Source organism: Polypterus senegalus, chromosome 13 (assembly GCF_016835505.1).
Source record: "Polypterus senegalus isolate Bchr_013 chromosome 13, ASM1683550v1, whole genome shotgun sequence".
Taxonomy (NCBI): Eukaryota; Metazoa; Chordata; class Cladistia; order Polypteriformes; family Polypteridae; genus Polypterus; species Polypterus senegalus.
Window position 1 is genome coordinate 76841876 of NC_053166.1, and position 235326 is coordinate 77077201.

The 235326-nt window shown below is 39.0% G+C and overlaps 3 protein-coding genes and 1 long non-coding RNA gene across 7 annotated transcripts in view; 2 read left to right on the forward strand and 2 right to left on the reverse strand.

Moving 5' to 3' along the window:
• The first annotated feature begins 7407 nt into the window (after window positions 1-7407).
• prickle3 (prickle homolog 3) lies at window positions 7408-71129 on the forward strand. 2 transcript variants are annotated; one of them, XM_039775382.1, is made up of 11 exons: window positions 7408-7578; window positions 21133-21215; window positions 52214-52397; window positions 62254-62367; window positions 62449-62586; window positions 62863-63066; window positions 63803-63989; window positions 67286-67609; window positions 67707-68012; window positions 68142-68546; window positions 68709-71129. In XM_039775382.1, exons 1-11 carry the CDS (start codon window positions 7537-7539, stop codon window positions 69176-69178), a joined length of 2457 nt encoding a protein of 818 aa, XP_039631316.1. In that variant the 5' UTR covers window positions 7408-7536; the 3' UTR covers window positions 69179-71129. The 2 variants fall into 2 exon arrangements, with proteins under 2 accessions (XP_039631316.1, XP_039631317.1); XM_039775383.1 differs by lacking the exons at window positions 7408-7578; window positions 21133-21215 and adding an exon at window positions 35209-35311.
• LOC120542748 lies at window positions 30595-35060 on the reverse strand. Its single transcript, XR_005636228.1, has 3 exons — window positions 34980-35060; window positions 32946-33035; window positions 30595-31154 (listed from the first exon to the last, which is right to left on the reverse strand). It is a non-coding gene; the product is annotated as an uncharacterized LOC120542748 (long non-coding RNA).
• Window positions 70484-139004, reverse strand: plp2 (proteolipid protein 2). The gene is made up of 5 exons (XM_039775384.1): window positions 138675-139004; window positions 98098-98253; window positions 79309-79404; window positions 77297-77390; window positions 70484-71260 (listed from the first exon to the last, which is right to left on the reverse strand). The coding sequence occupies exons 1-5, from the start codon at window positions 138771-138773 to the stop codon at window positions 71241-71243; spliced, it is 465 nt and encodes a 154-aa protein (XP_039631318.1). The 5' UTR covers window positions 138774-139004; the 3' UTR covers window positions 70484-71240.
• An 89750-nt stretch (window positions 139005-228754) lies between these two features.
• Window positions 228755-235326, forward strand: part of LOC120542625 (caspase-14-like) — a 21870-nt gene continuing 15298 nt past the window's right edge. For 2 of the 3 annotated variants that reach the window (XR_005636215.1, XM_039775210.1), the window contains exons 1-3: window positions 228755-229216; window positions 231458-231547; window positions 235134-235180. Coding sequence is in view for 2 of the 3 variants with exons in the window: in XM_039775210.1 (XP_039631144.1) it covers window positions 228937-229216; window positions 231458-231547; window positions 235134-235180 (417 nt within the window). In the remaining variant the exon portion in view is untranslated. The remainder of the gene's footprint in view (window positions 229217-231457; window positions 231548-235133; window positions 235181-235326) is intronic. The other variant, XM_039775211.1, reaches the window with a different exon arrangement.

Genomic DNA, 235326 nt, shown 5'->3' on the forward strand with positions numbered 1-235326 from the left:
CTGTTACACTTGTTCTTCCCACTTTAAATCTTTCTACCCATTCATAAACTTTTCATTATGTCATGTTGTTTTCACTTCCATACACAGCCAACATCCTTTTGTGAATTTCAGCAGGTTTCACGCCCTCTGCCCTCTGGAATTCTGCGGTGGAGTGTGTGTTTTCAGACTACTCATAGGTCTTTATGAACATTTTGTATTGCATCAAATTCTATCCATTGTTTTTACTGTGTATTTTTCAAATTGCCTTTACTTTTTGATTTACCCTCAATTATCCCTGGATATTTAAACTGTTCTGACACAATCAGTGAAATTAACCAGCTTAGTCTGGCAAGCAAGAGGCTTCACCGGAAAAGAAAAAAACAGTTTTATTCAAGCTTCTTTTGATTGAGATGAATAGCTAATAGTCTGATGGTAATCTCCAAAGGCATTGGTAACAGTGGGCACCCTGGTCTGGTTCCAAGTTCTAATCTGAAACAGTCCAAGTTCATATTGTTCATATTATTACTTGGGATTAATACTCCTGGAGTAGTGTCTAGAAACTAAAATTCATGCAGATATCTTCAGTTCAAACCCAAATCTGTGCAGTGTGGTAAGTATACAATTCTATCTAAGGCATTTTCTGCATTTAAGTACAGTAAGACCTTTGTAGAGGCAGATTCTGTAGGTATTCTGCCTGGAGGCTGGAAGGGGACCAGAAGATGAAATATAGTCAAAACAAGAAACAAGCTGAAAACTGAGAAGTCCAAACCTTTTGCACCAAAGCCTAATCACTAATCAGAAATTAAAATCACAGGGAAAACTGAAAGCTCCAAAAACAAACATTCAAGAAAGCAATTTGCAGTACGTTATTTTAGTTTTTTTTATCCAAATCACAGATACAACTGAATCATTGTGATGATATAAGACGAGGCTCTGTCTGAAACCACATTTCTTGGCAACATGGAAGAGTGTGCCAGTAATGGAAATCATAACATAGTTGGAGCTCATATGAAAAACAAAATTATATTGTGGCACCATGAAAAAAATAATGATTATGATCAGGAAATATTATAATGTAAAAGTAAATGCACATAAATGTTCCAGAAATAAAGAAACACATTTTTCCACTGTGGCGGATGGCCATCAGCTTTTCCTGGCCGGGACGCCCCTGAAATGGAAGGATGGGGAAGGTGGCTTTTTCAGGACACTGCCTCCTCCAAAATGCTAGATGGCAGCTCCCCTGGAGTGTAGCGGAGTGGAGAGAGCTTGCTGGGAGGAGTGGAGGAGAGATTTGTGTTAATTATTGTGTTTGTTGTTTTTTTACTTGTTTATGGTGGCAGTAGTGCTTAAAAGGCACTTTGAAGATGGAGAAACAATTAAAAGAGCTTCTTTGTGCTTTTATCCTGTGTCTGCAATGTTGTCTGTTGGGTTTAATGGGGCAACAGTGACCCCTGGTGTTCACACCACATATACCTTGTAGCAAGGCTACTTGACAGTCGGGTTGGCCTCCTGGACTGTCTGTCACTTTATTATGTTGGCTGGTAGGGCGTTTGTAAATAGCCCTTCAGGCACCTTTGGTGACGTTCCAGTCTGGGAGGACTCCGCCCGGTAAATATTCCAGCTGCCTGTTGCTGGCGTGAGGTTGCCATAACAACCAAGAGGGGCAAGGATGTTTCGGTGGGAAATTTTTTATATTTAAGGGGAATGGTTGTTTTAAGGCAGGGGGGAAGGAAAAAAGGAAGGAAAAGGCTGAAGGCAAGGAGAGACTATCCACGCTCAAAGGATCATTCAGGATCTTTCTTCACCCAGGGACGTCTGCTATTTGTGGGTGGCCACCCCGAAGAAATAATCTGGTGACAAATCCCCGAGAAGAGGCCAGGTTCTGGTGTTCTCCGGGTGCTCCAGTCTGGTGAGTCAGATTCCTGAATTTGCATTTCTTTGTGATAGTCCGCGGAGAAACCGTTCCACCAGAGGACTGTTGTGTTTTCCTCCTGCCCTACGGAAAGAACTGAACTGCAGGATTTATTTTTTTTTATAGGTGGATTAAGTAAATTTTTCTTTTTTGCCGTTTTCGGAGAACATTTTTTTTTATTATTATTTTCTTTTGTTTATTGTCTACGTCAAACCGGGGATTCGGATTTGGGCGCTGGGGAGAGCGTCTGGGAAAGGGTTTCACTAATGAGCACTCAAGCACCGGGCAAGTAAATGTAAATAGTAAATGTTAATATATTTTTCAGTCCCACTTTCCTTTGCGTGAGATTTTTTGCCAGTTATATAAGGACGTGCATAGGGGACAAGAGGGGCCGAGGACGGAATATGGAAATGCTACTTTAACCTTCTATTATCGTCCACTTCCCTTTGGGTTGTGAAGTGTAGGAATCGCCTGCCCGTTTCTTGTGGTTGCTACAGAGTACTCTTGAAAAGATGCATTTTAAAAGAAATACATTTTTAAAGTGAACATCTCATAACAGTAGGTGGGATAAATTACATAAATAGACACTAAAGGCTGGATACTAAGTGTCTGTCTTTACTAAATCCCATTTAGTCTTGTAATTTAATGTAGAAAGCACTTTTTCGATGTTATGCCTAAGATGTAAATTTGGCAAGTCCTGATCTTATATGTGTAGTGTTTTATGAGGCTGTGAATATGGCAGCATTCATAATCTTCTTTGTTCCTCAGTGGATATTTACAAAAGAGTTGTCAAAAGAATTGGCAATAGCCTTCAATTCAAAGCCCTAATGTTAGGTTTTCTGAAATCTTTGTGTTGCTTGACTTCAGTGTTTGCTTTGCCCTTTGGTTTTAGTTACTCATGCTTCTTGCTTGTATGATTTTGACCTCTGCCTGCCTTTGACCGTGATCCTGGTGTAAATTTGGCATCTCCTGGTTCATTTCCCTTCTCTGTCACATGACAATATGTTTAAAAGGACCAGAGGAAGAAACATAGTCAAAATAACAACTGCAAGTAAGAAACAACTCAATAAAATAAAACAACTAACTTGAGGTCAAGAATTGTTTGTAAAGTGTCACAATATAATTATTACACTAAAGCAGGAAGTGGTCTTTTTAAATATGTATCCACAATCTCAAGACAGCACTTGGACTGCAAAGCTAGCTTTTACAGCATAGCAGAGTGATGTTGCACAGCGTATCTTCTACAAGGCTTCTCACAGCTGACATCAATGTCATCGCAAAACATAAAACATAACGTGAACAAATATTATTCTTGTTCCAGAATAGTTAAATAAATGAAACAAGAATACATTTAGATTTTCTACACTTTAAATGTCCCAAAACACTGTCAACACTGTACTTTTCTAGCTACAATTTTTACCAGTATCTTAACATAATTTTGTAATGAAATTTACCTGTGTAATACACATTGTAGCACGTCTTTATTCTTCTTTAGAAAGACTGCAGTAGATACTTAGCATAATATGTTATGTGGCTTAAGAGTCCTAAAGCGAGTAAGTCCCAAAAAGTTCCAAAAATACCAACTGGAGTACTAGTACCACAGAGGGCCATACAAAAAAGATGGAGCACGAAGAGCAAAATGGAACTGCCTGAAAAGGCAAAGGCGATCCAATGTGAATAAAATCTCAAAACAGATATCGAAGACTTTGTCAAAAAAAACAGTGCAATGGTTCAAAAATCCAGTAATCATAAAACACAGAGAATCTCGGTTATAATAAGAACTTACCGCACCACAAGCGCAATCCAATGAATCACAGTGATGAGCAGGTGGCCCATTTGGGGGAACCACCCACAAAACTCATGAAACATAACACATTCATAAAGAACAAAGGAGATAACTTACAAAAGTAACATTAACATAAATAAATGACACAATTTGTGTCCATATGCCATAACCACATTTGGAAAATAGCCTACAAATTTCAATTAATTTATATAATATAGGCAAATGTTATCATATGTACATTCCTGGGTGGCATGGAGGCACAACTGTAAGTAAGCACTGCTGTTTGACAAGTCCAGGAGACTAGGCTCCAATCCTGGCTTGATCAGTGTCTGCATACATTTGTTTTCCTCTTACATCCTGAGGGTGGGTGAGTGACTCTAACCTGCCCATGGGAATGTGGGTGGGTGCGCACAAATGTGCCCTGAGATGGACTGGCAATTCATTTAGGCCTAATTCCTACTTTATGCCTGGTGTTTCTGAGATACTTTACAGTCCCCATAATCCTGAATATGGATTAACTCGGTTTGGATAATGGAGGGACAAATGTATTATATTTCTGACTGTATTAGTGCATTTTAAGTCTTCAGCTGAAAACGAAATTCTCTGGCATTTCTTCAAAATGACTGTAGAAGGAGGAGCCAGACATGTGTTGTGAATTGTAGATGGTTCAGCAGTATCAAGTTCTTGCTGGCCCTTTACACTGCCTTCTTGCGACACCCCTCAAAGGAACGCTGGCTGCGTGAGACCCATTTTATAGCTGGATCTAATAACACAGTCAAGGTAACAATAGAAAAAGAATTCATGACAGAAGAAGAAGTTGGCAGTAAGTGAATAAAGGGAAGTAAGCATAGGTACACTTTGTTAAACAGAAGCACTGTTAGAGAACATGTAATAGATCAGTGAGGCAAGCAAGTAAATATCCAGATACAAGACAAAAATAAAATCTAAAGTCAAAAAAAGAAAAGTCCAAAAACCATTAAACAATGTCTGACACACAATGCTAAGGCACCGAGGCCCCTGCTTATATACACACACCCCCCTTAGCACGTGACTGTCTGATAATTACAGTGCCTTGGCAACCTGGTGTGATCAAGGGCAGAAGGTACGCAAGTACGTACTTAAGATGAAGGAGATAACTTGTAAGAAAAGCCTAAGCGGCAGAGCCAAGACCAAGTCCCTGCAAATGATTAGATTAATCCTATGATAGTACTGCTGCCTCAGAGCATCAAGAACTTACGTTCAACTCCAAGTCTATTCAGGAATTTCACATTCACCTAAGGTTTGCATGTGGTTTGTCAGATTCCTGTCCATACCCCAAAGATGTCAGTCAGTCAGTCATTATCCAACCCTCTATATCCTAACACAGGGTCACGGGGGTCTGCTGGAGCCAATCCCAGCCAAAACAGGGCGCAAGGCAGAAACAAACCTCGGACAAGGCGCCAGCCCACCGCAAGGCACACACACACACCCACACACCAAGCACACACTAGGGACAATTTAAGATCGCCAATGCACCTAACCTGCACATCTTTGGACTGTGGGAGGAAACCGGAGCACCCGGAGGAAACCCACACAGACACAGGGAGAACACGCAAGCTCCATGCAGGGAGGACCAGGGAAGCGAACCCAGGTCTCCTAACTGTGAGGCAGCAGCGCTACCACTGCACCACTGTGCTGCCCCCAAAGATGTGTACAGCTACATTTATATTTTCCCGTGATGTACTTGTGTCCTCCGTAGTGTTGGTTCCTAATTTGGATCCAAAGGTTCACACCCAGATGTAATCCCAGTGATACAATAAGAAACTTAAGAAAATTGATGGAATTCTGGCTAGGCAGTGGTATTTAGCTTGATATGAAACCATGTATAATGTACCTGTTTTTTTCTTCTGTCATGCATGGGAACCTGGGAACCACCTTCTGGACTCTGCCATGACAGGGGGTGCTGACACTAACAGTAGCTTCTCTTTCCCCTGTAACATTGAAAAGCCACTGAAGGAGGATGCCTAGCCCTGTCCACATCACACAGAGAAGGCTCTGCCGCTCCTCAGACACTATAAAACATATTATAAATATACTGTTCAGCTCATCTTATTTCTATTTATACTGGACATTTAGCTTTTAAGAGTTCCCCCAGATTTTGACCCTATGAATCAGAAAAAAAAAAACAAATTTTCAGGCCCTTTTTGGACCACATTTTGTGCCTGTAATTACATCCTTATGATAAGGAGTAAACCAGTAGGTGTCTACATCAAAAACAACCAGAAGGACTTGAAGTTGTGAATACCATTTTAACCTGACCCCAGGGGTAAACAAGGGGTCAAAGTTACTTCTTTTCACAAAACTTTGAAAAAATTGGACTGTGTAATATGGGCATGTGGAGTGTCATTTTATTTTAATTCACAGTTGCTGCTCACTTAATATAATATTTTTGATATATGACTCTTTACAGGCAGCCAGGGCCATCACTATAGAACTGGATATGCATGGGGATACAGGTACTCGCAAGACACATTCATAGTTACGACCTCATTGGGCCAGTTTAGAGTAGTGTCCATTTACAAATGTAATCGAATTCTGTCATTTTTTCACCCTCTGATATGGATCTATAGAAGCGAGATCCACAGTAACAGATTAAAAATCAAAACTAACATCCTATTTGTAATCACTCACCTCAAAATAGTCTAAAATAAATCCTCACATGCTTATGTTTTAAATTTGTCATTTTTAACCTTATGGCAGTGGCTTTTAGATGGCTGTGACCACAAAACAAATTGATTAAAAATCAAAATTAAAATTGATTAAAAATCAAAACTAACATACTATTCATAATCACTCACCTCATTTGTTTTGCCGTCACAAACTCACGTGTGAGTTGCCTCTCATGCCTCCTTTCAGGTTGCTTGGCCCTTTTAAATTTGCCCTTTGTGAGTAGTGGTCATGTAGTGGACTGGCACATTGTCGAGGGTGGGTTCCAGCCTAGGACTCCTGAACCCTACATGCCTTAATTAGATTAAGTGGCCTTTACAATTATGATCTTACATTAAAAGGTTGCAAAGTGGCTCGATAGTAGCGATGATGCTTTGCAATAAAGAAACCAAGGTTCAAGTCCTTGGTTCTTACATATGGACTTTGCATGTCCTCCCCATGTTCATGTGGGTCCCCCGCATAAAGACATCTAGATTAGGTTGTTTCGCGTTTTAAATTGGCCCTTATTTGTGTGTGCACCATTTGAATTGCTGTCATGTCCATGTGTTGTTCCTGTATCGAAAAGGCTCCAGCTACCCCACAACCTGCTCTGGAATAGCGGTTTTAGAAAATAAATGCATTTTACGATAACTGGAAAATAACAAAAAAAAGCACGTCACAGTTACTTTACAAAATATGTATTTACTAATGTACCCTTATTTTCAAATCACGACACCGAAGCGCCTCGCTTGCGTCTATAAAAGAAAACTGGTGTGATTGAGCCATACTCAAAGTGAATAGGCATGAATTGTGAAAAGTTTTTCTTGAACGTCAGTTGACTTTATTCCACACTGTTGTTGGGTCCCCTCGGCTACATGTTTTCGTATGTCCTTCCCACTTTATTCCAGTCTTGTCCTTAACCATTCCTCAGGTCATTGTGTCGTCACCCGATTGCGAGTCTTTAAGCCGAAGCTCCGCCTATTGCTCACCGTCCCGTCAAAGAGAACAAAGGTGTACATTAACGTCACATGTTAGGCGGGGCTTCCATATTCTGGCGAGCCGAAACTCTGAAAGTCGTTCAGTTTCTTCATCATCTTCTTCCTCCTCTATTTCCCGGAATCCAGCGTCAGTAGTTGGTCACTTTCGGTCCGGCAGTTAGCCGGCGCCTCGAGATATGTTCACCAGGGGCTCAAAGAAGCGGCGGTCCAGGCGATCGGTAAGTACCGCGTTGCGCTCGAAGTGGATCTTGAAAGTTGTACGTCTCTCCATGACTTTCAATGGGAGTTTTGTGTTGTTCCGCTAGCACTTGTGATGGTGAGCATACACTGCCGGCTTCCTCGATTTTTCGTTTTAGTCTTTATCTGTGATCAAACTAAAACGAAGTGCTCACCCCTCTCTCTCACCGAGTCGTTACTTTTGTCGACCTCGAGGGAGTTGTGCGCTCCGTTCTCGTTTTACCTGCCGAGCTTGTCTGTGCCCTGGTGTTTTTTCCTGGGAATTTTACTAACTCGTGCGAAGTCTCACCTGACATGGCGCTGCCGTGGTGCCCGAACGAAGATCTCTATAGTAATGCAAACTGGTGCCGGCTAGTAAAGGCGCAATTTATGCTTCTCGTAGCATCGGTCACCTGTCGTGGACTCTTCAGTTTACTTTCATAGTTTGTGTAAATAGTGACCGCTTCCTTCCTGCATGTCTCTTAATGTGCTCTGGAAAAGGAACCCGTATTATGCATGAAAGAATCGGATCCTGTTGAACCTCAAGCCGGCGCCTTAATCAAAATCATACAGTAAACCTACACATTAGTTTTGTGGGTAAAATAAGAAGTACTATCCAGTGTTCAACTTTGTGGCAAGGTCACTCAGAAACGTTCTATTTATGTGTAGTTAAGAGAACCAAATCCCACGTTCTCTTCACTGGTACCTGATCTAATAAGATATTCAAATGTAGATGGCTTATTTAAACCATCTGTCAAATGTTACATTTTTATAAATCAGCCTGCTTTTAAAAGACATTGAACCTGTGTGCTAGATGTGCTCTCCATGCACTTTTGGACCAGGCCAGCTGGCACCTTGTTAAGACTACACAAAGCCAACAGGAGAGTGTGATTCTATATTTTGGAAGCAAAGGGCTCTTATTCAAATGTTTAAGCCTCAATGTCCTCTTGTTTCTTTATAAAGTGTGCCTGATGAAGGGATGGAGAAGGACTAACTAGTGAGCTTTAGGGTTGTGAGGCAACAGTGTTAACCCCTTTTCCAATACAGCTATATAATTAATAAATATGTAATGAATCAATGAAGGGACTGAATAAATATGTAAAGAATCAATGAAGGGACTGAGAAGTGATCTAGCATATTCGGAGTAATCTCCATGTCTGGTTTTGGCAAGGTATAATATGGTGTCAGGATTTTTGTTAGCTTTACATTTGACTGTTTTTCATCCCCAGTCCATGTTGTCGTTATTTCTGCTGCCTTGCCCCACACCTGCTCAGCCTTTCCCATCTAGTGTTTCTGTTTTTGCTTGTTTATTTATTTAATTTTTTTTTTGCCATTTTCACCAAATTATAGGATGGTGCAAACTTTTGCTGCTTTGGCCATGAAGGCATGCTTGGGTCTGTTGGAAGACACACAGAATTTCTGGTTAGCTTTTGAAGTACACATCATTAATGAGTTGATGAGACTGTGAATTAGTAGTGCTTCTGCTCCAATCCAATCCCACCACAACCAGTAACACCCGCCCTTCCCCGCCCATCTCCCCCCTCGCCCATCTCCCCCCTTCCCCGTCTTAAGAGGATTTCTTGAAAGACACCTGGAAACTGAATGCTTAACAAAACTATGAGAACACCACACACTAAAACTTGTGAGATTAGGTGATGTTTTCACTTCACAGACCAGCTGCCACCCTGAAGGTTGCTGGTGGACACTTGTGACCAACCGCTCTCTAAGTATTATTCTGGGGTGCTTTTTGCTATATTGGACTTGAATGGATTTTTGACCTGCTGCATATTTCATAGTGGTGCTAATTTTAGTTCCGGTGGTGTGGCAGTTATTACAACTTGAATGGTACTGCTTGGAGTTTTTTTTTCCCAGTGTGTGTCTTTTACATGGCTGTTCTAGAGGGAGGCTGATGTGTTTGATTAAGGCGTGTGTTGCACATTGTAGGCATAAACTTGGCCTCCTTACATAGCAGAAATTGACTTGAGATGAACAGAAAAAAAAAGTGGCACTCTTTTTTTTTTTTTTCTTTTTCTTTCTGAGAGAAGGCAGTCTGCCAACATTTCAATGGGTTGAGCTTCTGTGTTTTAAAAGAGGGAGGAAAACCCCCCCAGGGTTGAACAGGCCTTCACTGCTGCTCACTGACGCAGGCTTGATGTCACCGTCTGCCTGGCGCCATTCTTCTGGCTCCCTATAAACAGCTTTCGCCTCTGTTTCCTGGGGTGACCCCTTATTTTTTTAACCTGTGAATGAGGCCTCTAGGATGGCACCAAATCAGTTTTTTCCACCCTGGCTTAACGTAGGCTGAATATAATTGAGAGTAAATAGAAATGTCTTTGAAGATGGTTTTTGGTGAAATGGAATACAGCTTTTGGTGTTCTGTTACCTTGGCTCTCATGATTTGATGTTGCAAAGTTGTGCACAAGAATTGGCATCAGCACTCATGCAACAGGACATTTTAAATGAAAAATGTAAACATTTTTTATTAAAGAAGGGTAATGAATCCCTCCATCCCAAAAAAATTGCCTATTATCATGAGTAATTAATTTAGATGTGCTTTTTGTTCTTTTTTATATAAAATGTGTATAAGTAACAATCACATGTGAGATAGCATGTTAAAAAAATTTGCTCCTGGTTGTCATACAAGTATGCTAGCCCACCTACCACTGCATACATGCATCTCTCAGTCCACTAATACACGGTCTCAGCAGGCATAGGGCATGATGCCAGTCTGTTTGATGACACTCTAACACACCTCACAACATGTGTTTTTTTTGTTGTGTGAAGAAGCCTGAGCACCACGTAAACCTGGAAGGCCATGCAAAGTCCTCAGAGATGAAATGATTGGGAAATTAACTTGGGTCCAGAGGGATGTGAGGCAACAGTGTTAATCACTGTGCACCCCTTTTTCAAATACAGTTAAATAATGCAGTAATCAAGTGTGCTAGAGTGGTGAATATGGCAGCAGCATGATTCCCACAACATGGGTTCAATTCTTGGCTTGATTACTGGGCATTTACACACTTTCCTTGTGTATGCATGCACTTTTTGCATGTTTTCTCCCAAAGAAGTGCAGGTTTGGATAGCTAGATTCTCTAAACCTGGTAACAGTGTGTGAGTGGGCTCAAGCCCTCATCAAGGCTTCTATTGACCCTGTAGTGAAAAATATTTTTTTTGGTAAATAATTAGAATAATGAAACCCCAGCTCTCTGGCCATACCATCCTTTGGATGGTAACCTCTTATCCTGTTGACCTTTTAACTGTGAGTACAGCGGATTTTGGCACAAAGGGATCCCAAGGTTACACCCAATACTTGGGCTAACCTTTGGGTCACTTAGAAATAAACTTAAGCCCTCTGGTCATCTGGTAGCCCCAGTTCCCTGGTTTATATTTAAAAGGCTAGTGGCTCACATTTGCTGTCTTGCCTTAACTCTTTCAGGGCTGATGTCGATTTTTGTCAAAAGGAGGAGTTGACGACGGTAATCAACTGTTAACTGTGACAAAACCAACCGTTATGTTTTAGTTGGACTCTCATTGCTAGAAGGAAAGTTAGCTTCACTGGTTTGACCAAGCTTTCCGGTGCTCATGTGAGTAGCAAAAATAGCACTGACATAATGGTGAGAGATCACAGCGAATGGGTAAAGCAAAATACTCCATGGAAGAAGTCTTTCCTGTTATCTCTGAACTGGACTATAGTTTGTCGGACTCTGATTTTGATACGAGTGATCGAAAACAAATGTGAGGTTCCAGCTTCACTTGACCCCAGCTAATTGTGGTGCTGAACAGGTTCATGTAGCTGAAACGCCTACAACAATGTTCGCCAGGACAACTGCCACTAAACAATGATAAGAGATAGAAACCAGATTGCAATGCACTGCGACCGTGACCGCTGCTGCCACGTGAAGACAGCCTGGCAGCAAGCCTGTAGCACGTTCTTGGCAAACTGGCAGCCGCAGCATGCAGCAACAGACGTTTTACATTGATTTCTGTGTGAAACCATTGCTTTTCAGAAACTATGTTTATTGGAAAAAAATATTCAGCCCTCAAAGAGTTAATATTATCTAGTAGGACACTTTTTAGACTACATTGGGTCCTGGTTGTCCCCCAGAGTGTCTTCATATCTCACTCCTGTTACTACAGAACGACTTTCACCAACTTATTATACATGTGACCTCTTGGCATATTTTTATCCTCTTTGGCTTCTGGAATGGATCTCTTTCTCAGATCTGTGTCATTACTTCACAAGTGGCCAAGAATCTACACTACCCTAAGAGTTGTGACTCTACCTTTTCTGACACTGCACATATTTAAAGTAAGGAGCCTGCAGCCTGTAGGTTTGATACATGTGCCTTGAGCATGGGAAAGGCACTATATAAATAAAATGTATTATTATTATTACATGCAGTGCCATCAGCAGGTCAGCATTCATTACACAGATTAGAAAGCTGGTATAGAAACTTAAAGTAGTGGGTCATGGACACCACTGCAATGCCACTTTGTATAATCACCAGGGGCCTCATGTATAAACAGTGCATACACACAGAAATGTTGCGTAAGAACGTTTCAACGTTCAAATCGCGATGTATAAAACCTACACTTGGCGTAAAGCCACGCACTTTTCCACGGTACCTCATACCTTGTTGTACGCAAGTTCTCCGCTCGGTTTTGCAGACTGGCGGCACCCAGCGTCAAAGCAGTGCTACTTGTCCTGTCTGGTTACCCTTTATTTCTTACAACCACATTCCTGACGCGGCTTTATAAACATACTGAAGCTAACCACATATTGTTTATTAGTGTAATGCATCTGATTGTAATTAACTTGTAACAATATAATGGTCCAGGGAATAGCCATAGTACTCCAAATACCATAACTGCTTTAGCGTTGTTACTCTCACTGCACCTTCTTCTTCTTCTTTTTCTTCTTTAAGCTGCTCCCTTTAAGGGTTGCCACAGCACATCATCTATTTCCATATTACTCTCACTGCACCACTCTGAGTATTTATATCACTGTGTCTGAGTGTGAATCACAGCAGCAGCTGATCGGAAAGAGAATTATCGGTATACAGCATCAAGCACACACTGCCTCAGCCATGGCAAAACATTTCAAAGCCTTTCCTGTATGGACCTCGCGGTTCAGAAACAGTTTCATCTCAAGAACTATAAACACACTCAATCAATTGCTCCTTGTAGAACTGTTTGTACTTATAAGTACAATCACCCCACTGTAAACTTGCACTACAGTTATAATATTACACAACCTGTGCCACTTTATAAAGCACGTATTTACATATGATGACGATATCATTTTTAAGATGTAATGCAGCAAAATATATTGATTATATTATACAGATAAAACTTTAACTTCATTTAAATAATCTGTCTTGTTAATAATTAAACATGTAAGGACATGGTGCCGCAGCGCTAGTAAGTTCACGTATTGTCCCTGCCTTGCGTTGTATATTTACTGAGGCTGGCGCAACACTGGAAGGATATAATAATTAAACACGTACTATGAAGATATTTCAAAGTTCCTTAAAAGTTTTGAAGAATCCTCGTTGTAAGCTTACAGATGGCTTAACGTCTATTACAGAGCTGATTGTGTGGCGACAGGAACAGGAATTGGAGGTTAGTACGTTTGAAAGAGACAGTACTGTTATAATAAATTATTTCATTGAAGGTCACGCATGGCATAGCAGCATCTTGTATGAGACATGAGCAATCGCTGCACCATTGTGTTCTCATATTTAATAACATACTTTCATCATGAAAGTGATATCACGTATACATCTTAGTATTTTAATTATTCAGAGAGCTGTAATATCATGAATGTAATGGATTCTGTGTCTTTTCGGAGAAAGAGAAAGAACGGAAGCATGTAGTGATTCACACACATAGAGCACATTGAAGATCAAATACAAAACAAAGCATTTAACTTGCTACTTTAGTTATGATGGGATTTGAGAAACTAGTAAATTAAATGATTTTAAGATGAAGTTTATGATGTTGTACTTTAATGACAAAATAAACTACGTGGAAGAAAAAGTGGAAATTTTGAGATTAAAGTTGGCATTTCATGCTTTTTTCCCACTGTCTGTAGTCTTCTTTGTACAATTTCATATGAGGTGCAATGCTTATGCAGACCTATTTCTACTTTGCTTCGTCTTCATAAAATGGTGTCCCTCTGTACAATATTGGTGATGTTTGCTGAACTCTGCTGCCTCACTGAGCTACTTGAAACAGGCAGCAGATGTCACCTGGGATGGTCATAAGTACAGCTTGTTTCCTGGCATTTTTTTCTGATGAGCTTAGCTGCACCATGCTGTAACTTTACCCCGACTTCCCAGAGTACAGCATAATTCAGCTGCCAGTTTCTGCTTGCCTGTTACACATCATCCAACAAAAGAAAGTGATCACTTGGGCATGGAGACAACTAACCCAAACAAATGCCCCGTAGTCCGCTTAAAGCATTGCCAGACAAAAGGACAATCCTGATTCCCGATTGCCTGTATAGAAAGCTGTATCTATTTGTCTTGCCAGCACACTGCCAACACTGGTATTCTCTTCCATCAGGATTGCTGTTCTGCCTGTTATATGTACAATATAGCACTCATTCCTTTCAGGCCTGGAGTTCTGCCTACTAACTCTGACCAGAGTGACCACTTTCTTCAAGCCTAGTGCACACTACACCTTTTATCTGCAAGTCTGAAGTAATAGCTGTTGACAAAAACTTGACCACTACCTGCAGGTCCTGTGCTCAAGTTATTTGTTATTTCACGCCCCATGATTTGTGCCCTCTTCTTTCAGGCCCATTGCTCTGTCCAATACACCCCTCAAAATCAATTTATAGGGCCTTTGCTCTGTTCAGTATACCTTTCAAAAACAATGAGCATAGGGTCAATCAGGGTCTGGTGCACTACCCATTACATCTCTTAAAAATCAGTCTGCACCTTGAACATTTCTGAAACATGCCATTGTTTTGCTGTTTTCAAAGTGCTCTCCGATTCATGTTAAATCTGAGTTTCTGAGTGGGAAATTCCATGTAAACGCACTATGAACACAGAGCTACAAGTGGGACAATTAGTAGAAAACACTATCCATATTGTCCAAGTTCCGACATAACATTGACTTTTCAAATCTGTCAAATGTAAAAAAAATAAAACGCGATCCCATTTGGTATTCAAGGAATTGATCAAATTGCATTTGAAATGAAGTAAGACATTTAATACATTTATTTTTGCTCTTTAGTTTCCTGAAAAAATGCATTTTTTGCAGGCCAAGTAACAAATATAAAGTGACCTCTCCAAATTGTCTGACCTGAAACCCACGTGAACACACTGAGGAGGGAAGATGAAACAATCTACCGTAATTTGGAGTTACTAATACTCCAATAGCATGTGAATGCAGTATTAATTCTTCGCTCTGTTTACTTATTTACCAACCCACCTAGATTCATAGAACATATCTCCTTCATGCCTGGTGCTTTGCCTACTGCAGTCTGTAAACACTGATCACTGTTTCCATGCCCTGTGCTCTGCCTGTTATGCTCTTCTGGCTCAATGTACTCACCAAAATCCTGGGCTGGTGCTGTAGTAATTACACCTCTTAACTTTGATCCCACCAATTCTCATCGTGGTACTCTGTCCATTACATCCCTCAAATATTGTGCCCGTCCCCTTCAAGGGGTCTTCTCACTAAATCCCAAAGGAATCTGCTGTCCATAATCTGTAGGTCTGATCTGCTACTTGCTAAACCCCTTGGATACACACTACTACTACTTCCTCCAGGCTTGGTGCTCACCCCACTAAGCCCTTTGGTTGTTTGTACACTTCATGCAGTATTTTCCGCTCCTCCTGCAGTGGCCACTGAATCACAGCTTCTGTGACTAACTCATAATTAAAAGTCTCGGCATGGTGAGCAGGTGGTTTTTAGTCTTAATTCTTTGGAAAGCCCAAGCTGAGAGGATTAGTGTGCTGACGACCATCCTGACTGCAGCCTTGTTTTGGGGTTTGTTTCAATGCTCAGGGTTCTGCTAGGTTTCAGTTATTGGGAACACTACCTTTGCAATCTACCAAGGTCCTAGATGGAGGGGATGAGGAATTTGTATTTGCACTGCCCTTTTCAAAGTGGAAATTGTGTGCTCATGATAGCTTTGGGCAGAAACCTTTGCAAAAGGGTGTATACTGCTCTGGTCTTACTAGGTACTGTATGAAAAGATGCGTAGGCTGCATGTTGAATAGAAGTCTGCCAACAGTATATGCAGAGCTGCACATGCTCTTTCATGCGAGAATGGAGTTACATTACTGGTTAAACTGGTCCATTTTTGCCTCTTAGCGAGTAGCAGCCTGGCATTTAATTGCAGCCACATACCCAGGTTGTAAATTATAATGTTGGGCTGTATTTGCATATATATGAGAACCTGAAGAGCAGCCTGTGAGTCTGACCAGGACTGGGAGAAATGTGACAAAGATCGGAGAGGAAGATGGAATAGAACAGTGTTATAATGGTGACCGGCAAGTTGTTACTGGACTATCAATGCCCTTCTCATATATGAATCCTAGCTACAAATTTGAATGCTATGATTGACTTTCAGAGATTTCTGTGATTATGAAACTTGGGTGTGGAGCAGGAAAGCTTTCATCTGTCAGCTCTTTTATAAAGCCATTATACATTTTGTGCTTCAGAACCTGAACTTGCCATTTTTTGGAGACACTGGTGTGGCGTACCTGTGTTGATGCTCTGTTCTGAGCCGAGTTACTTCTGCCCTGTCTTTTCACTCTGGCATTAGCTAAAGTGCTTCATACGCAGAATGACAGACTGAGAACTAATAGAAGATGTCTAACTTTTTTGTCTTGCACATAAGCAGGACAGTTGTTGCAGGGACAGAGACTAGTGTTGATATCTGTACTGAATATACAGTAGACATCCAGCAGGAAGTTGGATTGTTGATCTTCACACAGGTTCTACACAGTACCATGTATTTCCTCCTCAGACTAGGTTCTCCACCAAAATGAACAGTAGTGCCTACATCTGTTATCCCAATTCAACATTTTCTGAGAGCAGTGGTGTGAAATGATACTGATAGGACATTGTAAGGGCATGCCTGGTCACTACCCTTGCACTCATAAATGTAGATGGGGGTTTTCGCATGAGATGAGTGATAACTGGTGTGTTTGTATGTGTAGAATGAGGTTGAGGAGGCAGGGTAAGTGGTCTCTTGGGTCAGGGCCTCCTTTTGGAAGAGGATAGAGGTCAGCTATATCTAACTGTTCATGAACAGGACTGGCCTGATTGGGAGAAACGGTAATAATTAAATCAGTTAGTTTCAGTTGAAAACATTGAGCCTCAGCAACCCAGTACCCTACCAGGACTGGAAATGCACACCCCCTGGTTAGAGAGGGAGTGCCAGTATAGAGGGAGAACAATAATTAACACAGGTGGCCAAAGTTAAATAGTTCTATTTTTTGGAAAGTGAATATAGTTTACACTTTTAGTTCTATATGCAAAATTAAAAAAATACGCTTAAAGCAATATCTTTTGGAATACATTCCCTTTTTTTTTCTAAAAGGTATGTTTTGAACTGCACTGTCTCTGTTTGGTCTATTCTTTCTGGAAAATGACCTCCAGTTCTATTTTTCTAGTGAAATGTTACCTACATTTTGGTACCTTGAAAACAGATTGCTTTTCCACTTGCCATTAGACTGCTACTGTGCTTTGAAAGACACTGCCATACTTTACAGCTCATTTTGTTTCAAGATCTTGACTGTTGATTCTGCTCTGTCCTAAGAGGCTATATGTAAATTTTACAAGAGGAGCTTGTGTTTGATTTATTGATTTACTGCCTGTGGACAGGGTTGAGATATCTCTTTCCCTATAAAAATTGTTGCACTCATCCCTATATATTAAGGTACAATTTGAATTTGGATATATTGTATACAATTGTGCTTAATTGCATCTTGTATTCTATTTTTTTGTATATTTTTTGCATAATCTTTGCCTACCTGTTTTGCATGTTTTCATATGGTTATTTTACAATATTATCCTTCTATCATACAACTTCTGTACCTGTTTATTGCAATGTGAGGCCACTTAGGTTTAGAGGCTAAAGATGCAAAGCAGGGACCAACACTTGGTATGACACTAATCCATAATAAAGCACTCTCTGGCGCACAATAGTAGGCCAGCTTACAGCTGCAAATCTTGCAACATCATTCGATCTGCCTGAGCAAGGAATCACAAGCTAACTCTTGACAGTATGCACTTCATTCAAGATATCTTGCACTGTTTCTAGCTGTGAAAGGCGTTATGAGAAACTACAGACAATGAGTTGGCTGCCTTATTCCATACAGATGTGGTAACATTGGCACACAGAAGTGTGTAGATGCAGAAGAGCCAGGAGTTGTGGAAATGTGTTGTGGCATTTCCACTGATATGTAAACCACAAAATGTAATGTAAGGAAGGAAATTGACCCAAACGTTGTCAAGGCAGCACACAGATGTTTAGTAGATAATACAGTATTAGTGTGGAACAGCATAAAAGTGATGCTTACAACTACAGCAAGCCTTTAGACCACAGGACATTTTTTTTTTAAATAAGTAAAATACTGGTTGGCTTGAGTGGAGAATCAGTTTATGAAGTTTAAAGTTCTTTTTCTAAGACACTTACATTTTCCTCCGTACCTCACAGAGTTGTGTTTTAAATCAATCCTGCCCAGGGATGATTTCTTTCTTGTGCTTTAAGCCTGGAGTTGCCAAACCTTTTTAAGCCAAGGCCCCCTACAAGGTTGTACCAACTGGTCAGATTCCCCTACTAATAAAGTATGTGAACCCTGAATGAGGCAATAGTCTTTTCCAGGGCCCACTCGGACACACATTCACACAAGGCCAATTTAGAATTGCCAATTAATCCAGCAAGCTTGTGTTTGAGAATTTAGGAAGAAAAGCAAAACAGAATATGCAAGTTCCACACAAACAAAGAACAGATGACGGATTTGAAACCAGGATGCTGAATCTGTAAGGCTGCACAACAGTGCTAACTTTAATATATGAAAATGTTGCTAACTATCTGCAGATTCCATGTATGAGCATGTGTCAGTAAGTGGGATATCTTCCACCTTCTAGCATGCCTCCACTGGCAGAATGGATATCGGCCTTGCACCATGCCAGAAGATTTTCAGAACCAAGGCTAGACATGTGACAAACTAAAATAAATGTCCAAAGTGAATGTTTGTAAGTTCTAAACAGTCTCAAATAATAACTTGGCCAAAACACAACATAATTTTATTATATAGCTGTTTGTCTCTGGTATTATACTGAAATGTTGATTTGAGGAATCCATTTAGTAACTGTAATATTATTTCATTTTTTAAATAATGAAACACTTTCTTTTATCAAGACGACATGATTAATACATGCAATTAAGAATTCCACAGTACTCCATGAAGGTGACAATCTCAAATGGTCTTTTTGTTTTGATGATTCCACAATAAACCTGAGCTCTGTGGTCTACTGTGAGTCAGCGTTTTAACTGCTGTTAGAGGAATAACAACAACACAGTAAAATTGGATTGTACCTTTTGGGGAAAAAATAATTAGTCCTCTACAGTTTTGTGACAGCAAAAATTGCTGCTTAAATATGAAATTGGAAATTTAAGTTTGAACATTAGCAGATGATCATACAGTGGTGTGAAAAACTATTTGCCCCCTTCCTGATTTCTTATTCTTTTGCATGTTTGTCACACAAAATGTTTCTGATCATCAAACACATTTAACCATTAGTCAAATATAACACAAGTAAACACAAAATGCAGTTTTTAAATGATGGTTTTTATTATTTAGGGAGAAAAAAAATCCAAACCTACATGGCCCTGTGTGAAAAAGTAATTGCCCCTTGTTAAAAATAACCTAACTGTGGTGTATCACACCTGAGTTCAATTTCGTAGCCACCCCCAGGCCTGATTACTGCCACACCTGTTTCAATCAAGAAATCACTTAAATAGGAGCTGCCTGACACAGAGAAGTAGACCAAAAGCACCTCAAAAGCTAGACATCATGCCAAGATCCAAAGAAATTCAGGAACAAATGAGAACAGAAGTAATTGAGATCTATCAGTCTGGTAAAGGTTATAAAGCCATTTCTAAAGCTTTGGGACTCCAGCGAACCACAGTGAGAGCCATTGTCCACAAATGGCAAAAACATGGAACAGTGGTGAACCTTCCCAGGAGTGGCCGGCCGACCAAAATTACCCCAAGAGCGCAGAGCGACTCATCCGAGAGGTCACAAAAGACCCCAGGACAACGTCTAAAGAACTGCAGGCCTCACTTGCCTCAATTAAGGTCAGTGTTCACGACTCCACCATAAGAAAGAGACTGGGCAAAACGGCCTGCATGGCAGATTTCCAAGACACAAACCACTGTTAAGCAAAAGAACATTAGGGCTCGTCTCAATTTTGCTAAGAAACATCTCAATGATTGCCAAGACTTTTGGGAAAATACCTTGTGGACTGATGAGACAAAAGTTGAACTTTTTGGAAGGCAAATGTCCCGTTACATCTGGCGTAAAAGGAACACAGCATTTCAGAAAAAGAACATACCAACAGTAAAATATGGTGGTGGTAGTGTGATGGTCTGGGGTTGTTTTGCTGCTTCAGGACCTGGAAGGCTTGCTGTGATAGATGGAACCATGAATTCTACTGTATACCAAAAAATCCTGAAGGAGAATGTCCGGCCATCTGTTCGTCAACTCAAGCTGAAGCGATCTTGGGTGCTGCAACAGGACAATGACCCAAAACACACCAGCAAATCCACCTCTGAATGGCTGAAGAAAAACAAAAAGAAGACTTTGGAGTGGCCTAGTCAAAGTCCTGACCTGAATCCAATTGAGATGCTATGGCATGACCTTAAAAAGGCGGTTCATGCTAGAAAACCCTCAAATAAAGCTGAATTACAACAATTCTGCAAAGATGAGTGGGCCAGAATTCCTCCAGAGCGCTGTAAAAGACTCCTTGCAAGTTATCGCAAACACTTGATTGCAGTTATTGCTGCTAAGGGTGGCCCAACCAGTTATTAGGTTCAGGGGGCAATTACCTTTTCACACAGGGCCATGTAGGTTTGGATTTTTTTTTCTCCCTAAATAATAAAAACCATCATTTAAGCATTTTGTGTTTACTTGTGTTTATATTTGACTAATGGTTAAATGTGTTTGATGATCAGAAACATTTTGTGTGACAAACATGCAAAAGAATAAGAAATCAGGAAGGGGGCAAATAGTTTTTCACACCACTGTATCTCCCAAAGCTCAATTTCAATTCTAGCATGTACTGCGATATCAATTCCATATCCTGCTTGCCACCCCATCAGTCCAAATATATTTAGCTATGACGCTGAAGTTAATATTTAGTAAGGGAAGTAAATTCCAGAACACTCTATTAATTGTGTGTACTTGTGGTGACTCCACTTTTTGTAACTGGAACGTATTCAAATTAAGATGGACTGGTTCTGTAAAATTGGCTTCTTCTTCTATGTTGGTGGCCAAACATTGATTTCTTCTTTCTCATTATTGCAGGAAGAACTTGAAGATCCAGACCGTGGGCAGCCTTGTATCCGCTGTGGGGAGCAGTGTCCTGGATTCCGAATCCATGGTTGGAGGTGAGGCAGGGAGTCAAAGTGACAGCAGCTGGGATGCATTCTTATACCAAGCCATGATGTTTAACATCTCTTTGCTGTCTTCTGCTGTCCAGTGGATTTGGCATGATTTATTTTATGTTATTGTGAACAGTGGGGTTCATGGGCACTGATTTGTTGGTTTTTTTAGACATTCTTGGATGGTTCTGCTGCATACCTTTTCTACAGCACAATGCAAAATCGTCATCTGTTATGTACTTTACTCGCAGCAGATTCCTATGCTATGGTGGTTTGTTGACACACCTCTATAGGTAGATAGCCTGGGGGTTTATGGAGAGATTGGGATGAGTCACACTTCTGTGTAGTGTGAGAATGTAGTTGTGGTGGAAGTAGGTGGGATGAGGAGAACCCTGTCTCTTTCTCTTTCACACTGATGTGTAACCTGAACTCCTGGAGGAACAAGCTCCTGTTTGCATTCTCATCCTCCTCCTTATAACCAGGGGGACGGGTCACATTTTGGGCCTTTCTTTTTTTAACATTACAGGCCTCAACTTGGGCATAGCAGACAGACCAAAAGAATGCCTAGGTGCCCTCTCAGATGTGTGTGTGTGTACACATGGGGATCAGCAGGGGAGGGGTCAGTGGGCACTGGTGGGGGTGGTGCAGCTTTGTCCTAATTGAATTATCACGCCTGGGTGATTTGTCATGTTGATCACCTCGCTTCATGTCACCTCTCCTAATGCTGTAACAAGTTGTGTCATGCTAACTGGATTACACCCCCCCCCCCTGCCGTGGAGCCTTGGCCAGCCCCTTTGCAAGAATTTCACGCACAAACTCTGGCCTCTCGAGCTCCCTCCTCCCATCTTTTTTCCTTCCCCTTCCTCTCTTTGCTAAAGCAGATGGAGCATGAATACCTTTTCTTTATTCGAACACTAACTGTCATGCCAGTCCTCAACATTCTGTCCAAGTTCTTTACTTGCTATGTGATGACATACCTCAGTCAGTCTCTTGCCGGTCTCCCTGACTGGCCCTCTGCATTGTGTGTGCAGAGGATCCTGCTACGGGCAGAATGACTCTGCCATTGACTCATGCAGTGAAGCAGAAAACCTGACATTACTCCAGTGAGTTAACTTCAAAGTGGACATTGGGGAATGTGTGAGCTGGAGGGTTCGACTCTGCTATTGATGCTGGGCAAACTCCCCTACCTTTGATAAAGCTCTAGAAAATTCTGAGATCTCATTCTTTCATTAATATTTGGTCTACCATACAAATAAAGGTGTTTGGTGTTTTGAAGACTCTCTCCTTTAGAAGTTAATGTGCTGTGCAGTCTGACCGAGTCACTGTCAGCTAACTATGAGGGTACCATCAGCACAGCAGTATTCATGGGGAGCAAAAAGTGAACTGCACATGAGGAGAGACATAGGTCACTTCATAATAATGCTGTATAGGGATCACAGAAGACGACCTGGGACTGAGCATACTTGGTTTAAGAGGCTTTGCACAACTTTTTTTTAACCTAATGTCACTTTAATCATTTGCCTGATTCTGCTTGGGTCAGAGTATGCAATATAGAAGGAAGGTCTGCAGTCTGGAAAGAATGTCAATCCTTTGCACACATGCATACCTAAAGCCAGTTTAAGAATAAAGATTTAGCCAACAATGATATGTTTACATGATAGGTGTAAATTAAAGGTGCAGTTAGAAAGTCTTGCCTTTGGACATAAACTCCTGAAATACTTTTACGTTGGAGTTCTTATGGTCAATAGCATCAATTTTTTAATGCTGAGCTCTAGAAGCTGAGGGAAGTGGGGGCTGGATGGAAATCTAGATTGAATCCATATTTATTCAGCTTTAGTGTTATGTAGAATGAGAGAGTTGTTAGTTTTTTGCGCTTGAGAGCACACATGCAGACACTCAAACTCACAAATAAGTTCACTCTCCTTGGTTTCGCAACATTCTACCCAACCCCCACCAAGTAAGCTAGCATGCACTAATTAGCCATCCTTGAACATTCCTCCAGGATGCCGGCCCCTTGGGCGTCCTGTGAGCAGCCTGTCTGCAATTAGGCGTGTTTGCTGGAATTTTTGTTTGTGTTCTCCAGGTGGTTCTTATCTAAGATACAGCACAGCTAAAGCAGATGTTTAGCAGCACAGCAGCAACAACAGCGCAATCGAGTAGTCTCTCACACCCTGTGTGACACTGCATTGATTCTGTGTGCTACTCATAGAGTACTACTGCAGCTGTGTTGGTTACCTACTTGTGTGTTAAGCCCCTTGATTGGTAAGTTAAATGAGTTATCAAGATGCAAGATGTAGAAAATGAATAAAGTATACTCACTGAGGTGACAGATTACAACCTTTACTTTATATTGCATCTTTTCTATAGTTAATATCAACAACAATGCATTTACATTTACAAATATTTGAATACATCTTATAGTGATTTCTTCAACCTCTGAATAAGCAATGAGATCTAAACCAGCAGATTTAAGGTTTAAAATCCAATGTGGTGGTCACAAAGCCACAGTTTTTCTTCAATGCCCTCCGTATTCACTTGTACATTATTTGATCACCACTCTCTCCAATTTGTTCAAACCTTGCTTGCTGCCAAAGCAGAGTTCAAAAGCACATTTGTAACCACCACTGTTCTTTTTACTGTCTTTCCTTGAATCTGAGATGGTCCTATTGTTCTCAGTAAACAATTCCCTTAGTTACTCTCCCTCACCATAAATAAGAAATACATTGCCTCTCTCCTGTTGCACTGTCTTGTTACAAATGCCAAATTCACTCATTTCTGTAACTTCCTGAGTCAGTTCACTCTCGCTTGTACCCAATGCTGACTTCCTTCATTAAATTTAATTTTACTCTCAGCAATGTTTAATTCCCTGACTCGTTATAATCTGACGTACTGTTACTAGACCCTGAATATTATTTTGTTTGCTGCATTTGATCTTTCAAAAAACTCTCTCCCTCTTTCACTAACAGTGTCTGTCTGCGTCCCTTTCCCCCTATGTTTGCACTGATGCCAGATTTCCTTCCTTTGACTCTCTCTCTCTCTCTCTCCCTCCCACCAGCACTGAATTAATTGACTGTTCCAAATGGTACATAAAGGGTGTGATGATTTTAATAAAAATTGATTCTATGTATTTGGATACTCTATTAGGTTATCTTGTGCTTCACCTTCAGTGTAGGCACTGAACCTGAAACATTGACTTTGATTATACAGCCAGACCAAAGGTAGTAGAACTCGAATTCAGTCTGTTTTTATTTTTCTCAACTGTTGAATACGTGACACAAAACTTGGAGCCAACTGGCATCAGGGAGAAAGCAATGTACTGCTTCTCAGATATAATATATACCACATTGCTCATTGTTTCACTTGAAAAGGTTAAAGAACTTTCCACTCTAATAATAATAATCTAATAATAAATACATTTTATTTATATAGCACCTTTGCCATGCTTAATGCGCTTCTCTTCTTTATTGCTGCCTTGTGCGTAATGCTGATGTCTTCCTCCGACTCTGAATAGGAGAATTTGATGATGGATGAATATATTCACAGGTAGATGTGGTTGTGTCCAGTTTCATGACTGCCAGTTGTTGTGGTGAAGTCTAGATGCTTCATGCAAATTAAGAACACATAGGTGGTTGGTGCAAGGAAATGGGATACCACTGTGAATATGAGTAACAAGATGGATGCTAAATATTATCAATTATTATGCTGCAGTAAGTGATTCTGTTGCTCATCCCATTCTGGCTGTACTGTAACGTACTTTTGTTTTTTTTTGCCTCCTCGATTTCCTAAGCATGCTTATCTGGATCATTACTAATACACAAATCCCTGATATGATCGTGAATGGAACAAATCATGGCCATACAGACTCATTGTTTTCTCACTCATCTCCCAACCTTTTCCGTCTCTTTGCCCACATTAGATGTGAAGTTCTTGAACTGTTACTTTTTGCTCAGTTCCACTGTATATCCTTTCTCTGTTTTATGAATTGCTTGCCAACAGAGCTTGTATGCCTGATTTCCTGCTATTAGACTGAACTTGATGACTCCCTGCCACTTAGTCTATTGCTGGTTTATCTTTCTAGCTCATCACCTTTGCCAAACTCCCTTTCTTGTCTATATAATACTCACTTTTGATGCTCAGCTCTGCAACTCTCTCTCTTTTTTTTTTTCCTTAAAATTTCTCCTCTTGTGGTCACACTCCAACTTGTCCCCTGACTTATGCTTTCCTGCTCATCACTGCTTTGAGGTACGATTGACTGCTATTTTCTCAGTTACCTGTATTAGTTTCATTGTATTGTCCACCTGTCCTATAGACCAATCATATGTGAAAGGATGCTTACCTCTATTTGCTCGTCTCACACACACTATCATGCACCCATGCACTTACAGTGTTAGTGCACCAGCTATATAGTAATCACACCTGTCAATCTAGTCTTATTTCATTAATTTGATTTCTTGGGGTGAGGGCAAAAAGGATGCTTTTAGTAGTTATTTTTTGTTATGTTTGGAGCTGGCATGATTCTCCAAGTTTTGCCCAAGGAGGATTTTTTTAAATAAAACCTTGTATAAAAGAGATACTTTTCACCCATTCCTTTGAATGTTCATAGCTCTTTGCTTCAGAGCAGTTATAAATATTTTTTTATGCGTCTCTCACTTAATGGAGAAGAGAATTAAAAAAATGCTTTTGCTTGGCAATGTATTTTAAGGCTGCTTTGAATCCATTTTATTCTTGTGTTCAGGTGTTTTGTTTTCTTTAATAAAATGTAACTGAAATTTAATTTACTCTGAGATATCATTCCTTTCAGAATATGAAAAATGGCCATTGTAGCCCTTTGATGGTCCCTCAGTTGGTAGTCTGTCTGCTTACTGGCCTTTATTTCATTAGCAGTGCAACACCCTGAAGATTAATATAATTAGCTTACCATTTCATTTTTTTTTTATTGTCCTCGGCACTGTATGATCTAAGGGCCCCAGGTAATGCTAGGTGTTCTACAGTGCTTTTGTGGGTTCTGGTCCTTCCTGAAAAGAACAGTGACATTTTTACTTTTGATCTGTGTTCACGGCAGGCAGTGCAGACCAGTAGCTCATGAGCTAGACCACAAATTTCCAGGTTATCGGTTACAATCATTCAGTTAGCTTGCTGAACGGCTCACAAATGGTTACAGAGAACTGGTATGTCTGAAATGAATGCTGTAACAATCATTAAAAATGTTTTCTGACAAGACAAAATAACCAAGCAGGCAATTGTACTTGGATCTCCAGAGCTATAAGGCAGCAGTACTAACCACTGTGCCACCATATCTATGAAATGTATAGATAGATGTAAATATATGTGCTATGTATATGGTGGACATCAAAAGGGTTTACAATTTAAATTTTATTTGTTCCAGATATAGGCTGAAATTGAGTCAAATCATGTTTGACCTTTCTTCACTTTTAGTAAGATCTTGTAAACAAACACTGAATCCAGTGGATTAGGAAATGTTTTTTTTTTTTTCTATCAGTATTATCACCTCATCATGTTAGATGGCAACTGGACAAACATTCAAATGTTTGTTTTTTAGACTTTTGAGTAAAATCTTTAACCATTTAAGCGGTCATTAATTTAACTGCCAGAAAGAGAGATTTTGGCATTACTATCTTGACCTCATCCACTGATTGTGCTAAATCTAGCCAAATGATCAAAAGGAACTTGTACCAGTCCTATAAGCATTAGGCAATGGATAACAAACAACTATTAATTGGGGAGTCACCAGTTAAATTATCAAAAACATGTTTGATAATGTGGAAGGAGTCGAGAATACCTGGGGATAACCTATAAACTGTACACAAAGTGACTAGGTCTGGGAGCAGTAAGGCAGAAACAGTAACTACAGTACCACCATGCTATCACATTTTCAGAAATCAGCAATGCTAAATGTTAATTAAATTCTGCTAGATCTTTCCTCTGTCTTCAACAAAGCCAAAAAGAGAGTCGGAGATCCTCCTTGCAACACTCTGACCTTGACATCAGCGGGATGGTCCTCCGGTAGTCTGAACCCTACATCTTGTGCAGATCCTACTGTGTGTTCAGGCAAGGGGAGATGTGAAGAGTATACTAAGCAAGCATGGGGTTGTCCTAAGGATCAGTGTTGGGCCCCCTCCTCTTCTCTCTTTACACCTCCTCACTAGGCCCTATTATCATATCACATGACATTTCTTATCAGTGCTATATCAATAATATGCTGTTGTACCTGACATTCCCTCCAGAGGACCATACTATATCAGCTAGAATCTCTGCATGTCTCACTAATATCATAACCTGGAAGAAGAACACCATCTCCATCTCAGCCTAGCAAAGATGCACCTTCTTGTTATCCTAGCTTGGCCATCTATTTATCACCCCACCTCAGTGCACCTTGGTCCATTATTGCTAACACCCACCAAGTCTATATGCAAAATTGGGATGATGATTGCTGGCCAGCTGTCTTTCAAGTGTCCTGTTGCTATGGTCTCTTGTTCTTGCAGATTCACACTATATAACATGTTCAAGATTAGTCCCTATCTATCAGAGTATGCAGCACAACTTCGGATCCAGGCGTTGGTCTTGTTACATCTGGAATACAGCAACTTGCCACTGTTAGGAAACCAGCATGTTTCACCAGGACACTGCAGATGATTCAAAATGCAGTTATATATCTAGTGTTCAGCAAGCCGAGGTGGGAACACTTCACTTTTCTTTTTAGATCGCTACATAAGCTCCCTGTAGTGGCAGATATTAAGTTCATATCCTTGATGCTTGCCTACAGAGTAGTCAACGGGTCAGCACCTATATATTGTTAGGTCCTATGTTCTTTCTCGACCACCCAAGTCTGCTGATGAATGGCGTCCATATACAGCTCCCAGCTGGTGGAACAAGCAACCCAATTCCATTCAAACTCCTGACTCTCTCAGTTTATTTAAAAAGTGTTTGAAGACTCTCTTTATTTGTGAATTTCTTTCTAACAGACAGCTCTTAGGTGTTTGTAACCTAGGAATTATACCTAGCTGGAATTTTGTTCTGAGTACTTCACTTGTGATGATCAATTTGTTACCTGTCTTGTAACATTTGTTTCAGAAACAGTCTCCCAGACTAATGTTTAGTTTATTATATTGACACTTTTTGTAAGTCATTTTGGGTAAAAGCATCTGCTAAGCTAGCAAATGTAAATGCCATACTTTCCTATAAAATTGTTTGATTTGAGAAGTATGCTGTGCATTTCAATTGATTGATTTCTAAACTTAAAGTTACAATTATTTGGCCTGTCTGAAATCGCTATTGCCAGTCACTATCCCTGTTTTAGATATGCACTGGTTCTCCACAGCCTTCAAACTGAACTGAACACAGTTAGCAATTGACTGTTTTGTACATCAGCTGTGAACATCAGTTCTGGTTGACTACTAGACGCTAGCTGATAACTGCAGTATGAACCTTGTTTTTTTTTTAATGTGTTGAAATTTTGGATAAATGTGGAAGCTTAAATTTTAATTTTAGATAAGATCTCTCAAAGTGTTTTAAAAGTGATGGTCATAGAATTGACAAGTGGTGAATTACAGTTTAATGTTGTGCAGTTCATGTTATACTATTACTTATATTTGTCTCACTCTACCTTCTTTTAATAATAGTGTCCTAATAGGCAGTACAGAGTTTTCTGTGTCTGCTTGCTGCTGCCTTTGCTCACATGTTTGCAATTAGAAACTTTGGAATGCTGATGAAACTGCAGTCTTCTCATGCAGGAGCTTTTGTTTTCAATGTTCATGTAATGCATGTACAGTAAAAGCTGGTGTTCTTAGTCCTAATATGATCTTCTACAGCTTTTAGGGTACTTACTAGTACAAGGCAGAATTTCCATCAGGAAACTAATAAAATCTGTTTTCCATAATTATATTAAATGAGGGTTCAGAAGTGTTAGAAGGCTGTAAAAGCAGAGAATTTTTTCAGACAGTGTGGCCCAATGCTGAATTTTAAAAAGACATTCCTGGTGCACGATCTCACCCTGAGCAAGTCCATCATGAAATTCACTACAGCATAAACAGATTGATATAGTGTCTAGTTTTCAATAACCACAAAGTTTCTGGTAAATACCTTGCTGGTTCAAGATTAGTTTTATGAGGATGCCACACAACAAAGGTGACAGTACGTTATTCTTACGCTGGCTACCAAATCTTGCATTTGCCTCAACTGACTCCATGCTTTTTTGTGTTCTCGGAGCCGCCAGGCTAAGATGTTAGAATGGCCTTGAGAAATTCAAATACTGTTTGTGCAGGAGAAAAGCTTTTATAATTTGTGTGCCTTTGAGCCACAAGCACGTGTGATACCATCTCTCCACATACCAGCACATTATGTTGAGAGATCTCATGACAACATAAGAATTTGATCATATTTCTGTCAGACTCTTGCAGTCAAGCTCATATTTTATTCATAAACAGATTCAGAAGTTGAATTTATTTATTTTTTTTTTACAAGGCAGGTTAGTGAGGGGTTGGAGTCTTTTTGCTAACATGTTGCACAATGCAGGGACCATACTTGGAGGGGGGATAAGAATCAGTCCAGCACAGGGTCTACTCACAAAAATGTTTAATTATACTGAGCAAATTTAGAATGTCTGTAAGAATACTTTCCAAGCTATGGACAAGAGCAGCCCTGGTCTCTGGCCCTTTCTTTATCCTAGGTCCATTCTGTCATAATAAGATAAACGTTTGAATTGTCGGTGATGTCAAACTTGATGAGCAGTTGCTGATCTCATCGTCTAAGTATGTCATATTACATAACTACCAGTTGCAGGGTATATCAAATTAGACAACTGCATAACTAGTTTCCAGCACAGTTTCACATTTACAAAGTATTGTAAGCTTTCCCCTTTTTCTGACAGCCAGTTACATACTGCACAATGTAAATGGTGCTAATTCGAATCCTTTGCAGGTACAGCATGTTCAGCCACAATCTCTGGCCTTTTTTGTTTTTCCATTCTGTCATGGAACATAAAATATGCAACATCAGATGTGTCTCTCTTTTATTTATTAGGTTTAAAACACTCACAGATCTTATCCATGTAGCTGCATTATAAGGATTGCACTTCCAGGTAGGCACTCATAATGAGCTTTCATACATACGACTTGAAACAAAATCAAACTTTATTTGTATGTGAACATGCCTCAACTCTCCCGGGTTGCTGCTCTGCAAAAACCATACATAGATTATGTCAATCAAGCTTATATACAGTATATGCAATCACAATAATGAAGAACTTCATTGACTGGTAGAGCAGCCTCCATTCTGATGCATCAAGACCCCACCACTTGCATTCAAAAGTACCTAGCTATGCTCTGCAACTGACAGCAAGTTTGCTCTGCACTCTGGGGGTGAAGGAATTGCTAAAGGTAACAGCATCTAAATGGGCAGCTGCTATTGCCTGGCACATGTAATGAAGCGATTGCAGTTACAATGAATAGTACAGGCTATTTGTAAAAATGGGAGGTTCAGCCAGTTAGTTACCTTGCCAAAAATCCAGCCACCAAGTAGAGTACCATCATGTCTATCACAGCTACTTTGCGTCAAAATAAATCCATCACAGGTTGACCTAGTCCGTTGAGCCATGACATTTGTTAGTCTCATCTTGGCATAACAGATGACTTGTGCATTAATGGAATGTAACTGTTTATGGTTAGAAAAAGCAGCTTCATTCTCTCCAGATGATTTTTTTTTTTTTTTTGCAATACAAGTGCAGTAAAGTGCCCTAATTACACTGGGTGAACCAGACACTGCTGCAGATTGCTTTTCTATGTTGCCAAAAACATGTTTTATGTATGTACACCCACGTCATATGAAAACTGGACATACTGCCTCACCGGTAGGTTAATGGCTTCCAGAACTGTAGGCCTGATGAAGTGAAGCTTGGCTGAGATATATTTGACCTGTCGACCCAGTTCCCTGAGAAATGAAAACAAGTAGCCAACATAAATTAATCCAAAACCAAAACTTTTCTTTGGTACAAATATTTAGCATTCCCTCTTAAAAGGGAAGTAAAATACAGTGTGTACATCATATTGATCAATTTTGAAGTGTAATATGGTTTTCACTTTAATGTACATTCTAATAACAGCTCAGTATTAAGAATTATTATATGTGTGAGTCATTATTAGGCTGGTTTGGCTACATTTTCCAGCGAGAAGTTGTGAGACAGCAGTGCTAAATATTCCACCACTGCGCTGCCCTATTTTTTAAAATCTGGCCACTAAAATTACTACATAACAAAGAATAAAAGAGAACATTTAGATTGTTTTTATATTGTTTTAAGTGCAGAATTTCTGAAAGCATGATACTCATCTTTTTTTACATTTTTATCTCAGTATTACTAACGTTTAGGTTTTTTTTTCCTTGTAAATATTTGAAACTGTGCTTACTGAATGCTCATTCCTGCACATTGGTGATTCTGAACAATTATGAATAATGCCTTGCCAGCTTCACTAGCTGGGATGTACAAAACAATACCTTGATGAGTATGCCCAGCAAAATACATTGTTGCCCAGTGTACTTATTTATTTATCTTTCCAAGGTTTTGGAACCTTGACTAAGAGAGTGCTGTAATCATACAACTAGTTTATAATGCAATAAATCACTCTTTTGAGGTAAATGAATTCAATGTTTCGAAGCATGAATACACTGAAAGTTTTCTGGTTAATGATTTATATGTTAACGTGTATTGGCTTGATTTCTGAGGTCTGCAGGCTGATCATCTTCAAAAAAAAAAAACTTAAAGTGAAAGGGAGAGTGCAAAAATAAGCTGGTTGTAGAGTAATCAGACTGGACAGATGTATATTTTAGGCATAAAAAAGCCTGGGGTTGACCAGACAAAAGGCCATTGTGACACACTGTTGACTGACAGCAGTTGGGGGGGTTGTGGTGAGCACTGGCTTTGTTTTGGAAGACTCATTGTCTCGTCTCACAAACACAAGACAATACAAGACTCCAAGATGAGTGGCTGTGCTCTATGAAAAGTACACTGTAGCCTGGTGCACTAATGTTGGCACTCTTGCTGCCAGAAGACAAACTGAATAAAGCTTAGGCTTGAATGCTGATTGGGTAGCTGTTGCCGGTTTCTGACTAGTATGACAGCTATGATAAAGAGGAAATTTGTCTCGGAGGGTCACCCAACTATTTCCTAGTACAGTTGCAAGTGCAGGGTGTAGAAATTCTCCCTGAGGGCACAAGAAGACTTCCTTACCAACAGACTCCTCTCCACAAAAACACTCTTGCACACACCCTAACTGTGTGTTTAAATATTTACCAATGTGACTAGTTTATGTGTAACTTGGAAGAGTCCTGCAGCTTACAGAGTCTCCATAACAAAGAAGCTTAAATTCTATAACACTGTTCATACTAATGTGAGTGTGGTAGCTCAAAGCATAACACTAATACCTAACTTCAGCGGGCACCTAGGTTTGAATTTTTACCAATTTGCATATTATTATCAAGTTTGGGAGAATTTTCTCTGGGTGTTCATTAAAATCTACAGTGTGCTGATCTTTCTATAAGTGGATGTTTAGTTCAGATTGTATAATAATAAGTATGAAAACATAGAAGAAACAAAGCTAATGTGTGTTTTGTACTGGAAAACCTTTATACAGAATCATGTAGGGTGTTAACTTTAATATGTCATTACTGGAATACAGAATGAGAAAAAAGAGATGAAACATGAACACTCTCCACTTTGTTGCTTACCTGCTTAAATCTATATTGCAACATGTTTTGGCTCTAATCTGACTTGACCCTCTTCCAGCCCAAGGGCATTTTCATACTTAGAGTAACATCCTAGGAAGGGAAAAAAAAAGAGTTACAATCCTTACTGGGATTCTAGTGTGAAATAGGCTTAGTCTGCCTCTTTAAAGCTACTCCTCCTAACCTTAGAAAGGTCTAAGACAAAACCATAGGCGGGAGATGAGGAGGGTATTCGTCAATAATCTGCACTATTCTACCTACAGTTTTTAGTCTTACATCCACATTATTTTACACACAACTCCATTACAATAAAACCAAGGGAATTAATAAAAAAGTTGAAGTAAAAGCACCTGGGAGGAGGAAGGCAGTGATTTATTGTCAGCTATTTATATAATTTTACCGCAAGCTTACAACACCTGGCCAGGGCTTTGGGCAATTCTGGGTATTGCACAAGTCTATCCTAGTCCAGGGCGATCAACAGACTTCACCTTGGTGCTGTTTATCATTTTAAATTTGTCAGCTAAGCTGTCATATTTTAAAAGTGGGCCATATACCAGGTGTTGGTAGCAAGGTTATGAGATCTCATATTTGCTCCTGCCTTCTCCTGTTTTTGTTTCTTTTTTTCTGAGCACAGAAATGTAATTTAGAGCTGAACTGGAGGATGTGGTGATTCATGGCTGAATAGGAATAGTGTTGTCCTTTTCTCTTTGTATTGTGTGATGCAAATTTAACATACAATTTGACAGAAAGGATTAGAGAGTAAGGCTTGGAGTATAAAAAAATACAAAAAAACAGGTTATTAGATTCTCATACTTTTTAGTGATAATTGAGTTCCAAGAATTCACCTTCGACCTATCTACCTTCTTTCATAGTAAATGATCACTTTGAGCTTCTGTTTTTTAATTGAGAAAAATCATCATTCAACTGGTGTTAGGTTCATAGACATTTGTTTCATTTTTTATGTATAATATGCACTCTGGGCTGGGCAATGTTTAAACCTAGAATATTTTACATTTGCCTACATATCCATGAATTTATTTATCTATTTTCTATACATCCTTATTCTAATTTTATTCACAAGCTGTTTATACCTGTGGCACTGTACAAAACAATTTACAAATCTTTGATGGGAGCCCTATGTGATGCATCCATTTTCAAAACTTTGTAATACATTTAAAAGTATTTTGAAATATCCATTACTCCTGGTCTTGTGGAATTAATAGCAATAATTACAATAGACCATATTGCATTTCTGTATGTCATACTAAACAGCCTACCTGCTTTAACAAAGCATGTTGCTTATTATTGCCTTTTGCCATTTCTTACAACGAGAAGGCATGTGTCTTTCTGCTCGGTTTTGGAGTACTAATACTTTTATAATGTGTTGTAAAATGGTTGGAGTCAAAAGGATAGCTCTTCAATAACATAATACTCATTCATTAGTTCACCACAGGAACAGCTTTCTTACCTGCCCCCCCACACATACGTGCACTTCTTTGTGGATATGGAATGGAAGCTTAAGTACTTTAAAGAAAACCCAAGCATACACTGAGACCACGGTTAGATTCCACACTGGCAGCACAAGGATGTGGGATGCAAACCCAGGACACATTAACTACTGTGCCACCATGCCTCCCTTAATTCTGTCCCAGTACCAGCAGACGAGGAAGTGATTTGGAAGTGCTCAGCCTCAGAAAGTTCATAACCCTGCATAATGGGATATGCACTGACAAAAGAGGGGTGTAGTTAAGGATTTTTCGCTTAATTATCATCCAAAGGTTTGCACCTCTTGCTAATATAATGGAGTTGTGTGAGCCTTGGGAAGCGCCCCCTCAGCTGTCCTTATTCTCAAGTGCACTTTGCGGGAACTGGCCCAGATTGGTCCCACTCCTTTAGAGTCTTCATGTGTGGAAGGGTTGACGGAACATCGGTTCCTAGCATAAAAATGCCAGCCAACAAATTAAAGTTTAGCAGACATGTCAGCCTTCCAGTGTTCCCTACGTGTGTTTTGTAACAAATCAAAATGTTACTTCATACCTCAATTGACGAGGCCTTCGTTAAATAAGTCTCTGACCGTTAATGGCTTCTCTCGCATCTTCAGCTCATTTTCTGGATAAGCTCGTAACTTTTCAGAACTGGCCAAGTTGCGCGGAAGCGGCCCACTGAGAGGGGGCGGAGAAGGGGCTCAGCACGTCAGGTTGAGTGCTCCAAAGGAGGGGAGGAGAAGGGGGGCCTTCACGACGACCCTATTGTCTGCTCCCTTGCGTTTTGGCTTTGGCTCCGCTCCGGAGAGGCTGACCGAGACACTGAGCCGAGGAGTGTTGGGCCGGACCGAGCCATGTACGAAAACGCCGTGGCTCAATGGAGAGGTAGGACCTGCCGTGGGGACGACATGGGCGACAGCGTTAAAGTGAACCGCAGTTCAAAAGTCACGAAGCTTTTCCTACCCGGGACGCTGCGACACCCTTGCGCTGCTGTTTTTGCTAGGCTGGCGTTCTCGAGCGCGCCTCCTGGTGACCCGTGGGGTTGAAGGCGGCGGCTCCTTAAGCGTCCGCTGCAGTGAAGATAAATCTTGCTGATAACACAAACTTTGCGTAGACAGTGTTGTACTTGTAAAGTTCGCCGCGTTCATGTGCACTTCAGTGTTCCATTTGTCACACTTACTGAATAAGCAGGCGTTTCCATCATTCCGTGGCATGCCACAAGCAGGCACCGTTGAAGGTGTACGTGCAGTTGGCACACACTTGTGTCTCATGTCTTTGGGATTCAGTCCGGGGAGTGCTTCGTGTCATTACCGCAGGCACATGCATGTTACACACGCTGGGGTGCCTGGGATTTCATGTTTGCGGTGTAGGTGAGCACGACCTTCACTCTACATGGTGCCTCATGTGCACTTGCACCTCATGTCGCCCGTGGTTTTATGTAGAATTGAATGCCATTGCTGCGGGCAAAAACGTCACGGCTGTTTAGTGTTTGGTGTCTTTACTGAATGCACACAATTAGGCCATGTGGGTAACGTGTGATGTGTTGATGTGCTGCAGGCCCACATTTTATTGCTGTTTTCCTGGCTTTTATGTGAATACCTCTTTTAGAAACGTCTTTAAATCATTTGGTGAAATAAATGAGAACAGTGCTGCTTTCAGACCTTATCTAAAGGTTTAATTTTCATTGAAGGAGTACTATTCTGGTAAATGTACTTTTTGTTTATGAAATGTGTTGTTGAGTTTATGTGTAAGTGTGCCTCAATGAACTGAAAAAAAAAAAAAAATCGAGAGAAGGCTCAGCAAGTGGACTGTTAATGTGGTTTCTGTGGTTCTTAACGTGATACCTAGACTACAGCAGTTCACGTTCATTCATTGCAACCGACGCCTTGCTGGTTTAATGAAGATGTGAGCCCCTCATCCCAGAAGAATAGCACTTCATTATTGAGATGATTATTTGTTAGCGGAAAAAGCAGCTTCAGGCTGTTCTGCAAAACTGAAATATAAATTGTCCTGTCACTTCTCTGAGCGCTACAGTAGCATGTTTGATTTTTTTCCCCCTCATTAATAATTCTGTTCAACTCTCACATCAAAGCTAAAAATCTGTATACTATATCTTCAAAATATATCCTTGCCTGCGCACTATTGCTGAGTTTGCTTCTGTATTATGTATTCAATTATGTAAAGTTAATTAAATGCAACTAAATAATAACATGAGCGAAGTTAGATTTGAAGATGTAGAGGTGCATGTGTGAAGTTGATAGTTTTTAGAGTACAGTTATTACCTTTCAGCACTTTTTAAATTTAGTTTAATTTTTTTACATTAAATATCCATATGCTATGCACACTGCTTTTTTCTATCAAACATACAGTATTTGTTAAAATGTAAGCATAGACAAGTGGTGTGGTTTTGTTAAGCTTTAAAGACTGAATAGTCAACCTTGTGGTTTTGTATAGTTTTTTTTTTAATCAACAAGGCCACTCTGATTTTATATTTAAAATGCTTTGATACTGCTGCACTGCTTACAAATGGGCTTTGAGCATGAATGAATCTGTGGTGTGGTTCAGAGTCACTGGCGGCTTTCATTGTGGCACAATTAATTAGTCTGCCTTTCTTTTGCAAAGATGCAAGGGAAGAAGTCCCCATCCATTTATTTAAATACACTTTAAAAGGAGAAGTCAAGACAAAGTAAATCTTTTGTTAAGAGTTTTCTTTCTCGTACCCAGTTGTGTTGCTCTCCTGAGACCATAGGTTTATCTCAACCAGTCTCCTAATCAGATGATATTTTTCCATTTATTTATTTATTGGTGACCTATAAATAAAATATGTGTAAGTGTAGTAAAGGTTTCTGCACTTGTTATGTCAATCAAGAATCATTAAACTCTTAGGGTTTTGAAAAGAATTCCCTAAGTGATTGCCTGTGTTTTTTACAGAAGGAATAATTATTTTGGTTATTTTTAAATATTTGTGTTTACATTAGGAAGCAAGTGCTTAAAATGCACAGGTGGGTTTGACCCTGAAATGGCTGCTTCTTGTTTAGCACTCATCACTTCTGTCGAAGCCTGCACTTATTATTATTATTTGGATACGGTTAAGGGAGGAAATGTTTTCAGAAAAAAAATTGAAAAGGAAATGAAACAAAGACACTAGTGTACAAACAGCTGCAATATAAATAAAATTCTTTCTAAACTTCAAAAAAATGACTGATTTATTAAGTTCATCAAAATAAAAATCTTACTCGTGTAACATAAGTAAATATTGTGGTGCCATTATTGTTTTCAGTGATAAAAAAAATAATATATGAATGTGACATAAAATAAACAAAATATATTAAGTATATTTAGAAGAATCTGGTGACAAAGATGAATACTCACAGATTATATTATTTTAGGGAATGGGGGCGAATGACCCTAGTAGCTTCTTTGGAGTAGATTTTAAGCGCTACATAAAAATGGTGAATTACATTTAAGAAATAAATGAAATACACTTGAATTGTTTTTGATTCTGATGTAAAATGAAATATACTGTATTGACAAATGTAAGAACCGACTTCCCTACTTTTTAGCTGTGTTGCACAAGCAGTGTAAGCAATAAAGTGCTAAAGACATGCTACTGACCTGTCTTCCATGTTGAATCTGTTATTGCTGGGAGATGGATACAGGCAATCGTTTGAGCCTTTTAATGGAAAAAGAAGGTTCAGAAAAGATTTCCTGCCTTTTATCTTTTCAAATTCCATTTTCAGTTTTATTTTTCTGGAATGCTGTGTCGTCCATTATTATACCTCCTTCATATTGGGTGTTTTACTTTTCAATGATAGACCAAAATCTCTTGATTCACCCACTCCCATTCTTCAACAAATTACTGAGAAAGTCTTTTCTGCTGCTCTTCAAAATAACCATGGAGTTCTGTCTTTTCTGTGCAGTCTGATTGTGGCTTGAAGATAATTTTATTTAAGTTTGAATGTGAATCCTCAAGTGCCTCAAATGTATTCAACTGATGATTATTGGACGTTTGTATCAAATTGTCTTGAATTTCCCAGGTCTGAGTTGAGTAGCTGAAAAGCATTGTTTGACAGTGAAATGCATAACAAAGCACCCATCTGGAACGCTTTCAGGGCTCCATGGACACTGGTGGGTTAAGCATAGCTTAGTGTGATTGATTCTTCAGTCAAAGCAAGTGTGTTTGTCTTGAATAGCTTACTAGCATACTTTTTAAGTTTGTGTGATATACAATAAAAGACCAGGCTCGGTCTTCCTGCCAGCTAAATGTTGTGGATGTTTTTTTTGGAACAATCAGAACTTCTTTTTTGTCTTTTATTGAGGACAATCGTATGATGCTTTTATTTAGTTATTTTTTTCTTTTATGATGATTATGTTGAAAAGGCAATGGTAAAGTATATAGCATTTCTTCTGTGTTCCAGAGAGAGATGGATTCATTTTCCTTGGGTTTTTCTGAGGACTCCAGTTTCTTTCCACATTCCAGTTATGTGCATGGTTTGACATTATGCTCTGGTTGCGTTATGAGGGAATAGTGTTCCTTCCAGCAGTGGTTTTTACCTGGCATTTGATATTACTGTAATAAGAACTGGGCTACCTTCACATTTATTTGAAGAAAAATGCTTGAATAAATGGTAATTTTCTGGTTTTGTCATTTTGTCTTTTGAATGTATTCTGGAATTATCTATTTTTTTACAATGTGTTGTGCTGTCTTTTTAAACCGCATATTCCAAGCCACCTGACAGGTGGTACAGTTGCTCTTTTACAGATAATCTGGACTAAAACAAAAGCTTCTAATCCTGATCATTCTGTAAGTGTAACCACTCATATAATGAATAAAAATATCATCTTCTAATCTCTACTCTCAAAGAGAATTTAACATGGGCTTCAAATCAGCCTTATTATTTCCTGTTCTTGGTTCAAAGTGTTTTTCAGTAAAATGTTGCTAAGTTCAGAAGTGGCAGATGGAGCAGGTGTGGCTGTCCAAGGCCATCTTCAAATTACAAGCCATTGTTGAAAGCCAACAATGTTTAACAAACTAAATAATGGATCTGTTAGCCATGTGGTTTTTTTTTTGTTTGTTTGTTTGTTTTTTTTTTTGTCTGTCTGCTCAACCCACTTATTCAACTGTAGATGACTCTGGGTGCAAAGCAGGAATTATCCATGAACAAGATGCCAGTACTTCACAAGACACAATCAAACACTCCTACACTCAGTTATATCAAGACTGCGTATAGTTGGAAACTAACCTATCCAGCTTACCTTTGTTTAATAATGGAAAAATTGGAATACTCGGAGAAGACGGAAACAAATTATTGGGTGTATTCTATGTAGTCCAGTAGTGTTGATTGTTTTTCAAAGTGATTATGCTTTGTTCGACTGAACATTTTCCTGGAAATTTGCCTCGGGTCAGCTTAGGTAAGCATTTTTTTTCCCAGCACCCAATGATGTTTTGTGAGGCCAGCGTGATATGGCAGAGGTGTAGCAGCTATACAAAGAATTTCCACACAAGCCTGGTTTGCTATATTTTCCAGTTTCTAAGTAAACTCGTTTCATGAAGGACCACCACTCCCACTGCTGTTCTAATCACTCTCGTTTATGCAGGTGAAACCCGCCAACTCCCCACTATACCGATCACACTCGTTTAAACAAGGCATTGATTGCCTTGGCTGTTAGTGGGTCATCAATGAATTTAAAAAAGAAAAACTGGGTTGTGGGACCATAAAGGTCGAGAAACATGACCTTAGCTGACTATAATGAGAATATTATTATACTGCCACCGTATAAATAACTCTGAGCTGCCAGTGCAGTACTGCATGACTAATTTGCATTCATAATTTCAAACCAAGCCTTAACAGATCCCACCAGTCCGTATGAAACTCCATTAAATATAAATGATAACAAAAGATTCAGTACTATTTAAAGGCATTCCTTTCTTCTTGATGGAAGGAAAAAAGTGTGAAGCATCTGCAAAGATACATGCAAGGTTGTCCACTGAGCCACTGCATCTTCAAAAAATGGAAAGAGCGAATGTCCCTATACTGCAGCTTTGTGCATTGTTTACTGTACTGTGTGCTCCAAAACTGCAACTCTGATCACCATGATCTATATTTTATTTACTTATTACTAATTTGTGCTTGTTGTCTGTGTGTCATTCATGTGTAAGTCGATGATGGCAAAGTGCCGTATGTGCTATCATATATCTGTCATCAAATAAACCTTGCACCAGAATGTGTAGGATGTTTAACATGCAGCATATAAATGCCTAATCGCACACCTTCCTCAAAATATTTAACACAGAGTTACTGGTATTGTATGCATATGTCACTCATTTCCATAGCAGATCTCCTAGGAGAATAGGCTGTGGAATGTTGGAAACAGACTTTAACACACAGTTAAGGATTTGACTTCTTAAGGTTTTCCATGACTACATTGTTTTAAGAGCTGATGTGCTGGGGTATAAGGCAAAAATGCCTCATCACCCATTCAGCTGCTGGAAGTGTGCCACAGCTTTAAACCACAGGTTACACTGGCTATGATTAAAGAGTTCAGTGTGTTTGCTGCTGGCAAATGGCATATTGCTGCTTAAAGTGGTTACAATAGTATAATAGTTAAATATGTTGTTTTGTAAAAGTGAAAAGTGTATTTCAAAGACTACTGGAATTTTTTGCACATTGTATCATATTATGATTTGAAGAAGTGTTCGAGCTTTCTGCTATAGATCAAATGCAGCAACATCAACTGACCTAGTTTTGTACTGCCTAATGAGAAAGAACTTCTGATTCATGATTCTGGCTCTTAATGTAAAAGTAAGTATTGAGAAGGAGTCGACTGTGATGAAAGGGCTTCAGTTTGAAGGGTTAACAATAAGATCACATCGACAAAGCAAAACCGTGAACTTCTTGATAAAAGAATAGGTTTGAGGAACTTGCTAAAAAGGCGAAAGAGTAGTCACGAGCTCACTGCTGGAGATTCTTGTAATTGTATTACACTGTCACCTTTAATTACAAAGTCAATGAAATTTGACAGGGTTGAGTGAACCATCAGAGACATCATTTTTCTATTATTAGTACAATTAAAAATGGTTTCCAACGTCACATTAGTATTTGGCATTAAGTTTCCATTCTTGTAAACCTGATTTAAAAAAAAAAAAATAAAGTCAAATGAAGCAACACTGAAAATGAGACCAAATGAGGCTGTAGTCTATTGAAACATCAGATGCAGCTTTTTAATTAATAATGGACTTGTCATTGTGAGTTAACACACAGAGTGGTAAAATGTAGTACAGACAGGCTTTTGCCTTTCTAATTAAGCCTAATCACCTGGTGTTAATCGCCCCAAAGTACTGTGCAGCTTCAGGGAGCCTGCCAAAAGTCAGAATGTGTGTTGGGTTGTTTTTTTTAGCAGCAGCTGACACTTTGTACTGCCACATGCCTTGTACAGCGTGTCTGCAATAGGGTGACTTCATGCTCTTGTTGTTGGTGAAGTACAGCAGGATTTGTAATATAATTGAGACTAGGTTAGAGAGAGAGAGAGATCATAGTAATATAATACAGGCAAATTAGCTTTAAAGAAGAAGAAACTGATCTTGACTAAGAAAGCAGAGGCTGTCAAATTTTCTCTCTAAATGTAGAAGCATCTCACTTCCAACAAAATACAGTTAAAAAAATTTACTACTGTTCTTTTTTTTTTTTTTTATTTTATTAAAACCACCCACCAAACTATTTGACATTTCCTACTATTTTCATTTGTAGACCTTAATTACTTTATCTTAGTGAATTGGGAGCACTTGTGGCACACTTCTGTGACTGCCATTGTGTAGCTTGACATCCTCTGTGACTCAATCAAACCAGTCTGTGACTCGCCCCAAAAAACATCAAACCTGTCTGATTATGTCTCAAGTTATGAGGTGGGCTTGTGTGTGTTTGAGAGTTGACAACCAATGGGCACTCACCCTGGAGTACAGTTCAGTCACAGAGAAAGATGGGAAAATGGATATTCTGGACCACACAAAACAAAAGAGGGGCATGTGTGTCACATGTCTTGTGTTTTACATAGCTCAATGGAATGGAAGAAAGGAGAGATTGCAGCTGAACGCGCTGTACCTATAAAGCCTTCACACAGGTGCAGAAAAAAAAGCAAGCTTGCAATACTTTGGAAGTGTGAAACTGTGCTGGAAAGTCATAGTGCATTCATCTGATTTGACATACCCATGCAATATGAGATCAGCAACTCATTATGTTTGACATGCCCTTCAACCAGAAGTTGTGTTTATTGAATGATGACAAAAAGGAGAAATAATCCGAGATTACGGCCGAACTTGCCCATACCTGGAAAGTATTGATACAGTCACTGGAAACATATCAATTGGATTTCTGAATGAGACAAGTGCCTGGCAATTCCTAGCCATGTTATCTGACATTCTCATTGCGATAAGATCCCAACAACTGCAATCATTAAGACTGATATGCTCTCCACCCAAAGGTCTTTTAGTGTGGGGCCAGCTTTACCTACAGTTCTTTAGTAGCAGAAACACTGACCATTGGTCCATATGATTCATTAGTCTGTTTGATTCATTGCGGGCTGCATTCTTAATATGTTGTGCAAAAATGTCCAAAAATTTGAGAAATTTCCCTCTGTAAATGAGGTAACTCCGTGTGGGGATCACCTCGGTCATGGCAGCAGTTAGATTACAGTTGTTGCATCTGATCTCGGACAAATAGCCATTGAGTGGCCTTCTAGATTTTGACTCTAAAACTGGTAATGAAATTCATTGTTATCCTATTCATTGTTCCTATAGTTGTAGGTAATTGTAGCAAAGAGAGAGGTTTGGAGCATGAGCTGATACAGAGCATTGCCGCACACACCACAACGAACTACCTGCATGGGATTCCAAGTGCAGCTTCTACATTTCTATTATATATTATTCCTACATATGTTTGAATAGATATGCACAAATTATGCTACTTGTTTGTGACTTTCTTATTTTTTTTTTCTGTTTATTGCTTCTTAATCTAATTCAGAATATTGACTTTCACATATTTATCTGTTATTTGGTGTTTAATGTTTGATATTATTCTTATTGCGTTCCTTTGAATATTTGTTAAGCATTTTTGAGCATGGGAAAGGTGCTATATACCTGTATATACTGTATGTGTGTGTGTGTGTGTGTGTATATGTGTGTATATATGCTCGCAAACCAAGTATAATTTGTTCCGGAAACGTGCTTGAAGTCCAAAACACTCGTATATCAAAGTGAATTTCCCCATAAGAAATAATGGAAACTCAGATGAATCGTTCCACAACCCAAAACTATTCATATGAAAATGATTAATACAAAATATAAAGTAAAAATACATAAAACAAATTAACCTGCACTTTACCTTTGAAAAGAATCATGGCTGGTGTGAGTGAGTTTCTAAACTCTTGTGGGATTCCACCCAACGGGACGACACGCGGAAGAGCGTCCCAAAGCAATTGCAGTCTCTCAGCGTTGTAGCAGTTCGCCGTAAAAGCGTATCCAAAAAAATCGCGGACATGCTATAAGCGCCTGCCGTCGATGGGTGATACAAGGAACATTATAAAGATTCCGCTACAATAAATAACCTCGCTGTTGCTGTTTCAAGCTGAATAAAGCTGGTGTTGTTAAAGTACTGAGACTCAGCTTCGTGTTTTGGGGCGCAAGAGGGGGACTCGCACTTCACAGCACACACGTGCGCGCGCACACAGAGTCACAATGCTGTAGTAAACAGTATACGCTCGTACGGATGTTGACTATATGAGTGAGGCACTCAGACGGAGAATAGGAGACGATTGCCCTCAAGAGAAGAGAGAGACGAGCGAGCGAGATGAGAGAGAGAGAGAACCATCAGTTCAGTTGTGATCACATGATGCTCGGCACACAAAGTGTATCCATACTACTCGTATTGCAAGACATCGCTCATTTATCAAGTCAAAATTTATTAAAAAATGTACCTCATCTTGCAAAACACTCGTAAACCAAGTTACTTGCAAACTGAGGTTCCACTGTATATGTGTGTGTGTGTGTATATATATATATATATATATAAATATTGTCTTATGCATACAGTTTAACTCCTGCTTCATCAAAATACTAGGTCATTGCAGCTGGAGACTATCCAAGCAGAATCTGGTGTAAGGCTGACACCAGCCCCAGGTGGAATTCAAGGATGCACTCGTCCACATACCCACACTCAGTCCTCATGCTAATTTACACTTGCCTGTTAGTATAAAAAAGGGAATGAGTAAATTGCAGGACTCAGACCTGAGGAGAACATTTGAACTTCACATTGACACTGATTGTACCTGCAATTCAAGCCTAGTTCCACCTAGAAGTCAAACCTAGTAGTTGTGAGGTAGGAGTACTAATCAACACCATGAGGTTTACTGTCCATTGTTTTTTTGCAAGACCAGATATTTTAAAATGGCAGTTGTTCAATTGATTTGTGCTTGTGTTAAGTACTTTTTTTTTTTTATTTTAATTCCTAGTTTTCCACCATAGGCCATTTTGTTTAAGTAGTAAAATAATTTTGCTTGCAAAGGAGGCAATTGTTGCTCTGTAAAGGCAAAGATATTTGAAAAAAATAGTTTTTTTTTTTCTTGCCCTGAAGTGTGCATCTCTTATTTGCCCATTCAGAAAACTGGTACTAAGTTGTTGACTTAGTCATTTGGCCGAGGTATGGCATTGATTTTGAAGAAGGCAGTAATCACTTGCAAAGTCATCTATAGGTTAGGACCAGCCTGTCAACAATTGCTACTCATTTGTGCCACTGATATATGTTTGATGGAAGACATTTACTGTTTTTTCACATTTACTTGGCAGGTCCACTGTAATGCCATATTTTTGTAAGACTGCATTTGAAACCCTCATCTTGCCCTTCAAGCTTGAGATTAATGGTAACCATGGGCAGTTGTTGTTGCTCTGTAAGAAGCTGGGACAGCTGCAGGGGTGTTTGGGATATGGAGTCTGGACGTGCAGCCCTGTCGGGGTTTCGAAGTTCCAGTAGCAGGTGTTGTCAGGAGAGGACCTCCCTACTTTCATTATGGCCCAGAAGTTTTTCCCAGAAAATAGTGGCATGACACTGGAAGCATTCCCAGGTCCAGCATTAAAGGAATTTTGACCACAAGGGGTTGCCAGAGAGCCCATATGAGGACCACTGCCACCTTGTGTATGGGGGAATGGAACCTCTCTCGAATCTCCGCTTCTGCTGGTCTGTCCGTTATCTCTTGCCAGCCATACACAGTTATTTCTCTCCTGTGCTGGCCAGTTCATCGTAGTTTTGGCCTCCTGTCTGGGTATTATATTTTTCCCCATCTCATCCGGGATGCCCATTTTCCTCCTACAACTGATACATTTATAAGCATGTCTTGATCAGGCTGCCTAATTCTTACAGGATGGGCATTTTGTTTAATTTCTGTTTTTTTTTTTGTCCTACAAAATGTATCCTTTGCTTTAACTTATCTTGGAGAAAAGAGAGGTTCTTGTAATCAATAATGCCCAAAGATAATCTTAGGTGATTAGGTAAAAACCTTGGGTTCTTAGCTGCTGTCCATTGTAGTGCATGAAGATTTGCACATACAACATTGTCCTTGTATGGTCTTAGAGCATGGCAGGGGATAACCTAATAATTCTACTTAAGCCTCTTTGTACCAGAAAAGCTAGGACACTACCACCCAGTACTGTCAAGATGCTGACAATATGCCAGCGTGGTTTGTTTAAGGCAGACCAAACACTTTTTGGGTTGTCCCATTAAGATCAGTTCATAAATGACTTTATTAATACATTTTGCTTTCTTTTATAGCAAGTAAAACTTCAACAATGTGAATAAAGTCTGTTATTCAAGTGCAGTTGTTTTTCATATAAGTGATTTAGACAAGATGAAAGTCTCCACTAGGTATTCATTTTATTAGTTCTAAATGTTAGTTGCTAATTAGAAATACATTTTTCTTCCTTTTTCCCTGTTTGGTCTCATCACTCATTTTTGGTAGTTTTTAAATTATGGATACGCTATTTCCTGATTAGGCATGGTCTAGATTTTTTTTCAAGGCTGAAGTATTGATCAGTGGTCTCACAATATATTATTGACTTGTAGAGGAATGTTGACCATTAAATTGCTATAAATTTCCACACTTTTCGAAATAACTTTCACAGTATGAAGCTATTATTAATCAGTTATGAGCTCCAAATAAACTTGCATTTGAGCTGTTCATACTGTCTATTCTAGCATATTCCTCATTGAGTATAAAATAAAAGACCTACTTGGTGTTGTAGATGGTAAGAAAGAAGTTAGTGTTAAGCTGTGTTGAATGCTTTACTTGCATCTAATTGAACAATACGCTTGTCCATAATCAGAAGTTTCCAGCATAATCATTTAGATATGTATTACGAGAATTGTGTTGACACTTTAAAGTACAAAATGTCAAGTGAAAAGTCTGACAGTCTGTTTTCTAGCTTCAGAACAGAAATAAAGAACCTTTTTAAACATAGGCTAGAGGTGAAATAAAGGTGTTTATGGAGGGAATAATGATTGCTAATATTTTTTAATAATGTGTTTAGAGTAGAATATAGTTGGCATACCAGTGTTGTACTTTTTTATTGACTTAATTTATGTATTTTAGCCTTACTGGTTAAATTAAAATGGCTAAATGAATGTTGGAGCCACATTGTGGTCTGGTAAGTGTCATTTTTTACAGCTCAGTGAATTCTGTTTCAGCCTGGCTCATAATACGATGTCTATGCTTGAATAAGCTAATTATGATATACACAGTAGGTGAGTGAATGGATATTACTTTTTTTAATATTTAAAGAATATACTGCTAGAGATTTACCAGAATGATAATTATGGGTTGATTTAAATAACGGATCTTTCTTGTCATATCTTTCAATTCTGGTGCTTTGTTTTTCCCTTTTAGTTTTTCTACATTTTCTTTATACATGAATTGCAATCTGATTTCTGGGTGCTTTGACGAGGAGTCAAGCAAAATGTCACCTCTGTGTTTTGACTGAATGTTTGATCTTTCTCAAATGACCATTCACGGAAAAAGGAACAGCTGGCCATGGTACAGACAACAGTGTTTTTCCCCGTTTAGGTTTACAATAGGTGCAGTATATGTGTTCAAGGGGTGCTCTTTCAGATTAATTCAATTTGTTGCATTATGATTTTTAATCTTATTTCTGCTACACAAAACATTTGCCGAATGAGTGTTACATAATGCTATTTTGTTTCCCTGGTGTTCACAGCGAAAAATGACTGCACAGCTGGCATTATACCAGCAAACAGCACGGTGTTTAATGAGAAGTCTTGCTTCTTTGGCTTATAATTAATGTGCCATTATATAGGTCTAGCAAATTGAAAATTTGGAGTGGATATGAATACATTTTGTTTTCATTATTGACCAAGACTGACATGATGTCCAATTTGTTATACATACTTAATTCTAGTGAGTTAACATGTTTGTGTTACTACTTTTGCTGTTGTGTTTAAGAAGAATATGCATCATTGTTGCAGATGTGATTTAAGGGTTTCAGTAAGGTGAGTATTGCTGTAAGGACAAGGATATCATTATTACAGAATCATTTTGTTCAACTTCAGTAGTCTACTGTGTGTACAGGAGATTTTCCTTGGTAATATTTAAGTATTAAATATGCTTGAAAGAGCTCAGTTGAACAATACTATATTTAGAAAACAAGAGGTGACTTTTGTATGGTAGAAGTGCAATACTTGGTGCTACACAAGAGCTTTACATTGAAGAATAGTGATGAGCGAACATTGCCACGAGTTCCCCAAAATCATAGAAATATTCGCAGTATTCACCAAAATTGGCGAACTTCATTAAAGTCAATAGGGAAGGACTAACTGAACTAGATTTGATTGTGTTGTAATGGTGCAGTCACCTTTAAAGTGTCCCTGAGGGCCAGGAAAACGTCTGCCAGCTATACTGGTCCAATTATCGTGGCCAAAAAGGTGACCTGAGTTTGCACATGCACCACCAGGCCTCCATGATATCAAAGAAGGTACGCAGGCAGCGATGCATGATCATAGATTTCATCAAAACAAAACAGAAATGTCAAAATCATAGTCAAAAATCAGAAAACATATATAGGTCTTTTAAAGGCAGAAAATTCAAAGTGTCATGTCACGATTGAAACTGCTGCCTCGTTCTGTTTTTTGAAGCCGCGTTAAAGGCTCTCTAAACTGTCTGTGCTGATGCTTTGCACTTTTTCTTCTATCAAAAAGATAGAAACATGTTGTAAATATAAATAAACCTTTCATTATTATTATTTCATAGAGTCACCTTTGTTTGGGGGGGTGTTGGGTTCCTTCAAAGTATATTTTTTTCTGCATATTTCTAGTTATTATGCATGCATAGGGCATGCACTTCCTTATACTGACGTGGCACTCAAAAATTGACTTGCATATTGGTGAATAACCTTGAACAAACTTGCTGATTAATGACTCCTAGCATTATGGTTTTAGCATCTTGGTTCTGGTACCAACATGTATTTGCTTAATGGCTTTTAACATTTCTCAGTCAGATGGTTTTACTGTCTAGTATTTGATAATGTCGGGCCCGTTTAAAACCATCTTCACAGTGGCTCACAAACCCTGTTGACGGCTGACAATTCAAAGACGTCAGCTGCAACTAAAAAAGTGGTAGTGGTCTAGCCAAGCACTTTGGACACTTGCAATTGACACAATTAGCATTTTAAAATCATAACTGTTTATTATAATACATTACAACTTCACAAGCAGAGATAACTTATTATTAATGCTGTATATGCTTTATTATTGTGCCCAAAAAGATGTCCTGAGTTGTATGGCAGCAATAGCAAAGAAGAAAGAACCAGTCAGAGACTACAATCCTATGTCATCAACACAAAGTGTAAATGCTGAAGTCGTAGAAAAAAGTGAGACAAAATATGTTGGTCTTTTAAAGGCAGAAAATCAAAGTGGCATGTCATGGTTGAAACCTCTGGCTTGTTCTAAGTCGCACTGAAGGCTCTCTACAACTGTCTATGCTGATGCTTTGCACTTTTTATCGCATCAAAAAGACAGAAACGTCTTGTAAATAGTAATAAATCTTTTGTTATTATTATTTCATAGAGTCTCCTTTGTTGGGTGGAGAAGTGTTAGGGTCCTTCATGATTTTTATTTCACTCTCGCCACACCACGTGGCTTTTATTATGCACATTTGGCTACAAGCACAGATAACTCATCCCACAGAGTATGTAATGCAAAAGATCAGCATTATATACCCAGGAGGCGTATATGTTGGCTGTTACAGCTCCGGAGGATGGCGCACTGACCTCTCAAAGCGTTATTGGGTGGTGATATTAAAAAAAATATATACTGTATATATGTGTTCTCCTGAACCAGCCAAATTATCAGTAAATACTTTGAATAACAGGGGCGAATGCAGCAAATTTGTTGTGAATAACGCTTTGGTGAAATTCATTGATCAACACTATTGGAGAAGTAATTAGTTTAAAAAAAAAAAAAAGAAACTGCCGAGCCTTCCCACCATTATCCATTTTGTTTCCAAGCTTTTTTTATGCTATTTTTAACTCTTGTTTAGTTTTTGTTACCACCTTTTACATTTCAAGATTTGTAATTTGTAACCTGGCACTGAAATGGCAACCATTTGATTTACATCCAAAACTATTCACTAGGGCAAAAAATTTGTGCCAGTTATTTTAGTTACTCTAAAGAATTCTGCAATATATTTAGCATCTCATTTAGAGTAGTTTCAAATTAAATTAAGCAAATAAGGTAAAACAATAAAGTGAAATACATGAATAAATAAACTGATGAAATGTAGGTTAGAGAATGTCATTTGGGAGGCCCACTATGAGTCCCACTGTGCTAATTGTGGCACCACTAATACAAGGAAGCAAGACACAAAGAGGGTTCTAGTGTATTCAGATATTTTGATATATGGTCATATCTCTCTCTCATTCATATATATATACAGTGTATGTGTGTATGTATATATATATATATATATATATATATATACTGTATGTGTATATGTATAATATAAAGGGGTGTACTGGGTGTCCCGAGCAGAAGTACAGCTGCTTTGTAAATCCACTGCATTGTTGCACTTGGAGAAATGGTCTGGGATTAAAACAAAGCTGCTTTTACATTAGTCATTCAGAGCTTAAACTCCTGGTGGAGATCAGGGCGATAGTAGTGGTCTGCATGCACATAGATGGCCAGATTATGCTGGTAGGACTTTAAGCTTTACATTGATGGTGGGTAAACACAGGCCACTGATCAGCGTATTACATCCTTATCCTTATCACTACCCCTTAGCTTACATAGGCTATTTTTTTATGTGTGTTTTGCACCTTTTGTTCCTCCATTTTCAGCTGCATGTTAGCTCTGCACCCTGAACATTAGTGTCCTATGTAATAATTGTCACCTTCACCTGATTCTGTCCTTCTGTTGCATATCCCACTTTGTAGATTCTGTTGTGAAATCCTCTACTCTTTGTGTGTGTGTGCGTGTGTGTGTGTGCGCGCGCGCGCATGCGTGTGTGTTTACCTTCAAGAGTCGTAGTTTGTGAGAATGGTGTCTCATTTGCTAAAGATACAGATTCCCTGAAGAGGACGAAGGGCAAAATGTCAGGGTTAAATACATACCATAGTTCTGCTTATATCATACACTGTTCTTCCTTCCTATCTGTCAACTCATTGTGGGTTTGTCTAGACTGATAGTAAATTATTTTATTTAAAAAAGTTATACAAGACTGAGGTAAATCTTCTTTTATAGTACTAAATGAAACACAGTGATTTCAGTGTTTTTTCAGTGACCCACTGCAGTATTTTGGAGCCCTTCAGCTTTGTGTATTTATAATGTCCTGCTCCGAATTCCCAGAACATCACTGATTTCTATCAGTGAGTATCAGTTGTGGCATGAGAGCAGGTGCTTTCAAATGTTTATCTCTAAACCATGTGCATTTTTAATGAAGTGTGGAACCAATTGAATGTTGTTTTCCTACCCAGAATTCATTAAGGTTACTGTAACAGAGACAGATAATAATGTCTGCTGTGCATTTTTAGATGACATATCAAATCCTAGCTGAAAACTTTCATTTTCTTGTCCTTATCCTGCCCGATTCCTGTTGATGGAATTAATAATATTCTTGAATCCAGTACTGGGTTTATAAAATGTGACCAAATTCATGTATCACCTGTAATGTCTGACTGAGCAGTCAATTGTGTTAGAAGGGTAGGTGCACCTAGTAAAGTTTGTACAGATTCTGTATCCACAGAAAAATACACCATGAAAAATGAAGCATATGTGATTTCAGAGGGAGTTGAGTACATATGTAGAAAAGAAGCTGGTAAGGGTTATTGCCACACTGAAAAATAAAAAGTACCTTTGCTACTGTATTTTGATGACCTGACATCCAATATTTCTTTTCTACTATAATGTTTAACTCTAACCTATATATATTTAATAAAATGCATTTTATACTAATAATAATTTGAGATCTTATGATGATAAAATGTGGCCAGTAGGTTGATTAATTTCTCTAAATGACATGTCCTGAAATATTCATAACAGACCTGCCTTGAACCCTTGTGCTACTAGTACAGTGTTTTGGGGCTTACGCAGTGGCATTGTCTTTATGGTTTTTGTATTACTGCGTTTAGAAGCACAATAGTATAAGAAACGAGAAAAAGAAAAAAAAATACTATCTACACAAATACAATGTTTTCTGTCCTGCATAGCAGTAAGCCAATCTCTCCTCTTTTTGTTACAGAAAAATCTGCCTGCATTGTAAATGTCCAAGGGAAGATCATGCAGTTCGGGCAATGCCTGGAGATTTGGAAAAGATGATGTACAAACTTGTTTCTGATTTCCAGAGGCATTCCATCTCTGATGATGACTCTGGCTGTGCATCTGAGGAGTACGCCTGGGTGCCCCCAGGCCTTAAACCTGAACAGGTCAGTTTTATCTGATACTTCGAGGCAGAAATATCTATACCAGTGACTGTCTTGCAACTGTGAAAGTCTTAGGCTATTCACTGAACAATTTTAATATGTTCTTAACCACAAATAATGGGTATGTTTGTTTTTACACAGTATACTACAATCACTTTTTAGCAGAGCTAGTGATGATCCACGGTGATATTTAGACTTCTAATGTTATTTAGCAGGGTTAGCGCTCCACTGTGCCTTAATTAGATAAATCTGTGGAAACCAATGTCCGTATCAAACCATAAAGTAGGAAACACAAAAAAGTAGTATATTAAACCACTAACAAGTGCGTGTACCTACATACAGTATATGTACTGTATATATTGGCTGAAAACTGAATTAGAACAGATTGATCTAAGCTGAAAGAAATGTGAAACTGAAAAGCTATCAAGATTTCTGGGGTGAAAGCTAGAGGAGTGTAGTGAGGTGTTTCTGTGTGTGGGCTTGTGGTATACAGTGAATTAGAAATGATCACTCCCTGCATGCATAAAAATGTCTAACAAAGAAATATTGGACTGGCTATTGTTGAACATAAAAGATAAATTGGAATTGCAATTGTTTAAGTAACTTTGGAACTGAATGATGTGGTGACGTCACCATTCCAAATTATTCAAACATCATCCAGTGTTTTTAAACCAATCAATTGTTGCATTTTTATGTTTCCAAAGGAATTATTTGCTTTTGACAATTGTTTTTATAGACAACATAAAGGGGTAGCTAAGAGTTGTACTTGATGTCCTAGCATTATATGTGGCGGGATTTGAAGAATCGTTTATGTTGTCTCTTTTTAAAATAAGGTAAAGTGTGATTGGCAAACGGGACGCAGTAGTAAAGTAGTTTGGAATACTGCTGACGTGCCTGTTTCTGGAATGCTAGTGTATAATGAAATGTAACTCAAAAAATAATTGTTTACAAGAAAATGGGTTTTGTATGATGTAAAATCTGATGGGTGCAAGTTTGACAAAACGTGCAGTATAAAAATCTATATACATACATATGTACTGAGTAACCGGCTTTAATAGGAAATTACCAGCAGAAGCAACAGGATGACCGGTGTGGGGCTCACTAAGATATCTACACCTATATTAACTGAACGCATATGTACTATGAGTCAAATCAAAACTATTTATGGCACCATTTCTTTTAAAAAGGTTTGGGTATTCAAGAAGTGCCAAATGTTTATATAAAACAAGATGATTAACAGACACGCGGCTTAAACTGCAACATAACATTAAATCAAATAGGACTTCCTGCTGTGTTAAGTATTTATTTCAGTCTCACATAGCAAATTGCGTACATGGCATTTAACAGCAAATGGTTTGTTTATTTATTTAAAGAAGCAGACAGTATTAAGCCTGTATGCTGCTGTTTTCAGCTGCTTTATGAAAAACCAATGACAGAAGTGTACAATGTGCTACTGTATTCTGAACTCCTTAGTGTGGTTCTGCCTTGATTACTGTAGTGTGCAGCAGAGCACATCTATGCAAGTGACATCTTGCTTTACATGTCATTACGTCCGCAGGCCTCGAATCTTGATTCTGTGTGCTGAAACATTAGGACCGGTTAGATGACAGTATAGTCTTGGCCACAGATGAAAAGTAGAAGAGAAAAATGGAGGACTGAAGACAGTATTGCTTAATAGCGATGGCAGGTGCTGCTTCTGCTAAGTTAGTCATTAATCAGTCTGCGTGCAGATCCTGCTGCTGGTGCAGTACTGAAAAGAATTCTTTCTCTCCCTGCTGTATATGTTAACATAGTTCTGTCTCCTTATAAATATGCTAGGTACACAAATATACAATTGTGTATAAGAAGTACATAAGAAGTTTGACAGTCAAGACCAGACCATTTAGTTCTTCCAGTTCATTTGGTTGGATAATAGCTAAATTGTCCCAGCATCTCATTTAGATAACTGGAATTTGTCAAGGTTTCCATTTCAACTCCCATACTTAGTAAATTGTTTCATGATTCACTGTTTAATTTGAAGAATTCCATTGGATTAATTTTTTAAATCATTTTCCAAGTTTTAAAGTTCCTGCACTGAATTCTGTAATCAAAGCTACAAATATTTAATTCTTTTAGCCTGTCAAGTAGGACATGCTCTTTAGTCCTAGGGTGTACTTGGTTGCTTTCTTCTGCACAGGTTCAAGTGCTGCTATGTCTTCTTGTAGCATGGCAGTTAGAACTGTACACAATACTACAGATATGGTCTCGTTAGCACATTGGTCTGATTATTCCTTGATTTATATTTAACTGTTTTTAGGGTATAACCTAACTTATTTGCCTTTTTTTTTATTTCTTCTGTATACTGTTTAGCCTGTAAGTAGTTGGTATCAATTTAAACTTTTAAATAATGTTTACCCATCTTGTATTTATATGTAATGTTCCTTTTGCCTTTATGTATCACTTTACACTACATTATATTACATTATACTATATTTTCCTAGTATTTGCCCAATTTTATACAATTGTTTTTGTTGGTTTTTCAGTATGTGCTATCCCTCCAGTTTTAGTGTCATAAATGATTTTACAGGATTACTAACTGCATTAAATTGCATGTAATTAGTATCAATTAAAAAAGGTAACAATCCAAACACAGATCCTTTAGGGTCTACACTGCTGACCTCCCTCTATCAGCAAGATGGTCCTCTTATTTGTACTGTTTGATTCCAGCCAGTGGGTTAGTTACAGTGCCTCTGATGCTAATGGCGTTTAGTTTCAATATTAATATTGAAAGCAGAAAAGATACTTCTACACAGTGCCTGTATTGCTCCTACTCCACTAGCATCAAGAACAATGAACAGACAGATTTTTGTCTGTTGTATTTTCCTGTATTTTGTATTTTTTTTTCTTTCAGAAAGTTCCCTCAGTCAACTATGAAATTCAGTATTTACTTGGTTTCTGCTTTGTGTGCAAAAGCCAGGCTAATCAGAGCACTGTGGCTGTGGTAACGGATAGGTTTTACCCTGTGGGACACGGGTGACTTCAAAAATGGAACCAAAAGTGCACTGAATGCCTATATTGCCACCAGCTACTGAAGTCGAGGTTGATCACAATGTGATTTGGAATCTTTGATTTTGTAATAAAGTGCAGCTTACAGAAGCTCGAAGAAATGGGTGTTATGGGAGTTAAAAAAAAAAAAAAAAACTTTTAAAGAGAGCGTAAATTCCCTTCTCTTCTTTGGAAGATCAAATATCCATTACTTTGATGTTATTCATGTTCAAGCAATACCTGCACTGATATTCATACTATAATAGGGATATCCCAGTAGACACATGTTTAGATTCAGAATAAGTACAATAAGTACTGAATGGTAGGTTATGAAACAAAAGTAAAAGTTGAGGAGGAGGTGAGTTCATAATTTTAATGCCTTAATACTGACAGAGCCTTAGGGGCAGATCTTGAAAAGAAGATGCATAGCATACACTACAGAAATAATCCAGGGATCAAAAACTGATATGATAATATCTTTCTTTTGCTTTTTCTCACAAAAGTTTTAAAATCAGTATGGACAATTGTCCCATATATTTTAAAAAATAGATTTGCTCCCCACCTCTAAAACTAGTGCTGGGTGGTATACCAGTTCATACTAAAAAACGTTTTTTATTTTTGTTATGATATGGATTTTTTTTATATCGCAACACCAGTTTAAATAGCCTGAACAACATTCGGAATGTGGCACAGCAGGAAACTGTTTAAGGGAGGACCTTTTTCACTGCTGCACCAGAGAACATGCATTAGTGGAGGTATTGAAATGGACAGAGAACATTCTGAAACTGAAGCTGTAGCAGACAATAAAGTTAAACATGATGACACAGAAGAATTTTTGCCAAAAAAAGGAGCTTTGTCTGTTGTCTGGAAATACTTTGGTTTTAAAAGGTCAGATGTGGACCATTATGTTCAAATGTGTGAATACTGTTTCTATACTACTGGATAATACTGTAAGCGAAGTTGTACTTGTTTTATTTTTTTTTTCTCAATACTGTGTAATGTACCTGGGTACTGTGTAATAGTATGACGACAAGTTGAATTTATTCTCGACATTTCCACTTTAATCTCGAGATTTATGACGAGATTACTTTATTATCGCCGTTTATGTCGAGATTAAAGTCGACATGTTAACTTTATTCTCGTAATTTGTCATTAAGTAGAACATTGTAAACTAAACTTCATCTTAAAATTAATATTTAATTTACTAGATTTTCTTAAACCCCGTCACACGTTATGTAGTACATTAAATGCTTTGTATTAAATGTTCCCGGAGCCATGTTAATCGCTACGTACTTCTTAAACTGACTTCCTCTTGCACTAAGAGGAGGCGCAGGCAGCGATCAGCACACAGAATACAATAATTTCATGACATTCCTGCTCCCTGAACATTCAGAATGCTAAGATAAATACTTGATATCATTTTAATGATGAAATGCATTAAAGCATGTATTAATCATGTGGGGGCACGGTAGCGTGGAGGCTGCACTGCTGCCTCGCAGCAAAGGGGTCCCAGGTGTTCCCTACCTTGAATTTGCATGTTTTTCTGGTGGGTTTACTCGGCGTGCTTCAGCTTTTTTCAAAGTCATGTAGGATGTGGGGTTTTGTTCAGGGCTGTGGAGTCGGAGTCGGAGACAATTTTGGGTTAACATTTTGCCGACTCCGACTCCTACTAAATTTAAATGGGAATTAAAAAAGTAAGTTGAAATGTCCCAATTCACAAACAGTCATAATGAACTACTTCTCTGCTGTAAGAATAAAGCCCAATGCATGCAGTGCATAATGTTACCACAAAACTAACATGTCAAGTAACCATGAAGCATGCTTTTCATTGACTGTATGCGTCACTATATGGGATGTAATGTACAGGTAAGGTGCGGCACCGCTTTCCATTGTGTCGTGTTCCACTGTTACAGGGAACTGTGAACCTAGCCTAAAGCCACCCCATACATTTACAGATGCACTGCCGATTTTTCAGCCGTTCAACGAGTCATCACGCGTCAAACGCCTGAAAAATCATCTGGTGTTCTCAGCTCCGTCGGCTCCCCTTCGCTGCGCTAGTGAAGGGGCGAAGGAGCCGAGAACACAGATCTCCCTACCTGTCTCCAGCAGAGGCTCGTTCTGCTGATCAGCTGGCCGGTGAGTGACACAATGCACTAAACTTCCGGCTGGCTGACAGAGGAGACAGCCACTGCAGCAGACAGAGGCATCACATTACTTTGGATGGGGGCAGTGGTCGAGATTTTCGGCAAGCTGGATCTGCCCGTCCATGTGGACACCGCAATCTGCGGCCGCCAATCAATTGTGTTTGTCTTTAATCTGGCATTATAGTAGAGTGTTGGCTTCCTAGCCAGTAGTTCTTTGGTGAAATGACATGTATGTTGCCTTCCTTTCCTTCAATGGATGTAGAAAATACATTAGCATAGTATATACATACAGAGGAGTCAGAGTCGAAGTCGGAGCATTTATCTACCGACTCCACAGCCCTGGTTTTGTTATGTCATATTGACCCTGCTAGTGTATGTATTGCTCATATTCACCCTGCGATATGCTGGCACCCTGTTCAGGATTTGCTCCTGCCTTGCACACAGTGTTTGCTGTGATGGATGCAACCCTGAATGAGTGGTATAATTAAACATGCATAACGAAGATTTTTTTTTAAGTTCTGAACACTCCGTGGTCTAAGTTTATAACTAGTTTTAATCTTACAAAGACGTTTATCGTGTGGTGATTGGTTATGTGGAGAAAGAAAAAGGAAGGATAGTTACTGGGGGTTTGGTACATCAGATAGAGACAGCACGCATGCAATAAAGAAAGCCTGCTCAGAAGAACATCCATTGAATTCTGTGTTTGTGTCTCAGACCACCAGATCACGAACACAATATTTACACAATACTTAAGTTAAACCTGTGCGATACCCATTCATACATCCAGTTTTTTGGAACCTCGTCACATCTGCCATAAAGTTCTCTACACTGAACTTACACCTGGGGACCCCTTACTGCGAAGGAGCAGCACTACCACCTCATTACCATGCATGTTTAATACCTGCTTTAATGCATTTTATCATGAAAATTTATCTTAGCATTCTACATTTTCAGAGAGCAGGAATATCATGAAGTGAATGTATTCTGTGCGGCGATCGCTGCCTCTTAGTGCAAGAGGAAGTCAGTTTTTAAGAACAGCAGAGCGATTAACAATTGGGTCGGGGAACACTTAACACAAAGCATTTAATGCGCTACATAACTTATGACGGGGTTTGAAAAAATCTAGTAAATTAAGCATTGATTTTAGGATGAAGTTTAGTTTATGACATTCTTTTTTAATGACAAAATAAACTACGAGAATAAAGTGGAAATGTTGACTTACATCTCAACATAGTTTGTTTTTTTTTTCTTCACTGTTTCCATATTTTTTTTTCTTCACCGTGGCCCTAATATGCTTCCGTAGGGCTATACCACAAATAGTATTACAAATGCAAGTTGCAGTTTTATTATTAATGTATATAGCTTAGGTTGAAACAAGGTCCATATTAATGCAGTTTGCCTTAATGATGGTTCACTTGGTAAAGATGTCATCACCAAGTTGCACTGGTTTTATTTTATTTGTATTTGGTGAATACTGTGTAATGCACCTGGGCTTGAAGTCTTGGTATTATTACTGGAAGTTGTACTATTATTTATTTTATTGTTTATTAGTTTAAGTATTATGCAGTTTAATGATGGTAAAGTTGTTTTAAAAAGTCACTTTAACATGTCAGTGGACAGAGATTGTTAACAATAACAAAGTGTAGTTGGGTTACAAAAAATATTTACTATTTATTCCTTTTCTAAGACATTTTTCGGTGCAATACAACTTTTGACAAGCACCTCTGGATATTTTCTGTCTAAATGCCTCTTAGGATGGTTGAAAATATGTTGTCAAAATTTTTGTTTAAGTTGTTTGCAAACTTTGTTCAATAAAAAGGTTCTATATTTTGACATGCAATGTGATTCCTTCTCTTCATTAGTGCCACCCCCTTGAAAACTATCACTTTACGGGGCCATGCAAACCTGTATTAATACTCATGTGCACATTAAAATGATTTTTTGTACAGTGTACAACTCTCAGGACAGTGGAATATGTTATTCTTAGCCAGTAACTGCAGTGGAAATGTGGTTAACATCCACCCATGCATGGGGAAAAAAAATACCGTCCAATACCGTGAAACCGGTATAATTTTGAAAAATACCATAATATAGTATTTTGGTCATACTGCCCAGCACTACCTAAAACCAAATAAAATAACCAAAAACTCATCATTGCCAATGACTGCACTTGGCAGTCACTCAAGTGTTCAATATAAACCACCTCAACAGACCAGACAAATAAATCCATGCATACATAAACACACACCTATTTTTACTATAGGGGGGTTTGAAATATAGCTTTTGCCATGTTTTTTTGGTAAATTTTTGCATCAATCAAAACATACTGCAGGGTGGCCAGCTAAGTGATAGGTTATATTTTATAAAATAGGAAAATATTTATTGTTCTAATTGAAAATCTTCAGGAATTCAACAATGACAACCAAATACGCCCACCTTAGAAAAAAAATAGTTTTAATAAGCAAGTTCGACACAAACAGTATATACTTAACAAAATGAATTAATATAGAGAAAGTCTGGGGTAAAGAAACAGGTTAAATCAAGGTGGGTTTATAATCCTGCAGAGTGTGACAAGGATTCTATGTGGTTAAGTAAAAGTTATTTGTCTTATTGCTACTGATGCCAAAAGTAATATTTAGCAAAGGTGTTATACTCCAGAAACTGATACAATCTGTCAAAGTTTCTCATCCACTGACAAAGCTGACCTTAACAGAAAACAAACCAACTTTATCAAGAAATGCTCCATGTATCCATTTTGTGACCCATTCATTACAATAGAGAGCCCGGGCAAGCTGGAGTAGCAATCAAAACATGGACTTCTCAATTTAAACGCAACCCTCTCCAAAAAAGAGTGTATGAAATATGCAGCCTCAAGACTCTGACTTCCTGCCAGCGAGTGGAAGTTCATAAGTTTTATAAACATTAAAATATGATCTTTTATAGTGTTTTTAGATAAAAGCCTATTCAATTGACTTGCTTTTGTTTACAAGTCAGCTGGGAATCCATTGTATATATTATTTTTATTGCATCTGCAAAGATGTGTGTAGCCATATTACAGATGAGTTTTGCAATGTTTACATTTACTGACAATTGGAATTAAACATTTCTTTTTTAGAATGTTCTAGATATAAACATTTTTATATGTTTAATAAACATACTGTATTGTTGGGTCACATGGTTTACTAGAGAAATTATAGCCCTTCCTGTGTGCATTCACAGTGCCAGGAAGCCACTTTGCTTACAGTTTTAGAGACAAAAGTGCATAGAAAACTGCACAAAATCAGTATTTCCATATTTGCCATCCATGAATTCAAAATTGTAGTTGGCTTTTTTTATTCAGTTGGTATTTCATTTTGGTAATTTAAGTTTAAACTCTTAAAATAATAGTTCACACCAATTTCAAAATATATTATTATAAGCCTGGGCTGGAAGAACCCCATAACCCCCCAACCCCCCCAAAAAAAAAACAAATACTCAAGGGACATTAGGTGAAAGACTGTGAGTGGCAATAGTTCACCAGGCATAGAATTATGTGAAAAAGTGTGGGGGTCAAGAAGTAGTTTAATGAGAGTTCCCCCATCCCAGTAGGTGTCAAAGTGGAGTGTTGGTACAGTATGCTTGGCTCCCAGCATACACACGAGGTGGGCCAGAATTTAAAAAGGTGCAGGAGTTCAGGACTGATGGAACAAATGGGGTTTAGTAATCGGAAGTCTAGGAGGAGGCCCGAGGGGATACAATTGGCATTTCTGACTCGAGAGGTAATTGCTGGGCTTTTCCTTGGCTGGGGGCTTGACAGACCAGTTTATACTAGAAGGCTTGGAGTCGGGAACTGAGGTGTGGGCAAAAGCTTTATTAGAAGGAGGAAGAAAAGCCAGAAGTTGTGGAGAAAGTGAGGTTCGGGAGGTGAGACGGGCGTGCTTAGTGCAGCACTGAGGTGGGGAGTGGATCGGCCACCCTCCTAATGGACAGTGGATTTGTGTTTAGAAATGGGATCAGTGTTTCTTTCCTTTATGTTGATATATTGTTTATGTCTTGTGTTTTATTCCTCAGTTGACTGCTTTATTGTATAATAAACAATACATTTTTCCTGTATTGTGGGCTGCCTGGCATTCATAGTGAGGGCACCAGACCCACATTGTCTGTAAAGTCAATCAATATCCTATAGTCTTTTTATAGGCATGAACATGATTCTGAAATTTTGAAAGAACTTTTCATGTTAACTTGAATAAAACAGTTGGCTCCGTTGTGAATTTCCCCATGGGGATTAATAAAGTATCTATCTATCTATGACAAGCCTTAATTTTTTTCTGTCATGTTACAAATTAGAAATGTCCCTACATCTCTCCTTTAGTTTGAATTGGCATTAAACATTTACTGTATGTATGTATGTATGTATGTATGTATGCGAATATATCTGTCCTTTTAAGTTTTTAAAAAATGAGAAACTCTGCATTTGTTACAAGATTTGATTTATTTGTTGGAAGATATGTTGTATTATACCATTATTCATTTTTTGTGCAAAACTTCTGAAGTAGCGATTTCTAAACTTACCTGATACAAACACTTGCTTATTCTTTTTTGACAAGAGAATTTGGTGTACCACGTTTGTCACATTGACTTGTGTTTGCGGCTGAATGTTGTTGATGTTTCTTTTATAATTTGGGCCATCTCTGCTGCCTCTCCTCTTCCAGGTTTACCAGTACTTCAGTTGTATTCCAGAGGACCGTGTTCCATATGTAAACAGCCCTGGCGAGCGCCACAGAATTAAACAGTTGTTGCACCAGTTACCAGCTCATGACAGTGAGGTAAACATGCAGACAAGTAATTGGCAGTTACTGCTTGAATGCCATGCACACAATGCTTATTAACTTACTGTGGTATTCTAGGCACAGTACTGCAATTCGCTCGATGAAGAAGAGAAGAAAGAGCTTCGCCTGTTCAGCCAGCAAAGAAAACGAGAAAACCTGGGTCGCGGGACTGTACGACTTTTCCCCGTAACCATGACAGGCGCCATATGCCAGCAGGTACAAATTCAATACATACATTTCACAATTTCTCCAAGATTGCCCTGAGCTGCTTTTAAAGTGGATGGTAACAATTTCCTGAATGAGCCTTTTGTATTCCAGTGTTTAGTATGAAAAGTTCTTTCATTTATATCCCACTTGTTAGAATGATTACATTTTTTCCCCCATTTACTATGTTTTACTAACAGGTTGACTTGATGTGAAGTTTAATTTGTCTGGGCAAGAATTCACTGTCAAGTGTGTAAAACAAACTCTTTGCTTGTCTGTTCTCTCAAGTGTGGAAAACAGATCAGAGGAGGTGACATTGCTGTGTTTGCTAGCCGTGCAGGCCATGGAGCTTGCTGGCATCCACAGTGCTTCCTGTGCTCCACCTGCAATGAGCTACTGGTGGATCTTATCTATTTCTATCAGGATGGAAAAATCTACTGTGGAAGGCACCATGCAGAGAGACTTAAACCCCGATGCCAGGCCTGTGATGAAGTGAGTGCATTGTGGAATTCTTTTAAATTATTACTTTCATTACTGATTTTAAATAAAATTGCCAACCTGTACCTTTACCATATATACTTGTGTATAAGTCGGATCTTGAAACCCGAAAAAATGATCATAAAATCAGACCCCGACTTATATGCCCGTTCAAAAATGTGACAATTTTTATTTTTACATCTTCTTGCCTCCTCCAATCTCACATCAGTTTCTCAGACACATCGAATTTTGTTGCAGCAGAGCAGTTACCAATTTCTTCCGCTACTTCAACAACGTTCAATTTAAAATCAGCTTCATATTTTCTTCTGATCAAACTCTCCGTCATAGATAAGGGATGCTCTTACAATAAAAGGTGTATGTTAGATACAAAAAACACAAATCAGTGCAAACGTTTCTTCAAATAGTTCGGAATAGGTATTACCGTGTGGTCACGTAGGCACAATAGAGAGAGGTTGGGAGCTCACGCTGATACAGCGCATTGCCGCACTCACATAGGGGAAAAAAAGGCAGTGCACTCCGTGGTTACTCTTTCAGGTGGGTGTTAGAATATCATAATCTCATGGACCAATAGCATGAGTATTCCACATTCAGCTTATACGACCGACATTATAAAATATCAGAAATTGTACGGTAAAATCAAGTCCCGAGTACATATGGTAATTTTCATTCCATCAGTAATAAGTAAAAATACTTGCAACCTAACTTGCACCTTGATTCTTCTTTTCGTCAGATTATCCTGGCAGATGAGTGTACAGAGGCAGAGGGGCGCCACTGGCACATGAAGCATTTCTGCTGTTTTGAGTGTGAGGCAGCATTGGGTGGACAGCGTTACATCATGAGAGAAAGTCGTCCATATTGCTGCTCTTGCTATGAGTCACTGTATGCAGAGTACTGTGATAGCTGTGGAGAGATCATTGGTAAATTTGAATTTTATTTTTTTCAAACCATACAGACCTTTAGCTGACAAGTTTGTTTGTATTCTGGAGATTGCTTTAACCTATAGGATAACTTGGAGGCTAATAATGAGATTCGCTTGCTTATTGTTCATACTTTATATGTTGTCTTGATTCTAAGTGATCACAAACTAAAAAAAAGAAATTAATATTTAGAGACACGTGTGGGAATGAACAAGGCCTAGTTCATTCCACTACTACTTCTTCTCTTCCGTACTGCTGCTTTAACCGTAGCTCAGCAGTCTTTGCTTGTTCTCTGCTCATCTCATTTCTCCTAGGATTCGGTATTCACAGTTGTTCCTATTACTTTTAAGAAATGGGGAAGGGAAATTTGTGTTTTTTCAGTCCAATTATGATGTGTTCTACTATTACACATTTTCCCTAAAGCCCTCATAATGAAATTCACTATCTAGATTTGGATGCTTTTAAAAGAAACCCTGATGAAGCTTTGCAAGTCCAGAAACACAGAAATGTATTGGCATCTTGCAAAACTGGCACAATACAATACCCAATTCAGGTTCTGGGGCAACAAGTTCCCTTGTACATTAAAACATTTTTATGCATGAAATAAACATTCAGCAGCCTACTTTATAACCTTTTTCTGTTACTGGACTGTAGCACACTTTAGTGTATCCTAGAGGCATTGGCTGTAAGGCAACACAAGACAGCATGCTAGTCTATTTGGAGTCTGCACATTCTTTACATACCTGCGTGTTTCAGATTTGTTTTTGTTTATTTTTTGACCATCTCTTTCTCAGGGTACCCCTGTTTTTTCTCTTTTACCCCAAAAACATGCATTTTTGCTTAATTGGCAGCCCTGAGCTGGCCCAGCTTGAGTGAGCTTGGGTGTGTGAGTTAGTGTACCCTGTCCAGGGCTGGTACTTTGCTTGCACCCAATGCCAAGATAGGCTTTGCCTCCTTCATGACATTTAACTTGGATTAAGCAATAAATGCAGTCATGCGTACTTGGATGTTTTTGAAGAAACTGGTGACCCTGCAAAACTGAATTGGTGTCCAGCCACAGGCTCTAAATAATGAGAAATTGCAATTCCCTTTTAGGCGCATGCATTTCATCTTTTAGGGTTTAAATTCTATATTATTATATAAGTGTGATGTAAACTTTTAAAATAACACCTATTGCTGATGTGTTTGCCATTTCAAGAGGTGACCTTACAGCTTGGTTTGTTAATCAAAACTGCTGCCAGCCCTTTCTTTCAACAGTAAGCACGCTGGCAATTGAGAGGAAGCTGAAAATCACTCGAGTGCAATTCTTTTTAATTTATAATATATTATTGGTAATTTATTAACTGCAAGGATATACTGTACATGCTAACAGATTGGCTTTGAAGGTGCTTTGTGAAGATGCTACTATTAGAGTCAGCATTCAATAGTACAGTCCCCTTACAAAGGCTTTAGGCACAATAATTAAAATTAAATAATTGACTAGAAAACACATTCATCTTATCTGAAATGACTGTGAAATATTACATTTGAGACAAACTGTTCCTGCACCACCCTATGATGGACTGACGTCGCCCTGCCTAAGGAATATCCCTGCCCACTGGAATAGGTTTCAGTTTTCCTGCTCTAGATAAATGAGTTTAAAAAGTGGATCAATGGATGGATATTCCTGCACCTTCATTTTTTCTTTTGTGTCGAAATTGTAAAATTCTGTTCCTCTTTTCCAAACAACTGAAAGGTTAAATCCATGCTGGTGAGTAAATTATGTGTTGTGTGGCTGTGTTTGCAGATGCCCTGGAGCAGGGCACTGCCCTCTTGCAGGGAATGTTTGGTTCCTGTTGACCTTGAGCAGGGTAAGCAGGTTAGAAAATTGGATACATGGGCTGATAAAAATGTCTTGATAAGTCTTTCTTGTGTTTGCCTAGCCATTTAGTGTTACATATTATCCCTGTATTTGCCTTCAGAGTTTAACTGATGCAATAAAGGTTGTTTTTTTTTTTTGGTCTTTCAAATGGTATTTAAAAGCTCCTCATATTTTCCTTTCACAAAGTAACATTTTTGTCTTTCTTCAGTTTTTGATTTATTATAGAATTCAGCAGTTGGATTTTGCTTTACCCATTTTCATATTATTTGTGTACAGTGATCCCCCGCTATATCGCAGTTCAGCTATCGCACCCCTGCTACATTGCGGATTTATTAATATTATTATTATTACTAGGTGGCTCCGCCCCCTGCTCGCTTCATTTGCCCACCCCCAGGTTTGGTTTACCGGATAAACAATTTAAAGGGATTATTTTCATGGGAATTGTTACATATGCATTATTTTCATTTTTACTTTAAAACTTTTGGAAAAACAGTATTATTTTCTGCCCCGGGTGTGGTTAAATCTTTCTCGCGGCACTTATAACACTGCTTGCGTTGTGAAGGGGGGGTCTGAACGCACGCTAAAGAGATGCGATCAGCAGGTATCTTGCTGCTGCTGCTGGCCAGCTGTGGGTTCTGCTTGTCGTTGTTTTAAGAGCTGGGAGCACCTGAAGTGTGTCTGCCAAAAGCATTCCAACGACTGCAAGGTTAGATGTCAGTGAACTTGTTTTAAATTGTTTTTAAGTGCGGCATGACGTGCAAAAGTCACCATCTCACAGGTTTTGCTTCATAAGGTTGCAATGTCTAGTCTTGCATGTCTCTCTCTGAGATGATCTGGTCTCGATCGCTTTGCTCAGCGCCCCCCGGATACGCGCTATGCTCCTGCCACTTCGCGTCTCTCCCGCTCTTGTTGTGAAGGGGGGGGACCTGAACGCACGCTAAGGCTAAGTGGACGGATCAGCTTTGTGCTGCTTCTGCCAAGGTGCTTGTTCTGCTTGTCGCTCTGCGCGTCAATCAATTAAAAGCCTGTACAGCAGCTGCCCTTTTGTCTCACTGCCTTGTCTTGTGTGACGTTAAAATGTCTCTCGTGGGACGTCAAATTGTCTTCTGAGAAGATCACACCTTGTCTCCCTGCCAAGATTTTTTTTTTAATAGAGAGTTGTTACTCATATCCTTAGCTCGACATCCACATATCATACAGTATGTGTTTACAAAGTGTGTTTTAATAACTTTACATGTGTTTAAAGCATATGGGAGGGGTATTTTAAGGCTTAAACTATAAAAAAAAAATGTTTGTTTAAATGGTCTTTCTACGTATATCGCAGATTTTCACCTATTGCTGATGGGGGGATCACTGTATTGTCCTGTTCTGAAAAATGCATCTTCTGCTTGGTTTTGGATGACTTTCTTAAAGACAATTTTTTTTCCCCTCCCAGGTATTGACCGTGGACAGATGACCTATGAAGGTCAGCACTGGCATGCCACAGAAACCTGCTTCTGTTGTGCCCATTGCCAGCAGCCCCTTTTGGGCCGTCCCTTTTTGCCCAGGCAGGGGCTGATATTCTGCTCACGTGCTTGTAGTTTGGGTGAAGACCCCAATGGCTCAGATTCTTGTGATTCAGCATTTCAGAGTGGTTATAGCAGTAGCACCCTACAGCGGCTGGGAGAGGCTCGCCGTAGTGGACGGAAAGGGAAGAGCAGTAGTGCTGGAAGCTCGACTGATGCCAGGGCTGCAGTGTCCAGTATAGAGGGAGGAAGAGGTAAGTCAAGTGAAGCACTTGGAGTTTTGTTTTTTTTTTTTCTCTGTTCCCCCATCCCACTCTCATGTCTTTCTCCACACATTTTTCTTTCATTCAGGTTGTTGTGTTGCTAATGGCCTCCCTACGGCACCCGTAGCCATGGTGGCTAAGACCAATGTCCAGTCTCCAACTAATCCTGCTGAACATTTGCATGAAGGCTTAAATGGAAAACACATGGTAGTAGCAAATGTATCAAATGGTAGTAGTGGCACAGGAAATTACTTCAGGACAAATCGGCCAGTCAGCTGTGTAGAATTTAAGGAAATCCCCAATCACCACTTTAGCCACTCACCTCCTAAATATACATCTCGTGGAACCTCCACGTCAAAGGACAGTAACGGCAAACAGGATCAAACAAGCATAGGTATGGCTGTCAGCCCAGTGTCCCACTGTAATGTGAACACGGTTTCCTTAGCTTTTTATAACTCCTTCCCCTCTCTGTTGTTCTTGCTGTATTAATTTGACTTTTTTTTTTTTTCTTTTTCTGTCGCAGATGCGGAGCATGCCGATTGTCCCAAGACAACTCATATGCAACGCTTTTCCATGCCTGACTTGGAAAACCGTGCTAAAGAAGGTGATGTTCCTCCTGCCACCTCCTCTTTAGAGAGGTCAGATTCTTTTAAATCAAAACCAAATCCAGTTCAGCCCTCCTGTAATTCATCTCAGCCATCCGGTGGAAATGTCAGCAGTGATGTCCATTTGCCACGGTCCACATCAGCACGAGTTAGCTTTAGGGACCCAATCAGCAGCAGCTTTCAGGTGGAAGATGAAGAAGAGTTGGATCAGGAAGAGGAAATTCAAAAGCAGGAGGAGACCGAGTGGGATATACCCTTTAGAAACAGAAAGGCCTCCACCCCACCACTGCCACGAGCGCACTTGGCAGAAATGGACCTCCTAGGTACTACTTATTTAATTAATCTTTCATTTGCTTAATGTTATTACCCAGGTCTTTGCAAATGAACATTTTGCTCACCTTTCTATCCTAGCTGGGGGCAAGTAAATCACCTACTGCATCTGTGGGGTTCAGCTATTTGATTTCTCTTTTTTTTGTCACACTTAGCAGATGGAATGATTCAGCATCGCAGTTTCCGGCGGCGGAGAGGCGGACGAGGCAAGGCAAGCACCGATAATGTACTGCACATGGGAACAGAACAGCGTTTTCGCAAACAGAGAACGGAAAGGCCACGTATATACACTGGTGAAGAGTTTATCTCTTCTGAACACCGTCTTAGTGGACAGACATATCCTCCTGATCTAACAATTCGGACACGTGGTGGTGACCGCAGGCGGCACACCCACAGTCAGGAGGACCGCTGTTCCACTTGCTCTTCTTCCTCTGACTCGGAGGAGGAAGGCTACTTTCTTGGGCAGCCCATTCCTTTGCCACCACAGCTGAGGACCTACAATGAATCAAACAGAGGTAGACTGGTGCAGGAGGACATGCAAGGTGGGGCCAGGGAAAAGAGAAAGGGACGTCCAAGGAGACGGGCCACCAGTAAGGACAGAGACAAGAACTGCATAGTTTCTTGATACTGCATGGGAATCACTGTAGGAGGCCTTGATATTTCAAACATGGACATTATTCTCTTGCTATTGACTCTCCTTGTTGGACAAGAAAGTCTTTGTTGGCTCTTTTTTATTTCAATTAAAAAAAAACAAAAACCTTCTGATCCAGATGATGGACTGAAAAAGACACCTAAGAGGGGGATCCTTCATCAAAGGTGTTATCAGGTAGTTCTTGCTGGCAGTTTTGACAGTTTATTAATGTTGGACTGATGTAAAATGGATTAACCTCTTAAGATGTTAGAAAGTTTTGCACACACAGATGACCTTTAAAAGGTAGTGGTTTTTTTTTATGCACCCTACCCATTAGTCTCTATTTTTTAGATGCTTTTTGTTCACTTTCTTTGTGTGAGATGCACCCTCGTTGGAATGGATGAGTATAATTCAGACCTTTAGGACTTCAGCCCTAACGCACCATTATTTGGAAATGTTTCCTGTTCTGCCCCACCCCACATGGTGAAGAACACGCCATGCTTGACTGCTTTTCATCTAACAAGAATGAACTCTTACTGCCAAAACACACATGCTGTAAATAACGTTTACTGTCCTGGACAGCAAGCACCTAAAGAGCCAAGTTTTCAGAACTGTAGTCTTCCTGTTTGAGCTTTTTAATGTGGTACTGAATTAAATGCCCAGATTTATTATATGGCATCTGCCTTTTGCCAGCACGGTCTTACATTTGCAGGCAATTAAAAACTTGTTTTTTTTTATTATTAAAGTTCTGTGATCTGGGATGGAGCTCACTAGTAATTTCAGCATTGATTGACTGATTTTGTTTTCAAGTTTTTAACCTTTTCATAATATTTAAAAATGTGGGAGTGCTTAGCCTTGCAGATAATGAAGATCTGGGATTGTGTTTCTTATATGGAAGGCAGGATTAAGGAAGCTGCACTCCTCAGTTCTTTAGAAGCATGAAGAAGTACTTGTGTCACTGTGCAATAACTACAGTTATGGAACTGGCAGCTGTCAAGCGCATTACAAATGATGATGGTCTGCTAGTCAACCCTAATGTACAGTCTGTCATACAAAGCTGGAACATGGATGAATGTGGTCTACTGGAAAAGTGGGTTCATTTCCTTTGGATATTGCATTAAATATGCACTTGAGTGTAATTCTGTTATCAATCATTATAGAAGCTGCATATTGGGATTAATCCCAATTATAGGTTACATTTCGCTATAAATAATAGAGATTACATTTTACTTAAAAGTATTTGATGAACTTATGAAAAAAAAAATCATTTTTGGTAAACTGAGAAAAGAGAGTTTCGTCTTTTTCAGAAACACCGTTTATTGGTATAAAATTGTCATTAAGAGGTCAGCAGGCAGCACCACGGGGTCTGAACGGTACAATGACAGTCCACCACAGTACAACAGCAGTGTGTAACTTGCATGGGGAGAGCATTGTGGAGTGAGGGTTTCAAGTGAGATTCTAGTGAGCAGTTTAACTTTGTTATAACTTGATAAACACTAAATGGCTTCCCTTCTGTACAGTGTATTCTTTTTCCAGCTTTCCGTTACTTTACATGGCCATTAACCCACCAGGAATGTTAAGCTGGTCCAGACAGTAAATTACATCTGTTACACTTTAAAAGCAAACTATTTCTAATTGAGAGGGAGGATTGGGGGGGATTTAGACATTAAGGGGATGAATATAAAAGCAACTCTGCACAATATAATGTTCAGAGTACCAGTTCCACATAAATTATTTTGGCAATAAAAGCTGAATATATTGGAGAGGGAACTGGAAATGTCTAGATAAGGGGTGGCTAGTGTAACTCCATTGTCAAAGTTAGTTTTTCCTAATAGCATACGCCTCAGAGGTAAAACTTGCAACGTTGTAGACAACCAGCAGGCCAAAGGTGTACAAAAGTAAACATTTTTAGTGCTAGATGGGAAAAGTGTAAAAAAAAAAAAATGGACAAGTCTGGGTCCAGTAGCAGTAGCCATTCTTGTGTTCTATCCACCTTTTTGCCACTCTTTGTCGTGATGACTTCCTTCTCCTGATGAAAGGGAGGCACGGGGTGCAGTTAAGCATCATTTGGAGGTGCTGGAACACAAACAGTTAACAAGATTATAATGAGATTTTAAAGAATGACAAACATGGCATCTTAATTTACTGGCTATTTTGTTAAACTTCAAAATGGTTAAATCCTGGCAACTAATTTTATACCATACAATTAACACATGCATGGTATAAATCACTACTGATACCCGTACAGAGTTCATAGAATAGCAAATAGTGCAGTCAAGGACACACATACATCTGAAATTTGTTTATCTACTTACTCCAAACTAAGAAAATTTGCCTTGTCAGATATTTAAAGCACAACGGTAAGTAAGCAAACAAGTTGTTTAACTTAAGCTCAAAACACTGAAATGTTCGAGTCCATTTTAGAACCGTTAAGCGTAGGCTGCTCCAAGATGTATGCATTCAGCCCGTATGTGTGTTTTGTTCTGCACTGAGCACTCTGTGAGTGTCTGCATATAATGGGAAAATACCCCACCTTCTGGCACAATGACGCACTACAATCTGAAGAGCCTGGAAATTCATGCTAACGCTACTGTGCATTCTCATAGAACATCCATCCATTATCCAACCCGCTATATCCTAACTACAGGGTCACGGGGGTCTGCTGGAGCCAATCCCAAATACACAAGTCATCACTTCCACTTGATTTTGGCTCTCACAACTGACTTTATCACATGGACACTCTCCTTGGGTGGCGGCTTATCTGGTAAGTCAGGAGTGTCAAACTCGGATCCTGGAGGGCCACAGTGGCTGCAGGTTTTCATTCCTACCAGGTAATGGAACAGATTTCTGTCTTAATTTTAACTGAGTCCCTTTTGATGATTTGCTACCCTTGGTTATTTTCCTTGACTGGCTAACCTATTTCAATAAAATATCTGAAAAGTGAACATCTGAAGAAAAAAAAAAATACTGATCTGTTCTCAACGACACACCATTTTGATGTTGACTGGGTTCCAAAGCTAAATCACAGAATTAAATGATCCGTTTCATTCACTTCTAATAAAGACATTGGCTGGACTGAAAATGGTGGCCCATCAGGAACAGATGAATTAAGAAAGTGGCTGAGACAGTAATCTACAGCCACAGGATCAGACTTTGATACCCCTGAAGTACATCAATGAATGTCTGCCACCTCCAAGTGGCTCAGTCGTGGTGATACCACCTTACAGACTCCACTGCAGCTTTGCTTGTCCAAATTCAATCCAATTTTGCCCCTATATAGGTGAATGTTCTATTTCGAAGTAAATGTTACATGGTAGACAGCCCTAGAAGTGGAAGTATTGATGCAATGCTAATATGGGAGAGCTGCAGTGGGCTGGCACCCTGCCCAGGGTTTGATTCATGCCTTGTGCCCCGTGTTGGCTGGGATTGACTCCAGCAGACCCCCCATGTCCCTGTAGTTAGGATACAGTGGGTTGGATAATGGACGGATGGATAATATGGGAGAGAGACCCTCTTTGCCCAGTGACTGTGGACACCTAAATATAGTAGGTAAAGTCAGGAGCCTAGTTCATCAGCTGCAAGGACAAAATTACCAAAAAACATCCACAAGGACAAAACTGTCATTGTTAGTACGTGGAGAATGTGTATGACCACCTTCATTCAGATGATGGTAGCAAGCATTACATTGGATAACCACATTCATCCAGCCCTAAGTCAATTTAATACACTGCATGAAGGACCATTACTAAGACTAAAAAATACAATTAAATAAAGTTCAGCGCCAATCTCAATGTCTTCCTAACACAAAAAGCTTTAAATGGCCCCTTCACCTACATTATTAGGGCATACATTGCGATCACAAGATGCAGGTCTTGTAAAAATCCAAAGTGTTAAAGAAACTATGGCAAACACAGAGCCTTGACCTACACTCTTGAAAACAATGGTTCTTAAATGGCACTTCAATGGGTTTTGTGGTTCCTTATAGAAATGCTGCTCAGTAAAGAAGCATTTCATTCTGGGAACAGTTCTTTGCATATGAAATGGTTTCTTTGGGTTTTGAAAAGGTTCTTAACAGGAGGACAAAACAGACATCTTTAATGTAATACAACACATCAACATTATCTGAAATTAGCCTGTGTTATTGGATGCAGCAACGCCTCGTTTTAATATCATGAACACCACTGGTAATTCACAAATCTGTTATCAGTTAATCATTACTTAAGAAACCATTTGCAGGTCTAAATAATTAAAGGTTCCTTCCACGCTAGAGAGAATATTGGGATGCCATTGTTTGAGAAGCCTCGTCCACAGAGAAAAAGTCGTGGCATTAGTGAGACAGCCACTTCTTACGACTTTTGTTGCCGAGAGATATGAAAAGTTGCACGTTACGCTGCTGATTCCACGACTACTGTTTGTAAGAAAGTGTGTTTTCTCTGAATCTAATCCCCCATCTAGAAAGTAAAGGAGTAGCATTTTCTGTCCCATATGTCACAATACATATAGCTAGTTAAATAAATGATACGCATGAAAAGTTTGTATAATTGTGAAACTTACTTATATTTATTAACTTGCATGATCCTGAGGTTATAATGAAAAACACCCTTATTAGATAGATGTTGAACTACAAATACGAACACACCCTGGTATTTCAGAGCAATTATAGCCCCAGTTCCAGCCCTAAAGTCCCCATGTCTACGCTCAAAGCCAGCTGGAGATTCCGTAACACACTCTGGAAACTTAGCCAAGGCTCTCAGTTTGCTGCTTGCCCCACAGAGTGACTGGGATGCTCGTTTTGTCACTCCCTTAAATATGACACATGGATTATGGCAAACCTCTCTTGTCTGATTCAGTAAATACAAACAAACCCCTTGGCACTCTCTGTGGACAATGGTAGGACCACATACCCCTCTGGGGCCCTACTGACCCCCAACAACTTCCTGATCGGGCCCATTGAGCCTTCACTATTGTATATCATCACCTCTTTGCCTACTGCAGAAGGATGCGTGTGACAGCTACAAAAAATAACTAAAAGAAGCTTGAGTGCACATCACTTTCTGATGAATGCCATGATGATTATCTGCAACTAAATATCAGAGCTGGGTACTGTTGCATGAACAGTAAAGGACACAGAAATGTGAGAAACCAAGTCATTCTTTACTGTAAGTAAAATCTGTTAAGAAAGGGGCAAGTGTTTCTGGGCTTGCTGGTTATCATTACAGGTTAGCAGCCTAACTGATAAAGAAACAATGTGGACCCTAGAGGCAGAGGCAGTTCAGATCAATAAAATAACCTTCTGCCCTGCTCTGCTCTGCCAACCTCCATCCTCCTTTTGCTCCTCCAATGATGCATCTAACACAAGAACGGGGAGCTGCACTGACGCACATCACTGGAGGAAAAATAAAATTGTAATGCAGCTTAGCTGTAAGTTACTGTCATAGGAAAATTACAATTAAATAGCAAAGTAAGAGAATACGACAACCAGGTGGGCCATAGCCAAGCTCTTTTAGTATCTGACGGAACAAGAATTAACCTTCATTAGCGACCACATCCCACTACAGTGGATGGCTTCCCACTGACAGTCCAATCCCAAAGCAACCAGCTTCCCTCTGATCAAGGTCTGTTGCGGGCTCTGGGTTTGAACTGAGTGGGGCTCATGTCAAAAATACAATCATTGGTCTACTCCTTGGGAGAAATACACAGAAGGAAATGCAAGGGTGGGGGTCTCTTGTTGAAAGTTTACCAGGTCCCTGTACTCGCTTCAAAAAGAAGAGGCCGTTAGAAGACTTGGATATCTAAACATCTACCCACCATTCTGCTAACAGATTAACTGTGTCGCTTTCTGTAGTCTAAGGAGTGAAGCTGTAGATGCGACATTTGTAGCAGTGGCCTTTCTCTGCTTGTCACTAATGTTCGCCTTCCTCGGTGGCCACTTCTATTCTGAATGGCTGCTTTTGCTTGGGTAGTCCTTCCTCTTCACTTATTCACTTGCTCCTTTCTTGTGTACTCATTTACCTCGTTCCGTCTCTCGCTTTATGCCAGCTCTCATCATCTCACTCACACTTACTTGGCCAGTCTCCCTTATGGCTCTGCAATTTATACAGTAGGTTAAATAAAAATGCCTTTTCATGTCTAAGCCATGCCTCATAATGTGGTTCCTTTTACATGCAATCTGTTGAATTTTCAACTCCAAAGCCAAGGCACTCTACCAAGTAAAAAATGTATTTTTACAAGTGGCACTATCCCTAACTGTGTCATTATTTTAAACGCTGAGTTTACTGTTTCCAATTAAATAGTTGACGTCCCAGTGCAAATCACCCACATGACACTTGCAACAAAACAATCGGGTCTGCCGTTCTAGCTGTAAAGAAACTGGCCTCCAGAATCATCCATAAAAATACAAATGAGTGCAAATCAAAAGTCACAAAAGAACAACAACAAAAAAAGGATAGGCTAACCGCCAGTTTGCAAGTATTTATGGGTTTTGCATTTGTTAGCCGTACTTTTTAAAAAAAGATTCACAAAGAAGAAAATTTACATTCACTGCTTTCATTACTTTTGTTTTGGCTCTTTTACTTTTAAGCACACCCTCTCCGTTAAAGTTCAATCCTCATGTGAATTAGATCAGAATGGATTATGTTAGATAGAACTTTATCTGTGCACAGGGGGAAATTATAAATAAATAAATACAATTATATTGCGACAAACACCACATCCCAATCAAATATACACCAGAAAGAGTTGGCAGTCCCAGTCCCAGTGAGGCACTGTACAGGAGTTCGGACACTCGTATAAAGGAACCCCAGTAGCGTTTCTTAACACACTTCTGCTGAAAAATATGTTGGCTGAAAGTCCACAGTGTTGGTGTGCCAGAGAGAGGACGTGCAGCATTGTTCATAATGGCGCTCTGGTTTGTCCTCATTCTCTCCTTTGCTACTTACCAGCAGGGGGTCTGGAATGTGTCTTACATGTGAGCCTGCCTTTTTAATTACCGTATCGGCCCAAATTTAACGCGGCCCCCAATTTTTTCATGAAGATTTTAGAAAAAAAAAATCAGAATTTAACGCGATCCATTCATTTTTCATAAAAGAATTCAAAGAATTCCGCCGTCGTAGTGATAAACCATTCCGTTTCATCATTCTTTTACACCAACCCATACTTGCTTTAAAGTCCATTTTAGGGATGTTTAAATTAGCAGCCTCTTCTAACGCTTTAAATTTTATAACTTCACGGAATATTGGGAATACTTCATTTCGCTTTTCTATTACGAATTTTACCACTCGCTGTTCAACTTCTTTAAACCTTCCTATTTTGGGTCCACTAAAAGATTTTCTTGAGGAATTTGCATTCATATATTTCTCCAGAGATGGAGGTTTACTTCTGGAACTCCGTATTTCCTTGAAGCTCTCATGTTGTTCGTTCTCTCTGCCTCGTTTGCAACCATAATCTTAAAATTCATATCGTAGGTTCTCCTGGTACCTTTATTTATTTGTCTCTTTGATGAGCGTTTTTTCTCAACACTACTATTATAACTCGCGCTCATTTTTTATGGGCAATCAAGAACCCGCCGCTAGAGCAAACATGTAAATTACTACTATAACAGTTGCGAGAGATGTGGACTACACGTACCTGTGAATCATAGACACAATAGCCACTTGCTGGCGTACGCTGGACGCGCGCCAGAATCGAAATGCTCGAAACCAGCGATTCTAGCGGAGCTAGAAACTCTCGTGCAGTCTCATGTACTCGAACTGATCCGAACTACACCGAACGCAGCACACGCGACCAACATGCAGGTCGGTCGGAGGCACAGGCGTACTAATAAGAAGAGTTGTTACACTGAATTGCCTAGTCCTCGAATTTAACGCAAGTCCACTTTTGAACAGGAAATATTTAGTCAAAAAAGGTTGCGTTGTATTCGGGCCAATACGGTAGCTTGTTGATTCGGTGGGCCTCTCTTGAAGTGATGTTTCCTATACTTACTGCTATGACAGACTATACAATTGTTAACAAATAAGAGGTTTTAATGTTACCACTACATTCACCATCTTGTTGTAACATATGTGTAAAAATAAAACCATTATCGTTTATTTTCTAAAGGTCTCTGGATCTCACCTGCGTTTGCCCTTGAGTGTCTCGATCTCTTCACAGCATCTACGCATAAGTAGGAATCATAGACATATAAGATACCAACACAGAGGCCAAACACCTGTTTAGATAGAAGGAAGGAAAAAAAATCAAAAATCCAGCATGACTCTTTAACTGCCAATCAGAGCAGCCTAGTATCTCATTGTATCCACCTAAAGAATTGGTTATTGTTAGTGAAATCTTTATGCTGCAATGACCATGTAAAAGTAGGGCAAACAGACCTCTTCAATCAGATGGACTTGAAAAGTCCTGAAGAGATTCTGTAAATGAGCAGGGACAAACGGCTGCTAATATATTAAGATGCTTTCTGGTCCACTAGAGGGCCTCACTGTGTTCCCCAATATTATTTGTGGACTCCTAGCTACCAAGGAGAACAGGCTATAAGAAGATCACGTGTCCATTTCTATAATGGGGGCACCCGTCTAGGTCGCCAAACAGCACTGAAGGAGTCTGACCATGGCGTGGTTAATATAACCCCTGGGGCTTTGGAAATAAATTTCTGGGATGGCTTCACTAAGAAGGACCTAAAAAGCTCCTTCTGACCAGTCCAGGGTAAAGCCTGAAGTTGGGACGCAGGTCAGTGACAATGTATAGACAAGTGATAGTAAGGGATGCCAGTGTGCGGAGATGAAGTTTTATACTGTATATGGTGGAAGGTTCTGTGTTCTGTTGCACATGTCCAAAGGGGAACCAGTCGACCACCCCGTGTATAGTTAGGCTTTAATGCGTCTCATTTCCTTTATACTTTAATTTTCTACCATCTAATTTAAGAATATCTACCCCCATTTAAGGGGAAATTCATTTAGGACTGAAGCCAGAAAGTAATTCTTTATGCAATATTCTGGAACAGAGTACCAAATCATGTAACTAAAGCAGAAACCTTGTCAACCTTTACAAAATATCTGGAGGAGATATTGGGACTGGTTAGCTGGATCAATGGACTGATGGTCTCCTCTTGTTTGTCAAACGTCTTATGTTCTTATTTCTAATTAAAGACCTATTTGAGTCTACCTTTGGACTCCTTGATGCTCTTCTGGGTTTAGGATTGCACAAGAGTGCCCTCTAATTCATACTCAACAACAATAGTTAAATGACTGTTCATCATAAGCCAAATCAAGAGCCATAAGATATAGCAGAGATGCCCAGCTCCGGTCTTGAAGGGCTGTTGTAGCTGCAGGTCTTCATACTAATCCTCTTCTCATTTAATGACCCTTTTTTTTTTTTTTTACTGATAATTAACATCTTTTGCCATAATTTAAATTGACTAGCTGTTTATGACTCAGACCCCTTGTTTCCTTTTTCCTTAATAAGCAACCAAACAATAATGGGATATAAAACGAGTCAACACATGACCTGCTAACCTAGGTCCATCAAACAATATCTGAAAATAAAGAAAGGTGTAGTTCTCAGTAATGTTGATCTGTTCAGGTCCATAAAACATTTTGACATTGTTCTTAAAAAAAAAAAAAAGAAAATTATCAGTTTTGGAAATGTCCACTGTGGTAGAATGGGAGTGCCAACTAACAAGCCATGGAATTGAATAACAGGATTAATTAACAACAAGAATCGATTCCTAATTAAGAAACTGGTTAGAGTGAAATTGGTTGGAGTTTGTAACTCATGTTGGCCTTTTTTGGCGACCACTGCTATTCCGAAAGGAATCTGTTGGCTCGCTACACATCTCATTTCTGATTGGGTGCCGTTAAAGGAAAAAAAACAGCAATTCAGGGAACTGGGTTTTGAAAAACAAGGTAATTAAAGTGAAAGGAAAGAAGTTAATTAGCAGCGAAAACTAGTCACTAGTTAAGGAGGAGGTCAGAGTGAAAACCTGCAGCCGCAGTAGCGCTCCAAGACCAGACTGGGACACGTCTGGGCTACAGTAAGGAAAAAAGAGAAGAAAAAGCATTGAGTTCTTCTTTCACAATCTTTACTAGATACTCAGATCACAATTCAACATGAAGACCTGGAATGCTACTCACCCCTCCTGCAATGCTGGCTCCATCTCCATGCCTGATGATTGTAATTAGTGAGGTAATGAGGAACAGAACAGCACCCAGCACAGCACGAAATAAATCCTGTAGGGAAAAACAACCCACAAGACAAGATTGGTAATGAAAGAAGGATTATAACAACACCATTTCACTGAAGAATTATCACATTCAACAAGTTGAGAGTCTCTGTGGCGATCTCCTTGTCCAACTCTGAAAAACTTACCAGATTAAGAAACCGTGAGACAACTCAAGAGTCATGTAAATTAGGTCAGAGGTCACCTTAATGAGAGTGGCAAAGGGGAATAGGCCACCTTCTCCACCCACAACCACCAAAGGAACCTCCAACTAAGGGAAGGGATTGTTTCTAGACAACAAGGAAAGTTCAATTTGCGTCATCAACCTCTTTGACCATTAGTCCAGCTTCTATGTAGATGATACTCCACTAAGGACTTGTTTTTATAAATTACAACCCAGCACAAGCAGGGCACAAATTCTAATTAGATCTTGGTAACATCAAAAGAAGATGGGATGAGAATCTTACAAATAGAAAAAATACATTCACAAATGTAAAAAGTATCTGCAGTCATTTCATGCTAACCTTGGGTTGTCACCACTTGGTGTGTGTAAAGTTTTCTATAAAATATTTGAGGAGTTGTAAGAAAATTCCTCATTTGGCACTTTATTCTTGAGCCTCGTGCAAATTTGTAATATGAAAGACTAACAAATTATAAAAATCTGAAACAGCCAAATCCATTACACCTCAAGAAACGCAAGAGACGTAGTAAATGAAATAGAGAGACAGAGAAATACGAGGGACGTTCAAAAAGTTTCTGCGCTTTCATTGGAAACAGTGAAGGCTGGAGGAGTAGTAACTGGGCATTAAAAGGTCGGTGCGACGCTGGGAAAATTGTATCGCAAACGAGGGTGACTATGTAGAAAAGTTATGTAATTTGTTTTTAAAATTCTTAATAAACAGAGTTAAAAAAAAGTGTGGAAACTTTCTGAATGTCCTTCGTATTACAACAAATAACAATGCCACCTCCAAATTCAAACAAGAATTACAAAATGAAAAAAAGCTTAATTAGACCAGAATTCAAATAAAATTTTACCTCTGACTAAGAAACTGGTTAAAAAAGAAAATACAAACACAAAAGAAAATGTATAACTGGCAGAGATGAGTCAGTGATTTCTGCAAAATTGAATTCGCCGTTTAGCTTCAGCAAAGATTTTGATAAATTATGCTGTGGAATTCGCAGGATTGATACAATAATAATTGTAATTTATTTTAAATATATTAAATTAATTTATTAGTTTTATAAATGAAAAACTTTTTACCCCTTATTTTCATTGCATCTGTCACATTTTTCTTCATGCACAAACACATGGGAAAAACTGGTCTTGTGAATAAACAATCAGCGAGGCCACACTAGCAAAAGGTCAGATTTGTCCTCCATATGTTGATCTTATCTGGAAATCAATATTTATGCAGGTGAAGGGCCACCACATGTTATTTTTCCACTCCATCTCCCCAATACATGCCTGATCCCCCTCATTAACAAGTCTTAAAACATGAAGATTTCCTTATAACAACACCAAACCTATATTTGCCATGCTGCATTTCTAAGATCTCTGGAGCCTTTTTCTGAGAAATGTACAGGTCCAAAAGGACAGCAACGTATTGTCAAAGCCATAGAGAACATCATTCCTTGCTTCCCATCCGTAAAAACATTATAAAAAAACCAAAAGAGACTTTTTTGGTAAGTTTTACATTTTGCAATTGCAACATTTGCATGCAAAACAAACGTAAATAACTGGCAAAAAACTTCCAAATACCTCCCACTGACTGTATCAGGAATGTTACGTTAATGAATTTTGAATGTATAGTGTAAAAGGGCTGTGCCCCTCCTCCCATCGATAGCACGCTTTGCTTGCTACAAGACAGCTGTGCCAACATGGCGCCACCTATGTGGCTAGTCAACTGCTAACATACAACTCAACCACTACATTCTTAGCAGAGCAGATTTATATATATATATATTTTTTTTACACATATTCAAACAAACAAATTGGTTGTTTTGACTTGAGAGTATCATTGTTGTATTGTCCTAATGAAGACAAAACAAATGATATATTGATGTATACTATATGACTGTATGATCCTGAAGAAAAATGAGCATTGCATGAAATTGTTCCAGCTAATATTTTTATTATATATATATATATATATATATATATATATATATATATATATATATATATATATATATATATATATATATATATACTGCTCAAAAGAATTAAAGGAACACTTTTTAATCAGAGTATAGCATAAAGTCAATGAAACTTATGGGATATTAATCTGGTCAGTTAAGTAGCAGAGGGGGTTGTTAATCAGTTTCAGCTGCTGTGGTGTTAATGAAATTAACAACAGATGCACTAGAGGGGCAACAATGAGATGACCCCCAAAACAGGAATGGTTTAACAGGTGGAGGCCACTGACATTTTCCCTCCTCATCTTTTCTGACTGTTTCTTCACTAGTTTTGCATTTGGCTACAGTCAGTGTCACTACTGGTAGCATGAGGCGATACCTGGACCCTACAGAGGTTGCACAGGTAGTCCAACTTCTCCAGGATGGCACATCAATACGTGTCATTGCCAGAAGGTTTGCTGTGTCTCCCTGCACAGTCTCAAGGGCATGGAGGAGATTCTAGGAGACAAGCAGTTACTCAAGGAGAGCTGGAGAGGGCCATAGAAGGTCCATAACCCATCAACAGGACCAGTATCTGCTCCTTTGGGCAAGGAGGAACAGGATGAGCACTGCCAGAGCCCTACAAAATGACCTCCAGCAGGCCACTGGTGTGAATGTCTCTGACCAAACAACCAGAAAGACTTCATGAGGGAGACCCAAGGGCCCCATGTCCTCTAATGGGCCCTGAGCTCACTGCCCAGCAGCATGCAGCTCGATTGGCATTCGCCATAGAATACCAGAATTGGCAGATGCACCACTGGTGCCCTGTGCTTTTACAGATGAGAGCAGGTTCACCCTGAGCACGTGACAGAAGTGAAAGGGTCTGGAGAAGCCATGGAGAACATTATGCTGCCTGTAACATCATTCAGCATGAGCAGTTTGGTGGTGGGTTAATGATTGTCCGGGGAGGCATATCCATGGAGGGTCACACAGACCGCTACAGGCTTGACAAAGGCACCTTGGCTGCCATTAGGTATCAGGATGAAATCCTTGGACCCATCGTCAGACCCTATGCTGGTACAGTGGCTCCTGGTACACGACAATTCCTGGCCTCATGTGGTGAGAGGATGCAGGCAGTTCCTGGAGGATGAAGGAATTGATACCATTGACTGGCCACCACACTTTCCTGACCTAAATCCAATAGAACACCTCTGGGACATTATGTTTTGGTCCATCCAATGCCACCAGGTTGCACCTCAGACTGTCTAGGAGCTCAGTGATGCCCTGGTCCAGATCTGGGAGGAGATCCCCCACAACACCATCTGTCATCTCATTAGAAGCATGCACCGATACACCGTAAATGTTACCCGGGTACAGACAGGCAGACATGTTGTAAATTCACCACCACACGTTTATTTACACTATTTACAATAAAGCTCAGTAAACACAAACTCCTTCAAGTCCCCCAAAGTCCTGGCCACACAATGCCTTCTTCTTCGGGCCGCCTCCTACTCTCTCTCATCTCTGACCATGTCCTTCTTCCACCCGACTCCAGCCTCGAATGAAGGGAGGCAGCCCCTTTTATTAGCACCCAAGTGTGCTCCAGGAGGATTACGTGGATTCCCGTGTGGCGGAAGTGCCGGCTGTACTCCCAGAAGCTCTCCGGGTGTCCCTTCTTCTCTTCCCCCCAGCACTTCCTGGTGTGGCGAAAGTGCTGAGGTCCAGGGCTTCAAAGGCATCGGGGCGCCCCCTGGCGGAGACCACGGGCCCCTACAGGGTTGGGCTTCCAAGCCCTCTACCCGTGGCCCCCAAAGCAACCAGGGAGGCGGCGTAGACCCTCTTCCGGTCCTTCAGGGCGTCCCGTCGCCCCTGGCATCCCTGACAATATACTGTATATATATATATATATATATATATATATATATATATATATACATACATATACACACACAGTATATATAAGAGCTGGGCAACGATTAAAATGAATTAAATATTAATCGCATACAATCACAACAATCACAGATTTTTTGTTTTTCCAAGCTCAACGGATTTTGCATATATTTTTTATAAATTGCATAGGGTCTTTTTATTTTTTTTCATGTATTTTCATGTTGTTCACTTCCGATTGACTGCTGGGGACCCTTATCATCCTCGTTCATATACAGATGCATGCACCCACCCTGCGTAAGTTCTCTCCTTGCACCTGATGATGCCACAATAAGCTCTGGCTTTCAGAAAACTTTGTGTTTGGTAATACAGGAAAATAGGCTCGATGATGGCTGATGGTTAATCACACTAACTATAATTATCATCAAAAGTTTAGGGGTACTGCTGTAATAAAATTAGCAGTTCAAAACCATTTTATCATGACCAAGAAGGATTTTAAGAGCATACAACTGGATTCAGCGTACCCGATCTCAATCCAATCACGTGTCTGTGGGATGTGATGGAGTGAGTAATGCAAGTACAGGTCCACTTGTAGCAGTGCTACCATTGGTTAGAACTGCATCTCCCAGCAGTCCTTGCAGGGCTGTTGAGGGCAAAGGTGGCCAGAGGGGTTCAAAAGGAGGGCAGGGGGCGAAGAGAAAGGGTTTTTTTTGTTTTTGTCGTTTGGTGCTTGTATTTATCTGTGGAACTGCCGTTTTCCTGCTTTACATCTTCGTGTCCTGGATTGTGTTGTTTGTTAGGGTTTGGAATCATTCGTCTACCTGTTTACTGTTACTGAGGACGTTGTCTGGATTCATTGGCTTTCACGGAAGAAGGAGCGCTCCTGAACCATTCATCGGTCATCATACTTCAGCAATTACCGGTAGGACTGTGTTTTTCCATTTCCCTCGCTTCATACAAATCACTGGACATAACTTCACCGCTGATCATTTCATACATGGACTTTACTGCGTGTTTGTCGTGTTTCTGTTAATTGTAATATCGCCGAAGGGATCAGGGGTGGTATTATTGTTTTCATTTAGTTAATTTAATTTCATTATACTTTTTTATCGTTTAAGTTCCCAGTGCGTTTTCTTTGTCTCTGTAGTGTGTGTGTGTGTGGGTCGTGCCAAGGCTGGGGTTGTCCCTGGTAATCCTCATATAAAATAAATAAATCACCGTCTTCCACGACGGTGTGAATCTTAGCGGCTTCTGACCGCTACACACTAACTGCCTATTCACTTAAGTATGCTACATATTGGAATCACGACGGGCCAGCACCTTTGACACAATAATAATTTTGTGGAGTAATGGGAAATCAGGTCTTAAGTATTTGTACATGCAGGGCTGTGGAGTCGGAGTCGGAGACAATTTTGGGTACCTGGAGTACTACTAAATTTAAATGGGAATTAAAAAAGTAAGTTGAAATGTCCCAATTCACAAACAGTCATAATGAACTACTTCTCTGCTGTAAGAATAAAGCCCAATGCATGCAGTGCATAATGTTACCACAAAACTAACATGTCAAGTAACCATGAAGCATGCTTTTCATTGACTGTATGCGTCACTATATGGGATGTAATGCACAGGTAAGGTGCGGCACCGCTTTCCATTGTGTTGTGTTCCACTGTTACAGGGAACTGTGAACCTAGCCTAAAGCCCCCCATACATTTACAGATGCACTGCCGATTTTTCGGCCGTTCAACGAGTCATCGTGCGTCAAACGCCTGAAAAATCATCTGGTATGTTCTCAGCTCCGTCGGCTCCCCTTCGCTATGCGCTAGTGAAGGGGGCTGAAGGAGCCGAGAACACAGATCTCCTACCTGTCTCCAGCAGAGGCTCGTTCTGCTGATCAGCTGGCCGGTGAGTGACACAATGCACTAAACTTCCGGCTGGCTGACAGAGAAGACAGCCACTGCAGCAGACCGAGGCATCACATTACTTTGGATGGGGGCGGTGGTCGAGATTTTCGGCAAGCTGAATCTGCCCATCCGGTAGGAGTTTTTTAAAGAACTAAAGGAAGTTGAAAAGTATGATCGCTCATCAAAACCTAGTGTTGAAGAAGCCATCCTTGTGTATCCAGAGATCATTGGTGATGTGGCTAGAATTGTAACGGCAATGCCATCCACCCAAGTCAGTGTTGAAAGATTATTTTCAGCTCTGAAAATAATCAAATCAGATTTAAGAGCCTCTATGAAAGAGGATCTGGCTGAAGCAATTCTGTTTCTTAGAACTCTACACTGATTTTAGATTGCATTTAAAGGGAACCCGAGGTCAGAGGAATATGGAGGCTGCCATATTTATTTCCTTTCCTTTAACTATAACTGTATTCCAAGTTTAATATAGGTTTTCCAGATATTGTTTTTAGTCCATATAGTTAAGCTTTTTTTTTTGTTTTAAAAGTTAAAACTACCAAAGAATGTGGTTTGTATTTTTGAACCAATACATTTCCTGTTCCTGATTTTTATGCCTGCTATTACTATCCAGACACTTGTTTAAAAAAAAATAAATAAACAAAACCTTGTTTTCATTGTGTTTGTCTTTAATGTGGCATTATAGTAGAGTGTTGGCTTCCTAGCCAGTAGTTCTTTGGTGAAATGACATGTATGTTGCCTTCCTTTCCTTCAATGGATGTAGAAAATACATTAGCATAGTATATACATACAGAGGAGTCGGAGTCGGAAGATTTAGAAACTGAGGAGTCGGAGCATTTATCTACCGACTCCACAGCCCTGTGTACATGTATTTTAAAACTACTTCACTGACTCATTGACATTTTTCCAAGCAAACATTTTATCATAATTGAAAATGCCTGATAAGGCTTTTTGTACAGAGACCCAAGTTTGACTGACATATGTGAACTACACTGGTGCATGTTGATCAGCACATTCAACTAAGAATTTCCCAGTACTCTGTACATATGACAATAATGACTCTATAAACCTATAAACTGTTCTGGCTGTTCATCTTGTTAATGTTACAAACTGAATGCAGTCCTCAAAGTGAATATTCGAATTGGTTACTTGCAATGATCACATTATTAAAATTACGGGTTAGCCAAAATGGTTTCCATTTAAGTGTATTTTATATAATCAGTATGTACACAATTAATAAAAGTTTAACTATACTGTGGTATACAACATTCTACTGTATGTTCCTGTTGTAAAAGTGCATGGCATAAATCAAACACATGGGGGTGCTGCAGTAAAGCTAAAAAAAAAAAAACAGCAGGAGTTTTTCTAATTTAAACTGTACTTCAAGTAACTGTGTGAACTGCACTGTAATGACAATCAATTATACACATATTACTTAACAAAGGCTTATGCCTTACTACTTTGCAAATTAGAAATTTGGAACTCAAATATGCTTTTGGTTATTTTGTAAATAGTGTATTTGTGCAGCAATAGAGATGTCCCTGACTTACATCTAAATTGATTCTTGAACAATGACACTGCAAAAGCCTTTGATTTGAACTCTAAATTTTCTACAGACCTACTTTAAGGAATATTTTACCCAAAAATTGTATTTTTGTACATGTTACTCAGTGTAGTTTGTGGTGATAGCCAAGAAAAAAAATCTTAAACTCATGTTTTCATGAAGGGAGATAAAAAGTTTTATATATATATATATACAGTGGTGTGAAAAACTATTTGCCCCCTTCCTGATTTCTTATTCTTTTGCATGTTTGTCACACAAGATGTTTCTGATCATCAAACACATTTAACCATTAGTCAAATATAACACAAGTAAACACAAAATGCAGTTTTTAAATGATGGTTTTTATTATTTAGGGAGAAAAAAAAATCCAAACCTACATGGCCCTGTGTGAAAAGTAATTGCCCCTTGTTAAAAATAACCTAACTGTGGTGTATCACACCTGAGTTTAATTTCCGTAGCCACCCCCAGGCCTGATTACTGCCACACCTGTTTCAATCAAGAAATCACTTAAATAGGAGCTGCCTGACACAGAGAAGTAGACCAAAAGCACCTCAAAAGCTAGACATCATGCCAAGATTCAAAGAAATTCAGGAACAAATGAGAACAGAAGTAATTGAGATCTATCAGTCTGGTAAAGGTTATAAAGCCATTTCTAAAGCTTTGGGACTCCAGCGAACCACAGTGAGAGCCATTATCCACAAATGGCAAAAACATGGAGCAGTGGTGAACCTTCCCAGGAGTGGCCGGCCGACCAAAATTACCCCAAGAGCGCAGAGACGACTCATCCGAGGGGTCACAAAAGACCCCAGGACAACGTCTAAAGAACTGCAGGCCTCACTTGCCTCAATTAAGGTCAGTGTTCACGACTCCACCATAAAAAGAGACTGGGCAAAAACGGCCTGCATGGCAGATTTCCAAGACGCAAACCACTGTTAAGCAAAAAGAACATTAGGGCTCGTCTCAATTATGCTAAGAAACATCTCAATGATTGCCAAGACTTTTGGGAAAATACCTTGTGGACTGATGAGACAAAAGTTGAACTTTTGGAAGGCAAATGTCCCGTTACATCTGGCATAAAAGGAACACAGCATTTCAGAAAAAGAACATCATACCAACAGTAAAATATGGTGGTGGTAGTGTGATGGTCTGGCGTTGTTTTGCTGCTTCAGGACCTAGAAGGCTTGCTGCGATAGATGGAACCATGAATTCTACTGTCTACCAAAAAATCCTGAAGGAGAATGTCCGCCATCTGTTCGGCAACTCAAGCTGAAGCGATCTTGGGTGCTGCAACAGGACAATGACCCAAAACACACCAGCAAATCCACCTCTGAATGGCTGAAGAAAAACAAAATGAAGACTTTGGAGTGGCCTAGTCAAAGTCCTGACCTGAATCCAATTGAGATGCTATGGCATGACCTTAAAAGGCGGTTCATGCTAGAAAACCCTCAAATAAAGCTGAATTACAACAATTCTGCAAAGATGAGTGGGCCAATATTCCTCCAGAGCTGTAAAAGACTCATTGCAAGTTATCGCAAACACTTGATTGCAGTTATTGCTGCTAAGGGAGGCCCAACCAGTTATTAGGTTCAGGGGGCAATTACTTTTTCACACAGGGCCATGTAGGTTTGGATTTTTTTCTCCCTAAATAATAAAACCATCATTTAAAAACTGCATTTTGTGTTTACTTGTGTTATATTTGACTAATGGTTAAATGTGTTTGATGATCAGAAACATTTTGTGTGACAAACATGCAAAAGAATAAGAAATCAGGAAGGGGGCAAATAGTTTTTCACACCACTGTATATTATATTATATATATATATATATACAGGTGTATATATATATATATATATATATATATATATATATATATATATATATATATATATATATATATATATATATACAGGTATATATCATAACTTTTTTAAGAACCCAACAGTGACCAGGGATATACAATGGCAAACAATTTGAAAAATGCTTATAAAAAAAAAACAAACTACTTCCTTGTGTCACATAATCCATATGTCAGTTATCCAGTTGTATATTCAGAATGTGCAAAAGTAGTAAATTATATATTACAAAAATATTATAAGTAGAAAATACAGTGTGCATCATAAACAGAAAAGGCGTTTCCATAATACTGTGATTTTGACTGATTTTAGGACTATTGACTAGTGAATGAGGGGATCTTCAAGCCAGAAGCACAATATTATGGGAATGCCTTTTCTGTTTATGATGCACACTAAATTTTCCAGAAATAACCACTTATTTTAGCAAAAAATGTATGCATTTTGCACCTTTGGAGCATTCAATTGGATAATTAACACGTGGGTTATGTGACTTGAGTAACACAAAAACGTTTTTCCTTTTTCCCCAAGCATTTGCTTTTGCACAGCACTGATCACTATTGGTTTCTGTTCTAATTTTTTTTTCTCTCGTTCTGTCTGAAAACATGAGATTAAAATTTTTCACTGTTTTTTTTTTTTTAAATTTTTCACTATAAACTATGTGGGGTAAGAAATATATAAAACAATTGAGTAGAGTATTCCTTTACATAAATAAATGGATGGATGGATGTTTCTGAAACACACTTCACACCATAAAAATACCAAAAACGTAATATTGATTGGGTAGTTGTCATCCTGTGTAACTAGGATGACAGGTTTCTTATGAAATGTGCATATCATCTAAACAGTGAGGCAGTAGCATTCTACTTGTGCCAGTAATACCCAACAGTCTGTTGAGGGTACAGGATGCTGGGAGGTTCTGCCAATCCCTTTGGCCTGAGAAAGGAATGCAGACTGGCTGCCAAGACATATAACTGCACACCACAGTGAATAAACAGAACCACCAATTGGTAGTAGAAAATCCAAGTGTCTTCTGTGCTCCAGAAGTTATGTTTACTGCGACACTAACGGAGTACTCAGGTCCTAGAAAACAGATCTAGTGGGGTGCAGGAATGTTAGGATTTTAAGAGAGAGTTCCATAATGTATATTTTAGTCCTGATATATTTATGGCTGAGCATAGCTCAGTGCTGCAGTGGATACAAGAGATCACTGTGACTTGGCGGTCCTAAAGACCCATCTCTGACACTGGAACTAATTTTAGGATGGAGTTTCTGTGTGAGGTTTAAAGGCTGCCCTGTAGAAACAACCCAGTGACTCTTGAGTTGGGTGGCGAGCTGGGCAAGTGCTAAAAGCAATGAGCAAAAGAGCCATAAACTAGATGACATAAAAGAGAGGGTGATTTGAGGTGAAGGCATTACAGAGGTGGCAACAAAAGGTGATTTGGTTTAAACAACTGTCAAAGAGGCAAAAGGGTTTTGTTCACGTTGTTAACTTCGACACTTTCTATTCTATCTTTATGTATGCTGAATTTGTGTGATTCTGAACAACAGACACTGTATTTCAGTATGTCTTCGTTCTCTATTGGCATTATGTTTGGAAAGAAATGCCAAATGGTGCTGTTTTTTATACTGCTGTTTAAAAAATTGTTTTTCATATCTAAATGAGAGTTAACATTCATCAAACTCGAGAAAGGGTTAATCAAGGTAACTGGATATAAACCATGATTTAATATAGCATCTTAAAGTAAAACCTTTCCAAGACTAAACCATCTTCAATTTCTGGAGTGGGTATGGCAACACTATATTTGGTGATGATTAAAATATATTTTTCTCTGCTAACATGCGACTCTTCTTAAAACAGAATCGCCACAGTTGTACTTGAGCTGAGAGAGAGCTTCTGTTGTGTTTCATGTCTTCATGTTTCCAGCTTCTCCAAAACATTGAAATTCAGCAATCCCCTTCAGCCAAAAGCCAAGTGTGGACTTACATTCATGCATGTATTTAAAAAAATATGTAAATAATTTGATTAAAAACTGTAACAGTAATTCCATGGGTCTATTTGTGTGTTACATTAGAGTATCATTTTCGTAAGAAACGAGCAACTTCTCACTGGGAAAGATGACAATTTTTTATAATATTTGTACATAATTTAATAAAAAGAATGTGTTCTCCACGCTTTGAGACTTCACTGGTTTACAGAGCACAGTATTCTAGGTCCCTTTCTTCCTCAAACTCTGTAAATATTCATTTAAAAGGCACTTCATGGACACTTTTTGAATTGGAAGAGTCTTCAGAATAACTTCTGGATTTCAGAGGGCTTTGAAAGGTAATACAGCACAAATGTCAAAAATATAAAGTAGTGGTCCTCAAAGTGTGATTCACAAGTATGAGTTAAGTGGTCCTACACTGCATCAAAGCAAAGTAACATTTAAAAATCAATGAGAACCTTCAGTCTCTCATTTACTTAAACAACTTTAACAACAACCTCCTCAAACAAAATCCTCTCTTACCAGCTTGTCAAAGCACTTATTCACATCATACCTTCAAAGGCATTTTGGTTTCTCCTTATTTTATTTTAACATGTGTCAGGTATTGATGCTGCACCCCACTTACACTGCCATTAAGTTAATTAAGTGGTTCAAATTCAATGTTTAAAACATGTTAGGTATTTTTCAAGCCAAAGATATTTCTTCACAATCATGGTATATATTAGTTTGCCATATAAAATTGTGTGAAGCATATTTTATAGATTACAAAAAAAATAACAAGCTTGCTCATGTGTTTGATAATGGAGCTGATGGATACTAGGGTCCAATTGAGAAGAAAAGCCTCAATTCTTACTGAACTAACATGTCCACTTTGAAGTAGCAAAGGTTTTGATTTAGGCCGGGGTTATACTTCACGCGACGCATGCCACACAAACGTTTTACTGTTTATACTTGCCGCGTACTTTACATAAATCCGGAGGAATCCACCAGGTGGCAGTGCGAGATATCATCATGGTGTGAACAGGTTCGGTTTCACTGTGTTGTGAATTGCCTGGCACACCCATTAAATTCCGATGACACCTTACCGCAATATCTCTGAAAAGGATGTTTAATGATTAAATCCATCAGTCCAGGGATGTGTCCATTTCAGCTAGCATTGGGCACGAGGCAGAAACAATCCCCGGACGAGGCATCAGCTCATCGCAAAGTGAATACAAGCACTCACATACACTAGCGTCATTTTAGTGTAACCAAATCTGCATATCTTTGGAAGGAAACCGGAGCACAGTGAGGTAACCCAGCAGGAAAACATGTAAACTCCAGGCAGGGAATATCAGCGATGTGACTCCCTGCAAGACAGCAGTGCTAACGCTCCGCCACCATGTCACCCCCATGTGTGTAATTATTAACAGTATTCATTATTTAAACGAAATTACCAATTTATCTGTAAAATGTAACATGCATACTTTAATGCATTTCATATCATGAAAGTGATATCAAGTATAAATCTAAGGATTCTAAATGTGCAGAGAGTTGGAATATCATACATTTAATGTGCTCAGTGTGGCGATCTATTGCTGACAATCTGCTGCTGTCAGGACGGGAGGAAGCCGTAGAAAAAAAGATGGCACAGAAGACGGTATGTGACACTTTTATAATGTATGATCGGGAATATGCAACGCTTGAATATAAAAGCACCACGAATACATCTGTATGTTAACATTTTGCTTCACCACATCGAACCATTCATCAAACATCAAAGCGTGAACACTGATCTCATAGGATCCGCAAAGCGGCCTTCTGTCACATGTAGATAGTAAACAGAGACTCTGACGTCACATTCCAACTTTTAGCATACTGCATCCCCGACTTCCCCTTAATGCTGCGTTAATTTCTGAGGACCTGCTCAGAGGACGCATCAAATGAACACTGGGAACGGCTGGCAGCCATGATGCGGGCGTACGTGTTCTGAGCGTAAAGTATAAACGAGCCCTTAGGAAAATGTGTCTTCCGCGTTTCTAAAGGATGGTTGTGACAATAAAACTAAACTGAAAATAATACATTTTATCACAGATTCTTGGTACCATGTTTCCTTTTCTGCTTACAGTAGCCATTTTGGGTAAAGGTGTGTAGGTGAGGGTGTGTGTGTTGGCGCCTTGTCCTGGGATTGTCCCTACCTTGCATCAGATGGTTACTGGGGTGGGCTACAGCTGCTCCACAATTCTTCCCTGGATAACCAGGTTAGAAAGAGGGTTTGGTGCCTGGATGGACACTTGCAACGTCTGTTCAGTTCTTGTTACTTGATTGCATGCTGCATGTGTGCCAACATTCGCTCTGATCAAAGCACACATACAGTATGCAAAATCAATACAGCAGAAGCAGGAAAGATCATAATGAAACAATATAAGCCTACAGTGAGTGTGACTTTTTTCAGTTATTACTGTCTAGATGTCTACAGAACTGAAGTTATATCCTCACTACTGTACTATGTTTTCATGTAAAAAAGCACTTTTAAATAAAAATGATCTCTGTCCACAATAGCCTACTCACATTGCTTATGAAAGTATCTTGATCCACACTAAAACAACGAAAAATATGTATGACATAGATATTCGCCTACTCTGGACATGCATGCATTGGTGGAAAAATCCTTGACGGGACCTTAAAACTGCCAGCCAGCTGGAAAGTGTAGTGATCAGGAAATTTTTTGTGTTTTGTGTGAGTATGCATCATTCAACCTGCACAATATAGGCAAGTATAACAACAAGTGCCATGAAAAGCAGCTCTATGCTTGCTATGTTGGAATATGTTTTTATTCCGCAAACATTGACCAATCAGGAAATATGACATTGTAATGAGCAGGGTTCAGTCAGGGAAGGGCTACATATTAAGCACAAACAAATCACAGTACAATTAAGAGTGTGCTTTTTCAAACTCTGCGTTTTCACCCATCCACAACGCTGAGGCTGTGTTTTCAGAAGTATACTGTTCTGGAAGGCGTTTCAAAAATCTGTTTCTGAGGGCTGAAAACACGAGGGAAGTGTGGATGAAAGGCAAAAACATAGACCAATGTCTCTGCTTAAAATGAAAATGTAGTAGTGTGGATAGGGCTCAAAACAGCAATTCACATCTGGTCTTCAGCATTCACTGTCAATACCGGCACTTGGTGATGACTTTCCTAGGTGAATCCATTCCCCTGGCCCTGAAAGATACCTCGGAGTAAGACTACCATTGAAGTGAAGTGGTCAGCCAGTCTCCTTTTAAAATAACTGAATTTCACAACAGAGGCTTGTGTTTTGCTTTTTGCAATTTGTGTGTAATATCAAAACACAAATCAATACTCAATGTTTTTGGCTTGGAAAATCCATGTATTCGGTAAGTTTTAAGACTTTTCTTCTCAATGGGACTCCAGTATCCATTTGCTTCATTATGAAACTCCAGCTGTGCAATCCTGTGCTGTAAAAAGCCAGAGGTCCAAGAAAATGTTCAAAATCATCAGAAAAAAATTGAAATGCAGAGTTGACGGTTTCGTTTTGCGGTTTCACTTTGGCAACAGAGTCGCCTTCTTTCAGCTTCATGCTGTAGCCTCATACGTCTTTCTTCTTCCCATTCGTTAACTTAGGGCTACCTTGGTGGCTCTTTCAGCTTCAAGCTGTAGCCTCGTCACACTTCCGGGCTGGACAGACAAGACGCATAGACCTATATTATATATATATATATATATATATATATATATATATATATATATATATAGATATATATATATATATATATACATTGTAACAGATTAAGATGCTTGCTCGCACCCTTGCACCCTCAGACACCACGTCAGACACTAGGTAAAAGTCCAATAATGATATTTATTATATCAATAATGTGCACAAAGCACCCTCCACTCCCAAATACTCCAATAATAATAATAACAACAACAATAATAATAATAATAATCCTCCACTCTCCCAGACGCTTAGCCACCCTGCCTCCCAACTCAGCTCATCGTCTGGGAGCTCCCATAGTCCTTTTATATTCCCTGACCCGGAGGTGTTCCTTCCCAACAGTCCACAAGTCCTTATTCCTTCCGGGTCAGGGTAAATGATGTTTTTCTCACCCGGAAGCCGTCGCTCTTCCTATGACGAACTTCCGGGTCATAGGCATGAAGAACTCTTGGTCCTCCTGCAGCTCCCTCTCGTGGCCCCATGGCATCCAGCAGGCGGTGCATAAAAACTACATGGTCCATAATGCCCTGCTGGTCTTCTGGGGACCTCCATGCTGCAAGGAGGGCTCCACCTGGCGGGGGTATTGGCGGGTACATGGCGCCATATCTTACAATATATATATATATATATATATATATATATATATATATATATATATATATATATATATATATATATATATAGTATATACACTAGCAAAATACCCGCGCTTCGCAGCGGAGTAGTGTGTTAAAGAAGTTATGAAAAAGAAAAGGAAACATTTTAAAAATAACGTAACATGATTGTCAATGTAATTGTTTTGTCACTGTTATGAGTGTTGCTGTCATCAAGAATTTGATTATCACTATTTCTTTCAATCAGGTTCGTATCTGGAGGATGTGTTGTGTTCAAGTTATATTCCGTGTTTGTCAACCGTTGTAAAGATAACAGGTTTCATTCATCGAAGTGTTCACTACCCAAATCGGCACTCGTGAATCTAAGATGTTTAACAGGCATTCTCGGTATTAAGTTGTGGATTTGCCTGCGAGTATTTAGCGGTAGCATGTCTATGAACTTAATTTAAACTTAAGCTTTACACCTTGCTTTCCTATTGATATATCTATCTACAAAGGCTTGTTCAGATTCAGAGGGTTGCTCCTTTCTTACTGCATCAATAAACAGCTCATCTTCCTCTTTATCTGAGACATCACACACTGCATGCACGGGTTTACCTTTCCCAGTCCTGCAAAGTCAGTTCACATGAGCCGATCAGAGTACAAGCATCGAAGCTTCTCAGCTGTGCTTGTGCTACCTCGGGCGATCTCGCGATGTCCACGGCTTTATTTAATGTTAGCTAAGACCCGGCACTTAAAAGTTTCTCTCGCACTTTTGCTTAGTTTGTGCCAAACACTATTCTATCCCTGACCATCTCATTTTTGTTTGCATAAGCACAGTCCTTCACCAGCAATTTTAACTCTGTTACAGCAATTTTAACTCTGTTACAAAGTAATCAAAAGTCTCGTTTATACCCTGCATCTTCTCATTAAACTTATATCTCGCGAATATCATATTCGTCGTAGGCAGGACAAACGCCAGCGGCAGCCCGTCTATGAACTTAATTTAAACTTAAGGTTTACACCGTGCTTTGTTCTGCATGCACGGGTTTACCTTTCCCAGTCCTGCAAAGTCAGTTCACGTGAGCCGCTTGGAGCACATGCATTGAAGGTTCTCAGCTGTGCTTGTGCTATGTCGTGCGATCTTGCGATGTCCACGGCTTTATTTAATGTTAGCTAAGACCTGCCACTTAAATATTTCTCTTGCACTTTCTCTGAGTTTGTGCCAAACACTAGTCTATCCCCAGGCTATGGCCGTATATATGTACGTAAGTAGGTTCCAGTTATGACCGTTACGCGTAGAATTTCAAAATTAAACCTGCCTAACTTTCAAGTAAGCTGTAAGGAATGAGCCTGCCAAATTTCAGCCTTCTACCTACACGGGAAGTTGGAGAATTAGTGATGTGTCAGTCAGTCAGTGAGTCAATCAGTCAGTCAGTCAGTGAGGGCTTTGCCTTTTATTAGTATAGATATATATACATACATACATACATACATCTCTCTATTATAAAAAAAATCTTGGGGAGGCAGACTAGGGAGACGAGACACTTGCTCCCAGCACTTAAAACAACAACAAGCGACAAGCAAAACATGCAGCTCACCAGAAGTAGAAAGCCAGCAGATGATCCGACCGTTTCTCCTTGTGCGTGTTCAGCCACTCTAACCCCCCTCTGCACAACGTGAGCCGCAGAGACACAAAGTGGCAAAAAGGACAGCGGCTGTACAGGGTTTAAAATGATTGACGGGCAGCGCAACAACAGCAGCGGCAACAGAAAGACGGCAGATGATCCGACGACATTTCCTTAGCATGCGTTCAGCCACCTCCCCCCTTCTCAATGCAAGCAGCGTTATACATCCTGCAAGAAAGACATTTAACCATGCCCGTGGCCAGAGATAAAGGACAAGTATTGTTTTTACATCACGTGAGACAAGGCAGTGAGCCATCATTTAAAACAAGTCCACAGCCATCTAACCTAGCAGTTGTTGGATTTCTTTTGGCAGACACGTATCATGTGCTCCTAGCTCTTAAAACAACGACAAGCGACAAGCAAAACACACAACTCAGCAGCAGCAGAAAGCCAGTAGATGATCCAACCGCTTCTCCTTAGCGTGCATTCAGCCACCCTAAAAACCCATACCCCTCCCTCCCCCACCATTCCTCTCTCACAAGCTCTGTCCTCTGCCACCCGACTCCGACTCCCCGAATGGTGCACCCTGATGATCTTCCTGCAGCACTTCCTGATGTGGTGGAAGTGCTGCAGTCAAAGGCTCCGGGAGCATCCAGGTGCCCACTGGTGGTAGCCACAGACCCCAACAGGGTTGAAATCTGTGGCCCCAAAACAATCCAGTGGGACTACCCTCTTGCACCCCGAGGGAGATATTGCCCCTGTCCCGGTCCTTCCCTTCTTCAGGCGTCCCACTGGGGCAAGGTCACCGGTCGTCTGCCACAATACATACATTATATACACACACACACACACACACACACACACACACACACATAGAATACGGCAATTAGCAATTGAAATGAGAGAAGAGAGCATTATTACCCTTAGAAATGTAAGCCTTTCATGTAAAGAAACTGCAGAAAAATCAAAGTGTCACTAAGTATGGTGTCCTACACAATCCAAAGGCAATTAGAAACAGGAAGAAACTCTGATAGGAAGAGATCTGGAGTCCCCAAAGTCACAACCCAATCAGAGGACAAGTTTTTGAGGGTCACCAGCTTATGTGACAGACACCTCACAGAACAACAGTTTACTGCTTTCCTGTTCACCATTTTAGGTCATTCTTTGTATTTCAACTGATTAAATTTTAAGAAAAACTGGAAAAACTGTGGTGTTGTAAAACTTTGGACAAGCAGTGTATATAATTTGCATGTTTTGTAATTTTTGTGTCTGTCTACCTGACTTTAGGCTGTGTATCCATGTAGTTAAAAATGTAGTTCATTTGTAATGCAGAATTTACACTAACAAAAGTTGACAATCCATAGTCTGTCACAACTTTAACTTTGTCAAAATGGGCCTCAGTCCAAAATACTTTGGGGAATATTGATATAAAAAAATCTTGGCACTTACACTCCAAGGCCAGTGGACAACGTTGAACTGTTTGTCAAACTCCATCATGTATACAACAAAGAAGATTGAAGTAAATGCAGCTTCACAGATGGCCACTGCTGTATACCCACCATAGGCAGAGGCAGCATAGCAAATGAAGACAATCACACAAAGTACCTGTGAAGAAGGGAAAACACAATTAGTCTTGGGAATGTTATAAAGGGCAATAACAGCATGAAGAGCAAATATATACTATCTGAAGCCTAAGTGCAGCAGGCACCTTAACTGGCATTACCACAAGTTTTCTGAACTAACAAGCTGCATGTCATAACCTGTGAGATTTTTGGCATGGTGTACAGTACTTATAGGATGTAATTCACACCAGTGAAAGGAAGCCATGTGCTGGAGCATTTCAGACCGCCCTTAACGTTTCTTAAACACTCGTTTCTTTCTCCTGTTCCATGCTGCACCTCATTAACTCTGCGGACTGTCTGGCATTTCACACCAATTTCCACCCCTACTCCAGCCCACTCCACCCAGGAAACTAAATACAGAAACAGGCCTAGTAAAACTACCATATTTCAAGGAGTAGGTCAGAGCTGACTGGAAATTTCCAAATGTATTTTTAAAAATAGCTTTTGTCAGTTTCTTCTGTCATGTATGAAAGTTGAAACCTTCCAATTATAAGTCAGACTGAGCCTACAAAAAAAATTAAAGGTTCTTGAACCATTCTGTTTTATAGCTACATTACTTTCTGTCCACAATACAGTGACAAGACAGAAACTAAAGAAGATTCACAGAAAAGAAAAATAAAGTAGAATACTAAAAATGAAAGAAAAAAAAAATAACAGAGTAAAAAGTCCAAGCTGAATGCAACATAACTAATTATAAATACATCAAATTGAAAATGAGGCTAAATGGCAGCAACAAAGGACAATATTCATTGTAATGGACTGGCACTCTGTTCAGGGTTGCCTCCTGACTTGTGCACCATGCTGCTGGTATGGGTTTTCTCCCTCCTGCAACCCTATATTTGGACTAAGTGGATTTACACAAACAATGGTTGAGTAAGAATAGACCAGAAAAAGATTACAGAGACAGACAAGAATCCTGACTGCTGGGATGTAATGAGACACAATAAGAAGAGACACGTTCATAAAAACATATTTTTCTTGTATGCGGTGCCTGTTCGTATCTTGTTAAATGTTTCAGTAGAATCTGTTACCTTTTTATTATTACACATTATCTTTATCTTGTAAACACTGGCAAGTGGCAGCACATCTCAACTAAACCTTATAGCGCTAAAATGTTGATTGGCCACTTGCTAGTTACATGCTCTTTGCATTCAGACTAATGAATATCATCCTGAACAGTTATGCAAACAAAACTGAAGGGCGGGTGGCACGGTGGCGCAGTGGTAGCGCTGCTGCCTCGCAGTTAGGAGACCCGGGTTCGCTTCCCGGGTCCTCCCTGCGTGGAGGTTGCATGTTCTCCCGTGTCTGCGTGGGTTTCCTCCGGGCACTCCGGTTTCCTCCCACAATCCAAAGACATGCAGGTTAGGTGGATTGGCGATTCTAAATTGGCCCTAGTGTGTGCTTGGTGTGTGGGTGTGTTTGTGTGTGTCCTGCGGTGGGTTGGCACCCTGCCCAGGATTGGTTCCTGCCTTGTGCCCTGTGTTGGTTTAAGGCTAAACTGACAAATGCTTCTATTGGCTGGGATTGGCTCCAGCAGACCCCCGTGACCCTGTATTCGGATTCAGCGGGTTAGAAAATGGATGGATGAAACTGAAGGGCACATTTCCTAGTTTACGCACTGGATTTACAGAAACAGCAGGACTAGTGATGCCACGCTTCTGCCTGCATTTCAGTTTTGCACTTTACAATTTTCCCTTGACTCCTTGGCCACCACATTGCAATATTCCATCACACTCATTTTGACAAATTCTCTAATCTCATTTTTTCCTCTCAGTTAGCCCCTTCAGTACAGATAATTTAGAAGGTGCAGGGTGGTATCAGGAGGCCTTGTTATTTAACTACCATACAGGCCATCTTAAGAACATGGAATCTTTGAGAGAGTAACAGTACTAGTTACTAGTTTAGATTAATTCTATTTTGAGTGTATACAGTATCTCCCTCCACGCATTGCTTTTCACTTTAAGTTTGAAGTTTATTAAGTCATATGTTCTTCTTTATATAATTGCCATAAGAACACATATTACATATTTCTGTCTTGTTCCCATTACACCTAAAACTTCCTGTGCCTCAGACCTCAGTAAACAGCAGTTACGAACACTGCAGGAATGCATACGTGGAGTAGACTCATTGGCATTTTTTTTGTAACGCTTAGCTGATGTTTAAGGATACAGAGCTGGATTTTTTTTTAATTTTTTTTATTTACACATGCTGTCATTCACATTTTAAAAAGTAAACAATAATACCATATATCGTAAGATTCTCACAAGGCGTATAGTTGATAGGCAGTTTTAACTATTTCACACCATAACTGTTCAGTTTAAAGTAGCATTACAAATGCTACCACACCATGTGAAAAAGTCCAGGGCCAATTACCTAGAAATCAATTAAACTGAGAAATGCTAAGAAGTGCCTTTACAGTACTGTTTTTATTTTAAGGAATGAAAGAATGGTACACAAAAAAGGTCAATTTCACTGTCAGGTTTGTCTGGAGAGGCTAAACAGTGCAACACATGATCTTTCCCCTGACAGTCCAGTGTAGTTTCTGTTAAAACAGCCACCAGTTCTACTAACTTACTCTGACAGTTCCCATCATCACAAAGGACAATTAGCCACTATAAAACTTTAACTTCATAAAACATTACGATTTGAAACAAAGTACAGACTGTCAAAAATTTGTGGGATTCCAACTTCTCATGAGAAATAATGCTCTATAATATTTGGATTGTGCTTGTTGCTATGCCTAACATGGAGTCACGCTACACGTCTTTGAGACGGAGAGCGCATTACACTTAAGAACTTCTTTTGCTGCATCTCTGTCTTGAGGATGCCAGATTACATAACTGGGAGTCGCAGGGGATAACACATTACACGACAACCTCGTGACATCAGAGCACAGTTTCGGTATTCAAATCTACTGAGAGTTCACCGCATTTTGACCAATTAACTCACTGCCTTATAGTACCAAGGAAAATGTTTTCCAGGTATGGAAATTTCAGCCACAGTTTTGGCCCATCTTTTTATTTATTTATTTTTTCTGTCACGGTTCAGAAACATACGATATCAGAAAAACAAGCCTCTCATCTGTCTGTGCAACCCAAAACACTCGCTTTGCTTGCAACCACATTGTATGCAATGTATTTCCAGCTCAGCGCTCAATGGTTGTCTGATCTTACACAATCCAGAGGCTACCCCCTTATGACAAAATAAAACAAGTTTTACTTTGCTGCAGCTCACTGCTGAGTGCTATGGCTGAGTCACTAGGGACACTATAGTATAATGAGTGGCGGTCAAGGGTGCATGCCGTGCCTGTCCACGGCTCTCGAAGGTTAATGTACATATAGGCTACCATTGAGACTCATTGGAAAAGGTGCGTAGTGCAACTTCAGCTTTGGTGAAAAATGCATCTGTTTTGACTTCGCTCTATAAGGTCTCAGGTGGGCCACCTGTCAGAGATTCCTCCTATGAGAGAGTGCCTTTGCTGTGAAGCACTTCTAATGAGCTCTGCTCTGTTGCTGTGTGACAAATGCTTCTAAAATTTACCTGCCTTTTATGAGGTTCTCATCAGAATGAAAGAAATTGTGAGAGTTTAAGAACTCAAAGCAGTCTATTTTAAAGCCTTTTGTGTATAACAGAGCAAAATTATAATGTCTTAAAATGTAAAAATAATTAATCAGAGAGACTCATTTCTCCCCAATGCAATACGTAGTTCAGGATGTTTACTGGAGTGGGTGACAGAACCAAAAATTGATATCACGGTATAGTTAAAAATCCTGATGTACAAATAACAAAAGTACTACTGAGTAATTATGTGCACCGACTTGCCTCTTATCCTTTAAAATACTTGCTAATACTCTTCTACTCAAACATATTTGATAGCAGGAGTTCACATCTTAATAAAAGTACAGGGTTTTTCTCATTCAGTCACTCACTAATGCTAATGTTGATGCTGCTGCTGCTTCTACAAAACAAATACAGCACAAGACTATCGTTTTGATTGGATCGATGCAACAATCTGGTTGAACTGCAAAGCACTCTGATTAGTACTCTTAAAGGGGTAGGCTCATTTACTACAATTTGTTTTTTTTTTTTTGTTCTTTATTTCGCCTTAGACAATTTCTTGTATTAGGAATTTGTTAGTTTTCGCATACCCCTTAAGGGTTAGAGCGCAGGGTCAGCCATTGTACAGCACCCATGGAGCAATTGAAGGTTAAGGGCCTTGCTCAAGGGCCCAGCAGAGTAGGATCTCTTTTGGCAGAGACAGGGATTCAAACCGGCAACCTTCGAGATACCACCGCAGATCCTTAGCCTCACAGCCACCACTCCGGCCTAGTCCATACAAAAAAATATTACAATTAAGAAACAAATACACCAACATAAGGTCACATTTTCCTTTGAAAGCACGGTTTGTACAGTATATTATGTTTAAACGTTTCTTCAAGTTTTCCACTAACTTTTAGCATGCTAGTAAAATGTTTAAGAAATCCATACCAGAAGAATTTCATCTGGCAAACTGAGAACAATTGGTATATTGCACACTCCTAGCTTATAGTATCCAGATCATTTTGGATTTAAGGCTGAACTGAATGTACATGCTGTGGGGACAAACAGGTCATGACATCTTCGTCTATTAGCAGCAATCCTAATAAAGAAATGGCAACAAAATTACGAAAACATTGTAGAACTTTGAAAGTTTTGTGCTCTTTTTCAAAATGCATGTACCCAGCAGTCGCGATTCTGATAATGAACGGGAACTTCCACATTCTTGCACCTTTTATATAGGAATGTAAGTGGAAGGGTTGGGACTCCTGGATGACTCCAAAAGTGAAGTCACTATTCCCCCAAGCAGTCTCTCCTCCATTCTTGAGTTAGAAGTGGAAGAGAAGCTAGTACATGTTATTTATAGTACAGTTTATGTTGGGATTCTAAACAGGCCCTGTGCGAGAGAGTGGGTATGTGTGTGAGTAAACCCTGCAATAAACTTGCATTCCGTCCAGGAATGGCTGCTACCTCCTTGACTCTGAACTGGATTAGCCAAGTTTAAGAATGCTAGCTTAATATTCATGTTTGTTTTGGCATATGAAAAAATAAAAAGTTAACAATATGACTGGTAAATTACATCATGTTCATTACTCAGATTCACTTATTCTAATGCAGGGTCTTGGAAGCACAGCCTAACACGGCAGAATCAGGCACAAGGCTGCAGTCAACCAATGACAAGACAAGTAAATTCTGGGTAAATTCACTTATACGACTGATTTGCCTTAACAATCAACCAGCATGGTTGAAATATGGGAGAAAACCCTTTATTTCTTTTACTAGCAAAATACCCGCGCTTCGCAGCGGAGAAGTAGTGTGTTAAAGTAATGAAAAAGAAAAGGAAATATTTTGAAAATAACGTAACATGATTGTCAATGTAATTGTTTTGTCACTGTTGTGAGTGATGAGTGTTGCTGTCATATATATATATATATATATATACAGTATACATATCCATACATATACACATATATATACACACACATATATACATACATATATATATATATATATATATATATATACACACACACATATAAACATATATACATATACATACATATCTACATATATACATATACACACACACACACACATATATATATATATATATATACTAGCAGAATACCCGCGCTTCGCAGCGGAGAAGTAGTGTGTTAAAGAAGGTCGAAAAGAAAAGGAAAAATTTGAAAAATAACGTAACTTGATTGTTAATGTAATTGTTTTGTCATTGATATGAGTGTTGTTCTCATATCTATCTATCTATATATATATATATCTCTATCTATCTATATATATATATGTTGTTCTCATATCTATCTATCTATCTATCTATAGAGATAGATAGATAGATATAGAGATAGATAGATAGATAGATCTATCTATAGATAGATCTATCTATATATAGATCTATCTATATATATATATATATATATACACATACATACCCGCACTTGGCAGCGGAGAAGTAGTATGTTAAAGAAGGAAAGAGAAAGAAAAGGAAACATTTTGAAAATAACGTAACATGATTGTCAATGTAATTGTTTTGTCACTGTTATGAGTGTCGCTGTGATATATATATATAGCAAAATACCAGCGCAGCGATGTCATGTGTTAAAGAAGTTATGAAAAGAAAAGGAAACATTTTAAAAATAATGTAACATGATTGTCAAAGTAATTGTTTTGTGTATTTGGCGGCAGCGTCACAAAGTTTTTTTCATCTACCTGCATCAGAAAATGTACCATGACGTCTGACACGCCTCCTTTTTAGTGTTTTCTCACAGCTTGGATTGCTGCTGTCATATATATACACACACACACACACACACACACACACACACACACATACATACATATATATACACATACATATCTTCATATCTACATATCTATATACATATCTACATATACACATATATATATATATACATACCCTTCTACATCATATATACACACACATACATACATGCACACGCACAAATTATATATATGTGTGTATGTATGTATGTATGTATGCATGCATGTGTGTGTGTGTGTGTGTGTGTGTGTGTGTATATATATATATATATAATGTAGATAGGGGTGTGTGTGTGTATATATATATATATATATATACACATACATACATATATATACACATACATATACTTGTGTGTATGTTTGTATGTGTCTATATGTGTGTGTATAGCTTTGGTCACTGTGTGCAAGGGAAAAATAATAAAATATAGTCTATAAGTTATTAAACAGTAAAACATTAACGTTTTAAGAAGTACAGGTACATTGAGCACTACTGGAGTGGTTTCAGGTAAACTACATTTTAAAGACTGTAACACAACAGGTAAGTAACTAACAGCAGCTAAAATGTATATGGATCATCTCTCGGTAGTAGATCCCTTTTGAAAGCGCTACACGACGGCTGTGGTATAGAAATTACATTTTCTATGTGAACGTTCAAATTTGTGCCTCTGGTAATGTGCCTTACCGGCATTTAAAGAAAATTAGTTTTGTGTCCTCTGCACTGTTAAGAGAAAGGCTTTGGTTTGGGATAAAAGGTGTAAAGAAAGGAAAGTTGCCTTTTTCTTTTATATAGTATAGAGATGTGTTCGCTGGCGTTATGATCGCCTTTTGGGGACAGTTGCGTTGGGTCTTGTGTAGACTGGTGAGGCGTCCCTGCCATTAATCAGCTGTGATGACACTGTCAGTCCTCCACTCGTGCGTGTCTTCATAATCCGAGGTGAGGATCTCATAATCGATACGTGCAAAAGAAAGTGTGAATCGCCTTAATATTATTTTTCCGTGGTGTAGAAAAGGGGTCCGTGTTTGCACTTGTCTGGGCTATAGCGCAGGGGGAGGATGAAAGAAATTAAAAGTGCTCACTTTGACTTAAGGCAGAAGCGCAGTCAGCGTCTCAAAGGCGGCACAGCTATGCGCAGCGCTGGCTGTTCGACTTTTGCTGGGCAGGAGACCACAGTTTTGCAGACACGTTCATGATATCAAAAGTCTCAGCGCTCTTTGGAGGTCATTCATATATTATATATATAGCAAAATACCCGCCACGCAGCGGAGAAGTAGTGTGTTAAAGAAGTAATGAAAAAGAAAAGGAAACATTTTAATAACAACGTAACATGATTGACATTGTCATGAGTGTTGCTGTCATATATATGCCTGCCTAAATAAGTCACCCTCGCTTTGCTCTTACTTTATTTACCGTTCATTTAATCATGGCTATTGGCGGAAAAATTATAAAATGGAAGGAGGATGGCTTTACCAAAACAATTATTGATGGCGAATCGATTATTCATAAAGCTTGAATTGGTGATGTTTTTCTGTGTTAACCTCATATTTTTCAGACTTCTTCTCAAACTAAGGTGGTGCCAGCGTATCGCAGCGGAGAAGTAGTGTGTTAAAAAAGCTAGAAAAAGAAAAGGGAACATTTTAAAAATAACATAACATGACTGTCAATATACAGTATTTGTTTTGTGAGTGTTACTGAGTGTTGCTGTCATCAAGGATTTGATTATCATTATTTCTTTCAATCAGGTTCGTATTTGTAGGATGTGTTGTGTTCAAGTTACATTCCGTGTTTGTCAATCATTGTAAAGATGACAGGTTTCATTCATCGATTCGTTTCTTACTGCATCAATAAACAGCTCGTCTTCTTCTTTATCTGAGACCTGACACACTGCATGCACGGGTTTTTACACTGTCTTCCTTTAGCGGGACATTGACTTTTCCAACGTGTGCTTTGTTTCCGCAGTAGTTGGATTTATGAATATGCTTGTATGTATGAGGCGCTTCATATTTTTGCTGCTTTTCAATTGTGTAATTCGGTTTTGTTCAGCTCTTTGGAACTGTTGCCTTTTATCTGTGCACTGCGTCAGTTCACGTGAGCCACTCGGTGTACATGCATCGAAGGTTCCCAGCTGTGCTGGTGCCATCTCCTGCTATGTCCATGGCTGTATTTAATGTTACCTTAGTCCTGGCACTTAAAACTTTCTCTCGCAGTTTCGCTGAGTTTGTGTCAAACACCACCCTGGCCATCTCATCTTCCTCTCCATAAGCACAGTCCTTCACCCGTGAATATTTACCCGTGGCAGTTTGCTATTGGATTTCCGCTGACGGACGGCCTTATATGGGCAGGCACTAAATTACAAACGCCTGCGGCAGCCTGTCTATGAACTTACTTTAAAGTGTAGGTTTACATCGTGCTTTGTTTCGAAGTAGCAGAACTCATGAATATGGTTGTATATGTCACTCGCTCGCTTCTTATTGTTTCGCTGCCTTCTCAATTATATAATGCATGTTTTCTTCAGCGCTTTTTTCAGGTCTTCCTGGTTTTCTATGTACTGCGTGATTACGTGGGAGGCGTGATGATGTCACACGAAACTCCGCCCCCACGGCGTTGAAGCTCATCTCCATTACAGTAAATGGAGAAAAACTGCTTCCAGTTATGACCATTACGTGTAGAATTTCGATATAAAACCTGCCCAACTTTTGTAAGGAAGCTGTAAGGAATGAACCTGCCAAATTTCAGCCTTCCACCCACACGGGAAGTTGGAGAATTAGTGATGAGTCAGTGAGTGAGTGAGTCAGTGAGTGAGTGAGTGAGTGAGTGAGTGAGTGAGGGCTTTGCCTTTTATTAGTATAGATTAAACTTCTTTTCTTATGCCTAATACTACAGAGATAGGCACCACCTACCCTCCCTATCATAAACTGGACAAGTGATCTAATAGATTGGACAAATGGTTTCTGCTTTTGTGCTTTACTTTACTGGCCTGACAGCATTTCCCTTCACCCTCTATATTATTTAAATAGAAGAAGAGATGGGTTTTTTCAGTTAAATTCTTAAGTTAAACAGATGCCACTTTAGGAGCCACCTGTTTGGAATGTAAATTAACCACAGTTTTGCTGTCTCGTCGGTTATCTCCAGAGTCATTCCTTTTGTTCAATTACAGTAAACTTTTGAAAATGGGGAGCAACTTGGTTGTTGTGTTGTAATGTGCACTGCTTTCTGATGTTCCTAGAAAGTATTTTCATTAAATAAAAAAAATTGGCTGCAGCAGACCCCCCGTGACGCTTTGTTAGGATATAGCGGGTTGGAGAATGACTGACTATACTTGTAAGCCCATTTAAAACTCCCTTAATGCATTTAAATTTCAATTTGGAGAAATCTAAACAGTGGATTACTGATGGTCTACTATGTCTTGCTCACACTGGAACAGAGAGGAAATCCCACCCTTATACTCTTGCTAAAGAAACACAAGCTACTTAGCCACAAGTTGTCAGATGCACAGTGAGTCAGTTCCTCCAAAACAGTTTTATGTACAGTATGAGTTCATTCTTTTTTTTTAAATTTTTTTTTAAGTAACTTTAAAAGTGCTACAGAAGTCACAGGTCAGTAATTGAGAGTACATGGAGATGGCCTGGGGCCAGTCCTGGTTTTTTCTTGCCTAGTGCCCAAAAAATGGAAGTAAAGGCCTTGAAATGAAGAAAGCAGGTTTCATTAAAGGATAGATGTATTCCTAATAGATTAAACTGGTCCAATCCTATTCTTTTTTTTGGGGCAAGGGACTGGAAAGAGACAGAAAAATAAAATAGCCAGCTGGAAGGTTTGGAAAAAATGAATATGATCACTTAATTTAAGATGTGTTGTTGCAGCAGGGCAGCACAGTGGTTCAGTGGTAGCGCTGCTGCCTCACACCGGGTCCTCCCTCCATGGAGTTTGCATGCTCTCCCCGTGGTCGACATGGGTTTCCTCCCACAGTCCAAAGACATGTAGATTAGGTGCATTGCCGATCCTAAATTGTCCCTACTGTGTGCATGTTTCCTGCGGTGGGCTGTCACCCTGCCCGGGATTTGTTCCTGCCTTGCACCCTGTGTTGGGTGGGATTGGCTCCAGCAGACCTCCTGTGACCCTGTGTTAGGATATAGCGGGTTGGAGAATGACTGACTGACTGTTTGGCAGCAGTATTAACTGTTGTGGCAGATAGCTGGGGCTCATGCCCAGTCGGGACGCCTGGAATATGGAAGGAATGGGAAAGGAGCAGTACCTCCCCTGGAACACGAGAAGACAGCCACCCTGGTGGGTGTTGGGGCCCATGGGAACACAGCTTGGAAGCTCAACCTTCTGGCCACCACCAGGGGGCGCCTGGATGGCTCAGAAGCCATAGTATGCAGCACTTCCGCCACACCAGGCCACACCCCTTATAAAAGGGGTCGCCTCACTCGATTCAGAGAGCCAGAGTCGGGAGGAGGGAGAGATGGCTTGCCCGAGAGGAGTGGTGGAGAAAGAAAGAAAAGAAGAAGAAGAAAAAGAATAATAATTGTGGTGATTGTGCTTGTAGGACTGTGTTGTGCATGTGGGAACGAGGAAGTAATCTGGATTATGGTACATTACAAAAAGTGTTTTCATTTTATTTCAGATATATGTTTAACAAGTTAATATGAGTGTAAACAAATGTAATGATGTAGGTGGAGGGGTGTGCTATGGCTTGATGTGTGTTCAGGGGTTCTTGTCCTTTGCTACAACTGGCCAATATGGTCAGCTTCTTAGCCAGTAGTTCTGTGGTTAAATGACATGTATGTTGCCTTCCTTCAATCAACATGGAAAATACATTAGCATATTAAATACAGAGGAGTCGGAGTTGGGGAGTCAGAGACAGAAGTACCGGAAACTAAGGAGTCAGAGTCTGAGTTGGAGTCGAAAGATTTATCTACCGACTCCACAGCCCTGCTTTTATGGTCAATCCAACATTATATACAGGTAAATATAGTAGTCCGGTAAAGCATGAGCCATGGACATACTTTGTAGCAAAAAATATGTATCTAAGAGATGCGGCCATTGAGGGCACTTCACACATATAGGGTGCAATCCTTCACAATTTTTACTGTCTAAGTTACGATAGATATGCACAGAAGCTAATTCCTACCACACCAAATAAAGACTGTGCCCCAGACCAACCTGTGCTTTACGAGTGACAGAGCCTTCAGCTCCACTGCACCTAGACTTTGGAATGACCTCCCTAAATTAATTAGATCAGCTGACTTAATTCATTCTTTAAAAAAAAAAAAAAACAACGTAAAGCTCATTTGTTCAGGATGGCATTTCATTTAAGCTGACATTCTGACCCTTTAAGCAGGTCATCCTCTCTGTCCAGGTGCTCAGGATGATTTGGGTTTGTATCTCAAATTGTGTTACTTGTTCAGGAATTTCATGTAGTATTTCATATGTGTGTGCTTTATTCAGGTTTATTGTCTTTTATTCCATTTTAATGCATTGTATATCATGTACTTATCTATGTTTAGTGTTTTATGTGGATGCTATTAGTTTCATGTTATATATGTCCTGTTTTTCTTTCTGAATTTCTGTGAAGCATTTTGAGATTTGGAAAAGTTGCTATATTAATAGAATGTACAATAATAATAATTATTATCATTAATTGTACACATCTTTCAGACCACACTTTGCAAAAAAATGCATTACATTTATCACAGAAATATGCTGATATCATGAGAAATGTCATGATAACCAATGAACGAACTGCTCCCTGGTGGGATTCCTGAACTATGAATGATGGGGGGCGGCATGGTGGCGCTGTGGGTACCGCTGCTGCCTCGCAGTTAGGAGACCTGGGTTTGCTTCCCGGGTCCTCCCTGCTTGAAGTTTGCATGTTCTCCCCGTGTCTGCATGGGTTTCCTCCGAGTACTCCGGTTTCCTCCCACAGTCCAAAGACATGCAGGTTAGGTGCAATGGCAATTCTAAATTGTCCCTAGTGTGTGCTTAGTGTGTGGGGGTGTGTGTGTGCACGCCCTGCGGTGGGCTGGTGCCCTGCCTGGGGTTTATTTCCTGCCTTGCACCCTGTGTTAACTGGGATTGGCTCCAGCAGACCCCCGTGACCCTGTAGTTAGGATATAGCGGGTTGGAAAATGAATGGATGAATAATGGATGGATGGATGGATGAATTATGGGAAGGTGTGTTTTTAGTTTAAATGCTTGAGGTTGTGCACAACATGATTTCCAGAAATGGTTTATTTAACAATATTTAGCCAAAACTACATACGTTTGGCAAGTTTTAAGAATATGAATGGATATCACAAATAATTTAAGATTTTTTTTCATGAATGCTTTGCCATGCTTTGCTCTTGTTCCAGCTGGGTCACATTTAAACCTACTGTATAAGGAATTCTGTTACTTCTCTTAATGAATCAAAAAAAATTCTAATCAAAATTTGTTTTGGCCATTGCTACAAACACCATGGGGTGACTAACAAATAAAAAAAATGATAATGTTTTTCGGTGAAGTGTTTCTTTAATCAAGTAGAAGCTGACATGTCTTGCAGGCATTTTAATCCCAAGCTAACTCTGATGGACGCCTACCAGAAAACACTGCATCTATAACTGGAAGGAAACGTTCCAGTTTTATTAGAGGCTACCTTCCCTTAGAGTAGGGGGTGATCCAATCACTGGTTTCATGCTATGTACTCCAACTGGCTGACTCGGATTTTTTTTTTCTTTAACCATCCATCCATCCATTGTCTAACCCGCTGAATCCGAACACAGGGTCACGGGGGTCTGCTGGAGCCAATCCCAGCCAACACAGGGCACAAGGCAGGAACCAATCCTGGGCAGGGTGCCAACCTACCGCAGGACACACACAAACACACCAAGCACACACTAGGGCCAATTTAGAATCGCCAATCCACCTAACCTGCATGTCTTTGGATTGTGGGAGGAAACCGGAGTGCCGGAGGAAACCCGCAGACACGGGGAGAACATGCAAACTCCACGCAGGGAGGACCTGGGAAGCGAACCTGTGTCTCCTAACTGCGAGGCAGCAGCGCTACCACTGCGCCACCGTGCCGCCCTTCTTTAACCATTTATTGTTTTTTTATTTTTTTCTGTAAGATCATGCATAACTAGATGTACAGAAGCCTTCTGTTCTATATTTAAGTGGTTTTTTCATAATTAATCTGCAGACTTTATGTGTTCATTTTTTATTAATAAAATGAAATTATGTGGGTTTATTTTACCACAAAAAGTAGTAAATAAAAAAATATCTTAAAATATATAGTTTGCTTTAACTAATAAAATATGTTCTCAAAATATTTTTCCACAATACACCTGGGATAAAAGAAAATAAAATGCATGTCATAGTAACAAGTCACAATTGTAATATAATTTTAGCAAGATGTATATCAAGAAGATACAAAGTTAACATGCTTAACAAATTTACCTATAAAAAGGCACATTTGGGTCTTAAGCTAATAATCATTTTGTTTACTAAGCAATAAGGGAAGATTATTTTTTGTCTATTCCTTTTCAATCTAAATAGGTGAGGTGAAGTACTTAAAGCACAAGCTTGTTCATCATCCACATTCAGACTAGAAGTGTGTGTTTTAATTAAAAGAAAAAATTACAATTTCTGAACTCAGTTTCAATTTGAATTTCTGCCAAAGAGACATCTCTCTTTTTTTCCCCAATTGAGGTTTAACTGGAAAAAACGTATGCTTGCTGTTCCTCTCAGGCAAGATGAAGAAGGGGCCCAAGTTGCCTCGAAAGCTTGCATATTGTAATCTTTTTAGTTAGCCAATAAAAGGTGTCAATTTGCTTGGCTTTTCTCTACATTCATAATGGCTAACATGGTACAACACCCTAGTACACCCACCCACACTTTCTTTAACGTAACAGTTATTATTATGGTCTTTAATCTCTTCTAAAATCTGACAGACACACTTCCTCAGCTACTGTAATACTTTGTGTAAAGGAGCACTAAAACTAAATTACCATAAAACTTAGAAAAGCAAATAGTGGGAAAAAATAGTTTCTTGGGATTAACTGAATCATTTGTAGTGAAGAATCAGCTGATTTAGATCAGTGGCCGATTGACTGGAGTATCTCTATCCCGGTGCATGTCCCTCTTCTTTCTGCTTGGAGTAGGAAGCTAACTTTTATCCAAGGCTGTGCATTAGAACAAAAGCCAGAGGACTGTAATAGCACTCTAGTATTCCATTAAATAAAACACTACTTGAAAAAGCTTGTAAAAGTCAAGAAAATTCAGAAAACCAGTAAAATGAAATAACAGCAGCCTGCTTCTTTGGTGTTATATGTAAAATATATAAGACGTTATTGTATTTATATAAATCTAGAGTATGCTTCTCTCATAATGCCCAGGAACCCCCCACCCCATGGAGGAAGGTAAAAAAGTACATTTTAAGTCATACTGAATTGTTCAATTGTTTATTGATACTGCCAAAATAAAAACTTAAAGATCATTAATTAATTGACTAACTACCATCAATCAATCCATTCTTCTTGCTACAAATTGTTCTACACCGATGCCATATAAGACACTTCTTTTTTATTTATTTTCTAAAATCCAGCTTACTCTTGTTCATAGTATGAATAACATGATCCAAGCAAAGCTTGTTCAGTATGTTTATTAACCAAGGAAGTCGAGGTCTATTTGGACATTTACCCTTTCTTATTGAGGTATGCCAAATTTAAACATGAGATCAGTCAGTTCTCCAATCTATCCAGTTTGCAATTTTCTATATATGCGAAGTTAAGAAATTATTTGAACCCTTAAAATCAGTAATTCCCAGAAGGACAATTTTGAGATCTCTGAGGCAGAGAATCCAATCTGTTAAGATATCCATTTGACAAAAACCGCCAAGTCTATAGAGTCTGCAATTGCTTCTTAAGTTAACAGTATACTGTTACGGGCTCCTAGATAGGTAGCGCATGAAATACATATTCATTTATTACCCTCCAGATTCTTTATTTTACCTGTTGCATTTATTACAAATATGAATTGAACATGGATTTGTAATTTTTTTAAGCAAGGACTATTCAAAACTGAACAGGCTGTATCTTGATGAACACCTTTCAGACACCTGAATGAAAAGCGGTGCAGCTGCAAAATTATTACTGATTACAACACATCCGTAGATATTATTTTCTTCTTTTGTGAACCTAAAGCCAAAGCGTAAGTATCTGCAAACAATAAACCAATGGAAGATTGATTATAAAAACAGTTAGAATACATATTTTACTGAACATTTTATATGTTTTCTTTCTGCTAAGTACATAGTCCTGGCAGAGCCATTCACAGCTTAATTCCTGTCATTGTGAAAGTCTTTAAAGTGAGGACTGTGCAGATAGGACTCCAACAATACATTTCTTCCTCTTAGAATAAATAAAGGTATATTCAGTAAATTGGATCGGAGCAAGAGACTACAAGTCCAGGGGGCTTTGAAGATTTGCAATGTTTGTGTTACAGAAGTCTGTTTAAGACAGCAGTCAATGTAGAATTTACAAGTGAGGGAAATTATTAAGATAAGTTTATTACAAAAAAATTACCCACCAAACTATAAAAAGACATCTACACTTGAGTAATAGATCAGAATAATAAAAGGCAGATGTATTTTACTACATTCTTTTAAGTGGTAAAATAAATTGTTTTAATTTTTTAAGTTTACCAAAGACTCAATACATCTTTGAATGATACTATTATCATGCAACATATGAAATATGTCAAGCAGGCACTTTGCGGATTATGATCTAGTCTGTTATTTATTGTGTTATATCACTTTATTGACTCTATTGCCAATGTCGGTGAATAAAACTTCAAACTATTTAAAATTCAATAATTTCTGTACATCGTGATCTTTGCATTTACAAGTAAAATCAGTCTCCTGTAATTTTTTAACACTGCATAAAATTTACATTAAGCAGGCAATAAGAATAAAGAGAATTACAACAAATTTCAGAAGAGCCCACAAAGGCAATGCAAAATTATTTGGATCTTTAAAAGTCATGCATTATTGGCATTTTAGTCCAGTCACTGTCTTACAAGAAAAGCCTGATTCATATTTCTGGTTAGACAGGATCTGTCATCATAAATGAAATGGAGAGACAAATAAACAATGAAAATGAGTGGCCTTTTCCATTTGAAATATGGGCTTCTCTGTACAGCCTGTCTTTCAATTAAAGAAGTTGGTTGATACATTAACTCTTATCCCTTCAACCCTGCCATATGCCATAGAGATTTGAGCATTTTGCACATAACATACTAGCAAATCATTTGTAGTACATCAAATTAATCTCACATTATGTCTGGGTGAATTGTAAAACTCTGAGGTCGATCAATCATCTCCTTTCACATTGCCAATTAAGAGGGTTTTTGCCAGAAGTGGAACTGTTCTGCAATTTCAATTTGTCCACAGGACGTCCTCATTGGTAATAGCCTTGCATTGCAACGTGGTATAAAAGTACTTTGTTTAATATACAAAAGCACAGATGAAGAATTGGTGGCCAAGAAGAAATCAACCTTGCGATTATTTGGCTTCAGATCCAATGACTGTGGTGAGCCAAAAGATTTATCCATCCATCCATCTTCCAACCCGCTGAATCCGAACACAGGGGTCTGCTGGAGCCAATCCCAGCCAACACATGGCACAAGGCAGGAATCAATCCCGGGCAGGGTGCCAATCCACCACAGGACACACACAAACATACCCACACACCAACCACACATTAGGGCCAATTTAGAATCACCAATCCACCTAACCTGCATGTCTTTGGACTGTGGGAGGAAACCGGAGTGCCCAGAGGAAACCCGCGCAGACACGGGGAGAACATGCAAACTCCACGCAGGGAGGACCCGGGAAGTGAACCTGTGTCTCCTAACTGCGAGGCAGCAGCGCTACCACTGCGCCACCATGCCGCCCGCCAAAAGATTTAGTTATTATTTATTTGAGGGGAAACTTGTTGCAAGAGATTCACAAACAATGACCTTGCATAGATATTTGCAAATACACAATCCACAGGACAACACGTTTAGTCAATGCAGTTAGCACAAGCTAGAAGTTGGACTACCTGTGCAACCTCTGTAAGGTCCAGGTATCGCCTCATGCTACCATTAGTGACACTGACCGAAACAGTACAATGCAGGTGTGCAGTGCAGTGCTACTCTCTCTTCTGTTGTAAGGCATCTTCAGTCTTTTTCTTTAGTTCTTTAAGGAGCTGTCTCCTAAGCTTGTAATGTAAGCTTGTGACTCTAAACAGAGGTCATGTGGTTAAAAATTTAAGTGGATATTACAGCACTACATGCACCCCAAGTAAAGTCCTGGTAGATCACACACACATATATATTACATGATGATTCTTTTTTTTTTTTTTTTTAATTGTTGGGAGTGAACGATTAGGGCACATATACTAAAATTGCAAAGAAGGCATTGATGTTTTAAAATTGTCAATACTGGAGAAAAAAAATAATCAATTTTTGGGATGATTCACTTCCATTATAAGATGGGAGGAAGCTAATGTCTTTTCCTGTAACAACCAACCTTAAAATGAACTCCAATTAATCAGTATGTACAAATTTAGAGTCTCTCATACAGAGACAATTAAAAGTTGCATATTAACATAAATCTCATATGTAGAACATGTAACCAGAGAGCCGGGCATAGGAAAAACATGCAAATTCCACACAGTGAATCACTGTCCCCAGGGCGGTTAGATAACAGAAAAGGGTGTGGATTTATTTCTGTATTTCCCTTTCTTAGCCCTGGCTATAATCCCATGTCTAGAAATTTGCCTGTTCACTTCTGTGATGAATAAATGTGGTTATGATGAGTGACCAGAAGTATGAAAAGTTGTTATGCGTGTACAATGACAAGTAGGAACTTACAAGATAATGACAATCTATCTTCTGATACCTGACAGCATATTTTAATCTACAAACAGTACAGTCTTTGCACTGTGCTGCACTCACCTTAATAAACACCTGCTTTTTTCTTCACACTGAGAATTGTTAATTCTTTTCTAGGGAGCATCATGGAGTTTATAGTGCTCTCTGGCTCATACCTCCATAGAGCTCAGTTCATATCCCTGCTCAGCCACTATTTAGGTGAGGTTTTCATATTCTCTCCGTCTGTGCATTTTTTGGTAGATACTCCAGTTTATGCATATATTACAAAGTACAAGTACCGGCAGGTTCAGATTGACTTCTCTTACCTTGCAGGAGTGATTATGAGCACATGTATTCTGACACTGGTAAATTGTCTAGAGTTGATATTTAAATATATCCTCCATGACCGGAATCGTAATAATGATTCAGATCCAGATTAATGTTTTATTTCTAACACAGAAATCCAATACATTCAAAGAAACCACACCTCACTAAATACACCTAGCAGCTGCATGACCCTCTTTAGCTTTTAGGAATATAGTTATTACACCTCGGTTGATGCAGAAAACAGAGCTGTACTTGAAATTTCCCTAGCATCAAGAACCTTAAAAGGATATTACCAATTATTTCCCTTTTTTCTAAAACAACTGCAGCCACTTATGTAAACGGTGTTCCGTCAGCAAGACACTGCAATATTTCAAAATTGTTTGTGTACATTGCAATAAAACCAGAAATCAATCAAATGCAATAATGGTATTTTTACACACCCAAGGATCTTTTCTCTTTCATTAGTAAAATATGCAATTTTCACACATATATGCAGAGTCAAGCAGCGTCTCACAGATACTGAATCTGTTTTTATCAAACAGTCTACCTATGTCAAGACACATAATAGAGTAAAAGGCTCATTACCATTGGATAGCTAAGGGTTCAGCATTCCAATAATATATGGTTATCTATGAATGGTTATTTATACTACTTGTCACAGCCATACATAAAAAGAAAGTGAAAAGAAATAAATTGTTGTGTGACTGCTCATCTTTACACACCGTTATGTACAAGCTTCTGTAAGAGTGCATGGGGATAGTTTGTTTGTTGTGCAGTAAGATTCAAAGCTTGTACTAGGGAAATGTCTTAGAAAAGTTGCAGAATGCTATAAACCTTGAGTTAAATTCTGATGACAGTTTTGACTCTAATCAGAATGACATGTCGGCTGAAGGCCTTGATGCTATGCTTTACATGCAAGTACTGCATATAGTAGAACTCTGAAGCGTCATGGCATGTAATTTTTTCAGATCAAGTGTCATGGATTCAATCATCATATCCAGATGCTGTCTGATGCAAGTTCTCCCTTTGTTACTTTTCTGAACTGTGTTTTTTCAATTTCAGCTTAGAGTACCGATAAGACTTATTATTAGCATAACGGTGAGTACTGTACTTGTGCCTCTCGAACTTTCTTGTGAGGACTCTCCCTTCGAGTGAATGTATCATGGCTCTTATATCACAAGCACGAGAAAAAACTACTGAAATGCTAAAGGGTTTGAGAGTGGCATGCAATATTTTTGTGCTGCTTCCAGTATTACCTGCTTCACCCTACCCCTAAAAATGCAGACCTGAGCATGATTGCAATAGGGAAATAGAGTGGCCTTTAGAAGTGGGCACTTGGTGAAGAAAACACAATTAGAAATGTGATAGAAAAATCTTGCAGAGCTCTGTCAATTTCTTTTGGTGGAGGGGAGGGCGAGCAAATTATACCTTGTACAAGTCTCATGTGCTCTCAACTCAGTGATGGTCACCAGTATGCATGTAGTATGTTTATTCCTGATGTGAAATGCAGATAAAAAGTAACATCAACAAAATAAATAAATACAGACACACTGAACTTCTATGGGGCAACTGGAACAGAAGGCAGGAGATGCGCAGATTGTAGCACAAAAAACTTGTGCAAAATGTAAAGTTTTTCTGTGTCTAGTGGTAAACAAAACTGTTCCAAGAACTGGCATGAAAAATAATTTTGGATGTAAAGGTTTGGATGAGTACGTAGTTTGTGTGTGTGTGTGTGTGTGTGTGTGTGTGTGTGTGTGTGTGTATACATTGTGAACACCAGAGGGCACTTTTGCTCCTCAAACCCAACAGATAGACACTGAGGACACAAGTTAAAAGCACCAAGATTTGTTTTATTCTTTCTTTAAATTCTTCACAGTGCTCTCTACCAACACAGCCACCAAAAAATTAGTAACACTGCCCACAATTATTCTCTTTTTCTCTCTTCCACACCTCCCAGCATGTTTTGGCCACCTTCCACCCGATTCTGGCTTGCTGAGTGGGTTTAAGGTGATCCTTTTTATATTGGCTCACGTGGCCTGCCAGTACTTCCAGGTTAAGGGAAAACCTTGTCTCCCATGGTACTTCCACAGCACCCCCTGGCGGCACCCACTGCACCCAACAGAGGTGAGATACAGAACTGCAAGTCCCATGGTGCCCTCTAGAAATCCGGGACACTGCCATAAACCAAGGGAGCTACCCCCCTAGTGTCTCAGGGGAGGCAGTGCCCTAAAAAAGCTACCTTCCCCCATCATTCCATATCCGCTGGCCTCTTACAATATTTTTTTTTCTGAAAAAAATATAACTGCAACTAGTGCTGTGTGATAAAAGAATTTCAATTTTTGATTGGGAAAAAAAACTATAATTATAATAAATGTAGCCTATAAAAAAAAAAAAAAGAAAAATCGCTAAAACTTTTTTTTTATTTTTCCCATAATGTATTTTTAAAATACATTGTGTTGTGATGGATAATGCCCGTGGCCTATTATGCAGCATGTAGGCTTGGAGAAATGCCAGCACAACAGCCAATCATGATACAATTTGCAAATTTGCCCATTCCCACAAAGAAGCTATGTTGTAAACATTAGTAACGTGATTGGGTGCAGCAAAGCTGAGGAGGAAAATCTGTTGACTGCTCAGAAAGAAACAAGACCAAAGAAAGTGCACATATCATCAAAAGTTTAGAAGTGGTTCGGCTACATCAAATCAGACCAAGCTCAAATAAAGCAAGTATGCAAGATATGACGCCGACAGGTCCCAACAAAGACTAATACAACAAATCTATTCCATCATTTTAAAAAAAATACCATCCAGTTGAATATGGTGAATGTCAAAAAAGAACCCTCAACTGATGCAGATAGCAAGACTGCGAGCAGCTGTGCTGTTCCTAAACTGCAATCAATTATGTCGTCATTTGCCACTATGAACCTATATATCAAAAATCACAGAGGCATCAGGACATCACAAACGTGAACATGGTGCCTCGTAGTGCTATTGAAAACAAGTCTTCAGGAAACTTTTGAAAATGATCGACTCAAGATTTAACCTTTCTAGCCAAAAACATTTTTCTCAGACGGTGCTTTGGCAGGTTTACGATGAATGTCTGGTGAAGGTAGAGACTGCATTAAAAGATGCAAGATACTTTACCACTGTGACATAGACTTGTGGCTGAGTTAGACATTGGAGCCTTAAGTAAGTCTTACTGTTCACTACATTGTCACAGAATGGAATTTACAGAGCAAATGGCTGCATATTTTACTACAGATCACATGGCAGTAACTATTGCAAGGGCACTAGAGGACACCTTGTCATCCTGTGGGCTTAGAGAGGACCACCAGGTGTGTATTGCTACAGACATCGGTGCAAACACTGTCAAGGCTGTGTTGCTGAAATATTAGACTCTTGTTCAGAGCTTCTGACATACATTGCACTAAGCAATTGGTAAGTGAACTTTATTAGCTAATTAACCGTGCTTTGTATTTTGTTGCTTAAATTTTCAATACTAGCATTACAATATATTATAAGTGAATTGCTTCTACTACTAGACTAATTGTTAATTAATAACATATGAATATAGTTTTTGGGTTTTTTTTTTTTTAATCGCTATTTAGACAGCTAGAAGAGATAGCAGAACTGAAAGAGTTATAGGAGTTTGTAAAAAAGTGGTCAGTACATTTCCTTTTCCAAAATATATTTTGCATGCTTATTAATATATTTTTTATTTTAACTTGTTTATTCAGAATATAGTAGTATACATTGATAACTCCTTAAAAAGAGATATGAAACTATACTGCGATAATTATGTAGTCATGTAATGTAAAATACAGTTTTTTTGGAGAGAAATGCCAAAATTGCCACCACTTTGTGCTTTACTTAGTTGATATAGGTGTAAGCAAAGTTTTTTGTTAACCATGTAAACACTTTCTTTTATAAACCTAGAGTGTTATATTTAGAGATGCTCCAATCAGTATTTTTGGGGCTGTTGCCGATCACCAATTTCATGTTTCTGAATTTCCTGATTACAGATTTTTTTTTAATTTTTTTTCTTTAAGCACCCACCTAATAAGACACAAGCCTTATGTTCTATAGTAAAGTGTTGGTAATGTTATAATTAAATTATAGACCACAGGTGTTCAATTTTTATTGACAAAATGAAATTCTGTAGTCTTCATTTTCATTGACCATAAAATTACCTTAAAATACAGTGGATACGGAAAGTATTCAGATCCCCTTCAATTTTTCACTCTTTGCTATATTGCAGCCATTTGCTAAAATCATTTAAATAATTTTTTTCCCTTATTATTGTACACACAGCACCCCATATTGACAGACAAAAAAATAATTTTTGAAATTGTTGCAGATTTATTAAAAAAGAAAAACTGAAATATCACATGGTCCTAAGTATTCAGACCCTTTGCTCAGTATTTAGTAGAAGCACCCTTTTGAGCTCATACAGCTATGAGTCTTCTTGGGAAAGATGCAACAAGTTTTTCACACCCGGATTTGGGGATCCTCTGCCATTCCTCCTTGCAGATCCTCTCCAGTTCTGTCAGGTTGGATGGTAAACGTTGGTGGACAGCCATTTTAGGTCTCCCCAGAGATGCTCAATTGGGTTTAAGTCAGGGCTCTGGCTGGGCATTCAAGAACAGTCACAGAGTTGTTGTGAAGCCACTCCTTCATTATTTTAGCTGTGTGCTTAGGGTCACTGTTTTGTTGGAAGGTAACCCTTCGGCCCAGTCTGCAACAACTGTATTGTTGTCGTCTATCACTTGTCCAATACAGTCACAAAATTGAAGCATGGCGGTGGCAGCATCATGCTGTGGGGGTGTTTTTCACCTGCAGGGACAGGACGACTGGTTGCAATCGAGGGAAAGATGAATGCGGCCAAGTACAGGGATATCCTGGACAAAAACCTTGTCCAGAGTGCTAAGGACCTCAGACTGGGCCGAAGGTTTACCTTCCAACAAGGCAATGACCCTAAGCATGGCAATCGCACTTCGGCGTGTCGTCCCGCTGGGGGGAAGAGGGTCCTAAAAGAGTTCAGAAACCTCACTATATCTTTATATATAATACGCTACTGTGTCTGTTTGCTTGTTTGTCCAGGATTTTAAATCACCTGTGGCTCGCAAACCGTTTGACCTATTGACCTGAAATTTGGTACAAATATACTACATGACGTCTACTATTCACTTTTTGGGTGATGATTGACCTCCAAGGTTATTCCTTTTTATTTTTATTTTGTTGTAGAATCAACCCTTGGCAACTCACCACCTTACCACCTTTGCTGTTACTGCCCCTACCTCTGCATACCTTAAATCATTCTTGAACCAGATTGAAGACTTAAGTGCCAGCTTTAGTGAAAAATGAAAGAAAAACATACTAAGTAATTGCAACACAAACACTGACTTAATCAGTTTTAACACAAAAAGATGCCAACAAAAGAAGAGAAGATGTAAATATAGTATATATAAAGTCGGCGTCAGAATATATAAAGTCATTCCTGAATATATAAAGTCAGCGTTGGAATATATAAAGTCATTCCTGAATATATAAAGTCAGCGTTGGAATATATAAAGTCATTCCCAAATATATAAAAGTCAGCGTTGGAATATATAAAGTCATTCCTGAATATATAAAGTCAGCGTTGGAATATATAAAGTCATTCCCAAATATATAAAGTCTGATTATATTGATATTGATTGAAACGACTCAGGCACATTTTTAGTAAACTGAATGAGTTCCTAATACAACGTAATGAAATAAGTTAACAAAAACTTCTTCCGAAAAATATATAAAAAAAAAAACACTGTTCAGTTAATGTATTCAAAATGTGCCTAGCATTTTGAACGCTATATTTGTTTATTTTTATATGGGCGCATTTTTGGATGAACCTCACAAGCCAGATCGACTCTGAGCGGCTTCTGTCAAAGTTTACCTTTCACTAGTATGAGTGAAATGACAAGCATGGAAATTAGAGAATATTTGATGGAACAAGACCATTTTATTTGTGAATTGTCCTAATTTTATATATTCAGGAATGATTTTATATATTCCAATGCTGACATTATATATTCAAGCTTTGACTTTATCTACTAGGGAATGATTTTATATATTCCAACGCTAACTTTGTATATTCAGGAATGATTTCATATATTCCGACGCTGACTTTATATATTCAGGAATGACTTTATATATTCTGCCACTGACTTTATATAATCATAATATATAATATATATATAGCAGAATACCCACATTTGGCAGCGGAGAAGTAAAAAGAAAAGGAAACATTTTAATAATAACGTAACATGCTTGACAATGTTATTGTTTTTTCATTGTCATGAGTGTTGCTGGCATATATATATATATATATATATATATATATATATATATATATATACACATACAGACACACACACACACACACATATATATATATATATATTGCTCACAAAAATTAAAGGAACACTTTTTTTATTGGGCCTGGCATGAAATCAATTAAACCTGTCTGATAATTTTCTGGTTGGTTAAGCAGCTGAGGTCATTGTTAATCACTTTCAGCTGTATTGGTGTTCATGGACTTAACGGCAGGTGCACTAAAGTGGCAATAATTAGAAAACCCTCAAAACAGGACTGGTTTTACATGTGGAGGTCATTTCAAGTTTCTCCCTCTTGATCTTTTTTGGCTGGTTTTCCAATCGTGCTAGTTTTGGCTTGAGTAATTATCTCTACTGGCAGTATGAGGCGATTCCTTAACCCTACAGAAGTTGCACAGGTTGTCCAACTTCTCCAGGATGGCACATCCACACGTGCTGCAGCAAGAAGGTTTAATGTGTCTCCCAGCACAATCTCCAGAACATGGAGGAGATTTCAGCTCTCCGAGAATAACAGCCAGTCTTCTGGACAGGGCCGTAGAAGGTCCTCAACCCATCAGCAGGACCGATAACTGCTCCTTTGTGCAAGGCGGAACAGGCTGAGCAGGCTCGTGCCACTGGTGTGAATGTCTCTACCCAAACAATCAGGAACAGACTTCATGAAGATGGCCTGAGGGCCCGACATCCTGTAGTGGGCCCTGTGCTCACTGCCCAGCACCGTGGAGCTCGACTGGCATTTGCTCAAGAACACCAGAATTGGCAAGTCCGCCACTGGCACCCTGTACTTTTACAGACGAGCAGGTTCACCCTGAGCAGCTGTGATAGACGTGAAAGAGTCTGGAGAAGACAAGGAGAACGATATGCTGCCTGCAACGTCGTTCAACATGACAGGTTTGGTGGTGGGTCAGTGATGGTCTGGGGAGGCATATCCATGGAGGGACGCATAGACATCTACTGCGTAGGAAATGGTGCTCTGACAGCCATAAGGTATCGAGATGAAATCCTTGAACCCACTGTCAGACCCTACGCTGGTGCAGTAGGTCCTGGTTTCCTCCTAATGCACGACAATGCCCGGCCTCATGTGGCAAGAGTATGCAGGCAGTACCTGGAGGATGAAGGAATTGAAACAATTGAATGGCCTTCACGATCCTCTGACTTAAACCCAATAGAACATCTGTGGGACATTATGTTTCGGTCCATTAGGTGCCGCCAGGTTGCTCCTCAGACTGTACAACAGCTCAGGGATGCCCTCATACAGATCTGGGAGGAAATGCCACAAGACACCATCCGTCGTCTCATTAGGAGCATGCCCCGACGTTGTCAAGCATGCATACAAGCTCGTGGGGGCCACACAAGATACTGAAAAGCATTTTGAGTAGCAGAAATTCATATATATATATATATATATATATATATACATATATACACACACACACACACACACACACACACATATATATATACACATATACATATCTACATATATACTGTATATACACATATATATACAAATCTACATATATATCTACATATATATATTAGGTGGGACTCGATTAAAAAATTAATCCAATTAATTAGAGGCTGTGTAATAATTAATCTTGATTAATCGTATGTAATCGCACACGTAAATTTGCCCCAAATCGCAAATGTTTTTTTTTAATTTAAAAGGGTTTTAGTGGACGACAGAATCAAATAATAGACATGGACATGAATATTGTAAACTCAAGCTCTTTTAATTTCTGAAAAAATGCTTTTAAACTGCATTTGAATTCAAAACAGAAACAAAAATATCATCCCTGGTTAAAATTGGGCAGACTTAAAAATAAAGTGGTAGTTTAAGTACTTTTAAGTACATTTTCAGAATGGTATTGTCTTTAAATAATAATAACCAAAATTTCAACATAAAGTGCAGTTTTTCTTCTTAAAAAAATAAGTCAGAAACATAAAAGGTAATTTGACCATCTTTAAACTCTGAGTAACCTTAGCCAAAATTATTTTGTACATTAGGCTAAAACAGTGTGATCATTGAACATTTTGTAATTAGATGTAATTAGGATTACTAACGGTCACAGAAGTCCAATGATCCCCAGTAAGAGCCACAAAGTCCGCTTTCTGTAATGCATCTAATTTTGCTTGCTTTTCAGTGTGCACAAAACCATGCTTTTATCAAGGCTTCGCTCGGGTAGTTTTTTTAAATGAAATTTTCCTCAGATCAGTCGTAGGAACGCGCTTCATTCCGACTCTAACATTTTTGTAGCTGTGATGTGTGCATCAGTGTAACCGATGTACCAGGAAATCATGCATTGACAAAAGTTCCCCTTTGCTTGGAATTGAAAGTGTGCGTCAGTTCGCGTGAGCCGTTTGGTGTTCTTGCATCGAAGGTTCCCAGCTGTGCTGGTGCCATCTCGTGTGATGTCCACGGCTGTATGTAATGTCAGCTAAGACCCGGCACTTAAAAGTTTCTCTCGCAGTTTCGCTGAGTTTGTGCCAAACACCACCCTGACCATCTCATCTTCCTCTGCATAAGCACAGTCCTTCACCCGTGAATATTTAGTGGCAGTGTTTCTATTGGATTGCCGCTGACGGACGGCCTTATATGGGCAGGCACTAAATTACAAACGCCAGCGGCAGCCTGTCTATGAACTTAATTTAATATAAACTTACGGTTCACGCCGTGCTTTGTTTCCGCAGTAGCTGTACTTATGAATATGCTTGTATTTATGAATACGCTTGTATGCATCACTTGCTTCATAATCTTTTTCTGCCTTCTCATTTGTGAAATGGCATTTTTTGTTCAGCGCTGTTTGGAGGTCTTCCTTGTTCTCTACGTACTTATGTAGGAGGCGTGATGATGTCACACAAAACTCCGCCCCCCCACGGCCATCCAGCTCAACTCCATTACATTATATGAAGAAAAATAGCTTCCAGTTATGACCATTACGCGTAGAATTTCGAAATGAAACTTGCCCAACTTTTGTAAGTAAGCTGTAAGGAATGAGCCTGCCAAATTTCAGCCTTCTACCCACACGGGAACTTGGAGAATTAGTGATGAGTCAGTGAGTCAGTGAGTCAGTCAGACAGAGAGGGCTTTTTCTTTTATTAGTATAGATAGATAGATACTTTATTAATCCCCAAGGGGAAATTCACAAACAAATAATAAACACAGTACAAATACAAACCTTTAAAAGATTTGCAAATCTATCAAATGTCCAGAAGATGTTTATCAAAAAGATAGAAGGCTAACCTGCTTAGCAAGTTTTCAAGTAAAATAGGCAAATTTTGCTTTAAAGGCAACAAGCCTATTGTTTATTAAGCAGTAATTTCAAATCTTTCTTTATCATTTAATTGAAAATGTAAGCTGTTATACTAAACACAATCTAGTTTGCTGTCCAAATTCACGCAATCAATGTCAGTTACAAAATTAAAATTTGAATTTATTAAAGTAGCTTTCCTTGCTGTTTGTCTAATTTCTCTGTTTATTACTCCACCTTCTTTAAAGTAAATAAATGCTAGTGTTCCAATATTTTCTTCCTGGTAAAGTCTGCCTTACGGCTCTTTGTAGACAGGACGTTTGCAGTAGGGAAAAAAAAAAAAAAAAGATGTGTGCTTGCTGAACTACCATAATACCTCACGTAAACGAGTATAACAACTAAATTACCATCAATCTTAGTTGGCTTAGATTGAGTCTTTTAAAGTTAAAATAGGCCAATTTGGATTAGCAGCTGATTGATCGGAGCATTGGCGGCATGGTGGCACAGTGGTAGCGCTGCTGCCTCGCAGAAAGGAGAAGTGGGTTTGCTTCCCAGGTCCTCCCTGCATGGAGTTTGCATGTTTTCCCCGTGTCTGCATGGGTTTCCTCCGGGTGCCCCGGTTTTCTCCCACAGTCCAAAGATATGCAGGTTAGGTGCATTGGCGATTCTAAATTGTCCCTAGTGTGTGTGTGCGCCCTGCGGTGGGCTGGCGCCCTGCCCGGGGTTTGTTCCTGCTTTTGAATATTGAATTGAATATTAATGTTTGGACACATTTTATAAAAATATAGCCCCTTGTTAAGAACCAGCTTCAAATGTTTAATATACAGGTAGGTTTCAGCATACCACAATTCCGTAGACATGAATGAATATCAGGGCTGGGTATTGGCACTGATGCTCCAATTCGATTTTGATTTCGATTTACAATGTCCCAATTTGATTCGATATTCATTTTATCTTGATATAATTAGTATGCACCGATATAATTGGAGGCTTTTTTAGAGATTAGTTAACCATGGCATTGAGAACATTAACATAGTGTGACAAATTTCAGTAACACTTTATTAGACGGGTGTCTATATAGTGACTTCATAACATATGCATGAGCATGGAATAACATTTAAGTTGAAATACTTGATTAGTAATGAACAGTTAAGATCAGTATTTGGAACAAAATATCATTGCTCTTTTAAAAGGACAAAAAAAAAATTTCACAGCACTACACTCATTCAAAATTCACCATAATTTAACTAACATATGTATTTCCACATCAGAGTCCACAAATATTATGAGGGGCTCCTTGTTTTAATACAATGCAATGGCATCCACTTTATAAAACATCTATATCATCTTCTGAAAAATATTATTATAAAATAATCAAATATTGCTTTTTAAGCAATAAGTATTTTATTACATAACCAATTCTGTTAGCTAAATGTATTCCCATATTGGACAATTAAAATGATCTGAATTAATCTATACTAATAAAAGGCAAAGCCCTAACTGACTGACTCACTCACTCATCACTAATTCTCCAACTTCCCGTGTAGGTAGAAGGCTGAAATTTGGCAGGCTTATTCCTTACAGCTTACTTACAAAAGGTAAGCAGGTTTCATTTCGAAATTCTACACGTGACGGTCATGACAGTTGACAACGTCCGCCATGTTGAACTTTCTTATTTTTGGCCCCATCTTCACGAAATTTGGTAGGCGGCTTCCCTGTGATAACCAAAACCAATGCACTTACTTATTTCGGTGGTATGATGCCACTGTCGGCCGCCATATTGAACTTTTCAATGGTCTTTGTTACTTATGGGCCCATCTTCAAAAAATTTGGTATGCGGGTTCCCAACGCTAACTGAATCCTACTTACGTACATATATACGTTCATAGCCTGCAGCTTGGTCACCATGTGAGGCGGCGCTGGGTCCCCCATCCCAACGCCTCCCACGTTGTTGGCTGTCTGCCTATATAAGGCCATCCGTCGCTCTAGTCTCTACATTCCCTTCCTTGCTTCGCCACGGAATTCACGTCTCCCTGCTGATAACTACAGCCTTTTTATTTAATCCACGGCTTCTCCGCTGTTTTATTGTTCATTTATTACGATTATAGTTATTGTGTAGGTATTTTAGACTGACTTTACATTGTTCAGGTACCCATTTCCTTTATCATTCCAACCGTACCCCCATTAACATGTCTATCGAGGTGATCACTATTGATCAAAGAACTGTCACTTACCGAGTGGTTTCCATGCCCGGAGATGGCACCTACCTTTTCCATTCTCTTTGTTACATATTGCATGGCCATATCAGGCTCACTCTTGATATCCGGAGGAACACTGTGTCTTATGTATTGAATGACTGGGACAGGTTCAAGGTGTGGACTGATGACGGTACAGGAGATAATTATACTACACAGGAGCACTATAAGAGTGAAATGCTTAAGCCCTTCACCTATGGATCTGCATGCGAGTTGATGGCTGCCGCTGAATTGTTCGGTGGTCGCTTTCAAGTGTACCAAAATGGCCAAATATTTTACACCTTTCGACAACCGCCAATGCCTCTTAAACATCTTAGATTCACAGGTGACGATTGCAGTAGTGGACACTTTGATGTTTATGAATGTTTAAACTCTTAACAGCTGGATGTGAAGTTATCGATGAAACCGGTTGTATACTTACAACGCTTGACAGATGCCGAATGTCTCTTCAACACAAGTCCTACAAATACTGTCGTAATTGAAACAAACCATGCAACTCGAACCGATTATGACAGCAGCAATCCAAGCTGTGAGATTTGAAACAAGTACGTTGCATGCTCAAGAGTAAGCTCAGCGCACAGCTTGGTCATATTACAACCGGAGAGCCAAACTCACAATGTGGTATACAAAGAGATCTTAACAAATAATTATTGGTATATTTTCCCTCAGTTTAAAAAGGTTTAATTTTCTTCTTAATAAAAATTTTAAGGCAGTACTTCACAGCTGCGAAGCGCGGGTATTTTGCTAGTAAGAATATAAATGCAATAGAGTTTTTATTCCAGAAAGCACCTTGCAATGAACACCTCTCCAACAATTTGCCACAATCTAATATATAAAGCAGACTGTAACAATCTTGCGGTCTTGTATGTATTTTACCATCCAGTTGATGCTCCGAACGTTTCTGGTGTGCTTCGTAAAAGCAACCAACAGTTTTATCATGAAAAATCTGTAGTATTATTTGTTTGTCAATTAATTTTTGTTTTTGTTAAAAATTTGTGGTCTTGTATGTATGTCATCATAAGGTTGATGCTCGGAACGGTCCTGGTGTGCTCTGTAAAAGCAACCGACAATTTTATCATTGTGTCCCGTAAAAGCAACCGACAGTTTTATCGTGAAAAATCTGTAGTATTATTTGCTTGTCATTTAATAATTTGTTTTGGTTAACTATATTTTCATCTTGTATTATTCTTATTGTAGCAATGTTGTAGTGGTAACAGAATAAAATCAACTTAATAATAATAATAATTTAATTGACTTTTTTCATCATCAAAAACTCTGCATGTAAAAACTTACTACTATACCAGTCAGTCAGTCATTGTCCAACCCGCTATATCCTAACACAGGGTCATGGGGGTCTGCTATTAATATACCATAAAACAAAAATTAATCTGTCAAGTTTTGTTTTTTTAAATATATTTTTCTCAAATAATTTATTAAAAAACTGTATTTTCTCCTGGGCAATGCCAAGTATTTCAGCTAGTTAAAGATAAAGCAGGAAGACTTGTTGCTTTCTACAATTCTACAAGTTAGGGCCATATTATATTTCCGGCTCAGAATGCATAAGCGCAGGCATCATGCCTACCACACGTTCCCAGAATTCATTGACGCGTCCTCTGAGCATGACCTCAGAAATTAATGCAATGTGTGTGTGAGTTGCAGTACCAGCAAAAAAATCGGGGGATGATTTTGGGGCACAGTGTGTTCAAATTGGAATATGACATCAGAATCTTTGTTTACTATCAACATGCGACAGCAAGCCACTTTGCAGAACTTACAGGATCAGTGCAAGTGCTTCAGTGCTTGATAAATATTTTACTGTGGTGAACCAAATCATCAGACTCAGATTCTGTTTCTCGTATAAGTAATACCAACATGCATACTCCTCATTGTAATGACGCAATACATACCACCTTCTGTGCTTTTTTTTTTTTTTGCACATTCTCAACAAAAAAAAGAAAAATAGGGACACAATGAAGAAAGAAAGGTTTATTTCATGTTTGAAGTGGAAATTATGAATTTAATCTCATAGTTTAATCATTCAAGTAGAACAACATCTGAAAACCAACCCTGTTGTTAATCGATATGTGCTTCTGGGGTTTCTTCCTGCACTGACAGCAGCAGCAGGCAGTGATTACCACACAGAACATATTTCATTTATGATATTGAAGCTCTCTGTACATTTAGAATCCTTAGATTTATACTTGATATCACTTTTATGATGAATTGTGTTAAAGCATGTATGTTACATTGTACAGATATATCATTAACTCCATTTAAATAATTAATACTGTTAATAAATTACACATATGGGGGCAGCACGGTGGTGGCGCAGTAGTGCTGCTGCCTCACAAGGAGTCATGTCCCTGGAGTTCCCTGCCTGGTGTTTGCATGTTTTCCTGGTGGGTTTCCACAGTGTACTCTGGTTTCCTTCCAAGGGAATGCAGGTTTGGGGATTGGGGAACATAAAAGAAAAAGAACCAGCCATCATGACTGACAACGCCATGATTCGTATGGTGCAACTCACAAAGGTATTCACGTCAGCTGCTCTGAAAATTCCAACAATTGCACATATGCTTGGCTGGGTGAGGTGCTTGCAAACTTTTTCCACCAAAGCAGTACAGCTAAACACATGCTTTAGGAGAAGCAATGTTTATTGGACTTGCCAACACACAAACTCATGATTGATGCAGTCCTGCGATGAAACACTCACTAGAAATGCTAGAAAGGTTTTTGGAAAAATAGCCAGTCATCTAAGCAGCTCTGCATAATGTATAGCCAACCAGGCTACTCCCACCGTGTCTGGTATGCAGCGTGTTTGTCTGTAACACAGTCATTTTAAATGTAGTGATAAGTGATTATCACGTAGGAATCTGCTGCACTGGACGGTCAGCTGTCACAAGTTAAGGCTACTGTCTCTGCTGACCTGAGAGACACGGCAATGCTTTGCTAAAAATCTTCATAAAGCCTAGGTACAATAACTTCACTCCTTTGCTATCTGGTTGGTATAGTATACTGCTGTACAAAAACCTTGATCATTTGTAGAAAACCCTCGTTTTTAAAAATTCTATATCTTTACAGATAACAACTGCTACAGATTCTGTTATTTTTTTGGGTATGAGGCAAATTAAATGGAAGCTTGGAGATACCCGCCAACTCCAGTGTGGATTGTTTAGGCACTACTCGTTTGGATGTCGACTGAGATTACGTTTATGGGAGACGATGAGATAACCGATTTCCCAATTGTTTTGTGTTACAACAATACTTAACTTCTGTGCTGCACAGCTTACATACAGCTTTTATTGTTTTTCACTGACTCACTGTTTGAATCTGTAGGAAGTCAGCAAATCTAGTCAAAGTGTCAAAGTCACCAATTATATAGTAAAGTGCTTTTCCCATAGAAAGTCTTAAAAAACACATCAGTGACATCTACTGGATCAAATGCCAAAAACAAATATAAGCAAAAATCTACATATAGTAATTGAGCAGGGCAGAGATTCAAAAGATCAAGCTTGAGACAGTGAGAATCAATATTGAATCATTAAAATGAAAAATAACGATTAATCAGACAATCAATATTTTTACCCAAGCCTAATGAGCATACAAAACCCCAACATTTTTTCAATTGAGTTTAAAATACTTCTAAAGATCTAAATCAGATGATTTTCACAAAGAAAATCAGCATAAATTGTCCGATCACAAAACTCAATCTTTTCAGCCCTGGCTTTTCTAAGCTTTACATTAATTCAGTTGCAGTGCTCCATTACACAAGGTAATACAGTAGTTGACCAAGCATATTTTTTTTCATCCAACTTCCTGCAGTGTAAAGAAAGAGCAGCAAGTCAAGGTTTGTTTCACAAGACAGCTTAGCCATTATATTAAAGAAAGTGGAATAATAAACTGCTAAAAAGGAGTCAAGAGAAGACATCCTGATCAATTATACAAACTCCAAGAAAAGCTACTTTAATTCAGATTTCGTATTTGATCCTTTAAATTAAAATGGACACCATTTGAATTTGGACAGCGAGCTTGTTTTAAATGCAGCAGCTTACATTATAAACTAAAAAAAGAAAGACTAATTTGAAATTGCTGCTTAGTAAATAACAGGTTTGTTAGCTTAGCAGCAAAATATATATTTAACTGGGGTCTTCTTGATAAACAACTTATGAACATTTGATACATTTGTGGCTTTTTTGGGCTTTTTTAAAGTTTTGTACTGTGTTTATTATTTGTTGCTGTGTGTCATACAGCATAAGTCTTAATAAGAAGCTAGAAGTGCATTACTATAATGGTAATCCATATTTATTATTACAGCTCAAGAATTATGAATGTCTAGCTGATACACTGAAGAAAAAAAAACACCTGTATAAATATAGTAAATGTATATTTTAACAGCAGAAAAGCTGTGCAATTAATTAAAAATTATTAAAATCTATAAATGCACATACAATTTACATGTAAGCACTGTTTAATTGCCACTATCAATTGATTGTGACAAATATCTTTTTTTCTTGTTACTTTTTTTAATTAAGCCTTGTTTCAGATAAGTAAATTAAAGAAAAAAATTAAACAATATGACAACCTGTAATTATGAGAAGCATTTTGTTTTCTTTTAAGCCATATGTATTATGAACACATACACTGTGTGCACAATTATTAGGCAAGTGAGTATTTTGACCATATCATCATTTTTATGCGTATATTCCAACTCCAAGCTGTATTAACTTGAATGCTTATTGGATTTAAGCACGTCAGGTGATGTGTATTTGTGTAATGAGGGAGGGTGTGGCCTAAGGAGATCAACACCCTATATCAAGGTGTGCAGAATTATTAGGCAGCTAGTTTTCCTCAGGCAAAATGGGCCAAAAAGAGATTTAACTGACTCTGAAAAGTCAAAATTGTAAAAGTCTTTCAGAGGGATTCAGCACTTTTGGAATTGCTAAGATATTGGTGTGTGATCACAGAACCATCAAACATTTTGTTGCAAATAGTCAACAGGGTCACAAGAAACGTGTTGAGAACAAAAGATGCAAATTAGCTGCCAAAGATTTGAGAAGAATCAAACGTGAAGCTACCAGGAACCCATTATCCTCCAGTACTTTCATATTCCAGAGCTGCAACCTACCTGGAGTGCCCAGAAGTACAAGGTGTTCAGTGCTCAAAGACATGGCCAAGGTAAGAAGGGCTGAAACCCAACCACCACTGAACAAGAAACATAAGTTGAAACGTCAAAACTGGGCCAAGAAATATCTGAAGACAGATTTTTTTCAAAGGTTTTATGGACCGATGAGATGAGAGTGACTCTTGATGGACCAGATGGATGGACCTGTGGATCAGTAATGGCACAGAGCTCCACTCCAACGTGGAGGTGGGGTACTGGTATGAGCTGGTATTTTTAAAGATGAGCTAGTTGGACCTTTTGCATTGAAGATGAACTCAAAATCAACTCCCAAACCTACTGCCAGTTTTTCGAAGACACTTTCTTCAAACAGTGATACAGGAAAAAGACCATGATTTTTATGCAGGCCAATGCTCCATCACTTGCATCGAAGTTCTCCACTGTGTGGCCAGCCAGTAAAGGCCTTAAAGATGAAGGAATAATGACATGGCCCCCCTTCCTCATCTGACCTAAACCCTATCGAGAACTTGTGGGCACTTCTTAAACGCTAGATCTACGGGGGAGAAAAACAATACACCTCTCTGAAGAGTGTCTGGGAGGCTGTAGTCACTGCTCCACAAAAAGCTGATCGTCAACAGATCAAGAAACTGACAGACTCCATGAATGGAAAGGCTTATGACTGTTATTGGAAAGAAGGGTGGCTATATTGGTCATTGATTGATTGATTTATTTTTTTTGAAATGTCAGAGATGTTTATTTGTAAATTTTGAGGTGTTTGTTTATTATTCTCACTATAACAGATGAAAATAAACAAGTGAGATGGGAAATTTTTCATTTTTCCTTTAGTTGCATAATAAATCTGCACACTAATAGTTGCCTAATAATTGTGCACATATGTATTCCCCTGATGATGTTCACACTCACATTTCCGTTGTGAAACATTCAGGTTTCAGGTTTATTAACATTTTGGATTGACTGATAGCACTGTGTTTGTTCCATATTAAAATTAATCCTCAAAAATACAACTTGCCTAATAATTCTGCACTCCCTGTGTTTACACATATCAGTTAAAGTATGCATTTTATGGATATTTCATTTATTTTAGTTTTTTTATGCTCACTGAACAATAAGCCATTACAGAATTTCATTTGTTAATAAAAAATGAACAGTTAACACCTATTGTCTATAGTTTAATTATAAATATACACGTTTTATGTGCTTGGTTATGTAGGAGCTTAGTGTAGAAAAGCTTTTAAAGGGATAAAGGAAAGAAGAAAAAAAAACAATATCAGAACTGGATGATCAAGTAACATTAAATCAGCGATGGGTAGTGGTTTTAAAAAAAAAACCTGACTGGAGTATCTCTACTCTAGGCTATTTAAGAATAAGGTCAAAATACTTTACATTCTATATATAGCAAATACCTGTACATGCAGTACTGTACTGGTTCATTTTATATTTTTTTGATTTAAAGTACAGCAATAAAGCTTCACTATTATTTTATTAACAAGTGTTTTCTAAAATCCACCTTCATAAAAGGAAAAGTGAATCTGTGTTCATCTGGTTGCTGTGTCTCTGTTATATGCTATTTGATATGGCATTCGTAAAAACAGTGTGTATGTTTTAGATGTGCCGTCAGCTTGACTGAAAAATGCAATGTATTTTATTATTACATGCATTACAATATACATTCCAAAAGATGGTGCACTGGAAACATTAATACTGAATATGCTCAGGTTTATGTTTATTACTTACTGTATATTTCAGCCACTTTTAAATGGGTAGCACATTCAGCATGTAATAAAGTAGTATACGTTTTAACTCTTTTTTTTTTTTAAATTAAACTAACATTTTCAGTGCAAGTCCCAATTTAAATACAAAATTGGATGACAAGCATGCACAGAAACAGAACTCATACCTTCATGAGTATGCCCCTCCCCCACACCCCATCCACAATGAGAAGCCCAAGAGCTCAATGGGCTCAAGACATACCAATAAATGAAAGGCGAGGCAAGTCTTCAATTCAAATATCTGATCCCGTTTAAAAACACTTTCTTTTCATTTACTACTCTGATTTTCCTAAAGTATTTATTTAACAATGTTTTAGCAAAAAAAGCATGAGCTTTAGATATTGTGAGCATACAAATGGTTAACTGATAAGCAGGTTATGCAATACAAGTAACTTGAGATTTTTCACATGGATGTTTTAATACTGTTAGCAGTTGTTCAGTACTGGCCCCCCACAGGGCCTTCATTTCAGCCCCTTGTACCATAAACATTGTGATCTCCATTTAGCATGAAAACAGACTAATCTGACATCACTACAAATAAAATGAAGCAAGTCATGTAATTTCAGAACTCCCTTAATCCAGACCACAGGAACCACAGCAAACATAGGGCTTAAGGCTGGAGCAAACTATGGACAAGACACTGGTCCATTATGAACACACACATACAAACACACACTAGGGTCAATTAAGCATCACCAGTTCACCTACCTGCATGTCTTTAGACAGTGGGGTGAAACCAGAGCACCCAGAGAAACAAATGCCAATATGGAGAGAACATGCAAGCTCCATGCAGGGAGGACACAGGACGCAAGGCAGTAGCACTGCCACTGCACTGCTACGTCACTCCATATAGAGTAAGAAGCAGATTTAAAACGTTTTTGGTGGAGTAATCCTTTAAATGAGGAGAAGGGTCAGCTCTAGTGTGTATGGGCAGGTTTGCTTATGGGCTTTAACAGGTACAGGTTTCCACAGGTTAGGCTAGCTGACTATTCACAACCATGCTAAACCATAATGGATAGATCATTCTATAGGGGTAGATGTGTCAAAACTGAAGATTCCAGTGACAACAAACTGGAGAATCTACATCAGACTGAAGTTAAATCAATATCAAAAGCATAAGCAGTCTACAGAATGAATATATTGCGGGGGAAAGTCTTCAAGTTTCTTTGGGGAAAATCATGGAGGGCATGTAAGGCAAATTAGTTTTTCCTTTTGGTAAACCTTGATTTTGTGTAAAACCACACCCCCATCTGGGAGGAGGGCCCTCACAGCTGGTGCCCTCTCTCCAATGATCTGAACATTGGTCATTTTGAAGTGATTTTGTTGAATTTCTGATAAAATCATCTGGCAAGTACCAGCTCCAGCACACTCACACATAGAGTGCATTATAATGTGTCTCTGTTTTCAGATAAAGACATGCATTGTGTGCTGCTGCGATGTATCTATGGAAACCAGCACATCACTGTACATGTTACAAACATCCCAAAGATGTAATGCAATTTCCCCAGGAATGAATGATGGCAACCATTTAATATAATAAAAGTGCAGTCTTTTCCTTGACTTTCAATAACATTTAGATATACTTTTTATCCCAGGTCGCCCTAATCCACGATTATGGTACACATTCGTCGTATTTCTCAAAGTATTAATCGTATATACTTTGTACCCGGACTGTCAACTTAGGTATATAAAACGGGGAATGAATTAATGATCATCTGTGGTACCAGACTGGCAAAGAACTGCACAGATGTGACTAAGCGGAGGGCTGGCGCATTGCCGACTGGCTTTTTCTGCCAGGGTGTACTGGCGTTGTGGAGGATGGAGGGCGGCTCCGATTTTCCATCGGTTCTTTTCAAAGTCGGCCAAGCAGATCGGGCTCATGCGAAAATCCTAATACTCTTGCAGGCTACAGCAGCACAATGCGCTACCAGGAGTGTATATTCCAGCTAATCGACCACATTGTAACTTATAACATTCCTTAACGAGACACTATGTCCACCCCTCCCACTCAACTGAGGGCGAAACCTCAAGAAGGTGCACCTCAAAAGGAGTTCGTTTTCTCATTTATAATTTTCATTGAAGGTCGCAATTGTGATCCTTGTGGCGATATGAGAGAAATCGGGGCGCGCCAACCTCCTGTTATAAATGAGGGCGTCGCTTTCCTCCACTACTCTGAAACTGTCAAGTTTCGTGTTGTTTGATGGGTTGATTTAAAATGCAGTGCCTCGAGTCAGGGTGGCACTGTGGTTTACGCTACCGTCACACAACAAAGTGGAGGAGAATTCGACTCCAGGCGGGTTGCCGCTTTGGCGAAGTTCTGCGTGCATACTGGGTTTCTCCCTACGACTCCAAAACGCACAATTTACATTAAATGTCGATTTGCAGCAGGCCGCCTTGGTGTGTATACATACACACTCCCTAACAGACTGGTTCCTGTCGTATTCAGTTCAGCCACTGCTGTCATAAACTCCGCCCCACCCCGGTAGAAAGAGCGGATTCAGAAAATGGATGGCGTTTTGGGAAGCGATAAAGCAAAAATACGCCTACCAAAGCCGAATTATTTCGGCGTCTAAAATCGTCAGATAGTGTTAAGTAGAAACAGAAACATGTGGCTTTCCTGCTTATACATTGAACAGTTGACAGTCTTCGCTTTACATAATAAAATATGATTTTTTAACATGCACCTTATATGCAACATAACGTGAATGTTTAAGCGATATTCTGAGCCGTGTATAAAGTGGTTTAAACAGATCGTTGCATCGACAGTGCTCGAATATAAATACACTGAAGGCGCAGTTTAAAGAAACTCAAGCAACAGGAGATCCGCCCAAGTCTCCGTACGCGCCGCGCACACCTCCTGGCTTAAATGATCAGACAGGGCCACTTGTTGCGCCCGTCTTTCTGTCAAGTCGCGCTCGCTTTTCGTGCTTCCTTTGACTAACGCTGTAACAACGAACTAAATCATAGTTACCTCTTGTTTCTTGGGTTACGGTATATTACGGATTGCATAGAGGCCAACTGCTTTTATAATATGTGCCATAAACAGACACGTGCATGGGTTGATAACTTACTATTTCAGCTGCCAAAATGCGTCCCTTCTTCGTCCTCAGGTAACTCTGGAACCTCTCCATACACGAAACCTGTCCTCCACCATCGTGTTCTTCAGCCATATCTACAGCTCCCGAGTCCCCAGTTCGTGTACCAACAGTAGTCCAAGTCGATCTCACCGACAAGAACTCTTCTCAATTTCACCCAGCGAAGAAATTCACCAAATCCTAACAACTCCGAGTCGCGTTTGTCCAGACAGATCCACGCTACACACTTTCGCACGTCATAAAGTCTGCTCCACGCCTTATACGACCAGACCTTCTGTGGAAAGGGGAGGAGGGTGGGGTTACTGCTGCGAAGCGCCTGCCTGCTACGAGTTATGCATATCTCTTATCAACCCACGTGTATTCTTTCACTCGCAGAAGACATATTTTCTTCCGCCTGTACAGTTCCCTACAGAACAGAAGAAAAAACATTTACGTTAATAGAGATTTTTAAGTGATGCCGTAAAATTAGGACAACAGTTGAGATTAGTCCAGTACTTGCTCAGAAAAAAATAGCAAGTACCTCAATATGGAGCCGATTATGGTTGCACAGAACTTTTCACAAGGCTTAAACAGAGAGAGGATAACAGTGAGTGGGTGCTACAAAGCAAAATGAGCTGGTGCTGCAGAGTGGGAAGACTAACAAAAACATGGCCTTTGTGGCAAAAATGTGTGTGTTTGGCACACAGTGGGATGTGCAGAAAGGAATCAAGTGTAGGCAGTTAGTTGGCTGTGGGGTTTACCAGGTTACAGTGAGAGCTTTCTTCTCATTTTGGCAATTAATGTCAGGTCTTAATATGAAGGAGGTGCAACACTGCATTAACACAAAGGAGAAAATGCTTTTATGTTTTTAAAAAATAGTGTTAAGAAATGCCCCATTCCTAATTATTTCCCTCCACCCCACCAACTGTCAGACAGAAAAGGCAAAATGAAAGGTTAACATTTCCTTTTCAGTAAAAAGTCAGCCCCAAAGTGTACCCAAATCTGTTTTTAGACACATTAACTAAAATTCATAAACATACTTAATCTAATCACAGGGGCCGTGGAGAATGACAGTCTATATCAGCCCTGGAGAGTCACTAGTCCATCACAGGATCTACTGTCATATTCATATAAGGCCAATTTGGAACTATTAATTTACATATGACATATATATCCAAAGATATGGGAAGAAATTTCTGAGTACCTAGAGAAAAACCAACAGAGATCCAGAAAGAGCCAGTTGGAAGTAAATCTAGCTAAGCACTTAGTTTTCATTAGGCTTTTGTCATCAAGGTCCTTTTTTTCTTTATGTAAGCCTAATTTTTGTGTTTTTTTTTATATATATATCTTTTTGAGCTTCGGTGACTGTTTGTGGCATGGTGGCACAAAGGCCCAGTTTCATGAAATGCTAGACTCCTGGCCCAGTCTCAAAGTTAAGCTAGCATGTTCTCGCTCTGCCTATGTGAGTTTTTCTCTGGGCACTTTGGTTTTCCTTCACTATGGGTCCCCATGACCCTGAGTTTGATAAACTGGTTTCTGTAAATGGATGTATGTAAGAATGGAGAGTTTTGTGTTTAGTTATCAGTTCAATGTTCTCTTATTTGCTGAATTTCTGTGTAACTGATATTGGTTTTTAGATTTTTGTAACTAAGGAGGTATAACTAGCTTGTGTTTTATTCTGAGCTCTTCACTTGTAATGATCAATTTTGTCACCTTGTCGTGTAACACTGGTTTCCCAAATAGTCCCCCAGACTGATGTTTACTGGATAATGTCAGCTTCCCAAACACCTGAATACAATAGACACAAGCAAAAGTCCCAGCACAACACATCTCAAAGACCCAAAGAGCTTCTAGTGCATATATACTGGGTTTATGTCTTAAAGTTGAAATGCTTATACATTTGTTAAAAACTGGTAAATATCTGGCTTTTAGGCAGCTGTTGTCTTTTTTCTTTGTTAAAAATACACACAGTTACATCCTCATTAAGATATTTGTTAACTGTCACCCGATGCACTCAGGTTCTAATCTGGGTGGTTCGTCGTGTGCTGGTTGCAGCAAACTAATAATTTACAACTTAAGTTTCTAAGTGAATAGAGAGGAGGTTAGGAGCACGCAGTGATACAGCGCATTGCCACATCTACCACATGACAAACCAACTCAGGATCCCACATTAAGACTTGAATGCAGCCATGCAATGTGTGACACCTCAGCACCACACTAGTTCAGATTAAATGGAACAGTGTGAGGTTTTTTATGGTGGCTGGAGTGCCAATTCTGCCACCAACTGCCAGAGTTGAAAGCCTAAATGCAGGGCTGGATGCAGATTAACGTCATACCCAGGACGGAGCAAATGCAGGTTAAGGCCCAACAGAGTAGAGTCTCTTTTGCCATTTACGGGATTTGAACTGGCAACCTTTCGAATGCCAGTGCAAATGCCTCAGAGCCACCACTCTGCCCAAGTGAATAAATGCTTCATAAATGTTTCCATTTTAATATAAAGGAATAAGCAGTCTTTTGTGAAAAATCAGATTATAATATAATCATTAATGTCAGTTTAAACAATTAATATTAGATTTTGGTTCATGCCACTATTTTATACAGCTCTTTTATTTTACTGTTTACAGTTATGTACTAAAACCCCAAAGAGATCATTAAAATAAAAAAAGTTCTGGTGAAGAAAATAAAAAAATAAATACTATGCAAATACTGCATTACATGTTCATACTGTACTGTTAACACTTTAGTAATTACTTCAGAAGTTTTGCTTGGTTTACACTTTAAACTTGAGAGTTACATTTGCTGTCACTAGTGAAAATTTAGTATCCTTTCTTGTCAGCCAAATGTAATGAGAATTAAGTATTCCCCCACCCCCTAATGCATTTTGCTGGTCACTTATTTAGATTTCTTTTAGCAGATGTACCTATATTTAAAATTAAGTTAAACCAAACACACAAATTCTTCTTAAAGTGTATTACACTGTAAGTGGTGAGGTAAATAAAAGTTTAAGTAAAAAGGAATACAAGTAGTTAAGGTCTGGAAGGTGCCCTTTTAAAAGTAGGTTGTCAAGTGGCATTCGGTCCCATCTATTATTTTTTTTAGCTTGTTAGGCGATATTTTCCCAGGATTGAAAACTCAGGAGTGACTATGTACTTTAAAAGTTTTGTTTTTATATTATTTTAAACCAGGTTCAGGACTAAAGGTAATCCCATGAATTCAGTATGTTAGTGTGGCAAACTGAAGAGAAACATTTAACAAATCTTTAGTTTCTTTTGGTTTATTTCTGGATTTCAAAGTAAACATTTAGCACTAGAAAAGGAGATGTGCATGGGTGAATTCCTGTTACAAACACTTTGCTATGATCTTGAAGGTTTTCTAAGTAAGTAGGCAGCAAAAATAATCAGCTGTTATAAAGTTCCTGATAAAAAACAATGATATCCAAAAAAAAACCTAACTGATCAGTTTGCATTTCAAATTAGATTGCTAGATTGTAGAAAATTTGTAATTTTCACATGCATTTTCACACATTTGTAATATAAGTAGGACACATTCTTCTGTTTAAAAGTAAAAAACATGAGATTTTATTTGGTGTTAATAGTTTCATGTTGCGGCAGCTGCATTTACTAAGTGCACTAATGTTTTTTATTTTGCCTTGTTTAAGTAATTTTGTAACCCACATTTTTGTGCATGTGTGACTTAGTAATTGATCAGGTATTAATGAAGGATTCAGAAAAGTTTTCGAGTTGTGTAAAACTAGCTTCATAATATTTTATTTAATGTCAGTTTTAACATTTGTAAGGTGGGCCAACAGAATGAATATCCTACTGATGACCTGACCTTTATTAGTGTTGTACATTCAAAGGTTCCCCTTCAAGTCATGAACTAACAAGCAAGCTGATGAACTTATCAGTAGGTAAAGATTAAACCTTTGTGGATAACATCAGTCATCATTGAAATGAAGAACTGCCATTATAGCCAGTGAACTAGCAGTTGTTTTAATCAATATCATAGCCTTGAGCAAGAGTAATCTTCTTGTTGCCCATCCCATCCACATTAATGAGTAACACTTCATCCCTCAAGTACAGCTGAACATCCAACCAGTTCTGTTTCTTGGCATAAGTGAGCTAAACAACTTCTTGGGTTCCCTACGGCCAACCCAACAGAGAAGACAGTGTTTCATCAATAACACCTTGTGCTGTCTGTAATGTACTATACAGTAGCAAGCATCACAGAACATGCAGCTGTGAACCTTTTATCTTTCCTTTGAGAAAAACTACATTTTAGATGTCTATCTTCCTATTTTATAAAGCAAATCAAATACATTGCTTATCACAATGAAAGCACGACTAGACCAGCAAAGCTTTGAAATACAATCTGTCAGTTTCCCACATACAACGTGAACGGGAATAACAAAATGAAGATTTAATAGTAACATAAAAAAAATGAATACTCAACCCTGAATTGGATTAGACAGGTTTGAGAATATTCTGTTATGTTATGTTACAAAAAATGGCAAATAAATCATTTAAATTAAGAAATAGTGACCATTCATGGAATGGCATTTTGTTGAGAATATATTGTAATAACATGAAACATTATTACAAAATGTTATTATTAATAGTATTTTTATTTAACTTGTTAAGAAAAAAATATACCATTGCAGCAGAAAAATACATAACATTTTAAAATGTTATGTATTGTATAAAATAAAAAGTCACATGCTCTTTATTGTTAATAAAATTTGTTTTTGAGTGCTAGTTGAGTTCCTTGTGGGTTTGGGGCGGCAAAGTAGCTTTACTTCTTAGGACCACAAAAAAGAATTGAAATGGCTCAATGTCCATCAATCAGCCGCCATTGGCAATACTTATGTTCATTCCTGGTTGGTGATAAAACTATCAAGGAAACAGATATTCTTCCAATCTGCCCACAGCTCTCACTGCTGTCTCAAAGGAGCGCAAAGGCTGAATGTGATGTGAAGATACAGTATAGAGTAGTGCCATTAGCAAGAAAGGTATAGAGATGACCAACTTCACTTTAAATCCCTCTCTATGTGCAAATGTATTAAAACTGGCCATTTAGAGTAGTCATTCAACCACATGTTCATGTCATGTTGATAAATCCTCAGAAAGAACCAGAATATGAACTCAGACCAGAGGTAAAAGGGCTAACACTATGCCACTGTTCTGCTTTCATGTACATATTTAGCTCAAAATTGTGGTATTTTATTTCCCTTTTAAAAAGTGTATTGAAGCATTGACTCTAAGAAGACAAAAAAAACTTAAGTAGATTAAGTGCTGGAAAAGATTAAAAAACAACCTAAGACTCACAACATGACTTTTGGTTCAGTAAAGATTTCACAAAAAATAACAATATCTTTTAAATGTTTAACAAAATTGGTTTTAAAAATGTAAATGCCACAAACATCCACTCTAACCTGTATATTATGACGTTTACTAAACCAAAACCTTGTTATCTGAATCACAGAAACTTCTGTATATGAAAAGTTTGGAAAGAGGGTCATGACAGCCAAGCTGATAAAATGTAATCAATTTGAAAGGAACAGTAACTGTTTTTAACCATGCATGTGTTTACTTGTTTATTTGAAATAAATTCTGTTTGTCATTTTGAGGATATAGCCTACTGCAATAGTTTACTGTTTGTAAGGTTGATGCTTGCTCAGCTTTACCCAGAACAGATTTTTGCTTCTTCTTTAATGTTCACAATTAATTCCTTTTGAACACGGGGCTGTACAGTGTCAAGCACAAATATTTAGGAATCATCTCCAGGGCTCTGAGAAGGTAAGCAGTTCCACCCCGAGCAAAGAGAGGGCACCAACATTAATGTATTCTTCTTCTCTGTCCACAGTTCAGAAGCTCGCCAACCAGAAGAACAGTAAGGTCAGTTCCATTCCCTCCTCCAAGTACAGTATTGCCCTTTTCCTAGCCATTATATTAAAGAATCACAGCAACCGGGGTTCATTATGAACCAAGAGACCATTTCTGATCACTAGGTGCTCTCATCTTTATTATTTTGTCAGCCCTGGCTGAAACTCCTTTGCACCAGCGTATATTACTTATTTAATAACCAACTCTATTAAACAAGGTTTGTCAGCTGATCCCCAGCATTTTTTGTTGTTGAACTCTTGTCTTTTCATAGCAGCCAAAATCAAAAAAGCTAAACATGAGTATAATTATTTTTTAAAGCATACAAAAATGTAATTTAATTTGTGTATGGTAAAGTTTTAAAAGTAGAAATATAAAAATTTATTGACAGAGCACAGGGACTGGCACAGGAACTTGTTTAAATATGTCTACAGATAAACAACATCCAGATAATTCCAGATAATTCTAACAACTGCAAAAGTGTAAGTGGGAGGTGTTAACAGATGGTGGCTTAATAAAACTCAAATTGAATGTGAGAAGCTTAGAGAAGGGTGTGTAATGTAGCTCTATAAACTTGGGGACGAAGGGCTTTACCTTTGTTAGAAATAGATGTAAGCATTGCATAGTACACAAAAGGTGGTCCTGTAAGTGCATTAGAATGTTTTACTATTCATGAATTTACACTTGATGCTTTTTAAAAATGAAACTGTAGATTTATTTAGCCATTTTAATTGTTCTTAAAAGCTAAATGATTTTCTTAATTTGTACAGAATGAGGGTGTAGTGGTTAACAATTCAGCATGGAAGCATGTGAAAACTGAGATTAATTTATGACCCAGTGAGAATCTGTAGAGTTTAAATGCTTTTCCATTATCTTTTTAGGTGTTGTCTGAGTATTCTACCGTCCTCCTTCAAGTAACAAAAATGTTTGCAACCTTCATTATGGGTAGTAAAAGTTTGGTGTGTATATGAGTGTACTCTACGATCTACTGCCATCCTATTCAGTATAAGATCGTACTTTGCAACGGTTACTCCAAAGATTGACACTGGCTCTACATAACCTTGCAATAGAAAAGCAAATTCAGAAAATGGAAAGATAGATTTTAACTCTACTTGGGGACTGTGCCCCCTGTCCACTTTGCTTGCCCACCCAATCCCCCACCCCTGCTGCCGAGCTGTGTGTTCTGCTTGTGGGTCTGCATGTCAATCATTTAAAAGCCTGTCCTGCAGCTGTCCTTTTGTCTCACTGCCTTGTCTAGCGGAACATTAAAGTGTCCCTCGCAGGACTTTAAATTGTCTCAGAGAAAATCATGTATCATTTCCTTTCAAGCCTTCTAAGATTTTTTTTTATAATAGAGCTATATATAATGAAGAATTCATAGGGGGGCTTCAGCCTATTGTGGCAGCACTGGGTGAAAGGCAGAAACCAACCCTTTACAGGGCAGCAGGCTACCATCCATGTTCATTTATAGTGGGTCAGTTTAGAAATTCCAGTCAAACTAACACATGTCTTTCTTTATATCTAACATTACCCTAGATTGAGTGATCTTCATTAATACATAGTAATTGTAATCTTTATGGAATGAAGTTACACAGGTCTTTGGAATGCTTTAGTTCAGTTTCCTCTTTCTCTTCAGGTTTCTCTTTTCCTATCCTTTATTTCAGTATAACATTTATAAAAACACTCTATAGCCTTTCTGCCACTTTTCACTTTGTGCGTGATAATATGTTTTATATGTTCAATACACTTTGACTGGTGTCTACCAGAGGTGATTCTTGCCTTTTGCCCAGTTTTGTTAGGTTAGACATGGCTCTGAAAGAGAAATTAAAAATATGGTTACCCATACTGATATGAAGAGTGTGATATAAGAATGATCTGAACATGAAATATTCTATTTTATCAAGGACATCTCTGAATTTGACTGTGGCCAGTAGTTACCGTCCTTTATTTACTTCATCTGATCAGAGCATGAGATTCTGTTTATCAATTGTTCATATTGTGTCTATAAAATCTCTGCTTACTTTATTTTAAAAATAATATTTTTTTGTCTATTTTTATTATTCTTTATTGAACATGTAACCCTGCCTTTCAGTATCCCAAGTCTTCCAGTGATGTTATTTTTGTCCAGAGGCAAATTGGGGAGCTGAAAAGGATGAGTATGTATTCTTTACCTAAAGCTAGTCATGTAAAGTTTCAATATAAAAGTTTCCAAAATCTGACATTGCATTAGTTCAGGCAAAATGCAAATATTCTGAATCAGGTCAGCATTTACTAAATAAAGGTCTGACTGATGGATGGTGATACTGCTGCTTAGTGAAAATCCCCTCATCCAAATAGTGATAAACCACTGTAACCCCCCCACCCGAGTCAGGTCAGTTCTAGTCTCTCAGCTACAGATGACCCCAGATGGTAAGGCTCTAGGTTTTGCTGCATAGGCAAAATACTTTTGTGACAGTTAAACAAGAAGCCATCCCAGGGCAGTGACAGTTTGGTGTCATAGTTACATTGAACCTCTAATGAGTCACTAGAGGTTCTTCTCCATTTATAACGATAGGATAGTTTACTCAGTCAAAGGAGTATGCTACTGGTAATGCTTTATAAACATAAATTGCAAAGGCCAGGGCAAGCCAGAGGTTTCTGAACAAAGGGGTTGGGTTAGCTATTGAGAGGGCTCTCTGGCTCAATCATGTTTTAATTTGTAGAAATAACTTATTGTTTGTTAATGCTTTTTGCTGCTTGAGTTCCTGTGAGAGTCACTCTAGTTAGCATTATGATTGTTGGAGATGTACCCATTCTCCATCTTCTTGTAGGCTGTCTGCATATGCTGTCTGATTAGTTTGACTTATGTAGTGCATGGTAAGGCAAGCTGTCAGAGAAACACAAGCAGTAATGATTCTTTTGCCTTGTTTTCCTTCCACTTGAATGCACAGGAGTTTTTTATTTGTCCCCACACAGTTTACCAGCAATCCTCCTACTTATCCAGTTCAGTGTCACAGAGGGCCATCTTATAATAAAGCTCAATATTTCAAGAAGAATTTTGAAATCACGGAAAACATTGCTGGCCTTCCATATGTTCTAAGAGTAACAACAATGTGCATTAGGTTAGATGTATTGGCAGCTTTGGTTCAGATGGACACCTTCCCATGGATATTGTGCAAAATAAGTAATAGGTTTCCCTCAGTAATTTAACTTATTATTACATATTAATAGGTACCCTGAACTTTGTCTTCTTAAGCATTTTTTTTCAATTTTTTCATCACATGCTCAATGTAATGTCTTATTAAAAATATTGCTTTCAGTAGCATGTGAGATTGCCTTCTTAATTTTTTTTGTTGCTCAGGAGCTAACTATTGGTCCTGCAGTGTTCTTGGTTTACCCTTCTTGTTGCGTCCACATTTTCAGTTTAGTGGTGAGGCTTGAAGGTGCCTCTTCTTGAGCATTAAAAATTAGAACCAACATTTTTTTAATCAAACATTTGTACTTCCAGTTTGGCCTTTGCCCAGTCAAGGCTATGCAGTAGAAACTTTTCATCAAAAGTAGCCATGGTAATGTGAAAAATAAAAGAAAGCAGGAATGCATTGAGCACAAGACAGTATATTAATGGAGCTGAAGAGGACTCACCCCGTGCCCCGACGATATTTGAAAAAGCCACCAAAGAAGCCTTATGTGTGATCCTTCCACTTCATTAAAAAGAAGTAAGCAGTCTGATACTATGTTTCAAAGAAGTGCAGAGTCCTAGTGCAGAAAGATCAGGTATGTAAAAAAGTCACTTAAAGTTTAAATTGGTATTGCTATATTTTGTCAAATGATGATTTCAGGAAATATTAAAGTGGGAGACAGACCAGACACTGGCATCTCACTGTTTGATTTTCTGTGACACAAATGATGCGTGAACTTGCACGTCTCACTAGTCTTTAGTAACAGAGGGACACATATTATTAGTGAAGTAACTTAATGTTAATGTTAAAAAAGTCTGCACACATCAAGGAAACCTCTGATATGAACCCCACAATAATTTTCATGCCAAGAACACCATTGGAAGCTAGCATTACATTCCAAGTACCTTTATAGCTCGCACACAATTTAAAATCAGATTGGTTTGACTTTCATTCTTGATATTTTATTACTGAATATGTAGAAAAGAAGCATCCTCTCCTATTTTAATAGTCCTAGGAATGGTCAGCCCTTTGCCCTGTTTCTCTCCCAAGCTCCACCTGTTTCTAGCCTGATGGAAACATTTTCACAGTATGGATATAAATGCGTATTACAGAAGTATTTGCAATCTGACTATGTGAAAGTTAATACAATATTTGCAAACCTTGTTATTTAAATTATTAGCAAACCAAGCAATTGGTTATCTTTGCAACATGAATAAGGCACAGCTGTCCCAGAGGGAACTGCAGGGTTTGTATATCTGTGAAGCTAGGCCTGTAGTTGAAGGCAGTCAGTAGCACAAGTTATTAAACCAGGCGGAGCTCACAACTTCCTGAAGTGACTATGTTTTGGTCTGTTTACTCTTTGTATCCAGACAACCTAAACAGCGCAATACATGAGCTGCTGAATGTATACTGTATGCCCCACTGAAGAAATATGGGGCATTGTAGCAGCTGAGCTGCACTTAAAATGAATTCCTTATAAAAGGCTACAATATGATGTTTAGAAAGGAGGAGGAAAAAAAAAGATTGTTAGATAGTTATTGGTGTCTGCACTGAGAGAAAAGAAATCTTTACGTGCTGAAGACAAAATCCATTCTAATTAGTAATTAGGTGCCATGTTGCACAAAGCTAGTGCTGCTTTGTCTTTGCGACATTCTTCAAATTCCTAATGTGCTGAAGCCATCAAACTGCCAAGCCAGCTGCATGCATCTCTACTCATGCAGGGACAAGTCTGTAGTGCAGGAATGGATTTGCTCTTGTGAGCCTATATTTGTGTGAAATTACAAAGTGAATGAGTAGATCTTTGGATCTAGTACAAAATGAGAGAGCAATGTGACTGAATGACCTCATCCTTGTGATCACCTTCTTCTCTGGGGGCAGGACGTGGGTGGCACAGACAGGCAATGCCACACACTTTTGCTCTGTCTGAAATTGGGTCTGCAAAACCTCTTTTACGATGATTCTCAGCAGCTGTCTGTGCGGACCAGAAAACAATGTCCCTCATTCATCACTCTGATGTAAAAGCAAGGAAAGACCATTTATATCCATGGAGAAGTTTTAACCCTTTACTGTGTATTAAAAATAAAGTACATGCTGTAAACCTGCATGCAGTGATGTTAATGAGCAACTCTGTTACTTGTAAAGAGAATGATGAAGAAAGAATAATTGTGTTCATTATGTCTGGCAACTTATCTCAGTATTTTGATATTATTTTTTAATTACACTGTAATCACAAAGTAATTTATCTTTGGGCTTTCATGTCAGGAACAGCATATAAATGAGTCCCAAAAGTAGAAGTAGGAGCAGAAGAAACATAACAAGAGCACATACTGCACATACAACATTTGCATCTACATCTGTTCAAATAAGTTTTAATCAGTTATAATATTCTACAATGCATGCAAAATGTGTTCCTCTGTAGTGGTGCTTTATCATACTCTTTGGCTTCCTAAGCAGGACTCCTTCTGTATCTAATCAGGATAAAATTTAAAATGGAAGGTAGCTGCTTTCATACTAATACTTCAGTTAGCATTTTTCTGTGATGACTTAGTATTAATGCTACTCTGCAGAATTTCCAAGCTGAATTACACAAAAAAGTTGATTATATTTTGGAACATCTCTGATACTTGAAATCAAGCATATCAGAGTAGGAAAATGGTCCCAACCGACTCAAAAATCTTAGAGTGATGCAATATAGTCTTAATTTTATGAGTAAGAATAAAATCATTTTATCAGTTTTCCTAATTTAGGAAAGATCTACTAACTTCACTAGGTTTTAGGAAAGATTGAGAGCAGTCCCAACTCACAAGGAGGTGCTAGAAGATGATGTTCAGGCAGAGATCAACACACAAATGCCAGGAAAGATTGAATGCTTTGGAATTGCTGGACAACAATGAAATAGTAAATAGATACCCATCTGACAGAGATGGAATAATATTTGTAACAAATCTTGTATATTACATGATTGATCCATCAATATAGGGGAGCCCTGCACTGTCAACTGAAACAAAAGTGTTGGAAACATTAGGTTTTTTGCCCATAGAGTAAATTAAGCTTTGCAATAGCAATGATTTGGGTATGTCATAATAACCATTTCTTGAATTTTGTACCAAACTTTGAATGCTCTTACAATGCATGAGGTAATACACAAAGTTATACATTTCCCCAAGACTCTATGGAAGGTAATGTTAAAATAAGCTGCATTAATACAGCTTGCTGCGTTTCCTGCAGTTGTTGGTGTGATTGATGACACACACATAAAAAACATTGCCCCAAGTGTGGATGAGATATGTGAATTACAACCAATGTCACAGCATCAACACACAAGTGATCATGGATGCAAACTGTATTGTAGTAGCCAGCATATTACTCAAAAAATAAGTGGGTTTGGATGGGAGATTCACATTGAACTGTCACACAGGTATGCTGAGCGTTGCATTCTGAAAACTCCTGGAACATTCACAGCACATTTGACAAGTCTTGGAAGGTTTAAAAAGATAAGCAGACACCTCTGGGACATCGAATAAATACAGCCTTATAGAATGTAAAGGGGATAACGAAGAGAGACAGACATGACAAACAGGAGCACTGGAAGTGTGAACATGACTTCAGAAACAGCAGAAGAATAGCTGTGGCTAGTTTCAGTAATTGTTATTTTGCAAGGTATTTCCTGTGGCCATTACAGCTAGAAGGTAATTCTTTTGAAAGTATGGCAGTGGATCATTCATTGTTAAATAAACATTTCCATTATTGGGCTTTACTCTCATTTAGTGTGTGTGTCTACATCTCAGTCTTTCTATCTCTGTGCTCATTACAGTGTTATTCTTAATGATGTTGTGAAGTGGCAACAATTAACTGAAGCTTAGAACAATATCCTAACTTATTATGTTTTCCTTCTTCTTATCCTACTACTTTAAATATAATAATAATAATAATAATAATAATAATAATAATAATAATAATAATAATATTGCTATCTTTGTGGTGAAGCCTTAGCAATAGTAGTGGAGTTGTGTCGGGTTAAGTAACTTGTTTGGGGCGTACAATGAGTCAGAAGCAGGGATTAAAACCTCACACAATGGGTTTTACGTAGCCACATTGCCTTAAAGTTTTATAATATATGTAATATATCACATGATCACTCTCTGTGGTTATTATGAGATCAACAAAAATTAATTCAGCTTTCTGTATCCTTGAATCAAAATGTACTTGGTCCCTCCATTCTGTCATCTCAGATGATAGAGTAATTAAAATATTCTTTGTGTGCATCTTGATCTTTTCCATCTCAGTGATTGCTACAGCATTGTTCTTGAAGTTGTTATGAAGTGGCAACAATTACATGCAATATCCTACCATATTATGTTTTCATGTTTCTTCTTTTTCTACTTCTCCTACTACTTTAAACGTTAATATTATTATTATTATTATTGTAGAGAAACCTTACTATTAGTTCCAGAAATCTATAAAACATCATCATGAGTTCCAATATGTGGCAAGGGGTGCCATAAAATCACATCATTTTTTCTCAAATGTGGCCTCCTACTCCTTGGTAGCAGTGGGAGTAGGACACTTCATAATTACTTCTCATGTCCTACTCTGGGGTAGGACAAATTCTTATTCATGTCAGACTTTTAGTGTTATTTCTAGGAGTAATTCATGGTTGCTTGACAAATATAGGAACTGATGTCTAAAAGTTTATGCAGGCAATTTCCATTTGTGTTAAACTCCTATCTATGCATACATTTCCAGACCCCTTTATCCAACTCAGGTTTGTGGGGAACAAGTGCTTTATTCAAGCAACATTAGTTTCACACACCCATACTCACTTATAGATGGTTAATGTAGCGTTGCCATTCATTCTATACTACACGCAAGCTATGATATATGAGGGTCATGGTGGGTCTGAGACTGTCTAAATAGTTCTTAGAACTCCTGGATTGCCTAAAAATATAAATTGTGCAGGGAACCTGAAAATAAACAAAAAAAACATGGGGTTATAAATCACTTGGTGGCCATTACTGAGTTTGCAAGAAAGTATTGCAGCAGCCACTGCACTGGCTAGGGGGGAAACATATCTCATGTTAGGCATTGAGAGGAATCAAGAAAGAGGATGAAAACATTAATTGAAAGAGTGTACATTGTTGTACTATGTAGCCATTAGTGCTTGCCTTGGTCACAGTGTTGAGGAATGTGATGATGGATAGCAAAAAGTGATGTGGAATACTGATACTGCATTAAAGACCATGTTGATGTTGCAGGGAGCGCTGTTTTATCTTCAAAATGGCATACTACTACTTTCTATAATTTTAAGTCAATAGAGCTGCACGGCTGCTCTATGGCAGGGTGATTAATTGTTTCATGTTAGCCACCTGACGAACTCAGTGTGTATGTCTCATGAAAGTACCCATTCTACGTTACGCCAATGAGACGTTCAAGGAGGCATGATTTTGTTAGTAGACTGAGTAGATGTGTATCTTAAGTGATAGTATTCTCCATAACTAATTTATTGTCTATTTCATAGCATCAGAGTAAGATTTCAATTTCTAGTTAACACTGGAGCACTAATGGAACTCCAAGATTACCAAATGTATGTTATACACTGACTACACATTTTTAGGATGTGTGAAAAAAGTCAAGAGATTTCAGCAGTGATACTTCCATTTCCTGGGCATAAAGGATGAAGTGATTACAAGAAATAAAAAGGCAATACCAAATCCCTGAGACAAATGATTGTATGATTTCTTGCAAAGAAACAGCATTATAATCGGGGGGAAAACAGAGAAAACTAAATGTGTGTTCATGACATTGGGAAAATCCAAAAATATATATATGGCAGCACAGTGGCGCAGTGGTAGTGCAGCTGCCTCACAGTAAGGAGACCTGGATTCGCTTCCATGGTGCATGTTCTCCCCATGTCTGCATAGGTTTCCTCCCACAGGCCAAAGACATGAAGTTTAGGTGCATTGGCGATCCGAAATTGTCCCTAGTGTGTGTACCCTGCGGTGGGCTGGCACCCTGCCTGGGGTTTGTTTCCTGCCTTGTGCCCTGTGTTAGCTGGGATTGGCTCCAGCAGTCCCCTGTGACCCTGTAGTTAGGATATAGCAAGTTGGATGATAGATGTGTGTGTATATATATATATATATATATATATATATATATATATATATATATATATATATATATATATATATATATATATATATACAGTGGAGGAAATAATTATTTGACCCCTCACTGATTTTGTAAGTTTGTCCAATGACAAAGAAATGAAAAGTCTCAGAACAGTATCATTTCAATGGTAGGTTTATTTCAACAGTGGCAGATTGCACATCAAAAGGAAAATCGAAAAAATAACTTTAAATAAAAGATAGATAGAAATTGATTTGCATTTCATTGAGGGAAATAAGTTTTTGAACCCTCTAACAAAAACAGACTTAATACTTAGTGGAAAAACCCTTGTTTGCAAGCACAGAGGTCAAACGTTTCTTGTAATTGATGACCAAGTTTGCACATTTTAGGAGGAATGTTGGTCCACTCCTCTTTGCAGATCATCTCTAAATCCCTAAGGTTTGAGGCTGTCTCTGTGCTACTCTGAGCTTGAGCTCCCTCCATAGGTTTTCTATTGGATTAAGGTCCAGAGACTGACTAGGCCACTCCATGACCTTAATGTGCTTCTTCTTGAGCCACTCCTTTGTTGCCTTTGCTGTATGTTTTGGGTCATTGTCGTGCTGGAACACCCATCCACGACCCATTTTCAGTTTCCTGGCAGAGGGAAGGAGATTGTCGCTCAGGATTTCTCGATACATGGCTCCGTCCATTTTCCCGTTAATGCGATTAAGTTGTCCTGTGCCCTTAGCAGAAAAACACCCCCAAAGCAAAATGTTTCCACCCCATGCTTGACGGTGGGGATGGTGTTTTGGGGTCATAGGCAGCATTTTTCTTCCTCCAAACACAGCGAGTTGAGTTAATGCCAAAGAGCTCTATTTTGGTCTCATCAGACCACAGCACCTTCTCCCAGTCACTCTCTGAATCATTCAGGTGTTCATTGGCAAACTTCAGACGGGCCTGCACATGTGCCTTCTTGAGCAGGGGACCTTGCGAGCCCTGCAGGATTTTAATCCATTGCGGTGTAATGTGTTTCCAATGGTTTTCTTGGTGACTGTGGTCCCTGCTAATTTGAGGTCATTAACTAACTCCTCCGTGTAGTTCTAGGATTCTTTTCACCTTTCTCAGAACCATTGACACCCCACGAGGTGAGATCTTGCGTGGAGCCCCAGAGCGAGGTCGATTGATGGTCATTTTGTGCTCCTTCCATTTTGAACAATCGCACCAACAGTTGTCACCTTCTCTCCCAGCTTCTTGCTAATGGTTTTGTAGCCCATTCCAGCCTTGTGCAGGTCTACAATTTTGTCTCTGACATCCTTGGACAGCTCTTTGGTCTTTCCCATGTTGTAGAGTGTGGAGTCTGCTTGATTGATTGATTCTGTGGACAGGTGTCTTTTATACAGGTGACTAGTTAAGACAGGTGTCCTTAATGAGGGTGACTAATTGAGTAGAAGTGTCTAACCACTCTGTGGGAGCCAGAACTCTTAATGGTTGGTAGAGGTTCAAAACTTATTTCCCTCAATGAAATGCAAATCAATTTCTATCTTTTATTTAAAGTTATTTTTTTCGATTTTCCTTTTGATGTGCAATCTGCCACTGTTGAAATAAACCTACCATTGAAATGATACTGTTCTGAGACTTTTCATTTCTTTGTCATTGGACAAACTTACAAAATCAGTGAGGGGTCAAATAATTATTTCCTCCACTATATGTATATATATATATATGTATATGTATATGTATATATATGTATATGTATATATATATATGTATATATATATATCTCAGGATTATAGATTGATAGATTGTATACATGAATATGATTCTGTGTATATGACATAATATAATATGCATATTAAAATTCATAGACTAATGAGGATGCGATTGAGATACAGCAAACCTGCTATATGGAAATTCTGAGACAAATTGTTTTGTGATTATCACAGAAGAAAGCAAGAATATTAAAACCCTAACATAATTTATAAGGTAATGATAATGTTGAAATCAAAATCTCAAATAAATGCTCTTGTACTTATGACATCAATATAAATATTCTGAAACAAATGAGCATGCCATTGAGGCACAGAAAAATGACTATCAAAATCCTGAGATAAATGATCTTTTAATCACAGCAGAAGAAAACATAATTACTGAAACCATAATCTAAATTGGTGTTTTCTAACAAGCACCAGATGATCGAAACTCCAAGAGGAACCCTTTCCTCACTCTTCACTTTTTACCTTCATGGTCAGCAAAGAGCTTCTTATGGTCTACAAGTCATGAATTAAGAAAAGGTGGGTATCAAAATCCTGAAGTAAATTATCTTGAAATTGTTGATAAAGTGGCAATAACAATATCCTGTTATAAATGATGTTGTGCTCAAGATAACAAAATGAGATATTGAAATCTGAAAGAGGTCAACTTTATCACAAAATAAGAAATTAGGAATACTGAAATGCTAAAAAAATATGGTGGACACATCACATGATAATGACATGGCAAATGGGTGTGACAGATAGAGGGCGCTATCATCCTCTTGAACCCTCAGACTATACGCCAGACACCAGGTAAAAGTCCAATAATTATTTATTCGGACAATAGTACAGTGCACAAGCACCCTCCTCTCCACAATACTCATTAAATAAATCCACAATACAATTATCAATAATACACTCCACCACTCCCAGACGCGTTGCCACCCTTCCACCCAGCTCAACTCAACTCTGGGATCTCCCACAGTCCTTTATATAGTCTGTGACCCGGAAGTGCTCCTAAACCCCTGTTCATGTGACTTCTTAGAACTTCCGGGTCAGATCAAAACTCCTCTTCTTCATCTCGGAAGCATGTCATTCTCTTTGTCCATGTGACTCGGACGTACTTCTGGGTTGTAGGGAAAATACTCGCTGTTCCTCTCTGCAGTGCCTTCTATCAGCCCCCGTGGTATCCAGCAGGGCTGTAAAGGAAAACTCCAATGTCCATAATTCCCTGCTGGTATTCGGGGCACCTCCATGCTGCAGGGAGGGCTTCACCTAGCGGCCTGGGGGTATTGGCCGGGATGACTGGCTGGCCATAGACCACATGGGCAATATTTGAATTTTCAGATAAATAACCTTATCATTATTTATATATATATCTACTCTATACATATAAAATCCTAAGCCTAAAAGTGCAACGATTTTGTGCAACGATTTTATGTGATGTTTTTATGTCATGTTTTTTGTCATACTTTAAATCGGGCTTATTTTAAAACCTTATATATGTTTGGTATCATTCTTTTGAGAATTTATTGAACTTTAATGTGATGTTGTTAGATTTTCAGATTCTTATTCCATTTTTAAATTATAAACTAAAAAATATCAAGAACTCATGTCCCGCGAGACAAGACTTTGTGCCAAAACATTTAACCATGCCTGGGGCCGGAAATAAAAGACAAAGAGTAGGACAGCTGCTATACAGGCTTTTAAATGTTCGAAGCGCAGAGCGAGACGCAGATCACTTGGCATGTAAGGAGCAGCAAGCCAACAGCTAATCAAGCAAAGTGGAGGTAAAAACAAAACTGTATTTGTTTCTCATTGTATCAGTGTTTAAGAGGGTGTTTCAGTGGATCAACCGTGTCTCCTTGCGGTGCGTTCAGCCCCCCTTTTCACAATGCAAGCGGCAGAGACGCGAAGTGGCTGGTGCGTAGTGCAGGCCAGGGGGGTTAGTGAGCAAAGCGAGCAGGGGCGAACCCCCTAGTATCTATATATATAAAAGCCAAATACCACTGACTCACTTATCATGAAACCTTCCGAACCATGAAGACTTGGGACTTGAAATTTGGAATGTAGGTTACCCTTGGCCCATAGATGCTCGCTAAGAAACAGTTTTAAAAATTTTGTGGTCCAAGCATGAAATTTCTTATAGGTTTTTAGACCCGTTTGTATGTCTGTCCACTTTTCACAATTGAACTTTTTTTTTTTTCTATAATTTGCTTGAACATTCCATTGATTTTGTGTTTTTCTCATCACGCTAAGTATCATAGTTTGCTTGTAGTACTAATTTATTAGCGCAAATCCAAAAGAAACTCATTGGGCTGCAGGGAGGGGGGACGGGGCCCTCCTCCTCACATGTCTGCCTCGGGGCGTAACCTTAACTCCGATTAGTTAGCGAACGAGAGAACTACTTAACAGATTTTGATTTTTTTTTCTATAATTTGATTGAACATTCCTGTTGATTTTGTGACTTCTCTCATTGCGCTAAGAATCATAGTTCGCTTGGATGAGCAATATATTCGTGCTAATCCTAGACAGAGGCTGTGGGCTGAGGGGAGGGGCAAGAGTGACATCAGGAGTAGAGAGCTGGGTTGGACCCTCCTCACTGTCCTGTTTCACTAATATGTGGGTCAAGCCACGGGGGATGACTAGTATATATACAGTATATAAATATATATATACAGGTATATATATACACATTATATATATTGTAAGAACTGGAGACCAGAGGCGTGGAAAGGTTTGGGGCAGCCACCCGTTTAATGCGGTTTCCCGGCTGCAATAGTATTTGAGGCATTTTCAAAACAGTTGTTTACACAACAGAGTCCAAAACAGAACTGCCTGCCTAAGCAAAGGCAGTGAGCTTTATAGCACAGAGGGCGGAAATGATGTCGTCCTCTGGGCCGGAACTGGAAGTGACATCATCCTTGGGGCCGGAACCGGAAGTGACCTCATTCTTGGGGCCGGAACCGGAGGTGATGTGTCCTTCCTGGAAATGGCGGCTCCTGGTGGGATTTCCCGGGTAAGACCTGCAGAGAACTCAGAAAGAGCGTCAGCGTACCCGCCCTGGGCAGATGTATAAACAGTATTGTCTAAGCCCTTCAGCTGCTTCCCATGCACACGTGTGTGACAATATATATACATTTTATATATATATATACACAAAATATTAATGGTTATCTGTCTGTCATGCAAAAAACTTGCAAACCACTGGACCTTGAACCTTGATCTTGACCTTACTTAAGAGTTTATGACATTAATAAGCATAAAGCAAAGCAAGAATTGAAAATGCGGGTTTTTTCTCCCGCTGGGCTTCAGGTCCTTCTCATGGCAAACAATAGCGCAGCCACATTCCACAGCTAACAGGAAAAGAATAGCAGCAATATCTGCTGATGATGAAGCGCATTGCACAGGCCAAAAGACAGTCATACACACAGTTACAGCACAAACAATTTGGCATTATCTTTGACAGAGTGACCAGGGGTGCTGTGTTTTGTAAGAAATTCATGAACCACCTTTCCATTAAGATCAGAGGTCCAAATGTTTCCTTGTGATACAGTAAAACTGCAACATAGAAATCCTGAAATACTTTAGACCTATGGTCATAATAAAAGTAAATACAGTAAATCCTAATGTTAAAGATTCTAAAAACAGTATACTGCAAACTATTAATATTTTAACTATGAGATCAATTATTTTGCAATCATTACATCATGGTTGGAATTGTTTATTTTATCATATTGTCAATGAATCTGTTAAAGTAAAATAAAGAAAATCCCTTCTCTATTTGCTTTATGCAAATTATTTCTTACAGCGCAAGGTAATGCTTATGACTGCACATACCATATTAAAAAAATGCAAAATATTACCATAGAATTGCCATCAATTGATTGTATAGCTATTTGGGGACTCAGCTCTAAAATATTATTTTTCCCCTTTTTTTACATAACCTGGAAAAGGACACAACAGATATTAATTGGAGTCATGGAGGACTCATCTTTTCTTTTGCTGCTGTGTCAACATTACCTGGAGCTAAACCCCTGAGTCTGATAAGGGACATGCAGGCAGTTGTAGAAACAAATACACATTGTTAAAGGAAAGGGAAGATAAGACGGCAGCTGTCGATCTGACCTTGGAGCTTTAGTGCATGACACATTTTCAGCTTGATGTAGAGGCAATGTATTAAAATAGAAGTCTAATGTTGGCTCACCAAGTCACTGAGGATCCACACGAATGTCTGAGTGACTCACCTCCAAGAGTGGTGCACAAGGACAAGGAAAAAAAGTAAGCAAAGAAGGAGAGTGCGGATTAGAGAAGGGTTACCTTAATGAATTGAATTGAGCCCAGAAATATTTATAATGAGCTATAGATCTGTAAATTCATCATGCAATAGAACAGAGGAATTATTTTAAAGCATGTGTGTTACTTAGTGATGTAAACTGTGACTGTTATTTTTACAGGAGGTATAAAATAGAACGACCCATCCATCCATTTTCTGTCCTGCTCTTTCAGTCCAGGTTTTTCATGGAGCTGGTGTCCATTCTGGTAACATCAGGCCCCAAGCAGGATCCAAACTCATATGTGGAGCCAGTCCATTACAGGGCCAGCTTACACCGACAATCACTCATACTGGGCCAATTTGGATTTCTCAATAACAACTGGCATAGCTAGGTGGGGGCGGACCGCCCCGGGTGGAACTTTTTAATACACTTTAGTACTAGACTTTTTTAGACTTTTTTGACAATTTTGTATGATAGGACTTTGACAAGGTAGTGTGTGTTATCTATGTCAAAATGACATAATTTTTAATGTTTAAGAACAGTGACAAATACATACTGTGTGTTGCAAAGTTATTTTTTACAAATGTGACTCTTGACCTGTCGCCGACTTACTCTGACTGAAGAATCTCTTTGTCTTTCATGAAAGGGATGAACCCTTCAGTCTTATTATTAATATTTTATCATTTTCTCAATGTCAAGATGAAGCGAACAAAAAAGAGTGGTGCTGCTTTTACAAAAATGAAAAAGTCGAGAGAAGAAGTACTAAAAAAGAATGGGTTGAAATACCTCAATTGTTATTGCTAACTAAAAATGTGTATAAATTTTCATTGTTTTCATTTTTTTTATGATATGTCATGTTTTATTTTGTAATTGGCAAACTCAGAGACTGCCCGGGCAACAAAAACTATGCTAATTAGCTATGTCACTGACAATAACCCTAATTTGCATGTGGAGGGAACAATGGAAAACATGAAGAAAAATCCATGAAGGTGTATGAGACTGAACAAAATCACAATGGGGAGCTGCGAACATCTTCCTAAGATGGTACTTCTTAAGAATGGTACAATGGGAGAATAGCAGAATTTCCTTAAACTATAAAATGGCAGCAGTAAAGTGCACTGTTTGGGTGATGGTAGTTATACAGTATGTGCTGGGCCTTTTAAGTAAAAGATGGGGGAGGCAAAATCAGGAGCAGCCTTGTTCCTTGTTGTTTCCAGGCGGCACTGTAATGTTGGGGCACATGATTTTAAAGCATCATTTAATAATTTTACAACACTGGTTTGACTCCTAGAAATTATTTCTCCCAGTCACAACAGTGTGTGAAGTCTGGAGATGAGCTTAGCATGGAAGCTAAATAACAAAAACATTAGAGAGAGGCAAAAAGAGCTGCGTGGGAGTGGTTGGTGTGTATATTAGGCTGACAGTGCAATAAGATACCCACCCTGATAAACTAGTGTTTAAACGTATACTTGTTTAAACAAAGTAATTACTTTTTTGTGTTGTTTGAGCAGCTTGCCCTCTTGTATGTGCTACTAAGTTTCAACAAGTATGTCCCGTTTCAAGCAATGGAATTTTTATTTTACAATAATAATAATACAGTAGTACATTTTATTTATATAGCGCCTTTCCCATGCTCAAGGTGCTTAAAATAAAAAGTAACATTTTACCTAAACAGCTGAAGGGCTGGTCCTTCATATGAAGTAGTTTTGAATCACAACACTTTCAGGGTTATATCAATATAGTGATTTTAACAGCAAGTACTGTAAAACACAGAGTATTTAACCATTAATCTATTATGTATTGATGTCTGTCAATTAAGAACTATTTCATTGCAGCATTCACTCACATATGCCCACATTCATTAATATGGAACCACTTACAATTGTCAATTAACCCATCATGCATGTCTTATGTGATGTGAGAGAAAAATCTAACTACCTTCATATATTACACAGATGAGAAGAGCATGCACATTGCACCCTGCTTTGATCCACATAGCAAATAAAGGTATTTGAGGAGAGAAAGACTAAACAGCAATATTTTGTATAACAAAAGGAAAAAAGGTAAGAGTTATTTCCACGCTGAGAAGGAATGAAGGTAACAGACATAATATTTTGACTGTATAGTCTTTGTTAGGTGTGTAAACATCGTAAATGTTATGTTTTACCTTCTATCCTTACAGTATGAAAATAACCTTAACTTATTTTTTTTCTTTGCAGTTGCACATTAATACAGCCCTTCATTAATTCTATTTTATTACTATATAGCACCTTTCAAATGAGCAATTACGAATACTTCAGCAAAAAGGCAAATGCTGCTTTATGCTAATTTTTACAAGGGGACATGAGGCAATGAACATTTTTAGGCACTTCTGCACCTATTGCCATTGTCATGTCTTTCTCCCTGTCTGTCCACCTCTTCGTTCATCTGTTTGGTAACATGAAGCTTGGCTCATCACCTCACATGAAACCAAAGCCTTCTAAACTTCTATTTATATTCTAAAATACATTTTATGTTCTCTGCTAATTGCATGTTATTACATTCTATTATCACTTTATTAATGTGACTCAAAAAAAATACAGAAATCTGGCATATCTGTCATTGATGAAGTAAATAAAAAAATCAGAAAGATTTCAACATCCAAAACAGTTAATTAAGTCCTTCTAATGCACCAGAATATTATGCAATGCATGCTTTTCCTTGCTTGTTTGATGTCCGGTAGATCTGTATTTCAGACTAATATACAGTAAATGGGCAATTACAGGTCAACATCTATTTCAGTATGTTCTGCAAAAATTGTTTGCTGTGGTTTGAATTTATTTATTTTTGCACATACCTTCTGTGTAATTCAGATCGGAAATGGTCTCTCCACCCAAACAGGAACAGTGTTGTTTGGGAGGAAGTCATTTAGATGAAAATGCCAAAGACTCCATTCTTTACTCTGATTTTTAATTTAGCCTGTGTTTAGCCAAATACGAAATTTTCCTGTTTTCTACTGTTAACTAAAGCATATTGGTATCTAAATTTGTAAATAAGCACATTACTGCAGCTTAATGAAAAATAGATAATTCATTATTATCAATATAAGGAAATAGAACACAAACAATATTTTGTTTGCAGAAAGCAATCATTTAGGTCAGCTATGCTATAAATTCATCTCAAGTTTTAAAAATGATCTCTCGAGAAAGAATGTGACGGACTCTTGATTCTTTTTAGGAAGGTCTTCTTTTCCTAGGTCTCAATTGATCCGTACTTTCTCTGTAAATGGTGACATGCTGGTGCAGTTGTTAGCTTTACTGTCTTACCACCTAGTCTTGCTACTCTTAGTGTGGAGTTTGCATGTTCCTTCTCTGTGTCTGTGTGTGTAACTTTCTTCCCAGGGCGGTTGATTGACATGTCTAAATTGTTCAAGCGAATGTGGATGGGTGTGTGTCTGTTTCTGTGAGTGTGAGTGAGCCTTGTAATGATATGATGCCCTCTCAAGAATGGTTTGTGTCTTGTATCCAACATTGTCTTTGTAGGCCTGGATGTCCATGATCCTGTAATAGAATGCAGAAAATATATGGGCATTTTAAAAATAACAAAATGTTAACAGACTTTGGGTCACTGTTCATGTACTAAAACAATTCAGTTAAAAATCTTAGAAAACTGTGGCTGGCATGGATCATGGATCAAGGGGAACAAGCCCTTTTCCCAAGATGCATTACTGAATAGTTTAATAGTGGAAAAGAACAAATCAGGAATGGCAACTCTGTAATTAAACATTCATTTTAATGATAAATCTGGGGAAATTAAAATAGTCAGGCTTGTGGTAGATTTCACACAAACTCTATCTCACTAGTAAAGTGGGGTCTTTAGTGTCAGTTTCTGGTTTCCAGGAATGAGGGCACCGTCAAGATAGTTCAGTCACACAGCAGACTTTTAAAGGAACAAAAGACCCCCCTCTTGGACTGGCAAAAGGTCTCTGCCCATCAATTTGGAAAGATGGGTGGAGGCCACTAGAGGCAGTAATCTTGTGTTGCCTCAAATGTGAAACCTGCAAGGAAGGATAGGAAGCATAGAAGGAATCTGCTAGACCTGTGTTGTGATTATGTAAATCTGATAATTTCTCCAAGCTCTAGAATTTTATTTAAATTAACATTCAGGTCTGGTTTCTAAGATTTTGAATATGTACATTGTAAATATATGATTACTTTCACTACAAATTACTGTTGTGGCATTAGAGAAATGAATTATCTTTTATTTTGAATCTGTCACAACACTATTTTAAATACCTGGAATTCAGGAAGCATTCACAGATAACATTTCCTAGAAATTGTGCTGAGTGATATCATTAACCAGATGATATGAAAGCTGGTAGTGTGAAGTGCTCATCGCCCAAGTTTGTAGAAATAGTCCCTAGCTTTTATATTATGTTACAGCCTGGGTTTGTTCCCTGTTTATTTTCCTTACTATTGTTATTTCTGTAACTATTGAATTAGTATTTTTCATGCTTGTGCCTATAATGTTTGGCAATATTGTTTTATTTAAATATGGTTTAATCATTATATGTTGTACTAGCCAACCCTCGGCGTAGTATACGGTGCATAATTATTTATTGATGGGTGAACACTTCCTGAAAGACACAGTTGTCCAAATGGGGTGGGTTTGAGGATACGACTGTGAGTGAATGAGAAGACGGAACTCCGGAGAGTGCATTCCCCATGACGCAGGAGGAGGGTTAGAGTGGGCGGACAGGGCTCTGTCGTGCGTACCCCATGGTTGGGCTAATTGGTCGATTATATATATTGAAAAGCAGCCAGAACCGAAAAGAACAGTGAAAAGTCAACATGGCTCAGAGGTGCATGTGGACTGTAGCAGAGACGAAAGCGACTGAGGCTGTGTTTGGTGAGGTGTTGCGTGCGGGCACATGAGTAGGCAGTGCACATGCCTCGAGAGCGAGGGTGGACGTGGGAGGAGTGTTAGAGTTGGCGGGTGGGGCTCTGTCGTGTGTATCCCATGGTCTTAGAGTTGGTGGGCGGGGCTCTGTCGTGCGTATCCCATGGTCTCCGTCGTGCGTACCCCATGGTCGGGCGACTTAGTCAATTATATATATAGATATGCAGCCGTTTAAGCCACATTTCTTGTGTTCTGTGGGTGGAGCCCCAAGACGTAGGGCCACCGTGACATTATTGCTTAAGACCACCCTAAATTTTATATTTTGGCTGAGGACTAAGTGTGGCAGAGGTTCAATGAAATCATGAAGTATACATTGCTGTAAGTAGTGTTTGGATGTTCTGGTTTTGCGGATACTTTACTCTGTTCTGTAATTCTGTCTGTGGATTCAAGATTGGACTTGTTGGCCTTGGATAACCTTTTTTAGGCATATCCTTTATGCCTTTTGGCAAGATGACAGGAGAAATGAGAACAGCTGTTCCTTGGCTGGCTGCTGGGGGAAACATAAAGTCCCTGAATGGGAAATAAAGGACCTTAGGCTGTTGTGGAGACCTGACTATGTAAGAACTATTGAGGGTACTGCAGTACTGAATGGAGTTAGAGAAATTATAAAGCTGGGTCAGATCAAGGCTACTAAATGTTTTAGCTAAGGAAAAGGTAGTATGCAAAGAAGTAAGTGGCAAATAAAAGAAAGAAAAGGTGAAATAAAGAAAGATAAGGAAGAACTCATTTGAGATCAGGGGTTCAAAACCTGTGGTAGCTAGGCCCAGTAGGGCACCAAGGGATTTATTTCAGTTTCCCTGTTATATTTTTGCCCCCACCTCCCATCCCTTGTACATTATTTGTTCTAACAGCAAAGCCCTCTGTTTTATATTTCCTTTATTAGAGTTGGAGAGACATCAGGAGGGCACTCATAGTTTTTGTTTCAAGAAGCAGCTGCATCAGATGTTACAGTAATTTGTTACTTTCTGAATGTGGGAAATGGGGACTGGGTGTTTAGGGGGTGGTGGCCTAAGTAGTGACACTTTCTCTTTAAACTTTTCTGCAGTTCTTCTAGGGATCTTTCCCACTAGACAAAACCTCTGAGGCTAGCTAAGGGGTAGGCTGGTGACTAACATGGCCTGTTACACATCCTCTTTCAGACCTTTCGAGAGTTTCAATAGAACTAATTTTTAATTTAGCAATTGCTCAATGTTAAGTTCTTTAAAAAAATTTAAATGATTTGTTCTTGATGTTTGTTTACTAAACCAGATTAGAAATCTTAACTTGCAAGACAACATCTTAACTTTGTGCAGCTGCTACCCTTATTAAATATTTACATTGACAGCTCATAGTGACACAGAGTAGTTGTGCCAAGTCTTAAGTGCAATCACTCCCGATAAATGACAATTCCATTAAGTTGAAATTAGTGACCTATCATGCTCTGACCATAGACTGCAGAGGAATGGCATTCTCACTCTGTTCTGCCAAGTCACCTATACAGATTCCACTTTCTGTGGACTTTTTGCCTTTGAAGGATAAATAAAAAGTTCTAAGTTCCACAAAAGAACGAATAACATTTACAGAACTTTAGCTTATCAATCTACTGCTGTCAAAAAGGGTGAGCCATGTCTGGCACAGTGCCTTCTCAGGCAGGTGCCCAAAACACACACCAGACACCACTGTCATTGACATGGTAAAAGCTATGCAGGTGTGTATTGAAAACTGACAGAGTGCAGGGGCAGATATGGTTAACTGTCTAAGGGGCACAAAGTGGAGTGTACCTCTAAGGCTAGGTTTATATTTAATGCGACTCAACACAACACGTGCTCCAGCTGATGCTACTACTACGCAAGTGTAGTACTGTTCATACTTGCGCATGTACTTTACGTAAATCTGCAAGATTTCACCAGGTGGCAGTGCGAGATATCATCATGGTGAGAAGACATTTGAGTTCACTGTGTTGTGAAATGCCTGAAACACCCATTAAATTCCAAGGACACCTTGCTACAATATCTCCGAAAAGGATGTTTAATGATTAAATCCATTAATCCAGGGATGCACCCATTCCAGCAAGAACTGGGCGTGAGACAAAAACAATCCCTGAATGGGGCATTAGCTCATCGCAATGTGAACACAAGTACACACATACACTAGCATCATTTTAGCGTTACCAAATCTTCAAACCTTCATGTCTTTGGAAGTAACCGTAGCACACTGTGGAAACCCACCAGGAAAACATGCAAACTCCAGGCAGGCAACACAAGGGACGTAACTCCCTGCAAGTCAGACTGTGCCACCACAACATGTGTAATTATTATCAGTATTCATTATTTAAATGAAGTTAACGACTTATTTGTAAAATGTAGATGCACAAACCAGTGTGTTTCTTCATGCCGGTCCCAAGCCCGGATAAATGGGGAGGGCTACGCCAGGAAGGGCATCTGGTGTAAAATTTTGCCAAATAAATATGCGGACAACAATTTTGGATGATCCACTGTGGCAACCCACTAATGGGAGCAGCGGAAAAAAGAAGAAGAGGGAGAACATACATACTTTAATGCATTTCATCATGAAAGTGATATCAAATATAAACCTAAGGATTCTAACTGTGCAGAGAGCTGGAATATCATAAATGTAATGTGTTCTGTGTGGCGATTGCTGCTATCAGGTAACAATTTACCAATTGGGTTGGTTTTAAAATGATGTTTACGATGGTCTACTTTAATGATTAAGTAAACTATGAGGTTAAAGTTGACATTTCGAGATTAAAGCCGAAATATCTACTTTAATCACAAAATACACGTTTTCACCATGTCCTTAATTTGTTTTCTCTGTTTCTCAAATATGCTGCCGTACATTCTGATGCTGTTGTGAAGGTACAAAAAAAAAAAAAGAGGATGGCACTGAAGATGGTATGTAAGACCTTTAAAATGTATTGTGTCATTACGATGTGGAATATGTGATGCTTTAATGTAAAAGCACCATGAATGCATTTATATGTTGCCATTTTGTTTCATAACATCAAACCATTCATCAAAAATAAAAAGTTTTTTTATTGAAGCATGCACATCGATCCCGGAGGACCTGCTTTCTGTCACATGTAGATAGTAAACAGAGACTCTGATGTCAGATTCTGACTTTTATCATACTGTGCCCCCCATCTTTTTGTTGGTACAGCAACTCACGCATGCGTCGCGTTAATTTCTGAGGACGTGCTCAGAGGACACATCAAATGAATCCTGGGAACTTGTGGCAGCCATGATGCATAAGTGTATGCTTTCTGAGCGTAAAGTATAATCGAGCCCTAAGAGGTTCAGGTAAGGTACTATGTTCCACCATCCCATTTTCTTAGACACAATTAATAAGGCATTACACATGAATTAACACTGTTCTCCCACTTTGATTAGCAGCTTCCAGTGCCTGTGCTACCATTATACTCAGGTTAATTGTGCCTTCATGGTCACTGTGCAGCCCTTTTTACTTGTTGAAATAAGTGGGCATGGTTATGTAATCTTTCACATGCTCTCTGGCAACTACCATTGGATCCACAGACTTATTAACATAAAACACACTGGGCCAGTCTCCCATATATAAAATGACGACCAAAAAACTCACAGTAGGGTAAAGAGAATTGGACATGTCAGATACAAAATAAAGAGAAACACAAAACCACAGTCCCATTGGGCCTAATTAAATAAGCGTTCAAAAGCTATTCCCTGGTAAGGTGGCTAGCCTACTTTTATATTCCTTTGTACCTCCTGCTCAAGTATGTACGCTTTCTCTGGCCTTTATTCCAACAGTTTATTGTGATGGTGCTGGTTAGCTCCACAATCCCGTTTCGTTCTTGGGATCTTCTTGAAACCCGACACACTTCGATAACGTAACCAGATGAAGACAAAACACATGAAACAAAGGGATGGTGAAAATTATTCAGGTGCTTTTATTAAGATAAACATTGTTCAAAATGTGCATTGCTGTAAATGTCAATAAATAATCCATAAAATGAAGGAGGTTGGAGGTTAAAATCCAATAAGATGAGGTTAAAACAACACAGTGTAGGAAACTCATTTAAAATCCTACAAACCATGGTGCCTTCCTTTAAAATTGAAGCCACTCCATCTTATCCTGTTCAGAACTTGCAGCCTGGAGAGTCACCGACCAATAGGTACAGGCACCCATTTCATCTGGCCCGTGTCCCCGCCGCCAATCCCACGACATCCGCAGGCAACCTAATTAATTGTGTCCTGGCTCCACCCAGTTCAGGCGCTTTGTACTTCCACTGCTGCTATTGGCTCCAGCCGGCGAAAGTACCTTTAGAGCGTAATGGCAGCTCCTGCTCCCAAAGCTGCTCAACAGGAGCAACCCACAGCCTCCTCCTGAGCCCTCTTTGGGGCTTTACTCCCGTCCACCATCTTTCCTCCTTTTCTCTCATGCTGGCTCATTCTTATAAGGCTCTGCAAATGCAGCGTCTCAGTTGCGCACTGCAGGAAGCTGATGAAGCAATTGAGAAAGACCATACTTTCATGTGCGGGTGCGTCTCCCCAATTAGTCTACCAACTCCCTGCAGCTACATGAGTGCGCCCACAGAGAATGAGCCAGCCAACTGATTACTTATTAAAATGGCCATTCTTTCTGAGCTGCATACCTGCTATGCCACGTTTTTAACACCAGTCCTCTCAAATCCATTCTTATTGGCTGTATATTTAGAAGGGGTTTTAAGCTGCAACCAGCATCTATTTTCCACAAAAAATTGTTAGATTACTTTTGGGGTATCCCGCTAGCATTCCAGCATTCCAGATTTCCCTGGAATCATGAACCCCAATTGTTCCTTGAAAAGTACCACCACTCTGGGACAGTTTTTCATTATAGTGTGTAATTGGGAGCCACCTATCACCTTTGAGGATTTCTACTTCACTTCAGTCTCCCATCAAAGTATTCTACCCAAATCTATGCCCCCTGAAGTGTTTAGAGCTAGGCTTCCTTTTCATTTTCCTTTTTCCTCACTCACAAAATTCCTCTTAGTCTATAGGGGGTGATTATTTGAACTCTACCCAGTAGTTATTTCCAACATTTTGGGGGAAATAAATGACTTCACCCCCTAGTGCTAACGTAGGTCACTTCTTCACTCTTTTGTCTATCTTAGTGGTAGACAACTGGAATCCACCAAAACCATTCTAAGATGGGGAGTAGTCCAATGTACATTCCTTAGGCAGTGAGATCATCATCTCCAATAAAAGGAATAGTACTCTGTAGTCTGCTCAGTTCAGTTACTGGCAGTTAGCAATGCCTGATCTGATCTTTCTCTCCAACAGCTACTGTAGAGCTGGAATTTTATTTCTCTTCTCGCCTGTAAACTAGCTGCTCAAATTCTGGTCATTCATTTTGGTAGTTAGGCTCCATTAAAAATACAGGCATTAGCATACATATGTGTAGCAGTGCTGCATGATTGTTTTCATTTGTTTCACCTGTTAAATTGTTTTTTTTACATATTTGTATTGCTCCTTCTGTAAATGTAACAACACATTAAAAAACTGGGAAAGACAAATGATTGACAGCTTTTGAACCTTTGAGGTGGCACTTCCTGTTTCTGTTTAAAGATTTCTAGGTCATTTCTATATACATTAAGAATTCGAAACTCAGTTCTTGTCACTATCTGATCTGCACCCCTTGGGCAGTGTAGAAAAAGGTAATTTCATGTATGCATATGTGAAAAATGTTGAACAAATTGGGCAGAGGGTGCATGCATAATGTAAATTGGACAGGGACTTGTGTTGTAAAATAAGAGGCACAGATCAGGCAGTGCCCTAATTTAAAATGCGTGAAAGTTTTGCGCATATGTGTCGCAGATCAGACAAGGGGAGCAGATGGTGAAAGTTCCTGTCTCTCCCGCTCTCTCCATCTTGATCCTCTTCATATTTTACCATCTTGACATCAACTGAAAATGCAGCTTTTTGATGACCGCTAGCATTCCCGAAGGAATTCCAGCAACCACCTCATCACAACTGTAACAGAAAGACTTTTTCACTGGCTTTTATCTGAGTAAATAATTCACATCTACTGGGACTCAGATTCTTGAGAATGTTTTTTTTTTTTCTAGATTATTCAGTTTGCAATAGCTTCAGTCATTTTTTTTTCTGCATTCACTTTACTTCAAGGAGTTCATTTGTCATTAAATTCACTTTCTTGGTTACTGTTCTAACCCAGGGTTTGTGTATGTTTGGTTTATGATATTTTTTGACAATATTATGTATAATAATTATATCTTGAGGAAACATGGGTGGGTAGTTTTGTAGTGAATGTAAATCAATGGTTTATTTTTTAATTTATTAATTCATTGGCTTTTTCAGGTGCACCTTCTATTATTATGTTTATTTTAATCTTTCTTTACAATATACTCACCTCTCACCTTTATATTTTGTTATTTACTTTCTGAACCATTGGCTGGTAGACTGTGATCAGGAAGCCTGTTGTAAGTGGACTATAGTGTTGACTTGGTCTAGTCTGAGTTTTTCCAGCCTCAGGCCCGGAAGTGTAGTAGCAAACCAAGGTATTTTGAGCCAATTATTATACATGAGCATAGAAGCTATGAAAAAGATGGAGGAGCATACAGTTAGAATTAAAGAAGAGTGTGGGTCTATGCAACAGAGTGTGGAATACAGAAGCATTGCTGACAATGAATAAGAACAACTGTAAAGTGCTGTAAGCATCATCCTATATAATTCAATGTAACCCTTTGAGTGCATATTTCTGTAACAGGCAGCAGGTTTATTACAACTTCTTTAATCTGAACTTCCTTGTGGTAGAATAAACAGGATAGTGAGAGAAGGAGCACAAGCAGTTCGAGGCTTGTTGAAAATTCTTAGATAAAAGCATGGCACACATACTTCCCAGGCATCTGGGAAAAAAGGGACTCAAGGGACTTCTGATTTAGTGTTTTTATATGGTGTCTAAGCAACCAAGTGACTGACCACAAGCCTGGACTCAGCAGCTAATCCTTTTACTGGAGAAGGAGGAGAGGAAATGACGGTGGAAGGGGAAGGGATTGAGATATGGCTGTATACTTTAATACTGTATTTTGGGGATCAAAACAATGAATTCAATGGAAGACACTTTTAATCAGCTTGTGTTATAATACTTAAGGCACCCATTCATTTTCTAACCCGCAGGCCCAGCTCAGGGTCACAAACGTCCAGTACCCATTCCAGCAATCACTTTGTGGAAGACAGGAACGAACCATGGACATGGCACTAATACATGAAAAACAATGCAGTGTAATTTATAACAAATCCATTGTTTACATTAAGTGATCACAGCTTTAGGGATCAATGTTCAAATCCTTCTTCTCTATCTGTGTGTCCTCCCCATGACATTTTTTCAGTTTTTTTTCTCCTAATCCAGCGTTTCTCATCCTTTAAGCATTTGCGACCTGAGTTTTCATAACAGTTTAAATCTCGCCTCCCCCCAACATTTTTTTGAAATGTAGATGCATATTTTTTTATACCTACTTAACTTTTATCGACATTTATCTAACTCTGTATTTATTGTTCTATCAGAATGTAGTTTAAGTTAATTTGTTTTGGTTTCAACAGATGTTTTTATCATATTTTTGATTCTTATTTTCTTTTTTTCACATCTTCGCGCCCCCCTTTTTGTTACTTCGCGCCCCCCTAGGGGGGCCCGACCCACAGGTTGAGAACCACTGTCCTAATCAAAAGACACACTTATTAGGTTTGACTGGTGACTCTGATCTGGTCTGATATGTGGGAGTGTGGTTGTGTGCTTGACCATGCCTTTTGATGAACGTTATCAGGTTCCTCCATGCTCTCCTCCTGCTAAATAAGCTTTCTACTAGAAAATGTTACCATAATATGTACAGCATATATTAATTTATTTTTAGATCTGTTAAATTAGATTAATCTGATTTTTGCATCAGAAAATAAGACAAATCCTCCTTACTGACCTTAAATGCAAGATTGTGATGTGCAGGTTGTACAGCTTTTGTCATTTCATTTATTTCTTCTCTTACAACCAAATTCTTTTAGTGAAATACCACATGAAGATGAAGCATGTGAGATTCCTGCCTTATATAAAACATCTCATTAGGGAGGCATACAGAAGTCAGCCATGATTGAATGTCTGCAGACAATGCTCAGCAGCTGTGAAATAAACATCTGAAGAAATAAACACATTAGATGTGTGTGCCACATAACCAGTTATACCAAATGCATACAGCCACAATGCTGTCACCCTGCCAGCATCTTAATTGAAAAGCATGTCCCTTTGTGCCAAAAAGAATACCAACAGACCTAGAAGAGCACTGGCTGTCACTGTAGTACAGTACAAGGCAGATAATTATAAAGCCAGAAAAAGTGACTGCAGCCAACCTGCCAGTGCATAAAATCAACAGCAACAGCTGCTTTTAAACAATGTGCCCTCACTGGTGACCAATTGTTATACAAACCATCAATCTATCTATCTATCTATCTATCTATCTATCTATCTATCTATCTATCTATCTATCTATCTATCTATCTATCTATCTATAGTCATTGACACCAAGCATGGGCTGGTGTTCTGGCCAGGATGATACAAGGTTCCTTGCCCAGTTGGGAGGCCAGTTTAATGGAGGGACAGGGGGAGATCACTTGCATGGACTATTTACTCCCCCCCAATAGTAATAGTAATCTCCCAGGGTTATGGTGCGTGCATGGATACCGACAGGGAAGGCTGGGAACTGCAATCCCATTAGACCACCCTGATAGGTTCCAAGGGTGCCTCCAAGGGGAAATGCAGGGACAGACTGTCCCTAATTTAAGGATCCTCAGCTCAGAAGTGCTTCCAATGTGTAGTGCTGTAACATCAGGAGTACTCCTGGGATTAGCATAACAGTACTCCTCATCTCGGGGAGTCAGAGTCGGGAGGTGGAGGACAAAGCTTACATGGAGGAGTGGAAGGAGAACAACAAAGAGAGGGAGAGAAAAGAATTGTTCTTGTGTGATTCTGTTAACGATAAAGCGAAGTATTGTAAAGGTATTGTGAAAATAGAATTTCACTTGCTTGAACTTGTGTTGGTGTGTTTGGGGCATGGAGGCTTAGTGGCACCCCCTATAGGTCACACTATCTATCTATCTATCTATCTATCTATCTATCTATCTATCTATCTATCTATCTATCTATCTATCTATCTATCTATCTATCTAATGTAGTGCCTTTCATATATTTTGATCCCATTATAATACGCTGTTGTTTATCCAGGAACAGGTCAGTACCACTAAGACTACTTCATAACACAGATTCAGAAAATAGTGTCTTACAGTCTAAAGGTCATTTTCTTGCAGAAGTTATTTCTGTCAAATCACCATCTTTTTAATTGGTGAGAGATCCTATCTATCCTCTACCTATTCTTTTGTATATTTGATTTTGACTGGCACAGTGATTAGTGTTCATCCTGCGTGCAAATCTCATGCCGAGTTAAATTGGCCCTGTGTGGATGTGTGTTTGTGAGGGGACTGGCACTCCATCCAGGGGATGTTTCCTGCCTTGTGCAACTGGATATTCTCTGACTGGCTACAACACTGAACTGGATTAAACAGATTTAAGAATACTGTATATGCATATACTTGTTTGCTAGAGGCAGAGAAGGTAGGAACAGATATCTGTTGCAAGGTTGGAGCCACGTTTGGATACGATTCCTGTGTGTCTCATTAGCCCAGTTACGTGGGAGCAATTTGAAATTGGTGTTTGATGTGATTGTTGGCCCCATAGAAAATCCACATAAACGCCAGGAAAACACACAAAATCTCACCTATTAGGTGTGACACTTTTCTGCTGTGCTCATCTATCTGTTATGATAAGCTAAGAAGCCAAACAAATTCATTTTTTCAAGGTGCCAAAGAAGGAATCGATTCCTGATCCTTACTTTAAATATCTCCTGTCCAGTGTTAACTTCTTGTTAACACGACAAGCAAGGTTTTTAAAACAGGAAAAAATATGAAAGTGAAAGCAGCTGCCTCTTTATTTGGAACCTAATGGTGACTGTTATAGCAGTTGTGGTATGTCCCTGCAGACTAAAGAGGCACATGCAAACTCAGCAACAGGTGTTTGAAATGCTATTTTTTTAAAGTGAGTTAAGAACAGTGGGAAAGAAAGAAAGAAAGAAAGAAAGAAAGAGAATTGTATGATAAAAAATTAAAAGAGCTATACAAACACTAATGAACATTCTATACAATACAATACAATACAATACAATTTATTTTTGTGTAGCCCAAAATCACACAATGGGCTTTAACAGGCCCTGCCACTTGACAGCCCTCCAGCCTTGACTTTCTAAGAAGACAAGGAAAAACTCCCAAAAAAAACCCTTGTAGGGAAAAAATGGAAGAAACCCTGGGAAAGGCAGCTCAAAAAGAGACCCCTTTCTGGGTTGGTTGGGCGTGCAGTGGGTGTCAATACAATACAATACAATACAATACACAGAACAGAACAATTCCTCAATACAGTATAAAAATAAAAAAATTGCAAGTATGGAGCAGAATTTAACAGTAGATGATATCCCATAATATGATTTGGATTTATTTAGAGTCCTGAAGACCTCAGCCATCAAGCTGCCTCCCCCATTTGGCATTTCCACAGGAGTCAGCGCTGAGCCAGCCAATCTGATGAAAGGACCCCTCTACCCCACAATTACTGCAATACTCCATCAGGGATGACTTTACCTTAGGCAGGCAAAACAACTTGGCAGGTGAGCCATGGCACCAAGTACCACATTTGAGTACCGAGAAGAGAAACAGAATAGGTGAAGGTTAGTAACAAATTATAACTATCATATTACTTATGTTTTAATGCTAACATAACAACAATGGACATGCTAACAATGGAGATGCAGTCTGTACAGTTAATCAGCAGCTCCAGTCAGGATATGCTAAACTGAAGAAGTGAGTCTTCAGCTGAGATTTAAAAGCTGAGACCGAAGGGGTATCTCTTACAGTAGCAGGCAGACCATTCCACAGTTTAGGGGCCCTGTAACTAAAAGTTCAACCTCCCATTGTTATTTTATTAATTCTTGGAATCATAAGCAGACTGGCATCTTGAGATCTTAATGTGCACTCTGGTTTGTAAGTCATGATAAGTTCAGACAAGTAAGCCTGACCTTGGGCATTTAATGCTTTATATGTTAAAAGGAGGATTTTGAAATCTGCCCTATACCTATTATTTCTTCATTCACTTGCCAATTGTTTATAGGGACCATGCACCAGTGAAGAGCTGTCAGGAGAATACATGCCTGGAAACGTCTCGCTAAAATGTTGGTAATAGATATCACTGAAATTCGACCCTGACAAGGCCAAAAACCTGCCTCCAATTTCCTGCAGCCCTTGCACTTTAAACATTTGGGGTATAACCAAAAATACAATTAGAACATTTTGCTGTCTTGATACATTTATTGAAATTATTAAAGCAATATTAATAGTAGCTCTTAGTTCCTGAAGATATGGGAAATACTAAGATAGGAGGTTTGCTGAATTGCTCACCACGTGATTAGCTGACACACTGTCCAGGTGTTATTCCTGACGTACTCCCGATGATTGCTGAGGATAGGCTCCAGCTCTCCTGTGACCCTGCCCTGGATAAGCAGGTAAAGTGGATGGATAGATGGATGATGACACTGATTTTGCTGCTCTGAAAGTGGAGTTTTGTCGGTTTTATATGTGTTTCTCCATGTTTTTCCATTAGAGTGAGCATTTAGTGTTACCGTTTGATTATTTTTTTAGCCTACGGCCAGGAATTTGCCATCCTTAAACATAGAGGTTGTCTGCCTAGTGTTTTAAGGTTTACATTTCTAGCCAAAAGGCAAACCACTAGATTTAAATCTTGTGGACCTGACAAGAAGAGAAAACATAATTACATCAGAGTGGCTCCAATCGGTCTACTGTATCTTCCTTGACAAGAAAAGGAAGAGGTTAGAAGAAAGGATGGGAAAAGAATATAGACACTGTTTGCTGAAAGCATGATGGAAAGAAAATACAGTCAGAGAACTGGGCATGAACTTTACATTGTATTATGCCTATGGAACACAAAAAAGAACATACAAGGAAGTGATCACCTAATCGCATTAAGATTACAGGTAAAGGAATCCAGGATGTTTGTAATGTCTGCTTACACACCTCAGACAGGATGTCAAGCAGAAAAATAATAGAAACATTCAGAGATATCTACAAATGTTGGCAGATACATAGGACATAGGAGATGTTGATGATCATGTGTGAATGTTGGAGAAGACAGGATAGAGTATGAAGAATGTTTAGACAGGTTTGGAAGACAAATCAGAAATGCCAAAGCAGTATTAATTCTTGACCTCTGCATCAGTAATCAATGGATGATTGGAAATACTTGCCTTGATAATGCAGATATCAACAGTACATAATAAAGGTGACGGGCGAGATCACAAATTGATATGTAGTTGATGAGGAAAGCACAATGTCGTTTGATAAAGGACTACAAGGTGATACTCAGTGAGTATTAACAGTGAGCTGTAACAGGCTGGTACTATTTGGTGACAGCTGTGGAGACAGTGAAGGGGAAAGCAGGTGAACTGTCCAAAGGTAGTTAAGATATCCTAATGGGAGACAAAGCTAAAAAATTTATAAGGGTTTTGTTATATTAGTGGCTTATTGGAATGGCTGATGAAAAAGTTCACACAACTTTATCATATCATCATAACTGTGAACAAGAGACCACATACAGCCAGCTGCAATGCATCATTCACTTTTACCTCTTGTCCAGAGGTATCTTTGAATGGCAAAATGTTTTCTCTCTTGCAATGTATTCATTCACTTTTGACTGCAGGTGTAAAATATATGTACAGCATGTTGGGCTGTGAGAAACTTGTGCAGAGCTGACTTTTGAAATCTCATTTCTAGAAAAGATTTAACCAACTTCATGCAAAATTCACAAAGCTAGACTAACCAATCATGCTTATTAATAAGTGGAAGTACGGTACATCAACAAGTTGAGGGAAAAAAGTCAGTTCACAACAAAGCATAGATTATGTAGCATCATGACACATTATGACAACATTGTTATCTTTACCTATAGGAAATTTATCTTAGCGTTGGTATGGGTTCTGCACCCTGAAAAACAAAGCTAAACAGGATTTTTTAAAGAAGTGCAAATGACCATTTGTAGTAGCAACTCGTGTGATTAAAATGAATTCATACAGGCAGATTTTAAAAATGAGAGAGGCATAACAGCAAGAGTAAAAGATTAATAATAATAATGCATTTTATTTATATAGCACCTTTCTTATGCTCAAAATGCTTCACAGGAATTGAGCATGAACAACAGGTGATATGCAACATTGGATACAAATTATATCCATGTAAAACACTAAATAAAGATAAATACAGGAAACACAAAGCTTTGAATTAAAATCAGAGACAATGAAACCAGAATAAAATACACAAATGCAAATAATAAAAGACAACCTGTACAAATAACATGATTTGTGTGATACAAAGACAAATTATCCTTAGCATTGGACAAAGAAGGTAAAATGAAAGAAGTGTCAGAATATTATGATAAGTTAAATACTTTGCTGAATAAATTAGTTTTAAATGTAAGAAGAATGACCATCAGACATTGTGAAGGTTTGGGGCAGCCACCCGTATAATTTTTCCTCGCTGCATAATTGTTGCAAAAGCAGAGACATGTTCACCCAGTCGAGTCCAAAACAGAACTGAGTTATTATCAACAAGATGTCAGCTTTAAAGGCGAGTAGGGGAAGTGATGTCATCAGGACCATAACTGGAAGTGACGTTGTTGGCTGTCCCAGAGCCGGGCGGGATTTCCCTACAATGGTCTGCAAAAGATCAAGAGGGAGAAATAGTGCACTTCACCATCCCCTGGTCCGGCGTGGAATTACATGTACTCAAGCCCTTTAGTTGTCTCCTAAACACGCGTGTGTGACATGTTGTTTTTAAAAAGACTGGATTGACTCAGCTGATCTAATTAATTTAGCGTACAACTGAATTGAAGGCTCCCACACCCACACTGCTCAGGTTAGTTTGGGCTACAAGATTGTTAGAATCTGTGGACCATAGTGGGTGGAGTATAATGATGGAGGAAGTGCAAGGCCAATTAAAGATTTATAGGTTAGTAACAGAATTGTATGTTCAGTCCTATAAGACACAGGGAGCCAGTGAAGGTGGAGCAGGATGGGTGTTATGTGTTCGCTGTTGTGGGTCTGTGTAAAGATTCTTTCAGCAGAGTTTTGAACCAACCAGAGCTGTGATAACAGTTTAGAAGGGGCACCTGCCAATGGGAAGTAACAGCATGGACAAGTTTCTCAGTATCAGAAAAGAAGAGGAATGATCAAACATGGAATACATTTTGGAGGTGGAAATATGATTTCAAAAGATTAAGTAAAGAGCGCAGACAAATTTTAGAAATGAGTAGCAAACAAGTGTAATGAGTCTATTTTGTTTTTAACTTTTCATAATTTCTACTTGAGATATTTCAACCTTTTTAACATCTCATGTTTTTCACGTTGATGCTTGTATTTCACACATTCATTTTGATATTACAGTCAGGTCAAGTCACATTGGGGAGCATGCACTGGTACAGTGCATTGCCACACCCACCACATGATGAAACAGCTTGGGATCCATGTTAGCAACCCCCCAGGCAGACACACTGTCAAGTCCCACCCTTCGGAAATGACCCTCTATCTGCTGCAGCCAGGCATTAAGTAAGTGTCCCCTTGGCTTGGCCCAGCCACTCGGGTCCCCAACAATTGGGATTCTACGAGCCGGATCACCCTCGGGAAAATGCGCTACATGGCCGTAGTGCCATAACTGATGCTTCCTCACAATGCAAGTAATGTGCCTTATTTGGAACTCCATGAGCAACTGCTCATTCAACACAAAGTCAAACCAACAGTACCCAAGGATTTTCCGTAGAGACATGGTACCAAAGGAGTCCAGTCTTCGTCTCAGGTCACTGGATAGCGTCCAGGACGCTAAAGACTCTAAAGACTTAGACCTTTGTCCTTTTGCATAGATATCGGGAGCACCACACACCCCTTTCCAGTGACCACATGACCCCCCATGCTCTCCCAATCCATCTGCTGACTTCATAGGAAGAGTCACCAGAGACATGAATGTCACTGCCAAGGTAAGTATACCTCTCAACAAGGATTTGTGATATTAGATGTTTAATTAACATTGATGAAATGATGCCAGTTTATCTTGATTATGTAAGATCCCATTTTGGTGTTCTGTTGTTATGATGCGGGACAGGGTTGCTAAGGGCGTAGTCGCAGGAGTCACAACATTAGCATCAATTACAGGAAAAGGTTAAAACTTCACACGTGGTCAACATTTTCAATAAGATTTGCAGATAAATCTCTAAAGTCTTCCCTTGCAATTTTTTGTTTAAAATTACTTTTGAGTAATGAATTCTTGCAATGCCTTTTTACCTGGATTCTCATAATTTTTTTTTGGATCTGGTGAAAGAGTGGCTTGAGTGTCATTTTCACACCTTGTTTCTGAGTCATTTCCTCTAAAAAAAAGCTTTCTACTCTTCAAGATTAGTACAAATAACAAGGTTTCCATCTCTTCAAGTCTAAGGTGTCTATATTACACTTTAGCACTTGATAGAAAAAATACTTTATTAGTTATAATGAGTCCAAGGAATTTCAGTCCCAAGCATTCCAAAGAACTCCTGACAAGTTGAACAAGCCCTAGATGTGCATTTAGGTCTTGTGAAGTCAACAGTCTTCCCTAGCTGAACAGGGTTACAAGCCTTCCCGATGTCATACAGTACACTCTGTAGGCAGCTTAGGGAACAGTTCTTTTCTCTTTAAGCACTGGTACTGCCATTTCCTACACTTGAAGCAGATAAAGCACTCCTTTGTTCTATGCTTCATTTATCTGCTATTGGAGTCCACTGATTGCAACTAAAGTTTCACACTTTGGTAATGACCTTCGCACATAATGGAATTTTCAGCACATGAGGCTCATGGTGGTCAATGTTAGTATCAATGCATTTGGATGATTTAGGGAATGGGAGCAAGAAATGAAAAATAAGGTCCACCCACACAAAGGTTCTATGCAGAACTGCTTTATCAATGTTGGAGTAAGAAGTTGTGTCACATGAAATGAGCACAAATGGATATCTAGGCTTAATAATGTCAGTTTTCCTGTTCTTTTTGCCTTGTTGTTAAATATGTTCTGAGACTTTTCAGGTAAGGAAGACAGATGCTTTGAGGTACAGCAGTCATACTTACAAATCATGGCGCTGGAGAGTTGGGGATGTGTTGCTTGCTGATCAGCATATGCAAGTAAGAGTTTAGGAATTTGTACATGTGGCAATAATGACCATACACTCCTATAAATTCTCTTTGGCTGGGTAACCTCCTTGGCATTCCAATAGACCTTGGGATGCATGACTGTTTCTGGTGGTTCCTTGTAAATAAATAAGAGCATGGAGTTCTTCACACTTCCCCTTATTAATTCCCCTGTACTCCTTTGACACATTGTATTTTGCACAAGGCTGATCCTTGCATGTTTTAATTAATACTAGCAGCTCTTTGTAGTGTACAGTTGAGTCTGTTTGCTGTTGAATAACAAATCCACCACTGTTGTTCTTTGAATTATTAAAGTCGACTTTGTTTAAAAGATACAGCATCACTTTATATTATTTGCATATACCATGCACTGCTTGCAAAGCAGCTTGCCTCTGAAATATTTACAATTTTTTATTGAAATATTTTGTATTTAGATTGCTCTTGCTTGGGGTTGTGTGCCTACACATGGTTCTGAAAAATGAACATTGCATTATTAAAGCAATAGGGAAGCTGCACACAGCTGAAGGCACCAGTGCTTGTAAAGTGAATGTCATGAGGCACCCACAACGCTCCATACATGCAAATTGAATTCTTGATTGACTGAACAAACACAAGTCTTCCTGCCTGAGGTTGGAGCTTCATTAATTCAGATAAAATGATAACACCATGGAGGGATGGCGTTAACATGAACAACTCAGTAATGCAAGCTTCTAGCAAACAGTATACTAAAAGGCCTTAGATAAGTAAGAAAAATATGTAAGCACACCACACACATTGAACATCATTTCAGTAAACAAATGTGAGGTAAACTAAGGAAAAAAATAACATTGACAAGCATGTTAGGCCGATTACTGTGAAAACTTTGCAGTCAAGTTCAACATCCCAAATTGAATGTACCTGATTTTGATTTATTCAAATAAATAAAACACACTTCTGTGACACACAGACTCACAAATCACAAGTGCTGCCTGGTCTGTTAGTACCTTTAATGTTATCCTACAGCAGGCACTTGACTGTATTATCATGGGATGAGTGGAACTCACTAAGTTCATTACTGGATTGTTCTGTACTCTTGAACCTGAAACTTTACACACAGTGAAAGAAACTCGCACATAAACTCTATACACACACACTGCTTATGAGTGATGCTTTCACAGCCTGTTATTTCTCGGTGCTGAAAATAGGGAGGCATTAGCTATGTTATGAACAACACAATGGGGTCCTTATAACCTAGACCTAAAGGCTGACACACCTTGGTCCCAGAGAGTAACCTAGACACACTTGGTTAAAATCACTTATCAGCAAATCACTGTGATGTTCCCCTGGTGTCCTACTCAACTTGCTACACCCTGAGTGAAAGGTAGTGGGAAGCTCTACACACTAGTTGCCCTGCACTTACTTTATTACATCAGTCACACTGCACATAAACAAATAAAGTATAAAATATAAAATCAAAGTAGTATTTATTACATTATAATAACAACATATAATATTGTGGTCAACGGAAGGATTGCAGAACCCTAAGTTGAAATACTCTGCTGTATCTGAGTATGTTTTGTTTTAGTTTACAAGAGATTTTTTCTTGAAGTGATGTATTTAACAATTTTTAGTTACAATACATGTACTTGGGACTTTATTATTATTATTGTTATTATTTAGTTGATGTTTTGGACAAAGCAAATTATGATAGATACAAGAATAAAGACACAAGCATCAAAGCAAGGTAAAAAAAAAGTGAGCACAAGGGAGTAGAACTCTTATACAATTATACCTACAACTAGACTAAAACAAAAATCATTACCCTAAACTCTTTGTCAGTACAACAGCAGCTATCCTGTAAGAGAAAAGCAAATATTTAATAAAAAGGTGTGTTTTTCAAAAGATGCCTAATCACAAATAAATTGGGTGCAGTTCAATTAGACCAAGTGAGAGCATTACACAGCTTTGAAGTAAGAACAGAGAAGCATTGTCCAGTCTTGGCATGTCTGACAAGAGGTGGAACGGTCAGCATATAAACAGAACAGAGACTTCTTGAAGGCATTTATGGAGAGGCCAAGGAGATACTGAGGAGAAGAACTGATCAGTTTTGAACTGGAGAGACCAAAGCAGAGGAGTAGTAGGAGTAAAATGAGGAATCAAGAACACCAGCAAGGCAGCTATATTCTGGAAGAGCTGGAGATATCTGATAGCTGCTGTCAATTCATCCAGTCATATGAGCATATGACTGGATGACCTGAATGTGAACTGTGAGACACGAGTAATGAAAGATTTTTTCATTGACATTTTGATATTGGGGCAGCACGGTGGGGCAGTGGTAGCACTGCTGCCTCACAGTTAGGAGACCCGGTTCGCTTACCGGGTCATCACTGCATGGAGTTTGCATGTTCTCCCTGTGTCTGCGTGGGTTTCCTCCGAGCACTCCGGTTTCCTCCCACAGTCCAAAGACATGCAGGTTAGGTGGATTGGCGATTCTAAATTGGCCCTAGTGTGTGCTTGGTGTTTGTGTGTGTCTTGCGGTGGGTTGGCACCCTGCCTGGGATTGGTTCCTGCCTTGTGCCCTGTGTTGGCTGGGATTGGCTCCAGCAGACCCCCGTGACCCTGTGTTCGGATTCAGCAGGCTGGAAAATGAATGGATGGATTTTGATATTGATTGCTGTTGTCCAATGTTGCTCACCATAGACTACTATTTTTCAATAAACTATTTTTTTATTCTCCATTCTGCAGGAAAACATGAGAGTAAAAAGTTTCCTTGGCCATTACTACAAACTACATGGGGTAAATAACATATAACAGATTGGGTGGAGTACTCCTTTAATTTCATCTTAAAATTGTTTGTTAATTGACTGTTTTCAAAAATCCCCAGTTAACTAAAGTAGAACATAAACTTACTGGTAAATTAAAAACTAACCCAGTCTAGCTTTTATTCACAAAGAGCATTTCTTATTTGGATTTTGTGTGTAATTCTTTTCACAAAAGCTGCTTATTACAGCACAAAAAGAATCACTATTGCCCCAGTCAAAATAGTCCTATGGCAGACCCCATTCTTGATCCTTTGGAAAAATACTAGCATACTAGCTTGTTTTTCTTTGTTTTACTTCCTTTCTACTTCTATTTTTCTTTTGTTTTCTTTGTATTCATTTCAAAGTAAATTGTTGAATCTATTACGTTATTTTCATATGCTTAATTGAACAAAATTTCACTGTAATGTTCTGTTTTTTAAAAGTAAAACAAAAGCAAACATACTAGCTATGAGGTTTGCACCGTGTACCATTTGTCCTATCGAACAGAGCACTTGCTTCTGAACTCTACAGCTGAGGAGAGGTGAGGGGCTTTTACTCAAGCATGGCCATCAAGTCAGGATTACAACTGCCATTATGGGGCTGACACAGTGCAACATCCACTGTCTGGGCTTGAGAGGGACATGCTACTTAGGTGTCAACTGTGGACAAGGATGGTGTAAGGAAAAGACCAAAATGTTAGTTGCTGTTCTTCACAACATGATGCAGCAGAGGAATAGTTCAGACTATTGGATGCAATAAAGATGTTGCTGTGTTGAACAAATGTTTACATTAACTATTGACCAAATTGTGTATCCGTTTCATTGATAATATCAATATTCTCATTAAGAGTATAACATAATATAAGTGAGTGATGATACATGTTATCAGTGGAAATAGCGGGGATAAAGATAGAATAAAACAAAGAGAGAAGAGAAGATTGGGAGCAGAAACATGGATAGAAGAGACTTGGATCTAAACGTCATCACATGGTTGTTTTACTTTAAGTGTTCTGTATAAGTTATTGTAGTTAAAATCATTTTGATAAGATACATTATGAAAAGCTAAAGCAACATACTGTATGGCTTAGGGGCTACAGCAATGGGCTGTAAACCTCAAATGTGAGCAGCCATTAGCACCCTGTATAACACCAAAGTCTCCATCTGTTAAAAAAAAATTGTTTTTTTAATGCTCTCTTATTTGTGGTTTTCCTATAATAGATAGATAGATAGATAGATAGATACTTTATTAATCCCAAGGGGAAATTCACATAATCCAGCAGCAGTATACTGATACAAAGAAACAATATTAAATTAAATAGTAATAAAAATGAAAAAAATTAAAATAAAATTAATGTTCGCATTTACTCCCCCGGGTGGAATTGAAGAGTCGCATAGAGAGGGGGAGGAACGATCTCCTCAGTCTGTCAGTGGAACAGGACAGTGACAAAAGTCTGTCACTGAAGCTACTCCTCTGCCTGGAGATGACACTGTTAAGTGGATGCAGTGGATTCTTCATGATTGACAGGAGTTTGCTTAGTGCCCGTTGCTCTGCCACAGATGTTAAACTGTCCAACTTTACTCCTACAATAGAGCCTGCCTTCTTAACAAGTTTGTCCAGGCGTGAGGCGTCTTTCATCTTTATGTTGCCACCCCAGCACACCACCGCGTAGAAGAGGGCACTCGCCACAACCGTCTGGTAGAAGGATGCCAACCTTCTCAGAAAGTATAGTCTGCTCTGAGCTTTCTTACATAGAGCATCAGTATTGGCAGTCCAGTTCAATTTGTCATCCAGCTGCACTCCCAGATATTTATAGGTATGCACCCTCTGCACACAGTCACCTCTGATGATCACAGGGTCCATGAGGGGCCTAGGCCTCCTAAAATCCACCACCAGCTCCTTGGTCTTGTTGGTGTTAAGGTGTAAGTGGTTTGAGTCGCACCATTTAACAAAGTCTTTGATTAACTTTCTGTACTCCTCCTCCTGCCGACACCTAATGCAGCCCACAATAGCAGTGTCATCAGCGAACTTTGGCACGTGGCAGGACTCCGAGTCATATTGGAAGTCTGATGTATATAGATTGAACAGGACCGGAGAAAGTACAGTCCCCTGCGGTGCCCCTGTATTGCTGCACACAATGTCAGACCTGCAGTTCCCAAGACGCACATATTGAGGTCTGTCTGTAAGATAGATAGTAATGCATGATTCAATTTTTTCTTGTAAAGTATTCTGGCACACAAATTTAACAAATGAGAACTCATTAAGGTACACTTGTTAATCCAAAATAATTGCCCAGAATAAATCAGAGTGATGTCTGGCAGCATAAAATAGGAGTTTTTTGTTGTTGTTTTTTTTTAATAATGGTATATGCATTGTTTTGTCTATGCTTGCTTTTCCATTACTAAGACTACAGGAGGTATTGTTGATTTAGTTATAAGAACACCTGTGTAGAAAAAACAGGTTATGCCTCAAAATGTTATATACTCAGTGGTCATTATATTAATATACTTATAATGTACCTGGTGGGATCCCATTTTGCTCCTGGAGTACCCTCAGTTGGCTTAAGGCGTAAATTCAATAAAGTGCTGGAAACAATCGTTATGATTCTGGTCCATGCTTACTCAACAGTGTTATGAATTTCCTGCAGATATTTATACTCATATGTTTATACTGTGAACTTTTGTCACTGTCTTGCTCCACTGACAGACTGAAAAGATCGTTCCTCCCCCTCTCTATGCGACTCTTCAATTCCACCCGGGGGAGTAAATGCTAACATTATTCAAAGATATTGTCTGTGTTTACCTGCATTTTTATTACTCTTTAATTTAATATATTTTTTGTATCAGTATACTGCTGCTGGATTATGTGAACTTCCCCTTGGGATTAATAAAGTATCTATCTATCTATCTATCTATCTATCTATCTATCTATCTATCTATCTATCTATCTATCTATCTATCTATCTATCTATCTATCTATCTATCTATCTATCTATCTATCTATCTATCTATGTATCTATCCTAAAGAAGCTATAGGCTTCAGAAATTATAATCAATTAGTGCTTTTTCTTTCATTGGTTGTGCAATTATATAACTAGACTTGGTGTTATTGTAGAAGAATTACATAAGAGGATGGGACTAGCGAGCTTTGTTGGCCTGTTCTTGTCTAGATTGTTCTAATTTTCTAATGTACTTATATATCTAGGAATATAGGCACATACAGTAGATTTTTCTTGGTACTCACAACACAAATATCCTAATAGTTTACATTGTACTGAGTATGTGAAACGGCATATGAGCTGCAGAACAAGGCCCAGATGAAATGTAAAGAGCTACAGAAAAATCAGGAAAAAGATTAGAGCTGTAGGATTACAAATTGTCAGAATATGTCACTTCATTGAGAAAGAGGGAAGAATATGGAGGGGGTCAATTAATTGGCACATGCTTGATATCACGGGTTCCCAAGTTCAGTCCTGGTGTACCACTGTGGCTACGGGCTTACATTCCAACCTGTTTCACAAATCGTTAAATGGGCCGCTCATAAGTCTCATCAATCTATTTGTTTAGCTGGACATTTTTTCTCTTCTTATTCCTCATTCAGAAAAGTGCACTAGTGTGATATTTGCATTTAAAAGAAATCCAGTAATGCACTTTCTTTGTTTGAAACACTTAATTTTCTTTTATTATTTATGTTTCTGTTAAATTTGCTTGTTAAATTGTATCCAAATACTGACAATTAGTAATGAGCAGTGCAGACACAGGTTCAAATGGCACTGAATGTTAAAGCGGAGCTGCTACTTCAATGTTACATTCATTTGTGTGATATTTAGTAATGAATGGCTTCACTAAGTGGTCCTCAAGTTCAGTCCTGCAGACCACCTCCCAACAACCTTCTACTTTTAAATGGACTTCTGCCTTTAGCAAACAAGCTTTTATTTCCAATTTCTGCCTTTTTCCTTGTCAATCTTGAAATTACAAAATGGGCTTCTATGTTTTTAAAGCAATGTAGCAAGCTAATTTTTAATCTTTTTCTTGCTTTTTAATATTTTTCTGTTTTTTACGTTCTGCTCATTTTAACTTTTTCTTTTTCATTAGCTCCCAAGTGAATTTTATATTGAAGTAGTTGCTTCCCTTTAGTATTGAGTGTCATTTGCACCTGTGTCTGTACTGTTGATCACTAGTCGTCAGTATCTGGTTACAATTAATGGACTAAATGCCAGAGTAAAAGGTGAATTAAAAAGAATATGGTAAAAGAAAGGTAACATTTACAGATATGGCAAAAAATGAAGTATTTTAAACATTATGAGCACATATTTTTGAATGGAAAATAAGAGAAGAAAAATACTAAGTAATCAATGAGATCATTTAGAAGTAAGACTGAGCCGTTTGTGAAACTGGTTGGAATGAAATACGAAGCTCCATGACTGAACTTGGGAACTCCTGTACTATATGATATTTCAATAGGATGATTGTAGTATTGGTGGCACAGTGGTGCAGTGGTGGTGCTGCTGCCTCACAGTAAGGAAACCTGGGTTTGCTTCCCAGGTCCTCCCTGTGTGGAGTTTGCATGTTCTCCCCATGTCTGTGTGGGTTTCCTTCGGGTGCTCCGGTTTCCTCACACGGTCCAAAGACATGCAGGTTAGGCGCATTGGTGATCTTAAATTCTCCCTAGTGTGTGATTGGTGTGTGGGTGTGTGTGCCCTGCCTGGGGTTTATTCCTGCCTTGTGCCTTGTGTTGGCTGGAATTGGCTCCAGCAGACCCCTATAACTCTGTTAGGACATAGCGGGTTGGAGAATGACTGACTGACTGATTGTAGTATCCATTGTTGCTGCTAGAGTCTATTGCATCTTCATTGCTTAACAAGTGGTTGGTGTCTTACTTGAAGCCATTCAGCCATCCAGCCTTTGAGCCTTTTCACTGAACCAAGATACCTGGGCACAGGTGAGGAGCCAAGAAAACTCAGAGACAGACAAGAAGCCGCCCTGTGTTCCTGCTGTGGCTGAGGCTATTGTGCTAACAATGATGATAATAATATGCTTCTTGCCTCTACAGCTCCTCGTATGTTCCAACTGAAACCAGCATTAAAAGGTAAACTAAAAGCTTTTTTTTCTCTAATGTGTGTTCCTTTGAGGTGTCTGTGGGTGTTTTTTTGGAATGGGATTAGGCTTGATATAAAAATAACTATTTTTACAGGTGGTGTGTGCATCCTGCAAAACTCAGAAGCTCAACTGGATTGAGATTTAGGGACTGTGCAAGCCATTAGAGAAAATTGGCATTACTGTTAGTTTGTGGAACCAGCTTGTGTTCTGCGACTTGGCACATTATCCTGCTGATAGCATCCATTTGCTAAAGGATTGAGTATATCCATAAAGCGATGCATGTGGACAATCTGTATACCATTACACTACTATTTTGAGCCTGAACCCTTGACACCAAGGCTGGGCGAGTCAATTAATTCATGCATTTTACACCAAATTCTGGCCTTCTACTGCATGTTGTATCAGAAATGTAAATGTGTCAGACTAAACATATCTTCAACCTCTAGCTGCCAAGTTTTGGTAGTCACATAGCTGCCCTGGCCTTGTCTTCCTGTTGTCAGCTGACAAGAGTGAAATTCAGCAAGGCCTTTCTTGAATGTGCTTGTCCATACTCCTTTGACCTCTCTCATTACTTAGGTGTTATTACTGATATAACTACTGGTCACTGGATTTTTTTGTTTATCTCACCATTCCCTGTAAATTCTACAGACACACACACAAGAGAGCAACTGTTTGTGAGATGTCAGAATCATTACATCTGGTACCATCAATCATTCTACAGTCAGATCACATATTTAGCCTCTTCTAATGTTTGTTTGAATAACAATTAAACTTTTTTGACTAGGTGTAAATTGAGTTGTAGCCACATGATTTTTTATTTTGCAGAAGTGGGCTATTTTTGTGTACCTGATGATCACTTGTTCCTAATAAGGCGTCCACTGAATTTATAAAATGAAGCATATCTTGCAGATAGCAGTCAAAAAAATATATTTGTTAAAACTGAAAAAAGGCAAGAAAATTTGTAATGCTAGCAATGAAGATAAAGATGAGCGAAACAGAAAATGTTAAATGATTTTGAAATGGCAGAAATGACTTCTGAAGTCCATGGAAAGAGAAGTGACACTGTCGCTAGATTAACAATTTTATTAAATAAGCTTCAGAGCAGATCAGACATTTTTGACTCTACACAGCACCTGCCTACAAAATCTTATTAGTTACCTTAATCATTTTCTTGGAAAACTTGAGATCAAAATGGAGATTAATGCCATGAATAAGAGACAACAAACAAAAAAATTAAATCTGGAACAAAAAAAGAGTTGGTAAAGGCGGTAAAGGGACAAGGCAAGAAAGACATCTGATTACTAACATCAGTTCAGAAGACAGCAAGACAAGACAAGAAAACAAAATAGATAACCAGACCAAACAGAAAAGCATGTTAACATATAGAGTGGGATGGTAAAGATAACTGAAGTTTTTGTCAGATGGTTTGGTTTGGGTGAAGCAGAGCTGGTCAAAGCTGATGAAACAGATAGTCTTTAAGTCAGTCACTTAAATGGGAGGAAGAGAGTTTCAAAAAAGTGGTCTTATTGAAAGTCAACACACACTGTGTACCCAAAAGAATATGTCTGACGTTCGGAATTGAGCTACTTAAGGACGTACTGTATTTGGGCTCTGCTCAACTGAAGCACAACTGCCCTCTAGTGGATTTGCCCAGATTTGCATCTATTAACTTGACAATACTAACAAGATGATCATCAAGTAGCTTTTCTTTTTTCTCAGGTTGTGTGTTTGGAGATAACTTGAACAGACTGCGTATTCAAAAGAAAAGATGTTAAACAACTGCAAATACACTATCGTCTTCTTATTTGCCTAGTATAATCCTGGCCCATTAATGTCATTCCTTCTTATAATAACATTATGATTCTTTACATTTATATAGTACTTTTCACACAAATGAAAGCACTTTACATAGTGAGTGGGGAGCCACTTCAACAACCACCAATATGTAGCATCCATCTGGATGATGTGACAGCGGCCATTTTTGCTTCAGTATGCCATCACACCTTAGGTATTAGGTGGTGATGTTTTGAGAGACACAGTTAGCCAATTAGGGGCATGGGATGATTGGGGGACCTGAATGACCAGGCCAAAGTGGACAATTTAGTCAAGCTACTCTACTCTTTACAAAGGATGCCCAGGGATCTTTTATTACCACAGAGAGTCTGGACCTTGGTTTTATGTCTCATTTGAAGGATGGCACCATATTTGCCAACACAGTGTTCCTGTCACTGCACTAGGGCATTGGGATCTCCACACATACCACAAGGCCCAATGTTAGCCTCTCCAATACTTCTTCCAGTAGCAACCCAAGCTTTTCTTTGGCAAAACTATTTATAGTTTGTTTCAAAAAATGCAGAAGGTGTCTAGAATTTGAAAATCAAATCGACACAATTCTCTCCTTATTATAATACAGGGGTTTCATCTGTAAACTTGTTTTATTAGAATAATAATCTATTGTTTGATCCAATTTTTTCTTTTCAGGGTCATGTGTGAAATGGATCCAGTGTCAACAATGTCAGATATAAGGCAGGAATTAATCTTGTATGGTAAGAATGTTCATCACTGGGTACAATAACTCATAGCAGGTGAATTTTGGGTCATCAATTAACCTCACGTGTATGTCTTTGGGTTATAGAGAGGAACTGAGATTATGCTCACTGTGCCACCCTCATCACACTTTATAGCCATGTAATGTCAGTAATGTGCCCCCTTATAGTCTAAATAAATTATCCCACTCCCTTTATATGTAACACAATAGTTAGAGTTGCTGCTTCAACAATCCACCCTTCAGTATTTAAAAACGATACCTGGTGTAAAAAAATGACAGCATAATAGACAGCAGCAGTCTGATGTGATGTATTCATTTTAGAACTCATTATCTCAAGTTTAATAAAATCTGAATGATGACCAGACAATTCAAATAGATAGATAGTGTGGGGAACAGCCCAGACACAGAGAGGCGGACACCACTGGTTTGCACCCAAACACACGTTTATTTACATTATTCATCTATGTAAGTGACGCACACAACCCAGTACCCCATACCAATCACCCTCAGTCCAGGCCTTTTCCTCAATGCCTCTTTCTCCTGACTACCTCCACTCCTCTCCTCCAGGCTTCGTCCTCTTCCACCCGACTCCAGCTCATGAATGGAGGGAGGCGGCCCCTTTTATATTCACCCGGACGTGCTCCAGGTGTCTCCCGATGATCTTCTGCCGGCACTCCCTGGTGTGTCGGATGTGCATCTGGAAGCACTCCGGGTGTCCCTGGTCTTCATCCCCCCAGCACTTTCGGGTGTGGCTCCTCAAGCATCCGGGCACCCCCTGGTGGTGACCACGGGCCCCTGTAGGGTTGAGCTTCCATGCTCTGTTCCTGTGGTCCCCATACTAACCAGGGTGGCTGCCCTCTCGTGGTCTGGAAGAGGCATAATCCCTCCTTCAGTCCTTCCAGGCGTCTCGGCTGGATACCACCCCCAGCCACTCGCCACAATAGATAGATAGATAGATAGATAGATAGATAGATAGATAGATAGATAGATAGATAGTACTTTATTGATCCTCAAAAGAACGTTTAATTGATTTCATAGTGTAAAACAGTAAAAAAAGTGTGGACTATTATATTTGCATAAGTCCAAGAATTGCAAACACAATATAATATTATTAATGATGAAAAAACTTAAAGAAACATTGTTCATATGCCAATATGTCTGTTGTCACTGACTACAATGCAGAAATAGAATGATGAAAGGAGGTCTTATATAATCTGATAGTTGTAGGCAAAAGACACCTCTTGCAGTTTGTTTTCAAACACTGAAGACGAATGAGGTGATAAAGAAAAGTGCTGCGAATAACCTGTCAGGGAAAGAATGGGCAGCATTGACCATAATGTCTACTTTTACTGCCATCTATTTTTCTGCCATTGCATTCTGTTGAGTCCAGGGACAATCTTATAATGCTGCTGACCTTTATGTTCAGCTTATTCAGACATTTAGCATCCCTTGAACTGCCGTTTGTACCCAAACAGACCACATCACAGAATAACAAACTAGCCACTATGAACTGGTAAAACATTTCCAGAGTGAGTCTCCTTTATATGGAGGATCTTACTCTGGGCATTTTTATACAGCAAAAATCTGTATATAAATAAATCTGCATCACCTCCACCATTAACCTCATTCTGAAAACCAATCTCAGGACCTCCCTACACATGCTTGAAATCCTCCTCCAACTACATTTTCTCTTTTTCTTTAGAAATCGGGGGCCTCTTTGTAAATTGTACAAATTGTAGAAAGTATTTGTTCATGTTTGGAGCAAATACATTAGAATGTAATACTTGGAAACCATTAATGTGTTAAATTTAACCTGGCCATTATGTGATAACTCAACAATGTGGTCAAATAACTTAACTTAACAAACAAAAGTATATACAGTCATATGAAAAAGTTTGGGAACCCCTCTCAGCCTGAATAATAATTTACTCTACTTTCAACAAAAAAGATAACAGTGGTATGTCTTTCATTTCCTAGGAACATCTGATTAATGTGGTGTTTTCCAAACAAAGATTTTTAGTGAAGCAGTATTTAGTTGTATGAAATTAAATCAAATGTCAAAAACTGGCTGAGCAAAAATCATGGTTTAGGGGAAGGTTACAAAAAGCTATGTCAGAGGTTTAACTGTCAATTTCAACTGTAAGGAATGTAATCAGGAAATGGAAGGCCACGAGCACAGTTGCTGTTAAACCCTGGTCTGGCAGGCCAAGAAAAATACAGGAGCAGCATACGCGTGGGATTGTGAGAATGGTTACAGACAACCCACAGATCACCTCCAAAGACCTGCAAGAAGATCTTGCTGCAGATAGTGTATCTGTACATCATTCTACAATTAAGCACAATTTGCACAAAGAACATCTGTATGGCAGGGTGATGAGAAAGAAGCCCTTTCTGCACTCAGGCCACAAACAGAGTTGCTTGTTGTATGCAAATACTCATTTAGACAAGCCAGATTCATTTTGGAACAAAGTGCTTTGGACTGATGAGACTAAAATTGAGTTATTTGGTCATAACAGAAAGTGCTTTGCATGGTGGAAGAAGAACACCGCATTTAAAAAAAAACACCTGCTACCTACTGTCAAATTTGGTGGAGGTTCCATCATGCTGTGAGGCTGTGTGGCTAGTTCAGGGACTGTGACCCTTGTTAAAGTCGAGGGTCGGATGAATTCAACCCAATATCAAACAAATTCTTCAGGATATTGTTCAAGCATCAGTAACAATGTTGTAGTTACGCAGGGGTTGGATATTGCAATAAGACAATGACCCAAAACACAGTTTGAAATCTACAAAGGCATTCATGCAAAGTGATAAGTACAATACAATACAATACAATTTATTTTTGTATAGCCCAAAATCACAGAAGAAGTGCCGCAATGGGATTTAACAGGCCCTGCCTCTTGAGATCCCCCCAGCCTTGACTCTCTAAGAAGACAAGAAAAAAATCCCAAAAAAACCCTTGTAGGGAAAAAAATGGAAGAAACCTTGGGAAAGGCAGCTCAAAGAGAGACCCCTTTCCAGGTAGGTTGGGTGTGCAGTGGGTGTCAAAAAGAAGGGGGTCAATACAATACATGGAACAGAACAAATCCTCAATGCAGTAGAAAAATAAAAATTTTAGAAGTACGGAGCCGAATTTAACAGTAGATGATATCACATAATATGATTTGGATTTGTTTAGAGTCCTGGAGACCTCATTCATCAAGCTGCCTCCCCCATTTGGCCATTCCACAGCTGAAACAGCTGGGCCAGCCAATGAAAGGACCCCTCTTTCCCACGATTCCTGCAATCCTCCATCAGGGATGACTTTATCTTAGGCAGGAAAAACAACTTGGCAGGTGGGCTGTGGCACCAAGTGTCACATTTGAGTACCAAGAAGAGAAAAAGAATAGGTGAGGGTTAGTATCCAAGTTTAAATATCATGTTACTTATGTTTTAGTGCTAATGACTAACAACAGAGATGCAGTTTGTACAGTTAATCAGCAGCTCTAGTCAGGATTTAAACTGAAGAAGTGAGTCTTCGATTTAAAAGCTGAGATTGAAGGGCATCTCTTATAGAAGCAGGCAGACCATTCCACAGTTTAGAGATCCTGTAACTAAAAGCTCAACCTCCCGCTGTTAATTTATTAATACTTGGAATTATAAGCAGACCGTCATCTTCAGATCTTAATGTGCTCTCTGGTTTGTAAGTCATGATAAGTTCAGACAAGTAAGCCAGACCTTGGCCATTTAATGATTTATATGTTGTCAGGGATGCCGGGGGCGACGACCTGGCCGGGATGCCTTGGAGGACCGGAAGAGGGCGTGCGCCCATTTCAGACCACATGGGGGCAGCTGTCCTGGTTCCTTTGGGTTCCTTTGAAGCTCCACCCTGTAGGGGCCCGTGGTCACTGCCAGGGGGTGCCCCCATGCCTTTGGAGCCCTGGACCTCAGCACTTCCGCCACACCAGGAAGTGTTGGGGGGAAGAGGACACATGGAGTGCTTCCAGGGATACAGCCGGCACTTCCGCCACAATGGCGGGAGATTGCCGAGAAGCACCTGGAGCACATCCAGGTGTGGATAAAAGGGGCCGCCTCCCTTCTTTCAGGGCGAGAGTCGGGAGTGGAGTGGACTGAGCTTGCTGGAGGAGGCAAGAAGGCGGCCAGAAGAAGAAGGTAAGGCATTGTGTGCCCAGAACTTTGGGGACTTGTGGGGTTTGTGTGGCACTTTTGAACTTTGTAAATAGTGTAAATAAACGTGTGTTGGGTGAAATGAATGTGTCTGCCTGTCTGTGTCTGGGCCAGCCTCCACAATGTTAAAAGGAGGATTTTGAAATCTGCCCTAAACTTAACAGGGAAGCAGTGTAAGGATTTAAGAACTGGAGTTACGTGTTTGTATTTTCTTGTTCTTGTAATAATTCTTGCAACAGTATTTTGGATTAACTGGAGGCTGTATAAAGAACAGTTTGAACATCCAGTGAACACCACATTGCAGCAGTCAATCCTACTAGAGGTAAATGCATGAATTAATTTCTCAGAATCCTGTTTATTTAGAACCACCTTAATTTCCCAACATTTTTAAGATGAAAGAAATATGATTTGGACAACTTTGTAATATGCACTTTAAATGACATGCTAGAGTCAAAGATAACTCCTAGATTGTGGGCTGATTCAGTAAAATTAATGGTGATTTCAACTGAGTTAAATGATGACAGAATATTGTTGTGATCAGAATCATTCCCTCCAACAATTAACTTCTTTGTTTTATCTGTATTTAAAGACAAGTAGTTCTCATCCATCCACTGCTTTAATTCACTAACACAACTAATTAAAGACAACATCAGAGAAACTTCATCTGATCTAAATGAAAGGTATAACTGGGTGTCATCTGCATACAAGTGAAAATTAACATTATGTTTCCAAATGATAGATCCCAGTGTAAAGGTCCAAGTACTGAGCCATGCAGGACATCCATCCATTTTCCAACCTGCTGAATCCGAACACAGGGGTCTGCTGGAGCCAATCCCAGCCAACATAGGGCACAAGGCAGGAACCAATCCTGGGCAGGGTGCCAACCCACTGCAGGACACACACAAACACACACCAAGCACACACTAGGGCCAATTTAGAATTGCCAATCCACCTAACCTGCATGTCTTTGGACTGTGGGAGGAAACCGGAGCGCCTGGAGGAAACCCACGCAGACACAGGGAGAACATGCAAACTCCACGCAGAGAGGACCTGGGAAGCAAATCCAGGTCTCCTAACTGCGAGGCAGCAGCGCTACCACTGCGCCACCATGCCACCCCCCTGCGGGACACCATATCTCACTTCTGTGTATAATGATGGAGTACTGTCAGCACATTTCTGTACATATTGGAATCGATTTGATAAATAAGAGCTAAACCAAGTGAGCACAGTGCCTGTAAGCCCAACATCATTTTCTAGCCTGTGCAGTAAAATAGAATGGTCAGTGGTGTCAAATGCTGCACTTAAGTCTAACAATATAGTTACAGTGGAGTTTCCTTCATCAGAGGATATCAGAATGTCATTTACAACCCACGGTAGTGCCATTTCTGTACTATGACCAGTGCAGAAACCAGACTGGAATTTCTCAAATAACTTGTAATGCGTAAGGTGTGACTGAAGCTGATTGGCGACTACTTTTTCTAGTATTTTAGAGAGAAAGGGTAAATTTGAAATAGGCCTATAATTATTTAGTATGTGTTGGTCTAGGTCTGACTTTTTAAGTAATGGTTTTATGACTGACACTTTTAGTGCATCACGTACTGTGCAATAATGAACTATTGATAATATTTAGAATAGGTGCTGCAAGAAAATCCATTGCACTATTTACTAGTTTTGTTGGCACTGGATCTAGGGAACAAGCAGTGCTTCATTTTAGAAATTCAAGTTAAGACTTCCTACTCAGTTACAGGATTAGAATTACTAAAGTGCTGAATGCAATGTGAGACAGGGTCTGCTAAGCTAGTATTTGGTTTGTATTGTGATGCTGAGATCTGGGATCTTATATTTTTAATTTTCTCATTGAAGACATTGAAGAAGTACATAAAGTCTCTGAATTTCCATTTGTTAATTTTGCCACTGTTCTAAACAGTACCTGAGGATTTTTATTATTGCTATCTATTATTGTAAAATAGTATTCTGAGTGATCTTTAAAGAGAGCTTTTTTATATTTTTTAACACTCTGTCCGTGCAATTTGAAAGACATGTAGCTTTGTTGTTCTCCATCTGCGCTCCAGTTTTCGACACTCTAATTTAAGAGCTCGAGTGTTTTCATTAAACCAGGGAGAGTTTCTATGTGCTTTGATCACTTTTGTTTTAAGGGGAGTCACTGTGTCCAGAGCATCTCTCAAGGTCACATTATAATGTGATGTTAGCTGATCTAAATGTTCTGGAATGGCTGTCATAGTCCCCTGACTTGAATATCTTCGAAAATCTATGAGATGATTAGAAGCAGGCTGTCCATGTTCGGCAGCCATCAAATTTAACTGAACTGGAGAGATTTTGTATGGAAGAATGGACAAAAATACCTCCATCCAGAATCCAGACACTCATCAAAGGCTATAGGAGACGTCTAGAGGCTGTTATATTTGCAAAAGGAGGCTCAACTAAGTATTGATGTAATACCTCTTTTGGGGTGCCCAAAAATAATGCATCTGTTTAATTTTGTTATGATGCATATTGCATATTTTCTGTTAATCCAGTAAAGTTAATGTCACTGCTGAAATACTACTGTTAACATAAGGCATGTCATATATTCAAAGGAAGCTACTTTGCTACTTTGAAAGCTCAGCCAATGATAAACAGAAATCCAAAGAATTAGGAGGGGTTCCCAAACTGTTTTATATGACTGTATCTCTCTATTATATTAAAAAAAAGTTTTCCGTCGTGTCCGCGTTATTCAGTCTTGATCACTCTCCTCCACACTGCTCACCCAATCATTACTCCTATTGCGCACATCCTCTCTCTGTACCACCCTCATGGCACTCTCAGTGCTAAATCACCCTTCAACGCAGTTATACAGAAAAGCAAATTATCCATTCAAGAATGCTGAATTTTAGACTGTGAAAAAAAAGAATGGCAAGAGCTGATAATGAACATTGAAAAAACAAAATGAACAAAAATGAGCTGCATATAATAAAAATCAGGAACAAAGAGAATCATCCAATAAATGAGAAACAGAAAAATATACCAAACAATATGCTAACAGAAATGAAAAAAGCAACATTTATATAATGTACATAATTGGATAAAGTAATTCATAAGATTGTTTTTGATGAGGCATTAATGTAATTTTATTTTTAATTTACTTTTTATTATATTTTACTTTTTTACTTTTAATTTTTTACTCTTACATTTTTATCATTTTTTATTAATCATTGATATTTAAAATAGGCAGTTGTAGTGAAATACTCAAATGACTGATTTTCTATCTGTAATAACTAAGGACCAAACCATCTTCCTCTCGCACCCCGCAAACACTTCTATATATCACATCTTTAAATAAAATTGCTTTCTCTAATGGATTGGCGCCCCAACACTGTTTGAGCAGCTTAGCTGCAAGATAGTGGGCACCCCTGGGGGTTGGCGAGTGAAGCAAGCAGGGTGCAGAGCCCCTTAGTATTATTTAATATCATTTATTGGTGCCCCTCCATGAAGAAAGAACTCACAGTTGTCTCTTAAAATGCACAAAAGTAACTGGCAGCCATCACTGTTTATTCCATTTATAATATAAATCAAACATTGCTTTAGCATTTTGGTTCAACATAATTTTTCAAATAATAGCACAAATGAAAATGGCATGGGCATTGGGTACTTTTAGCTTTGCGTTTGAGTCATTATCCTGTTAGTGGATCCATGACCTGTGACTGAGACACAGCATTCTAACACTAGGCAGTATGTTTCGCTCCAGAATGTCCTGATAGTTTTGAGATTTCATTATTCCCTGCACAGACATAAAGCATCCCATGCCAGAAGCAGCAAAACAGCCCCAAAACATAACTGAGCCTCTTCCACGTTTCACAAAAGGTATGGTGTTCTTTGCTTTGAAGGCTTTATTTTGTCCCATCATTTTGTTAGTAGCATTGTGGCTTGTCAATATGCATTTTTACCAAATTCCAGTTTGGCTTTTCTTTCAACAGTGGAGTCCTCCTGGGTCTTCCTCCATTGAGCCCACTGTCACTCAAAAAAGCGACGTAAGGTGTGATCAGACACCGATGGACATTGACCTTGAAGTTCAGCTTGTATATCTTTGAAAGCTGTCCTTGGCCTTTTGTCTTCCATAGTCATTATCCTTCTGGCTATTCTGGAATTGATTTTCCTGTTGAAGGTGCAACCAAGGAGGTTGCCTGCAGTCCCTTGAATTATAGACTTCATAGTAATATTTGCAAATTTTGTCTCAGGAACTTTAAAATGCATGTCCCATGCAGCTATACATGGGACAACTGTCATGTCAGTCATTATCCAACCCATTACATCATAACACAGGGTCACAGGGGTCTGCTGGAGTCAATCCCAGCCAGCACAGGGCGCAAAGCAGGAACAAATCCCAGGCAGGGCACCAGCCCACCACAGGGCACACACACACACACACACCCAGACACCAACCACACACTATGGACAATTTAGGATTGGCGATGCACCTAGCCTGCATGTCTTTGGACTTTGGGAGGAAACCGGAGCACCCGGAGGAAACCCACGTAGACACGGAGAGAACATGCAGGTCTCCTTACTGCGAGGCAGCAGGGCTACCACTGTGCCACCGTGCCATCCCATGGGACAGTTGCTTTACATTTAATCACTTTTTAGGAGGCAGGCAGCATTTTTTCAATGAGCTGTAAGGGTACCAACAAATTTGTCAATGTACGGTTTGGCCACCAGGGGGCGCACCAGCCACCTAGCCCTGACAAAGATAGATTCTATACACACATTTTATTTCCAAGGAGAAACGCTTTTCTTTTGTTCTCCCTACAGCATAGTACCATAAACAGCACACAGCATGTTCTTTCATTTCTTTTCTTTCTTCTTCCTCTCCTTTCAGCCTCCACTTCTCCACAACCTCCCATGGTAAGCTTTGTCTCTCTTTCTCCCGATTCCGGCTCTCTGAGTGAAGTGAGGCGGCTCACCTGGGAACACTTCAGGTGGCTCATCAGTGTTATCTGGAAGTACTCCCCGATGTGGTAAAAACCCAAAGTAGGGCTCTGCAACTCCCTCAGGCAGCCCTCATGGAACCCAACAGGGCTGCAGCAAACTCGTGCCCTGCGAGAAAACGTGGAGCCAGGAGGGCTTCCCTCTAGCAGTGTCCTGTGCACATCTGCTCCTCTGATCCTTCCTGTATATTGGCCTCTCAGCTGGGAAAGAGCGCCGCCCATCCATCACACTGGCTATATATATGTACAGTATATATATTGTCACACATGTGCAAGTAGGAGGCAGCTAAAGGGCTTGAGTAATTGTAACTGTACATCAGACCAGGGGGTGGTGTAATGCACTGACTGTCTCTTTCAGTTCCTTGCAGTCCAGACTCGGGAAATCCTGCCGGGTTCTGGCATCTCTGATGACATCACTTCCGGATTCCGACACCTCTGATGACGTCGGTACCAATCCCCGGCGCTTGTGATGACACCACTTCAGGTTCCGGCGCTTGTGATGATATCACTTCCGGTCTCGAAGACGTCACTTCTGGTGCTGGCATCAATGGCAATCAGTTCCTCCACCAGCCTTTAAAGCCGCCATCTTACCTCCACATATTCAGTTCTGTTTTGGACTCAGTATTGTGAACAACTCTGTTAAAACTTCAACCTTTTGCAACCAGGGCATATTATACAGGCGGCTACCCAAACCTTTACGATGTCTGTTTGTCATTTTTCTGACTATATATATATATATATATATATATATATATATATATACTATATAATGTATTTATATATATATATATATATATATATATATATATATATATATATATATATATATATATATATATATACACACAAAAGAATCTTTACATATAGTAAAAAGATGTATTTTGCAAATATTGGTCATTCATCAATTTTTAAAACCATTTAATCCAATTTAGGGTTGGGATGATTTACAGTATTAACCTTTTGTAAATTCCACACAGTCAATGGCTGCTGTCTCATATATGATAATTATATAATAAGAAAATGGCAGTAAAAAATAAGTAATTTTCTAAAACTGAAATTACCAAACAATTTTGAGTCTAAACAGGTAAGAGACACAGTAGAAAAAACAAAGCTTTATTTTAAAATATAAACTGTTATATTTAGTTTTTCTTTACCAATAAAATAACATTTTTTGTCTTTCTTGTGTCCCCACTGATATGTAGCTGATTTATCCATCCATCCATTTTCCAACCCGCTGAATCCGAACACAGGGTCACGGGGGTCTGCTGGAGCCAATCCCAGCCAACACAGGGTACAAGGCAGGAACCAATCCCAGGCAGGGTGCCAACTCACCGCAGGTAGCTGATTTAACATCTTTGAAATTAGCATAGCATATCCTAAAACGGTAATAGTTTATAAAGCAGAAGAGGTGGTGGTCACACAGGGCCAAGTCTCGAGGGGAAGAGGTGAGGCATCTCTTCAAGTCCACAGTTTCACAGGATACGACCCAAGCACTATGAGTGGGGGCATTGTTTTGAAGTAGAAAGGGGATGACTGACAGCTTTTCTTGCCACTTCATCCACTGATTACAGAAAACTTCAAAGCAAATCAGTGTAATACTGGGTCTTCTGGGACATTTAATCAGTATAGAAGATGCCCTCCACAAAATAAAAATTGTGCACATGATGTTGCTGACTCTAGCTTGGACTCTTGATTAGGCCCTTTTCACAAAATTTAGAAGTGGGGCATCAACAAATCAACCTGATTCCTGTTAACCAGCAATGAATAATGTTTTTTCAGCCCCTGTTCTTTGACTTTCTAAAATCAATTTTAGTGATGTAAGAAGTATTGCTATAAAACACTCCACAATGAAAGAATCAAAACTGGATGAATGCTATAGATTGTGGAGGAATTCCTCCATAAATTCGCAAGGTAAGATTGCTAACTTTAATATGCCAGTATGCTAACAGTTTTTGGTAACCATTTTTTTAATATTTAACATGGTTTTTGCAGATGTTATTATGTTGTAATGTACAGAATAAATGAGGTCAATCAGCTATCAACTTATAAACTGACTGTGGTTGTTATATATGTAATTCAGTGTCAAATAAAATCAAAGCAGCAGATGGAATGCGTGAATGTGGTGCTATCGATCAGTGAAGTAGAAGAAAGAACTGCATACACTTCATGTTACTCTTTAAAAAAGAATCAGGGTGCATGTCGACACAATTATCGTAAGCTCAAATGAGTTATTAAATTCTTACGCTGAAACACACAGACAGAGTTAACAGAGTTAGGTGGAGTTCTAAATGTATGGTCCATATTGTTAGAAAAAAATTAATTTAATCACATCACAATTACATTAAGTTGTGTATACCAGTCAGGAGAAGGGAACTGATGTGCTGTTTTCCATTAGCACAGAATGTCACACATTAACTCTGACAAGCGTATGCCCTTCCAAAAGCTCATTGTAGTATTCATATGACACTGGAGTTCTTCCAGGTAAAAAGACTAGACACAGTACTCATCTTAAAGTGGCTTGCAGAGTCTATGAAACTGCTAGATTTGAAGTGCCAGAGTCAAACATAGAGTATGCTTTGCCAAGGTGTACTTGGTCCTTTGGTCCATTGTCTCTTTTGATGGCTTGGATCCATTTCTTGTCTGTTTTTCATCAATAAGAAAGCTGTAGAACCACAGGTAAAGGGCTTTTTTATTTAGAACTTGAACACAAAGTGACACCGTAGAAAAACTTCCTTTACAGTTCCACCATTGCTGTTCATAACAAGAACAGCGTTTGTGCCTTGACCATACCTGCTGGACAAAAATTATGGAAGTGTACAAAGGCCAGATTTCTTTGGTTTTTCAGAATCGTCATGCTTTCATTCATTCAATTATTCTTGGATCACAATGATGTGTTCAAATCCCATCCCCAGTTATCAGGATCCAAACTATAAAAAAGTCTATTAAAAGCCAAGCTCTCCATTACTATTCCAACTCTCTGTAGTTGCGCTAAACAGAAGGTGCTAAGAAAAGCAAGAAAGAATAATATCAATCCATATATATACGTATATATATATATATATAAATATATATGGGGTGGGAGACAGGTAGTGTATGAAGCACATGTAGTCTAGAATCGTTAAAATTAGTAGTTTCCTTGTGAAGCCGAGACTCCTCTTAACTGAGTGCCAGATCTGGTATGGTGTAAATCAGAAAATGGCCAAGACAGGGTCTACACAATTTTGTGAAAAATTACAGAATAAAATATTAACAAGGTTTTGAGTTCTAGCTATCGAGGTTCTGAACTGGTAATGAGTGAAACAGTAAGAGCATTTGAACGTGCTAACAGGGTAAGGACAACAATTTCAAGTCAAGTAAAGTGAGGTCAATAGCATCTTTGACATGAGTTAAGAGAATTGTGGTTGCTTACCATTCCAGTTAAATTGTTCCATAATATGAGGAAGTGGAAGTGGGGTCATCAAACTAATACAGTTCAACTGAGGTACAATATTTATTTTGATTGTTGAAATTCAAACAGGCAGGGACAGAAAAAGTGGGGACCAGAAAGAGAAAAATATTTCACTTCACTGAAAGTATAGAGCTAGTTAGAGGAAGAATTTATTTTAATGAAGAAAATATATCTATCCCCAAATATCTGGATAAGGGCTACAATGGATAAAACAAGTGCTGCATTTAAAACTACTGTAAGTGGGAACACGATGGATTTATTTCAATTAATCTTATAATTAACTTTTTTTTTTCAAATTGCCTGGTTTAAGACATTATTCAAAAACAATAGAATATCTTCCAAACTTAAACATGTGACTGTCTTTGAGGGAGCACACAGTTGGAACAGAAGAAGAGTTGCACAGTTTTTAATCCAACTTCCTCTTCTGCCCCTAGAATGGTAAAGAATTCCCCAAAAGGAAGCCACTAACATCATTTCTGACCTGCCTAAGCTCTAGCCCATCAGGCATCAAAGCATAAAAGCATAAAAGAAGACCACCACAGGAACTCAGTGTCAGTTGATGGACCACCAGGGTACTAAATAGATGATTTTCTTCAAAATCAGAAAGAATTTTAAAACTTATATTCCTATTTAGTTTTTACTACCTGAGACCCCAACTGTCTTCTTTCTTTGTAGTCATTATCTTACACTGCACAAAAAAAGGTGGCATGCAAATAGCCTCTGATGTGAACAGGGGAAATATCATAACATTTACATACAGCTATAACTGACTGCTCAAATGATAACATAAATGTAAGTGGAAAAAGTGCACAACACTAATGAGATCCTTATGCAACAGGGAAAGGATAACACATCAAAAATGTACAAGTATGACTCCAGGGGTTGATGAGCAAAATGTTTTCATTATTTTAATAAAGCAGCCTCCAAAGTCCATGTGTTGCATTACCAGATAGTCCCAATTTAGATGGTCAAAAGCTTTTTTCTTGTCCAAAGACAAAAGCACCACAGGAGAATCTTAATGAGGCTGAGACTAAAAGTCATGAGGAAATCAGCATACTATATCTGGGGAGAGGTGAGAATTAATGAAGCCAGATTTTCCAGGATGGAACTAATTTATGAATAACCTTTTCAAGTGAAATGGCAAAAATTTTTGCCAATAATTTAATATCTATATTCATGTGTGAAATGGGTCTATAATTGCAACACGACATGTTGGTCCTTGTTACTTTACTCAATAAGGTAATTAGTGCCATGTTCAAGGTATGAAGGAGCTGAGAGTTACCAATGAATGACTGAAGCGTTAGTAAAAGTTCAGGTTGAATACCAAATACCAGGGGTTTTGTTCTTTGCTAAAAGCACCTCTTTAAGAGAAGTTGGGGGCATCAAGTAAGGTGGTCTCAAAAATGTAGGCACTGTTAAAGATAGATAAAAAATCCTATATGCATGTGTCCATTCTGACAAAAATAATTTATAGTAGTGGAGAATTCAGAGTTGTTTTTGGTGGTACCATGAAATGTATCTTTTACCTGTTTTAATGAAAGAGATGGTGGCAAAGACTTGCATCAATGAAATGCAACGTGTTGTTGAGAACATGCTGATACTGAATATGTTTTTTGTTCTAGTTCTTTGAAATTGAAATTCAGCCTGTTTTTCAAAAATAATGTAATTGTTTAATTTGTTGAGATTTGGGGTGCAAAGTTTGGGTGATGCACTAGAGGGCATAATTGTTTCAAGCTGTCAGTTTAGTGGGGAAATCTTTTTGCAGTTTGGTCTGATTAGCACAAGAGGAAAAAAAGATTGAATTGTTTCTAATGAATCTGTTGATTGCATTCCATACAACTGAAGGATCAGAAACAGAATTTATATTTTATGATAACAATTCTTCTAGAGGTGGCCGAAGGCAGGGACCTTGGCGGTCTGATCCTCGGCTACAGAAACTGGCTCTTGGGACGTGGAATGTCACCTCTCTGAAGGGGAAGGAGCCTGAGCTAGTGCCGAGGTGAGAGGTTCCGCTAGATATAGTCGGACTCACCTCGACGCACAGCTTGGACTCTGGAACCAATCTCCTTGAGAGTGGCTGGACTCTCTACCACTCTGGAGTTGCCCCTGGTGAGAGGCGCCAAGCAGGTGTGGGCATACTTATTGCCCCCCGACTCGGAGCCTGTGCATTGGGGTTTACCCCGTGGACGAGAGGGTGGCCTCCCTCCGCCTTCGGGTGGGGGGAAGGGTCCTGACTGTTGTTTGTGCGTATGCACCGAACAGCAGTTTGGAGTATCCACCCTTTTTGGAGTCTCTGGAGGGGTTGCTAGAGGGCATACCTTCTGGGGATTCCCTCGCTTTGCTGGGAGACTTCAATGCTCACGTGGGCAATGACAGTGAGACCTGGAAGGGCGTGATTGGGAGGAATGGCCCCCCCGATCTGAACCCGAGCGGTGTTTTGTTATTGGACTTCTGTGCTCATCACGGATTGTCCATAACGAACACCATGTTCAAGCGTAAGGGTGTTCATATGTGCACTTGGCACCAGGACACCCTAGGCCTCAGGTCGATGATCGACTTTGTGGTCGTGTCGTCGGACTTGCGGCCATATGTCTTGGACACTGGGTGAAGAGAGGGGCGGAGCTGTCAACTGATCACCACCTGGTGGTGAGTTGGCTTCATGGTGGGGAAGATGCCGGTCAGACCTGGTAGGCCCAAACGTTGTGAGGGTCTGCTGGGAACGGCTGGCAGAGTCCCCTGTCAGAAGTAGCTTCAACTCCCACCTCCGCAGAACTTCAACCACGCCCCGAGGGAGGTGGGGACATTGAGTCCGAATGGGCCATGTTCCGCGCCTCTATTGTTGAGGCGGCTGACCGGAGCTGTGGCCGCAAGGGGGTCGGTGCCTGTCGTGGCGGCAATCCCCAACCCGTTGGTGGACACCGCGTGAGGGATGCCGTCAAGCTGAAGAAGGAGTCCTATAGGACTTTTTGTCCTGTGGGTCTCTGGAGGCAGCTGATAGGTACCGCAGGCCAAGCGAACGGCTTCGGTTGTTGCTGAGGCAAAAACTCGGGCATGGGAGGAGTTTGGAGAGGCCATGGAGAACGACTTTCGGACGGCTTCGAGGAGATTCTGGTCCACCGTCCGCGCCTCAGGAGGGGAAGCAGTGCAGTGTCAACACCGTATATGGTGGGGATGGTGCGCTGCTGACCTCACTCGGACGCTAGGGTCGGTGGGAGGAGTTCAAGACCTCCTCAATCCCACTAACATGCCTTCCACGAGGAAGCAGAGCCTGGGGACTCTGAGGTGGGCTCTCCCATCTCTGGGACTGAAGTCACCGAGGTGGTCAAAAACTCCTTGGTGGCAGGGCCCCGGGGTGGATGAGATACCGAGTTCCTTAAGGCTCTGGATGTTGTAGGACTGTCTTGGCAACATCGCATGGACATCGGGACAGTGCCTCTGGATTGGCAGACGGGGTGGTGGTCCCCTCTTTAAAAAGGGGGACCGGAGGGTGTGTTCCAACTATAGAGGGATCACACTCCTCAGCCTCCCTGGAAAAGTCTATTCGGGGGTTCTGGAGAGGAGGGTCCGCCGGATAGTGAACCTCGGATTCAGGAGGAACAGTGTGGTTTTCGCCCTGGTCGCGAACAGTGGACCAGCTCTTCACCCTTAGCAGAGTCCTGAGGGTGCATGGGAGTTTGCCCGACCGGTCTACATGTGTTTTGTGGACTTGGAAAAGGCATTCGACCGAATCCTGTGGGGGTGCTGGGGTACCGGACCCCTGATAAGAGCTGTTCGGTCTCTGTACAACCGTGTCAGAGCTTGGTCCGCATTGCCGCAGTAAGTCGAGCCCGTTTCCAGTGAGAGTTGGACTCCGCCAGGGCTGCCCTTTGTCACCGATTCTGTTCATAACTTTTATGGACAGAATTTCTAGGCGCAGCCAGGGTGTTGAAGGGGTCCGGTTTGGTGGACTCAGGATTGGGTCACTGCTTTTTGCAGATGATGTTGTCCTGTTTGCTTCATCAGGCCGTGATCTTCAGCTCTCTGGATCGGTTCGCAGCTGAGTGTGAAGCGGCTGGGATGAGAATCAGCACCTCCAAATCCGAGACATGGTCCTCAGCCGGAAAAGGGTGGAGTGCCCTCTCAGGGTTGGGGGAGAGATCCTGCCCCAAGTGGAGGAGTTCAAGTATCTCGGGTCTTGTTCACTAGTGAGAGAAGAATGGAGCGTGAGATCGACAGGCGGATCGGTGCGGCATCCGCAGTGATGCGGGCTCTGCATCGGTCTGTCGTGGTGAAAAGGAGCTGAGCCGTAAGGCAAAGCTCTCAATTTACCAGTCGATCTACGCTCCTACCCTCACCTATGGTCATGAGCTATGGGTAGTGACCGAAAGAAGGAGATCGCGAATACAAGCGGCTGAAATGAGTTTCCTCCGCAGGGTGTCTGGGCTTTCCCTTAAAGATAGGGTGAGAAGCTCAGTCATCCGGGAGGGGCTCAGAGTAGAGCCGCTGCTCCTACGCATCGAGAGGAGTCAGATGAGGTGGCTCGGGCATCTGATCAGGATGCCTCCTGGACGCCTCCCTGGTGAGGGGTTCCGGCACGCCCAACCGGGAGGAGGCCCGGGAAGACCCAGGACACGCTGGAGGGACTATGTCTCCCGGCTGGCCTGGGAACGCCTTTGGGATTCTCCCGGAAGAGCTGGAAGAAGTGGCCGGGGAGAGGGAAGTCTGGGCCTCTCTGCTTAAGCTGCTGCCCCCGCAACCCGACCTCGGATAAGCGGAAGAGGATGGATGGATGGATGAATTCTTCTAGATTTGTTTAAAACTGGGAACAAAACTGCACAGTTTATCATCAATGTTGTGTTAATTTGGGGTACAAAGAAGAATTGGGGAAAGACACCAGTTAGCCATGTAGCGCTTGTGAATTGACAGCAACATCAAAAATAAGTTTTGTGTTCGAAAAGAGGGGACTGGGAAATACAGAAGTGTTCTATTCTAAATTATGGTTTATGCCAGAAATAAAAAAGACCTTCTTGCTGAGGGATTACTACAATACTAGTGAATGGAGGAAGGATCAAACTGTAATCATGCCTCATATTTTGTAAAATGAAGACAGATATTTCCACACAAACATATTGGGTTAACCTTTATAAATAGACTATATGCATTATAAATTCCACATATTTCATGACAGTTCAATTATTTGCAGCCATATAACTGAACATTTCTTAAGGCCAAATGTAAACCATTTTCATGTGTGGAACAGATACTCAAGTGTAGTGTGGCTATGAGTCGAGCTATGTTTCTGCCCACTGGCCTTCACCTTAAGGAATAATTTTTCATATTGGGGAGAGCACTTCGCCATAAAACACCTTCTCAATTTACTGATCAGTAAAAATGAAACTGAAAGATATTGTGAAGACTGAACTCACTGTTGGAGAATAAAGCAGATACAGAAAAATAATCCAGGAATAAATCATAATCAGCAAGGCAGAACATTAACCTAGGCAAAGTCAAAAATATAGGGCCAAAAACAGGTAATGGCTGGAAACTCAGACAGCAAACAAACAAGCAGGGAAATTAAAGAATATGACAAATAAGCAGAATAATGGTTAGGAAACTAAAAACAACATGGAGAACAACACTACCTGAGTGTGAACATAACCTCTAATTCAAAGCGCCAGCATGTTGTTTTTGAGATGTGTTTCCATATACAGGGAAGAAAAGGGAGTAAAAGGGATAGGCTACTGTCACAAATCCAATGGTAGCCAGAAGGAGACAAACAGCATTAAAAGTATGCCATGAGGTCACAGTAACGACATATCTTCACACTCACAGTAGGCCATGGCTTCCAGACATGTCTGTTGACGGGTTTATACATTTCTTATTGTCACCTGTACAGAGTATTGGGCTGAGTACCTGCAACATGTCACTACTTTCTGCTGCCATGATTTATTACTATAATTACCTTACCTCGTAGACACCCACATTAAGTTTTTCATGAGGTTTAGCATGGTGCTGTTAACAGTAAAAGAGGGATCCATTCTTCCCTACTTTTTCTTGCAAAAATAAAGGTAAACTAAAAATATTCTTAAATTCTGTTTGACTTCCATGTGGATGGTGTGTATTCAATGTTTCCCCCAAAAAAGAGACCCTGTCACTCTCTTTTCTTACTCTTATCTGGAAACATTGCATAGGTGACTTCCATTTTGACATACTGTCCATTGATAAACAAATTTATTTCTATACCCACTTTGACAATGGCAGCAAAGTTTTTTTCATGGGATTTCGTAAAGCGCCAGCTTATTCAGCCTTTTCTATTTTTGTAGCTGACATAAGGAGGACTCAGAAATGCCCAGATGGAGTGTCGAGACAGTTTTAAAAACCTGTGGTGACCAATTAGCAGCCATTTTTGCAAACACTGTTTATGGTTCACTTAGAAATGTAACATTTTCTATCTGCTTAAAGACAACAATTATTCCTGTGCCAAAGAAAACAACATTGGATTATCTTAATGCCCACAGGCTGGTGGGATTCTCCCACTGTGATTAAATTCTTTGAGAAACTGCTGTTGTGAAAAATTTAAAAGAAATTTCCTTATAGTTTGGCCCACCTCATCACACGAGGTATACAATGGATGTTATAACTCTTGTACGCCTTACCATCTTGACATTCCTGGATAATAAAAACTGTTATGCCAGAGTCCTGAGTATAGACTACAGATCAAGATTAAAAACGGTTTCATCACCAAAATAAACACTAAAATCCTAGCACTGAGACTTGACAAGAAGTGCATGTTGGGTGTATTGACAATTCCAAACTAGTTCTGCCCAAGTGAATGTGCCTTTCAATGGAATGGTGTACCCATCCAGGGTTCTTTCTTGCTTTGTAGCCAGTGTCATTAGGACAGGGTTAGGTTTCTTGTGACAGCATTCAGGATTAAGCAGGTTTGGAAAAGAAGTATGGGGATTCATGGAAATACAAATGATGAGGGATCTATCCATTTACACTATAGACTTATCATGCACTCAAGACAGCAATTTCACAGCTTTTAGTACACCAGTAGCATAACATTTACAAATGTAATATTTTCCTTGCAAATGTAGTAACTTGTTCTTGCCAAACCTACTGTCCACAGATGCAAAGCAATGTTATGCTTTCATCACACCCAGATGTGATGCTTTCTTTGCCAAGGCAATCACTTTTTGGACATTTTAACTGTAGGATCACTGATACTTGAATATTTTTTTGCCCCATACTTAATAAAAGCTACAGATAACTGAATAAGGGGTCACCTGGCCCTAGGCTGCTGTTAGTCTGTTGTGTTTTATGTAACTTAAGGAGTGAGATTCATGACCCAGAGTGAAACTGAATTGTACTCAGTACATGTGTCAATAAACGTGACTAGAGCTGAATACACCACATGACATATTTCGTAAATCAAAAACTTTTATTTTTTCAAAGAGCCAACACTGCAAGAAAAATACACAGGAAGTGAAAAAAAAAAAAAACAATTTGAGGAGGTGTACAGCTGGACCCTTCTCAAGAAATTCACATTATGTAAACATGACTAAAAACATGGATGTTGGGAATAAAGTAGAAAAAAAAATTATTGAGGACAGTATGTTTGAGTAGGCAAAACTAATTTGTAACTTTTATTGGTTTCTTGTTGGTAGAATTGTTTCAACAATAATATTTTAATGAAGCCTTTTGTGCCAATGCAGGATTGTGGTTCATAGCAGATCTAAGCCAGCTTTGAATGAATTTTAATCATCTTTCTAACATTATCGAACACCGATCACAAGTCTTCCATGGTGGGAGTACTTCAGTAATCTCTGTGTATCCCTGAGGTGTCATGCATCAGAGGCTACAGATGCTAACCGTGGTCCATGGGCTAATCTGTGAAGAGACAGGGATTAGTGTATTTTTCCAAATGGAACATGGAAAGGATAGGATTGGAAGGATACAAGGGAACACTTGAACCATAACCCTAATGACTTGCAGTTTGTATCCATGACAGCAATGACCCCACACACATATAAATCTATAAACTTATAATCATCTATGTTTTTTTGCATATGAAGTAGACCAGAATAATGATGGCCATTTCCAACTATTCCAAACGTGAAATGTAAAACATCATTGGAGCTTTGACACATTTTTTAACCATTACGTTTTTGGTGAAGATGCATGTTTCTGGGACTCAGTGCCATTAGGTTAACCTATTCATGAAAACCATTGTTCCTTATGTTGTCTGTATGTAAAGCCTTGTTTTCAATCAGAGTGAGTCAATCAAGGGCATGTAGTTTTATATACTGTATACTGTAAAAATGTTGTGACTGCTGGGTGAGTACTGTCATGTTTGTCTATGAATTTTGTCTTCTTGTTTTCTTTGTATTTTGTTTCCCTCATTATAGTTTTGCTAGGGTTTCCTCTCTGTTTTTATGAATGATTCTATTAAAATGTATTTTTGTGGGGTTTTTTTTGCATTTTCTTACTTATTGATCATTTTGCAATTTTCTTTTTGTTCTTCTTTATGATATATGTGATATATATAGTATATTTTATTACATGTTTTGCATGCTGAGATCAAGGTGGTGGGGGGTGGGAGGTTTGGGCTCCTAATGCTGTGTGCTTTTGGGTTTCCTTTTTAAGAAAGCATTATTTAAGTATTGTATTTTGTAATTTTTTAAAATTCATTCTTGTTTTTATGAATTTTGTATTTTTATAATAGTTGCTTTGAACATTTTTTTCTATATTTGTTTTGTTTCTGTACTTTTCTTTAACAAAATATATTAAGCAAATATTTTGAATTTTGCTCTTTGAGGCTGGAGTTTTCATTGTTCCCCTCTCCCTTAAAGTGTATACCTAAAGTCTGTGTGGAGTTTAAGGCCTAGGTCTCTTTTAAAAGAGTCAGCCCTTTTTAATGTTTTGGGCCCTGAATCACCGTATTTCCTTCTTACTCTGCAATGTTTGGGTTCAATGTAATTTCAATGAATTATTTTCATTTACTGTTTTGTATTAGTTTAATATATTCTTCCATATTTGATAATTACTTCATTAAGTGTCATAATGAGATGCCTGATTAAGGGTATAGCCTGCAGATGCTGTAATTAGATCATGCCACAATATACTTTGGATTTTCACTCTTGAATCAGAGTGGCATTAAGTTAGCATTTAGCTCACTGTGTTGTGTATTGGTTTTGAAGGTCTTTTGACCACTTACTTTTTGATTTTCTGTTTTTTGACATTTTTGCCTTGTTTGTTTTGTACTTGTTTGTTTGTTTTTGGATTCTAGACTTGTATTTTATTGTTTTGTATGTTTTTGGGATATTTGAACTTTGAATTGAACTTGCACTTAATATAGCTTTTATCATTTTGTTCCCTGTCTCCCTCCCACTTGATCCTTTTGTTCAGATGTATTATTAATTTAGCTATTGTAAAAGAGGGACAACACAATCATTACGTTTTGGGGTTTCCGGACCTGTATACTGTAAAATTCAGGAAAAGGCCAGTTATTGCTTTTTAAGCATTACAACAGACAGCAAGAAAATGGCGAAAGGGAACAATTTATGGGGTGGGAGCGGAAACAGGCAGTTGAAATGCTGGGAATAAACCAAAGTGGTGGATGGGAGTCATGACGTCATCAGAAGTGGACCAGAGGGAAGGAAGGAATGTGGAAGTGGTAGCGTGTGGTTAGGGAGTCTGGGTGAATTCAAGGTAGGTGTTGCTTCGGTATTTCTGTGGAGATAAAGAAAGAGAGGTTAGTCACCCCCGCCTTTGTCCCTTGGCACAATACACTATGCTGCCCGTCAGGTCTTTATGCAGCTCCCTATGCGTGCGTGTGTAACACTATGTTTTCTTTCATTTTTCCTTTTGAATTGTTAAAATGAAATTATAAGAGTTATGTTCTTTTTGAAATTGTGTACCTTTCTCTCTTTAATCTTTTAGTTAAATTTTGTTTCATTTTTTTGTGTTTTTGGTTGTTGCTTTGAATGTATTGTTTGGCTTTATTTTTGTTAATTAATAAATTATGTTCATTGAGTAGCCAGGGTTTTTTTGTGACTGTTCAAAACGATATAATAATATGGGTTGAAAGCCAGCCATACTTCACAAGCCAAGTAGACTTCCTAGATCATCAATGGAGGGGTATATTTCCACCCCTCTGGAGCAGCCTCTTTGGTATGATTTAGTGAATATACAAAACTGCCATTTGTTCGGTTTGCACTCCTTCCATATTAGCTTACTGGCAGATGACCAGGAACAGCAGACTTCTCATCTTCTTCCTGACCATCCTGTTGGTGGGCCGACCCTGTCCCACATTCAGTCATCCTGCTGGGACATAATAAGTTCTGTAAGGAGAGCAAAACTATCACTAAGGCATACTGTACTCTCAACCTCCTTTTTAATGTGGTAGACATAAGGATGCCTTTAGTAGAAGTGATGCTCTCTGAGCTTCTGTAATAGGCACCAGATCGATGTGGCTGTGAAATAAATAAGTAGGTTAGAAATGGATCAGCAGTGTAGGCAGCCATGAAATTCAATTAATATTCAATGTGTCACTGAGAGCTGTGTATTCAATAAGCTTTCCACTTATATAACCTGTTTATGATATATTATTCCTTCATGTGCCTGTTCTACTTATTGTTATTGTTCTATGTTATATGCTTTCCCTTTTCATTATATTTTTATAACATTTTTTTGGCCCTACCAGAAGAAGTGCTGATAACGGTCTTTGTTCTCAGACATTTTCTGCCATGAAACAGGGGACAAACTTTTGTGAAACACAAAGTTTTTAGCCACAGACTAGCATTTGAGACCCCACAACAGGTATACCCTAGACGTGTTGGAACACCACGTTTGAATTGTGGCTCTCTATTATCTTCTTCCCTTTAAACTTCTTTATGCTACAACAGAACCTGGAGAACATAATGGCCTGGAACAGAGAGAGCATCTTAGTTGCTGTTTTCATCTCTACTAACTTGTATCAAGGGACTCTGGGCAAAGGATGAGTGTGGACTTGTATGCTGAAAGATTCTTTAATACAAGCTAAGCATAAAATAATAATTTGTTTTATGATTGATTCAGGTTTTTGTTGTGGTGATATTGTGGCCATTGTGGCTTTGAGGCTGCACAGTAAATAAAATGACCTACCCGAAGTGGGTACTCTCTGCTGGAAGCAAATGGTTTTTCACTATTTATTTGAACTGATAAGGCTTTTGAGGTATCAAGCTTGAAATAACAGGCCCAGTTATATACTGATGGCTTCCTCACCCTATTCTATAAAGGCATCACCATTTAAGAACATGGTGATCATGCAGTTGAGAAGCTCCTAAATCCTCTGGTAAGTCAAAGGTCAACCTGGACAAATCACAGACAAGCAGCCCTAACCCTTCTCACACTGATATTCGCCAAACATTCTCTTGTCTCTTCTGCCAGTCTTTACCTTGTTCTCTGCAAATCACTTGCTTTCCGTTTGGCTACCTGTGCTCTGGTGACCACAAATGTCTCTGTCACCAGTTCCCTCTACAGCCAATCATTGTTATCTGGCACGTCCAGACCCAACAGCATTGGGAACGGCATATTATCCAACATGCCCATTGATACAGCATTCTAACCTCCAACATAACCTGAACCAGAGGATAGGTCATCTCATCTCATGCACACGCCTTAACACCACAGTCCTGCCTGACTCCACTGCACTTGGGTCACGGCAGCTCCTACTTACTAAGGACTAGGTGCTGCCTGTATCTAGCTAAAGTTCATGCTCAAGTTAAACTTCACTTTATTTGTCATTCCAGCCATACCTAAAATACATACAAGTACATACAAGTATAAAAACTAACTTGCATGTGCATGTTACAAAGAGTTTAGCAGTTTTATTGCCTGAGGAAAGAACCTATTGCACATTCTGGCTGTTCTTGATTTTTATGGAGCGATATATCCTACCATATGGCAAGAGAGTGAACAGTCCATGAGAGGGGTGTGAGGAATCAATGCAGAGGGCTTCTTCTTGCATCTGTCCTTAAAAATGTCCTCAATGGAGAGAAAAGAGAGACTTTGATAACCCTCTAAGCCATCCTCACCACATGTTGCAGAGTCTTCCTGTCAGACAAACTGTAGTTTCCATACCAAGATATGACACAGCTTGTCAGGACTCTCTCAGTGGTGCCCTGGTAGTAGGTGGTGAGGATGGAAGGAGGGCTTCTCACTTGCTTCAGCCTTGTAAGGAAGAGCATCCTGAGCTGAGCTTCCTTGGCCTGGTGTGTGGTATAGAGAGTCCAGGAGAGATCCTCAATGATGTAAATGCCCAAGAATTTTTTAACCCTCTCCTCAAGGAAGCCACTGATATGCAGTGGGGATTTATCACCCTTTCTTCTGAAGTCCACAATCAATTCTTTTGTCTTATTGACATCAAGGGATAGATTGTTGTCCCCACAGCAGCTCCCTAACTGTTCCACTTCTGCTCTGTAAGATGTTTTGTCTTCATTACTGATGAGTCCTACTACTGTTGCATCATCAGTAAACTTAATGAGCTAATTTGAGCTAGAGCTGGCAGTACAATCATGCATTAGCAGAGTAAAGAGCAATGGACCGAGCATACAGCCCTAAGGGGCCCTAGTGTTCAGTATGATGGAGCACAATGTCTTAGTGCCAACACGTACTGTCTGTTGTCTTTCTGATAAGAAGTACAAGACCAAATTACAAAGTGAGATGTTCAATACGAGCAAAGAGAGTTTCACTATTTGCTGATATGGGATGATTGTATTAAATACTGAACTAAGCTATTAAACAAAATCCTGTCAATGCTGTTCTTTTCTCCAGGTGGGATAGGACGGTGTGTAGGGCAAGATGATTGTGTTATTTGTAGACCAATTGGCACAATATGCGAACTAAAAGGGGTCCTACTCACGTCGGCTGTAGAACATTCTAAGCGCCTGTTCACTGTCAGGGGGGTGTATTATTCAGTGCCTCAAACCTGCCATAGAACTCTTACAGCCTATTGGGGAAGGAAGCATCAGTGACATCAACCTGTGATGTTATTTTATAGTCTGTTATGCCTGAATCCCTTGCCACATGTGTCTTGTGTCTCTGAAGTCACAAAATTTGTACTCAATTTTTCCTGAATACTCCAACTTAACCTTTTTGATGGCTCGGGAGGGGTCAGTTCTTGCCAAACTAGGTGCTGCTGCTGAAGGTAACACCTCTGATTCTCAACCTTCTCCGGGCCTATTATGTCATCCATGGCTTCTGACTCACCTGTGTTTGTGAAGGTTTTGATAACTATGACATCACCCATGCACTTCTTTATATAGTCAATGACAGCGTCAGTATACTCATCAACATCAATGTGGAAATCGTCGTATGTGGCAGCTCCACTGAACATGCTACAATCAGTGCCTGCAAAACAGTCCTGAAGTCCTAAGGTTGCACCATCTGGCCAGACTCTGATCTGCTTCTGTACAGTCTTAACGCTTTTCAGTACTGTTCTATATGCTGGAAAATGCTTGACAGAAATGTGAATTGAGTCTCTAATGTAAGGAGGAGGAGCTGCTTTGTAAGCCTCTATGATATTTCTGTACTCCAACGTGTTAGCTCCTCTGGTTGGAAAATGGGCATACTGGTGGAATTTGGGCAGAACAGTTTTTAAGTTTAAAAAAATTGTCTGGATGGGCAGACTCTAGCTCACTGATGACACTATAGAGCTGCCATAGGGCCTCCTGGGTATTAACACAGGGAGGAATGTGCCCAGCCACCACAAGAGTGGCAGTAAATTCCCTTGGCTGTTAAAGGGACTGGCATTTTACAATCAAACATTCTACCAGTTGTGAACAATGAGTTTCAACACTTTCACTGTTACTGCACTCTGCATTGTTAATTTGTTTATACATGTATAATCCTTCACCGCAGGTCTTACCGGAGCTCTCACCATTGCTGTTCGCATGGAAGGATTTTAGCCCATCCAGCTGGACTGCAACATTGAACATGTTATTGTGGAGCCAGGTTTCAGTCAAAACAACAACACAACAATCTCTCACTTCATGCAACATATGTAGTTGCAACCATAGATAATCCAAATGTTGGCAAGTAAACGCGATGGGACGGTTGGTCTGTTCGGGTTAGCTTTTAGCATTGCATGGATGCCAGCCCTCTTCCTCTGCGATTGTCTCCACACACAGCACTTCCTGTGTGTCCTACCCTGATCAAGTGTGTCAGATCTCTGCAGCAGTCTGTGGCTGCGCAGCTCCTCTTTCATAATGAGAAATCTGTAATCTTTCACAGTCTTTTTAAGATCACACTTTATGGGTAGCAGCATCTCTTGGTCATACCTTAATGTGAGACGTACAGGAAACTCAGGATGAACACAACAATGACAACATGCATTTTTCTCCAAACCTAGAGGAGCTGCTGCGTCTATGGATGCTGCCTTGCATCTATCAGTGCTTATAGTTTCTAGACATGAAGAGTCACAGTCACCACCTTTTCCTTTGCTACCATTATAGTGGTCAAACTGGGTATAGGACAGGGATAAAAAATACAACTGCAAAATGGACTCACTTGCCGCATCATTTTTTCCCTTTGATTTTTGGGTTGTCTTTGAATTCAGCCCTCCCTCTGTCGGTTGATCATTTTCATTTCCATCCTTTCGTTCCTAACACATCACCATATCAGTTCATATCAGTATAGATATCCAGCAGGATTTTTTTCCCATTGAGATCTCATGTGTTTTCAATGTGTTCCTTTAATTTTTTTTGAGCTGTTTATATATAGAATACTGAGCTTCAAAAGTTTTGACTCTCCATTTATCAAGAGTATACAATCCTTTTCCTTTGATTTTGTTCCTATATATACAATCTGCATTTGCAGTTAAAGACAATACAAATTTAATTGAAAATGTGACTCCTAAATAAAGAAAAGTAAAACCTTTATTGTTGTAGACTGTGTTTGTAAGTGAACAGCAAAGTCTTGATCAGGATGCTCAGTTTCCACGCTGTTTTATCCTATGGGATTACCAGTGAGTCCAGCTGCCATTTGTAGTCCATATTGATACAAGTGAAGGCTCTGCTCAAATATGTCAGTTCTAGTTGTGTTAATACACGAGTTGATTGGGCCAGCACAAATTTAAACACTCAGTATTGTCACTACCAAAAACAAAATGTTATTAATAATTATTCAGTATAAATTGTACAACCATTTCAAGAAATATTTACAATTAACAATAATGATGGGTCAGTTGAACTGATTTGAACTGAAGCATGTCCACTTCTATATATATTATACAGTATATAAAAATTATGTAATGGGTATAAACATGTTTTTAATGTTCAAAAAAGTAATAAAACTGTACAATACAGTCATAAAAATTAAAGAAAAAAATGCAGATGGCATGAATTGGCTAAAACAGATACACAGACAATTTCAAATATACAGAACTTAATCAACAATCTTTAACAATAACAAAGTGTCCTTTATTATTTACATCAATAGTTAAATCAAATATACACAACTCTATTATGCACAGTCAGTTTAACATTCAGAGATAAAAAAGGCAAAAGACAAATAAAGCAAGTGACATGTTTGTTAAAGGAGGCGTTGAGATGGGATCCCAAGTTTAAATGTCTTAGTGATGCCGTCTGTCCTCGTACTCCAACAGTTGAAGCACAAGTTTGTCAAACTCTTCTCTCATTTTTTTTGTAAAGATTTACTTTTATCAATACTAAAAGTGTATTAATGCGTATTTAAAATTTCACTATAAACATATATTTTCATTTACATGCATTTAGTTTATATTCTTGTATTTTGTATTGCATTTTGTAGTGAACAGGGAGCCAGTGAAGCTGAGAGTGAATAGGTGTAGTATGTTCAGTGAATTTAGAACAGCAGGTTATTATCCCGGCAACAGAATTTTGTTGTAAGAGATAGATACATTTTTGTGGGATGCCAAATAGAATATTCAGTAATCCAGTGTTTTTCAACCGGGGTTCCGAGTGCTAGTCAAGTGCTAGCGAAAAAGTCCTAAGGATATAGAACATGCTGGTGGATAATTGCACAGGGTTCCGTGAGCAAGTTAACCATTCGCGCAGTGTTCCACTCCAGCGAAATGGTTGAAAAACACTGCAGTAATCTATACGTGAGGTGACTAGGGCATTAACCAATACGTCAGTACTGTGTTGCGTAAGAACATGACGAAGTCTAGAAATGTTTCGGAGATGGAAGAAGGCAGTCCGAGAAATGTTACTTATATGGGAGGAATTATTTAATAATAATAATTGCCATTATTAGTGTATACATTGTATATAAATAATTGCACTTAAACGATTCGCCAATATCTGTCGTATGTAAACGATACTGTTTTAAACGTTATTGTTTTTTCATCAGAAAACCCGGTTTCCACGTCTACCAGTATTGGTTTAAATGGCACTTTTGCCACTCGCAATAGGGCGAACGCGTTGACGTATCGTGTCGACTGGGCAACACAGTGAATGCGGCGTCAACCTATATACTGTATGTCTATGGGTACAACGACAGGTTATTTAAGAGGAAACCCATATAGGACGTAACCTCAAAGAGGTGGGGATCATGCAATGTGAAACGACTGGTTAAAGTTACACTTCATAGACAACTTTAAACGTTAATAATTGGACAGGTGAGTTTTCGATTGTCAAACTAACAATCTCATTCATCGAAGTTCTGAATTAGCACAATATGATTTGCTATAGTCGAATTTGATCAATTGTATCCGGCTGCGGGTCGCAGACTCGGCCTTCCACGCCCCCGGCCTTCCACGCCTCCTAACTTACACACCACGCCCCCAGCATTCCCGTTCGTCCTCTGTCACATTGCTTTCGTTGAAAAACACGAACGTTGATTTACCCTGTAATCCTAAAAGACGATATTAATATGACTTGCTCCAATCACGAGGCAAGAATCCGAGTTTCTCTTTTATGGTATTACTGTCGTATTTACTTTTAGAAACCAAAAAAAAAAAAAAGTTTTATAATTTATGAGTCAGGATTCGATATAATTTAAAGAATGAGGGCATAACATTTTTAGAGTAAGGAAACACCATACTAAATATGAATGTGGTTGCTCTTACTTATATTATAGTGAATTGTACCATTCAAAATATTTGAAATTATTTTTACGGTACTTGTGTACTAAACGGCACATTATTTCTGGAACCTCGTTTAAAGGAAAATTCCGTTAATGACATTAATTTATTATGTTACAAAATAAATGATCAATAACACAACAAAGCAATCAACAGGCATGAAAATTAAGGTCTAAACTTTCGAGCTCTCAGTAAAAGAGACTTTTAAAATTGTTTATATTGAACATTTTTTAAATGATCCAGCTTACTATACAGTTCATACCTTCATTTCCATTGTCTGTCTTGAATTGTGTTTTCTTAATTTTGTTCTACACTGCTGCTATAATGTTGATAAAGTGGAGTTATTAAACTTTCAAACGTTTACCTGTTTTTTTAATTTTAATGCATAATTGTTTCTTCCTGGGACCCTAACTTTTAAGAATTTTGTTGAAAAGGCAATATATTATTTATGTGTTGTATCCCTTTAATTAGTTGTCTTCCACCTTGATTTATTAGTTATTGTGATTGGCCCGTGGTGAGTTTGAACTTGGCCAATCACGGGGCTTCACTTTGAACATTTAGATTAGTTTGATGGCGTCTGAGCAGTAGAGTAGGAGCTTCGTTTAAATGTGAAAGTTTGCGTAATTAATTATAAAACCATATCTTCACATTGTATAAGTTTGTAAGAAATTAATAAATAGAATTTGGACATCTTCATCCATCCCTTACCGGATGTGTGCAGTGGTTGTAATTTAATCCGAACCAACATAATTTTTCACTACAAATTTACTTATCAAAAAAGTGAAGGAAATCTCTTAAATTGCTTAATAGATATTATATCGTTTGTTTTTCTAAAGAACTGCAAAAAATTGCATTATTGAAAGTTGCACTTTCATAAACTGTCTTTTTTATTTTGGAACTGAACTAACAGATTTTAAACTTAACTTTAAAAATGTTTTGTTTGGGTAGATTCAATAATTACAAATCAAATTTTTTTGTGATTTTTAAATCCTTTAATCGCCATATACAATTTCCTTTTTTAGGAATTTGCCATTTGTTGCATACTCCAACATACTCTCCAAAAGAAGATGTGCTTTTTTGTAAATAAGTTTACTCTTATTAGGTCATCGGTCTCACTGCCTGCTCAGGATTCATCTCTTCCCATAGTGTGTTCAGCTGTCTTTGACCACTTTGAGCCAGCGTGTCATTGTCTCTGTTGTCTGATTTGATGCAACGCCTGAATCCTACAAATTGCCCCTTGGAAAGTGTCCTCTCTCAATTAATTTAAAGACGTTTTTGATTTTGTCAGACCAAGTATTGTTTTGTTACCTTAATAAATGCTAACTTGATTTCTGGTTGTATTCTTGCTGCCTTGAAACACGCTGTGGTGCAGAAACGTATTATAAAAAACAAAATAAGGATCCTCTAATGTGTCAAATTTCAGGCCAATTTCTAAACTGCCTTTTTTATCTAAAGTCTTAGAAAAACTTGTCCTGACTCAAACATTTCTGGATGAAAATAGTATTCTGGAAAAATTCCAAACCACATACAGATGTTCTTACAGCACTGAAGGAGCCTTGTTAAAGATTTAAGATGACCTCCTCTTCCCAACTACTAATACTGGTGATTCTGCCATTCTTGTACTGCTAGATCTTACCTCAGCTTTTGATATTGTGGATCTTACAATTCTTATATCTTGCCTTGAACAGTGTGTAGGCATCCAAGCTAATACCCTTAAATGGTTTAAATCTTATCTCAGAAATATGAGCTTTTCTATTCATTTGGGTGAGTTCTCATCCTCTGTAGTTCCTCTTACTTGTGGGGTTCTGCAGGGTTCCATCCTTCGACCAGTTCTCTTTTTGATATGCATGTAACCTTTAGGCTCCATTGTTAACAAGTATGGCTTCTCTATGCTGATGACACTCAAATATATTTGCAACTAAAATCAAAGCGAGAAAATATAGACCCTCCATGCATGCTTGAATGATATTAAAACCTGGATGGCAATGCGTCTTCTTAAACTAAATGATAATAAAACTGTGATCATGGTGTCCAAAAGTTAACAAAGTTTGAGGGTCTCTTATGTTGCTCTTGGACCTCTTGCCATATACGTATCATAAAGCTTCAGTTAGCCCAGGTGTGATCTGTGACAGCTCATTCAAACTTGACAAACAGATAAAATATGAGGTTCAATGAAGCTTTTTCCAGCTGAGACGTTAAGGTAAAGGCTTTTCTTTCTTTCAGTGATCTTGAAAAGTCCACCCAAGTTTTTATAACATCTCATTTGGACTATTGCAGTTCTTTGTATGTAGGGGTTGGTCAGGCCCTGTTACGACGCCTACAACTATTCCACAACTTTGCTGTTTGCTTATTGAATAGTTCTCGTAAATGTGGCCATATTTCACCAATACTGACCTTGCTTCATTGGCTTCTGGTCCGTTTCAGGATTGATTTTTAAATTCAATTTCTTGTTTTCAAATGTTTGAGTAGATCAGCCCCATCTTGCCTCTTGGAACTTCTTCACTTGTATGTGCCAACAAGAGCCCTGTAGTCTACTAGCCCGATGCTCTTAGTTGTGCCGAGGTCGAGGCTGAAACAAAGGAGGAATCAGGCATTTATGGTGGCGGCTGCTTTTCTCTGGAATGGCTCCCCTTATTATATTAGGTCTGCTCCAATAAAGGCCATTTTAAGGTAATCATTAAAGTCTTATTTCTTCTTGCTGCCAATTGACCGTTGCAAGAGGTTTGTTTGTATATAGATAGATAACAACAACAACATTTATTTATATAGCACATTTTTGTACAAACAGTAGCTCAAAGTGCTTTACATAACAAAGAATAGAAAAATAAAAGACACAATAAGAAAACAAAATAAGTCAACATTAATTAACATAGAATAAGAGTAAGGTCCAATGGCCAGAGGGGACAGAAAAAACAAAAAAAAACTCCAGACAGCTGGAGAAAAAAAATAAAATCTGTAGGGATTCCAGACCATTAGACTGCCCAGTCCCCTCTGGGCATTCTATCTAACATAAATGAAACAGTCCTCTTTGGGTTCTCACGGAAGGACTTGATGATGATGGTCACGTAGACTTCTGCCTTTTAATCCATCCATCATTGTTGGAGCATCATGAAGCTTTGAGTAGGTGGAAGTGGCGCAGGCATCCACCACAAAGAAACCGGAAAAAAGAAACAGAAGAGAGAGTAGGGGTAGATAGATAGATAGATCGATCGATCGATAGATAGATAGATAGATACTTTATTAATCCCAAGTGGAAATTTACATACTCCAGCAGCAGCATACTGATAAAAAACAATATTAAATTAAAGATTGATAACAATGAAAGTATAACAGACAGACAATAATTTTGCATAATATTAACGTTTACCCCCCAGGAGTGGAATTAAAGAGTTGCATAGTGTGGGGGAGGAACGATCTCCTCAGTCTGTCTGTGGAGCAGGTCAGTGACAGCAGTCTGTCACTGAAGCTGCTCCTCTGTCTGGAGATGATCCTGTTCAGTGGATGCAGTGGATTCTCCATGATTGACAGGAGCCTGCTCAGCGCCCATCATTCTACCACGGATCTCAAACTGTTCAGCTCTGTGCCTACAATAGACCCTGCCTTCCTCACCAGTTTGTCCAGGCGTGAGGCATCCCTCTTCCTTATGCTGCCTTCCCAGCACACCACTGCATAGAAGAGGGCGCTCGCCACAACTGCCTGATAGAACATCTGCAGCATCTTATTGCAGATGTTGAAAGATGCCAGCCTTCTAAGGAAGTATAGTCGGCTCTGTCCTTTCTTACACAGCGCATCAGTATTGGCAGTCCAGTCCAATTTATCATCCAGCTGCACTCCCAGGTATTTATAGGTCTGCACCCTCTGCATATAGTTACCTCTGATGATCATGGGGTCCATGAAGGGCCTGGTCCTCCTAAAATCCACCACCAGCACCTTGGTTTTGCTGGTGTTTAGTTGTAGGTGGTTTGGGTTGCACCATTTAACAAAGTCTTTGATTTGTTTCCTATACTCCTCCTGCCCACTCCTGATGCAGCCCACGATAGCAGTGTCGTCTGCAAACTTTTGCACGTGGCAGTAATCCGAGTTGTATTGGAAGTCCAATGTATATAGGCTGAACAGGATCGGAGAAAGTACAGTCCCCTGCGGCGCTCCTGTGTTGTTTACACAGTGTCAGACCTGCAGTTCCGGAGACGCACATACTAAGGTCTGTCTGTAAGATAGTCCGCGATCCATGCTACCATGTATGAATCTACTCCCATCTCTGTCAGCTTGTCCCTAAAGAGCAGAGGTTGGATGGTGTTGAAGGCGCTAGAGAAGTCCAGAAACATAATTCTTACAGCACCACTGCCTCTGTCCAAGTGGGAGAAGGATCAGTATAGCATGTAGATGATGGCATCCTCCACTCCCACCTTCTCCTGGTATGCGAACTGCAGAGGGTCGAGGGCGTGGCGGACCTGTGGCCTCAGGTGGTGAAGCAGCAGCCATTCCATGGTCTTCATCACATGTGACGTTATAACGACAGGCGGCTCCTGTACATTCATGTTTATAAATATATATGTATGGGTGTGGGTTTATGTTTTATGTAATGGTTGGCTATGCTTGCACTTTTGTGATGTATACACACAGTATATTTGAACTTCTTCTTTTACCCTTTCTTGTACAACACTTTGGTTCAGTTCTGGCTGCTGTTGTAAATGTGGCTTATAAATAAAAATTGCCTTGCCCTGCTTTATAAAACATTATTTTAATACATAATACTAAGAAGTGCAGATCTGAGACAATGGACTGTAAAGATGAAGTTGGTTTGCAACATTTATTACAAAAAAGTTAAAGAATATATAAAATATAGAACAAGAATTGTATGTTGTAACTGAATGTTGAGGGCCATGTATGTTTGTTACATTTTTCTCACAAAACACAGTCATTTTCCTTTTTTCTCTCACATTATCTAAAAACAGATGCATGTCTTCCATATGTGAAAAAAAGGATGATGAAGGGACTAAGGACATATTCCCACTTCTCATCTTCTGCAAATTCAGATAGCAAATTAAATTTCTCAAGGGCCTCCTCAATTTCGTCTTTGTCCATTGACAGTAATGCAGGGAGTGAGATGTGCCCCCTGAACATAGAAATGTTCTAAGCACACCACTTCTCTGCCGCGGTAAAATGCTGAAGGATTCCGTATTGCTGTAATACGTTTTATTTAAAAAAAAAAAAAAGAAAAAAATGAAATTCTTTAAATGGTCATCATAAAGCTTATAGCCTTTTCCTCCACATTTACAAGGAATGTAAGAAAAGGAAAGTAAAAAAATAATGTACAGTATATTCTGAATCTGTTTTACATTATTAACATTACTGCTTTCGATCACAGATTCTACAAGTCTTCAATGTCTCTTACAATACACTATTATTAACACAGCACACAATGCATTTCAAATGTTTAAGAGTTGTACTAGTAATACAGTTTGTCAGAAGATGTAAAACAGGCTTTGGGCTTTGACTCCTAAAGGTTAACAGTAAGCATCTGAGACAAGCATTAAAAGTATTTTTATACATTTTATTCACTATACCATAGCGATTGTAAGCCAGTATCAACAAAATGTAATTCACCTTTCTTATGGAAGTTTATAAAATTATGTGCCTGTTCCTGCTCATCAGTGCCCTGTGCTGGATGTTGGAGAAGAAAGGCTGACATTTCTTCTAAAAGAAAAGATCTGAAACCTGCAGAACACAGTGCCATGGAATATCGAGACATTTGTTCACTTCAGAGCGAGTGCAAGTCTTTACTGATCTTCTGTCTTTTCATTAATGGCTCAATAAAGTCTAAATCTGAAAACAGAGAAAATAATATTTACCTAAGGAAATGTTAAAAAAGAAACAAAAGAATAATAACAAAAAATGACTCTGTCCTGGCTCTCCATTATTTCTGTACCGTCTCATTTTTTGTTTGGTTCTTGGCCTTCGTTTAGAAAGGTGTTTGCTCGCTCAGTCTGATGTGAGCAGTTACTTCAGTGATTTCAAAAAGAAGCATTAAGTTTATAATAGTAAGCATTTTGACTATTTGTCTTTGATTTACAATATGGATAAGTATATTTGCCACATTACCGCAGAACTAAATTAAAGTTATTAAAGGAAATTTAAATGTCATTTACCCTTTGGGGCTGGAGTTCTCAAGCAACATTCTACACCAGAACTTCCTCAAAACCAGCATGTCACTCTAAAGAGGACTGAGAAAAGTGACATTGTTAAAATGAGTTTAATGTTACAATAACATTTATGGAAACCATTATAAACATACATTTAAAATATCTGGATTTTGAAAGGTAGGCATTTCTGGAACTTCAAAACCACTAGGGACAGTATGCTGAAATTAAAAAAAAATAACACAACATAACACAAATTGTAGAAGGTGACAAAAATGGGAATCAGCAACCAGATATAATCCTTGCTCTACAAATGCTACAATGAAAGAAGACAGAAATAAAGTTGAGACACACCTCATAAAAATTGAATGGGGCCTTGATGACGAAAAACAGAGAAACCACAAAATGGTCGTTTGGAAACCTGGACACAACATGAAATACAGACAGACACAAAAAATTAGTTAAAATGGTCCTACCATCAACATTGAAATTCCACATTCATGGCTATTCATCTGACTTGGAAGGCCCTAATACAAGGGGTAAAAAAATTAATCAAATAAAAGTATTAAACACTGACATACAGTTAATAATGACTTTTAAACAAAAACAACAATGGAAATGGCCATTTGTTACACACCCTGTGTTGTTACATCTGTAAACAGTAAAACCTGCCAAACAAGAGAAAATGTAGGATTAGCTCAGCTTTTCAAACTGTACTTTAAAATGTTCCAGTTCAGAAATCTAAACGTCAGTATTGTTTGCAAGCACACACTGCTGGCATAATTACCTGCATGCTTGAAAAGTGGCCTTCATCTCACTGACGGCAGGTAGCAGGATGCTGTGGTCTCTTTGTTTTATAAAGAAGGCACTTGGATTCATTTTGATATTTAATCAAAGTTGGTTTTATATTCTCTGCCTTTATGGAGAAATGTGACTGTGGAAATCAAGACAAAAATAATATGTAATACAAATTTGGCTGAAAGCGCTAACGTGCTTTTATAAATAGCTATGTTAACAACAGAAAAATCAGGTTAAATAAGATATTTAACAAACGTTAATGACGACGATAAACATAAATACCTTTCATATTGTACACTAACATTGCAGATTCTCTACATAACATCTCATAAATAAGTGAAAAGTTAATATAAATGAAATAATATGGCAAATATTAAAAAGAAGTAATACATGAGGTAAAAATAATTAAAACGATATGCTTAAAAATAGGATTTGTCAACAATGACGATAAACAGAGAACACTTGGACTCGCTATACAGTATATAATCGTACATCTCATTAGTTTAATTTGATGGATCTAAAGTTTCTTTAAATGTACTGTTTCTTTAAAAAAACTGCACAGCTGCTCGTCTTCTCTTTCTAAGGACTGTGGGCGGTCGTGGGGTGGACTGTACAAGGAGGCAGGAGGCGTGGATGGCCAGGGTCGTGAATTAATGTCAATTAATGTCGCCTGTCTGTAGACATACTCTTCTCAACAAACACCAGGCTGACACTGTATTCTTACGTCGCATCCGCCAGTTCCTCACTTTTGACTTGATAAGTTTTTTTTTGTTTTTTTTTAAGTGAACATGAGCGATGTTTACGATCTGGTACTTAATGTCATCGACGATCTTACTAAAGACGAATTTGAACGTTTCAAATCTTACCTTGAAAAGGTAGAGAACGAAAACGGTGGGACGATCAAGAAATATAAAATCGAGGAAGTTACACGGAACAAGTTAGTGGAAGAGATTATTAGCCACTTTACTAAAGAGCACGCAATAGAAAAAACGAGATTTGTGCTGAAGAAGATTCCTCGGCTCGATCTTGCGGGTACGCTGCCTAGTTCTGGCCGAATAGACTGTCCAGGTAAGCTACACAAAAAAGTGCGAAGTTTGGGGGCACCTACGTAGTGTTCCAGGGTAAAAACTCCAGCCTATAGATAGATAAAAAGACGCTTCTTCGGACATTTGGTTAAACTTTTGTCAGAAATCAATGTAGTGCAGCGAGTTAGTAAATGTTTCCGGAATTCTGTATTCGAGGACATTTTGGTTAGCATTGAGCTGTGCTCGAATCCCGAAGCAAATACACGCGGCACGTTTTCCGTTTTTTTTTTTCCTTCTAGGGTAGGATGATTTAGGACTCAATGGATGAGCAATCGTGTTTGGTTGTGTCTGTGTTCGCGTGTGTGTCAACTTGTTCCCTGGAGAATATTTTGCGTAGACGAGTCGCTAAACAATCAAATCCCAAATAATGTCTGCGTGGTGCTTTATATTCCTTCTCTGCAAATCACATCCCGTGTTCAGCTACTTTATTAAGCGAGCGCCGTTTTTCCGTAAGGTCACCGTCACCCGGTCAATGCTGCACAGGTCGACACTGATCGGTGGTGGGTGCTACATGAATCCTTTACAAATTAATTTAAAGCGAGACAATGAACGATAAACACTTTATTTTGCATGTCTTACCCGCGAAATGTATTTGTATTTGACTAGCATTAGCCAGTAAATTTGACATTCTGTTGAACAAATTTTTTTCAGATTATCAGAAATAGTCCTGGCAGGCAAATTCAGTTTTGTGTCTCAGGGATTCAAGACAGCAGACTTGTTGAAATGACATTAGGTGAGATTGTGTACTGTAGCTATAGTAGGAAGCAGGTTGAGGAGACCCTGGAGAGGAGAGGAATGAAGGTGAGTCGGAACAAGACAGAATACATGTGTGTGAATGAGAGGGAGGTCAGAGGAATGGTGAGGATACAGGGAGTAGAGTTGGCGAAGGTGGATGAGTTTAAATACTTGGAATCAACAGTACAGAGTAACGGGGATTGTGGAAGAGAGGTGAAAAAGAGAGTGCAGGCAGGGTGGAATGAGTGGAGAAGAATGTCAGGAGTGATTTGTGACAGAGGGGTATCAGCAAGAGTGAAAGGGCAGGTCTACAGGACAGTAGTGAGACCAGCTATAGTATATGGGCTGCAGATGGTGGCACTGACCAGAAAGCAGGAGACAGAGCTGGAGGTGGCAGAGTTAAAGATGCTAAGAATTGTACTGGGTGTGATGAGGATGGATAGGATTAGAAACAAGTACATTAGAGGGTCAGCTCAAGTTGGACGGTTGGGAGACAAAGTCAGAGAGGCGAGATTGTGTTGGTTTGGACATGTGCAGAGCAGAGATACTGAGTATATTGGGAGAAGGATGCTAAGGATAGAGCTGCCAGGGCAGAGGAAAAAAGGAAGGCCTAAGAAAAGGTCTATGTATGTGGTGAGAGAGGACATGCAGGTAATGGGTGTAACAGAGCAAAATGCAGAGGACAGAAAGATATGGAAGAAGATGATCCGCCGTGACAACCTCTAATGGGAGCAGCTGAAAGAAGAAGAAGAAAACTAATTATGTATACAGTTCATGCATTCTCAAATCAGCTTTATCCAGTGTGGGGTCAGTAGCTGATCTGAGCAACACAGGGCACACGGCAGGAAACAGTGCCAGTCCTTCACAGGTCTCACTTGTGCACAGTGTTACTGGGGCCAGTTTACACACACCAGTTAAGTCAGCACACACATATCTTTGAGATGCAGGAGGAAAACCATGCAGACATGGGGAGAATATGCAAAGTGGTCTTAGTCGCTTTCCATATTCCACTGATCCATTCCCCTGTCTTCTGGCGGCCTTTCTCCACATCATAATGGTGCTCTAGCAGGTTAATTAGTGGCCACAGTTTAACAGAGGGCTGGGTCTTCGCAGAAGATCAGATGCAGTGGAGCAATTTGGGGGCTTAGCTGTCTTGAATGAGGCATGAGCTTCCTTGAAAGTGTGATTTGTGAAAGTATGAGTGGTCTGTAGTATAATTAAAATGTTCAATATTTTAAATTTAATATATAAACTCAATGCAAACTGGTTATCTTTTGTTACATATTTTCCTTACAGGTGACATGTCTATTTCATTGTCTCTGTGCAGTGGGTATGACGCCAACGCAATGACTGTCCTATGACACACACTGTTTTAAGATTTTCTGGCCCACACATACTTAGAACTAATTTTTAGTGGTTTTGAGCTGTACAAAAAGCACAAACTCAGATATTATATTAATTGTTGTTTCTTCTCTTTTTTTCTTTCAAGCAGAAACAACGTTGAAACGTAAACATGGAGCTGAGTGTGGTGAATTTTCTGCTGCAAAACAAGTTAAACTGAGCAATCCGCCGGACATTGGTAATGTAGCACCGGCTCTCTGGGCCACATTTGAAAAGCCGTTTACCTGCCAGCTCAGCCTGCTCAGTAGAATATATTAGAGTTGCAGGGGATTCATAAATGAATGAATGAATCAATTGCAGTTTCCAGGGAAATGGAATCAAAATTAAAGTTAAAAAAAAAAAATTACAGGAAGCAGAATGGGAATTTGAATTAGAGTTTTAGGAATTTGAATTCAATTTAATGAAATTCAGTGGAATTCCTTTATTTTTTGTTTTTGCATAACATATATATAACATTATTCATATTTATATAACTATATTTATATTTAGTTACATAACAACTGTGATAGATGGCTGGGACAGATTAACGTCCCAGCTGAGATGGACCCCAGTTCCCTTGCCTGACTGGGAGGCCAGCGTAATGGGTGGTCAGAGGCAAGGCGTTCTTTTTTGACATGGCACGCCAACATGGATGAATGAACAGATGGAATGTCACTCTGGTGTAGTTGGACAGAAACCCTTCACCAGCTGGAGCCAGTGTGGTAGATGGACTTGGGGAGACAGTCTTCCAAGATTGTATGCTCCCCCGGTGCAGTTGGAATCAGAACTCCTGGGCCAGTCTACCAGTGCACACACCCATGGGACATACTGGGAACGGTATGTGCTGCTGGGCATCCCTGCTGGGCTCCATGGGGTGAACCATACTTAGAAATGCTTCCTCCATGACATCGGAAGTGCTCCTAGGCCCTACATAAAGAAGAAAAAAAAGAAAAGAAAATGAAAGAAATTGTATTGTGTTTGAATAGTGCAAGAAAAGGAACCCATATAAGATGTTTTGTCTAATTAAAAAGTAATTTTGAATCTGAATCTGTTACTGGGCAGCTGTCTGACGTTTGGGGATCCGTAACACCCCTTAGTGGCCACACAATATCTATAATTGTATTTCATAGCGTTTTTTTATTAGCTTGCTGTCAATTACTGTGAATTGAACAGGGGCTTGTAGCTCTCACAATACATGTGAAAGTATCAGAAGAATCTTTTACTGTGGTTCTCTTGGATATTTCAGATTGCTTATCAATTTTTTAATGAATAGGGGTTCCAAATTTTTATATTGATATTTCAGTGCACACACAAATCCGGTCCTCAAAACAGTCCAAGATTTTACACAAAAAGCCATACAAGAAATCTGATTTTAATCAAATTCTAACTTGCACTAAATCATCAGTATGGCTCCTTCAACATGGTCCGGGTGAACTTCCTCAGTCTGGAACGTTATTGTGCAGAGTGAATAGTGCACATAACACATCCACATTTTCTTCATGTAGAAATGAAAATCAGTTGAAAAATGGTCACGAATAACATGAAATACATACATTATGCTTAAGTGTATTTGATAAGTTGTATTTTATATGGTTTGGTGTACAGTTTGATGCATAATATTTAACAAATCTGAAATTATTTCAGAAGTGGAATTTTGTTAAGTTTATTGGAAATAAGGTAACACTTTAGGTATGGCAAAAATTAATTAATTATTCCTTTATTCTTACATAACAATACCTTATTAAAGGCTTCTGTTGGTGGTAATTATGCTCATAATGAATCAGTGAAGTGGTCATTCATCTTTGTGCAGCATGGCCTATTAAGAACCTGTGATACGCTGGTAAAACTATGGTGACTATGAAGGATTTACAGAACTTACACTGATATATGTAATATTAAGAGAAATATGTCTCAACTTTAGTCACTTGTGACCATTCCAAAGTGGCGTTGTTTTAGTAGGCAACATTACACAGATAAATAAACACTTTACTAATGTTTTGTAAGTGTGATTATCAACAAAAATACATTTATTCATGTCTTGTTGCATTACAGTATTGAGTAATAGATGCATTCTTGAAGTACCTAAATTAATGTGTTACCGGAATTAAATTCTGTTTACTTTCATCCCAGTTTAATTCCAAAGTTTTTCCTCTAGATCTGGGTACAATTCAGATTTTAATTCACATAGCAGGAAGTGAATTGGAATTGACAATACATTCCCATTTCAGTTTATTAATGGCTTCAGCCATGGAATATTCCCACCATTAATGTTAGGTCTGCACAGGGAGGTAGCTGTGAACACAAGTAAATAGCCAAAATGCTGCAGACAAAACAACATGTAAGGCAGGGGTCCCAAACTCCGGTCCTGGAGGGCCCCAGTGGCTGCAGGCTTTCATTCTAACCCTTTTCTTAATTAGTGACCTGTTTTTGCTCCTAATGAACTTCTTTTGAATTCATTTCATTTGACTTGCTCTTGAAGACTCAGACCCCTTAATTGTTTCTTTTTCCTTAATTTGCAGCCAAACAATGATAAGATACAGAATGAACCAAAACTTGAGTAGCAAACGGTGTCGATCATACAGTACCTGAAAATAAACAAAGGTGAAGGTCTCAGGAATGTTGATCTGCCCCAAAACATTTTAACAGTGCTCTTAGAAAAGAGAAAATCAACATTTTATGAATTGTCTGCTATTGCATAATGAGAGCAGCAACAGGCCGTGGAATTAAAGAATGGGTTTAATTAACAAGAATCGGTGCCTACTTAAGTAACCGGTTAGAGTGAAAGTGGTTGGAGTTTGAGGCCCTGACTTAGTTGCTCTTCTGTTGGCTCACTCACTTCACATTTCATTTCTGTTGTTCGTGCCATTTAAGGAAAGAAATGAAGCAATTCAGATGAATGATGAAGAAATTCAGGGAAGCAAATCTTAAAAAACAAGTCAATTAAAATGGATTCAAAAGAAGTTATTTAGCAGCAGAAACATGTCACTAATTAAGAAAAGGGTTAGTATGAAAACATGTAGCTATTGCTGCCCTCCAGAACTGGAGTTGGGGACCCCTGATGTAAGGGATGCCATATAATAACAAAAAGGCAGCTGAGTTTGAATAGATGAACACTTGAAAGAAACTTGAAATTAACCCTAATATACTTTCAGACCTAGTATATCATACCTGACACTTTCATATCCAAATTTATTATTTTGTGACCCTACCCCACAATGCTCTGTCCCACCCTCAAAATGGGACAAAGTGTGAAGTGGAGTGAGCACCCCCTTAAATCGCAGGACATAATTTGCACCCTGCAGAAGATTTACCTCCATCGGGAGCATTAACCTCTGAACAAGGCAGTCAAAAGCAACAATGTTTCTGCCCTAATAAAGCAATGAAGAATGCATGGCAGAGGCTGATGTCATTGTTCTCTATCAACCTGCCTGCCAGCCTTGTGGGCTTTTGTGCAATTTTGTCAAACAGAATAAGCACACATTCAGTGTTAGGAGATGCATACCTGGTTGAGGTTTATCCAAAAGATTGAGGGATAAGACATCTAGCAAATGTTAACTCAAAAGAAGTGAATACGTAAGGAAATCATTGTTTCCTTTTTCATTTTTATTAGAATTAATTTAATTCCATTGGTGACAACAGGATCCTACAATGAACTTGAACTTAAAAGGCATTAAGTTTCTTTGTAATGAAATGTGGAAAGCTGTGGTGATGAATGGTGGTGGTGTGATGATGAATACTTTCAGAACGGTCTGTCTCTAGCAGAACACATGCTCTTTTTCTTATAGGACTTCAGGAACAAGCCTCTGAAGTGGATCATACAACATCTGGTTTGGTAATTCATTTTTTTGCCATTTGTCTTCTGTAACCACATCCTCCTTTTATTTGTTCTTCTAGGGTGTAGATGGTGTTCAGCTTTGCTGAGTGACAGTTGATGACCAAAGTCTCAAGTTCCACTGCCAAACATAAGCACACCATTAT

Excerpts from the sequence above, each read along its gene's own strand:
- prickle3 (XM_039775382.1), top strand. The coding sequence starts at position 7,537 with ATGTTCACCAGGGGCTCAAAGAAGCGGCGGTCCAGGCGATCG. Across the intron at positions 21,216-52,213 it reads TTCCGAATCCATGGTTGGAG|AAAAATCTGCCTGCATTGTA; the intron begins GTGAGGCAGGGA and ends TTTTTGTTACAG. Across the intron at positions 63,990-67,285 it reads TAGCTGTGGAGAGATCATTG|GTATTGACCGTGGACAGATG; the intron begins GTAAATTTGAAT and ends TTCCCCTCCCAG.
- plp2 (XM_039775384.1), bottom strand. The coding sequence starts at position 138,773 with ATGGCTGAAGAACACGATGGTGGAGGACAGGTTTCGTGTATGGAGAGG. Across the intron at positions 98,254-138,674 it reads GCATTTTGGCAGCTGAAATA|GTACTTTGTGTGATTGTCTT; the intron begins GTAAGTTATCAA and ends CCTTCTTCACAG. Across the intron at positions 71,261-77,296 it reads ACACTCAAGGGCAAACGCAG|CACCTCCAAATGATGCTTAA; the intron begins GTGAGATCCAGA and ends TTTGTGTTCCAG.